Source organism: Telopea speciosissima, chromosome 9 (genome assembly GCF_018873765.1).
Source record: "Telopea speciosissima isolate NSW1024214 ecotype Mountain lineage chromosome 9, Tspe_v1, whole genome shotgun sequence".
Taxonomy (NCBI): Eukaryota; Viridiplantae; Streptophyta; class Magnoliopsida; order Proteales; family Proteaceae; genus Telopea; species Telopea speciosissima.
Window position 1 is genome coordinate 19043002 of NC_057924.1, and position 288358 is coordinate 19331359.

A 288358-nucleotide genomic window follows, 5' to 3' on the forward strand; every position below is an offset into this window, starting at 1 on the left:
TCGACTGGTCTGCACCACAAATTCTTTCTCACTTCTCCCTTTTTGGCGTCTGTGAATGAGCGACAATCAAACCATGGTTACTGTTAGTAAATTTTATTTTACCAATGACAGCAACTGAAGGAATTGAAAAACACATGGATTACTCCCATGTTACAAGCAAAACTGACATTTTCATATCTCTCTCTCTCTCTCTCTCTCTCTCTCTCTCTATGTGATGTGTGCACCAACCCATTTCAGCTGTATTCTCAAAAGTAATGTTATTTGAATATCTATACATAAATTTGACATTTTAAAACAATTTTCAAAGCCCTAGAGAAATATTATTGGTCCAGCAGTAATGCAGCTAGTAGTGTAGGGGACTTGATTTATGGATCAAATCCCACTTTCTCTTGGTATTGGGTAAGGGTGTCAAAATCTAGCCCGAACCAGTAAAATCGATCGAAAAAACCCGGATTGAAGAACACTACAAATTGTGTGCGGTGCTCCTGCGCCCAGATACACTGGTGGATCCTAATCCTCTACTGTTGCCCCGAGCTGCCCGATAGGACCATGTTGCGCAGACACAGTAAGGTGGGGGAAATGACCTCCTTACCTCTACTCGTGCAAGGCACTTGGGCAGGGGTAAGGAGGTCATTTCCCGCATTGTCTGCACAGCACAGTCCTGTCGGGCAGCTCGGCAGTAGAGGATTCAAATTGCACACGGGCATACAAAATGACCACCACGCACCTTCCCGAAGGCACAGTGATCATTTCGTGAACCCTTGTGTCCGGGCGCAGGGACAGCATACTGCACGTACCTAGGTAGCGTTCTCTTTCCCATCAAATTAAAAGAGAAAGTTTTCCTTCACCATGTAGTGAAGATTCACCACACTATCCTAGGGTTCACAAACCCCTATAGGGTTTTAGTATATTGCTTGAATTATTTTTTCAATATCCTCCCGTATTCATCTGAAATCCCGTGAGTTCACATTCATCATGGCTTAAGGAAAACTTGGTCCCAATTTAAATATATAAATTTCGATGCATTTAGTGGCAAGCAAATTTTTTTTTGAAGGAAGAACATATCTAGCTGCCCTATCATTTTGTATTTTAACTATTGGATAAAATCAAAAATCCCATTTATACGTCACCTTTGTAATTTGACAATCTATCTCAATCATATGGCCTGCAAAGTGCAAACACACGCTAAGCTTTTATTTTTGCATGACATTACCATGCGAAAGCAAGAGGTCCTTTGCAAATCCCTTTAATCCATGAGTACTGAGGTGAAGGATCAAAGGGTTAACCAGAATTTAAAGAGTAATATGTGTAGTTATAGTTTGCTCATCGCGATACTTTGGGCCTACACCTAGCTTCAAATTGGGCCCAAAAAGTTTATGTTCTTTCGTAAATCAAACCTGGGCTGGGCTGGGCTGGGCTAGTTCAGGTCTCAACATTGGTTAAAGCAAAGGAAGTACATTACAGAGCTGAAAGCCTGAAAATCCTGCTTTCCAATACTCGGAGTTGATATTTAGAACAGTGGTGAGCCCTTCAGAAAACTCTGAACCTGTCCATCAATGTGCCATCTTTGAAGCCATTCTCAAACCATTGATCAATGTTCCAAAACCAGACCAAACTCAACCTCCACAATGGCTTCTGGGTAAGTAGTTCACATGAACCCGGTTCATTGGACTCACATCACATCTTGGAAGAATAAAATCATGTCATATATATATGAAGAATGAACTCAACTTTAACAAAACTAGGCAAGTTGGTGTCCTAAAGCTCATTAGCTGAACCGATTAAATCGACTGAAATGGAATTCTTTATCGAATCGGTTTTGGTTTTGATTTTTATAAGTCTTTAAACCGGTAATTAGGGAGAAAGAATGCTAACTGGGCATGTGCGGTGCACTGTCCTTGCGCCTAGACACAGGGGCACATGAAATGACCGTCGTGCCCCCATAGAAAGAGGGAATTTCTGGGGGGCACAGCGGTCATTCACGCGTCCCTATGTCTTGGCGCAAGGCCAGCGCATCGAACGCACCTGGTAGCGTTCTCTTTTCCTAAATTTTTATATGGTTTTATAGATATATTTTTTTTATATATATGAAAAATCTAGACCAATTAGTGTGTGTTTATCTTAGGGGTGTCAAACGGTCAGTTCGGCCTCGTTTCGATCGAGTTGAATCGATTTCGGTCTAGGAATGAGTGAGACTAAAACCAAACCATTAAGGAACTTTGGTTTCAGTCTGGTATGGTTTTCGGTTTATTTCGTTTTTCATTATCAGTTAATACCGATTCAGATCGATCGGTTAGTTGTCAGGCTTAAACCACAATGAAATGTTACATTCGTAACTGGTACTAATGAAAGATTCGGTAAAAATACTAAATCATCTTCTCCAAATCAAACAAGTAAACAACCAAGAATAGGAAAATTAATGTGATATGTTGATATTGTAATCGAAACAAAGATGAATATATAAATTGTAAGGGGAAGATTACTAATATTTTTTTGGTGAAAGTCTCATGGATAAAGGATTAAGTGATCTTGGATCCATGGATCGAAATGGCAACCATCCTACTACATGATTCAGAAGAAAGATTACATGATTCAAGAAAGACTTTAAATATAAAATACCCTCGAGGATAGGTTTGAGGATAAGAGGTGTTGTTAAAACCCCATGTTGCAAATAATTTATCACCTCCTTATTATCTCCTTCTACCTCGAGTTGAGCAAAGTCCTCTGATATAGCCTCCAACATCACCGAATGAATCATCATTACTTCTCCGACCACTGGTAAAGAGAAGGATGATGACTTAGAGATAGAGAAACGTGACTGACCATGATGATCCCGACAAATAAAACTGATCCCTCCATGGACTGATTCATTAGGAAGGATAGCGTGACAATTAGCTTTGTAGACATTTGGTGGAGGCAGTACCCATATATAGGTGGTGAAAAATAGATATCCCGATCCCCGCTTGGAGCATTTGATTGTGGAAAAAGTAAAAGAGAGCTCATAAAAATTAGATTCCGCCATTTGGATTACTAATATTGAAATCACTGGATAATTAGAGTTTGTGGCTAAAGATCATTGTTACAAATCAACTCATTGTTTATCATTTGTAAGGGGAAGATAACTAATATTGAAATCAATGGATAACTAATCACTAAGAAGATAACTAACATTGAAATCACAAAATGAACCCTACTATCAAATAATTCATTTAAGTGTACAATTAATTTTATATAGTGAACAAAGAAATCAATGGAGCCATTGTTAGAAATCAATTTCCCTATTAATAACCTCATACTCATTGATAACAATTCCCCTTACAACCAGAAATCTTCTCACTAATATTAAGATCAATAGATAATCAATTCATAACCTCATACTCAATAATTTTTTTTATGGGTTTCACTTGGTTTGGTTTTCGGTCTAGATATTGGTTGATTTGGTGCGGTCCGGTTTTTAGCCGCTCTCATCATACTTCAATCCAAAACCAATCCGATAATGATCGGTTTGGTTCGATCCAGGTTTTTTTAGGCGTTTTATCGATTCGGGCTAGCTTTTGACACCCCTAGTTATCTCTCGTCCCTTCTATGAAATGACATATTTATCCCCTATTGTGAAAAGATAAAGATAGATACAAAGAGACGCTAATGTACGCTAGGCAGCCGGACAGCGAACTCAATCCCTCATTTATATAAGGTGTCGCAAGGTTATTGGCCAAAGCCAGAGTACAATGCACGCCAACTTTGAATAACTTAGCAAGCAAGAATACACAAAATCTGATTTATTTTCTTCCCTTGATATGCTTTTCAAAGCACCTTTAGCTAACCGTAGTGAAGCATATTTGGATCTTTTACTTCTAATGGCAAAAACTTTATCGATTTAAAAACAAAGCCACAATAAGTTTCTAATTCCTTGTTTATATATTTATATAATGTCTTAATTAATCCAAAACTTGATCTAGGTTGATGACACAACTACTCAAGTGTGAATTTCATATGGAAAATAATTTATAACTTCAATTCCCAAAAAAAAATAATTTATTACTTCAGACAATCTCATCTTTTGATCTTTCTTCCTAAGCTTAGAGATACATGGATATGTATCTATTTATAAGATTTCAGGCTGGAAAGAAAAGGTCAAGTTCACACGTTTGGTTGAATTTTTCTTCTATTTCATAACAAGAATAGGTATGAACTATATACCAAATAAAAGTATTGTTTATAAGGAAAGAATTATCAGATTGTTTTAGATTCTAAGACTCAAATTGGTAAGATAATCTTATAAGATCTTTGGGGAAAAGAATGCTACCTAGTCATGTGGCCACCTCACCTTCATGGAAAGGTGGAAATCCCGCCCCTTGTGATGCATGCGCACATGCTATCATTGACCCTGCATTGATGTAGAGGCCACGCGATCAGGTATCATTCTCTTGCCCAAGATGTTTTTAACCCTTTTGTCATAAATCTCAAACTAATTTGACGAACTCCAAGTTCACACGAAGAGAGACATGAAACTTCTTTTTATTTTTGAAGTTTTAGGCCAAATTAATCCCTTGATATATAGGGTTCTGTTTACTGGTTGTTCTCTCCCTATTTAGGAATTTCATAGATTTTAATCACATTTCTTTTTTCATAGTCGAAATAATGTAGAAATTGAAAACCCTAGCTATGAATCAAGTATGCATGTCAAGGTTAAAAATAAAAAAAAATAAAAATTGAAAATCGAATTGATCAGTGCCAATTTGGATTTTAATTAATCAGAATTGGTCAGAATCGGAGTAGAGAATCAATCAAAATCGACTGAATCGGTCATGGCCAATTTCGATCAATTCACCAATCTAATTCCCGATTCTTAAAACCGTGTTTTTGGGCGATTATAATGAATAGCTTGACAGAGATTGGAAATCTCTGAAAAATGGTTATAAAGTCACAATTGATCACATAAAAATGGGGGAAAAGTGGCTCCACACAATCTTATATTATGCAGATCTTCATATATGATCTTACTATTCAAAAAGGGATGCCAATATGCTTCCTAAGAATAAGCAATCTTTGTACCTTAATATGATTAGAGAGTTGAATCCTTTGGAGATTGATGATTGACAAGAAGAATTTATTATCTGCTTCCCTTTCATATTCATGTGGGACTATGAGAGTGGGGCCCACCATATTAAATGCAATTATGCTACCCTAGGGACCACCACATGTGTGACATGGGTCGTCTCCAAAATAAACAAAGCCATGTCTGAGTCTCCTTTGTTGTACCTCGTTCAAGTTCAAGTTTGGAACTAAATGTCAAAGAGGAAAAAAGTAAGGACATCAACCGGTCAGTCTCTTTACCCAAAAGGCAAAAGAGTCAATCCTGGTTGATTATTAATTTTTCCACACCAATTTAGGAAACACATCATGCCAGCCTAACCGTCGGATACTAGAGAGGATTTGAATCCACCAATTTAAGACCATATTATATTAGCTAATCAGGTCTCATAGATTAAGTATGAACATGTTTATATTCAGTCTCTGGGTTATCAGTTTGTAATTGGAGTTAAGTTAATCGGACTAATTATATTATACTTAGCATTTAAACAGACAAATTGGTTATAAACAGTCGTAAACATGCTATAAATGTGATGGTGACTCAGCAATCTCCGATCATCGAAAGATTCTTTTTAATATGTTCCAACACCAGTTCTTTGTCCTTTCCTGAAGGATGACTAATCAGGCTATAAACAGGCTATAAATGGATGGTCTCAGTTGATTATGGTTGTTTAGGCTAGAATCAAGCACCATGAATTCCAAAATAACAATCGGTCTACACCCAACACCGGACCATTTAAGAACCATTTGGTCCGGTTTCGGGATTTAACCTGTCATTTCAATCGGGCCAACCAATACGGGCCAGATTTTGATACCCCGAAAGAAAAGCAATTATAAATACTTATAAAAGGGAGAAGATTTCTCATGCTATCAATGTAGGAGACATCTCCCATACTACACCAATGATAGTGTAGGAAACGATATCATTCACATAGGACTCACATGATCAAAGAAGGAAAGAGAAAATTTAAAAAAAAAATCATGTAAAATGAGGGTACATTGTCTGTGTGGGAAGTTCTTTTCCCTTCATGTACATATATAGGTGACATTCATATTACCAAAATACCTTGAGATAGTGATGTGAGGTGCTGGAGAGAGGGGAGAGGACCCAAAACAGCCAAGTCTGATGTGGTGCGGAAGCTCTGAAATAATCACTTGTTACTCTACTCCCAAAACAACCAATGTAAAACACTACCAAAACAGCTCAAGGCAGTTTTAAAAGTAACAACCAGCAGAAGGTTTTTAATAGCAACATCATAACATTCATTAATGGGTGCCCTCAAGTGATTGCTATGTTGCAATGCCCAAATGAATCAACCTCTTGAAAATGCAGCTCGTAGTCCAATCCTCACATGATGAAATACAAACAGTAGCTATGCACAAATACAAGAACAATAACTACGCACGCATATAAGAACAATATGTTTCTACCAAAAAAAAATAACAATATGTTAGTTGATGTAGCATATGATTGCCACATTAGCATAATTAATTGTTTATTTAAATTTTAAAATTAAATTCTGTAACTATCTTCACTTCCTTAATGGTAGGAGATGGTTTTAATTTTAAAATTAAAGCTAGTAATGAAGTCATGTAAACTTACACTTAATGTTTTAATTAAGCAGTGCAGTAATATAAACTTCTCTTACCATATATCGCTCATGCGATCTCCATGCAATCCGCCATCTCCATTATTCCTCATTATTCTGTATTATCTTGTATTCCATAATTATTCTTTATCTTTCCTTGCAATTAGAAATAGATTTAGACTATTCTTTACGTATATATATCTTGTAATTGGAATAGAGAATCAAGTGATTTCATCCACATTGGATAATCACGTTTAACATGGTATCAGCCAAAACCCATGATCCTTGATATTTTTTCCATTTTCTTCTTCTTCTCCACCATGACTGGGATCCTTCCACCGCGGCAGTGCTCACCAATGCTGCTATGTCGGCGACCTCTTCCACTTCCCTTATTCCGATTACCTCACCTTATTGTCTCCACTCCTCCGATCAACCTAGATCGGCTTTGGTTCAACCTCTCCCTGATGGAGATAATTACCCTACATGGCATCGTTCGATGCTCATGGCTCTTGAAGTGAAACATAAGCTCTCCTTCATCGATGGCACATTGGCAAAGCCTGATGCTACCTCTCCTGATTTGCCTCACTGGATTCGGTGTAACAGCATGGTTCGATCTTGGATCGTCCACTCTACGATCCCCGCTATTGCCCACAGCATATTATGGATTGATTCGGCGATGGATGCTTGGCATGATCTTCGCGAGCGTTTCTCCCCAAAGAACGCTCCACGTATCTTTGAGATTCGACGTGCTCTATCGACTCACGTGCAAGGAACCGATTCCATATCGACTTATTACACTACAATCAAAGGTTACCATGGTGAACTTCTTTCCTACCGTGCACGTACTGCCTCCTTGCTCGTGTGGTGCCCTCAAACCTATTCATGAATTTTTGGAGACCGACTCGCTCATGGACTTTCTTCAAGGCTTGAATGAATCATATATGACTGTGCGCAGCCAAATCTTGCTTATGGACCCGCTGCCCACCATCAACAAAGCATATGCCCTACTCCTTCAAGAGGAACGACAGCGTTCCATCACTCTTGGGCGCTCCTCTCTACCAGACCAGACCGCCATGGCTGCAGGCCGTACCACTACTGCTGCTCCCATTCGCAAGCCCGAGCAGCCATCCAAACCGCAATATCATTGCACCTACTGGGACAAGGATGGCCACTCGAAAAGCAGTTGTTTTAAGAAGCATGGCTACCCGGACTGGTGGACTGCTCGTCGCGATCCAAAGCCCACTGATACTGCCACTTCTTCTCGTGCCCTCGGCCCTCGGCTTGCTACCACGACTGCCACAGATCCGCCATCTGCCCCTGCTGGCACACCCTCTCTGACTGTCGACCAAATTCAGCACCTCTTATCGCTCATTCCTACTAGTAATAAACCTATGGTTAATATGGCAGGTAATTTATCACACCCCCCTCCGCTTGGATTTTAGATACTGGTGCTACCGCGCACATCACTTATGATGCGTCTTTATTTAATTCCATAGTTCCTTGTAAATCGTCTTTACCTATCACCCTTTCGAATGGTTCATTTGCTCATGTGACACGCATTGGTTCCATCACTTTATTCCCTGGATTTGTTATTGATCGTGTCCTGTTAGTTCCATCCTTTAAATATAACTTGTTATCTGTTAGTAAAATCACCTCATTTTCTCACTTTGTCGTGACATTCACTGTTGACTCTTGTTTTTTCCAGGACCCACATTTGAAGAAGACTATTGCGACGGGGAGTAGGCATGGTGGTCTCTACCTTCTTGACCCATCTCCACCCTTTTCGGCGGCTGTCCCTGGCAATCACTTTGACATATGTCATTGGAGGTTGGGTCACCCGGGTCCTTCCACTATTTCTACTTTGCATCGCTCTTTTCCTAAAATTTCTATTTCCAATAAATGCACATGCACTGTGTGTCCGTTAGCTAAACAATCTCGCCTTCCATTTTCTAATAGTTCTATTAGCACTACTTCTTGTTTTGATTTGGTTCACTTTGATATTTGGGGCCCATACCGGACCACTTCTTTATCCGACGCCCGTTATTTTCTGACAATTGTGGATGATTTTTCTAGAAGCACTTGGACATTTCTTATGACATCTAAATCTGATGTTAATCATTTATTACCACATTTTTTTGCTATGGTTCGTAATCAATTCAATGTTACCATCAAATGTATTCGGTCTGACAATGCAACTGAGTTCTTCAATCAACCCACTTCTTAGTATTTGCAATCACTGGGGGTGCTCCAACAATCCAGTTGCGTTGCCACACCACAGCAAAATGGCGTTGTTGAACGCAAGAACAGACATCTTTTAAATGTTGCCCGCGCTCTTCGCTTCCAATCTAGTTGTAGACACTGAATTTTGTCACCCCCCGACGATGATGACAACAGGACACGGACAGACATCGGTATCTCTCTTAAGAAGGACCCTTGTCCCTACATCTGAATCAAATCACCCGAACATCCCTAAAATGACTTATCAGACCCTTTACTAAACGCTAAAGGAGGTACTGCTCACCCTCCCCCACCACGGCGGTCCCGCTAGCCGGTTAGCAGGCCGTGGGGATCTAAGGGGGCAGGCAACCCCCTGGCAGGGGGTGTAGGGGGACGGAGCCCCCCGACAAAAAATTTTTTGAAGAGTCAGAAAGGAGCCAAAAACCCAAAAAATAAGAAAAAGTGGTACTGCGCCCCCACGGCACTGTGGGGACGCGTACTTGATTTCTACGGTGCCATGAAGGGGTGTGACATCAGCCTACTGACATCACCCACGGCGCCGTGGAGGGCTTATCCGGCCAAGGGTGAGGGTCCCCCCTCCCTATAAATAGGAGGGTCCCCCTCCCTCATTTCTCAAGCTTTTCTCGGGTAAGGAGACCCTTCAGGGCTTGTTTTGCCCCCTTTTCACCCTCTTTTTCTCCGTCTTTCCCTCATAAGTATGTGAGTGAGTGGAGTTCTTTGACGTGGGTAGATCCTTCGGTAACCCATCCAAGCATAGAGCGATTCTGCTCTTGGGTATTGTTATCCCGTCAGTGTACGAATAACGAAAAACCCCCTTCATAGCCCTGATTCTGTCTGTATATAGATAACAAGAATCCCTTATATAGTCGTTACTCTGCCCGAAGTTTGAGTAGCGAAACCCATCTCATACAGTCCTTACTCTATCTGACAAGAGAGAGACAAGCCGATCTTCCGTCTCCACCTGAGCAGTGGGACATCACATATTTCGCCCTCGGTGCGCTTTCATTTATTTCTTGCATTTCTAGACAGGTATCTGTCTCTTTCCCTCTCATTATTTTTGGCATAATGTAGACAATTAAAGTAACTCATTTTAGTGTACATAGTAAATGATTTTTCTTTTTTTATCATGATTAGTGCATCATAACTTAGCCTTACATGTTAGTATAGGATATATTATTAAGGGAGAATATTCAAAAACCAGCATCTAGTAGAGTGACCGGTTTATCCGGGCGAGGTGGGTGCCTAACACCTTCCCACCCTCGTAACCTGACTACTTACCCTGAATCTCTGACCAGACCATATGGAATCACGTAGCCCTTTTCGCTAACCCCGGATGGGGCTACACCCATTAGGTCCTAGGCCCTAACCCTAGGTGGCGACTCTATTTCTTTATAAAGCATGATCCCAATCCCCATGATGATATATCGAAACGATACACCGTTATTCATCGAAGCCAATCCTTGTAGCCAAGAGGCTGAGGAACCCTCATCCCGAGGACCACGGTACTTACAGTGGCGACTCCGCTGGGGATAAAGTCAAGCTTTCAACACTAGATGCTCTCGTTTAACGCAAGAATATTCTCCCTTATGCATTGCTTGTATGATAACATGTTTGGCTAACCCTTCTGTTCGTATTAACTGCATCATGCATAGTGCTCGAAGTGAAATCAAACGACGAGGGTACTCCCTGTCGTACCTCTACCCCCAGGGAGGTGAGGTACGTCATACTAAGTACTCTGAGATCGGATGATAGCCGCTTCCTGTACCACTTTTGTGCACACACGCACTGCATGGGAATACTCTTACCCCCGTAGTTAGTCGTTGGACCCCATGAGTAGTCATGGGTTCGCGACAAAGCTACAGCCTTTTATATTTACTATACGAGTTTAGAATCACCAGCGAGGGTATTCACTAGTGTGGTGTGGGATGCTTTAGCCATTCAAAAAAGGCACTAGCATGATTACTCTAAGATTGAGTGACCTACTCTCCAGGTATATTAAAAGAACCAGGTACCCGCAATTCGTAACCACGAGCGATAGGTATATCGGTTCTGTCAAGGGTGACCTTTTTCTGTCCTATCAAGCCTACTCCTTACATGCATCATGTAGGAAAATAGACCATATATGATTAGGGTGCGACACAAACTAACCCTTGTTAGCTGTAAGAAGACCGAGTTTAAGGTCGTTTGATGATTAATCTAGCCTCAATACGAGACGCCGCCCAAAGTAAGGAATCCCATAGTCCCGCGATAGTCCCTCGAAGAAAGATGGGAGCTCACTCCCATATGATGGATTCCCACATGTCCCTCGAAAATGGGGCACCTCGTATTGATTCAAGATATAATCATCAGGAACCTGAAACTTGGCTTTCTTCTTTGTTTGTTTATTTTTCTTTTTTAAGAAATGTTTGGGCGACGATGGCATTTGAAGTATGGTCTGAGAGAACTTCTACAATATCAGAAGCTCCAATGACGACTTCGATTACTTGAGCCAAATAAAATACCAAAAATAAAATGATAAAAATAAAATACCAAAAAAATGATAAAAATAAAATACAACAAATGTTTAAAATAAAAAAAATATTTTACATACTCAAGTAAATTCCTTGTGACCCGAAATAATTCTCTCTGACTTATGTAAAGCACAATTCACATCAAAAGACTTCCTGTTACCCGCGTGAGCCCGTTATGACAATAGGCTAACCCAAATTGGTCTGATCCAATCCAGGGGTGTTCAGGACTTCCCCTTCTCCACCCAACATCATGAGGCAGAGTTCGATCAGGCTTTTCCCGGATAGAATCACCATGGATTAGTTAGGCAGTGATCCACCCGAAGTACGGTTAGGTCGACAAATGGACCAATTACAGGCTGAGGTGGCAGAGATGAAGCAATTTATGGTGCAAATCTTGCAAACAGTACGAGACATATCCCAAGGAGGCACAATACCTACTTTCAGGGAGCCGGAGCATCCTCAACCTATGACTCGCTGAGTAGTCCCGACAGTACCTAGGGTACCCACCAGGATTATAATGGAGGAAGAAGATGCCGTGATCAACGTAACTCAGGAGTATCCCGAGACTGAAAGGGAGCGTATGATGAGGGAGAAAGTTGAAAAGCTTGAAATTGCTGTCAAGGACACGGTTCGCGAGGAGCCTGAAGGTGACTTGGTGTTCTTCCCTGAAGGAAAGATACCCGAAGACTTCAAATGGAAATTGGATAAATTTGATGGTTCAGGTGATCCTAAAGCTCAAGTCAAAATCTTAGCTACAATGGCTAAATCTTGGGGCCTCACGAAAAATCAAATGGGACAGACTTTTCTCTACTCGCTTGGTGGACTTGCTTTACGATGGTTAACACAGTTAGATCAGGCACGGACTCAGACTTGGTCAACAATGGTGAAAGCCTTTACAAAGCAGTACTCATACAACACTGAAGTGGATGTCACACGGAGAGAGTTGGAGACACTAAGGTAAGGCCCTACTGAAGGGTTCTACAATTTCATTATGAGGTTTAGAGAGAAGGCCATAAAGATGTGGAATCGTCTGACAGAAGCAGAACAGGTGGAGATGATCCTGGAGAATCTGTATGAAGAATATCACAATTGCCTTTACTACCAACACCTCAAGACTTTTGAAGAGCTAATGGCCGTAGGGAAGCGTATTGAAGACAAATTGTTCAGAAAGGCATATGGCCAGTATAGCCAAACAATGCAATATCAGAGCCAAAATTCGGAGGCGAATATGGCAAATTTAAGACAACGTGAGTTCTCCGATTTGGGTGTGGCTAGGTCTCTTGCATATGCTGAATTGAAAAAGCTGGGACTTCTGGGCACGGTTCCTTCGCTATTGGTCAGGGATCCTCCACCATTTTGGTATGACCCAGATCAATACTGTGACTATCACACCCAAGAGTAGCACCCCACTGATGAATGCATTGCACTCGGGCATGCTATCCAAGACCTGCTGGAAGCAGGAAAATTCAAGCCAGGGGCAAAACAACAGTCTGTTAATCAGACAATCAATGCCCTCGAAGAAGATTTAGAAGTGTTTGATCCCACCTCCTTGATCCAAGCTTTGCTGGTTCCTTTAGAAGAGGTAGTGGCAGGTCAAAAGTCTCCATCAATGATGTTCGCCCAGGATGTTCATGAATCCTCTCTTCCTTCAACAACTAATATGACCAAGCTGAATGGGTTTGAAGGCCATGAAGAGATCAAAGAAAAAGAGGTTTTGGCAGGATTGCAATATCGGATTGACCTTTTACCTTTCCATCTTCAAGAACAGATCATGCATCAGGTCTTATAATCAAAGAGTGAAGATTGCCAGGATTTGTTTCATGAAATTACTCTCCTCAACCGTGGGAATGACGACCTCCGAGGACTTCCTATCCATCAAGATTATCCTTTCTTCAATATCTTTGGGATAAGAGACCTCTACCAGTTGTCTACTGAAGCCCTTTGTTTCCTTTTGTACCTTTGCGAAAGGTACGCGGTAGCATTCAGCTTTCGTGTTCCAGAATTGTTGACCTATATGAGCCAAGTCGAATTGCATCCAGAATTTGTTCCTCCTTGGTCAAACACAATGAAATTTCTTCTTCGATTTCAGACACAGACTCAATGGCTAGAGCAATTATTCAGTTGTGCAAAATGGAATGTCCTCTATACCCTCCATAACCCTTATTGGATACAGGAGTTGCGAGAAGAACCAAATGCGAATCTGATCATGCGTCAACCTCACTGCACCTTTCATTTTGGTACAACATTCAATTTGGTGGATTTCTTTAAAAGAGGATACAGAAAGGATGATTGGGAGAAGATAAGGAATCATTTGTGTGAGATTAACGGAGTCCCTAAGGAGCAGATTCCTCCAGGATTATGGGAAAATCCTTTTGATGCTACCACCAATTTTAAAAGAGAATACTTCTTTTACATTGCCAGCCTGCAAAGTGGTAGAATCGTCGAAGAAAGTTTTCCGTATTCCTCCGAAGGAACAGGGACAGACACTGATTGAGGACATCACTATCGCCCGAAGGCGTTAAACTACGATCATTAACTTGATGAGTATCAGTTTTGCTGGCCGACTTAAAATGGATCCAACACTCAGCTCTAGTTAGAAGGGCATTTTTCATGGTACAAACTACATAGTCCCGTGACAAAGCAGTAACAGTACTTCACTCTTGTGTAGACATGATCGCACTGAAGACATCATCGGGTCTGCATCCCTTAGTTCTTTAGGGCTTTTCATTCAGTCAAATTTACTTCTGTAAACTCATCCACCGTGTATTTTCCATTAGCCATCAATGAATATGTTCTCTTGTCCATCTACTCGTTCTCTTTCTTTTCTCTTTCATCCAAATAATAGTTTATGATGATCTCATGACTGCTAGTTAAAAAAAAAATAAAAATTACTACCCTTCTTTCCAATGTCAAAGTCTTGATGGTCAAAGATCTGAAGCTTTCCATACATCTGATCCCTTCCAACAAGTCGGAAGCCTGGATGAAGATTTCATCTCATAAAGCCTGTTAAGGGAGGCCCCCTTTGGCCGCTAGTCATCTTAAATAAACCCTGAGACAATAAAATCCGCTAGCCCCCAATTGTGCCTTAGCCGTTCCCTTTAAAAAAAATAATAATAATAAAAAATAAAAAAAAAACTCACTTTGGCCCACCCACACCTCAGTATCCATATGTCCTCTTGCTCATCAAAATGTCTCATTAGCTTCTAGGGTCTAACCGGAAGAGGTCTCTCGGTGAAGTAAGATGTCATAAGGGCAATACGTTTCCGAAGGATGCAAAAAAAAAAAAAAAAAAAAGAAAAGAAAAGAGAGTAGCTCCGTCTCCACAATCAAAATTGGGCCAATCTCAAAAAGAAAAAAAATGAGAGTTCAAAATAAAAGAGCAAAAAAAAATAAAAAAAATGAGAGTTCAAAAAAAAGAAAGAGAAAAAGGTTCAAAAAAAAAAAAAGAAAGAAAGGAGAGATCAAAAAAAAAAAAAGAAAAAAAAAAAGAGAAGAGAGGATGCATTGGCTCGAGGCATTGCAAATAATTGGGAGCACTTAGACCATGGGGCAAAAATAGCCACTTTTCCTTCGGAGACAATATTGTCAAAATTATCAGGGTTAAAATTACCAAAGTCTTCAATTGAGACACGAGAAGGATTGCCAAGCTTCTTGATTACATTATTAAAAAAGAAGAAATTCCCCCAACAAGTTCAGTTACCAGAATCTTGGTAAAGTTTTGGGGGCAGAAGTGTCGAGTCATGGTTAGACCCTAGGGGCACATTTGAGCCTTTACCATCCTTTGGAACCCAATCCTAAGCCCCATTATAACCTAGTAAAACCCTCCCGAGCCAAAATGGTGATGAGACTCTCGTCCACAGCTTCGAGCTCACCCGGCTATGATGGAACTTAATCATCAAAGCTTTGACATTAAGGCATCTTTGTCCTAAACTAAGTTCGACTTGATCCCTAATTGGGGTACGTAGGCAACTTGATGAAGTGATAATCAAGTTCAGTCCTCCCACATGTACAGTTTTCCATTCATCCATGTACAACTTTTCATTTTTGCTCACTTGCATCATATCTATCATATTTCTACTTTTTCCCCTTTCCCACTAGTATCCCTCTCTCTTTGATGCGTTCCAATGATGTGAAGAAAAAGAAGCACGTCTACCAAGATCATGAAGATTTTTGAAGAGATGATTAAGGGATTAAATGTCAGCAGCATTGTACTTACCCTCTCAACCAGTAAGACGACCAAAAGAATTAACTTGTCACAGAGGCAATCTCTATCCAAGATAAGAAGGACAAAGGAGCTTAAGGAAAAATGATTTGTTTCCTTGGGGCAATCCACCAGGCAATAGTATGTGAAATTAAAGGGGTATGTTGTCCATGAGGATCGACTCCCAATCATGAAGAATCTCAGCCTAAAAGACAAAATGATCATACAAGCAGAGAAGGATGATACTGTCTGGGATAAACTGTCATGACTCCCCATGAAGGGAGGGAAGAATGACCTATCCACCCATCTTGTTCATACACATTCTCTCAATTTACCCCTTTGACTCGCTTTATCCAAAATTCACCCCACGTCCGTTCGATGTTGGACAAGCGATGTTTGACAAGTCTACGTGTGTAACGGGATGAGAATAATATGTCTATGTGGAATTGTGCATTACTAGGTCAGAATGTGAATAACCACAAGTTTTCAAAATAAATTTCTCTCACAAATAAAATTGTTTCTTAAAATAAAAAAATAAAAAATAAAAAAGGGTTTGAGTGAATCTCAGATTTCTCTGCCAAAGTTTTTTTTTTGGTAACGTATAATTGTGCACTAAGCTTTTGTGAAGGACAAGTGTTGTGCAACACAAAAAGGAGAATATCTGGTAAGTGTCTATGGTTGTATGTGATTACTTTTCACTTGCTTGTATTTGTGTCATAAACATTTGCATAGAATTGATTACTTGCATAGGGTTATGTTTTCCTTTTTGCATGACATAATTTGCATTAGGACTGTGATTCCCTTTGCATACTAAAAATAATAAATATATATATAAAACTATGAAAAATTGCTTGCATAAGATTGTTTTTTTTTTTGTTGCATTTTGGATCATAATGCAACTACCTGAGTTTTAATGGTAGACTTCCTTTCCATTGTCATCATGGATACTGCACATGCATAGGATTGCATTTTCCTGACCAATGCCTTAATCATATACCATCTGAATTCTTATTTCCGTTGCACTCGCGTGCAACCTACTCAACCAATCATGACAGAATTCGTATGCAGTCTAGGCTCCGATCATTTAGTTCCATCGGACCCTCGTACTTCCTGCACTCACGTGCAGTTGGACTATCTGATCACTGTTGAATTCATGTACAACTCGATCTCCAATGATTTGGCCCCATGTACAGTTTGACCAAGTCCTTAACCACTTCTGCACTCATGTGCATTGATTTTTTGGATCACTGTTAGTTTGATCTTTCGGTTATACCAGATTCACGTATGGTTCCGCACTTTCGTGCAATTTGATCCTTTTGATCCCTGCTATTCTGGTCCCAGCTGTACTCACGTGCAAATTGATTGAACCTTTGACCCTATTGAACCCTGCTATGCTTGTGTATAGCTTGATCATTCATTGATTTTTTCGATCCCACTATACTCACGTATAGTTTGATCACTCTGTGACCTTTCTGATCCTTGCTATATTCGTGTATATTTTGATCATCTCATTAACCTTTCGATCTCTGCTGTACTCGTGTACGGATTGATCCATCATTTGATCCTTCTCGTACTCGCGTACAAGTTAATTGTTGAACTTTCTGACCTTCACTCTACTTGCATGTATAGTTCAATCATACCATGAATCTTCAGTCTCTATTGTACTCGTGTGCAAATTGACCCATCATTTGATCCTCATTGTACTCATGTACAAGATTGATCTTTGTACTCAGGTACAAATTAATCATTGAACTTTCTGATCCTCCCTATACTCGCGTGTAGTTCAATCAATCTATAAATCTTTCGGTCTCCATTGTACTCGAGTACAGATTGACCCAGCATCCTGATCCTCTTTGTACTCGTGTACAAGATTGATCCATTATCTGATTTTCCTTGTACTCGTGTATAAGTTAATCATTAACATTTTTTATCTTCACTATACTTGTGTGTAGTTCGATCATCCAGTGAATCTTTGGTCTCCATTGTACTCATGTACAGATTGACCCATCATCCTGATCCTCTTTATACTCGTGTACAAGATTGATCCATTATCTGATTTTCCTTGTACTCGTGTATAAGTTAATCATTAACATTTTTTTATCTTCACTATACTCGTGTGTAGATCGATCATCCCGTGAATCTTCAGTCTCCATTGTACTCATGTACAGATTGATTCATCATTTGATCCTTATTGTACTCGTGTACAAGATTGATCCATTATCTAATCTTCCTTGTACTCATATACAAATTAATCATTGAACTTTCTGATCCTCTCTATACTCACGTGTAGTTCGATCATCCCATGAATCTTTTGGGCTCCATTGTACTCATGTACAAATCGATCCTTTTTAGTCTAAACCGATGGGTAATTTATCATCCAAATCATTATTTTATCCGGCCACTACCGGACTCATGTATGGTCTGATCGTCGTGATCTCTTGACCACTTCTGCACTTGCGCATAATTTTGTCATCCAACCATTGTTAAAACTCGTGAATGGCTCATTCCCCAGTAAGCAATTCAGATGAGACCCGTCCCTCACTGAAACCATATCTTTTCCTCGGAATGACTGGAGTATGTTGTTCCACAGGTCAGTCAGATCGGCTATACGTACGTCATACCATTGTCTTAGATTGACTGAAGAGTGGCTTTCCATGTGCCATCATCGACAGAATGATGTCTCTATCATGCGAGCACCTTCTCTGCACCACAATACTTCTTCGGCATCAGGAGGGTCTTACCCTGTTTAAAAAAAAAAAAACCTAAAAGAAAAATATTTTCAAGAAAGGCCCTGAAAAGGGGAAAAACCCTAAATGTTGAGGAAAAGTCCTCATACATAAACTCCAATCATCTAACATGAATCATACTAACTCTTGTTCAAGATGTTAGTGCCAAGATCAGTCGAGTCCTCTTGCTCCCAACCGAGATCAGTCGAGTCCTCTTGCTCCCAACCAAGATCAATCGAGTCCTCTTGCTCTCAAAAGATCAATCGAGTCCTCTTGCTCCCAATCAAGATCAATCGAGTCCTCTTGCTCCCAACCAAGATCAATCGAGTCCTCTTGCTCTCAATCAAGATCAGTCGAGTCCTCTTACTCTCAATCAAGACCAATCTAGTCCTCTTGCTCTCAATCAAGATCAATCGAGTCCTCTTGCTCCCAACTAAGATCAGTCGAGTCCTATTGCTCCTAACCAAGATCAATCGAGTCCTCTTACTCCCAATCAAGATCAATCGAGTCCTCTTGCTCCTAACCAAGATCAATTGAGTCCTCTTGCTCTCAATCAAGATCAGTCGAGTCCTCTTGCTCTCAATCAAGATCAATCTAGTCCTCTTGCTCTCAATCAAGATCAATCGAGTCCTCTTGCTCCCAACTAAGATCAGTTGAGTCCTCTTGCTCCTAACCAAGATCAATCGAGTCCTCTTGCTCCAAACCAAGCTCAATCGAGTCCTCTTGCTCTCAACCAAGATCAGTCGAGTCCTCTTGCTCCCAACCAAGATTATTCGAGTCCTCTCACTCTCAATCAAGATCAATCGAGTCCTCTTGCTCCTAACCAAGCTCAATCAAGTCCTCTTGCTCCCAACCAAGATCAGTCGAGTCCTCTTCCTCGCAAAGATAAATTAAGATCAATCAATTCGTCTTGCTCTCAAGACCGATTGAGTCCTCTTGCTCATAATCCAGATCAGTCGAGTCCTCTGACTCTCAGATAAGATTTTTTTGCTCACCCTCAAAACTTGATTCTCGGTCGAGCGGTGCCGTATCACCCTCAAAACTTGATTCTCGATCGAGCTGCCGTATCACCCTCAAAACTTGATTTTGTCTAGTGGTGCCTTATCACCCTCAAAACTTAATTTTCGATCGAGTGGTGCCTTATCACCCTCAAAATTTGATTTTTGGTCAAGCTGTGCCATATCACCCTTATACATTCTTTATCACTTAAGTGGAGTCATTTCCTCATTAGCTTCTAGTTCGTCTAAATCATTTTCTAGATTTAGCGAATGATTCCAACCCGTTTGAATCTTTTTCAAGATTTAACGGATGATTCTTCAAAATTTAGTAAAAGATTCCTGACCATCTGAGTCTTTGATTTCTGACCATTCGGGTCGACTGTTACTCTCAGGTAAAAGACCGAAAGGTCACTTGCCAGAAGAGTACCGAATGAAGATCGTTACTCTTAGACGTGTGACCGGATGGGTCACCCAATAATAGAGTGCGGAATGACAGAATGAAGACCGTTACTCTTAGACGTGTGACCGGATGGGTCACCCGATAAAAGAGTGTGGAATGAAATTACTTTGAGCTGCTGAATGATCGGTATTATCATGAAGATTTGGTTATTCCTGGTTTTTTTATCAAAAGATTTCATCGCGGTTAATCGCCTGTTTGGCAACTCTGGTTGAGTGGTACCATATTACCCTCAAATTTGGTTTTTCTCGAGTTTCTCTTTTGAGGTTTATCGAAGGATTTCATCATGATTAGCCGCCTGTTTGGCAACTCTAGTTGAGTGGTACCATATTACCCTCACATAATAAATATTTGGTTGTTCCTGAATTTTTCTTTTGAGGTTTATCGAAGGATTTCATCGTGATTAACCACATGTTTTGGCAACTCTACCGCCTTTGAGCAAAGCTTCAGCAGTACATGCTCTTGGTGACAAAATTAGTTGGTCTTTTATCTTTACCCTTCTGCTGTTGGCACAGGCCTCGGCCAAAGAGGGGCAAACTGTAGACACTGAATTTTATCACCCCCCGACGATGATGACAACAGGACACGAACAGACATCGATAACTCTCTCAAGAAGGACTCTTGTCCCTACATCTGAACCAAATCACCCTAACATCCCTAAAATGACTTATCAGACCCTTTTACTAAACGCTAAAGGAGGTACTGCTCACCCTCCCCCACCATGGCGGTCCCTCATGAGTATGTGAGTGAGTGGAGTTCTTCGACGTGGGTAGATCCTTCGATTACCCATCCAAGAATAGAGTAATTCTGCGCTTGGGTATTGTTATCCCGTCAATATACGGATAACGAAAAACCCCCTTCACAGCCATTATTCTGTCTGTATACAGATAACAAGAATCCCTTATATAACCGTTACTCTACCCGAAATTTGAGTAGCGAAACCCATCTCATATAGTCCTTACTCTGTCCGACAAGAGAGAGACAAGCCGATCGTCCTTCTCCACCTGAGCCATGGGACATCACATATTTTTCCCTCGGTGCGCTTTCATTTATTTCTTGCATTTCTAGACAGGTATCTGTCTCTTTCTCTCTCATTATTTTTGGCATAATGTAGACAATTAAAGTAACTCGTTTTAGTGTACATAGTAAATGATTTTTCTTTCTTTGTCATGATTAGTGCATCATAACTTAGCCTTACATGTTAGTATATGATATATTATTAAGGGAGAATATTCAAAAACTAGCATCTAGTAGAAAGATCGATTTATCCAGGCGAGGTGGGTGCCTAACACCTTCCCACCCTCTTAACCTGACTACTTACCCTAAATCTCTGACCAGACCATATGGAATCATGTAGCCCTTTCCGCTAACCCCGGATAGGGCTACACCCATTGGGTCCTAGACCCTAACCCTTGGTGGTGACTCCATTTTTTTATAAAGCATGATCCCAATCCCCATGATGATATATCGAAAGGATACACCATTATTCATCGAAGCCAATCCTTGTCGCCAAGAGGCTGAGGAACCCTCATCCCGAGGACCACGGTACTTACACTAGTATTCCCATTGAATTTTGGGGGGAATGTCTATTAACTGCTGCGTGTCTGATTAATTGACTCCCCACCAAAATTTTACAAGGACATTATCCATATGAGATCCTCCATAACAAAGCACCCAATTTAACTCACTTAAAGGTCTTTGGTTGCCTTTGTTTTGGAAGAAATCATGTTGTCCAACACAAATTTGATCACAGAGCCTCCCCTGGAGTTTTTATTGGTTACCCCAATGGTCAGAAGGGTTACCGTGTACTGGACCTCCAATCCAAGAAAATTTATGCCACCCGGGATATTGTGATTCATGAACACATCTTTCCATATGCCATATTGCCCACCCACATTCCCCTTGGCTCCCCTGTCTTACCCCTTCCCCCATCCCCAATCGATGAACCACTTCCCAATGACGACCCACCTACACCTGTTACCCCACCACCTACCACACCTACATAACCCCTACCTGAAACACCTACCCCTGATAGTGCTTCTCCCACATCTTCACCCGCACCCCTCCCCCCACCACCACCACACGTTCACCCTCCACGTGAATGCCACCCACCCCGATATCTGAAGGATTACCATTGCTTCTGCAGCCCCGTACAGGCATCTTCTTCGGGTACATCTCATTTCGATCCTTTACAAAATTTTCTTTGTTATGATAAATTTAATTCCTCTTACAAAGCTTTTCTCACCTCTCTAACTCTTGATAAAGAACTTTTCACATTTAGCGAGGCTATGCACCACAGGGAATGGAGGGATGCTATGCAGGCTTTAAATCAAAATGATACCTGGTCTCTGATGCCACTCCCACTTGGAAAGAATCCCATTGGTTCCAAATGGGTATTCAAAATTAAACGTCGGTCCGATGGCACCATTGAGCGTTACAAGGCACGCCTTATCGCCAAAGAATATACTCAAATTGAGGGGGTCGACTACCATGACACCTATGCCCCTGTAGCAAAGTTGGTTACTGTTCGGGTCATACTTGCCATTGCTGCTGCCAAGGGATGGCCTCTCCACCAAATGGATGTTAATAACGCCTTTTTACATGGCGACTTGGATGAAGAAGTGTATATGTCTCCACCCCCTGGTTATCGTCGTAAGGGGGAGACTCTTGTTTGCCGTCTCAACAAATTTTTATATGATTTGAAACAAGCCTCCCGCCAGTGGTACTCCAAATTTTTGACGGCTTTATGTGCATATGGTTTTCAGCACTCAACTGCCGATCACTCTTTATTTATTCTCCATAAAGGCAACGCGGCAGTTTTTGTTCTCCTCTATGTTGATGATGTTGTTATCACTGGCTCTGATGCATGTTTAATCTAAGAAGTACAGGACATGCTCTACAGCCAGTTCCATATTAAAGACCTTGGTCAACTGAAGTATTTTCTAGGGATTGAGGTTGCCCACTCTAAAGAAGGCTTGTGCCTCTGTCAGCACAAGTATGTTCTTGATATTTTGGACGACTCCGACTACACTAGTGCTCGCCCGGCAGAAACACCTATGGAACAAAATTTGAAATTATCCAGTGATGACGGTGAAGTCCTTGTCAATCCAACTAGCTATCACCGTCTAGTTGGGCGATCGATCTATCTCACAGTTACTCGCCCAGACATTGTTCACAACGTTAACATTTTAAGCCAGTTCATGCACCAGCCGAGCCACACCTTGATGCTGCACACCGGCTGTTACGGTATCTCAAGAGCACTCCAGGCCAAGGCACACCTTACCCATCTGATGGCACCCTGGATCTCAAGGTATATTGTGATTCCGACTGGGCTAGTTGCCCTATGACCAGACCCTCCACCACTGGATATTGTGTCTTGCTAGGGTCCAGTTTGGTTTCATGGAAGACAAAGAAGCAACAGACTATTTCTCGCTCTTCAGCCGTGGCTGAGTATCGCGCAATGGTTGTCACCACTTGCAAACTCATATGATTAACTTATTTACTATGAGATATCGGCCTCTCATACCATACCCCAGTTCCATTATATTGTGACAATCAGGCAGCCCTGCATATTGCTGATAACCCAATTTTTCACAAAAGAACAAAACACATAGAGATCGATTGTCACCTTGTTTGAGAACGCCAGCAGCAAGGCCTCATTGCTCTAAGTAAAATCGCTTCCAAGCACCAGCTTGCTGATTTGTTTACAAAGGCCCTTGGACATGAGCACTTCCAGCTCTTCCTTTCCAAGTTGGGTGTTCGTAATCTCCACGCTCCAACTTGAGGGGGAGTCTTACCATATATCGCTCATGCGATCTCCATGCAATTCATCATCTCCATTATTCCTCATTATTCTGTATTATCTTGTATTCCATAATTATTCTTTATCTTTCCTTACAATTAGGAATAGATTTAGACTATTCTTTATGTATATATATCTTGTAATTGGAATAGAGAATCAAGTGATTTCATCCACATTGGATAATCACGTTTAACAACTTCCACTTCCTTAATGGGAGGAGTTGGAAGAGTTACATATGAAGTGTAACACTTAAGTCCTTCTTTTTATTTAAACACTTGTCTCGTCCCATAGAAAATGCAAGACTTGAGAGAAAAATTAAGAAAGAGATAGACTAAAGTGGTCATCCTAATATTCAGTGATGACAGGCTACTACGGTTCACGAGGAAGTAGGCCATCAATTTTTGGCATCTAGTATGACTTCTGAAATTATCCTTCACCCTACATTTTATTATCAGAGCAGGTTTTCTCTATCTCTGGATTAGGGTTTTGGTTGGAATAGATAATTGATGGAATTGAGTAAATTCAAGGTCAGTTGAAGATTTAATTCATTTTTAAAAAAAATTCTTTTCTTGATAATTTTTTGGTTTGGCCAAAATTTGGCATCAATTCTACAATCAACAATGGTCATAGCAGCCTTATGACTGGTCATAAAGTCTTCATTCATTGTATCTTTGTTGGGTCGGTCATGGAAGGAAGAAGAAAGAGGAATCTTCCCCCTTACTTCTCTCCATAAAGCATTACCTTCATAGGCATATAAAATTTTTTTGAGGTGATAAGATGCAATAATTTCATATATAACTGTATTACTCATATTTTAGATGACTATAATGAGTTTAAAGGGACATGGTTATAATGAGGCTCTTAAGAATACATAGTTATAATGAGACTCTTAGAGGAATATGCAATTAATTTTAAGTTGTTTCAATTGTTTATTCTCATTTAAAAATTTGCACTGCATGGATGGAGATTTCAAAATTAAAATGATTTGTTTAAACCATGCTTAATTATAAGGATCAAAACAATATTAACAATATAGTTATTATAACCTTTAAAAGGGTAAAAGTTTGACCCGACTAGATGAATTGAACTTTTTTTGATTTTTGGTGGGTGGATCGGTATGGTTCAAATCATCACCTCGAACTAAACTAAATTAGTGATCCAATCCCAATTCGGATCACTTCTTTTTTAATTTTCTTTTATAGCCTGAATCTTCAGTGAATCATATGGTTTTGGGCCTCATTTATTGGAATATGTATTATGTATTATTACACCTGGCATTACAGTTTGTATGTACTTTCAAGACCAGGTGACATGCTTCCTTAAGGTTTTAGAATCGATCCATTTTAGGTTTATACAATTTGGACATTTTAAGTTCTGAATCCAAATATGTTGATTTTAGGATCTAATTCTGTACCATTTAGGTAAACGACCTGTTTCTTTAAGACTGCATAATTATGGAATCATATTTTAGACCTCTTTTGAAATCTTTACATATTCTAGTGAATGTTTATGCATATTTTCATATGTTGATATTTATTGTCGATTTTTTTCCACATGGTGATTATGTATTAACATTAATTACATTATAAATACATTAAAGCCAGTGATATTTGGATCAGTCATTAATTATGCATTTGAATTATTGCTTGATGAACCTTGCTAGAACTATAATAGGTTCAATGAATCATTAACACTATTATTTTATTTATGAAAATAATCAATATTATAATATATATATATATATATATATATATATAAAGGGTCTAGATATAAGTATTGTAATAAATGTTATTAAGAGAATTGTCATTTATATTGCATCTCATAAAGTAATAAGCATTTTTTTTAATAAATGAATCACATCATTATATTACAACCAATTAATATATGTAGATAGTTTTTTCATCCCCAACGAGTTGGGAACTGTTTTACATACATGTAGGTTGAGGCAAGACAGTTGTGATAAACACTAAATACTACACCCAATGATGCGGATTGAGTTGGTGTGATGCACACTAGTTTTACCATATAAGAGTTAAATCTTGTTATTACAGCTGCGGTCCAACAACGAGTTGTATTGAAATCCAATTTGACACTGAAGCTTTTTTTAATGACTGGTGAAATATAAGAATTTGACAAACTATTACAAGTTGTAGCTGCAGTCCAACGACGGGTTGTAATATGCTTTAGTATGTTGTTGATGATTGTCATTGGCTAATGTCAGTATAAAATAGCTAAAATTAACATGAGTTAACTTTTAGTATGATACTAGCATGCTTTATTTATTCAATGAATTAATTGCTTCTCTTAAATTAATTGCAGCAAACTTAGATAATGTTTATAGAATCCCCATACTGGTTAGGTACAATGACTAGGAATGGAAGGAGAAAGTCGAAACGACCTTGATAGTTATGGACAATGATCTTGCAATTTCTGAACGAAACCTTTTCCTCTCACGGAACCAAGTATGTGAGACGAAAAGTCATTGAATCAAATACGTAAGATGAAAAGGATCACTTTAAAGAGTGGGAGCGATCCAACAAGGTCTGTCTAGCCATTAGAAAAAACAATATAATTCAGACCATCAAGGGTTAAACTCCAGATAGTGATAAGACAATTGATTATCTTAAGGCTATGGATAGACAATTTGTCAAGTCAGATAAGTCCATAACTATGACCCTCAGAAAATTTAACTCCATAAGGTATGACAAAACTAAAGGAATGACAGCTTATATTGGAGAAATAAGAGACATAGTATTGAAGGCACTTAAGATGGTTTTACCAGATAATTATCTGGTTTACCATATTTTGAATTATCTTCCTAAGGATTTCACTAGAAATGTGAGTGACCACTTAATGACTTATCTCACATTTGTGTGAAGAAGGGAAGCAAGTTAAAGAGATATTCAAAGGTGGAGAGTATAAATCTCACAACTACTAAGTATAAGAGACAGTCCAGCAAGACCAAAATGAAGAAAGACAAAAGGATGATGACTATAATGACTAAAGACATAAAGGCTTCTCCAAAATGTTTCTTTTGTAAGAAATTAAAATATCAAAAGAAGGATTGATTTAAATACAAACAGTGGTTAGAGAAGAAAGATATGTTTGAAACTTTGTATGCTATGAGTCATTTCTGGTTGATTCTCATAACTATAACTGGTGGGTTGATTTGAGTTGTACAACTCACAATGTAGGGCTTTCTGAAAAACAAGGCTGCCGATGAAAAATGAAAGATGCATTTATTCAAGTAACGAAATACAATCTGAAATCATAGTTGTAGGAATTTTCATATTAGTTTTGCATTCAGGATTTGTAATAGATTTGGATAGAACTTTTTATATTTCATCTTTTAAGAGTGGATATTGGTGTCACGTTTAGCACCATTAGGATTTGTTTTTCAATTTGGTACAACTTTAAAAGTTTTGAAAAATAATGTGATGGTTGGTTCCGATAGCTTAATTAATGGTTTATACTTATTGCATTTGGATTCTACCTATGAAAATAGTTTATTATTCACATCCAATAATCTAGGCATTAAAAGCATTATTGTTGATGAAAAATCCTCTATGTTGTGGCACCAAAGATTAAGTCACATTTTTATTGAGATAATGAAGAGATTGGTGAAAGAAGCAGTACTTTATACTCTGTTTCACTATTTTTGGAACTTTTGTAGACTGTATTAAAGGAAAGCAGACTAACAAGTCCAAGAAAGATGCTAAAAGGAGTACAAAAATACTTGAAATCATACATACAAATATTTGTGGATCTTTCACTACACATTGCATAAATTGTCAATGATATTTCATATCTTTCATAGATGATCATTCTAGGTACATATATCTTTTAATCTTCTAGATCATAAAGATGAGACTTTAGATGTCTTCAAGATCTTTAAAGCGGGAGTAGAGAAACAAATTGGCCAAACAATTAAGGTTGTTAGGTCAGATAAAGGTGGTGAATACTATAGGAGATACACAGAGTCTGGATAGAAACTCAATCCATTTGCTCGTTATCTTCAAGAGAGGTATTATTACTCAGTATACCATGCCTAAAACTCCGGATCGAAATGTTGTTGCCGAATGAAGGAATCATATGCAAATGAAAATGTTTTGAAGTATGATTAGCAACTCTAATCTCCCTATATCATTATGGAGTGAAACCCTGAAAACAGTTGTACATGTTTTAAATAGAAAGGCTATTCTGAAGACTCCTTATGAGCTTTGGGCAGGAAGGAAACCTAGTTTACAACACTTGTGTGTTTGGGGATGTCCAGCTGAGGTGAGGGTATATAATCTACATGAAACCAAATCAGATTCCAGAACTCTAGTGGATATTTCATTAGATATCTAGAAAAATTTAAAGGTCATAGATTCTATTGCCCTTCACACACTCTTATCATTGTTGAGTCTAAAACAATCAAATTCTTAGGGGATAGTAACAACAATGGGAGTATAAAGAAACAAAATATAAAGTTTCATGAACTAACAGTTTCACAAAAAATTTCTACGTCACAAGGTGAAGGATCAAGAATAATACCTTTACTTATGCCATCTGATCCAATTGATGTAGTACATTAGGATTTAACTCATGAGGAATCAACTCATGAGCAGTCACCACAGGAGGATCAGATTGTTAATAAACAAGTTGTTCAACATAAAAAAATATTGATAATGAACAACAAGAATTAAGGAGATCCGCAAGAGTTAGAAGGTCGTCTATACCTTCAGAATATTATGTTTACCTCCAAGAATGTGAAAATGATATTGGAGTAGAGGAAGATCCATGAGAGTCACGATATCAAATTATGGTTTAACGTCATAAAGGATGAGATAAAATCAATGTCTAAGAGTCAAGCGTGGGAACTTGTCGAGTTATCAAAAGGAATTACAACTGTAGGTTGTAAATGAGTTTACAAAACTAAAAGAGACTCTAGTAGCAACATAAAACGATACAAGGTCCGATTAGTGGCAAAAAGTTATAGTCAAAAGGAAGACAGATTATAAAAAAATATTTTTGCCAGTATCTAAGAAGGATTCAGATATTGGTGACTCATTATGATCTTGAGTTACACCAGATAAATGTCAAGACTGCATTTCTAAATAGAGATCTTGATGAGAATGTTTACATGAAACAACCTGAAGGTTTTTTATCGGATAAAAGAAATCTTTTTGTAAGCTAAAGAGATCTGTATACAGGTTGAAATAGGCTTCCTGACAATGGTACTTAAAATTTGATCACATAACTACTTAATTTCGTTTCATAGAGAATCGTGCAGATCAATGTATCTATATTAAGACTAAGGGAAGTGGTTTTATTATTTTAGTTCTATATGTAGATGATATTCTCTTAGCAAGTAGCAATCTCGTATTACTATATGAAACTAAAAAATTTCTAACACAAAAATTTGATACGAAGGACATGGGTGAAGCCTTATATGTCTTAAGCATAGAAATTCAGCGGGATTATATAGGTTAAAAAAGACCCTAGGATTATCCCAACAAGGTTATATCGATAAAATTTTGGATCGATTCAAGATGAAGGATTTCAAATCAAATATTGCATTAATTCTTGAAGGTGACAAACTTTGTCTGGAGCAATAAGCGGTGAATGATTTAGAGCTGAAAGAAATAGAGAACATTCCCTATGCATCTGCAGTATGCACTCTTATGTAAGCTCTGGTGTGTACAAGACCTAACATTGCTTTTGCAGTAGGAGTTTTAAGTAGATTCCAAAAGAATCCTGGAACGTCACATTAGACAACAACAAAGAAAGTGCTGAGATACTTTAAAGGCACTAGAGACTATATGCTCACCTATAAGCATGTTGAAGAATTGGAGCTGAAGGAATACTTAGATTTAGACTATGTTGGATGTGACGATACAAAACGATCTACATCAAGCTGTTTTTTTCACTAGTTGGAGAGCAGTGTCTTGGAGAAGCATAAAGCAACCGAAGACTACCTCATCTACTATGGAAGCTGAAGTGGTAGCATGCTATGAGGCTATCTCTCAAGCATCATGGCTGAGATAATTTATCACAGACATTAAAGTTGTACCCTCCATTGAGAAGCCGATTTGTGTCTACTGTAACAATATGACAGCAGTTAATTCTCTAACAATACTTGCTCAGTTAGTCGATGCAGACACAACAATATCAAGTATTTTATTATAAAAGAAGATGTTCGGAATCACAAGGTTACGATCGAACATATATGTACCAATGATATGATTGCTGACCCATTTACCAAAGGACTTACACCTAAGGTTTTGGTAGAACATGTAAGGAACATGGACTTATGGAAATCATTGCGTGTTTAAATGTAATTTTAAATATTACAATATAAAGTTTGATTCTGATTAAAGTATCAATAAAGTTAATGCTAATTTGATTTTTCTGTTGTTCATATAGTTGTGGACAGTTATTTAAAATAACATTTGCCTATAAAGTCGTTAGGCAATACAGTTTGGACTTAAATTGATCATTGGGATAATTCAGAATTAATTATTAGATTAATTCTATAAAGCTTAAACTTCATTGCATAATGGTTCAAGTTGAGAAGAATAACTCATCATGATACATGGAAGAGAAAAGTTAAGTATTAAGAACTTGGACCCCCATAATTCATTAAGTTGGAATTTTCATCTTGAATATAGGATTCTCTACAGAAATTAAGTTCAGTATTGCCATACATCAAGTTTAAAATTTAATCATTTATTTAGCATATGACAATCTAAGCCAAGTGAGAGAATGTTGGTTGATGTGGCATATGATTGCCACATTGGCATAATTAATTTTTTATTTTAATTTATAGTTTAATCTTGTAACTATCTCCACTTCCTTAATGGTAGGAGATGCTTTTAATCTTAAAATTAAAGCTAGTAATGAAGTCATGTAAACTTCCACCTAATGTTTTAATTAAGCAATGAAGTAATGCAAACTTTCACTTAATGGGAGGAGTTGGATGAGTTGCACATGAGGTGCAACATTTAAGTTCCTCTTTCTATTCAAACACTTGTTCTGTTCCATTGAGAAGGTAAGACTTGAGAGAAAAATCAAGAAAAAGATAGACTAAAGTGGAGACTAAAGTGGTAGACTCAAAGAGAGGTTTAAAGGATCATTCCTAATATTCAGTGATGTCAGGCTATTACGGTCCACGAGTTTCCGCATCTAGTATGGCTTTTGAGATTATACTTCTCCCTACATAATATTGAATAGAATGCAACAGAAAACTCCTCTAATAGTGGGTGCTTGAATGTGATCTTTTTCAAAATGTACTAGGCTATACAGTACAGTAGCGTATCGACAATCTCACTACCAAAACCATCTCAATTAGTAGGTGTGTCATGCTTAAGTTATATCATTTCAGGTTTATTAGAATGGCAGCAAAATAGTTTGCTCTCACACAACATATATCAAATATCATTGGTGCAACAAAAGGCACAAAACATGGCACAACCAATAACAACTCGTAACAATGGGTGATCCCTCCAATAAATATACTCCAATGGGTTCAGACTTTAAGAGAATAAAACTAGCTCAATTTTTTATTTCTTGTTAAATTCATTAAGCAACATCTATACACTGTCAAAACAGAATGTATAGGACAACAACGTATCGATTCACACTCACACAATGAATATCTAACAATTGGCATGTAAGAAAACTTCAGTAGAAAATGAATCAAAATATTAACCATTCGTAAAAACCTTCACTTGAATAACACAGTCTACATCAATTTCAAATTAGAGAAGAACACAGCAATTCATCGACATATTCTATTTCATATTTATTGGACAAAAACCATTTAAACTTAGTAAACAGAATTCCAGCCTTATAATACCAATCCATATATATACTCAGATGACGGATACAATCTCAAAATACAATAATATGAAGTACACAATATGTCTAAGTATATATGGTTAGAACTTGAACAAGCCAGTTGTTGCATCTGAAATCTAAATGGATGACTTGTCACTGGGAGACCTGCACACCTCTAACCAGGAAATGAGTACAAGAGAGGGACGAAATTAGACTCCATTGAGGACTCTCCAATGCTTAAATTAGAATTCAGACATCAGGAAAAGAGTTTCGGACGTAAAGGGAGCAATAGTGAATGGATGTAGTCTAGAAAGTTTAACTTTAGTATCACGTTCTTCTTTATAGAAGAAATGGTGTGTGAATCTGAATTCTTAGCATGGCGGTGGAGAGTCTAGGCTTCTCTGCATGTGGACAGTGCGTTCAGACTTTTTTCCATGAGGGTGGCGTGCCTAAGCCTTTCTGTGGGAAGTTGGTGTGGCCAGACCTTTCTATATAAAGGCGGTGCGCCCTGCCATCTTTGGTACTCCACAATGTTGACTTGGTGAATCTATATGGTAACAATCGAGTACCTCGTTCTAGTCTTGCTACGTGTCAACCGACCAAGATTCCTAGCTTTGATCAGCTTGTTGACCTATTTATCAAATCTCTTGGTCACGAACAGTTTCACCATCTCAGTTCCAAGTTAGGCATTTGTGACCTCCACGCTCCAACTTGAGGGGGAGTCTTACCATATGAGTTTTCATATCTTTCACATCTGTCACGGACTTAGATAATTGATTCTTTCCTATCTAACAATATAATTATAGGAGACAACTAGTCACTAATTTGGGGTGATTGACCTTTGTAATTTTTGTATATATTTCCCTCTTTAAATCAATGGAAGATACACATTCAATCTATGATTTCCATATCATACGTTTAACACTTCTTCACCTTTCTTTTGTGAGACGATATCATCTATGTCAAGAATCATATATAAAATGAGACTGAGAGTTCAGAATATTTCTTGTTATTCCAATAGTAACCATCTTCAAAATCAAATAGAATTAATAGTCCACGTATAGGTATCTTATTCCATACAATTTCTTAAATCTACTAGATTAATACACTAATTATAAATCCGATTAAAACTTCTCTTCTTAATCTATTCATGCTCTTAAGATATCAGAATAATAAATTGACTTTAACCCTACTTATAAGGGTAAGACATATCTACGACCATCCCCAATTCCAAGTCTATAAATATTACTACTTAATCACACAATTTTTACTTTATTCAGTCATCAATTTGAGTTCTTGGAGTTAGTTAATCATGGAGGCTTATATGTTCTCTATTGTCATCATTCATTTCCTTCTCGGTACTACACATCTTGCATCCGTTCAATCTCGTCCCCTGCCTAATCAGTCACATTAAGGCGATAGTCGTGTTTTTAACTTGCTCAATCATGGAGCTGTAGGAAATGGAATTACTGATGATACTCAGATAATTACATATTATAATTTTTACTTAATAATATATACCAAGTTCATGGCTTGGCTAATCTAGATGATTTATTTGATTCGAATTAATAGGCCTTTCAAGAAGCTTGGAACCAAGTCTGTAACTCGTCACTTCCTTATCCAGTCTTTTAAGTTCTCGGTGATAAGACATTTTTGCATTATGAAATGCTCATGTTGAAATTGTTGTCATAATATGGTCTATGCTGTCATAAATTCTTCTTATTCATTATATGACTTGAATGTGAATGTTGGGAACCAGTGTGGCCGATGGAGGATTCTGGTAACAATGTTACCATATTATGAAATGCTTATGTTGAAATCACTATTATAATGTAAATTATGTTGTCAACTTAAATACCGTGTTGTTGCCTATGCTGTCAAACATATTCTTATTCATTATATGAGTTGATTATGTATCATGGGACCCGATGTGGCCGAGAGAGGATTTTGATACCAAGGTTGTCATATTAAGATGAGGTCTTCTATGTCATTTGCATTAGAATTACTTGCTGTATTAGGAATTGGAAACGGATTACGGTGTGATCGATGGAGAATTCTGGTACTGTATTCATCATACTTTTGGTATGTGCGTGTATATGCCAGAGGAGACGGGAAGATAGTGTGGTCGATGGAAGTTCCGATACTATGATCTCGGCCTTTGGTATATGCATATGCATGTTTCACTGTCATGATGTATTGTCACGTAGATTAAATGGTCGTTAGAATAATTAACCCAGTGTTGTGCCCCTTGCCAACAGGGAGTAAGGTGTTGGATAATCAATGACAATGACCAATGAGTTATTCTGGGATGTGATTCCAGAACCCGGATGACCGATGGATGATTTTAGAACCAAGTGAGGGCTAGGGTTATCACGGGGGTTTGCTGGGTGACCGATAGATGATTTCAGGACCGGTAGACTCCCTCCGCAACTAGGGCTATCACTAGGAGATGAGGCACTTTCCGAGCCCAGGGGTATTGCCTGTGCTGCAGTAGCATGAATACCAAAGACTTAGGAATCTATTCGTTAGGTGGATAATTAATAAAATGAATTCACGCACTGCATCATGGATTATATGTGTATGCTTGTATGTTCTAACTTCTCACAAGGTTTAGTGAAGCTCATTCCACATGGATACCCCCTTTTAGATTGTGATGCAGGTCTTAGTGTGCCGATGGGCATAGATGATTTTTTCGCTGCTGTCTACTACGGTGATGACTGGTGGACTCCAGAGCCCGAGGGACATGGAACTAATTGTAGTCGTGATGAGTGTGCCCACGAGGCACAATGATCGAGGATGTGGTTCTAATTATTCTTCTTGTTATTATACATTTTGATGTATTTGTGGGCATAACCCAACATTCTTCTTTGACGTACTCCCCTTTGATGTATATCTTTTTTATATATAATATTTATGTATTGTTGAAATCATTGGTTGTACATGGATGATAAACAACAATCAATTATTATATGATATCACAATATAGATTTCAAATCTCAGATTTTTCTATTATATTTCTATCTTTCGTTGCTCTGATTATTGATTATTGATTTGAACTATGAGGTTAATGTACTGTTTCTGTGATCCTGAAGGTGCGGTAGGATGTCGGTAAGCATCCTAGTCACACTACTCGAGGTATTTGGGAGTGGGGTGTGACAGATATTATTGCAAAGAAGGGGGCGGTTATAAGAGTTTCAAATTTCTGGAATGATCACCCATCTTTTCTATTACATGAAGTGGATTGGGATAGCAAAGATCGTCCTAGATATCATTTTGTCTACTGAGTTTTTACATTGGGAATATCTAAAGTTTTTTTTCCCTGTTGATGACATTGTCAAAGATAGAGCTTTAGTTCTATATCTAGTTTGTAAATTTCTTGAATTCTTTAATGGCTTTGCCAAAGAAGAATCTACAGAATTTTTTGTATTCTAGTAGTCTGGGAATGCCTAGACGTTAATCTTTTATTTTCATAAATTATTAATACACACATGTTGATTTTTAGCCAATAAAAATGTTCTTTGGATATTGAAATCAATGAATATAGTTCCCTTTGTTAAATACAATTGTGAAGAGAAATTTCAACATGAGGGTTCCAATGCGTGAATTTTGTGTATAATGAAATAGTATTAGTACGTCCTAGCAAGACAACAATCTCTTTCACCTGCTTGACTATGAGCCTAGTTAGAGCCCTTTTTTAGACATATCCATTTAGAGCCCATTTGTAGGCATATATTTATTTAGAGCCCATTTATAGATAAATGCTTCAACAACCTTTTTATGATGTTTATCCCAATTAAAAACTGGTAACTGTTTGATTGATAGTAAACGAGTCCATGCCTAGCCTATGTAGGCCTGACTCCCCTAATCTGGCAATCATGGTGCAAGTGTTAGAATTGGTATGGCCCAACTAGGTCTGATCGAAACGAACTGTGACTGACTGGTTGACATCCCTACTTCCCCTTGTTATTTGTGATTAGGAATATCAAAACCTAGCCCAAAAAAACTGGTAACTGATTGATCGATAGTAAACTTGTCCATGCCTGCCCTATGCAGGCCTGACTCCCCTAATTTGGCAATCAGGTGCAAGTGTTAGAATTGGTGTGACCCAATCAGGCTCGACCGAAACGAACTGTGATTGACTGATTGACATCCCTACTTCCCCTTGTTATTTGTGGTTAGGGGTGTTAGAACCTAGCCCAAACCAATTGAACTGAATCGAACCGAAATCGATATGTGTTTATTGAATCATATTTTGGAATGAGGGCTTGTGACACTGAAGTCAAACCGGATTGTATCGAAACGAAGGGATACCAAAACAAATTTAAAAAATGGGCCAAAAATCGATAAAACACGATAAGAAACCGATACCAACACGAGACAAACCGAAACGAAACCAAATCGAAAACGATGTACACTTATTCGATCATGTTTTGTACTCGCTCATTCTCATATAGAAGTGAAACTGAACCGAATCAACCCAAACCGACCGATTGACACCCCACTACTAGTAGTTTGTGATTGCAAACCAAGACTTTAGCTCTCTTTGGTATAGTTTAAATTTATGTTTATCTGACACATAAACATAAATAGATGTGTTTGGTATGATTTATGATCCCTATTTCTCATTAAAATAAATCAATATAAGCATAAATTCATGAACAGCTCGAGAGTTGTTTATGATTTATCACCATAAACTGTTAATGTTTGTTTATGCGGGTACCATTAATGAACATGTGCAGAATTGCTACTTAAGTGAGGATAAATTGGTAAAAATATAGAAAATTAGAACAAAACCTCTCTTTTTCCCCTCTCTCCAACCACACGCTACCCCCATCATAATACATAATATATTCTTCACTTAAGCATACCAAACCTATTTTTCATTATATAATCTATTATCTATAGTAGTAACCAAATGGTTATTGTTTATAGCCCATAACTTATTATCATAATTGATTCTTCATAAATAGATCATGGGGCGCTGTTCTCTGTGCCGCAGTGCAGCCTGCGCCCAGGCACATGGAGGTGGGCGCAATGACCACCCTGCCCCCTGCACAGGCTGCCCATGTAGCTGGGCGCAGGCTGCGGTGCAGCACAGACAACATTCTCCCATAGATCATAATGCCAAAGAGGGTCTTCATGTCTCATTGTCTCCCTCTCTACAATGCGGTGGAGGTTTGTTTAATATTTAACGCCTTTTCATGCCCTCACCGCTCTATAAGATTATCTTCAGTATCGCGCTTCTCCCTGTCCTCCCTCGCTCTCGGCGGTGTTTCGTATTTCAAAATGTTGAATTTTGCTGAGGCGAGGAGCGACACCTGTTAAGAGATAGATACAAAGCGCGTATTTTTGATCTGTGAAGGCTCGCAATATTTCTCTCTCTCTCTTTCAGGGAAGAATCGAATCGAATCAAAATGGCGGCATATAGAGCCGACGATGATTACGACTATCTGTTCAAGGTCGTTTTGATCGGAGATTCAGGTGTAGGGAAATCCAATCTTCTATCCAGATTCACCAGGAATGAGTTCAGCCTTGAATCAAAATCTACGATTGGTGTTGAATTTGCTACGCGGAGCATTCACGTTGACGATAAGGTCATCAAAGCGCAGATTTGGGATACGGCTGGCCAAGAAAGGTTTGATCAGCTCTTGTTTTCTACTTCCTACCCATTTCATGCTACAATGCAGCATTATCTTAAGATATCTTTTCTTCTTCACTTTAATTGATTTTGGGCCATTAGATCTCTATAGTTGCCTTTGATATGTGTTGTTTCATCTTCGGAAGGTACCAATATTGGAATGCTCAGATCGTGTGCTTTACGGAGAGATTGTTATTTGTTTATCAGATCAGGGGTCTTATTTTTTAAGATCTGCTTGGCAGAAAGGGGAAATGATGTTATATTTTGATTCGTGCTGCTTTTTCAGTCAAAATGACATTCTCTATTTCTAATGTTTTTATAACCAACCGTGGATTTCTGGAAAAAAAAAAAAAATTTACGTACCGTTCTTTTGTCAGATTTGATGATTGTTTTCCCCCCCCCTGTAAGACAGATCTGATGATTGACATTGTAGTTTGTGGAGGAGTGCAGCAGCTAAATGGCTCATATTTCTTATAAAAATCGATGCTTTTAGGATTCGGATTATACCATAGCACTTCTTTTTGCACGGTGTGATGATAACATGCATTAATCATATACAGCAAGTTGTTTCTATTGTAACCATGGATCTTGTTCAACATTATTTAGTTGAATCAAGTCAGATTTCAGCAAAATAAGGGTGTCACATTCTAAGTGGTTCACTTTGCAGCGTCAAAAGCCACCGGCAATTGGTCCTTTCCCCCCCCCCCCCCATTTTATAGAAATTTTAAAGAAATATGTATACGTTGTAAACTTTGATTTTTAGCACCGATCAGAATTTTGTGGAGGTTGTCTTTATCCATCAGCTATGTAGGTTCTAAACCCTTCTGATGGCTTTCAAACTTGCACATTGTTATAATGTTTGATAATCTAGATTGTGCCTCGAAAGTTTTCCTATTTGTATCTACTTGATGCTGATCACTTCCTTTATGATAATGTGTTAATTGAGATTATTTATATTGGAACGCTATGTGCTCACTTGACATGTTTTAAACCCTTCTGATGGTTTTCAAAATTGCACATTGTTATAATGTTTGATAATCTAGATTGGGCCTTGAAAGTTGTCCTATTTCTATCTACTTGATGCTGATCACTTCCTTTATGATAATGTGTTTGTTGAGACTATTTATATTGGACCGTTACTTGCTCACCTTACATTCTTTATGATAATGTGTTCATTGAGAATATTTATATTGTAATTCTACATGCACACCAGTGCTTGGTGATGCAGTTTTCAGTCGGTTGAAGGAAAGAGGAAGTAATTTTCTGCAGTTTGTTTAGTCTGGGTTTGTTCAATTTTTTATTCAAACTATGGTCTGCGGCTCAAGAATTGGTTCAGAAGCTAGTTATCGTAGAGCTAGTTTGGAGTCTTTTGCATGGCCTGCAGTTCCATAATACCTGATTTTCACGAATTTATCTTTTTGCAATTCATGGGGTTGAAGGAGTTTTACAGCTGTGGGTTTAGAGTTCCTGAATTTCAGGAATTCTCTCTATCCCCAAATTGTAGGCTAGTTTTACGAGATTTTGTCTTTTATTTTAATATTGCTTAGTTGTTTAGTAAGGCTTGGATATGTCTAGTCATTTTTTTTATTAAATTTTATTAGTTGATTAGGTTGTTTAGTCTGAATAGGGAACTCAATCTTAGCCCATGCAAGGGTTTTTTTTAGGTTAGTCTTTGTTTTCTTTTATTTCTTTAAGAGTTTTAGTTAGTAAAGGATACTCCAAGCAACCCCTGCCACTAGAAAGTCTTGGTTAGCTATTTCTTTCTTGTTTTTGCTTGTTGCCTCAAGTTTGATGGAGATTCAGGGTATTGGTACTGTGGTAATTTAGTAGGTTGATTGATGGCGATTCCAATCAAGGATCAAGTTGTGTTGTTCTTAATCTGCAATTTTAGATTCCTTGTGCAGGTATAATATTTCCATATCTCCTAAATAGACCATTGGATTGTCCCAAAATTTTAGTACCTCATTCCCTTAGACCAATTAAGCCTTCGACCGGAATTCTGGCCTTATCTGATCTGTTGATATCCAGTTATCTGATTTCTCCAAATCCCGGTACCTTTATCCTGTGATTCTGGAATTTTCTGTTTGTTTCTAAACCCTAGCCCTTAGGTGCTCTAAAATCCACATTATTGAGCCCTTACCGAGTCTACCTTATTTTGGGGGTGGGGGTGGGAATTCTTTCCATAATGTATATTAATATATATATATTTTTTTCCCACATCTTTCCTTTTCCATGGTTACCTTTTTTTAGGTATAGCATTGCACTCCAATTGCTCTAGAATAAGCAGAGGTATCATAGTGTCTACGTGATCCATTCACTGGTCAAGCTATCATAGTACATGATCCATTCACTGGTCAAGAAATGGTGAAATTTATAAAAAAATTTAATGGATATTTAGTGCAGGCCACTCCATTGGAAGTTGCCAGCTTCTATGCTGTCTGTTTGATTGTGAAGACTTTTGGGGAAACGTGACTTGTGTCTATGAGACACCTGCCCAGTTTTATTTATAATAAATGAGGTACGAGGTACAAGTACAATAGTGCCCCTAGGGCAACAATAGAGAAACCCCAAGGACAATTCTACCCTTGTACCCATATTTTAACACTCCCCATTCAAGTTGGTGCATAAATATCACACATGCCCAACTTGCACACTATAGGATGAAAAACCTTACTACTAAGCCCCATTAGTAAACACATTAATTAATTGATTACTGGAATTAACAAACAAGATGTGACCCTCCCTGTTCAAGTTTTTCTGTGATGAAGTGGCAATCAATCTCCATGTGTTTCATCCTATCATGCTGAACTGGATTGTGGGCAATGCTAATTGCTGATTTACGGTCACAATAAAGCATCATGGGAAGTTGGACAGAAACAGAGATCATGAAGAAGACCCTAAAGCCATAACAACTCACATATACCCTGGGCCATAGAATGGAATTCTGCTTCAGCTCTTGATTTGGTAATGTAGTCCTAGATTGGTAGAAGACCAACTAGGAACCAGTACACCAGGATCTTATATGAACTGGTAGTCCGATTGGGGCAGAATATGAATTTAGGTCAAAATTAGAGTTAGGGTTTGAGGTGTTGGTTATGCTAAGCATGTGTAGGAGAGTCTATTAGTGAAGGTCCTGAGATGTTTTGATGAGCAGAAGTGTGCTGATTTGATTTAACAGCAATATAGGGTTAGGGTTTCGGGTTTTGGAAAAGAGTAATTTAATGGATTCTAGGGTTTAGAGTGATGTGATGGACTTAGGGTTTGGACCTAGTGGTATGGTGTGTGAGTGAGGTTCAGTCCAATTTTGGACAGATTCTGATGGTGGAATAGTTCTGTGCAGGTTTTAGGGTTTATCAGGTTTGATTTGAGATGGAGGAAATTAGGGTTTCAGTGGTTGGGATGGGCAGCAAGGGAGATGGAGTTCTTCTTATGGTCAAGGGATTTTGTGGTTGAAATTTGATGAAGTTCTGATGGCTGGTTAGGTCTGGGGGGAATTTAGGGTGTGGGAAAACTGAAAATAACAAAGAGGAAAACTTAGGGTTGGAGCTGTAGAGGATTAGAAGAAGAAGGGAGGGGATGAGGATCACTTCTAACTTACTGTTGTTGCAGAAACTCTCTGGCAGCAGCTTGTTGGAAGTTGAAACTTGAATAAAAATCAGATCTTGGACAGAAACTTGAAAGTAGAACTTGAGAGGACTACTCGGGCTTCACACCGTAGAGTGATGATTGGATCACACACCAATCCCACCAACGAACGAACCACCCGGCTTCACACCGCAAGGTGTCGATTGGATCACACACCAATCCCATCAACTTTGATCACATACAAAGTAGATCTTCAATAGAAGAAAGGTTGCCGCAGCTTGAAAGAGCAAATTTCATAAACTGTGAGGTAAAGAGGAGCCCCACGGTTTGCTTTTATTTATAATGGCCAAAAGCCTAAATTCCAACGCAGCTTGGGAATAAGATATCCGAGGCTGAGTCTAAATACAAAACACTCCCTCTCTAAAATTCGTGTAGAGACCATTCAGCTAACAACACCTTCCCATAATTGGATCGAGTATTCTCCTGCTCAATTGGAAAATTAGGGTTTTGGGGTGGTTTTAATGTAATTCCAGATGGATATAAAGCCAACTAGAACCAGAACCAGGATCTGCTTGGGTTCAATGCAATCGGCTAGGGCAGAATGGATGATTCGATGAAACTAGGGTTAGGGTTTGATGGTATGGATAGGATAAGCTGATGTGGAGGAGTCTTCTATTGAAGTCTTGAAGTGTTCTAATGGAGTTACAGATGTAAACTAAGATAGATATCGATTTAGGGTTTGGGTTTTGGGAAAGTGAAAGGAGAAGAGATCTAGGGTTTAGAGTTAGGGTTAGGTTAGAGGATTAGGAGAAGAAGGGTTTGGGGGATTGGGGATTATATGCTTACTTCTTGTTGAATGGATCCTTGAACTGATAGCAGATCTGAATAACTGAGCTATGAATCTTCACACACTCGGCAGTAGCAAACTTGAACAAACTTGATTGCACTCGAAGGAGAGAAGTAGTGAACTAGTGAAGGCTACCTCAGCCTCACCTTCACAGCCTATCTCAGGACAGTGGAATGCATTAAAGCAATATTCTTCTTTATTAAATCGTGGGGGGCTCAATTGAGCTCTTACATGATATATCCTTCAAGGCTGGACAGAAAATAAATTCTAACTATGACTAGGACTCAAAATAGAAATAGGAATGCTAACTAGGACTAGGACTCAAAATAGAAATAGGAATCTAACTAGGACTAGGACTTCTAATTAGGATTCAAACTTGCACTAGGAATCCTAATTTAGAATTACAACTCAATAAAGAATAATAAAAAACAAATACTAATTTAAATCCTAACAACCCCACAGCTGCTGCTGGTGTAGGGAAGAATCCCGACACCTGCGGCTGGTTTTAGACAGCCAGTTTACATCAGGTTTGGAGGATTAGAAGAATGGGTGCGGTGAGATGAATCAAACTTACTGTTGTTGCAAGGGCAGCTCAGTTGGTTAGAGGATCTTGCATATATCTAACTCAGTTGGTTAGAAAATCTTGAATCTTGATCTTGAACTTGAAGGAGAGCCTCAAAAGAACTGCCCGGGCTTCACACCGCAAGGTGTTGATTGGATCAAACACCAATCCTACCAAGGAACCACCCGGGCTTCCCATTGCAAGGTGTCATTCAGATCAAAACCCATGGGATCAATGGCCCATATTACAACAAATTGTACTGATTTGTGTTGAAGCACTTGTTCCTTGTCTCTGAGATTTTAAACTTTAAACATATTAGGGTTTGCTGTTATGGATATGATGAAAAAATTGCTCATTATTTACAATACAAGCCGTATTAACAAGATGCATCTCTTATGACTTTTGTACCATTGTTGCATTATGGTGTATGGGTGCTGTAAATGCTGATCTAGTAATTACGTTCTTCTAGAGATAAATTTGGAAGTTAATGCATGGTCTAAAATATAAATCTAGTATTTTTCTGTGAATCTGTTAGCTGATTTCCATTGGGATGCTTTGTTTTTTCTATTGGATGTAGAAAATGTTTTCTGTTTCTGATAAATTCGTGGTTGTTACTGATTGTCGCTTGGCTGAAATTATTGAATCATGAGAAGTGAGTAAGCAGAGAATTTATGAGCAGTTAGGAATTGTTTGTTGTAGTGGAATATGGATTTGAAATGCAAGAGTAGTCTGTCCCTTCTAAGAGTATATTCTTTTTCTTGCTTGTACTAATGCTAAAAATAAAAATGCAACCGTGATTTCTGGCATAGCTTATCTAGATATGTGACATGCAGAGATCTGTTGTAGCTGCAAAAGGAAAATATTTTTTAGTGAACTGTTGAAGTATTAGAAGACCCCTTTCACAATATCAACTACACCTGAAAATGGGTACCTGTTATTTTGAATGATCTTTTTTTTTTATGGAAAGAAATAGACATGCTTTTCTAGAGTTGGAGATTTTGTGTTCATTCATGTTTGAAATTTAAGAAGGGGAAACTACAGTATGTTTTCTCTAAGTGCGAATTTTTCTTTTCTTCCTTTTACCTTGAAATAATGTTTTTATCCACACCATTTTGTTGGCAAAAGATTCTAGATGATCTAAACAGAATTTGAAGGTGGTATTCTGTTTTCACATCGGTTCACCAAACTTTGTTGTCAATTCAAATACCTTGAAAGGATGAAGTCTTGAAATATAATTTTCGATGAGTTATCTTCACAATATTGAACGGAAAACCCTGCATTGGAGTCACTATGGCCCCACCCAAATGACAAGAATCCAAATATAAGAATGTAATGGCAATTATGGTAGTAAATAGAATGTTTGGATCCTTGGTAAGTTAACAGAAATTAGGACAATGGGGTAATAGTTGTATAAGAGAGAAAGATAAAACTGGAACTTGATTTAGAAGGAAGTGTAGGCGGATGCCTTGGTTGCCTTGTTGGTGTCACCTTATGTCCAGACCCCTTCAAACGGCTTGTGTCCCCGCCATGACAACTATGGGCTAAAGTATAATTTAATAAAGTTGCCCTTACCTTGATAACATAAAGAGGTCATATTCAACCTCCTGATAACAGACATGTGGAAGGGAAAGCCCCATGCGATTAATCCAGCCTCTCTACCAGACACCTAAATCACAAGAAAATTTGAGAGCAGGTTCATAATTCCTATCTCTATCAAATCCAAAGCTTCTAAACTCCAACCAGTGAGTATTAAAATAATGATAAATTACTGAAATTGCTCTGGGATGTAACTCGACTCTGGTTGCAGATTTCAAATTTACAGCTGGGGAGATAGTAGAGCCCAAGTAACTTGGGTTTAGATTGCTCTAGGCCAGCGATTATTAGCACAAGATTGGAGATTGAAAGGAGCAGTATAGAGAGAGCAAATCTCTCAATGGTTGAACCAGTTTAGCGCTGGAATAAAGTGAATCAGTAATAGAGATAATAAATAGGAAATAATGGGCAACAGGGGAGATTGAAGAAGAGATGTCATACCTGAGAGGGAAGAGGAGAGATGAAAGAGAAAAAGAAGCACAACCAACAGGCTACTCAGGCCATGCATGCAACCTGCAGAACCAAACTTAATATGTCACTCTATTCAATTTTTGTTTCGTTGGATTACATGCATATTTAAGGATAAAACTCCAAAGTACTTTCTAAGACAAAGATAGAACTCAAATAGGAAACTAACACTAAAACAATGAATCCTGATGTAGGAGAGCTTCCTTGGACCGGGCTGAACCTGTTTCAGAGCCCCGACCAAGAACTGGGTCCGAATTGGGATTTGGGTGTGGTAGAATAATTATATATTTATTTTCTTTATTAGGATGATAGGTAATCTTTTTAGGATATTTGGTTTCCCACTTTGGGTTGTTCTTAGTTTCCTAGTTAAGGGTTTCTAATTTTAGGAGTCTGTTTTTGTATATATATGTAATACAATGGAGCATAATCAAAAGATTGAATAATGGAATAGAAAGTTGAGTTTCATTGAGTGTGCCGGCGTGGCTTGTGTGTGTGTGCTCTTCTCTCTCCCCCCCCTCCCCCAATTCTTGTCGTCTTCCCCTGCTGTCCCAGCGGTACCCACTACCAGTCACTTCTGGTCTGTGACTTCCTCTTCCTTCTTTCAGGTCATAGTTGTCAAGGTGTCGACTAGGCGACTTCCATCTTATTGCAAGGCACCTTGCACTGGTTTTTTTTTATTTTTATCGAACTCTATTTTGGCCCTTATTTATGCCAAATATCATTTAAATAAGCAAATACCCCTATTTGAATCCAATAAAAATAGTTAAAAAATAAAATTCCAAAAGGATAAAAAGTCAACCCCCCAGTTCAAGAATAAGAACTGGATTTTTTACGGTATGTAAAATTTTCAACTTTCTAATGTTGGGGTTTTTCTCAAATCTAAAAATTCTATAAATCTTAATATGGTAAAACACTGCTAAAAACCAAAAGTGCGGTCAATATTCATTTTTTTATATCTAAAAACATATTTTCATTCAGAGCGATTTTGACAGCATTCCCCAATAAGGTTTGACGGGAACATAACTTCTTTAATATAAATCAGATTTTTAGCAATTTTGAATTTGTTGGAAAGTTGGTTTTGTGTTGTACCCAATACTAAAAGTCTCATTTAAAAATAAAATCACCTGATTAGTCAAACTTCTTAGAGAACAAGAACATTTCTCTAAATCGAGAATAATTTAATTACTTATAGATAAAATATTTTCCAAGAACAGTATAAACCAAATGTATGTTTGATTGTTTCAAACTTCCAATAGCTTGCTTCTTCAGTTCTGTTGTCTTCTAGTTCTATGTTGATTTTTGATGACTTGATGTGGCCTTAATATTGGTTTTTTATGACTTGATATGAGTTAATGTGGCTTAATGTTGATTTTTGATGATATAAGGTATATATTGTAGCATACTAAAATATTGTAGCATACTAAATAATGTTAGAAAATGGGAAAATAAAAAATAACACTTGGGGGTGCCTTGGTCGCCTAGGACGCCTAGGCGGGTGCCTTGTTGCCTAAGCTTTTAAACACCCCTCCCGCGCCTTGGGCCGCTTTGCCGCCTTGACAACTATGTTTCAGGTATGATTCCTCAATTCTGTGATCAGTACCGTCAGTACCTTTCTTTTCCCTCCAAGTTCCATCTCTGATGTTCTTTTATTGTTTCCAAATGTTCATCTTATTACTTTCTCTCATTCATTCAGGCTCTGAAATCCCTCCAGTATCATGTTTTAACGATGGACTTGTTTCCTCAGGGAGATTTCGATCTCTCTGAAATCATAATTTTTTCGACCTCAACTTCTGGGGTTACCATTCCTATCGTGAGTTCTAAACCAGAACTCAAATCTGGCTTATCGTGAGTTCTAAACCAAAACTCAAATCTGGCTTGATCTTTCTGCCAGTTATCTCTGCAGTCGATTACTGTTGGTTTTTATGTTGCTGAATCGTTAGATGACATAGTTGACACGGCGGCTAAGCGACCGAAGACGTTGGAGTGGGTCCAAAATCAAGGTGACACCAACAAGGCGACCAAGTTGCCTGGACGCCTTGCCAACTATGTTAGATGGAGTGATGGAGTTACTAGCTTAGAGGGTTAGCAACATAACTCTGATTTTTCAAGCCCATCCGAACTTATTTGGTGTAGTTTGATCAACTGAAGTCCCTTGTGTTTCTTCCCTCCTTGCTGATTGGGAGGTTGAAGATGACTTCCGCTCCATGATATTATGGTTCTTCAATCAGATTTCCCAATATATTAAACTATCACCTAGCTCTAGTCTTATTTTGTTTTGCTTCCAAGTTTACCCTTGTTCAATAATCAATAATTCCTAAAGCCATGTCCTTTTTCCTTTTACTTACTAAGTAGTGCCTTGAAAATTCTGATTAATTACCAGATTGCCACTATCATTACACATTTACCTGCTTAGGCACTTGGGTGGGCCTATACTCCATAGCAATCTCAGATGGGGTTTCCGGCCTGGGATTGCATCAAGACCAATCTTCTACATATTCTACTTTCCCAATATAATATAAAATATTACAAGATTAACCCGAAATTAATGCCTTAATATTCTATTGGACTATAGCCAGATTTGGACCTTTTTCTTAGTCTGTGCGGAAAATTATCTTTCTATATAAGTTACAATCAGATTGAGAAAAAGGAAATAAACTCTCATTATCTTGTCACTATAAATATATATCTTTATGACTTGGTTGTGGCTTGGTTTGGGGCTCCAAAGAAAAACAATTTTCTCAATCAGGAAGTTCATCCACATTTAGAATGTTTCATAGCTTGCTTGCTGTGAAGCAGAAGATATAGTTTTTTTTTTTCCTTTTCTTTCTCCTTTCCTAAATAATTAAGTGGAACAACTATGAATTCAAAATCAATTGTCATCTGTTTATTTAGTAAAACCTATTGTAGTCCGTTCATTTAGTTAAATTTTCTACTTGTGATTTGTTGTCAGGTATCCTTTTACAATCACCATTCATGTGGATGGCCGTCATTACCTTTTAAGTCCTTTTGATGCAGATTTATCACCAAACTGGGCTTCTTTTATTAGGAATAAGTCTAGGGTTGGGTTACATACATGTTGCCATGTTGGGCCTTTGATCCCATGGGTTTCTAATGTAATAGGCCACTTTTATGGGCCTAAAATATGGGTAAATAGGTTGCATACGGGATTAGCTCCCACACTTAGTTTTATTTCCATACTTAGCTTTTTATTTGGTGTTTTAAATTGAACCGGTTCAACCAATTACAACCGCAATAACGCTCCTTGGAGATGGTACCGGCTTACACCAAGCACCATCATAGTATGAAGAACACCCAAATTCAACAAAGACTTTACCTGTAGGCATGATGCAAATCTCTCCTGAGTAGGACAACATATCCACCACGGATTATGAAATGATATTGTTACGTCGCCTCTCATCAACAACTAATATGGCTATGCTCCCATTGGGTAGACGAACTCGGGTCTTGAAAATGAAGGGAGGTTGGTCTTTCGAGGCTTTATTGGAGCTTCCCTCCGCCATAGCTCTGATACCAAAGTTGATGAAGATTTATCACCAAACTGGGCTTCTTTTATTAGGAATAAGTCTAGGGTTGGGTTACATACATGTTGGGCCTTTGATCCCATGGGTTTCTAATGTAATAGGCCACTTTTATGGGCCTAAAATATGGGTAAATAGGTTGCATACGGGATTAGTTCCCATACTTAGTTTTATTTCCATACTTAGCTTTTTATTTGGTGTTTTAAATTGAATCGGTTCAACCAATGGTTCAATTTAAGTGATTTTATTAGTTTTTCTTTTAGTTGTTTAGTTGGGCTGGATTAGGACTCTATTTTGAATCTATTTCAGTTTCCTAGTCAGTTTAAGTTAGCTAATAGGTTAAGGATTGGGTTAGGTCATTCCTTTTTAGTGTCTAAGTCTATTTTTGAGTCTTCTATATAAGTTTGTAAGGGAGGCCAGCATTAGACACGAATTTAATTAATGAAAAAGCTTTTGTTTGCTGCCATAGCTGCTGCTCTGCTCTGTTGAGTGAACCTTGTGAGTAATATCAAGGCTACCTTGTGGGTAATATCAAGGTGAAGGGATTGGTGGACTCCGATCGACTCCTTGCATCTTGTAGATTGGGAGGTCCTTCTTCTTATTCAATCGAGCTTCTTCAAGCTGCTGCTGCTGCCTCTGAAGGAGATCAAACCAGTAAGTAATCTTAGTTTCCTACATATATCCTTCCCTTCTTCATCCTCTAACCTAATCCACCCCCCCCTCCATCCATCAAACCCTAATTTCCATTAAACCTGCAACTCCTACCTCAACTAGGACTCCCTTATAATTCCAGATTTAGCCCTCACCCTCAAACCCTACGTCCAGCCCACATTCCCCACATCACTCCCCACACTCGGCCTTAACCCTAGCCTATAGTATCCACTCTAACCCTTCATCTCCTTGCTCCATTAAAACCCAAACCCAAAACCCTAAAATTCAATTCTGCCCAAAATTGCAGAATTTCAAAACTCGTCTAAACCCTAACCTTTTTATACCATATTGACCCCTTAGACCTGCCCATTAATACCCTATAAACCCCTTTCCCAAAATCCACCCCTAAACCCTAGATCCTGAAAACACTCCATTTTTACAAGGCCTCTAACCCGAAACCCTAGATTTCCAACTTCATCCAAATCAATCCAAACCTACACCACCAGACTCCTAAAAACCTGCACATCATTACCAAATAAAACCCTAGCTCGACCTAACCCTAATTCTGCCCTAATTAGCCTAAACTGTCCCAATCGGCCAGCCTTTGTGTGTGACCCCGTTACCCTGGCTCCTAGTGGGATTACTCCTACCTAGGATTACATCACCTTTAGTGGATAGGTTCATTGCACCCTATTGATAGGAAATCTTCTGCTACTTGCATGCTAAGTGATGCAGATTCAATTTGCGATTCAGATCGTGTGGTTGGGGTTGATTCTGAATAATATTGGTTCTGGCATAGGTTAAGTCAGGAAAGTCTTTTGATTAAAGTTGGGGGGCAATTATGTATTTTTCTTTAGTATTTTTTAATTAGAGTTTTGGGGCTGGTTCATGTTTAGCTATTGTTTAGGAGTTTTTAGAATTTAACTAATACATTTTAGGGCAAGAGATCGCTGATTGGTCATGTGGCCCCTGCACCAGTGCGGGTGCCAATGAGAGGAGCTTACTCAGGGGCATCGACATGGATGGGATTTTTTATTTCATGGGGGCAGGGTCAGGGTGTTAATTTCGTGCACTCCTGTGTCTGACCACAGGTTCTACATGACCAGGCAGCATTCTTTCTCCCTATATTTTATTAGTAGTCTCTCTCACTCTCTCTCTCTCATGGCTGTTAATTTCTCCTCTTTCTTTTCCTCTTATCTCTTCTCTTCCTTTTTTTTCCTCTCATCGATTGTTAGTTTTCTGATCCTAAATCTTAGGTTTCTTCTTCCCTATTTTATTTTCCTCTAGAGCCACGATCCCCTTTTTCCTCTCCTGCATTCAACCTCATCAAATTCAAATACAGAGAATATTTTATACCTGATTTTCCTCTGGAAATTATTCATTCAGATCTAATGATTATTGTCTCAGGATCTGGATCACTAGGTCTATGATCAGATCTCTCATCGTAACCATTAGATATCATTGGTAGATGTAGGCAAGTTTAGCCCTTGAAACAGAATCTTGGAGATTGACTCGTCACCTAAGGATCTAGCTTGATTGATCTGCATCATATTGTTCATCATAGTTTTTTCCACTAATTGTGTAGTTCAGAAATAATTAGGACTGATTATTATATGATGTGGAATAATACACTAATTGGGAAATTAGCAATTCCGTGTACCCAAAATATATAAATGTTTTTGAAAAATTACGCTGATGCTTCATTTTTTGGTAGGTCCTACTCTATGCTACTCTACTTCGGGGGGGGGGGGGGGTTGTTGGAAGGGAGGTGTGAACCAGGAGGCTTGAACTCTATTGGAGGTGGGGGTGGAAAGGGAGGTGTGAACCAGGAAGCTTGAACCCAAGACCTTCTGGTAGCAATGGGCTTCCACGCACCACATGCTACCAAGTACGCTAGGCACTTGTTCACACGCTGATGCTTCTTAAGAGACTAGGTTGTAAAATGCAAATGCCAATTTATACCTTGAATCTTCTGGTAGCAATGAGCTTCCACGCACCGCATGCTACCAAGTGCGCTAGGTACTTGTTCACAAGCTGATGCTTATTAAGCGACTGTAGGTTGTAAAATACAAATGGCAATTTATACCTTGAATCTTCTGACATTAACATGAATAGTTTCTAACTATAAGCTTATATGGAACAAGTAGTGAATTTTGGATTTAAAAGTTGTTCTTCTAATCTGATGGGAAGCAGATCTTATTATTTATCAAAGAGGGAGGGAAGGAAGCTAGATCTTTTTATAAGTTATATTGTAAATTGTTTATGGCTTGTGTTTTAGATTTGCTGTTTCTTTGTCATAATAATGGTCCATTCGACAAAAAAGTCTTACAAGTTTACTGAACTTTATATCAAAGTCACTTATATTGATTCACTGCCTTCATTTCTGCCTCTGATATGCTTTTGTTAGGTCTGTTATTTTGTTTGAGTTGTGAATGGTGATGTTTATGACCCACAGATGATTGAATTTTCATCTTTCCTTGTCATTTAAGCAAACACCCAATGCATATTACATACCAGGACCAAATTGGTAGAACAGGTTCCTATCATTATTTGATACATTTTCTTTTGCCCAACATGTATTGCAATTATGTCTCGCCAGTTATTCTCAGTAGGATGATGATTCTCTTGAGGTCCCATATGCAAATGACCCTTCCTTTTTCCCTATTGCAACAAGTCCTAGTTGTGTATATCCCTGAAGAAGTCAGGCATATTCTCTACTTGGATTTCACCTTTTTATCTCCACAAAATCAGCGTACTATTTATTTATTTCCTCTGTTACTTGTAACATTCAATCTTGTTTTTCCTGTATTCTGTATCGTTTCTCATGTAGATCTCAACAAAAATTTGATGCCAGGTTGAATAGTAGTACACCTTAATAATTCTGTAGTCATTTCAATTTCTTTTACATAGATACCGTGCAATCACAAGTGCATACTATCGAGGAGCTGTTGGTGCCCTTCTTGTCTATGATGTTACTCGTCATGTTACTTTCGAGAATGTGGAGAGATGGTTGAAAGAGCTTAGGGACCACACTGATTCAAACATTGTGATTATGCTTGTGGGGAACAAGGCTGACCTGCGTCATCTTCGTGCTGTTTCTACTGAGGATGCAAAATCCTTTGCCGAAAGAGAGAACAATTTCTTCATGGAGACATCTGCTCTGGAATCAATGAATGTGGAAAATGCCTTCACAGAAGTGCTCAGTCAGATCTATCGCGTTGTGAGCAGGAAGGCTCTTGATATTGGGGATGATCCTGCAGCCTTGCCCAAGGGACAGACCATCAATGTCGGCACCAAGGATGATGTTTCAGCTGTGAAGAAAGTTGGATGCTGCTCTGCCTAACTGAAGGAATGGGGATAGAGATCTAATTGTTGAAGATAACATCCCTCTTCTCTTCGTCGGAACTCTTCATTCTATGGTGATGTGTGGTTCCTGTTGGTATTTAATTTAGATTTTGGGCATGTTAACAACACAGAGAATGCTCTCTCAAATAGACTTTACTGTTATATCATCAATGCATTGATGGTTAAAAGTGTCTAGGGCTAGCCAATATGTTTAGGAATCTATAGAAAGTTGGTGAGATTTGTGTAAGTCTCTTTTCATTCGAGGCAGATTCTGGCAATTTGCCTGTCTCCTTTAATTTATCTTTCTTTGGGGTTGATGTTGATGGTGATGTAATACTTTGATTTTTTTATAATTACCATAGGGTTCTGTTATATTTGTTCACTTTTGGACTACAGATGTATTCAGATAATCCACTTCATGTATCTGATCGAATGATTAGTGTTTTACAATGGAAAAAAATTGAAGACTAGTTCTTATGATTGACAGCTAATTCTATAAGCATATCTCGTATTTGATTGAGGTGAAATCCTGGGTGTCATAGACAAGGTTTTAAAACTTGGGTTTTGATTAGTCAGAAACCGAGTGAAATCTGTGATTTTTTTTCCACATTGTATTTGGTGGTTTCGTGACCTAGAAATGCTGTTTTTTAACCTGATTTTTGTGTGCACATCATATTTTTGACATTTTAAACACAATGTATGAACTATTTTCACGCACACAAAAAAAAAAAAAAAAAAAAAAAAAAACTTAGAATGGTACTTGTGGGTTTTTATCCATGTTTGATAGTGTATGTTGTTCTTGGACATTGGTTGGAAGTATGTCATGCATTTATTTTTGCCAAATATCATTTAAGTAAATGGTTCATTTACTTAAGATATTATTCATAAATAAGTAAATACACTCTATTTGAATCCAATAAATATAGTTAAAAAAATCAAATTCTAAAAAGATAAAAAATCAACCCCTCAGTTTTAGAACAAAAACTAGATTTTTGCCGGTAGATGAAATTTGTTACTTTCTAATACGGGGGTTTTTCTTAAATCTAAAATTTTTCTTAAATCCTTGTTTTTTTGATAATTTTTTTGATAAATCTTAATATGGTAATACATTACTAAAATTAAAAGTGTGGTAAAATATTCATTTGTTTTGATATCTAAAAAAACATTTTCATTTTTTCTGACAACATTCATGCATACCAAATTAGGTTTGATCGGAATATAACTCCTTCGATATAAATCAGATTTAAACAATCTTAGATTTGTTGGAAAACTTATCAAATAAAACTTTTTATAAAATCCAAGATTTCTTAAATTTGATTTATATTGAAGTATTTATGTTCCGGTCAAACTTAATTTGGTGTATGCAATGCTGTTTAAAATTGCTCTGAATAAAAATATTTTTTTAGACATTAAAAAATGAATATTTGACCGCACTTTTGGTTTTTAGCAATGTTTTACCATATTAAGATGTATTAAATTTTTAGATTTGAAAAAAAACCAACATTAGAAAGTTGAAAATTTCACCTTCTGCCAAAAATGCAGTTTTTGTTCTTGAACTGGGGGTTGACTTTTTATCCTTTTAGAATTTGATTTTGTTAACTATTTTTATTGGATTCAAATATGTGTTATTTGCTTTCTACCAAAAAAAAAAAAAAATGTGGTATTTGCTTACTTATGAATAATATCATAAGTAAATGAAATAACAAACATTAACTTAAATAAAAAATATAAGTGTCGGCCCTGGTTTTTTATATAAATAAGTGTCTGGCCTGGTTTTTAGTTAGGTTTCATCAAATTTTAATGGGAATAAGTGACGCTTATATAGGTGTTCAGGTCGAAACTAGCGAAATATGATCGAAATTCGGTCGAAGCAAGTCAAAACTAATCAAGTTGAGTGGAAACATGATACTTTTTAAAGTCGATGACCACCTTGTCTCGGTTTCTTGTGAAACTGAGATATCTCAGTCGAAACTTTTAGTTCCATGGTCATAAGTAGGGGTGAAATTGGGCCAAGTTGGGCCCCTTTTTTTAAAACCCTAGTCCAACCCCGAGTCTTCGTAGCTCAACCCAAGCCCAACTTGGCCTTAGGTTGGGCTAAGATATCTCAGCCTAGGCTCAACCCTATCGGTCTCAGCCGAGCCCAACCCGACCTTGATTTTTGCTAGGGCCAACCTGGTTGGCCCTGATTGACCAGTCTCTTGTGATTGGGTATTAGTTTGTTTCGTACTTTACTCACTATTAGACTTTTCTTTGGGTTAAAAAACTTAGTCCAATCTCAAAATTTTAAATACTTTTGTCCAATAGATAATTAGCTTTTTTTTTTTGGGTTTTTAGTAAACCAATAGATAATTAGATTCTAAACAAAAAATTGAAAAATGTAATCAATAAATTGTAAAGCATAACTAAACATTGGGCCGGGCCAGGCTTAGCCCAAGGCCTCAACCCTGACCCCGAGCTTGAAAATTTCAACCTTAACCCTCCCTCAGGGTTGAAAAATCCAGCCCAGGCCCTGTTCGGGCTCGGGGTGGGCTCAGTCTGACAGGGCCACTTACACCCCTACTCATAAGAGAGCGGTCTGGGGCCATGGTTTGAGGAATTGGTCGATCCATATTGGTTTTTGACATCCACTAATCCCGATTCCTGGACGTTCTCATATCAGTGTAGTGGCACAGACCCAATGCAAGGTAAAAGGAACATTTTTTAGAGTAAAACATGGGCAAAATTGTCCGATCTCAACCGATATGGGCTGATCCGGGATTGGTATCTGCAGTGACCAGTGCTCGATACCGTGAACTAAACCATGTCTGGAGCATCAATATTTCCATGTTTTGATTTTTGTCAGAGAAATTCCATGTTGAGAAAAAGAAGTCTGCGTTGTGCATAGGCTCGTAAAATGAAAAATCTCACCCTTGTTGGATGCCCGATTAACCCCCACGTTAGTGCAGGCCACACAGCCTTGGCAGCGATACCCCCCTCCCTCAAAAATATCAATGCTCACTCTAGTCCACACCACCTGTTTTATGTGCCAATCGTATTAAATTTCAGCCTCAAAATCCATCATATCACATTATCCCCTGCATTTTCTTGCAAATCTGTTCATCCTCTCTAGTTTTCAAAATGGGCAAGAGATCCCTGCCTGTTTGCGTGACCCTTGCACCAGTGTGGGGACTAATGAGAGTGTCTACAGAGGCATCGACATGGATGGGAATTTTGATTTCACAGCTTACCACTTGTAAACTCTATCTCTCCACAATTCTGATATCATCTGTCCTGCCATGAGATGGTTGATATTTGGATTTCCCAAGCCTAAGAAGACAGGAACCCAACCCATTATTCACCCTAAAAAAGAACTCCAACCCTTAAAAGCTGATTGAAGAGGCATCACCATGGACCCCAAACTCACCCTTTTCCTGCTATAGAACTCTTTGGTACACCCAAAATTTGCCAAATGGCAGATCAAGAGTGGCCCAATTTTATGGACAAGTATAGCCTAACATTACCGGCTTATATGGTGAGTTTTGGCTAAATAAAGTTTTGGAAATCTAGCAAAAAGTTGAAACGATGAAAAAATGTTTGAAAAACACTGTTGAAACACAAGGAAACATGCAAATGACTCAATGAGGGGTGTTATCTGGTTAAATTTGACACAGGATTTTAATAGGTTGCCAGTCCAGTCCAGATCTTACCCTATCTAACCAAGTTGGAGTTGCCAGTTGCTTCTGCAATCAACCTTCTACCATGACACAACAATGTGGGCTGTTTGTTTCCTTTACAGGCCATCATACAAAGAAATTATGTTTGATCCATTACTTGCCCAAATAACAGAAAGTTTTTGAAAAGTAAAAATACAGCAGAAGCTTGAAACAACAATGAATTAATAAAAGATGATGAAAGAAGTATCCTTTCATTATTACTTAATTACAGTTCATTCTGCGAAACGCTTAGAATGAAAATTGAATAACATTTTTACAATAGAAAGATAGAGACAGAGAGGGGTTGGGGAAGGAAGGGACAGAGAGGTTCCCAACCCACACCTTAACCCTATAGGTGGCCCAAGAAAAAAATAGTTCAACCAATGTATAAGTATACACAATAAAGCACCAGTTCTAATAAACAGAGAAATATTAGTAGCAGAGGGATATATTCCATCCTCCAATCTTTTATCCTTCCACAGGCAAAGCTGAAATTTTGCAGATTGGGCACACGTTCTTCACACGCAACCACTTCCTTATGCACTTAGTATGATATTCATGTCCACACTGAAGAGTTCCTATCTTGTCCATGTTCTCAAATTCATCCTGTAAAACACCAAGCCACCACCAACCAGTCACACCATTGTTTGCTAGCATTTAGGAATAAAAGGGAAAGGGACAGAAATTATCAGGGAAAGGAATAGGTTTCTCCATGGGGCAAAATATTCCAGAACGTGTGCCTTGATAAGCTTATCATCAAGGTGGCTCATATATCTGCCATTAGATTTTAAAATTTGAGACGTAGCTAATCCAAGGCTTGTATCATCTTATCTATCCAACGGTGAGATGGATGGACTTTATAAGCTTAGCAAGGCCAGACCATTCAAAAGAGTTTTTTCTGCATATTAGGTATGATAAAATACCTGGCATATGACGCATGTCTCAGCTTCTTGATCTGTGCCTAATGGCTCATCCTCCAAATTGATGCAGGCTGCAGGCGACACATAATATCTTGTCTTAAGATGCCTAATGATAGTTTCTTTTTTCAATCCAGTTTTTACATTGCCAATACGTTCCCCCAGGGCAAGCAACTCCTGCAGTTGAGTCAAATGAACATTGCCAAGTTGGTCTAGGTTTTAATAATTCAAAAAAAAAAAAAAAAGCAATCTTAAGTACATGACTACTTTTGACTTACCTCATATGACATGTGATCTATATCCAACCTCATGTCACTGTGATGGTCACCGAAATTCCCGAATCCTGAAAACTCCAGTATAGCAACCTCCTACATATATTGCACAGAAAAGTCTGTAAGTTCACATAAATCCATAATTCTAATTTTCCACTCAAAATAACAAAGCGGACACAAACTTACATCTTCAGGCAGAATTCTCAAGTGAGGGCGGTGGCCATCTTCTTGCGGTGCCTGCTGCACGGCTCTCCGGTGAGGTCGATATATCCTAACGCCAGTGGGTAGATGGGGCCTCTGAAACCTAGAACCTGGCACTGTATCATCTTGAGAAGGATTCATACTACTGCGGTGCAAGGTATTGTTTGTAGGATGCCAGTATGAAGGTGTTGGTATTTGAGGATGGTAACTAAAATTGCGACTTTGGATGCCTTGCACTTGTGGAGGCGAGGGATGATGATGATCACGGGGCTGCTGCAGGCTGTGCTGATGTGAAATGGAAAGAGGATAAAAAGGAACTGCAGAATTTGCACTATTAGTGATCTCCTGGTATCCCTGTGCACCCATAATACCAATCTCCAGAGAGGTTCCACTAACACTTCTCCCTGCAACAAAAACCATGAAATATTTAGGTTAAGGACATATAAATTATGGGGTTTGAGTTTTCAACAACAACAGTTAATACCCAACTCACAGTCAAATCACTAAGGAAACTCAGAGAATATTCACAGACTTCAATTAAAAATTGTATAATTGATTTTCCTGAAGAAATGAATGGATGGAAAATTACCATTCAAGTAAGGAAAAGTGGGGGCATAGTTCCAGGTTGAAGTGCCTCCATCTCTACCATTACTCCCAAACTGTTGCTCCACCAAGGTATCGCACGCGCCAGGCTGAAAGGACTGACGAATAAAATTGCCCTGAATTAAATGATGATGATTATGCACCAAGGTGGAGTCCAGCAATAAAGTGGAGTCCAGTTGAAGACCAATAGGATTGGATCTGCTCCGCACGATTCCCTGTTGTCCTCCTTCAGTGATCGGCAGAACTCCATTCCCTCCAAATTCAGGTGGAGGAAAAGAAGCAATATCTAGCATAGCAGCACCAGATTCAAATTGCTGTTCCCAATGGGGTAGCCCTGTACTCAAGGAGGTGCCTGAGGACAATGAACTTGAGCTTGTTGAGCCATTGGCATATTGGGAATTCCCTGGAAAGCCCTCTGCATTCTTTCTCTTAAATGCGCCTCTAACATCATCCATTAAATGATTATTCCTTTCATATTCACCCAAGCTTACTCCAATAACTCCATGGTTGCTTGAAGAAGGTAAACGATCAGTAGGGCCGTGATTTAGTGGTATAGGGAACATTCTACTACCAGAAGAGGGTATCATATAGGGATCATAGAAGTTCGATGCAGGAACACCACCAAAATCAAGGTTTGCCATAGGATAATGATGCTGTGGACCATTATATTGGGCCCTATAAAACATACCATTGTCAATATTACTGGTGTTTCCAGAAGCAGATAAGACTGGATAGATATTAGAGCGTGGAAAGTCAGCAACATTCCCCAAGAAAACACAGGGCTCAGGATGGAGAGGATGTTGGCCAAGTTGATGAATTTCCGTGTCGAACATTTGACTCGTGCATAGCATATTTCTTTGTCCCATATCTGTTGGATAATTTACAGTTAGAAATAATTGTTGTTTCACAGCAAAATTATAATGAACAAAAAAAGAAAAAAGAATTAACAATTGCGGCAACATAAATCCTTTTTTTTTTCCTTGATGTGTGTGTGGTTAATCAAAATCCAACCTCATCAAGTTAAAACACAAAATTACAAGGAACAATTCATGGGAAAAATATATTATCCTTTTTGAATGATAATGATATTCCCAACTTAATTTCAAAATGAAAGATCTACATGGGACCCATATAGTCTAAATACATGCACTTCTGACTCTAGAAAAACTGCAAATAGAAAGAAAGCTCACACAAGAACACAAAAGGTAAATTCAATTTATTAGAGCTACTCATTCCCACCAAGTAGCCAAATCAACAAAGATCAAAATGATGTTGAACACTTAGCATCCAAAAATTTCTGACAAAAAATCAATCCTCAATGAATAACTTCTATCATAAGACAAAGAATATCATAATTCACTAGAAGAACTATTAAACTACAGCCTCCTTGATGCCCATCAACTATTATGATCATACAAAAAGAAACAAATGGAATCCTGGTGAATGTAGAGAATGGTTTAGTATGAAAATTACAAGAGATAATATCGCTAACAGGAGATACTAACAGTTTTCTAATCAGTAAGGACCAATGTGTACATATATAGCTATGAAGGTTCACCAAAGCAAACAGATTAGAAGACACTGATGGATACAAAAGGGGGATATGTGAATGCTGGGGGGAAATTATTCCATAAAACTGGCCAAATAATGTTTTCTGGAAAAAGGGTAGATGCTAGGGAAGCATAATCTGAGCAGAAAAAAGAAGACCAAACAACTCATAGAACAAACTGTGAGCAAAAAGTTTGATACATCATATGTATAGTTGGCAGACTGTGTTTTTCTCTAAGTCTAATTGGAGAAGAAACGAGCACAATTATCACGGATTCCACAATATGTAGCACATGAGTTTTAGCTGTAACAGTAAAAGCTACTTGCTAAATTTTACTTATTGCATCGATTCCCAGAAACAAGGTCTGTACTTTAGAAAAATAATCTTCCCCCTTCCCTTCTTCCCTTTTTTTTTTTTCTCTCTAATTTTTTATGGTGAGGAAGAGGTAGAGATTGTTTATTCTTTCTGTTATCCTCTACAACAATGCACAACAATGTACAACAAGCAATTTCAGCACGCCATGGAACATGTGAAATAGTATTAGAACTAGAAAGTTGTGATTTCTCCTGAATGCTCACAAAACGTCTAAAGCAGATATGGAAATTATTTGTTATCAGGACTAATTTTACAGAAATCAGAACAACCACCACAAAAACAAAAAGTAAAGCGATCCTGAAAAACACCTTTTTAGCTTTCACTGATTAGATAAATAACAAACCCATCTGCAATCAGAAGGGGGGAAGGGGGAATATTAATGACCAACTCAAAGAAAAGGGCTTTTAGCAATAACCAACCGAAGAGCGTACGAGTATAGAATTCGAAAAAGAAAAATGAGCCATACACATACACACAACAAAAGGGGGAGGGGATTGACGATAAATTAAAAAAAAAAAAAGGCCCAGAGGAAAAGAGACAGAGAAAGAACCCTAGAAATTCGAAATTCGAGAAACCCAATTGACATGAGAGAATTAAAGAAACGAAAATCAGAAAATGAAGAAGAAGAAAAAGAGAAGGTAAAACTAACCCACTAGACCTTCGATCAGTTCGATGCGCGCTAGTGGATGCCGTAGTTCTCGAAGAAATCTCACAACAGAAGACGAAATTTTAATAGGGTCCGAAGAAATCCTATTTGGAAAAGGATCCACACAGATAAAGGGCTTGTTCACCTCAACCTTTATATATATATATATATATTTCTTGGCTTGTTTCTTAAATTTTGAAATTCCCAAAGAAATTTTCAATCTTGAACGTTAACAGGTCCGAAAGAAATCCAGAAGAGAGAGAACTCCGAGAACTAATTGGGTTTGGTTTGGAAAATAGAAGGCTTTATTAAAAAGGAAAGTGCAGTCTTTAATTCCTAAACCGCTAAACGTTCTTGTATTTCTTGGTTTCTAATTTTCTGAAATTCTCATTATAATAATTTTTAATTTTATAACGAGTAATTTTACAACGGGTGTCCAAATTTAAAAAAAAAAACACTTTTTCTTTTTTTAAATTTAAAGTTTCACATGTTGTTTCTTCTTTCTAATTCTGATCTATTCTTCCTTCCTGGCCTTTCAAAAAAAAAAATAATAATAATAATAATAATAATAAGGAAAAAGAAAATAATTATCAATTTCCAACTCTTGAGAGGCTCATGAGAGCAGAGGTGGCAGCTGAGTGGGGTTAGGGTGGGTTTGGGGGTTAGGGTGGATTTGGGTTGGCCGGTTGGTAACTTTTTGACTCATTTAAAGAGCATTTATCTCATGACCAACCCACCTCAAGGAATGGCCTAAGGGTAAAGGTGTAAATTGGTTCAGAACCGGGTATGAGTGTTGGTGTGATCTAGAACCGAATCGAACCGGTAATTGAATCAGTTTGAAAATCCATATCAAACCAAATTTGTTCAGTTTTGATTTCGGTTTTGGTTCTTATATGCTTCGGTTCGGTTCCGTCATGCACTCAATTCATATATTATGATATTATAGTATAATAAAAGAAAAAAGAACTCCGTCTAGGAGTGTACGCATAGACACATCATGGCACAAAATGAACGATCCACTTCCATGAAAGGTAGAAATCCCACCGACTTGATGTTTTCTTGTGTGCTCCCATTGGACCCCATGTTGGCATAGGGGTCACGTTCTCGGATAGAAAACTCTTTCCCTATTATCAAATAGGGCAAAGGCTGGGCATGTTGTTGCACTGCCAAACATGTGTCTGTCTCTCTCCCCATCCCATATGAAAAAGACCTCTTTACCCCTCCCTGTCTTGCCAACTTGCTCTCGTGCAAGTGAGCATATGGCGTGCCCAACCCATGCCCTATAAATTATCAATATATTTATGTACTATATATAGAGTTTAATATATTATACTTTAATATAGTAGTACTATAAAATCTAATACTAATATTAGTACACAAATTTTATTTGGTTCAACTTTATTTATACGATCTGATTTCAATTTCGATTCCAATTTAACACCCTTAGCTATGGATCCTCTCCAATCACTTGAAATACTTGTGAAACAAAGCCTCAGGTTCTCTTCTGTTTCATTCTACTTTCAAGTGAAAGTAGAGGAGTCACAACTATTACGTTATGTACATGGGTGAGAAATACTGCCACATGTTAAAGTAGTGTGTCTAGACTTGTTACGTACGTATGTTATATTCTTTCTCCCTAAAAGGGAAAGAGAGCGCCAGTTGCGTAGTGCACGCCATTCCTGCGCCCTGACATAGAGGCACACGAAATGACCATTGTATTCTCCTAAATCCCGAGAAATGATCAAGGGTCCACGGTCATTTCATGCACCCTTGTGTCAAGCCAGGGGCATCGTGTCTGACACGACCGGATGGTGTTCTTTCTCCCTTGTTAAAAAAACAAATTCTCATTGAAAGGCCATTGAAGAAAGAAGATGAACCCTAATGCCCTACATATGACATGCCAATTTGAAAAGTGGTTAATTGAGAGAATTCTAAACTTTGACTACAAAGATATATTAAGATCATTCATTTTACCAAAAAAAAAAAAAAGATCATTCATCAAATCCTATCAGTTGTAGTTTCCTTTCTTTGTTTTCATTATTAAATTAGAGAAAAGGGAGTAATAGCTAAGCCTTTTCCAATAGAGTACCCTAGATAGGCAGTTGGTCTCCTAATCCGAATTTCCTAACATGCATGGTTTTTGTTGATATAGTTCACTTACATCTCAATGGTCAAATTTTAATCCAAACTAAGCAAGGGAAGTTGTTCAAACTTCGTTTCAGGAATATTGAAAATGGTGAAAACACTGATTTCTAGAATGATCTTTGGATCCCTGTTATTAGGGAATGTTCTATTCCTCAATCTCTCAATTTGAATTTTCGGCAACACATGGTATGCCAATTTTGTCCTTCTCATCATTGGGATATTTCTTTACTTTCTACTTTTATTCCATTTTGTTTTATTCCATTTTGTTTTATTCAACGTATTACTAATATTCCTTTGTCTGATGGGGAGGATCGATGGTGGTGCAATCTTGCCAAAGATGGCACCTTCTCTACTAAACGTGCTGCTAATTTTCTCTCTCTCAATGATGTCCGGTTGTTCCCCAACAATACCAGATGGTGGAACTTCTTTTGGAAACTATCCATTCATCCTAAATTTAAAATTTTCTTTTGACATGTTCTTCATGCAGGGATCTTGACTAGAAGCACTCTTTCAAAATGGATGTCAATCGATCCTAATTGTGTTTTGTGTAGCAATTCCATGGAAACTCCCTGGCATCTTTTCATATCATGTCCATGGGCTAAACATATTTGGGCGGTAGGACCTTTAGGGCTTCGTACTGAACATATTGCATTTTCTTCCTTTCAATCTTTTTGTCTTCACTATTTAAATAACAAGATTTTGGACACACAATCTGTAGAATGGTTTTTTTTTGTGCAAATATCATAATTACATGCTATTTTCTTTGGGAAACAAGAAACAAGGTTTTATTTGGAAAAACTAAGGCTGAACCCTTGAGAACAATCAATCTAATTAATCGTTGGATTTCTGATCTCAATATTTCTCCTCCTTGCAAATATAGTTCTCGTACCTTAAATCAGTGTACTACCCAAGCATCTGAAGTGTTAATGGCTCCTAATTTGCCTTACTTGGAATTTCCTATTATGTTATGTGCAGGACAGTCTGAACCAAGTGTAGGTTCGGCAGCCTGGATTTTTTGTATTGCTCAGGATGGTCATATCCTTTTTGTACAATCCGGACGTATGGAAGCACATCATGCGTTGGAACTGGACCTTATGGCATTGGTTGATATGGAATTTAAGTTAACCCAGAACAACTTATTTAATTGGTTGACCAATATGGTTCAACATTGTAATCTTGATCATAGGATTACTTTTAACTATACTGATCCTATATATTCTCTAACTTCTTAATCTATATATTTTTTCTTTTATCAAAAAAAGTTGTTCAAACTTTGATTCAAAGTTTTAGTAAAATTATCAAAATGCCATCAAATGGAGATGAATATAAAATACAAAATTGCAATTTTTGTAATTTTAACTACTTCCTCTAATTATTTTAAGCTGAAATTGTACCCATGGTTTGAGGTATCAGTATCGACATCGGATCATTCGATACAGCTGAAACTACACGGTTTTGAAAGTGAACGATACCAATACCTGACCATACCATATCAGTGAAACAGTACGGATAAAGGTTAAAATTGTCACACCCCCATCCCTGAACCACGGGGAATGCAATTGGAGCGTACCAATACGCTCTCTAACCACCAGAATCACTGATGCAGTACCCAAGACTAACTCATTCACAACGACAAATAATAGGTAAAAGGAAAGGATTAATATTAATATCATCAGAGTTAGCAGAAGCTAGGTGATAGCATATAAAATATTGTCTATTCAAATTTACCCCTTCATATCAATGGGTTCTAATCAGGATCTATGTATTATCACTGTATAATAAATACACTTATCAAGAAAGGAATAAAAGAATACACCTTTGAATCAGAAAATAGTTTATCAAAGTGTAACAAAAGATGGCCACCAGCCAAGAATCACTGTTCCCTCGTGGAACACATCTCACAGTAGCACTCCGGTCCATGATCCTCATACTCCGAAGTCCACCACTCTTCATGACCTTCATCAGGAGTCTTGAACTCCGTGCCGTCATGCTCGAATGTACCTGCATCAACTAAAAAATATGTTTCCTCGAGGAGTGAGCTCCAACTGAGCCCAATGAGTGGCTAAGCCACACAAGCATACACAATAATAATAATGAATGGGGTTATTTGCAAACCATACATGATGGACGGATACCAAGGTATCCCATACCACCAAGGTAGACCGTACATCACATACAATTTACAATCATGCTACATGAATGAATGATGATGTATAGTTTTATTGTTATCCACCTAACACACAACTAAGTCAGGTATAGTACTATAGCAACACCTTAGGTAGCATCCCCGACATCGGTACCATAAACGGATGGTATACCGGCGATGACAAACCCGAGTCGCGCGGAAGCCTCTCTGCACCGGTCTCCACCAAGAGATATACGCAAACCCCGAGTCAAATCCCGTCCTGGAGTTCGGCCCAAAATACGGTTGGCGCCCGAACTTCCCGGGTGGGTATACCCGAATAACGGTCGGAACCCACGGATTTGACCGACACCTAACCCCGTCGGTAAGGGTCATAGTCTTGGGTAAACATTTATCCTAGCCAGCATTCACCTATTGTATGAGTGAGGTACGCATGTGCATAGGCCAGAGGCCGAGTCCATAGATACCGAAATACGGTCGGCCGGCTATCCTCTCGCCCCTCTAGCCCATCGACGTATACAAGTACGAGATGTGAATACCGAAGGCGTCGGTCGGTCACCATCCCGTTTCCACCTAATGCAATGGACAACTCTAATGCAATTTCAAGTACGGCAATCTCAAGCCCAGACCCACCGGCACTTGGATCCCGCTCCGAAGCCCTAGATCTACATGCCATGAGTGAGTCCATATTATGGAATCCTCGGTCCAGCACCAACGGCACCGAGTCCCATAACTAAATCCAACACCATTCGCACCATAGTGCGATAAAATAAATAATATCGCAAGACAAGAATGTAAAGTCCTATCAACATCTAAACATTTATATTCGTCCTATATCTTACTAATAATTATATATTATAGCACACATGCATGAATGACATTCGCAAGACACGACACACAAACATTCCATAAATTAAGACGTTTGCTTAACTCGGTCACACGATTCTCGGTCAATCGTCGATGCGGAGCTCTTCAAATCGGCGTTCGATGCCAAGTACACTATCCCACGTACTAATACGCCCCCGAGCCGGGTCAGTCAACCTAAAGAGAGTGTACAACGTGGGGAGAGATTAGTGCCTTAGGGCTAGAAGAGTTGGGCCCCATAAGTTATCAAACAAGGCTAAAATAGGGGACCGGCACATACAGCAAGGCTATATCATGTGCCTGTCCATGTGCCTATCCATGTGCCTGTCCCTCTCGGACTTTCCCACCGGCAGATCTAGGTTCTCAGGGACTAGCACTTGCATGTGCCTGTCCATGTGCCTGTCCCTCTCGGACCTCCCACTGGCAGATCTTTCTCAGGGACTGGCACTTGCATGTGCCTGTCCATGTGCCTGTCCCTCTCAGACTTCCCACTCTAGTTTCTCAGGGACTGGCACTTGCATGTGCCTGTCCACGTGCCAGTCTTGCTGTTCATGCCATTCCGAGAATGGTTTTGCAGCCCCAAAGTCTTGGGCTAAAATGGGGTATTCTTTGGGGTTTTTTAGGGGTCTCTTTGGCCATGAGAACAACTCCAACCAAGGTGCCATAGCACACACCCAACATGGGTTTGTAAACCCCATGATCGATTAGGTTTTCCTCCATTAAAATACATATGGAAAGAAAACTCATGGGTTTGGGTATTGGGGTTTTGAAAGGGTCTTTAATCAATGTTATTTAACACCCCTCAAACCCACACATCTACGGTCTTCCATGAGGGTTGGTAAAACCCATAAATGGAGGTAAATCCCCAACTTAGGGTTCATAAATGGAGAAGGGTGAATGGGTTTAAGGTAGGGTTAGGTGCTTCATAGTTAAACATCAAGGATTTGCCATTAATGGCTCTTCTAATTGAGTAGATGGAGCACTCAAGGTGTGCTCAACCAATTCAAACCCTAGGTAATAGAATTAGGGAAAGAGAGATGGAGAGAGAGAGAGAGAAAGAGACTCACCAAGGGTTGATGATGATAGCTTGTGCTCCACCATACTTCTCCCTTCTCCTTCCTTCTTCCTCTTCTTCTTTCTTCTTCTTTCTTCTTCTTCTTTCTTTTTCTCTTTCTTCTTCTTTCTTTTTCTCCTCTCCTCTCCACGATTTAGGATTGAAATGTGAGGTGAATAGTAGTTTTGGGTCTTTAATAACCCATCTAGGCATTAGGTCTTGTTTGGTTAGTCTCAAGTCCTTAGGTCCATTTGTTTAGGAGCTTGTTTGGTTAGGTATAAGCCCAAGGTCTAGTTTAAGTCATTGGGCCATTGGATCCACTTGGGCCCATGGCCCATGGCCCATGGCCCATGTCCTAAGTTCTAGTTATAATTAGAAAGAGACTAAGCTCCTAAGCCCAAGCCCATTCTAGTTCTTATGCTTATTAATGGTCATGCATAGGCATGAATTATTCGGATAGTGACTTACTCCCAATCATCGCTAAGTGGATAAGGGCGATTCAGGTGCGGGCCCCGCGGATCCCTATCATAAGGGAATTCCAAGAATATGCTTTCGTGGACGATTTTCCCCCTTTCTCTGACGGTGGATCTTTCCTCGAGGACTTCCCCTGTTTCGCGGTCGACAATCTCGTGTGATGGCTTGAGTATTATGACCCACAGTTCACGAGCGTACTCCACTCTTGGTTCTACACAAAAGGTTTAAACCAGACCGGTGGTCAGATCGCGTTTCAAACCGGGTTTTGGGCACGGATTTAACAAAAATAGTCAAATATCTATTTTTAAACAAAACCTTACTGTGTTGCTCTCAGTTTATCGTGATTTCAATGGATAATGGTTTTTTAAGGACACCGTAGGAATCAGAGATTAGAGAACTGCTTCAAGGGATGCAACAAGCTAAAGAGCAAGGTTGGACAGTTTTTACTGTATGGATGGAATGGGTTACCCAAGGAACGGAAGAGGGATGGATGTCCATTGGATGCATTTAATCTAATCTATTATGGATGTTGTTATTATGATAAGAAGTTTTGATGTTGTAATTCTAAATGGGTATAACACCAACTTCAACCAAGAACCAGGATCTTCTAGTGTTTAATGGAATCGGCTAGAGCAGTAGAGCAGAATATGTAAAATAATGGAATTAGGGTCAGGGTTTGATGGAATGGTTAGGATAAGTTGATGTAGGGGAGTCTTCCAATGAAGGCCCTGCGATGTTTTAATGGAGTTAAGTGTGTAAACTTGAATGGGCAGTAGACTAGGTGGAATAATGTAGGAATGAACTTGTTTGAAATGAAGGGGGAGAGGGGTGACCCTCTATTTATTGGGGAAAAACGCCAGAAGGTTTGTCCAGCTGCACTACCACTTGTCCTCCCTATGATTGGATAGTTGGACATTGAATTTCATATTAAACTCCCACACCCTATTGTACGTAGACAATAATGTTCTTCCCAATCAAATCCAAAAGTGAAATAAAATGGTTTAAGAGGTTCTCTTTTCACCATAGGTGAAGGGAAACTTGAACCTCCATTTTATTTCCTCTTTTTCTACCCTTGAAATGGAAAGAGGAAAACAATTTAATATTATCAAAGGATTGTAAACTAGGACATTGAGTATTTAATTGATGTGCATAAGTACAAAACCTCTCTCTCTCTCATATTTTATAGTAGTAAAACCTACAAACGTAAATAGTTTCCATTCCCATTTCTAACAAGGATTTGGATTTGAAATCAGACCAAGAATGTGTTTGCTCTAATCTAGAGTGTTGGAAACCTTGATAATTACTGTCACGCAAGTAATACTAGAGGAACAACATAGCAAGAACAACTAAAATAGTGCTCCTCAAGAGTAGAATGCAAGTTGAAATCCCAAGGGCATAGGCTATTGAACATAAAACCACTTGGTGACCTAGAAATAATAACCAAAGATCGAATGAAAACATCAGAATAAGAAAAGAATTACACTAAAACAAAAATAACGGAAAAATCTTTTTTCTTACCCGAATATTACTTGGGACCCGGGGCCCCTAAGATTTTATTAAGCTAGGAGAAAAAAATACAAATGGGGGACATAACCCGCCTTACCCCAACCCAATAGCACGTACGCTGCCTTACCCCAACCCAATAGCACGCACGCTCACTCAGAGGGACTAAACAAAATAAATCCAACACCCAACAAGATTACAAACTGAAAAAATAAAGGGAAAATCTTGTTCTAACCAAAATTGGTAAAAAAAAAAAAAAGTCATAATTTTACTTTTTTTTTTATCCATGAGTATAATACACTACTTTTGTCAAATACGGTTAAATAATGTCATTTCACATTGACAATGACAACTCTTGAAAATGAAATAATTATAAATCATTATCAAATTGTATTGAAAATCTTTTGTGTTTTTTTTTATCTTACTTAAATAATATTTGGGAATAAGATACACGATAATCAAAAGAATGTTACAAGTTCTTAGTTCACCAACTTGGTGACAACATGATGCACCCAAAAATGAATGATACATATATTAATTGTGTAGGCCTTGAAGAAGATCTTATGAGGAAAAACTGCCATTAAATTTCCAGGGAATCCAGCTATAATTAGGGGTGTAAATGAATAGCCGAAATTTGTTTCTGGATCCGTGCCCATACCCGTTTAGCACCATCCGAATCTGTCCGAAAGCTAAACGGATGCGGATACGGATAGGTTATAGCTATTCGAAAAGCTATATTTACATGTAAACGGATAAGATATCCAATCCGTATCCGTTTAGCACTATCCAAATCCATCCGATAGCTAATCGGATGCGGATGCGGAAATAGCACTATCCGAGCAGAATCCGATTCGTTTACAAAAAAACTTTAGGGTTGCTATGATTTTGTCAAAGATGTCTTTCTACACAGTGACAAAAATTGGAAATTTTTTATACCTTGGGTCTGTGTTTGGTTTACAGTGAAGTGAAAGAAACTCCATTGAATTTTTTTCCAAAACCCAAACCAACTTTTATCATTTTATAATTTGGCTGGTGATTTTTAAGTAATGTAGAAAATTTTAAGTAAAGAGAAAATGGATTATTTGAAAACCACCAAGAAAACAGAAAAGTGGTTTTTCTTTTTTAGGTGTCCTCCCCTGCCTTAGATGGTTATATGTCTTTAAAATTGATGAACATCCATTTTATATCCAATAGTCAACACTTGAGAAGAGGGCAAAAAAAAATCAATATTATGCAAGAACTGTAAAATACCCCATTAATTATTTCAGTAACATGTACAAAGCCAGCCTCTCTTATACATATATATGTTTTACATCAGAGAGGGCCTATATTTGGAGATTCTATTCTTTAAAGAAGTTTCTAGCCAACCAGTAATTACAATTGGGTTTAAAGTAGAGATGTAAATGGATCGAATTCGGTCGGATAATGGCATTATCATATTCGTATCCGATTATATTCGGACGGATTTGGATAATATCCTATTGGTTTTCGGACCGATTCGGATAATTTCTGGATAGTTATTTTTTGAATACAGATTCTCCTAAATGGATATGAACATGGATCGAATACAAATTTTTGACTATCTGTTGACATCTTTATCGTTTTTATGATGAGGGCTAGGGTTGAGACTTGAGAGTTACAATTCCCTTTTTTTTCTACTCTTCTTAGTCTTTGATTTTCTTACGTTTTTACTTTTGATTTTCTCTTGTATTTATTTTCATAGATATGTGATTCCATGTTATAACATTGTATAAAACAATATATATAAACCAATAGAAAATCTAGAAAAAAAATCACATTATCTTAACTTATAAATTTATAAAAATAAGATAACAAAATCCAATAAGAAAACTTAAAAGGATAGACGAACACAGAGATAAGATATTTTATTACTTTCAGATTGTTAAACGAATCAGATAATAATCAGTCGGATAAGGGGATTATCATATTCATATCCGATTAGTTTCAGACGGATTCGGATTCTCCTAAATGGATACAAATGCGGATCGAATTCGGATTTTCGAATATCCGTTTACATCCCTAGTTTAAAGAAAGGTGCTTCAACTGAGTTATATCCTCCCAATAAAAGTAGAGCAAGCATGAAGGAGTCAGATACTTCTTCTATTCCTTTTCCTGGCCAAACAAAAAGGTGTATCTGCTCCAATTTGTAGTTTCGGAAAACTTGAGAATTATTATCACTACATGTAGCAATAGAGGAACAACCATAACCAGAACCACAACAGTACTCCCCGAGAGTAGAAATTAATGGCAGTTGCAAATTCAATGGCGGAGAGCAATGAACATAAAGTAACCCCCACATGGTGAACCGAGCAATACTAGCCAAACCTCGAATGTTGTGCGTTGTTAGGAGTAACTGTAGAAGTGTTTTCCTGTCATTCACATTGAAAAAACACAAAAACAGGCTCTTCTCTGAGTTAGTTAACTACTTGTTAAAGATCAAATAGCAGAATATGTAAAGGAATACTAAGGAAATATGAGGATACAATATTTAAAGGATAAATTCTTATTGATTAAAAACTACAAGAAAATTTTCTGATTTTTCCCCATACTTGGTTCTTATGCCTCATAAAGAATAATCAAGTCAAACCTATGAAAAGAAAATAATGAAACTGATTTAGTCATTGGATTTAGAGATATTTTTTATTTCAAAAAGTGTGGATTTTTTGTTCAACTTTTTTTTTTTTTTTTTTTTTTTTAATTGCTTGGATTTTTGTTAAGAGAATTCCAAGAACTGTAATTTTTAATGTTGGATTGTACTCTATATTTATGCCAACATATTTTTAGTGCTTTTTGGTTTTCTACTAACCCGTATAAGCTTTAGTAGTTCCCCGGTTAAGTTCTAGAATCTTAAGGATCTACACTATATTTATTCTATTAGAAGGACAAGTAAATCAAACTTTACAATGGAACACATACTTGCAAGTTCTTGGAAGGTGGGTTTTTTTTTTTTTTTTTTTTGGTGGGGGGGGGGGGTGGTCGAAAAGAAATTAGGGTTCTTGTGAGGTTATAAATAGAAATTATGTCTATCTGTTTGGCACTTCCATTTGAGTTGCCAGAGAAATAGTAGATACCTTTTGGCTTCAAACGTGAGAACAAACAATTTTCATCTTTTGACGAGTTAAGGAGTTGGGTCACATGAGGCTTTTCTCCCTTAAGGTTCTTTGCATGGATCTGCTTCATATGCAATATACTCCTCTTTGATTCCTTTTTCCTCCAATCCAATTGATTCTGGCCAATTTGAATCAGAATTGTATTGGAATCGATGGAGACTGATCCGAAGCCCAATTCTTTTTAAGTTAAAAATCTTGATTGATATTGCCTTGGTAGTTGAGTAACATACTTTTGTGTTCATTTGTGATTTTCCATGCTTAAATCACTTTTATTCTATACTAAGTTGTGGTGTAACAAATCCCAAAATCACATGCTTTTATACAACTAGCCATAAAGCTGAATATTATAATTTGGATTCGAATGAACTCTTTGTTTTTTTTTTTAGGTAAAAGACAATTTTACTGAGGCAAAGAGCATGGAACAGCAAGGCATCCAAGTTACATAAATCTTGGAGCCAAAGAGTGAAATTTGACCAAACTGTTGAGCACGCTATCGACATGGCCTTCCGAGCTAGAAAATCAACAACAATGTTGTTCTCTCTAAGAATGAAATTGAAAATACAATTTTCAAAACATGTAGCTAAGAAGCGAATATCCTCGATGATAGGGAGCAACTCGAGATGCACGGCTTTAGAGCTGTCGGAGAGGAAGCTGGCCAGATCTTTTTTATCCGTCTCCACATGGAGGGTATCAATACAATCCCCAATGGCGAACAGCATGGCCGATCTAACCGTGAGGGCTTCTCCTGAACTCCCAATGTTTGATGACTTACTAGGTGATATTAAAATACAAAAAAAACAGCTTATTGAAAGACAATATTAATATATTGATGAAGACTAACTTTGTTGTACCCTCTGTTGAAGTATATCGAATGCATAGGTGGAAGAGGATATCTCGATCAGAATATTCCTAGATTCCTCTCCTCCTCATGTATCTCTTCTATGTTTATGTTTGTTTATGTTTCAGTTTCCTAATCCTAATTTGAGTCTTTAGTTCTAGTCCTAGTTCTATCTCTAATTTCTTTTATGATTTCCTATTGTAATTGGGAGTCCTAGACTCCTAGAATGATTAGGAATTCCCTCTCTTAATGTAATTCTTTAGTATAAATATGAACAGGGTGAGGGAGACTGTCCAGTTCGACAGTTCTCTCTTCTCTTCTTCTCGGTTCAGTTTCTGGTTGGTCGAAACCCGAGTTTTAGAATCTTGTTCCTAGTATGATTAGGAATTTCCTCTTTTAATGTAATTCTTTAGTATAAATATGAACAGGGAGAAGGAGGCTGTCCAGTTCGATAGTTCTCTTCTCTTCTTCTCATCTTCTCATCTTCTCGGTTTTGGTTTTCTTTTTATTGTGCTTTGCTACATAGCTCAACCTTTAATTGGTTGTTCTCCTGTGACTCTGGTTTGAAGGTTCTAAATTAATTCTTCTTAAAGGGTTGCAAGTACCCTATGTTGCATATTACTGCAATTAAAATCCTAGATGGAGTTTTCAATTGAAAACTAGGGTTATCTTACATACCAGAATGCAAGATCGATTGAAGATTTCCTTCTCAAGCTGCGGTACTCTTACATACCTGAATGCAAAATCGATGGATCCTGATGGAGGTTTTTGAGTTCAAAATGAAAAGTTGTTTCTAAAAGCAGATTCCATCTATCTTTTGTTACATTTTTTTTTTCCCTCTGATGTTGCAGATGATGTTTTGATTTTTACTGGATATAAGCACAAAGGACAAAGGATTCTGTGAGCATTGGACAGCCTAAAGCATCGTTCACCGGTATTATCATGGCATCCTGATATTTGGAAGAAAAAAAAAATTTGACCAATTACAATCCAGAAATGGTTTTTATTGAAAACCACATCTCGGAAAGGGTGGAACAAACTCCTTTCAGGAAGGAGGAGCGGCAATGAATTCTAAGATTTGATCTAATTGTTCAACCTCAACAGAGAAATTCCCCAATCACGCAAATACAGTAGAGAAAAATTCAAACACCAAAACATATACAGCTATCAAGAGGAGAGGGGGAAGGAAAGATAGAAGTTAGGGCATCAAACAGTTGTAATATCAAAATGGTGAAATCATCATCATCGATTGTCGGCGGATGATGGGGAAGGTGGAGGATGTTCGTCTTTCTTGGAGGGGAGAGGATTGGAGCCCTTAACGATCCATCCAAGAGCGAAGAAAGAAATACCAGCTAAGATTGCAGTACCCCATGCGTGGGAATACCATTTGCTGTATTGCCTGATTGCGAACCTCCATTGATCCCTCAATGTTGCAGGGTCTGGGTTCGTTATATCTGGTCGATTTGGATAACGGATCTTTTGCTCCCAACCAGCGTTGCTGCTATTGCCGCCGTTGCTGCTGATTTCTCCGGCAACCTTGGTGGGCGTTGTTGAAGGAGGTACAGATGACGAGGGGTTCCGCTGCACCGCTTTTGGATCCTGTTCCTCACTCATGTTTGGCAACAAAAACAAGCAAGAGAGCTCCTGTCTTCACTCTTCTTCACACACACACACACACACTCTCTGCTCGATTATATACGACACTGCAAGCGGTTCCCCAACTGTTGAAGCGGCGAGAAAAGGATTATATGACATGTATTAACCGTAGTCATCACCAGAAGTAGAGACCGTAGCTGCTCTGGCCTCTGGGTCAGATCATGCTGGACCCGGTTTAAATACATTCATCATCATCCTGACCAGGGTTTTAAGAATTTCGGATCAGACCAATCCCGATTTCCACCGATCTGACACGACCGAGACTGATCCCAATTTTCACACCCAAAAACCCTAGAAATCCCCCTATTTTTGGATCTAAGGACCGATCTTAGATCTAACATAGCAGAGACTGATCTCAATGATGCACACCCAAAAACCCTAGAAATTCCCGGTTTTTGGATTTGGGGACCGATTCTAAGCTTCTCTGGGTTAGATCATGTTGGACCCGGTTTAAATACATTCATCATCATCCTAACCAAGGTTTTAAGAATTGGGAAACGGATCAGACCAATCCCGATTTCCACTGATCTGACACGATCGAGATTGATCCTGATTTTCACACCCAAAAACCCTAGAAATCCCCCTGCTTTTTGGATCTAAGGACCGATCTTAGATCTGACATAGCAAAGACTGATCTCAATGATGCACACCCAAAAACCCTAGAAATTCCCGGTTTTGGATTTGGGGACCGATTCTAAGGTTCTTGAGCACCAATTTGGGCCAATTCCAATCCGATCTGGATCGGAATCACTAATGATCGATTTCATCCCCGATTCCATGTTTTAAAACCATGATCCCGACCCTACCTGTCCCGATTAAGCTCTAACCATTAACAATCACAGGAGAAATAGAGCACACACAAAAAACCAGTTTGGAGCAAGTTGTGGAGTAGGGCTAGGTTTTCAAGCCATTGATAAGCTCAGATGGTGCATCTGCTTGACCAGCATCTGACTTGATTTAGACGGGCGGTTGGTTGTAGGTTTTGGTTAAGCTCATATAAAAACCTTACACATTATGAATTTCACATGTCTAGCTTCATCAAGTCTAAACAATAACAACAACAAACGGAGCTTTTATCCCAACTTAATGGGGTTGGTTACATGGATCCAAAAAACACAAAGTAGAAGTTGTAGTGTTAACAAGAAAAAAAATAAGGCGGAGGGGGGGGGGGAATGAAGAGAAGGGACTGAGATGAGAAACAAAAAATAGAAAATGACACATGAAGGAAGAAAATAAATAGAAACAAAAAATGAAGGATAAAAATAAGAAGAAAAAGGGACAGCCCAATGAATCAGAAGAATCTTAACTAAATGGAGTTTGCTACATGGATCCTTGCCCTCCAATAGACTCTATCTGAAGTCATACTTAGTACAAGACCTAGATCATGCATGTCCTTCTTCACAATTCCTATGGTCATTTTAGGTCTGCCCCTAACTCTTTTAACTCTTTCAATCAGAATCATATTACTCCTCCTTACTGGACCGTCCCTAGACCTCCGTTGGATATGACCATACCACCTCAAAGAACTCTCTCGAAGTTTGTCATTGATCTGGAAAACTCTAAGGCAACTTTAACAACGTTCATTCTGTATTTTATCCTTCCTAGTTTCCCATATATCCATCTTACCATCCTCATCTCTGCCACACATAACTTCTCAATATAACATTTCTTAACTGCCCAACATTCTGCACCATATATCATAGCCGATCATACAACAATCCTATAGAGTTTTCTTTTAAGCTTTAAAGGAATATATCTATCACACAATACTTCGGACGCAGCTTTCCACTTCATCAATCCCATCTTCTCTATAAAACATCATCTTCTATGTCACCTTCTTTATTAATGATTGACCCCAAATATCTAAAACAATTCATCAAATCTAAAGAGCCCCATATAATTGATAACCGAGCACAAATCTGTGTTTATGCTCTCAGATAATTGGTTAACCCATTTGCTGATTTAAACCTGAAACTTAATTCGCAATCTCTCTCTATTTGCAATGCATAAGCCAAATAAAATAGTTAAAACGTCCACCATAACCATTTTGAGCATCCACCAGAATAGTAGAAAACAACCAACATCAAGACTCTGTTTTCATAGCTAAGCAGCTATGCCAGCAAATCCACATTGGAATTCACCATATAAGTTTTGCTTCCAGAGACAGAAGACCATAGCATCCAGCATTAAGAATAAGTAGTATATTGCTTTATGATACCAACATAATAACATGGTCAATCATGTGGCATAAACATTTTCCACATTTACCAATTATGTTGATTTTGTTCCTTCATAATTGAACAACTTGTCAATCAGATACTATTAATATCATGTTTCTTGTGGGGGGGGGGGGGGGATGAGGAACTTCTTCTAGATAGGCTTTTCATTACATTTCCCACGTCATTTGCGAGTTTCAGCTTTCTTCTGCTCTTTGGCTGCAAGTTTGATTTGCCAAATCAGTTTAAACGTATAGCATATGGGAAAATGGAAAGCATACCAGTGCTGTGGGAACATAGGACACATACCATGCTTCTCTTCCTCACGTTTCTTTGCAGCCTCTGCCCTTTGTTGGCGTATCATGGACAAACGCTCTGCAAGAGCAACTATCAATCAGCATATGACATAAGACCAAGTAGAAAGTTACAGGATCCAAGAGTAAAGATGATGAATCAGTACATAATTTAAAATTCCATCAGAAGCCAGTAAATGGACCAAGAAGGCTTTATTGCCAAGTCGGAATAAATGATGCAAACAAGAATGTTGATTTGGAAAAAGGGAACCAATTAATTCTATGTGATTTTATAATGAAACTATCTTTGACAAAGGGAAAATGGGAACAAGGAAGCACAGCTCTTCATGTAGATACAGATTTACTGGTAACTCTGTGATGTCCTATGATACTTAAAGAGTTCTTTAATTTTGAATGGTATTTGCTCCAACCAAGTCACACAATATTTTCACCTACCAAACCTATATTGTACAATAGACGCTAATTTGTCATACAAGAAAGTGGAAGAACTGGTAGTTTCTTGCAAGTTAAAACTTCAGAATGTGGTTTCTTACAAAACCACTCAACTTCTGAGAAACTTCAAAATCAATATCAAAAGACCTTGAGGACCCTTTGAATTAAAGTGCAACCCAGAACTAAAAAAATAGAGTTATTTAAATATATTCTCCAATGGCGTCTGCTTAAATGGTTTCTTCCAATTTTGAAGGACTGACGATTCCATTGTTCCACTTCTCCCAAAAGTGGAAGTGATCAGAGATCATCAAAGACAACCGCCCTTGTGTCTGAGTTGGAAAAACTGGTAGCTTCCATCCTTGGGATGATCAAAGGTTCAAAGTAGTGGTATTAAAGAAAGAAAAGATCACCACAAGAATATATAGGCATGCCTTACCAAAGTCAAGTTATTGTTGCTTCAAAACCTTAATGAGGATTAGGCATTTAGGCCATCTAGTGTTAAGTCTTATGTGCTCAGCTGGTATCACATAATTAAAGGTTCTATACCACCGTAGGCATATCCATATGAAAATTGAGGCCAATATATTAGTAAATTATTATGCATTAGTCTCATATAACATCAACCATTTGGCAGAGATAACATCTAAAGAAAAGGAGACATCCGTATTACAAAATCATTTGAGCCATATTTAGACACGCCTACGCTTTGCAAACCCTACTCAAGTAAGCCTTATCCCAGCTATACATGGATCCTGTTTCCTAATTCAATCTATTCAGAACCATACTCGTTGTAAACCCTAACCATGCATGTCTACATGCCTACACTTTGCAAATTCATTTGCAAAGTCATGCCACTATCAGTATGTTAAGCAGTAGAATGCCTGCAATCCTCTGCATTTAAATCACAAAGCAGATTAATTGAAACAATTGAAGAGAGGAGAAAGGAAACAACCATTATTTCCTGTGGTTTACCTAAATCTTTTTTTGCTTGTTCTGTTTTTCCTTGTTCCTGCAGCCTCATATATCGTTCATGAGCTGTTTGTTTCTCTATCTCCTCCCTGCAGAAAAACAAAACAAAACCATGGTAATAAAATTGTACCATATTCCAATTAAACTAACAAATTGAATGACGAAAAATGCCAGTTATCAATCACTATATTAAGTATATGCAAAGCTCTTTCATAAATTAAATAGTTCCCATAATATGAAAAATCAAGAGAAATTACAAACCTTTCACGCCTAGATAGTTCAGTTGGTTTTTCAGTCTGCAAAAGGAAAATTGTTTATTACACAACCAAGTCTTCCATCAGAAAAGAGTGTAAAGAAGACTTCCAAACTTACATCAACATCCCTAGCTTTCAAATTCTTTGGTTTCACCAGATTAGGATTCTGAATCTCAATAATACCCTGGGTTCCTTTTTGCTTCTGCCAACACACAGAACCAATAGAAATGAGCAAGAATCTTAATTCAAGCTGACGACTTATGCCAAAATATCAGGTGAATCATAGAAAACATTTCAGAACCCAAGCCCTAAATAGAAAAGCATTGCAGAAGATGGGTGAATCAGCAAAATAGATCCTGACCTCAGGTTCTGCATCTGATTCCTCTTCAGATTCTTCAGTTTCTTCCTCCTCTTCTTCCTCATCTTTGGCTTCTGCCTAATAAAATTAAAGAGAAAACTATACTCGTACTCAAACAAAGCCAAAAGGGGGGGGGGGGGGGAGGGAATTGAAACAAATGAAAAAGCTGCACATTTTGATGTTTGACAATCCTTAAGTTCATGAGAACAACTAAGAGTGAAATTTTAAATTTGGGGAAAGTACTCGTACACGATAGATTCTCCCATCAACTCCATCAAATAGGGAGGCCAAGGGTGTTTATGTCATTTTGTATGAGCATTTATGCCAATCTAATTGCATTTAATGCCGGTCGTGCACATCCACGGCCATGCATGAAAACTATTGCCTTCAAATATTTAGGGAAAACAAACCAAGATTACTACCGCATAAAATGCAAACAAAATCATCAAAAGAATATTTCCCAACTATCAATCAAGCTTCTTTAACATGGAATCAAAACCGCAAAGCAATGTAATCAAACCCCAATCATGAAAGCAAAATATTCCACTGTCACTCTTGATTCTAGCCATGGAAAAAACTGAAATATTTCAGAAATTTCAGTTCAGATTTCAATAAGTTTTAAATTAAATCCTGTCATTTCATGTGACTTTGGTCAATCTTAACCAAAGCCACGGAAATCACTTCAAATTTGGTCCCTATTTAACGAAAATATATGAGTAATTTCAGCCTAGATATGTTGCATTGGTTTCCCAGCCTCAATACATTTACTCAGTATAAGACATGAAAGGCCATTAGCTTGCCAAAGCACAAGACCTCAAAGTGTGTGATGGGAAGTAGTCCACCATACAAAAATGGTCTCCAAAGGCCAGGAGGCATGAGTTTGAGGGAGAGCACAAGACAACATTAATGAGCATCAAGGTGCATACTTAAGATTTCAGCTTACTTAACCACAAAGCATATATCACAGTATGACTGAATTCCAAAATTTATATTAAAAAAAGGCAGAAATGATACCATAGCTACATGCACACCGCAACTAGCCTCCCACCAACTGTATATTCCAATGCAATTTTAATAAAATCACCTTCCCCAGCCCCCAACTCATCTGGCTACTTTAATGATATGTGGAGCCGAGGATAGAAAAATATAAACGATTAAAAGGAAAATAATTACAAAATTATTTGAAAATAAAGGAATAGCTATTCTAGTTAACAAGTCAAATAGTGCCTGATTGAAACACCTCCAACGCCCCCAACCCCCGTGGGAAGAAGAAGGAAACAAGAAAAGCACACACACACACACACCAAAGAACTAAATCAATCAGCTAGTCATTATTCATGCACGTACTGGATTAGCTACTAGTCAGTCAGTCATAACAAGATGGTTGACCATTAACAAGTTGCTGAGTTGCATCAGTTACTTTTTAACTTGGGAAGTTACTACTTCATTATATTGTTTTTATTCATCAAAGTTTTTGACACTTCATGGTTAAAGTTTTAACATATGCTCTTCACATGGACACATCACATGTAATGAAAAAAGAGCCATTCTTTGGACAGAAATTCCATATGTGGTTCTGTTGGTGGAGGCACACAAAATGAAGTGGAAGATCTGGAACGAGGGAAATTCAACATAACTGAAATTCATGTAGGGTTAATAAAAAGGGGCTCCATTAGGATTTCTTTGTCTCACAATATAAGTATGATCCCTTCTGGAATTTCTGCATTACAAAATAATCCAAAGCCATTGAGCTTAAGAACTGCAATTCTCCAACCAAAAACAAAGTACGGCTCTATAACATCCAGTTTGGTTTAGGCAACAGTTCTTTTTTTTTTTTTTTTTGGGGGGGTGGTGGTGGTTGGGTGAATGAAAAATATATTAAAAGGAATAAAGCAAAGTACAACACCGAAGCCAAAATGACAAGCCTAATGGAGGACCCCAAACAAAAGACCAAAACAGTTAACCAAAGGATGATACATCAAAAAACAGGGCAGGGGGAAAACAACTAAACAACGGATGATAGATCAAAAGCAAGGGGAAAGAAACAACAATAAAAAGGATGATACATCAAGAAGCCGGGGTGGGGAGAGAGATGAGAGGAAGCAAGGAAGGTCCCAACATGTCGCCAGATGCCTATTTCTTAAAGTATCTGCGCTCGCAAAATGAATGGAGAGAAATCTATGTCTGATCTCAAAAGTAATGGCTTCCAACATCTGCTCTATTTTGTGTGACAAAGAGGTCCATCTTCTTTTATTCCTTTCCCACCAAACATGATGAATTACACTAAAGGCAAACTTTCTAATATTGTCATAGATTAACTTACCACAGAATTTTTTAAGATCCACCTTCATTCTTTTTGAAAGGGAAGGATTGTTCTTTGATGATGCCACCACTTACTAAGGACCCCTTTCCAAATAGGTCTACAAAAAAAGACAAGAAAAGAAGAGGTGGTCCACATTTTCTAGAAAGTTCTAGAATAGACAACAATTACAGAAAGATAGATTTTTCTTAATTAGGAACTCCTGGGTAGGGAAAAATAAGGCCAGAGCTCACCAAATAGTAAAACTGTGTCTAGGAATATTTGAACTGAACCAAATAATCATATGTCGAGGAATTTTCGGAGATTTTTTATGTAATCAAATTCCAGGCAGAGGTAAATTTCTTTGAAGAGTTTGGAAGCTATAGAACTGAATCATCACTACCCCTAGGCATCATCAATGAAGAAGAGAGAGTAGACCAAACCTCAAACAGATTATTGGAAGTACTAGGACCTGGACATCAAATACCATCTCGGATAATGAACAAGACCTTGGCCTCAATCAGATTACTGGAAGTACTAAGCAATAATTTGGCTTATTGATAGAGGGGTAAAGTTCAATAACATTGGTCAACTATCAACATCAAAACTAAAAAGATTAGCTTTTGAATAGATTTTAATACTCAAGGATTGGAGAGTACTGTCTAAGATGATAAACGATCCATCATGCTATTCAAGTACATAAACTTAACCATTACCAAAAGTAAGGCTTCAATTTCCCAACTGGAGATCTAGCCTTCAATTCAGGTTCATGTAGCAAGTATTAAATTATTCCCAACCACGGAAAAAGCAGTTTAAAAATATATTTTCCAGAAGTTAATATCATATAGATTTCAATGGTTGTTGGAAAATATTAAGCGAGAGAGAGAGAGAGAGAGACCAAACGATAACAGCAGTGACCATCACCAACAGATATAGTTGATTGTAGAACAGTTCACTGAGCAGCATTTAAGTACGGAAATTGAGGGACAAGTACTGAAGCAGTTATCAACATCAAACAAGAATTCAATTACACATAAATCTACTTTGTTGAAAGTAAAACCACTCAAAAAAATACAAGCACAGAAGATCTGCTGTGCTATATATCAGGAGGAACATGAGAAATACCTGTTTAAAAGTGCGAGGACGAGTTGAAGTACCAGCGACTGCAAAAATGTAGTGAAGAAAGTGATTAGAGCAAGATAGAAATATCATAACAATGACCTATTGAACTTTAACTTTAACAGTAGAGCATAAACTCCAAACTACCATATGTGGAATTAGACATTGAGCATGAACTCAAGCACCATGAGTAATTTAGTGCTAAATCTGCAAATACTAAAAGTCTTGAAGCAGGAGTCGAACATTCAACAATGGCATAATTTATCCGGTTGGCCGCAAATAAGTGCAAATACAAGCCCTCCACCACCCCCCCCCCACAAAAAAAAAAAAAAAAAAAAAAAACCTCTGCAGATCTCTAGGAACTAAGGTCTATTTACCTTTATTCTCCATGAATGCAAAGGAAGTACCCTTATCAATAGATCATATACCATTTATGCTTACTTTGAAACCTAAAGCAAAAACTGTAGAATGATGCAATTATCCAGTATGTATACTGATTCATATCATTAACTTGAAGACATATCAACTTGATCCCACAAAATTTCTGAAACAATTACGAAGCAAAAATCAAACCTAACAAATATTAATATATCCAAGCAAGCAACATAGCGTAATTTCAGAAATAAATAAGTACCAAACACTCAACATTATTCCGTGCACAAAAAAAAACCAAAATTGAACCTTTCTGAGGAAGTCAAAGAAAGAAAACCATTACAAAATAACAAAAATTGAAACTTTCTGAGGAATTACAGCAACTTATGAATTCGTGATTCGAAAAGTTACCTAGTTTCAGCTGTTCCAGGGACAATCCAAACAATTTATTTAACGGATTTCAAAAGAAAATACTCAACGCATGACTCGTTTCTAATTTGTCTAAATTTTAGATGAAACAAAACTGATTTTGCAATAAAACCCGTCAAACTTGTTCCAAATGCATTCCTGACAATACAGGAATCCACTCATAGATCTGAGAATTAAGCAAAACACAGAAACACTATCATCAAAATAAAAAAAAACACAGAAACACTAATTTCTTCTACAATGAAAGAAGGAAACTAAGAGAAGAAGAGAGGCAAAGAAAAAGAATGACATATATGCATGGTTGAGGTTGTTGTGCTTACGCATCTCTTCGGGAGTAGAGAAGTGCCTTCGACCCGTTGGCTTGCCCTTGAACTTTCCCCTCCCCATCGTCAACCGTTGGAGGGTTCAAACTTCCTCTCTCTCCCCCTTTTTGTATCTCTCTGTGTTCCTGCTCTCCTGCTCTTTTTTTTTTTGACAAGTATCTCCTGCTCTTCTCCACGAAGATGAATCGGAATCCGAAACCCTACTCCTGCTAGGTTTAGTCCTACGGTCCTACGACTCCTACCTCAGCACCACGCGGGAATGCTAAACTCCTGCAACTGCTGTGCGTTGTAGCGTTTCATTTTTTCATAAGGAATCTAAATTACCAAATTGGGAAATCTTGTACCCGGGTTGAATTTGAACCGGCTATAACACCATCTGTGTTTGCGTTCGACTAATTATCCAACGCAAGTAATAGATAGAAAAGAATTGAAAAAAATTCAAAATTTATTTTGAATTGAAGGAGACGGATAGACACAATCAATCATTATGTCATGACGAAAAATCATGATGATACAATGATTAATTCATGTGTATATCTCTCTCTTCAAATTCAAAAAAAATGTGAATTTTTTCTTTTTTTTTCTATACATTTATAGCCAACCAAACATAGCCAAGGAATACGAACATAAAAGAATAATGATTTTCGAGTGGCACTATAGACCTAGGCTATGTTTGGTAATGTTTCTGTGATGTTCTTTCTATTTTGTAGAAAGAAATGTTTTTTTTTTTTTTTTTTTTTTTTCCATATTTCTGTACTTGAAGACTGTTCTTCTGTTGCCAATGAGCGCTTGGTAAACTTATTCAAGATTTGTTCTCGCAACAGAAAAAGAACAATTTGGCATTTGGAGAAGATGAAGAGAAGCAATATGTTTCTCCTTAGTAACTGTCGATGTTCGGTTGTTAGGGGAATGGAGAAGATTTGTTTCTCCTTAGTCACTGTTTGTGCTCAGTTGTTAGGGAAAATGGAGAAATGAAGAGAAAGAGATCAATGTTTCTCCTTGGTCGCTGCTGATGCCCGGTTGTTAGGGAAATGGAGAAGATGTGTTTCTCCTTACTCGATGTTGGTGCTCAGTTGTTAGGGAAAATGGAGAAAATGAAGAGAAAGAGAGAAAGAGATCAATGTTTCTCCTTGGTCGCTGCTGATGCTCGGTTGTTAGGGAAATGGAGAAGATGTGTTTCTCCTTACTCGATGTTGGTGCTCAGTTGTTAGGGAAAATGGAGAAGATGAAGAGAAAGAGACCAACGTTTCTCTTTGGTCGATGCTGATGCTCGATTGTTAGGGAAAATGGAGAAGATGTGTTTCTCCTTAGTCGCTATTCGTGCTCAATTGTTAGGGAAAATGGAGAACATGAGGAGAAAGAGATCAACGTTTCTCCTTGGTCGTTGCTGGTGCTCGGTGGTTAGGCAAGATGGAGAAGATGAAAGTTGTTGGAACTCGGTGGTTAGGCAAAATGGAGAAAATGCAGAAAGAGTTCTAGTTGTCAACTTTTGTGAGTGTAATTTTATATATCGGGCATAGTTTGATTTTGATGCTGATTTTGTTCTACCAAATCTATGTTGGAACATTGCAGAACACCTAGTTGTTGTTCTAGCCGGTCTGTGCTGCGGGAACAGAACAACAACTGGAATAGCCAAACGGATTTTGTGTGTCTTATTGTTCCCAGAGCACAAAAGAACAAAAGAATTGCTCGCAGGGAAAGTTACCAAACGTAGCCTTTGTCTACATTGAGCGGCAAATATCTGGAGAGCACAAAAATTCAAGAAGACAAGAAGATGAAACGCTAAATCCACTAACTCACTAGAGTTGCTGTTGAATTGTCATATTTAAAATTACATGAGTGTCCTAATAAAATAAAATTTTCATTAATTACTTCTTTCATTACTTATAGCATACCATGTTTTTTTTTCCCACAAATCTACTCCTGGGTGAACTTTATTCATCTACAAGGGGCAAACAGATTTCTACTAAGGCTCCGTTTGCTTCGGCGTAAAAAATTTTCCACGGTAAATTTTACATGTTGAAATGTTTTCTAATGTACTTTGTTTCCATAAAAAACAAACATTGCAACACTTTCAAACATTTAGACTTTTACATCTAATATTTTTTGAAGTGAAAATTTTCAAGTAAAATTTTTCAGATAAAATTTTACGCCAAAACAAACGGAGCCTAAGGGGGAAAAAATTTTATAATAGAAATAAAATCATCCGAAAAGCAAGATACCCAAAAACCCAACCTTGGGTAACATAAGGCTCACCTTGCACTTCCATGAGTATGAGAATTCCTCTCTCTACAAATATACCAAAAATCACAGAGAATGAAGGAGTCCAACAGATATTTGATATCACTAACAACAAGAAACACCACCATTGGCGGTTGAAAAAATTCATCAACAATTTAATGAATAATAGCTTGGAAATCATAAAGAGTTCTAACCTTACTAACTACACTATCTATATATAGCCATCTTCAATCCCGTTTTGACTGCAAGGGCCTTGTCGACAATAATTGACAAAGGGAACAAATGATTTGTGGCAACCCAACCTCGTTTATCACGATCATCCAAAGAAAAACTTCATAAACCCACAGCCTTGATTTTAGAAGCAAAGGCAGCATCAGTGAAAATTGAGCACCACCCCATGAGAGGATCGACAATACTATATGAAGGGGGAGAGGTTGGTTGTGTAGTTCTAATATACCATAAATTGATAAGGGTATTTTAGTAATGGGAAAAAGGACCATGCCTAGTCGCATGGTCCCTACGGCCAGATACAGGGAGGGTGAAAGGATCACCTCGACCCCATGAGTACAACCCTGTTGGATGCTTGTGCATGTGCTCCCATTGGCCCTCACGCTAGCACATGAGCCTGCGGCCTAGCAGCCTTCTTTTCCCTTTAGTAGTATAAAATAGGGAAACGATTCACTGAAAGGAAGCATGGCCCTTGCGGTAGTATGGGGGACGATGGGAGCGTGCGTGGAAGCATCAACATGGGTGGGATTTCCACCTTTCATAGGGGTGGGGTGGTCATTGCACATCCCTCTATGTCTGGGCACAACAACCATGCTACTTTTCAGGTTTCTTTTCCCTACAATATATTATTTATAAAATTAATATTTACTCTTATTTTTATCATCATAACTAAATGGATCGAATAATATTCATTCTAAAATTGAAATATCCATATCCACATCCAATTGGCTTTCGAATGAATTCGGATGGTTTCCACAAATTGATTTTTGAAATACGAATTCCCATAAACGGATACAAACATAAATTGAATATAGGTTTGTGACTATATATTTACATCTTAAAATCAAAGGTCGTGGAAAAATGAAAAAAAGATTGCCACGATGCTAGTATGCAGATTCATGTGCATGCCTTCTCAGATCCCACCTGTGGACCACACACTCTCTCTCTCCTTAGTGAACTCCCTACTAGTCAGTTTCCTTTTGTTTACCAAAAAAAAAAAAAAAAAGAACTCCCTACTAGATGATTCGATTTACCACCTCCTCATTGGCGGGAAACTGCATCATGGTGTCATAGCAATCCTCCTCCCAAAAAAGTTATAACTTTATTTTTTGGAAGGGGGTAAATACGCTAGCAACACATAATGGAATCTAGCACATTGGCACTTTATTTACCGTTGGATAAAATAATTTAAATCACAACAATTCGTTGTAATTGTAGCTACACCTCCGACAATCCATCGTCGTTTGTTTGCTACATCTCCCACATTAGCTGCTTTGCAATCCCCCGCCACTATCGCACTTGCACCCCCCTTCACGCTTGCTTTTGCTAGGTATAGGCATCAACATCGACACCAGTCTGGCTTCCCCTCTCCACTCCCCCTACCCTGCCCCAACACAGATCTCCATTTGTATTTTCCCTTGCCCTGCCCTGCCCTCCCCTCTACTCCCTTCCACTCCCCTCCCCTGTAACTCCATCACATAACAACAACAATTCAGCCATATCACAACTAAATGGGGCCAGGTACATGGATCGTTGTAAAGACAAAATATTAAAAATAATCATAAAAAGAAAAGAGTACTACAACATCGATAACAACTCAATAATATCCATTAGCAACTCCATGACGCAAGCCACCTAAATCTCATCTTCCCCACTACCCACTACCTGCTGGCTATTGCAAGTCTGTAACTCATCCACCATTGATCAATCCTACCCCTACCCCACACCCTACACCACCCTTCCAACTCCCTTAACCTGACTAAATAAGAATAGGAAGATCCAATGATCAATACATCTTCATGAGAGAGAGAGAGAGTAGCAAAAGTGGAGATAATGAGATATCAACCATTGACAGATTTAATAGTTGAGATGTAAAAAAGGAGATCCAATGATCAATAAGATGCTAGCATGTAATATTGCATTACACACATTGCTATTGTGTACATCATCTTCCCTTTTTTTTAGGGGGGGAGGGGAAGGCGTTCATGCACCGCACCTTCCACCCCTCATTGACGATTTGTCAAATAGGGGGCAGTTTGGTACAATAGATGGGGTTTTTGTACCAATTAGTTGCCTTGTACACGAAACCTTTTGCCTTTTCTACTATAATATATTTTTATTTTAATGAGGGTAAAATCTTATCATTGCACATATGCATTAGAAAAACATGCAAGACGATTACAACTTTGAGAATGACATAATGGTAAGTTACTATTCCAATTTTTATTTTTTTTTGGTAAAAACTATTTCAATTATTTCAAAAACTCTTTTTTACCCCTAAAGAATAATTTTTAGGTATAAGACAAGGGGCAATCAAAAGAAGATCACAATTTGTTCAACATTTTGGTTACAACAAGATATACCTCTTTTTTTTTAACATGGCGTGCGTATTCGCTACTATAACTTGAGGAAGTGTGGATCATCAAAAGAATTTTGGATAAAAATGATTAAAACAATTATCAGACTATCCAAAAATGGGATTTGATTTACCAAAGTATCCACCTAATCTTTTATCTAAATTACCTAAAATAAATATATATTCCTGAAATAATGCTCAAAAGAATGCCCACTCTACAGCAACCCTTGTGCCATCACCTTTAAAATGTCCGAGGATATGGAGACAACCATAAGAAGTCTGAAGGAGGAGGAGAGAAACGTCATGTGGGGATCGAGGGCAAAAATATAAAAAATATATGAATGTGAGGGGCTTACTATATACTATTTAGAGCATTTCAGGAAGACACATCTTTATTTTTAGGAGAAATTGCCTAGATCTACTAGATAAAAATAAGATTTACAAAACTAGTAGATGTAAATTATGTTTTACAATCACCATTATAATGTAAAAAAGATTTACCAAATACCCATGTGAGTAAAAAAAATTAATCAAACAACCAAAAATACCCCTGTCATCTTTTTATTTTTTCTTTTATTCAATCTTTTTATTTTTTATTGACCCCACTCTTCTTTCTTCGTCTCGCTCTCCTTCTTTCTCTTCATCTTCTTCTGATGAATGATCGTCTGCAACCACTCCCTCTCCCCTCTCCCTGCAACCCCGTCCCACTTATTCCCAGAAAATCAACCCGCACCACCAATACCACCGCCACCGCCACCGCCACCGTCATTTGCCCCCTCCCTTGTCATCGCCACCCCCCCTCTCTTCTCTGCAACCCACCCATGCCAAGCCCAGCCAAACCATTTTTATCCTCAAAATTCTTTGAAAAAGGTTTTTTTTTTTCAATTAATAAAAAGGTAGGAAAACAAAAGCCAAACAAAATACAGAGGAAACGAGTAGTCGTACTTTCAGTAATATGAAATGGAAAATCTGTTTAGGGTTGTAAATAAAAGAACAAAACAAACTCGAAGTGATTCTCCGATTTGCAACTTTTCTTATTTCAGTAATATGAAATGGAAAATCTATTTTCACTTCAAACATTTCATGATGGAATAACAATTGTGTCGATTGCGACAAACCCGACGGCATTGAGCGGCCTTCACATCTCTCCTCTTTCCCCAGTGAGCTCTTATGCTAAAGAGTCCATGATGATAATGATTTCGTTGATGGGTGAAGCTAATGAGAAAGGGGATTTGCAAAGAGAGTGGAGTAAGCTGGGTGGAGGCGGGGGCAGGGGCAAGGGAGCGTGGTAGGGCGGAGAGGTAATAGGGTGGGGCAGGCTTGTAGGGGAGGGGGGAAACTGGAATGAGCAGGAGAGAGAGGGAGGGAAGAGGGAGTGGTTGCAAAGGTGTTCGTCGTCAAGGAGGAAGAAGAAGATGAAGCGTGGGTCAATAAAAAATAAAAAATTAGGAAAATTGAATAAAGAAACAAAAAGGAAGGGTGAGAGAATGACAGTGAGGAGAGGGGTATTTTTGGTTGTTCAATTAACTTTTTTAACTCACATGGGTATTTGGTAAATCTTTTTAACATTATAACTGGTGATTGTAAAACATAATTTACATCTACTAGTTTTGAAAATCTTTTTTTTATCTAGAAGATCTAGGCAATTTTCCCTTATTTTTAATAATTTCGTTAAACGAAAGACTTGAAGGGTAATATGGTAAACCAAAACTCATTTTTGGGTAGGGGCGAAAAAGGGCAAGGTTTTTTAAAACCCTAGCCCAACCCTGAGTCCTCTTAGCTCAACCCAAGCCCAACCTGGCCTAGGTCGGGCTGAGATATCTTAGCCCAGGCTCAACCCTATCACGCTCAGCCCAGCCCAACCTAGCCCGATTGACCCTGATCGAGCCACGCTGGCCGGGTTGGCCTTGATTGACCCTTATTTTTGCTAGGGCCTGATTGGTCCTGACTTGTCCTGCTTTTTTGCCATTTACGTCGTCCTATGCGTTAAAAAAATGAGACACATGTGACTGGGTATTGATTGATTTCTACTCAATTGACTATTACACTTTTCTTTGAGTTAAAAAACTTAGTCCAATTTTATATATGATAAATATTTTCATTCAATAGATAATTAACCTTTTTTTTTGGTAAACCAATAGATAATTAGATACTAAATAAAAATTACAAAATGTAAACAAGAAATTGTAAAGCATAACCTAACACAGAGTCAGGCCAGTTCGAACTGGCTTAGCCTGAGGCATCAACTCTAGCCCAAGGTCTGAAATTTTCAATGCTAACCCGCCCTCAACCCTAGACCCTGTACGGGCTCAAGGCGGGCTCATGCCAACATGGCCAAACTTACACCTCTTTTTTTGGGTGATGTGATAATTTTCCCAAAATTGATTATGTAGAGATATGATCTGGGTAAGGATATGCGATCTGGTGGTTACACAATCATTTGATTATGTTCACTTGAGTAATGGACATTGAGGAGGATAGACAATTTCAAAGAGAAGAAAGAAAATTTCTTTGATAACTTAATTAGGTAAGAGAGTTTTCTCTTAACAATGTAATATTTCTGAGCCCTATGTGGGGGACCCCTTTGTAGAGTTTTTTTTTTTTTTTTTTTTTTTTGGTAACTGAGCATTTATTCAGAGGGACGGGGTTTACACATGGTATCACCTTTGCAAAGGTTGATTAACCATGAAGAGGAAACCGGCCAAGTTGTCATACCCGTAATAGACAACGCCTTCTTGGCCAAGGTATCAGCGACAACATTGCTTAACCTTGGAATATAAACAAACTGGCATTTACAAAACATAGTAGACAGGTATACGATGTCCTCAACTATGGGGAGAATGTATATGGGAGGAGAGGAATCCTTGCCACGAGAAAGAAGATCCAACAATTCTTTGCAGTCCGACTCTACCATGATGTCCTCAATGCAATCACCCAATGCGTGTAGTAATCCAGACCTAATAGCCAAAGCTTCTCCTTGAAGAGGAGTAGTGAAATGCAGGGGATCCGATACCGCCAGAGTGCAGAGTCCAGTTGAGTTTCTTACAACAAAGCCAATACCGGATAGCTTACCTTCTCCATGAATAGACGCGTCGCAGTTCAGCTTCATAGAGGGGTAAGGAGGAGGGGTCCAGCCTTGTACTGTTGGCGTGCTATGAGGTGAAGCTTGGTTTGGCAATGCTGTATCTCTTTTTGAGCTCCAAAATTCCTCATAGGCCTTGACCGCCATAGAGCAAACTGCTGAAGGAGAGGTAGTTGTTTGATTGAAGATGGAGTTATTCCTCGCTTTCCAGATGAACCAGCAGAGAAAGGAATAGAGACTAATGACTAAATGACCATTAGCTTTATCCTTAGCGAGAAGTTTGGTCCAGCTAGATATCCACTCCACTAAGGTCATATTCTCACATCCAAAGTTAATAGTAAGAGGGGAGCCGAACCAGACTGCCCGAGCAAACTCACATTGAAAGAGAATGTGATCGATGGATTCAATAGGTTCACTACATCGATGACAAGCTGGGTCCACGGTAATCTGCCGATGGTGGAGGCCTTCCCCTGTTGCTAAGCCAAAACCGCAGGCCTTCCAAAGAAAAGTCTTAATCTTGGGAATGCTCTTACAACCCCAAATTAATTTCCATACCGGCTTGGGCACTTGAGGGATAATAGTACCGGAGGGTGAGGCTTTAAGCTTGTCTTTGAGAGCTTGTTGATTACACAAAAAGTGATAAGCTGATTTAACTGTGAATATCCCATTTCGAGTACCACCCCAAATTTGAATGTCCTCTTTTGGAAATAAAGGAAGTTGGACTTCTAAGATCACTCTGATATCATCTGGATGGAACCATTTATTAAGCTCTTCTTCTTTCCAGACCATGTTGGTAGGATCAATAAGTTGAGAAACCCAAATAAGAGGGCAATCTTCAGGTTTCCGATGTTGCACTTTAAAATCTAGGTTACTAGGTAACCAATTATCATCCCAAATCAGTATTTGGTTGCCTTTGCCCACCACCCAGAGAAGACCAGCTTTAAGAACATCTCTCCCTTCAATTATACTTCTCCACCCCCAAGAGGGTTTTGAACCTGCTTTTGCCTGAAGAAAGGAGCATTTGGGAAAATAGATTTGCTTCATTAAATTCCCCCACATTGTGTTTGGTTGCTGCCACAGCCGCCAGGCCACCTTAGCAAGCATAGCTTTGTTATGCAGTTGAGAATCTCGAAATCCAAGCCCCCCTGATTCTTTAGAAAGGCACATCCTTTTCCAAGAGATCCACTTGAGTTTCTTATTCGCATCTTGGCCACCCCAATAGAAATCCGAAGCCATCTTTTTAAGTTGGGTGTGATGAGTGGTTGGTAGCTTGAAATGAGAGGCAGCGAAATTGTTCATTGAAAAAGCAACTGCCTTTAACAACACTTCCTTACCGGCTTGAGAAAGAAGATGGTTCTTCCATCCTTGAAGTCTCTTGCTGGTTCTTTCCCCAAGCTCTCTAAATAGCTGAACTTTAGACACTCCAAACTCAGTTGGGAGACCTAGATATTTCCTAGGGCCATCGCCATACTTAATATGCAAGATCTTAGAGAACCATCTCTTGATACGTGGAGGAGTGTTGGGGCTGTATGTAATCAAGGATTTGTTCAAGTTGATGGCTTGTCCCGAAGCAGCACAATAAGTATCAATGCAGTGTTTTAAAGTATGGATTTCTTGCAGCTTGACCTTAGAAAAGAGAATACAATCATCAGCAAATAACAAATGGGAAACTGGGGCTGTACGATTTCTGATCTTAATGCCAGCAATGGTACCCAATGCTTCAGCCCTAGAGAGAACACAACTTAAGGCTTGAGCACAAATAATGAAGATAGAGGGGGAGAGGGGGTCCCCTTGTCGGAGGCCTTTGGAAGGGGTGATTGTGCCTCTAGTAGCTCCATTAATTAACATATGATATCTCACAGAGGTTATGCAACTCATCACCATAGATATCCAATGATCCGAAAAGCCCAAAGCTCTATGCATTCTGTCAATAAAGGTCCAGCTCATGCTGTCATAAGCTTTTCTCATGTCCATCTTAATGGCAATAAATTTGGTCTTCCCTTTCTTTCTTCCCCGAATGTAATGAAACAGCTCATGCGCTGTCAAAATATTATCTGAGATCATACGGTCGGGGACAAATGCTGACTGGGAGGGGGATATGACAGAGTTAAGAATCAGTTGCAGGCGGGTTGCCATAATTTTTGTAACTAATTTCATAATTACACTGCATAAGCTTATGGGGCGGTATTGATCAATGGTTTCTGGGTTTGCACCTTTGGGGATCAAGCACACGAGAGTGTCATTTATATCAGGGGGAAGGGAGGCAGTGGTAAAAAATTCCTCTACGAATCTAACAATGTCGGCCTTGGTCATATCCCAGAAATGTTGGTAAAAGAGGGGAGGTAGACCATCAGGGCCTGGGGATTTCAAAGGGCCCATGGCAAAGACTGCTGTTCTGATCTCTTCTAAAGTGGGAATGGAGCAGAGGGTGGCATTTGTGTCATGATCAATTATAGAGGGGACCACTGAGAGAACCTCCTCAATGGCCGGTTCAGTAATAGGATCAGCAGAGTAGAGAGAGTTATAATGATCCATAACTTCAGTAAAAATTTCATGTTCATTAGAGGACCAGTTACCTGATGAAAGACGCAGCTTAAGTATTTTGTTCTGCTGTCGCCGGATCAGCGTTGAAGCATGAAAAAATGCAGTGTTCTTGTCTCCATCTTGCAGCCAAGCAATACGAGATTTCTGCTGCCACATCGCCGCTTGCCTCGCCAGTTCTTCCTCCAACAACTTGGAGATTTCCACCTCCTTGGCATGATTCGCCTCATTAGTTGGGCGGTCTTGAAGTGTTTCCAGCTCTTTTAACAAGGATTGGATCTTAGCTTGCACCTTTCCAAACACTTCTCTGTTCCACTGTTGGAACACAGGTTTACAATTGTCATTTTTCTGTTGGAGAGATTGAGCTGCAGTCCCTTTGCCCTTGATTGCCCAAGCTTTCTTTGCAACTGTTGAGACATCTGGGTGTCGGAGCCACATGGACTCGAACCGGAAGGGTCGAGGACCTGAGGAGATACCTCCCTCTTCATCTATGAGCAGTGGATTATGATCAGACCCAATAGCAGCCTTGATACACACAGTGGCGTCTCCATGGATTGCACGCCAAGCATAGTTTGCTAGTGCTCGGTCCAATCTGATGCGAATTCCTGCATGTCCTCTTCGTCTATTACTCCATGTATATTGAGGTCCGTGAGCTCCCAGATCCATGAGGTGGCAAGCATTGATCATATTCCTAAAATTAGCACTGTCTCTAGCCCCTTTGCGATTGCCCCCAGATTTCTCATACCAAGCCATATAAGAGTTGAAATCCCCCATGCAAATCCATGGCTCATGCCTTTGGTGACCAATGGAGATTAATTTATCCCACACCTTTTGCCTATTGCTCTTAACTGGGTCCCCATATACCCCTGTGATGAAAGTGATAGAAGAGTCCGGATTGGTGATTTGAGCATCAATAATCCGATCATCAGCAAACAGAATTTCCACCATAACCTGATTAGTCCACAGCAGAGCTAGACCTCCAGCTTTCCTTTGGGGTACAATCGAAAAGAAATTTGAGTACTTTAACTTCCGACACAAACTAACCAGCTTTGTGTCCTTAGCTTTAGTTTCCATGAGAAAAATTACTTCAGGCCGAGAACTTCTCGAGAGATTTGTAAGTGCTGTGGATGTCAGGGGGCTCCCAAGACCCTGACAATTCCAGCTTAGGTATCTCATTGATCCCGCTGGGGCTGATTTCCCCCAGCCGCCGAGGGGCAGTAGTATAAAAAATGCTCTGCTGCATTGGATTGAACTGATGGTTCAGTATGTTGTTTAGAGCTCGGTTTCCTGCGCTTGGACCTTTGCTTTGTATCAGAAAGTTCAGAGCTCAGTTGGTTTTGGCCAGGTTCTGCAATTAAGGGAGTTGGGTTGTAGTTGGTTGCCACTTGTGAGGTTGCAGGCTGAATGTGAATAGGGTATTGATTTATGTTGGTTGGAATAGCTAGCTGGGTCTGGGTGGGTGTGGTGGATATGTGACCTGAATTGAGGAGCTGGGTTGGGTTATGTGAGGTGGCTGGGTGGTTTGTAGGTTGTGTTAACGCCAGCTGGTGGGCTACCTGTTGCTGGGAGATATGGACATTAGACAAAATGGGGAGTAAGGAGAGAATTGTTGTGGCGGTGTCGGGGTGTTGAGATAGGTGATTGAGGAGCATGCGTGTGGCATTGTCTTGGCCATGCGAGGAGGGGACCACCATCTGATTAGCCATGGGTAGAAGGTGAGGAGGGGTGGAAGGAATCACGTCTGGGGAAAAGCAGAATGATGGAGAGGGGGGTATGCCAGGGTGGGTCTGGCCTAACGGTCTGTCAACAGTAGTGGTGGTCGTACAGGCGTGCACTAGTCCCAATCTGTGGTTGCCACGTGGCTGATCTCCGTGAGCAGGGGAATTCTGGTTTGGGCAATTCTGAGTGCCAATGCCCTGCGACGCCATGGAATGGTGGCCGGAGTTCTCTGAGTGAGGGTGATGGGGAGTAGGTTGGGTTGGTGGGTTTGTGGGTGAGGGTTGTGGAGCTTGGTGTCCGAAACTGATGCATTGGGTGTGTTCAACCAGACGGAGAGGGGGAGCAGGTGTTCTAAGCAGAGATCCAAGAACAGGGGATGGCACCTCTGAGCAGAGGCTACTGAAGGGGCAACCATGAGTGCGATGATGGAGTTGGCGGGCTTCAAATAAGGCATCACATCTTCGGTCCTCATGACCAATAGTTCCACAGTAATAACAGACTATTGGTAGACGTTCATACCTGACCTGGACTGGTCGTAGAGAGGTTGAGCGGCTCTTGATTTGCAGAGTTGCTTTCAGCGGTTTAGTGATGTCTAGAAGGATTCTACAGCGTAGATATTCCAGAGTATCCCCCATGTGATTGCCTTTGATAATCATGGCTTTTTTGGGTTTGCCAATCTTCCCAGCTAGCTTGTAGGCAAATTCAAGAGAGAATAATTCCCTTGGAATCTCATGGAATTGTACCCAGAACTCAGTTGAGTTCACACCACTCGCACTATCCCCATTCCACGGCTCAAGGAGGAGGAGATTACCTGCGACCGACCACGGGCCCTCCTCTGTAACATTTTGAATATCAATTGGATGGTGAAAATGAAATAAGAACTTGTGGTTGAGTAGTGGTGTGATCTCTACGCCGTACTTTAGATTCCAGGCTGCGACTAAAGCTTCTGAGACTGCCTGACGGCGATATGGTTTCCCTTCTAGGAGCCGGCCTATGAGAGTAAGCGCATTGCTTTCCGCAAGAAGTTCCTCAAACTCATCCTCCAGTGAAATAGCGTCATCCTCGGAATCATACTGGATATCCGGTGGAAGTGGGGGTATGGGTGGATCAAGTGGTACTGAGAGATGTTGATTAAGCTCCATTTGCCTAGGCAATAATGGAAGCAGAGGGGAAGCTCACTCACAAAGGAGGAAAAAACGCACTCACGAAGGAGGAGAAAAAGTTCGCCTGTTCTTCTTGCGGAGAAATGTACACTAGCAATTTCAATATCTTACTTTTCTTTTGACTTTATACCATGGAAAAATGTTTTCTGAACCTTTGGAGAAAGGTACACTAGCACTTCTATGCTTATCTTTCTTTTTCTCACGTGAAATGTCCCTGCTGTTCTTTAATGTACGATACCTTTGTACTGCATCTCTTCGGTGGGGGTTTCTGTATGCCGCTTGCTCAAAGAACCTCCTGTCTTATACAAGTTATGGAGAATAAATAAAGTTGATCATTATCTCTTTTTGGATCAAGGTACATCTTGACAATGTAGATAAAAAGTTTTTTGGTAAAATAGAATATTGATTTCCAACCTCATGGAGTTGATTCTATTCTCCATCATTAATGTCCTTTATTCTTAATTTTGGAATAACCGTTATATATTCCACAAAAAGAGACATTGAAACAAGATTTCTTACTTATTTATGACAAATGGGTTGTGATGGAACTTTTATCCCCATCCAAGATCTTTTACATCCGTGACTTGCGCACCATGCATGGCCGTGCAAAAGACCTTTGGCCTTTATTTATTTTTTGTTTTTGCTTTTAATGTAGCCTAACATTGCTGGATAAAGGATATACAATGATCAAGAAAAACAACTAGAGTTTCATGAAAATGATAGGGGCCCACCACCATGCATCTCTTCACAATTCACAAGTGCACCAGGGAATTTTTATCCTCTCAATTTGCCTACCCGTACTTGACGTCAAGTACATCTAATAGAGGGAGGTGGACCCCACCTCGAACAGTATGTTCGGGCAGGGGGTAGGATAGTCATTTTTGCCCTCTCTGTTAGATGTACTTGACGTCAAGTATGGGCAGGCAAATTAAGAGGATAAAGATCCGTGCACCAGGGGGATCTTTATGTCTCAAGTGTGGTGCACTATTTAGTGCACCAACGTGGCGCATTGGGCGGTGCACAACATTTGAGAGGATAAAAATCCATCACTCTCCTTGTGCGATGCACCATCGGATGCGCCACGTAGGAGCATTAGGCAGTGCACTGCACTGCACTTGAGAGGATAAAATCCCGCACCAGAGTGCTTTTGTTTAATCTACAACTTGAGGTAGCACTTGGGCTGGGCCTATCATTCCTGAACTGGGTCTATTTGTCTATCCCCAAACCTGGATTAGGATCGATTTCCAACCCATGGGCTGGACCGCTGGACTTGGTTTGAAAGTTACAATATTATCCAAAAATGGGTTCATTTTACGAAAAAAACAAATGATCACTCAATCCTTACTGCAAGTAATCTACTCAAAATAAACTTGTGTATTACAAAACTACCCAAAACAGAGTTTTTCAATTTCATCTTGTGAGCACAACAGACACAATAGAAAAGAGAAGTTTGAGAGAGGACAAGGCAGAGTATAAAACTGGAGTACCATGTCCTCGAAGGAATAGGAGGGGTCCTGCAACTCCACTTTGTGTGTGAGAGATTTTTGAGGTTGGCATTGTTTGCGGCTCTATTATGGGCTGAGAGTATCGTACTCTTGAGCTCCTTATCTTCGTAAGACTTGTGATGGATGTTTGAGGTAAGCAAGGGTGATTTGTAAGCTCTGCAACCAATACATTGGTACATCAAATATTGGGTGCCTGGTCCCTGAACCTCGGCCTAGTATATGTTGAATTTTGAGTAAATCCAGTCTAGGGTTAGCCAGTGTAGTTCAAACCATGGAAGAAGAACTCGACCGAAACCTGTCGAAACCACCGAGTTAACTTGGTTTCATAGGTTTTCGAGACAAGTTGAAGGGTGATTTAAAAAACTCCAGTGTGTCGATCGAAATTCGATGGTTTCGACCAATTTTAACTGGTTTCGACCGAGATGTTGGTAATTTCACAAGTTTCGACACTTATGCCTATCGAAACTTGGGGAAACTTGATTCGAAATCAGTACAGATACTTAAGTATACCAGTAACCAGGTCAGAAACCAGGACATACATTTATTTATGCCTAATATCATCTAAGTAAATGATTTTGTATTTGTATTTCATTTACTTAAGATATTATTCATAAATAATAAAATACCCTTTATTTGAATCCAATGAAAATAGTTAAAAAATCAAATTTCAAAAGAAAAAAAAGTCAACCTCTAATTCAAGAAAAAAAGCTGAATTTTCAGTGATAGGTGCAATTTTTAATATTCTAATGTTAGGGTTTTTCTCAAATCTAAAAATTCTATAAATCTTAATATGAAAAAATATTGCTAAAAATAAAAAATGCGGTAAAATATTCATTTGTTTTGATGTCCAAAAAAATATTTTCATTCAGAGTGATTTTGACAGCATTCGTGCACATCAAATTAAGTTTGACCGGTACATAACTCCTTCAATATAAACCAGATTAAGCAATCTTGGACTTGTTGGAAAGCTATCAAAACAAAGCTTTCTAACAAATCCAAGATTGTTTAAATCTGATTTATATTAAAGGTGTTAGGTCCCGGTCAAACCTTATTCGACACCATGTCCAAGAATAATATACAATATCAAACTTGAATCAAAACTACAAGTATTATTTTTAGTGTTCATTATGTGAAACTAATGCATGGATTGGATTTAAATTGTCAAAAATAGGCAGCATAACAAGAATCAGGGTAAAAAAACAACTTCTGGGTCTCAAAACCAAGGTTCGAGTCTGCCTGGAAAAAGTTCTAGATTTCGACCGAAATATGGTCGAAATTGAGACGAACTCGGTTTTTGGCTGGTCGAAACCTAATCGAAACCTGAGTTTTAGAACCTTGGTTCAAACCAAACCTGATTAAGTTTCGACCCATCACTACCCACCCCCAATAAAAAAAAAAGGGTAAATTACATGTCACCCCTAGTTTTCAAACAAAACTCAAATCACCCCCTGATTTTTGAAAATACCCATCTGTCCCCCTCTACAGTAACGGTGTTAGTCCACTGTTAGTTATTGGTGTGAAATGACTATTTTACCCTTGTACTAAAACATTAGAATTAAATTTACAACACTACCCTTCATCTTCAACCTAAAGTACCCCACCCCTTTCCTACAACTCCGCTGGCAGCACCGCTACCGTTGCCGCCGCCTCTTCTTTGCCCTAGCCCTGTGGTCCATTCGTATCACGCCCATGCTCTCTAGATCTCTCCCCGTCGTCTTCTTCCTTGCAATCCAAACCCGGTTTTTTAATGGAGTGAACAATAAGGATCAATGGACCGCAAATGGATGTGTTACTGTAATTCTATGGTCAAGGGATCAATGGAGATGTTCCTACAAGGAGAATTAGACTTTTGGAATTTTTAGCACAAATTCTTAGATTCCCCCGCTAAAAAGATCCCTCCGATTTCAAAGAAATTAATCATCCAAACCCTTTCAAAACCCATTTCTCGCTTGACTCTCTCAAATAACCATTTCGTCCATCTTCATTAATTTCTATTCTCTGGTAACCCTCAATTCTCAGTTCAATCTGTGAACTCTAGATTGAATTCTGAGAACTTGTTTTCGGCCATTAAAATTGATGGTAACAGGGTAAAGGACAATAAAACGGAGAACACAAGGAGTAATACTGAAAGTCAAGAACTCCGGGTACTACGCCAAGATTTTTGTGATGTTGTGCGCGTCAAATTTTCTATTTTTTTCTCTCTGATTTTATGTCTGAGTTTTCAGGGTTTTTAGGGCGAAAAATCCAGAAGAAGAGTGGCATAAAGGGAGAGAGAGAGAGATCTGAAAGGGAGATCACTTCACATGTCCTTCCCTGAGTAGTTTAGCTTAAGATCTTTACAGTAGAACATTGTTCTCTTGTATGCCTTTGTTTTGTATGTTTCTGTCTTTCTTCCCCTGTTCTGCTCCCCTTGATATCAATATTATTTTCTATCATCACTGTTACAATCGATGGGATGTTTTGATGGTTGGTTGTGTTTTGTGATTTCAAAAATGCATAATAGTCTTCAAATCTGAACTTTCTTCTCTCCGGTGAACTTCTGTTTGAGATTGAGTTGCAGGTGTGAGGAAGGGGATGAATTTGGGGTTTTTAGTTACAAGGCTAAAATCTTAAATCAACACGGGTCAAGGGTAGTTTAGGGATTTAAATTTATTTAACTGGCTGACATCATCACTTAATTACATAAAACTAACAGTAGGGACTAATTTGTCATATTGAGGTTTAATACAGGGACTGATTTGAGTATTTTCAAAAAATCAGGGGTGATTTGAGTTTCATTTGAAAATTAGGGGGTGCCGTGTAATTTAGCCAAAAAAAAATATTCCCACCACAATATTTTTTGTTTTGATAGAAGTTGGGACATAATATAATAACAGGTCTTCGCTATTAACATTTAAGAGACTTTACTTCTAAGTCAAGGGGCACAACTCAACACTGTCGGGTTTGGTGGCTTTTATCTAGCCGGTTGAAGATTTGGTTTAATGGAGAAGGTGGATAAATTTGTTAGTGTTGGGCCATATTGGGTCCAAGCCCATATGTCCAAGTGTCATATGAGTTGGCAAGAACTTTCTTTGGTGGGATGTGGAAACCAAAGAGTAAGGAACTATAGAAATTTCAAGATAAGCCTAAAGACAAAATTTATTTTTGAAATGACAACAAGAATATTAGATCTTGGGTAATATTACAATCAAAATTTATTTTTGAAATGACAACAAAGAATAGTATATCTCTAGGCTGCTATAATATAAGAGATCTCTCATATTATCCCCCTCCCCCAAAAAAAAAATATAAAGAAACACCACTAATATTCTAATCTATTGAGGTAATCCACATCAGCGGTGGATGCTTCAACTATCAAGTAAAAAAGCCACAGATGGCCACCCCACCTTGAACCAATTGGTTTTAAGATGAAAGCTTAATACAAATTATTATATTCGTATATATACATAGTGTCTTATTATTTTTGCATGAGTTGCAGAATGTTTAGTGGAGTACACTGGGTAGTACCACTAAAGCAATCGGTCGCAAGCAACAAGTTTGTTTGTTGTGATCGATGTCCTGTATCCCAGAAGATATTTGAAGTCCTATTTACACAAGGTGTGACATCTTCTTGGCAAAGATAAGTTGAATAGTCTATAACACAACATGGGCCTCTATCTGTGAACCCTGCAACAGTAGATTTCTAGTCAGTTATAGAATAGTAAGGCAAGTAGATTTCTAGTTAGTTATAGAATACTAAGGCAACGTTTGGTATGCATTCTTGGAATGCATTCTATGTCAATTTTGCACTCTCAGATAGTTGTTTTTATCGTTTGAGAATGCAAAATCAACTTAGAATGCATTCCGAGAATGCATACCCAACACAGCCAAAACAGATCAATACATCAAGCATAGGAAGACATGCATTTCAAGTTAATTTTAATGGCAATATCTGACCATATTTATAAGGGTTTTGACTCAAGTCATAAATGAATCCATAAATGTCTCCTAGAACAAAAGTTGAACACTGGAGGCTTGCATTCAGTTCTTGTAACATATCCGGAAGACCTTCATTGTAGAGGGATACTATCTGATTTACATCCTCAGCACATCCACTTGTAAGGTTTTTGATGTATAATTCTGCTGGTGTACACCCAAGAGCCATGATATTGAATACCACAAACTTCCTGGCTCCCAAATTATAAAGATCCTGCAATTTAATTGTATTAGCCACAATGGAGATTAATATATGTGACCAGAAAAGAAGTTCAAAAATTAGTTTCAAGGGTTGATGACTTTAGCTGTGTTTGGTATGCATTCTTAGAATAGATTCTATGGACTACATTCTGAAGCTATATTTTTCTTTATGGGCAGATGTTCTCTGTGCCGCAACGCAGCCTGTGCCAGACACATGGGCTTGCCATTTGAGGCAGGGTGGTCATTTCACCCACCCCATGTGTCTGGGCGAAGCCTGCACCACCGGCACAGAGAACCTTTGGCCTTTCTTTATTTTCTCGTTTCAGAATATGTTCTAGACCAAGAATCTAGTATGGAAAACCATATTTTTCTTTATTTTCATGTTTTAGAATGCTTTCTAGATCAAGAATCTAGTCCAAGAATGAGTTATGTCTGTGTACCTGTAAATGTTGTTTGAGTTCTTTCAAGAGGAGACCGGAAAATTGCATCGGGTTGTATAGGTAACTACTATTGTAATATGCAGGTTGGAGATAGTTTGCAAAATAGTCATTGTTGCCTATCTCTACCCCAAAAATGGACTTGGACAAGTACTGTGAAAGCTCATCATTGGTTTCAAAGTTCTTTGGCAAGTAATGGTCAACAGTCTTTTGGAAAAATTCAATCTGTTCCTTCAATGGTAAATTCGTTCCCTGCATGATAAACCCATATAGATATGGTAAGATAAAATTAACGCAAAAATCAAGAAACATGAAGAAACAAAACAGATTTAAGCAAAGATGACACAGATATTTAATGTGGTTCACACACTAATTTGATTTGCCACATCCACAGGTGAAGCTGAAGATGATTCACTATGTGATGGAAGAAAATACAATGGAGATATCTCAAAAACACCCAAAACTCGCAACAAGAACTCTCCCCATAAAACCTAACATGAAAATACCCAAATCACTTCTCTCTTGCTTACGTACACAACAAGACAATAACACAAATAAATACTCCTCCAAGTCGGGTTGCCACAAAAAAATGTCAAAACGGGGTAAACTTCGAAACGGGTACAAGAATTCAAGACACACATAACAGATAATTTCTGAAAAGTCTAAATATCTCCGCCGAACCTTATTGCAGTAATAACATTCAAAGATTTTCTCAAATTTTAGATAGAGTCCATACTAATGAAGTAGCATAAGAATTGAACTTACATATGTTTTTCCTGATTCTTGGAGGATTCCAGCTGATCCTGATGCATAATTCATTCCAGTAATTGTTTTACTCTTTTCTGCCTTTGAAAGGCCCAAGTATGGAGGAACAAAGGGTAACCCAAGATATTGAGCTGCAAGCAATCAATGGAAAGAAAGTTTATTCTATAGTGAAAAGAAGACAAAAGTTTAAAATCATTATCGCTACTTCTGTTCCTCTGCATGAACTAGAACATATTTCCAAACTTATTTTCCCACTTACCTAAAAAATCTGCAAAAGTGTTGCCATTAGTGAATCTTCCTGTTGGACCAGCTGCAAAATCTATGCCATATGGTTTGTAATTTGCTTTTGCAGTTGTATTAAGGAAATCATTATTGCCACTATCTAGATTAGAATCTCCAAATACATATAAGGCAGGGGCAAGGTGGGTAGAACACTTTGCATAGAAGAACTGAGGAAATAAGCAAAGTGAGAGCAGAAACAGAGGAAAGGTGTTAGCCATGTTTTCTTGAATTATTGTGTCATATTGATAACTTGCCAAATGGATTTTATAGGAATAAGGAGAGACTCAGATTAATTATATTTCTGTAATGAATTATTAGTATCCAATTTCTGAAATCACACGTTAGCCAAACTCTGGTAGTTGAAATCTGTTTATGAACATGCAATCAATTGAGTTTTATGTCTTTGTGTTGAAAAAGCAATAAAATACAAAAAAAAAAATGGTTTCAAGAGTCAAGACTGGAGATTTTTATTTTGTATTTCTCATATCTTTTTCTCCCACGTGAGTTGTTGAATGAATCCCACATTAGCTGTTAGAGGAAACCCATTTCGTTCCTATTACTAGTACAGGGTGTTAAACCGTCTGTTTCGGTTCGGTTCAACATGCTTAGGGGTAAAAACGAAAACCAAACCGTTTACCTATGGGGTTTTAAAAACGAAATCTGAACTGTTCAATAAACGGTTTCGATTTAAACGGGTTTAGTAGTTGTTTTTTTGTAAGATAACTGTTTTTTTTTTTCATTTTGATTTTTATTGAAATGAATGTAAACTTAACATTGAATTGACTTGTTAATTGTTGTATGTTTTCTTTTAATAATTGTACGGTTATAGATGTTTATTTATAATTGTAAGGTTATAATTGTAAGGTTATTTACTCTAATCATAAATGACTATACTCTGTATTTTAGTAATCGATTTTGAATGATTTATCATTGGTTAAAATGGTTCGATTCAATTTAAACCGTTTAATTAAACAATCTCAATTGTAAATCAAAACTGAACAATTTATTAAAAGGTTTCACGGCTTTAGTTTAAATGGCTCGGTTCGGTTTCAATAAACTACTTCGGTTAGGTTTTGACACTAATAACCAACTCACTATTATCACAGACTAGTCTCTCCTCATTGACTGAGTCCTCCCTTATCGCATCTCTCACCTATTCTTATCATCTAAAAGGTGTACACCTCTTGTAGAATGGTTACCAAACATATTGATGTGGACTATCATTGCCGGGATTAGTCAATCCCGTGTTTCATGTTCAGACAAAATACATTGATGTGGATTATCATTTCATCTGCGATTGGGTCACTTGTAAGGACATGAGATTCACTACATATCCACGCATGATCAGATTGCAGATCTCTTTATCAAAGGATTCATCTCTCACCTATTCTTATCATCTCATACGTGTACGTCTCTTGTAGAATGGTTACCTAACACCTCAAAGGACCAAATAGCTAGATCAAGGAGTAAAACAAGTCCATCCTCTTGTATAAATTTATACTCACACGTCAATAGTATTATGAGCTTGAAACACAAGATTATCTAATCGTTTAGACACACTTACTAGTAATCCACTTAAGGTCGATTTTTTGATATGGATATCTAACATAGTATTAGAGCCATGGTTTGAGGAATCGGTATTTGTGGAGACCATGATTTGAGGAGTAGTGGAGATCAATATCGATTCTTGGCTGATCCTGTATCGGTGGATCGATACGGATAAGGTTAAAAATGTGAACATTTTTTAATTTTTCAAAGGAAATAATGGTAAATTTGTCCGATCCAAACCATGGTTTGAGGAATTGGTATTGGATCGGTCGATTTGTATCGATATTGGTGGGGACCAATACCGATTCTTGATCGATCCCATATTGGTGGATCGGTACGGATAAAGGTAAAAATAAAGTTTTTTTTTTAAAATTTTTTTTATAGAAAACCTGACTGTTATAGACCAATCTAGATTAGTATCGACAGAGACCCATACCGAAACCGATTACGAAAAGCCTGATTTAGGCCAATGCGAACCGATCTAGATCGGCATCGGCAGAGAATCGATACCAATACTGCTAACGATACCGATACCTATTACTAAAACCTTGATTGGAACATGTCCTGCCTCTAAGTATGCGTGATAGATCTTCATGCACAATCTTCATATTCCTGATAGTATATCTCTACTTTCCGATAAACTAAATAATTGTTCGCCACAAAAAAATAACTGAACTTAATGCTCTACTTGATTGATTGAATTGAAGTTTGATTCAAGGGAAAGAAACTGTGGAATTGAAATAACTCACTTAGAACGTCTTTTAAAAGATTACGTGGTACGATTGGATCGAATAAGCCCTTAAAGATTAAATACGTACTCAACCGCTTGTGAACCATCAGGTACTCTCTTAGTCAATGTTTGTTCAATTACTTTTTTACTCGCAAATGCAATGTAGACATTGGGTTCGACAATAATAATATCTCCTAATATACCAAAATTAACTGTCACCCCATTGGTTGTGGGAGATGTAAGGATTGATACATAGAATAATATTTTATTTGATTGATAATTATATAAAATAGAAGATATTTTAGCAATTTGCATCAAGCTCAAACTCCCTTCTTGCATGCGTGCTCCTCTAGAAGCATACAATATAATAAGAGGTCCCCTTCTTTATCATTGTATCCTTATCAATCCAAATCGTGTTGTATTGATATTTCTGTCTATAACATTTACAATTGAAAGTCTACCCAATAGAATAGCTGGACAGGAGAAACGTTTCAACAACCACTGATTAGTATTGTGTCCACTTCTTGAATTCAGCATGTTGAATGTACTAAATGGCCTCATTTTGTCAAAATGTTAGCATCTAATTCAAACAAAACATGTGTTCGAGTGGAATTCTCCTAATTGAGTTTTGAGATATTAAATGGTGTAAAAGGGTGAACTAGATGGATTGAAGAAACTAATACATATAAACTCTAGCACATTTAAATACTTCCTTAATTAATTTAGCACCACAAAAAAAGGAAAAAAAAGAGAGGAAAATATGGTACCCATAGGGCTCCACTTCTTAGAAAGTAAGTAAATGTGGACTTGGTGCCGCTTAGGAGACTTGAACCACCGATGAAGCTCCTGAAGCAATTCTCCCAAGGGAGTAGCCGACTAGCTAGTAGTGAAACCCCTGGATCATAATTTTATAAAATTATTCACTATATGTTTTAGTTTACAAAATTGTATAGCGTTGAGTTTAGGTTTACAAAATTATCCACTACAGTCTTTTCCTTCTTTGCTTAGGCACAGTGCCTGGGTCCAATTAGGGCAAACTGCCCAAAAAACCTGAATCGAGCTCTTAGATGGATTCTGGTCTGAGTCCATCTCTGGGTCTACCTGCAAACAGAGAAGGGATGGACTCATATGCGGATTCTGGCTTGAGTCTACCTCTGGGTCCACTTGGACTTTGTTATATATCCTTCCTTAAGACTTAACCTTTGGAGACCCTTTGGGACCCCTCCTACATTACCTAATTTGCTTTGTCACGTTTCTTTAGGCAACATTACTCTTACAGTGAGGCTTATCATACGTTGATCGACGACGAACCCTAGTAAACGAATCGTGAACTAATAGGTGAGTGGGTGTGGATTTGATTTATTTTGGAGAGTGTTTTGCATCATATTATGCTTGTATGTCATTTCTCATGCATACTCATTCTTGCATTATTATAACCATGTTTATGAAAATTGTGAATGTATACATTGTGAATGTGGTTTATTAGTGCCTTCGTCATGTTTATAATTGATCTGTCATGTGCCTTGTCGTGCTGGTACCCGGGTGATAGATGGTATGGGACATTGATGCACCCGGAATACCTCTCGATACGTTAATATCATAAAGCATCATGTGGTTAGTACTATCATGTGGCTTGTCATGAGTCATGTCGTACTGGTACCCGGGTACTAGATGGTATGGGACTTTGATGCACCCGGAATACCTCTCGACACGATAGTTTATTTAGTATGCGGTTAGGGTTATGTTCCCCTTACTACGACCCTTACCAACAGGGGTTTAGGTGTTGGGTAACTCAGGCTCCTTGTGTGTCTGAGGAGGTGTGAGGCCAAGTCAGGAATGAACATTGGTTATCGGGGTTTGCCTCTGGGTGGCGAGTGGTTTTGACTAGCGTGGGCCCCATTGTAACAATTGAGATTGCATCGTGGTGATAAGATAAATGATCCATGATGTTTTTCGAGTTGTTACAGTAGCAAGAACCTAGTGACTTAGATATGCTTGCTAGGTGGCTAATATTGCTAACTCATTCATGCATCATGGACTATGTATTATTGTTTGTGTGTTCCCCATCCCTTCACTGGGCTCAGTGTAGCTTACCCCTCTTTACGTAACCTTTTCAGATGCGTTGCAGGTGATGTTTTGATGGAAATCTCTGTGGCTCTTTCTTTCGGATATGTTTTACTCGGTGTTGCTGACGTGCAATCGGTAACTTCGGTCTATGATGTTGATTATTGTGCCAATGGGGCACTTGAATTGAGACACTTATTTCTTTTGTTCCTTTTAAGTTTCCTCATTTGCATGGTATAAACTCTGTAATATTACCATTGTTCTTCGTTTAGAAAAGATGTAATATATTAATTGTCTATTACTTAGACTTTTGAATTCTTTTATTAATTTAAACACTTTTGCACTTTTGTATCTACATTTACTTTTATTGTAAATGTATTTCTTCCCGCACGCAGATGTACATATGAGTTGTATTGAGTTGACTATGATTCGAGCCACTGCATCGAGATCCTGGCGGTAGTTTAGGATGTTGGTAAGTATCCTAGTCATACCAAAACCGTAGGGTGGGGGTTGGGGTGTGACAACATGGTTTATTTGATATTTTACCCTTAGCCTTATCCTTAACTTCCCTGCAACCCCCACCCCAGCCAACCCCACCTCTGCTCGTTTGTCCGCTGGTAGATCCGATGACCCTATCCCTCCGGCCATGCTGCAACCCTGCCGCACCCTATAACCCATCTTCATTCTATAGTCAAAACCTACAACCCATCTTTAACCCTGCCCTTGCAATCGTCCATCCCAACCCCACCTATCTTATAACTTGAGTTTCTTCGGGGTGCATCAAACTACTGTCTCAGTGTGGCATCTCAGTATTATGGGTGGCATGGGAAAGTATGTGAACACCAAGGTATATGCCGTAGTCAAGAGTCGAGACCCTTCTGCTGATCAGCACTCCATCGACAAAGTTGAGCGCTGCTTCTGTGCCTTCCCTACCGAACCCGACCCTAGCTGCTCTCTGTTTTTTATCTCATCATCTATCATCGTCTGTAGGTGCAGCGGACAGAGGGTCGCTGGCATGCACCCCGGGGAAAGAAGGAAAATGGGAAAATGGGAGTCGCCACCTAGATTTAGGATCTAGGACCCATGAATGGTGCCCCTCCGCAGAAGGGGCGCTAATTTAACTCCAATGACTCAATGGATGGTCTGCCCCAGATCTCTGGGTAAGTGTCAAGTTACGGACTGGAAAGGTGTTAGGCACCCAGCAACCGCCCGGCCGACGGCCGGTCTTCCTAGACCAAACTCTGTTGTGTACTGTTGTGTTATACATATTATGCACCTAATTAAACTAATTTTTTTTTTGAAGATTTTTTTATTAACTTAATTGAAATTTATGAACCTAATTAGGCTAATTAAGATTAATGTTTTAATCCTAATTACTATTCCTAAGTTTGGTGATTATGTACATTATGCATCCTAATTAAGCTAATTAATGGATTTTACCTAAATTAAAAAGCCTAACTCTATGGTCAAAAACATGGTTGACTGTAAAAAAGAAAACCAAGTTTAATTATATTATGGAAAAGGACAATCATTGATAAGCAAAACAGCTCATAGGCCAAAATAGCCAAAATAGCCAAAATTATGAAAATGCCACTAAAGGGCCAAAATATGTACAAAGGCATGAAATCATATTTAAATGCTGTAAATAAGCAGAACATGATTAAATAACCTTAATCATCATGCATTTGGATCATTAAGAGCACATGAAATGGCAAGGAAATGTGGGGTGGTAAAAATTACCAAAATACCCCTGTTATGGCAAACATGTAGAAAATGCATGATAATTCATGAAAATGCTGACTTATGCTTAAAACATGTTTATTAAATGTTAAAACATGCGGCAAAAGTAACAGGAGCCTTTCCGGGGTCCTAAGCAAGGTTTGGTCACAAAATGACCAAAATGCCCCTAAGGGCAAAATGGCAAAAGTGTCAAAAGACACTTAGAATCAGTGTAGGCATCGAAAGTGATGTTAAACATCCTAAAATGACTGAACACACCAAATGATATTTCCAGAATGATAGCCTAGGCCCATGTTTGGTAAATTACCAAAATGCCCCTGGAGGGTGCAAATGACTTTGTATGCATATCTATCAAGCATGATGGTCACGTATGCATATGAAAACATCCTAAACCATTCTAAAACAGCATGTCATGCATAAAAACATTTTTTCCTATTTTTCCAGAATTTTTCATTATAATTAGAAAAATGACATTTATACCCCTAAATGAGGTGGGAAATGTATAAAAACTATCAAACATACATGTCAGTGGATAATGATTCCATAAAATCAAGCATGATGAAATATGCATTCCATAATTTTTTTGTGAATTCTTATGCATTTATCTTATTTTTAATATTTTTTGAAATGCTAAAAAAGAAGGGAAAACAAAGAAAAATACAAAATCCCCATCACAGATCCGAATTGGATCAAACCAGAGCCCATTCCCACTAATCAAAACATGATCTTTAACATGGTCATAACACTTTTGTCCAAATACCCACCCACATTTTCAGATTTTACATAATCCGAAATCCTTTACAGGGGCAAAAATATCACAAAAAAAATGATTTGGAACTTGAGAAAATTAATGAATGTCAAAAATAGTGACAAGCATCATCACTGAAAATTTCATATTTTAATCACTCTTGAATTATTTTTAACAGTTTTATAACTAAAAAACAACCTTTGTTGTAAAGAAAATCAAAACAAATACTTAGAAATAAGTAAAAAATATGGAAAAATACCCTTGAAGCGTGGAAGTGCCAGGGGTCAGCTTGAGAAACCTTTTTTTGACCGTAAGTATCGCCGGAAACCTCCAAAAGCCGCTCCAAGTGTGGTTGCTCCGAATGGCAAGAGTGGTGAAGAAGGGGTATTTACGGAATTTTATATCAGTAATGGGGCATAACCTATGGATTTAGAAAACCATGGATGGAAAGAGGGGATCAAGGACTACGTGAAGGTAATTTTTCACTAATTTTTCTCCGTCCCTAACCTCTCTAAAACACCTCCTATTTATAGGAAAAAAATGTTCGAGGAAAGGTCTCAAAGACCCTTGGTGCATTAATGGCTAGGATAAGGAGTGATGGGCTGGCTTGCGTGTGGCCAGGCTTGCTGCGCAGCCTGGGCTTGCGTGTGCCTAGGCCTGTTGGGCAAGTGGGCATGGGTGATGGGCATTGTGTGGCTTAGCCTAAATGGTGGGGCTTTGTCCCCTACCGACAGTTCAGGTGGGTCGGGTCAGTCCGGGTTGATCCGGTCGGATCAATCCGGTCTGACTCAGGTCGATCAACTTTTTATTTTATTTTTCTCTCTTTCTTAAAGATTCCATTTTAAGGGCCCACATTCAAATATTGATATCTTCCAATCCGTGTGGCCGATTTTGACGTGCCACATATTTCCGCGAAGGTCTCAACCCGTACTTTTTATCCGTGTGACAGATATGGTCGGATTTTACCTAAAAATGGAACGGATATCGAGGAAAGCACATAAATGGTGTTTCACACCGATCAAGGTCCAAATGATACCAAAATTACATGAAATTTTACGTGTAAGCACAATATGACCAAATAAAGTTATCCAAATGATTTCAGGTCACATCGGGTGGCTCGGGTACCAAGAACCATACCAGGGGCAAAATGATCATTTTCACAAAAGTTACCCGATTTGGCTGAAACTTTACGTGAAAACTTAATATGACCAAATGAGGTCATCCAAAGTATTTTGGACTAAATCGGGTGGTCCAGATACCGAGAACCGTGCCAGGGGCAAAACGGTCATTTTCATGAAAGGTGTTGGATTTGGGTGAAACTTCAAATGTGAACTTAAAATGGTTAAATACGGCTATGTTAAGGGTTTAGGCTCTATTTGGGACAGTTTGGTTACAAAAAGTGGGGTAGGGGTAATTTGGTAATTCTTGCCATTCAGTCACCACACGAGTTACGTCCTTAACCATTTGCCAAGACATACTTCCAAGGTGTCAAAATGTGGTGTCTACACCGTCATCGTTCCGGATTTGCAATCCTATCTGGAGCCATCTTCAGCCCTGGCCCTACAATCGCCCCTGCTACCCCACCCCAGATCCAGAAGCGGCAGTTGTGGATCTCTCTCTCTCTCTCTCTCCCCCCCCCTAAGACACAAAATAGGCAAAGTGAGTGATTTGCTCTCTCGCTTTCTCCTCACTTTTCTTAAAAGTTTTTTGTTCGCAGTTCAACTTTCCTCCTCTATGGAAGGGTTGATTGCTTGGTAATCATCCCCCCAAAGAGTCTCAGGGACCCCTGATTTTACATAAAAGCTTCTACTTATAGGTTACTGTTATAGTACGCTTTGGAGCTTTTGAGGAACAAAGTTATCATCTTCCCCACTCTCATCATTTTCGTTAGCTGATCTCATTCCCTTAACCACCACTGATCTTTCTAACACTCTCTCTCTGGGACAAGATCAGACAGTGAATTGGTTTCCTTTCTGAATTCTGATCCAAAATTTGTTTTTCAATTTCGGGTTTTAATGCCATTACCGGTTTAATCGCCTAATGTCTATCAGCTATAAAAATGAAAAAAAAGATAGAATCACAGATTTTATTGAGCTGCAGGTCTGGATGATACGTTGAGTTGCAGGGCGGGCTTGCACAGAACCATTGGGCGGGATTACAGGGGCAAGAGGGATTGTAGGAAGAAGAAGAAGGGGGAAGGGGAAGTGCGGTGCTGGTGGGGTGCTACAGGGGGTTGGGGCGTGTGGGCGTAGGGGCATGGCGGGAGCTGAACGGTCCAGCACTCGAAAACCACCCCAAAAACAAAGGGGGTTGGTCATTTCACATGTGGGGCCCAGGTGGGACCCACCAGTGAAATGACCACCCCACCCCTGTTTTTACTATCTTTTAGCTGGTTTGGATGCTCCAGCTCCCGCCACGACTGGACAGAATCCTTTTCCGATTGGGATGGTTTGCTGAAGATGAAGAAGAAGAGCATATGGTCAAGGAGGTGGGGGTAAAACTATGGTTTTAGTGCACGGTATCGGAATAGATATCAATAACCTGCAAAACCGATATGATACCGCTACGGTATCGGCCTATATCGAACAAAATTTCCCCTGAATCTCCTTAAAAATGAGTTTTTTGACCATTTTACCCCTTGTCCGTACCGTGCTATCGATACGATATCAGCACGGTATTGGTATTAGTAACTAGCAAAACTGGTATGGGGCAATACGATACCGATACTTAGAACCATGGATAAAACTATCAAAAAAGCCTTTAGTCGAGAAACCAACCCCGTTGTGGGTAGTTTTATAAACCCAAACCCAAGCAGTGTATTTTTGTTAACTTAAACAATGAGGGGATAGACTGGATAGTGTTGTAAGAATAAAGCTGATTTTGTCTAATCCTATAATTCCGTCCCAAAAAAAATCGTATAGATTGAAGCATTCCACTCTGCTCAACCTTGATCTTAGAAAATGTATAAATTTATATGGATTTGTCCATTTTTTTTAAAATGAATATCAATTTATTGCAAAGAAACTACAAAAAGAAAGGGAGGAAGGAATTTCCAAAATGTATACATGTGACTCATATTGTACATGTAGAATGATACATGGTTATGTTACCAAAAACAAAAAAAGAATGATACATGATTAGGATAACCAACCCCTAATCAATAGGGGGTTATGTGTTGGATGACCTTTCAAGGACTAGGGATACATCCTGATGTGTTGCAATAGCATCTTATCAAAGACTTAATTATATCATATATTGTTTGTGTATACTTGCATGCCTCCATCTTTCATTGAGCTTAGTGAAACTCACACTACATCACACTACGTGTGTGCTCCTTTTAGTTGTTGATGCAGATGATGTTGTGTTGACAAGTGTGGATGCCTCATCCTATGCTGATGTTGGTGAAATGGATTGGTGGAGCACATATGCTATGGAACATGATTTGGGTTGTGCCTGCGATGGTTGTGCTTACAATGAGCAGTGATTGAGGACTCAACATCCCCATTCTCTTTTTGATTAGTTTGGCGATATTGGATATTGTACAAATGATATATTTAATATGTTTTGGTATGTTCTGGACAACAAGAATAAAACACAGTTATAATAACTATCATTTTAGATTTCTGGTTACCTAAATTATTTATATATTATATTCCACTGCTCTGATTACTACTGTTTGAGTATGGATTGTGACATTAAAGATACTGTATCAGAGATCCCGACAGGCTGAGTAGGATGATGGTAAGCATCTTAGTCACATCTCCTAGGTTGTACGGAGCGGGGTGTGACAATATGACTCATATTTTGAGTTAATATTAGAATCAAAATTAAACGTTACATACATATATCCAAGTAGTGCTTTATTGTTTCTGCGTGAGCTGCAGAATGTTTAGTGGAGTACACTGGGTAGTACCAAAGAAGCAACCAATCGCTAGCAACAAGCTTGTCTGTTGTGATGGATGTCCATCCCAGTAGATATTTGAAGTCCTATTTAGGCAAGGTGTGACATCTTTTTGGCATGAATAAGCTGAATAGTCTATAACACAACATGGGCCTCTATCTCTGAACCCTGCAATAGTAGATTTCTAGTTAGTTATAGAATACTAAGAGATCAATATATCAAGCATAGGAAGTCATGCATTTCAAGTTAACTTTGTTGGCAATATCTGACCATATTTATAAGGGTTTTGGCTCAAGTCATAGATGAATCCATAAAGGTCTCCTAGAACAAAAGTTGAACATTGGAGGCTCGCATTCAGTTCTTGTAACATATCAGGAAGACCTTCATTGTAGAGAGATACTATTTGATTTACATCCTCAGCACATCCACTTGTAAGGTTTTTGACGTATAATTCTGGTGGTAAACACCCAACAGCAATGATATTGAATACCACAAACTTCCTGGCTCCCAAATTATAAAGATCCTGCAGTTTAATTGTATTAGTCACAAGTGATCGAGATCAATATATGTGATCAGATCAAAGAAGTTAAGATTAGTTTCGAGGGTTGATGATGACTTTAGCTGTGTTTGGTATGCATTCTTAGTATAGATTCTGGGTCTAAAACGCATTCTGAAGCCATATTTTTCTTTATTTTCTCGTTTCAGAATATGTTCTAGATCAAGAATCTAGTTTGAGAAATCATATTTTTCTTTATTTTCTTGTTTCAGAATGCTTTCTAGATCAAGAATCTAGTCCAAGAATACATACCAAACACAACCTTTATGTCAGTGTACCTGTAAATTTTGTTTGATTTTTTTCAAGAGGATGCCGGAAAATTGCACTGGGTTGTATAGGTAACTACTATTGTAATATGCAGGTTGGAGATAGTTTGCGAGATAGTCATTGGTGCCCATCTCTACCACAAAAACAGACTTGGATAAGTACTGTGAAAGCTCATGTTTGGTTTTAAAGTTCTTTGGCAAGTAATGGTTAACAGTCTCTTGGAAAAACTCAATCTGTTTCTTCAACGGTAAATTCACTCCCTGCATGATAAACCCATATGTATGGTAAGATTTTGTTAACGCAAACATCAAGAAACAAAACAAATTTAAGCAAAAATGACACAGAGATTCAACGTGGTTCACACATTAATTTGATGTGCTACATCCACGGGCGAAGCTGAAGATGATTCACCATGATGGAAGAAAATACAATAGAGATCTCTCAAGAACACCCAAAACTCGCAACAAGAACTCTCCCTAGAAAACCCTAATATGATAAAAAAATGCCCAAATCACTCCTCTCTTGCTTACACAACAAGACAATAAAACAAACAAATACCCCTCCAAGTCGGGTCGCCACAACAAAAAAAAAAAAAATCTCTTTCGGGTTGCCACAAAAAAATGTCGAAACATGTACAAGAATTCAAGACACACCTAACAGATAAATTCTAAAATTTCTTCGTATCTCTAAGCTTTACTGCAGTAAATAACATTCAAAGATTTTTCTAAAATTTTAGATAAAGAATTGAACTAACTCTTCTTTTTCCTGATTCTTGGAGGATTCCAGCTGATCCTGATGCATAATTAATTCCAGTAATTGTTTTACTCTTATCTGATTTTGAAAGACCCAAGTATGGAGGAACAAAGGGTAACCCAAGATATTGAGCTGCAGGCAATCAAAGGAAAGAAAGTTTATTCTATAGTGAAAGGAAGGCAAAGTACTTTACTTTAAAATCATTATAGCTACTTCTATTCCAACCTTACTTCCGCACTTACCTAAAAAATCTGCAAAAGTGTTGCCATTAGTGAATCTTCCTGTTGGACCAGCTGCAAAGTCTATGCCATATGGTTTGTAATTTGCTTTTACAGTTGTATTAAGGAAATTATTATTTCCACTATCTACAAGAGAATCTCCAAATACGTATAAGGCAGGGGCAAGGGGGCTTGAGCAGTTTGCCAAGAAGAACAGAGGAAATAAGCAAAGTGAGCGTAGGAACAAGGGAAAGGTGTTAGCCATGTTTTCTTGAATTTATTCTGTCATAGTGACTTGCCAAATGAATTTTATAGGAAGAAGGAAAGAAACTCTAATTGATTATATTTCTGTAATGAATTATTAGTATCCAATTGAGTTTAATGACTTGTGTTGACAGTTCAACGTAGAAAATAGAGGCCTGGAACATCTGTGTTCACATTTCTGTTCGACATAGTAGTAGCCTACTGATCACGGCTGTTAAAAGAAAAAGTTGGACTGGTGTGTCTTTTACGGATTTGTGGTCAGTCTATAAGGAAACATAGCTTTGGCTTGGATCCACATAATTTGACTCTTCTTCTCTGTTATCTTCCTTTGCTTGGTACAGGTTCAGGGTCTGCTACTATTGGCTCTCTTGCCTCCCACTCGGCCCCCACGCATGTTACATTAGGGGATAAACCCCTTTTGTTTGGTTTCTCTTTGGGCCTCCCCAAACCTTCCAAGGAAGACTTTGGGATCCTATTGGAGTTTCGGGCATCACTTGGTTGGAGCACGAGAATTTGCCATGATGAATTAAACTGCCTGTCTTACCTTGGAAATGAAACACCCAGTAAGACCCTACTTGTCAGTTTTTTTCGAGCAAGCAATCACTCCACCTCTCTGTGTTAATTTCACGGGGCTGTAGGCTCCTTTGGACTTTAGTAAGGAAGATATGGATAACAATCTCTTGGCCCCAACCGGGTCATCTGTGATGGAATTGGACTGTACCAATTCGGTTATTGCTGATTCTGATCCCAATAGTTGTATTGAGCCCGAGACTGTGATCATGAACCTTGAAACTACTCCTGTTGACATCCCTGGGAGGGATCTAATGGATTTGGGAACGGTTCAAAACAATAACTTGACTCTTATTTCTGATCCTGCTGGGGGAGGTGATGAGGCATAAAACACCCCACCTATCAGAGGCTGCCACATGGCCGACCCGACCTCAGTCCGAGGACCGAGTTAGGCCGAGCAGAAAACCGGGCCGACCCCATCTCCGATAAGTCACCTGACAGAACCAGACTCGCGCAAGCTAGCCAGTGGCTGAGGCCGAGCTCATACAGGTCAGCCATAGACTCCTGGCCGAGCTTACGGCCGAGACCAACCTCTCGGGTCGACCTCCCTTGCCGACCCCATGGGCCGAGCCCTCCTCCGCTGAAGCTGCCATAGCACCCCACCGGGGATCTCCGGGCCACGTCAGCGCATCCCGAGAATCACGGGATAAGGATCGAGCCACGATCTCCGCGCAACACGGAATCACACTCTACATGGACTCTTACCTTAATAAGAGCCCGACCCCGAAAATAGCTCTCCACTCCGCTCTACGCAAGAGAACCTTCTGAAAGAAAGACTCCTACCATACTAGGACTCTCCCAACCGCCTCATCTCATCCTCACTCTATAAATACCCAAGTATGGAGCACCATTCCTCATCTGGCTTTTACTAGGCAGTTACGCTGTTGCATTGGAGACCTGACTTGAGCATCGGAGAGTCCTAGGCCGGAGCCACACCGGCTCTCTTGTGCTCATCGCTTGGTTTTTGCAGGCTCATCCGTGGACGAACCGGGCATCGGAGGTTTTCACCCGCAACAGGAGGTGATCACTTGGGGGAGAGTAAAGTGGAAGACAATATTGTTGTTTCATCTACTGGGCTTAAGCTGCCTTCGGCTTCCCCTGTTGAAGATTTTCTGATTTCCTCTGTTTTGTTGGATGATTCTCCTGGATTGGATTTTTCTGATCTTTTTACGGCTCAGGTGAATGCACCAAGGTCGGTGGGGATGAAATCTGTGGACCCCCCCTATGCCTATGGATTCTAATCATCTGGATTTTAACCCTTATTATGGACTCACCTCTAATCCCATTTCGTGCACCGGTTCTTCGGCTGAACCTGAGGTGGTGATGAGGGATTGGCCTACCTACCCGAATCCCAAAAAGAAAAAGTTGTTTCCACCTTTCTCCCTTTCCTCATTCGAGTCCAAAATTTCCTCTTTCAAATTTTTGTTCGAATTCTCTCTCGCGGCTTCCCACCTTCCTTTCACTTGTCAGAGAGTTCATTAACTTCTTTTGAAGATGGAAACAACTTTGAAGGATCTGGTGTTCCCTCCAATGACGGCATCGCAAGTAAACTTGTACCTGGCATGGCGGGGCATGTCCGCACTTCTAACCTGGTATTTTCCTTCTCGACTTACCAAAACTTCTTTGATTACTTTTTGGTGTTCTTTGTTATTTTGCTGACAGTTGCTTTTTGTATTCTAAATCTGAACAATTGTTCTTTACGCCGTTCCTTTCATCCCTGTAGGAAATTTTAATATTTGATGTACCCCATTTTATTTGTTAGTCTATCTGTTTGTCTTTACTGTTATATGACAATGTTATTTCTCTCTTGGAATGTCAAAGGTTTTAATAATAACTTCACTCGTAAATGTTTCTCTCTCCATATTAATAAATTCAAGCCTGATATTATATTTCTTTGCGAGACCAAATGTGTGGATCATGCTAGTATTAAGCTTAATTCCTTATGACGGATTACAAATCCATTAGTTTTTTAAACAGCTGTGGGAGTAGGGGGGAAATGGAGGACTTCGGGTCTTGACAAAATATGAGGGCCTGATTTCCGATTCGATCACTGCCACCAATTTTATTGGAATAAAAATCAGATATTTGGGGGAATTTTATTTCTGGCTGATATGTATCTATGGGCCACCCCAACCTAGTGCCCGCAGTCACTGTTGGGAGGAAGTCTCAAGTTTTATTTCCTCAGTTGATTGCATGTTTTGCATTATGGGTGATTTCAATGAGATTCTCGACCCTTCTGAGAAGCTGGGGGGGGGAATCCATTTCATCCTTCTCCTTCAACTGGGAAACTAAAAGATTTGATTGCCGCACATGCTCTGGAAGAAATCGGCTTTCTTGGATCTAAATTCACATGGTCCAACAAACAGAAACCCCTTAAACTAATTAAGGAATGCCTTGACAGGGCCCTGGCTTCCCCAGATTGGCATGAATGCTTTCCCCAAGCGTCCATTTCCAAACTTTCACTGGTTGGATCAAACCATAATCCAATCCTTCTCTCCACCACTGGGTTGAGGCCTAGCTACAAAAAAGTGTTTCACTTCCAAGAGGCTTGGACCCATCATCCAAAATTCTCAGTTTTTTGTTCTAATACCTGGAACCAGGTTCAAGGAGAATCCTTGGTGGTTAAACTCAATACCCTCTTAAATAAATTAAGATGTTGGAACCGGCAGGTATTCGGTCATGTGGCCACTCTCAAAGGCCAATTAACCCACTCGGCCTTAATACTTTCGGACTTCAAATCACCAAATGATGAAGAATTGGGGAAAATTAATAATCATCTTAGGTGGATCTTTGATGCTGAGGAAGTTTTTTGGCTCCAAAAATTAAGACACATGTATATCAAGGACGGGGATCGCAACACTAGATACTACCATTTGATGGCAAAATCAAACATAAGGAAAAGAAGAATTGAGTATATTCGAGATGAGAGTGGGAAAAAAATTGCAGGACCCAAAACAAATGGCCAAGCTCTTCACTGAGCATCTTAAGGATGTATTCACTACTTCTAATCCTTTGGATGCAGAATTCATAGAATGTTTATTTCCACATATCACAACTCCTGAGGATCTGGAATCTCTATGTCATCCTCTTTCACTTAGAGAAATCAGGAAAGTGGTTTTCTCTTTAGGTCCCCATAAAGCACCAGGTATGGATAGGTTTCAAGCATGTTTTTATCAAAAATTGTGGGATTTGGTAAGGCCTAACCTACTTTCATTTTCCACTCAATTTTTTAATTCCTTTCTACCCCCCCAACACTAATCATACCCTTATTTGTCTGATCCCTAAATCCGATTCAAGGGATAAGGTAGGAGACTTCAGACCTATTAGCCTGTGCAATGTATCCTATAAAATTTTATCCAAACTGATGGCTAACAGGTTAAAAGGTTTTTTAAACAAAATCATATCCTCTTTTCAAGCTACTTTTGTTCCTAGAAGACAAATCACTGACAATATTGTTATGGCACAAGAAATATTTTACTACATGAAACAAACGAGAGATAAGACGGGATATGTGGCTATAAAGATTGACATGTCCAAGGCTTACGACAGGATCGAGTGGGACCTTATCTCTTCCTTGTTTAAATTCCTTGGGTTCGGAGAACATTGGAGTAATTTAATTTCGATACTCATGACCACTTCTTCCTTTTCTATTAAATTAGATGGTAGTCCGTTTGAATTCTTTAGGGGGTCCAGAGGAATCCGACAAGGCTGCCCTCTGAGCCCTTATCTTTTCATCATTGCAATGGAAGTCTTGTCAAGGCTTTTTCTAACTTATAGGGACCTTAATTTATTTAAGGGAATCAAGGTGGCCAAATCTGCACCAGAAATCTCTCACCTCCTATTTGCAGATGATTTGTTTATTTTTTGTCGGGCCTCTCCAGAGGATCTTCTTATTATCAAGGCAATTCTTGACCTTTTCTCTAATCTTTCTGGCCAGAAAATTAACCTCTCAAAGAGTGGTATCCACTTCAGTCGAAATGTGTCTGAGGTGGACAAATCGGCCCTTTGCTCCCTTGTTGGCATCCAGGAAATGAATAACAATGCTTTGTATTTAGGAATGCACCTCTTCCATGGAAGATCCAAAATTAGTGTTTTTAATAGAACGGTGGAGAGGATGAAAAATAAGCTGTGCTCCTGGAAAACAAAATTTTTGTCCTTTGCTGGCCATAGGCTTTTAGTCTAGTCTGTCCTGGCCTCAACCCCAGCTTATCTAATGAATTGTTTCCTGCTCCCCCACAAAATCTGCCGGTCAATTGATTCCATTTGTCGTAATTTCTGGATGGGTAATACGGAGAACAAAAGAAAAGCCACTTTAATCTCTTGGGATAAATTGTGCACTTCTCTGCACCAAGGGGGCTCGGGCTTTAGGAAGGCAATAGGGCTCTCCTTATGAAACTGGGGTGGAGATTATTGTCTGAACCCTCCATGTTATGGGCTAGACTTTTAAAGGCTAAATATTTTCCATCTTCCTCCCCAAAATCAAAAAGAAAAGGGAGGATCGTGGACTTAGAATAGCATCACCCAGGTCATCCCTGCTCTCCAAGAAAAATTGGAAATGGGAGGTCCACTTTTTTCTGGACCGATCCCTGGATCCCTTCTTACAGAGGTACTCTCCTTCCCTCTATACAAAATATGGATTTGCGAAATGCCAAAGTTGCTGATTTTACGCTAAACTCTAGATGGAATACACATTTCATAAATGCTACTATTCCTTTGCATGTGTCTTCTCATGTTCACAAAATATTACTAACTCCTGATGAAGACAGGTGATGGTGCACACTTGCCAGAATGGATTATTTAGCACAAAATAGCTGCTCAATCGCTAAATTCAATTGTGTTTGCTAGTAATCCTATTAGATCCACATAGTGGAAATTTTTTTTGGAATTTAAAAATTCACCCTAAATTCCAAATATTTTTCTGGTGACTGTTAAATGGAGGTCTCCCAAGCAAGGTGGTCCTATCAAAATGAACCAAGATGGATACAGCCCGTGTTTTTTATGGACATGGTGTGGAATCTTACTGGCACCTGTTCCTATTATGTGATTGGACCAAAAATAATATGCGTTGCGGGACCATTGGGACTGAGAACTGAAAGTTTAAGAAGTTCTTCCCTGGAAAACTACTGCATTACTACTTTGGTTAATCGATCTCTAGATAAGAACTCTTTAAACTGATTCTTTAGGGTATTCATTATTATGTGTTACTTCATTTGGACCATGCGAAACAGGGCGGTAATAGGAAGGGAAAAACCCAATCCAAGTTGGATTATAGGACAAACAACCCGCTAGTTGGAGCTTCTGAAAATTCCCCTCCCAAACCACAACCCATGAAGTAGAGAATGATAGCACTGATCTGTTGGCATTACAATCTCTTTCCGTCCCTTATATTACTTAACCTGTCTTAATCTGTGTAGGACATCAGAATCCTCAAGTAAGCCATGCAGGATGGGCGTGCATTAGCTTGATCTACAGAAGCCTCAACTTTTGTGTAGCCGGGTTTACTAAATCTATTTGTGAATATGCCTCTGAAGTACTTAGTATAAAATATGGGCTCAAGATAGCAAGGAACAAGGGATTACAGGTTAAAGAAGTTTGGTGTGCCTCTCAGGAGATAGCCGATCTCCTCCCACATCCATCAACTAAGCCGTGGCCGTGGTCTTTACTGAAGAAGTTATTTTGTATCTTTAGGCCAAAATGTCACTTTTAGAACTAGTCCTCACCCTTTTTGCCTATTATTAGCGAGTAATCTGGCTAAAGCTGCTAGTATGTCTATTATTAGCGAGTTATTTTGACTAGGTAGTTTTATATAAATTTCAATTTTCATCAAAAAAAAAAAAAGAGTCAAGACTGGAGATTGATATTAGTAATTTGAGATTAATCAAAGTATGACTTATTGGATCCCACATCAGCTGTTAGACAAAAACCATTTCCTTCATATACTTCGTACTGGTATTAAACGGTCTGGTTTCGGTTCGGTTCAACATCCAGGTAGAAACAGAAATCAAAACGGTTTTAGTAGGTTTTTTGTAATTTTTTATTCAAAGTGTCTCTTCCCCTTTTAATTTTTGGGTGCGGGTTATAAACAGAATTTGTTATCGGACTTTTTTGTCCCTAAACAAAATGTGTTTTTATTTGAATTAAAGGGCATATAAGGTAATTTCATATTAACATCTTAAATTTTGTTTTTCACTTTTCTTCTTTCTGATTCCATCTTTCCGGTGTAGTCACAATAGTAATCCCTCCTTTGGTAGTTTTTTCTAAGTACTCTTTTCCTCCATGCTCGAACGATCCTGCCACGGCAATGGCTCTTTCAATACCATGAGGGTATTCCATGGCACGATGGTGGTCGCCGTTGTCAGTGTCCGTGAGCCCCTACCCCTTACCGTGGGGGTGGATGAAATGGCCAACCCCTCCCACCCCATGTGTCTGGGTGCAGCCTGCGCCCCGTCTGCTCCCAAGTAGAGAACATCGCCCATTACAAAAATTAACCCATCTTAAAAAGTTTGTAAGTGATATATCGTGGGGAAATAAATCCGGTTACAATAATGTGTTGTAACCGGGTTGGTCATTAGTGTAACCAGGTTGGCAACAAACAGCTTTACCCTTAATTTTTTATTGAAATGGATATAAATTTAACATTGAATTGAATTGTTTATATGTTATATGTTTTCTTTTAATAATTGTATAGTTAGAGATGTTTATATGTTTTCAATAAGGGGAATTATTATAAAGTTATAATTGTTTATTGTTTGCTCAAAGCATAAATGACTTAACTTACTATGTATTTATTAATTGGTTTTAAAAGGTTTATCATCGGTTTAAATGATCCGGTTCAATTTAAACCGTTTAACTAAACAGTCGCAATTTTGAAAGCAAAACCAAACAATTTATTAAAAGGTTTCATGGTTTTAGTTTATATGGTTCGGTAAATGATTTTGGTTTGGTTTTGACACTAATAACCTACTCATTGTTAGCACGAACTAGGTTTCTCTTCATTGACGGAGTCCTCCCTTATCTCATTTCTCACCTACTCTTATCCTCTCATATGTACATCTCTTGTAGAATGGTTATCTAACATATTGAGGTGGACTACCATTGCTACCAACCCCATGTTTCATACTCAACGAAACACATTGAGGTGGACTACCATTTCATCTGCGATCGTGTCACTTGCAAAGACATACAGATTCACTACACATCCACGCATGATGAGATTGCGAATCTCTTTACCAAAGGATTGGCGGTTCGTGGTTCAATAATTACGGGACAAGCTTACTGTGACTGAGAGAGTCCCATTAGTTTGAGGGGGAATAATAACCAACTCACTGTTACCACAGACTAGGTCTCTCCTCACTGACCATGTCCTCGGATTTTTATCCTCTCCAGTTCCCCATCTCATAGTTTCTCTCAATTACCCCCTTAAGAAATCTACATCTGACATGTTTTAATCGGATGGTCAGATTTTAATTTTGATCATTCACCCACTCAACCCTAACCTAACCCAAGATACTCTCTCTCTCTCTACAAAAGCAATAAATAGCAAGGTCAGTTTTTATTTTTTGGTTATATTCATTCTGCTTCTGTGTCATGTCGCGTTGATTGCTATTGCTCTTGAATTACTTTTTCTTTCCATCTTTTTGAATGTCTAAATCTAATCCGGCATAATGTTCTTCAAGATCTTTTTGTCACTCCCTTCTTTTTGAATGTCTAAATCTAATCCGGCATAATCTTTTCCAACCCTCCATTTCTGTGTAAAACACCTCCTCTCAATTCTAATCCATCATAAGCTCATCCAACCCTCCATGTCTGTGTCAAACTCTTCCTCTCAATTCTTATTAACACTCAGATGAGAGACGGTTTTCTTGACTGAGGGAAAACATGACGAAGAAGAAGAAAAAGAATCAAGAATTGACTCCAAGCCTCTTCTGTCATCTATATCCTTTCTTCCATTCTTTTAAAAGTCAATTTGGGAAATCGTTTAAGGCAGACAAAATGAAGCTAAGTGATAAAATAAAAAATTAATAAAAATCCTCTACCGTACTGCAGGGTGTATCATGTGAGGTGCACATCCAGCAGCACCTGCAGAGGATCCGGATTCCGGACTCGTCAAAAATATGCACCAAGAAGTTCATGAAACAAGCTAATGTGCAAAATCTCTTTATTCACAGACCATTAATTTTGGATCAAAATTATTCCATTTGAAATAACAAAGAAAGAATGTAACAGTGTTTTAACCTTCCCAAAAAACCCAATGAACCTTTATAATTTTTTTTCTCGTGGGGTGTCAGTGGAATGTGATGCTGTTGGGCGAACTGGGCATGGTCTTTGGATCCGGCTCCTCTCTAGGGAGCTTAGCGCCTAGGGAGTGCCCAGGGGGCATCCAAGGGTTGGGCTGTGCCATACACATCTCGGTGCATGCCTAGGGATGTGTGCGGCACAGTCCAACGGCTAGATACGCCCTCGGCGTGCTGGGCTCCCTGGAGAGCAGCTCAATCCCGTGGTCTCCAGTCTGAGAGATTTGAAGACAGGAGAATTTAGACTAGTATAGAGGTTTTGCCCAAAGACCTGAGCCAGTTGAGGTGGCGGTGTAGCATCAAAGTTCTGAGCAGCTGTTGTTGTGCCACCGGCAGCAAGAGAGATGAGTGAGAGAGGAGAGGGTTGTGCCTAGAGGTGAAACAGGGTTGGGTTGGGCCGGGTTTTTTAAAACCCTAGCCCAACCCTGAAATCCTTTAGCTTAGCCCAGGCCCACCCTGACCCTGATTCAGGGTCTAAAAAACTCAACCCAAGCTCAACCTTGCTGGGCTCAGCCTAACCCAGGCCCGCCCTGATTGACCCTGATCAGGCTGGGCTAGGCCGGATTGACCCTGTTTGGCCCTATTTTTTTGTCATTTTTGTCCTACTATGCATTAAAGAAATGTGAAGCACCTATTCCTTAAATCACAACAATATACCTCCCAAAACCAAATAATATAGTCCACCCAAAAAAAAAATGTTAAGAGAAAAAACAGTTAAGGGTAAAGAGAAGAAATCTTATACGCCCTTTCCTAGTCCTCAACAACCCAGTAAGATTGATCTTCAACTGGAAAGAAGTTTTTGCATTTCAAAAAACTGGGCAGAACATAGATGTCATAAATTTTTTGGCCATTTTACAGAATTGGATTTTGCTTATGGGGTTGAATGTCTCGTCAAACCCTGTGCTAGAGTCGTCCTTGTGGGAGAATGGGAGTTTGGGTATAGCAATGACTCTTCACGATCAATTCCAATTGTTTTTTTAAGAAATTGCTCATGTTCATCTGTATTTGTGCTCTTTCTTTTCTTTTTTTTTTCCTTTGGTCTTGCTGCACTCAAAGTTTTGGTTTGGTTCTTGTTTGTATCAAAGTAGTACAACAATTCGAAAGAATCTCTCCCGATTCCCAAATGGGACCAATCATAAGAACATGGACTTTCTTTTCAATTGAAATTAGGTAACCAGAAGCAAGACTCTTACAACTGAAAGTTTTTTATTCCAAATAGGAACTACCGAGCTAGAAGCATAGTTTTAATTCTAGGAACCCAAAAGCATTCATCATGACTATATAATATATATAGATAATACACTTGTGGTTTTACCTCAGGGAAATGCAGAGGTGCTCCACAACCTCTATTGCTTCGTGCTCTTGAGTTGCAAAGGCTAGAAGACGAGATTGGGAGAAGAGTTGCAGAAGCCAAAAGCCGACCTTGGGCTTGAATAATCGAATCATAACCCACCCTCAGGGTTGAAAAATCCAGCCCAGGCCCTGTTCGAACTAACAGGGCCAAACTTACACCCCTAGTTGCGCCGCTAAGAGGGGAAGAGTGAGAGAGGAGAGAGAATCAAGTAACTAGGGTTAGGTTAGGGTTGGGTTGGTGAATGGTCAAAATTAAAATCTGACCATCTAATTAAAACTTGCCAAGTGTCGCTTTTTAAAGGGTTACATGAGAGGAACTGGGAGATTGGGAGCTCCAGAGGATAAAAATCCCCAAGTCCTCCCTTATCTCGGAAAATTATCTCCTCCATTTCTTGTCCGGTCCATTTCCCCAAGTTCCTCTAATAGGGGGAGTGGACCGTACCCGTGCAGAGTGTTCGGGAAGGGGGTAGGGTGATCATTTCCACCCCCTATTAGAGGAACTTGTGGAAATGGCCGGGAAATGGAACAGACAATGATCCCCTTATCTCAACTCTCAAGTCTCACCTTCTTATCATCTCATACGTGTACATCTCTTGTAGAATGGTTACCTAACGTCAAGTAGTAAAAGTGTAAAACAACTCCATCCTCTTGTATAAATTTATACCCACACATCGATAGAATTATGAGCTTGAAACACAAGATTAACTAATCGTTTAGACACCCTAACTGGTAGTACCTCGACTTAAGGCCGGTTTTTTTATATGGAAATTTAAGATAGTATTTAGAGCCACAGTTTGAGGAATGGATAATAGATCGGTTGGATCGGTCGATTCGTATTGGTATTAGTGGAGACTGATATCGATTCTTCGTCTATCTTATATCGGTGGATTGATATGGACAAGGGTAAAAATGTGAATATTTTTTAATTTTTCAAAATGGAACATTGGTAAATTTGTCTTATCCAGACCATGGTTTGAGGAATCAGTATCGGATCGGCAGGATCGGCTGATTTGTATCAATATCGATGGAGATCGTTACCAATTCCTAGCCAATCCTGTCTCGATGGATCGGTACAGACAAGCATAAAAATGTAAAAAAAAAAATCAAGTTTTTTAAGAAAACATGACCGATCTAGACCAATACGGACCAATCTAGATTAGTATCGACGAAGACCAATACCAATACCGATTACTAAAACCCTAATTCAAGCCAATATGAATCTATCTAGATCGGTATCAAATCAATATCGATCGAGACCAGTACCAATACCAATACCAATACCAATACCAATAAAACCCTAATTAGAGCATGTCCTGCCTCTGCGTATGTGTGCAGGATCTTCATATATCTGGTAGTACCTCTACTTTATAGGCCCATTATCACTGTGTCCTTGTCAACCTAAAACGTGTAGTATTGATATTTCTGTCTTTAACATTTACAATTGAAAGTCTGCCCAATAGAATATCTGGACAAGAGAAACATTTCAATTTTCAACTACTCTTTAAATTGAAAAAGAAAATTTCTTGGAACGGAAAAGGGTGAACTACCAGAACCAGATGGAACGGGGAAAATTATCTCCTTCAGTTCCCTGTCCGGTCCAGCTCCCCAATTCCTCTAATAGGGGGGGAGGGGGTAGACCCTACCTGGGTAGAGTGTTCGGGCAGGGATAGGGTGGTCATTCTAGTCCCCCTTGTTAGAGGATCTGGGGAATTGGACCGGGCAGGGATCTAGAGGAAATAAAGATCCGATGGAGTGGAACCTTCATTGAAGAAACCAATACATATTAACTCTAGCTAATTTAAAAAGTTTCTCAATTAATTTAGCACCACAAAAAAAAATCGTGGTTTCACTAAACTTCAGGTGGGATCGAATTGCAAGGAGGTGATCGGCTATATCCATGACTAGAACCGAATTCCACCCTATGAATTTTCTACCATTATTTCAGATATTAGGAGACTATCCTCTTCTTTTGAGGTGAAAAAATCATTTTTCAATTTGAACCGGTAGATCCACATAAGCCACGTGTCGTCCACCAGGCTATGCATTGGTTTTGCACTTGTAGATCGTGCAGTTGAGACGATAAAAGCTTAAATCCGGATCGTCTACTGCCATTTGCTTGTGTTGCGGGCAGGGGCGCAATGACCGCCCTATCCCACCTGGGCAGGGCGCTGAGGCAGTGGGTAAGGCGGTCATTACACCTCTGCCTGTGTGACGAAGGACGCCCGCAGCATGGGCAGGCGGTAGTAGAGGATCCAAATTGTAAAAAGCTCTCCTTCCTTGAACAGTAAGTCATGCAAGCTTGCGTTATCACCGGTTCAATGGTTTCCCCCCTCCCTCTTCGAGACTAGGGAATCTTCACGTATGTAAACGTACGTGAACGAATCACTCCCTCTTCTTCCTTTACATTTCTTGATAAGGAAATCGAGAATCCTGCAATGTCACTCTCTCTTGGAAGAAGGAAAGTGAGATCTCTCTCTCTCATGGGCAGGTAAAGCCCGAAGGCTGCTATCCCAATAGGCCAGCAGGCAGAACAAGGAGAGCACCCGACAATCATTCCACCGTGGTTGAAAACGCGTGTTCCCTTAAGATAACACGTATCGTAGGCCATCCTCAGCCTTCTTCGTTTTCGATGAAAAACAAATCCAATCTCAATCTCCACAGACGTTTAAAAAATACACGAGAAACCAAGAGTTCTTTCATGGAGCTCTTCTTCCCCGTGGTTGTTTTCACTATTGCATAAGATAAAAAAGTGTCTTGTAGATGCACAGAAGGTCTTAATTAATTGAGGGCTATGGGAGGGCTAGAATGGGCTTTTGAGCGGTTGTAATGTCATGTATCCCATCGCTTCAGCTCCAATTCTAAACCTTCTAAAGGCTTGACAGCACCTCTTTTTTTTTTTTTTTTTTTCTTTTATTTATATAGGTTTAAGGCTTATGTACTATATAACTCAAATGGTTGAAATATGAGTTGCAACCAGGAATGACTGAATTGTCAGAGCTATAATTAACAAAAATGGGAAAGGTTAAAAAAAAATGGAATCTTATGGTACGGGTTTTAAATGTTAAAAAATTGCAAAATGATGTTCAAATAAAATGATCAAAAATAGAAAACAGTAAAAACAAAAAACGAACGGTATAAATTTTAACGTTTATATTAAAAAAAAAAAGAACAGTACTATTCATATAAATTGATGAATTTTTATTTGAAATATATGCTTCTAATTTTAGTATCCGTGCATTGACCTTGAGTTGAAAGTGACATCATGAAAAATGCAGTCCTTCGACTCATCTTTATGTTGGTGAAAGAATTAGGCCGATCATAATTCAGGAGAGAGAGAGATATGGTCACTTAAGTCCAAGGTCTTAAAAAACGTTAAAAAATAGGAACGTGTTTTAAACACGTTTAAAACGGGAATGCTTGCGTTTGCCGTTTTTTCTTTTATGTTTAAAAAACATACAAAAAACATGTTTAAAACGATAAAACAGAAACACATTTAAAACAAAAATTTTAAACACAATTTTGCTAATAGTGATCAGAACAACCAGATAATCACTCTTACCATAGAAGCTGAAATGACTTGCAATTAAAGCCCTACGGTTGGTTATTTATAACTTCTCTATGGTTTGTTTATATTCTCTAGGTACTTCAGAACTTGAAATCCTGTCTCTTTTGTTGGTGGTCTCTACTAACAGTAGAAGAACACTTTAGATTTGTATAGTGGGTTGTAGATTTGGGCTGCTTTTTAGGACCCAACAAATTATTGATCAATGGAAAAACATTGGAAATTGTTTCAATAATATGTATATTTTCTTTGTAAATTCTACACTGAAGCAAACTGAGCCTTATTTGAATTTTGGTTCTTTGATAAATGCTTTTTCATTTCTGTTCTGGTTAAGTTATTCAAATGATCCTGTTTTCTTGCATATTGGTAACCTAATCTACTAAATCTATATTGTGGTCTCATTTGAGCATCCCAACTGATGTCAAATAAGACAAAAGTAGGAGGCACCTCCCAAACATTTGATACCCTTGAAGCAGCAACATGCTTGGCCAATCTGTCTGCAATCACATTGACCACTCGAAAACAATGAGTAATGCTCCAAGAGATTCCATCCAAATACCTCTTAAAGTGCAGCCATTTTTGCCTAAAACTCTATGGGATGTCCTCCTTTATACAAGTCACTACCGCAATTGAATCACACTCCACCCATACTAGTCATTTTGGAAATTCATTGTTTACCAAAAAAAAAAAGTTTTTGAAAACTCAGTTGTGAGAGCTTTCAGTGCAACTAGTAATAAATATTGGACCTATTGACACTTTAGATGATGGTATAAATATGAAATTTATATAATTTTATCTAACATTTGTAAATGGTTGATTTTTTGAGTTCCAAGATTAGTGATTAATATAAATTCTATAATAAAAATGCAGTGGTGTATAAAAGTTTTGTAAGAATTGTACAACAAAATGTAAAATATTTTGTTGGGTTAGCCATTAGTTACGGAAACTTACCATGCTGAACATGAGCCGATTTCTTTTTCCATGGACAAAATCTGTGGTAATAAAATATAGGGAAAGAGATTGTTGTCTTGGCCTCTTGAGTTTGCACGTGTACGTTAGTCAATGGGAATGCACGCAAGCATTGCCATGGGGAAGTGAAATATTTTCACACATTTCTGTGTCTAGGTGTAGGAGCCATGCGGGTCACGTGACCAGGTAGCGTTCTTTTCCCCTAAAATACATTTGAGATGGATATCGAGACTCGACAATATAAATTGGACCCATGAGTCATATAGTTTTTGACACGGAAGATATCTGTAGCAAACAATTGTATTTGATAAGAAGTTTTTTGCGACGGAAGATGCTTGTGGCAAATAATGACGTTTGCAATGGACATTGACTATGGCTATAGGGTTTAGGGGTCTTGATTTGTTTACCACGGACAATATTCTTGGAATTTTTATCTTCTCCTGTTACTGCACGGTGCAGTACTCCATCGTGCGGCGCTGCAGAGGCCATGCAGCACAGTGGATCCCACATGGTGCACATGGCCTCTGTAGCCGCCACACGATGCAGTACTGCACCGTGCAGTAACAAGAGAGGATAACGATTCATATTCTTGCCAAAAACTTATATCTGGGACGATAATTAACCGTAGTTGAGTACATTGTTTGTTTTATGTTGAGGGTTTTAATAGTACTTTAAATTGATTTATGATGTGGTGGGTATGTTTTAGTGTATTCTACCCCCCCCCCCCCCAAAAAAAAGGGATATGTTTAGTGTAGAAAAAGTAGTATTTAACAAAAGGTTAATCTATTTAAAACCATATCGTTTACAATATTTTATGGGTAAATTACATGGACACCCCTTGCATTAAGGCTTAAATTAAAGCCATCTCAAAAACTTCCTAAATTTCATGGACCACCCTGATATTATAAATTTATTACTACTAAGTCCACTCCGTTAGGCCTTCACAGTCAAGAAGTATTCTATCAAAATAACAAATGCCACAAGTCGTAATGAGTCTTGAAGTGCTCTTTGCTAACCCAAAATAAAAAGTCTTGGAAGTATATTATTGTTCCTGAGGATATCCATCTCAATTGAAGTAGAAGGGTTTTCACCAAAAAAAAAAAAAAAAAAAACATAGAAATGTGTTCGATGAGTATTTTTATCTGTTCCATTTCCTACCCGTTCCATTTTTCCAAGTTCCTCTAATAGAAGGGGGGTGGACTCCACCCGAGCAATATGTTGTGATGAAGATAGGATGGTCATTTCCGTCCCTCCTCTATTAAAAGAACTTGAAAAAATGGATCTACGTCGGAAATAGAGCAAATAAAGATCAGTCCCATGATCTCTTAGAGACCTTGCTCCTAACTCAAAGTTTTGAGATATTACCAACCGCCAACCATCCTTTTCTAACAAAATAGTTGGAACCCTCGTATCATCTTTTCACATGACAGATATAACAAAAGGTTTTGCTATGTGTAACCACATTGGTTACATTGATACATTTTTTTGGAGAAGTAGTTCTCTGTTCGGGAGTGTTGTCTTCCCAGCACTCCCATGTGCTATCTCTCTCGTTCTCAAAATAAGGAGGAAAAGATGTCTTTCACATGGGGAGGAGAGAGATAGACTCATGGGAGTGGTAGCGTTGACCGCATTCCTGGACAAAGAATTTTTTTCCATTTTTTTTTTCAATTAGAAGGTTAAAAATAATTAATTATATTAATTTTAAAATTTCACACAATTAATGTCCTTCGTCTTACGTAGTTCACGTCACATGGTTACAACTCCATGTACTTACGCATTGAGATAATCGTTAACAAAAGCAATATATATATATGAGAAGCAAGAACCCTTTTAGACTTGCGAGAAGATATCTTCCCTGGGCACGCTTTCGAGTAGTCCCACCAATCAATTGTTGACCGTCTAGAAGGTTGCTTTCTTGGTAGAATTTAGCGAATTTTTCTCTTCTCAGTTCCCTGCCTGGTCAGGTTCGAAGGTTCCTCTCATAGGGAGGGCGAAAATGATGACCTCACTCTACCCAGACAGTATATTCGAGCAGGGGGTGAGGTCATCAGTTCTGGCCCCCTATGAGAGGAACCTACAAACCTGATCGGGTAGGAAACCTGAGAGGAGTTAGATTCAAATTTAGCATGATCACGCACGCGAGTCTTTGAATGGTTATCGAGGAGCTCATTATGTAATAAAGGGATTATTTTATTGACAATCTTTTAAGGTGTTAAATAATTGAAGATCCGGATAGTAAGAAGAGTCTACCTCGATTAATTGTGATGTTGTCAAACTCTATAGATGTTCAAAATGTGGTATTGGATATATCTTTCGGGATCATAGAGGGTGACAACAAAAGTCTATTTTAGTTTCCTTTTGCCTTAATTAGCTCGGTTGCTCAAGGAGTGGTCTTAGCTATTTGCCATGTGTTATCTCAGGTCCTCAAATATGGGCACAACCGACTTCAAATTGAATCGGATAGCATGCAAGGAGATTGTCTCCTACATTTTTGAACCGTATCAGATCTCACAGCTAAATGTAACAGCTATTATTGATGATGTGAAATACCATCCAATTTCTTTTGTTTCGATTTCATTTCAGTGTGTTCCACAGGTTTTGAATGTAATAGAAGATGCCCTGGCTCGAGAGGCCCTGTCTATCATGTGTATGATAGATTGGTCGTGTTCTATTCTGTGGCTTCATAACCTTTGTTTGTTTGAAGCTACAGGCTCTTCACATGGATCTTTTATTTAGTAATTCCTTTCTTGCCCAAAAAATAATTTATAATTTTATTTTTATTTTTAATATGATATATAATTTTTTATTAATGAGGGTAATACTGTCATTTCACATGTATGTTCGAAAACTAAGCACTCTACTTTTGGAAACCCTTTTATATCCCTATTTTAAAGAATTAGAAATAAGACAAGGATAATCATGGTTCAAGGTATTGACCAATACTGCTTGGTATTGCAACCCATCGATCTGATATGGCTGATATTGTATTGGTGGAACACTATGGACTAGGGGAAAAACTGTTCAAAATCATATTTTTTTTTAAAAAAAATCAAGGGTAAAATCGTCCGATATTACTCTGATCCATGCCAATATGTATCAGTATCATATCGATTTTTGGGATGGCTGATACTTGATCCAACATCGTACACTAAATCCATGAGGACAATTAAAAAAAATATATCAAATTCTAAATACACCTATAGAGGTGTTGGTCAAACAATCCCCCTACGTATAACATTGTGTTAACTTTCAAGAATGGTAGCAGATCGAGAGATTGCTTGGATCGAAACAGTATTAGCCATGAGTGATCCTTAATTTTGGGCAATCCTCTATCGGTAGATTGATACAAATGAAAAATGAAAAGGTCAAAAACTATTTTTTAAAATAAAAACTGAGTGTAAATCTGTCCGATCTAAACTGATATGCGGCGATGTAGAATCTAGATTAAATATCCACAAAGATCAATCCGATATCCGATACCGACTCGTAAAACCAGCTGATGTAAACTTCTAAACGTGAATCCAAGCGCGAGAAACGCGTGAACCGCTAGTTAGCATTTTGTATGTATTATCCATCGATAGCAACATATAAAGGTTATCGGATAACTGCACGCAAGCCAATGTAACGTCCTTCACATGGTCTCTCTGTCATAAACTTTTTTGTTTTGTTTTTTTGGGTAAGAGTCTCTGTCATAATCTGATGAATTGATGATGCATATGAGTCTATCACTTTTTAACCCATAACATAAATTTAAAGAATTTTTTTTTCCATTTATTTTTTAAAATTTAAAACAGGTGACTCACAAGGGGAAGGGGCTCACTAGAGACAGACTCACGGAAGATAAGTGCAGATCAAATCCATATGCGTGGACCATCCTTGGACTCGATCTCCACCCACATGGGATATAGGAGAACTCAGGTTCACATACAAGAACTATCTAGTACACCTTCAGCCGACTTGATGGAATCCACTTTATAGATTCCATCAGGTCGGCTCAGGTTGTACGAGATGCTTCTCATATGTGAACCTGAGCCAACCTCAGAGATAGTTGGGGGGGGGGGTCTGAAATCGAGACCAACATACCCAGACACTCTTACGATCGAACTGGATAATTTATTGCGTGGCTTTTCGTATGTGAACCTGAGCCAATCTCAGAGATAGAGGGGGGTCTAAAATCGAGACCAACATAACCAAACCCTCTTATAATCGAACCGGATAATCTACTGCACAGCTGTCCCAAATTGACCTTCTATGCAGACACAGCAAGACATGAAATGATCGCCTTATCCCACTTGGACAAAGCATTCAGACAAGCGGAGGACGATCATTGTGCACCTTGCTGTGTCTATCCAGTGGGGGCAGTCACGCACAGCAGGAGACCCCAATTCCCTACAAGGACGGGTCCTAACAATCAATCCTGTTGCTGTAAAACCAACTAACAATTCTAACCGTGTATGAAAACTTTCTCCACCCGTCCCCATGTGGGTAGCTGATCCAAACTCGTTATTCTAACAATTGACGAATTCAGATTACTAAATTGACGAATTCAGATTACTAAAATCAGCACAAGTGCATATAGCACTCTCTTTCTCTTTCTATCAGAAGTCCGCGTGGAAGAAAACGAAGGGATTGAAGAACATCGTCATCTACCGTTGTCTTTGTTTTATTTGGTTGTTCCAAAAACGTGATTGCAGAGGTTGATTGGCCATTCTCTCCATTTGCTTCTTTCTGTGTTTATCCGAGAAGGCCTTACTCGAGCTTTTACTAATCAACCAATGGAGTCCTCCTCGTCTTCTTCCTCGACCGATCGAGTCTCGTGGCGAACTTCTGTTCTATCCAGACATCTTCAGCAACTGACAGATTCCCCTTTTCAATCTCTCGAGTCATCTGTCTGTCTGCAATACTCTCCTCCCGAACTTTCAGAGAAGTTTGAATTTGATGTCAGAGAGATGCGTAGATTAATGGACGGTCACAATTTTGAAGATCGAGATTGGTTATTTGGAATAATAATGCAAAGCAATCTCTTTTGCCCCAGAAATTCTGGCGGCAAGGTTTTAGTTTCTCCGGATTATAACCAGTCGATGGAGCAGCAGAGGGAGATGACTATGAAGAGAATTGCGTTTCTTTTGGATCTAGGAGTTTTCAAGGGCTGGTTGACTGATAGAAGTCCTGAAGGGGAGTTGCGGAAGTTGGCTTTGTTGGACGTTGTGGGTATCTACGATCACTCACTTGCTATTAAGCTCGGCGTTCATTTTTTCCTTTGGTAATTCCGTGGGCTTCTTCTTTGCTTATGATAAATTGAGCTTTTTAACTTAAGCGTTTCTTTCCCTTTAATCCAATTACTTCCATTTGCATTATTGAATTGGCCTCCGAAATTCTTACTTCTACTTTGCTTCTTACTACTTTCATAGATAAAGCTTTTCAGAGACTTCATGTATCTGATGCAATTATAATTTTGAATATGTCAACCATGATTAATTTTTCTAACGAAGCGTTAAGATTTCCTTGGTATGAGATTCCTTACCTACCTACTGTCCTACAGGTATTCCTAGATTGATTAACTGTGGCTTTTCGGAAATGTGTTTCGTCCATCCAAAACCCCCCCCCCCCCCCCTTTTAGTAAGAACATTTTACAGAAGTGCTTGCTTTGTCTAACTTACCCAAAAATCAAAGTGAAAGGTTTTATTTCATCCATATATGGCTGATTAATGTGCTTTTGTGAGAGTTTGTAAATTGTAGAGAAACAGCCTCTTTGTTAATAAATTCGTAAGCTGTATGGCAGAGGCATACAACCTCTTCGTTAATATAGTAAAACACAATGTGTACTATGCAATAAGATGCGCAAGGAGAGTGAATTATTTGGTGATTCTAGGAAATAAAGGGAATTGTTTTCCACTTACAAGGAAGGTAAATAGTTAGGTTCTGAAAATTTTGATTTTGGGCACTTCATTGCCTTCACTTTAATGAAATACACAGCTGAGTGCTGTTCTGAGTTGATACTTATTTTTTGCACATTATTTGCAACTTTCATGTGTTTCCCTCCTTTGGGTTACTTCATCTCCTTAATTCAAAGTCTCAAACAAAAGGCTAGGAATGAGAAACTGTCATTAGTTCATTCTTTTCTTTTTGAGATACCACAAAGTGACTATTTTAGATATCAGGGGTCAATCATAAATAAAGAAGGTGACATAGAGGATGATGTTTCACAGAGAATTAAAGTGGGATGGATGAAGTAGAGAGGTGCGTCCAGAGTGCTGTGTGACTGACGTATACATTTAAGGCATAAAGGAAAGTTCTATAGGATAGTTGTACGACTGGCAATGATGTATGGGGCAAAGTGCTGGGCAGTTAAGAAGTGTCATATTGAGAAGATTTGTGTAACAAAGATGAGGATGTTAAGATGAATGTGCGGAAAAATTTGGAAGGATAAAACAATGAATGATCGTTTTACAGCTAACTTGGGAGTTGCTCCGATCAATGACAAGCTCCAAGAGAGTCGTTTGAGGCGGTATGGTCATGTTCAACCATAGTACTAAATCTCGTTTCGTTTCGGTGTTTCAGTCTGACCGAAATTTCCGAGATACTGAAATTTCTACATCGTCGAAATATGGTATTTTTTTGTGGGTGTAAAATGCCAAAAATGACCGAGATTTCCGAAATTTCCGAAACGAGATGACTGAAATTACCGAGATTTCCGAAATTTCCGAAACGAGATGATCGAAATTTCCGAAATATTCGAAATATTGCATTTTTCAATTCGATGTTGCATTTCGTTTCGACTCGACCGAGACGAAACGAGTTTTAGTACTATGTGTTCAACAGAGGCCTATGGTCGCTCCAGTAAGGAGGAGTGATATGATAATGATTGAAGGAGCTAAAAGAGCTGGGGCAGGCCTAAAATGACAATAGAGTCTATTGGAGGGCAAGGATCCATGTAGCACACCTCATCTAGCTGAGATTCTCCTGACTTGCTAGGCTGTGCCTCTTTCCTCTTACTTTAATCTTTCATTTTTCTTTTATTTTCCATCTTTCATCTGTCATTTTCCTTTTTCCTTTTCTCATCTCATTCCCCATCCCTCTTTACTCTCTCTCTCTCTCTCTCTTCATTCCCCTATTTTGCTTAGACATCAGTTTTCCCTATTTTGTTTGTTTGGATCCATGTAGCCGACCCGATTAAGTTGGGATAAGGTTGAGTTTGTTGTTGTTGTTGTTTCTTTTTGTACTATTGCCTGATGATCTTCATGCGCTTTATGTTGGTGTTAGTATGGTTAATTGCAATGTCAAGCTGCAAATGGAATAAATCCAAAAGGATTGTGCTAATTTGATGAGAACAAAGTTCACTGAGAAAATGGTAGATTTATTCACTAGAAAATATGCAAAATGTTACTCCAATTCAGCATTTTAAGTTACAAGTACTTGGCAGAATAGGCAGTCTCTTCAAGCTGTCGGATGGTGTTAATTAACCCCTCTTCCCTCATTGACTACAGGGGTGGTGCCATCCAATTTTTTGGGACAAAGCGACATCATGAGAAGTGGTTGAAGGACACTGAGGATTATCTGATTAAGGGTTGCTTTGCAATGACTGAACTAGGACATGGAAGTAATGTATGCGGAGCTTATTTGGTCATTTGATTTAATCATGTTTCCTTATTCTTTCTTTTCCTTGCTGTTATCACCAATTACTTTTTGGTTCATCGTTTCCAGGTTCGAGGTATTGAAACAATCACCACGTATGACTCAAACACTGGAGAGTTTGTCATTAACACCCCTTGTGAATCAGCTCAGAAGTACTGGATTGGTGGAGCTGCTAATGTAAGATTCTAATTTTACAAGATGGACATCCTAATTTACTGTTTCCTGGTGTCCAATTATGTGTGGATTTATAATGACATATATTTATTTCTGCGGTTGTAGCATGCCACACATACGATAGTTTTTTCTCAGCTCAATATAAATGGGAGTAATCAGGGGGTCCATGCATTCATAGCCCAGATCAGAGATTTAGATGGAAATATATGTCCAAACATCCGCATAGCTGATTGTGGTCATAAAATTGGTCTGAATGGTGTAGATAATGGTCGAATCTGGTAATTTTAGATTTTTTCTGCCTTTAATTTTGTTTCCTTTTCCAGTTTGTACTGAGAAATTGGCGACTTTCAATAAATTTGAGATCCATGAATTCAGATGTTGTTCCACTACTTGTCTTCAGGTTTGACAATGTACGGATCCCTCGAGAGAACTTGCTGAATTCGGTTGCTGATGTATCACCAGACGGGCAATATCAGAGTGCTATAAAAGACCCAGATCAGGTGTGAGGGGCTATTATATTTTTCTTTCCCAAATGAAGTAAACATGTATGTGCACATGCACACACACACAAAAAAGGGAAAAAAAAAAGATACAAAAGGAGTAAAGAAAATTAAGATATTCAGGCATGAGTTTTCATTTCTCAGCATGTTGAAGATATACTTCTGTGTTTGTACTTGGTATTTCAGAGATTTGCAGCATTCCTAGCCCCATTGACGTCAGGTCGGGTGACCATTGCTGTCAGTGCAGTTTACACATCCAAGGTACATAGTCTTTCGACTAATAATTCTATATTTCCTTTTAGTGGAAGGTTTCTTATTATTTCTTTCATATTTCCTGTCTCCAGATTAGCTTAGCTATTGCCATAAGGTATGCACTGACAAGGCGGGCCTTCTCTGTTTCACCAAGTGGACCTGAAATCCTAGTGCTTGATTACCCGAGTCATCAACAACGACTCTTACCTCTTCTTGCAAAGACGTAAGTATCTCACTGAGCTGATTTTTGTAAGATTAAAAATTTTTAGTCACTTTTCTAGAACATTGAATCTTGCTTCTTACACGAGATCGTATAGGATGCTCTAAGTTTTTCTTATGCCAGGTCCGTTAATCTAAAATACTTTATCGATCATTGGGAAGATATTAGCAGATGGCTGTTTATGCGGTATCTAGCACTATAGGAAATTTGTAGCCATTGTTTTAAGGATTGGATTGGTTGGATGATCTAGTCCATATTGGTATTGGAAGGGACCAACTGTATCTTCCACATATGGGGGATTGGTTGGTTCAGTGTCTATATCATTCTTTTGCTCACTGAATCTGCTAAGCCTTTGTTTGTATCATCAAATCCAACCCTGATGAAGGAAAATTACATACACGGGCTTATTTTAATGGGTAAAAGCTTTTGGTTAGGTTACATATGTGTTGGGCTTTTGGTCCAAGGGAGTTTCATCGTGAGTGGCCTCTTAGAATGTGAGTAGAAGTGTCAAATAGTAGTTTGAATTCCAAGTCCGTTTAGGATTATTTGAGAGTCAGTTTATGAAATCTATATGTGGATGTACTGGATGCAATAACCAGTCCCAAACTAGGAAACTAGTAGAGACTTGCAACACTAGATCTCCAAACAACATAATATTAAAGACACAAGAGAAAGATTATTACTATGGACAGAAGGACTAGATAGGAATGATGTTCAGGTTGAGTGTAGTTCTCAGATATCAGAACCTGCCTGCAAAAAGATCTCAGGGGTCTGAGCTCTGGACGGTGGTGCGCAGGGTATTCCTAGTGAAAGTAGGAAAAAAAACACGGGAGGTGGAGAGAACTTGAATACTGGCTAATCAAACTCAGAGACTTAGGATAGAATTAAGTAGAATAAACTAGAATCTTAGATATGAAATTTAAAGCAAATCAGACCAGTATTAATGAAGTTATGACTACAACACGACAAACTCAGCCTTATCCCAACTTAATGGGGTCGGCTAGAAGAAGCAAAATGAAAACTGAGCTAGAAACAGGGGTGCCACAAACTTGGAGATGAGAGCAATCTGACCTGTAGAAAATTTTAGGAATTAAGATAGAGAACTAAAAGAAGATAAACTAATGTAGTCCTAGATTGGTAGAAGACCAACTAGGAGCCAGTAAACCAGGATATGTTATGAACAGGTAAATCGGCTAGGTCAAAAATAGGTTTTTTGGTGAAATTTGGGGCTAGGGTTTGGATAGATTATTCGTAGTGTAGGGAATGAAATTCGATTTAGGTATGGTGTGTTCCTGATGGCTGGATTGGTCTGTGAAGAATTTGGGTAATGGGATGATCTACAGAAATAGGTGGGATGTTGTGGTTTGAATGGGGTATTGGAAAAACAGCTTGGTTCGAGTATTCCAATTGGGCAGGAGAATACTTGATCCAATTATGTGAAGGTGTTGTTAGCTGAATGGTTTGTTAAGAATTTTTGGAGATGGGTGGGAAAATTAGGGTTTTGGGCTGGTTTGGAGGATTAGGAAAAGAATGGGTATTGATGGGATGATTCAAACTTACTGTTGTTGCAAGGGTAAGCTCAGTTGGTTAGAGGATCTTGAATAATTCTTGAGTTTTGATTTTGAAATTGAAGGCGATCTTCAAAGAACTTGAAGAAGAGCTTCAAAAGAACCACCCGGGCTTCACACCGCAAGTTATCGATAGGATCAAACACCAATCCCACCAATGAACCACCCGGGCTTCCCACCCCAAGGTGTCAATCGGATCAAACACCGATCCCACCAGCCTTGATCAAACACAAGACAAAAATCTTCAATGGAGAAGAAGAGCAGCAAAAGCTTTTCATTAATCAAAATTCGTGTTCAATGTTACCCCCCCCCCCTTACAATCTTATATAAAAGACTCATAAATGGACTCCTACACTAAAAAGGAAAGGCCTAACCCAATCCGTAACCTATTAGGTAACCTAAATTGACTAGGAAAGTGAAATAACAAAGTAAATAGACTCAAAACATGGCTGGACTTATAGAGTCCTAATCCAGCCCAACTTAAATAACAATTAAATAGTCACATGACCACTTAACCAAGTCACATGATCACTCAAGTGATCACATGACCACTTAGCCAAATAAAAAGAAATCTATTAACTAATCCCGTATGTAACCTTATTACCCATAGTTTAGGCCCATAAAAGTGGCCTATTACATTGAAAACCCATGGGATCAAAGGCCCAACATGTATATAACCCAACCCTAGACTTATTCCTAATAAAAGAAGCCCAGTTTGCTGATAAATCTGCATCGAGAACAGGGCAGGAATCCACCTGCAGTGTCCCTTGAAATCCACCAAGCAACATAGGTATCCACTTACGAGCACTGTGAGTCCACACAGCTCAATCTTGAAGAATACTTCAATTCTGTGTGTGTGTTGTGTTATAAACTGTCTCTAACCATCCTAAACTGACTTGGAATAGCCAAATTAGAGCTGTATTTGACACATAAAGTGGTCAATTACAGTGAAAACCCCTTTGACCAAAGGCCAACACATATGTAACCCAATTTAAAGCTTATATCCACTAAAATAAGCCCATTTATGTGATTTGTTTGTATCAATTAGTTCAGATCAGTATCGTCTATAAACAATCTGGGTTTTGGCATTGATGGTTATATCCTTGTTTATAATTTCCATGTGGCAATGAACCTAGAAACCAAATTTGTTGCTCCAGTAGGGCTCACTCTTTATAAAATCAAGGCAACTCCACAAAGCCTTGTCCCAACTAAGTGGGGTTGGCTATGTGAGTCCTGTTTTGTCATTCAACTCTATCTAAGGCCATATTTGTTGTTAATTGTTTCTAATGCTGTACTAATCTCGAACCAGTGAAGTCCAGTGGGAGATCAGCTTGTGACAGGATCGCAGGTATAGGGACAACTCAAATATGCATGAAATATGGTCAAATGGTCTAGTTGTCAAGGAGAACTAGTCTCCAAAATCTTCTGTTGATCTATTGGTCGGATTTGAAGATATAGGGTAGTCTCAAAAATAGCAGGTAACCAAAATAGAAATACAGGGTTAGACGCCAATAGAAAACAGCAACCAACAATCAGAATTTTGAAAGTCAGAATTGGAAATATAAGGAATCACTAAAATAGCAAGTAACTGAAATAAAAAGTCAGATTTAGTAACTCATAGAAATAGCAACTAGAACCCAATATGGAAAATAGAAAATGCAATTAGGAAGTAGTGCAAACATAATAGCAAGTGTTGTGTAAAATAGTAACTAAAAGGAATATTAGCAACAAGGCAAAGAATGATATTGCCACAAGGTTCAAACTATGGCAGAGTACTGCTATCATTGATAGGAATCGAGGGGGAAAAGAGAAGAAGAAGAAGAAAATATAATATAGAAGATGAAGGATATGAATTAGGCTTCCCACCTAGAACTTGACTAGCATATTACTAGTCCAACCTGGCATCCCACCAAGGGCTTCACTGCATCTCACAGCAAAGGAGTTCTGAATCTCATATAAATCGGCAAGCATAAGCTTAACAAATTGTTCAAATCATTGGTAGTTATAACTTAATAGACAACAACAAGCTCAGCCTTATCCCAACATAATGGGATCAGCTACAAACAAAACAAAGTAGAGAAGACTGAGGTCTAAACAATAAAAGGGGAATGAAGAGATGGAAAAAGAGGGATGGGGAATGAGATGAGAAATGAAAATTGGAAATGACAAATGAAAGATGGAAAATAAAAAAGAAAATGAAAGTGAAAGAAAGTAAGAGGAAAGAGGCACAGCATTGGAAATGACAAATGAGGAAAGAGGCACAGCATTGGAAATGACAAATGAAAGATGAAAAATAAAAAGGAAAATGAAAGTGAAAAAAGAAAGTAAGAGGAAAGAAGCCCAGCCCAGCACGTCAAGAGAATCTCAGCTAAATGGGGTCCGCTACATGGATCCTTTCCCTCCAAAAAGCTCTATCTGAGGTCATACTTGGTACAAGATCTAGACTATGCATGTCCTTCCTCACAGCTTCTCCTATGGTCATTTTAGGCATGCCCCTAGCTCTTTTAGTTCCTTAATCAGAATCATATCACTCCTCATAGTTGTCAAGGTGGCAAGCTAACCCAAGGAGGTGGAAGGGTGTTTAAGCGCTTAGGCGACAAGGCGCCCGCCTAGGCATTGCCTACGCGACCAAGGTGCCCGCCTAGGCATTGCCTACGCGACCAACGCACCCAAGTGTTATTTTTTTTAATTTCTCCTCTTTTCTAACATTATTTATTATGCTACAATATGTACCTTATATTATTAAAAATCAACATTAAGCCACATCAAGTCATCAAAAATCAACATTAAGTCACATCAAGTCATAAAAAATCAATATTAAGCCACATCAAGTCATCACAACATAGAAATAGAAGACAACAGAACTGAAGAAGCAGGCTATTGGAAGTTTGAAACAATCAAAACATACATTTGGTTTATATGTTCTTGGAATTGGTCATTTTCAGGAAAGATAAAGTATAAAATGAACATATAAGAGCGGACTTAGGAGTTGCCCCTATCAATGACAAGCTCTGAGAGAGTCGTTTAAGGTGGTATAGTCATATTCAACGGAGACCTAGGGATGCCCCAGTAAGGAGGAGTGATATGATTCCGATTGAAGGAGCTAAAAGAGCTAGGGGCAAACCTAAAATGACCATAGGAGAAGTGGTGAAGAAGGACATACATAGTCTAGGTCTGGTCCCAATTATGACCTCGAACAGAACCTATTGGAGGGCAAGGATCCACGTCGCAGACCCCATTTAGCTGAGATTAGCCTGCGTATTGGGCTGTGCCTTTTTCCTCTTGCTACCTTTCATCTTTCTTTTATTACCCGTCTTTCATTTGTCCTTTCCCTTTGTCATTTCTCATCTCTTTCCCCATCCCTCTTCTCCTAACTTTTCTTCACGTTTTATTTTTTAATATAACTATGGTTTCTCTATTTTGTTTTGTTTGGATCCATGTAGCCGACCCCATTAAGTTGGGATAAGGCTAAGTTTGTTGTTGTTGAATTGGTCATTTTCAGGCCTACCTAGTCTCACATTTGGATGGAGTTTCTGTTCTGAGATTATTTTTTTTTCTCAATTCTCTCTGCAGTTATGCTATGAGTTTTGCGGGAAATTACTTGAAACGGATTTATGTGACTAGGACCCCTGAGACAAACAAAACCCTCCACATTGTTTCCAGTGCATTCAAGGCTATGTTCTCCTGGCATAACATGAGGACGCTTCAGGTGGCAAACTAGAAATATAGTTTTATGGTTCACAATTTGCTGAAGCCATTTTCTCACTCTGTTTCTTACAATGCATTATCAGGAATGCCGTGAGGCTTGTGGGGGGCAAGGTCTAAAGACAGAAAACCGTGTTGGTCATCTGAAAGGTGAATTTGATGTGCAGACCACCTTTGAGGGAGACAATAATGTTTTGATGCAGCAGGTACTTGAGACAATTTTGTGTGGTTTTGAGAATGTAATGCTACTTATTTCATGCTGATGATCCATATTTATAAATATACTTGGGTCACTGATCCATCAACTTGGAGCAACTACCGAATCATCCACCTCTTTGGCTAACCATAACCCAGAAGATGCACTAAATTAACAGTCTCCATTGTCCAACTTAAACATATACTCAATAATGATAAGTAATAAGCAACAGAATGTTCAGACTTCATAGAAAGCTTCAACTTTCTTTTAATTGGTTTAGCAATTTCATTTTATTGTATGTGTAAAATCAGGTCAGCAAGGCACTTCTTGCAGAATATGTATCAGCTCAGAAAAGGAAAAAACCAATCAAAGGGTTGGGATTGGAACATATGAATGATCCTTCCCCTGTAATTCCAGCTCAACTTTCGAGCTCTGTCCTCAGAAGCGCCAAGTTCCAGGTAATGCATGGTTAACTTTTCTGGCTGTTCTTTGGATCTGACATGTCTTGGTAGATGGACTTATTTCATCATTTGACTGCATCAGATGGATATCTTTTGCTTGAGAGAACGAGATTTATTGAAGCGTTTCGCAGCTGATGTATCACAGCATCAAGCACAAGGAGAAAGCCAATCTTATGCATTCATCCTGGTAAGTTTTATTCACTCTTCTCTCTCTCTCTCTCTCACACACACACACACACACACTCACACAAGCCACTCTTAACATTTCTTTTTCTTTTTGTTCCCCAGAGTTACCAACTTGCAGAAGACTTGGCTAGAGCATACGCAGAACGTGCGGTGCTACGGACCTTTTTTGAGTCTGAGACAGGCCTTTCAGCTGGTCCACTTAAGGTAAACCATATGAACTATTTCTTATGAAGTATCTCATTTGTGGCAGAACTCCTGAGTTACACTTTGTTCCTATACATTTGATGCAAATACCTGATCGTCCAGTTGCTCTAAACAGTAAATAAGTGAGCCGTGTGGCTTAACATAGTGCAAAATGCGATCAGAGAATAACTCTTAAGAGAAATTAGGAAAGGCAAAAGTGTTAAGGATATAGATTAGAGATGAAGCAATTTCTTTTGCTTGTCTAACAACTGGCTATCTCAGTGGAGTTATGATTAGTGTTACTTCTTCATGTGGGGCCAGCAAAAGTAGCCAACAAAGAGAAGTCGATGCTGTATGCTATTTGATATAGTGTAGCAATATTGCTGTGTGGACTCCTTGTGTTCTCCAGCAAACTAATTAGAACTGGTAAAAAAATTTCCTGTATTTTCTGATGTTATACTGCCAAGCCTTGGTCGTGCTCTAATATTCACACACAAAACCAGTGAGATGTACTCATCCTAAACTTATTAAAATCTCAGAGCACTGTACTTTTCACCTCCTCCTTCAAGGGCCCATAATCCTTATAAAAGAAAAAGGTTCTGGATGGTGATATTCTCTATCACTGACCCTTGTGAGAGCAGGCTGTTAGAAACTCTTCCTAGCTGCTAACTGTTGCAGCAACAACATGAAGTAGAAGCAATCAAATGCCATGGTTCCCTATATTGTTCTTGAAAACATGGATGATAGTCCCCTCACAGTGCTAGAGTGTTTTCAGCTTTTCCTAGCTGGTGTTGTTCCTCCCCTCCCCTCCCCCCCTAAACCCCCAAAATAAATTCTGTACCAAATCATGTGAAGCATCCTCTCCACCTATTAATATTTCAAGAAAAATGTTTGAATGGAAATTATGGTGCTACATGTCTCGTTGAAATCCAGAGTTTAGCTACAACTGAATATCTCTTGAGGATTATGAAAATATCAAGGGTATTTAGGATTTTTAAGTATGTCAGTATGACAAGGCCAGTTTTCCTTTTTCTTCTGGTACTAAACAAAGCCAATTTAGTACAGTTGAATTATGTCTCTTCAGAAATTGGATACCTCCGCAGCCAGAATGCGTCTGTATTGTGTATGCTATTTCGGGGGGAAACTGAAACACCATTTTATGTTTCGGAAATTTGAATGTTTGTGCAGAATGTGCTGGGTCTACTGAGGTCCATGTATGTTATGATTTGTCTGGAAGAGGATGCATCGTTCCTTCGATATGGGTACCTGTCCACAGAGAATGCTGCTGCAGTGAGGAAAGAAGTTATGAAGCTCTGTAGTGAACTGAGACCTCATGCACTTTCCTTGGTGAGTTCCTTTGGCATTCCTGACGCTTTCCTCGGCCCCATAGCTTTCAACTGGGTGGAAGCAAATTCGTGGTCTTCAGTTCATCAATAGTTTTGTACTCATGTTCTGTCTTACTATTACTCCAAGCAAAGAGATGACAGCAAATGAATGATTGCTTGGGAGATTGATGCTATCTCAATAAGGTAATTTCATTTGGATTCCCACTACAAATGTTGGAGATCAATTCATATGCAACCAGATGCATATTAATAAATATTGTAGAAGTCTGATTTATTAATCTCTGTACATTGTCTTGTATGCAATATGAAGCTGTGAGCCTGTGATCACATCATAACCTGAAGTGAGGAAATATGAGGGCATTTTTGGTGAATTCACCTTGTTAGAAAGTTCTCGCAATTGCCCACATTTAACTATATGTACTGCAGTATCCACTTGCTCATGATTAATGCCTTGCACTCTTAACTGCTGCTGGTCTTACGTTGCGGTCTGGGCAATCATAGCCAAACCTAGGGAAATCATTCTTATCCAACCAGCCAGACCTCAGTTGGAGGAAGAACCTGAACACAAATCCTGTTTATTGCTCAACTCCATCCCAAATAGGTTGATTTAGCTCAAGTTAGTGCATGTATGAAGTGCACACTTGGATTATTAACGTAAATTTTTTTTTCTATATTCAGCTCAAGTAGGTCAAGGGGTGAAACAGGGCCAGGTTGGACTAGGGTTTGTAAAATCATAGCCCAAACCTGAGTCCTCTTCACTCAGCCCAAGCCCAAACTGGCCCCAAAGTTGGGCTGATATATCTCAGCCCCGACCGCCTTGATTGACTCTGATTTTTGCTAAGGCTGGGTTGGATTAAGTGACACTGATTTTTTTTGTGTTTTCGTTGGCCATTTGTGTCCTTTTTTTTAACCCGAATATTTTCTGGGATCCGGGTCAGCCCCTGAAACTTTATTAAGAATTTTCAAAGAATAATAAATGCACAGGGGGAAACATGCCCGGCTAACCCCAAACCCAAACTATACAAGGGACTCACCTCTCAAGACCCAACTCGCACCCTACCCAAGATAAGCTAGTCTACCTTCGCAGAACTGGGAAACTTAGAGCATCTTCTCAAGCTATCTGTCATAGGTCAATAGGAAGGTCACTGTCGCCTATAAAATCTGTGTCACACTACGTGTTACAAGTGTAATTTGCAAGCCATCTGCCGCCCTATTATTCTCTCTGTATGTGAAGGAAATCACCGGACATACTTCCTCCACTAGCCTCAAAGTCTCTTGAAACCAGTATCACACCTTCCATGCCCTACACTGCTTTTTGGAGACACATCGGATAGTTGAGGCCGAATCCGAATCAACATAAACCTCTCTGAGCCCCAACTCACGACATAAAAGAAGGCCATCTCTCAAGGGTCTTATCTCAGTCATGGTGCTAGTACTTTCCCCATAAAACATGGCACAGGCCGTTACCACTCTGCCCTCCCCATCACGAATGATGCTCCCGCCACCACCCACACCCGGATTCTCCCTACAGGCCCCATTTATATTAAGCTTTACAGAATTGAAGGGTGGGCACCAAAACACCGGGAACGGGGGTTTACAAATGGGGGGATGATGCGACAATCTAAAAAATTAAAGGATTAGCGACTCCTGCATGGAAGGGTTCTTAGCAAAAGCATAGCCCATAGGGATCTCATGAATCCACCCTCTTATAACCACAATTTGTCTCTTTTTTTTTTTTGTTTTTTGGTAAACACAATTTGTGTCCTTATACGCACTATAAAAACGAGACATCATCAACATCAATCATTCGTAATCACTTTAAAAAAGTGATACCAATTGCACAAAACCTGTGAGTGTTTTTTTGCCGGGTGCATCTTGTTACAATCTCAAGGGATGCCATTATTTTGCATGTTTTTTTAGAATACAAATGAAATAAGAGGCTTTTGCATCGAAAGAGTAAGTGTTATACTAAAATGGCTTAAAAAGGGTTCTATTTTTTTCATAAACTGTTTTCCTTTCTTTATAAAGGGGTTAAAAGCTAGAAATTCTACTGGATGCTTTATAGATTAGAGGGAAGATTCTATGGGATCTGATCATCTGATTGTATATTTTACGTTACATTGGCCCAGGCATAGTTTCTCTCAGCGGATCCAGATCTTCTACCGCGTGGCTGCCCCAACTGCCTGTGCTGTGCAAACACAAGGTGGTGCGCAATGACAAGGCAAAGCGCTTGGGCAGGGGTAAGGTGGTCATTATGCACCGCCTTGTATCTGCGCAGCACAGGCTGTTGGGGCAGCGAGGATCTGGGTACCCTCTCAGCTTTGTGGCCTACTTCAAATTATAGGCTTGGCAAATCAAATTCCATAAAAAATGGGTCTTACTAGCATGAACCAGTCTAATCTTACAAAAATATGGAATTTAGATCGATTCCAACAAAGGCTTACTATTCTAATACATTATTTTTTTTTTGGTTAATTGGGAGCTTTTACATATATAGTTGATAGAAGGGGGGGGGGGGAAGACAGGGGATCGAACCGGGGAGGGGTTAAGATACCTGCCAAGAGACTCGAACTCGAGACCTCTTGAATCTGTCCGGCCAATCAAGCCAAAACCCGATCTAAATCCAAAACATGCTGAATCCCAAACCTCAAAATTAGAGGAATCAAACCAAACCTTTAAATGAACCCAATCCTTGATGACATAGTTCGAGAAAGAAGTCAGGCCCGAACAATTATAAAAAGAAGAGTTCAGATCTGCCACCCTCCATGGGGGTGTGGGATCCATCTCTAGGGTGTGGGACCCACACCCCATGGAGGGGTCAGATCTGTTCCCACCCATCCCCATGTGGGTAATTGATCCGTATTTTAAAAAGAAGCCTTAAGACTATGTCTCTCACAACTAATGATGTAAACGGATAAAATTCAGTCGGATAGTGGCATTATCAAATTCCATTATGGTTATACTCGAACGGATTCGGATAATATCATATCCGTTGCATGGTTCGTGATCTCGGTATTGGTTGGATCAAATTGGATCGACCGATACGGATTGGGATCGCCCAAACTCGGGCAAATATGACACTTTCGTCCTTGTTTTCTTATTAAAAAAAACTACTTTTTTTTACATTTTTACCCCTGTCCGTACAGCTGGATCGGATCGGTATCGGGATTAGTGTCGGCTAATACCGATCCGATCCAGCCAAAATCGGCCGATCCAATCCTATACCTCAAACTATGATCCGTTGACTTCTTTATCATTTTGTTGATGAGGGTTAGGGTCGAGACTTGAGAGTTCAACAAGTACCCTTTCTTCTACTCTTCTTAGTCTTTGATTTTCTTACGTTTTCTATTTTTGATTTTATCTTGTATTTATTTTAATAGATATGTGTTCCATGTATCATAATGCATAAAACAATATATATAAACACACAGAAAATCTAGAAAAAAAAATCACATTATCTTAATTTATAAAATAAAAAAAATAAAAAACTTAATCGGATAGATGGACACAAAGATATATTTCAGACATTTATTACCGTCATATTGCTAAACGAATTGGATAATAATCTGTCGAATATGAGGATTATCACATTCGTATCCGATTAGTTTTCAGATGGATTCGGATTCTCTTAAAACGAATATGAACGCAGATCGAATACGAATTTTCGAATATCCATTGACATTCTTACTCACAACCTAATTTAACCCATGGAGAGAACCAAAGTTCTATCCTTAATACCCAATGATTAAATTCTCAAATGGATCTGTGTTCTAACCCCAAGACCCAAGACCCAAGACCCAAAGAGAATCCTAATCATATAAAATAAACAAAGCTGATTACAAGCCTTTGGATTCGGGTGCACACGTTCATGGCCTAAGGTTTCAGGGAACAGCCAAGCTCATATGGAAGAGAAGGGAGCATATCACAAACCAACATGAACAAGTCACAAATAAACTAAAGCAGAACAGCAATATTCAAACGAAAATAAACTGAACAAAAATAAAGAGGAGTCGAGTCGAAGTGGGTTACCTGGATGAGCAGGGTATGGTTAGGGGAGAAAGAGAATATAAAAGGAGGAGAGGAAATGGGTAATGGAGGTGGTTCGGTCAGCTCTATTGGGAGTTCTGCTTAGTGGGACTAGAGAACATAGATCGGAAATGAGTTTTGTGGTTCGGTTATTGGAATGGAAATGGTGGAGAAGAAAAAGTAAATTAAAAATAAAAGTCGAAGTAGAAGAAGAAGACTGCTTGACCTTTTGTTTTTTTAATAAAATTTTGGAAGCCTTGATTAGGTTTTATGGTTCGATTCCTAGATTTTTTGCTTTGGTTTTTTTAGGGGGTCGGTATTCCAGCCCACCGACTCCCAAGAGATATTTATTTTATTGTATTTTATTTTTCTTATTTTGTTTCTTTTGTTTTTCCTATTTTTTTAATCTACCTTTTTGTTGTGGGTTTTTTTTTTTGTTTTTGTTTTTTTGTTATATTTATATAAAGAGCAAATTACTTAGACCTTCCCTACCCTTTCTAACAATTCAGTGATCCACCCCTGCCATTACAATTTGTCTGGCCAACAAGTAATCAGTCCGGCGACTTCTTCACCTCCGACGACTGTAACTTCACCTGCATTTTGATCTTCACTCCCTTCTACTACTTGTTGCAGCCGCCGTGATCCGACGAGGTGGCCCTTGCCTTCACCTCAACCGTGTTGGAACCTAGATGACGATTTCTTCTCTGGAGAAGAAGATGACGATCGGATTCTCTTCGGGTTGGGTCGTCGTTCCCCTGTCAACGGGAGTTCTGTGAATCTCAGCCATTTTTTTCAGCCACCAGGGAGAATTAGGGTCTTCGGATTCTGAGGAGAGATATGGGTTTAGGCTTTTGGAGGTCGTTGGTTGAAGATTTCTTTTCAAGATGGAGGGTTTCTCGTTGTCTTATGGCACTGATGAAGATGGTATTGGTGAAGGAACTGGTAAGGCGGTTTCGGACAAGGGAGAATAAGGGGATCTCTCTCTCTCTCTCTACAGGGGGCTTTCGTTTCTTCTCCTCCTCATAAGCTTCCAGATAATCCTGATTCCTGATTCACTCTGGTAAGTTCTTCAATCGTGTTCCTTTTTTTAGTTTCTTTTATTCCTTACAGACAGGTCTTCTCTTCGCTGCGAATTTATGGTTTTCATCTTAATAAACCATTAAAATTAGAATTATGTTGTGATCTCTCTCTTTTTTTGGTTTTGTTTGGGACATGGAATGTTAGATCTCGAGACTTTTAATGGCAAAGAAAACTAGTTTTTGTAGCAATTTTGCATCTTGATGATAACAATTTTGGGTTCCTTTTGCACTTCTAAAACCCACTTTCAATTTGTGTTAGAAACTGAGAATACCTTGTCTTCCTTCGTTTTCTCGATATCTCGATCCTCAAGCTTGGCTAGATAACGAAAGGCAAAAGCATTTAGTTTCTTCAGTCTTCATCGAAAGACCTTTCAACATCAAGGTTTCATGTCTGATCTCGATGCCCAAGTCCCCACTGCTTTCGGTATGTCTAACAAAACTCTATTTTGTTCTAAATCGAAATCCACTTTGAAATGAATCTTTTTCATCTAAAATAAGCAAGAGTTTGTCTCCTGGTACTTAAGCTTTGTCCTTATCGTTTTATTAAGTTTCTTCGGACCTTTCATTGTGAGCAGATATATTCGCGGAGGCAAATGTAGAGGATTCAGGAGCTAGGGCGAAGGAGTATGTGCATGAGCACGTACAACAGAGGAATGGAAGGAAAAGCCTAACCACCGTGCAAGGTTTGAAGAAAGAATACAGCTATACCAAGATCTTGAAGGATCTGAAGAAAGAATTTTGCTGCAATAGCACCATTGTCCAGGACCCTGATCTGGGCCACGTATCTTTTACCTTCTTCATCCTAATCTACTTGGCTATTTCGTTCTCTTTGCCAGTTGGTTCAGTAATTTTGTTCTTTCTGGTGAGTTTCTTATCTGTAGCATATGGTTGGCTGATTCTGGTTTTTGGTTACACAATCTTGCATCATCGGTGGGGTTTTCAGTCGGAGAAGTTGAGAATGCTTCAGGCGGAGAGTATGAGGATGCCACAAGAGCCAATTGAACCCCACACCTTGGGGTTTATCGCCGGCAAGTGGAGATTTAACCACTTCCTTTCTCAACGCGATTTGCAGGTGAGTGGAGTTTTTTTTTTTTTTAGATAAATCCTTTCTATTTGCAGGTTAGGGTTGAGTTGAGAGATTTTGGGAGGTAGAAGATGACGATGGGATTTGACTTACCTATTCATTAAGGGAAATTGTAGAGTGATAGAAATAGGTGGAAGAGTGGGGATTGCGATCTGCGTGGATGGGGTTGCAGAGGGGTGGGAGCAAGTGGATTTGCAGGAGGAGGAAGAAGAAGAAGAAGAGGAAGAAGAGGAAGAAGCAAGGGAAAGAGTGTAAGGGCAATAGGGTAACTTCCTATAGGTAAAAAAGTTATAATTAGCATTTTCTTTTAGCTTTTTCACATTTAACCCTTACCTATCATTAAAAAATTAACGGACTGGGGCTAAATGAAGTCCAGTTTGAAAAGTAAAGGAGGTCTGAGTAGTTGTGAGAAGGACAGGGTGATTCACTAAATTGTCAGAAAGATCCGGGGAAGTCTAAGTAATTTGCTCTTATATAAAAAAGAAAAGAGTCAAGTGGTTGGATGACATGTGGTGCCTTCCCACTGTCTGAAATATAATCAAAATTCTGCTAAGTTGGAGACGCATTCCGAAGAGTGTAATTTTCAAACCACTTCTTGGAAATCCACATATAATGTATCATTAGAAAGCTCGTTTCGAGCACTTTTCTATGTTACAAGACGCAAACGCAGCCTTATTTGGGAACTCTGCCATAACTAAGTGCACTGACCATACAATGTAAATGAGAATTGAGAGCCAATTTGCACCACTCTTGCATCAAAACGTAGTGTGTTCGATCAGAGGGACAGACGACACTAATCCGCAATTGAAATCCATATTTTAAAACATTTTCTTTTAAATTTTATAGGGGTAATTTGGTCAATTTCAAAACCCAAAATTCGAATTTTACCAAAGTCTGAAACAACAAATGCCGAATCTCCTCGTGTCATCATCGCCAAGGGAGTGACATAATTAGATGTCTACACTTGTGTGACTCTTTGGAAATCAATCTTTCTTTCTCATACGGCGAAAGTAATCGGGCAATTGATTTTTTTGGTAAATCTTGCATGTGAATGCACAATTAATGTTTTGTTTCACACAAATCATGTTCTTCCTCAGGAACTACGCAGGATTTTTAGGGAAGATAAAGTTGGTTTACCAGCTTTTAGAATGTAATTTTTAGCTATTATTTTGTGGGGTGGGTTTCTAATAGTTTTGTTGGAGAGAGTCATCTGTTCCAACGGCAAGGTGGGTAAGTCCCCCTCCCCCTTTGTTCTTTAAATTTATTTTTATTTTGCAATAAATTTCTAGGGGCTGCCCCGGGTCCTAGATAATATTCGGGTAAAAAAAAAAAAAAAGAGAGAACCACAGAAAAGACACAAACTCTAGGGCACTGACCCAACTTAGCTATGTATTGCATCGTATCTGCTCAATCTTCCTCTCGTGTGCTCAAGAAAGGCATGTAGTACAAAGACATCGTCAATCCCAGTAACAAAGTCAAATTAAAAGGGGCCGGCCACGTGGATCTAAGCATGTCTTTCTTCACCACTTCTCATATGATTATCTTAGGCTTGCCTCTAGTTCTTTTGGCTCCCTCAATTTGAAGCAGGTCGCTCCTTTGAACTGGAGCATTTGAAGGCCTCCATTGAACATGGGCACGCCACTTCAAGCAACTCTCTCTAAATTTATCATGGATCAGAGTTACTCCCAGCCTAGCTTTAAAATGCTCATTCCTTACTTTATCCTTTCTAGATTTCCCACACATCCTTCTCAACATCCTCATCTCTATGACACCAATTTTATTTATATGACACTTCTTCATTGCCCAACATTCTGCACCATACATCATAGATGGTCTAATGATATTCCTATAAAATTTTCTTTTAAGTTTTAAAGGATTACGTAGATCACACAGAACTCTGGACGCACTTCTCCATTTCATCTACCCTACTTTAATCCTCTGGACGACATCGTCTTTTATGTCACCCTCCTTATTTATGATTAATCCCAGGTATCTAAAATAGTTACTTTGTGGGATCTCCCTCACACCAATCAAAACCGGCTCATTATTTGTCCCAGATTTGCCAAAGTTACACACTATATATTTGATCTTTTTCCTACTTAACTTCAAACCTTTTGATTCCAAGATAGTTCGTTGTAGCTCTACTTTGGTGTTTATCTCTGCTTGTGTCTCATCCACCAAAATATGGTGGATATATGAAGGACACAATCTATATATGGTTCTCACAAACATATGATAGAAGATGACATAATTCCAATTTTATTATAAATGAATTTTATGTGATTACTTTAAATAAATGACAGACAAGCATTTGAATATCTTACAATTTCTATCTCCCAAAAAAAATTCTTACAATAACAACTTACATCATATTCTGCTTTTTTTTCAATTTTTTTTGGGGGGGGGGGGGGGTGATCGATGGGAGGGTAAACATCATATCAAATTTCAAACTTTTGAATTTAACATGTAAGTATTTTCAGGTGAAAATATACATGTAGTATTTTATATTTTACATGTGAAACAAACAGACGCTTAAAATCATTTGACAAATTCTTTAAAAAATAAAAGGGAAAAAGATCTCTACTTGGTGGTGTTTCCTAAGTCCTTTCACAGGGCACCGTGAAATGTGAAATGACGCCTCTACCTTTGAGTAGATACCCAGACATGCTCCCCTATTGGTCCAGACGCTTGTGTAGAGACCATACGATCAAGTAGAGATCTCTAACCCAAAAAAATAATAAATATGAAGAGAAAAAAAAAAGAGCAGCCTAAACTACAAAATTAAATTCCTCAACAGCTTAAGTGTTGGTAGCTTAATCTTGTTCCCTAGATCCCAAGTTGCAGGAAACAATGACCCTCCACCTGAGCTCCCCAATACTGAGAATAGACTCAATCTCTTACTCTTAATAACCACAAGTTTCCCGAGTTCCATTCCCTTGACAAAGTCTACTACAAAATAACTCTTCATGATCAGATCAATCCTTAAACGTGCAACACGTTTCCTTCTATTATCCTTCATCAATTCTGATCACCCACTATCCACAATAACTCTTAAGCTATCACCATTTCACTTCTCTCATTACAAACTTACTTGCAGAGAGAGAGAGAGAGAGTAGAGAACAGAGAGATGGTTACCCAAAGCAATTCCACCTTTCACGTAGCCATGTACCCATGGTTTGCCTTTGGCCATCTTGGCCCATTCCTTCATCTCTCAAACAAACTAGCTGAAAGAGGCCACAAAATCTCCTTCTTCTTACCCACCACTTCACTTCTCAAGCTAGAATCCTTCAATCTCCACCCTAACCTCATTCACTTCTTCCCTCTTAAAGTCCCACATGTCGAAGGTTTGCCGTCCGGCACCGAGACCACCGCCGACATCCCCCTCGATCTACAACCACTCATCATGACTGCCATGGACCTCACTGAACCAGACCTCCAAGCTTCCCTATATGAACTCAAACCCGACATGATTTTCTTTGATTTCACTTATTGGGTCCCTTCTATGGCTTCTCAACTCGGTATCAAATCGGTCCTTTACTGTGTCACAAGTGCAGCCACCATTGCTTACCTCTTGGCTCCTGAAAGTAATATTCAGTTAGATGAAGGTGATGAGTTATCAGAAGATGAAGAAGATCTCATGAATCCACCACAAGATTTCCCACCTTCTTCAACAATAAAACTTCATCTCCATGAAGCTCGTGCATTGACATTCATCACGTACCGAGAATACGGTTATGGAGTTTCCTTCTCAGAACGTATCACATTAGGGTTAAGGGGATGTGATGCCATCAGCTTTAGAACATCTAGAGAGACAGAAGGTATCTATTGTGACTATATAGAGAAAAAGTATGGCAAACCGGTTATGTTATCCGGTCCAATTTTGACCGAACCACCTTCTGTCGGGTTGGATGAGAAATGGGTCAAGTGGTTGGACCGGTTCAAGCCAAGATCTGTGATTTTCTGCTCTTTTGGGAGTGAGTGTATTATGAAGAAGGATCAGTACCAGGAGCTGTTGTTGGGTTTTGAACTCACAGGGATGCCGTTTTTGGTGGTGTTGAAGCCGCCGATTGGGGCTGAGACGACGCAGGATGGGTTGCCGGAGGGGTTTGAGGAGAGGGTGATTGGGAGAGGAGTGGTGGAGGATGGATGGGTGCAGCAACAGTTGATATTGGGTCACCCTTCTGTTGGGTGTTTTGTGACTCATTGTGGGTTGGGTTCTATGAATGAATCGCTGGTGAATGATGTACAGTTGGTGTTGGTGCCTCACTCGGGAGATCAGTTTGTACATGCGAGGGTTATGAGTGGGGATTTGAAGATTGGAGTGGAGGTGGTGAGGAGAGAGGAGGATGGGTGGTACACTAAGGAGAGTGTGTGTGAGGTTGTGAAGTTGGTGATGGATGAAAATAACAAAGTTGCGAAGGAGGTTCGAGAGAATAGGTTAAAGATAAAGGAGGTGTTTAAGGGGGAACGGTTTGAATCGGATTACATAGACAGGTTTGTGGAGAAGTTGCAGGCTTTGATCCAATCATGAAATTACTAGTATATCAAATTTTATTTTATTTTTTTGTTAATTTGATATTAGACTTTTGATAGAAAGAAATTTATTTATAAATTATTGGGGAAAGGTTTTGTACATGGTCGTGTAAACCGTGTACTTGAGAATGTCTCTCACAAAAAGTTAGAAAAGTCATAAATACTCACCCATTAATTAATGCCTAGAAACTCCCACCCTTTCACATACACGGTATACACAACTGCGTATGAAACCTTTCCCCTAAACTATTTGTTATTTGATAAACATAGAAAGAACAAGGTGCAACCGGGACTTTCACCCTTCTGTTGGGTGTTTTTTGGTAAATCTAATCATGAATTGGAATCATCAACGATTTTGACTGCAGCGCTTTGAGAGGTTTGAGGCTTAAAGAAATTCGGTGTTCCAACAAAGTGCTACCGGGACTTCTTTCATTCTTGTTGGCCTTTCAAAGTTATTACATATTTTTTGTAGATTTTGGATCGGGGTAAAGATGTATCTTTTCAGCCTTTGACACACCCTAGTCTACTAACCTGCAGGTTCAGATCTTTTGTTACATATGCCGGTTGTTCGAATGTTCATTGTGTCATTGAACATTGTATTAATTTGCCATCCTTTTAATTAATATTAATCTATATTTTCATCAAAAAAAAAATCTTAGGGTAGAGGGTTTATCCTCATAAATGAGACCAACTAATAATTAATGAGAATGGGTTAGGTATCGAGAGGATCTGGCTCCTCTACTTCCAAAGCCAGTACTTCCATCATACTTCCATGACCTTTTATTGCAACACAAATCTTCTACGGTGCACTGCCCTGTCCTGCCTGTGTTGCACAGACACAGGGTCGCGTGCAATGACCGCCTTAGCCCTACTCGGGCAAGGCGCTCGCACAGAAGTTAGGCGGTCAATGCGCGCCGCCTTGTATTTGCACAGCACGGCAGGACGGGCAGCCCATGCCATAGAATTCTGGATCTCATTTTACTGTGCCTCATGGCTTGACAGCCATCCAACGATTGAGATTTAAAAAATTCAATTTTTTTTGAAAACTTCATGACATTCCGTTTGAATCACCTTAAACCTAAAAACAAACCCACCCGATCAATTTCGCTCATCAACCGAAATCCATTTCACTCAAACTAAACTATGGATGTAAACAAATCGGATTCGGCTTGGGTAGTGCTATATTCGCATCCGATTAGCGTTCAGACGGATACGGATACAGATACGGATCAGATATTTTATCCGTTTACATGTAAATATAGCTTTTTGGATAGCTATAGCCTATCCATATCCGTATCTATTTAGCTTTCAGACGGATTCAGATAGTGCGACAAGGATCCGAACACGGATACAGAAACGGATTTCGACTATTTATTTACATCCCTAAACTAAACCCAAACCTCTCATCTGCCTGGTGTTTCAGAGTCCCATGAAAAAGCAGAGATCGTTGGAGCAAACATCGACAACGGCGGCCCCGAAGAGGAGCATTGCATCTCCGCTGCTTGGGGGCGATCAAGCATGGTTGCCGGCTGAGGGAGGGGCAGACCCCTCGGTTCACCAAGAAAAAACTCAAAGCAACCACCACGAGGACTTTCCCCTAATCCTGAGCAGCGCTCCTTCGGCTTCTGCCAAGAAACGTGGTAGACCCCCAAAATCTATTGCGCAGGAACGTAAGAAAAACCGAACCTATTTCACTCTCTCAAACGCACACCCTGCTAGGGTTTCAAATCAATTTGGGGTCATCGTCTTCTGTTCTGCTACAAGGCTTCTCCACCGGATCTAGAGAGCTTAAGCTTCTCATTAATTTTTTATCATCTTCATAAGCCAGTCAAATGCACAGGGTGATCCTATAAACCAGAGATGGCATTTTTCTTGTCCAATTTCTCAAATTTATTAAAAAAAAAACTTAGAAGGAGATGAAAAACCCAAAAATTCTAAAAGTACTGTATTCATGGCGGCGGTTTGAATTTTGGATCCATTTATATAGTAGTTGGTTGGCCAGTTGATTTTTCTGTGATGGGTTGCTGAGCTCTCCTCAAAAAACAAATTTAATTTTTCTGGGTTAGTTCGTAGAATTTCACCAAGAGTAAAGCGTTTTAATTTAGGTTTGATGTGCTTATTGAAGGTGGCGAACCTAGGAGAGTCTGGAAGGTATTCGACGATGATCGACGAGAGAGATAAAGATGAAGGTTTCTCTCAGTTACCATCGCCACCACCATCATCATCATCGTTGCTACAACAGGGGATTGTAACAGTATCTGCGGCATCGATGTTTTTGAGTTATAACCAAGAAAGAGAGATGTCAGCGATGGTTTCCTGCTCTAATTCATGTTGTTTCAGGTGATAAAAGTACAGAATGGATGTATGGTTCTGATTTTAGTTCTTATGTTCCATCAAGTATTAAGTTCTGCTTTTGCATCTGCTGCTTCGCCTTACCTTGCCTCTGAAAACCTGTTTGATGATCCCACTCCCAATCTTAAGGATCTCCTTCGATTTATTTCGTCTAAGTTTTTCCTTCAAGCATCCATTTGCAATGATCCTCTTCGCCGTCGTCGATGATTGCTCCGGCGATCTCTGCTTAACAATCCCTCTTTCCACTTGTCATGATTGGCTCTGAGTTCACTCCCTGTGAACTGAGCAGAGGGGCTGGGCATCTGGCTTGTTGGGAGATAGCCCACCTCTCTCATGATAAATTCAAGATTACTTTATTTCATTATGTCACCTTTCCTGAATAAATACACGTATGTTAGAAATCCATAGTATATTTATTAATCTTGATTATCTTTACAATAGTGGTAGAGTATATATACAGGAGATTACATTGTGATCTTATGAGATCCTAAAGAATAATACACAATAGGACATTCAGTATTACAAAAGATATTATCACATACGTACAACAAGTTGTTATCATAATTTCCCACTCCTACAATTTCTCTTCAATTCATCTGGTTATTAATAACTAATTACACATTTTCTACTACTAATTAACTACTAAATTAATAAAATAAACATGAAATACGTAACATTAATAATTTCACGACTGGATCAAATCCTGCAACTTCTCCACAAACCTGTCTATGTAATCCGATTCAAACCGTTCCCCCTTAAACACCTCCTTTATCTTCAACTTATTCTCTCGAACCTCCTTCGCAACTTTGCTATTTTCATCCATCACTAACTTCACAACCTCACACACATTCTCCTTAGTGTACCACCCACCCTCCTCTCTCCTCACCACCTCCACTCCAATCTTCAAGTCCCCACTCATAAGCCTCGCATTCACAAACTGATCTCCCGAGTGAGGCACCAACACCAACTGTACATCATTCACCAGCGATTCATTCATGGAACCCAACCCACAATGAGTCACAAAACACCCAACAGAAGGGTGACCCAATAGCAACTGTTGCTGCACCCATCCACCCTCTACCACTCCTCTCCCAATCACCCTCTCCTCAAACCCCTCCAGCAACCCATCCTGCGTCGTCTCCGCCTCAACCGGCGGTTTCAATGCCACCAAAAACGGCATCCCTGTGAGTTCAAAACCCAACAACAGCTCTTGATACTGATCCTTCTTCATGATACACTCACTCCCAAAAGAGCAGAAAATCACAGATCTTGGCTTGAACCGGTCCAACCACTTGGACCATTTCTCATCCAACCCAATCGAAGGTGGTTCGGGTAAAATTGGACCGGATAACATAACCGGTTTGCCATACTTTTTCTCTATGTAGTCACAGTAGATACCTTCTGTCTCTCTAGATGTTCTAAAGCTGATGGCATCACTTCCCCTTAACCCTAATGTAAGACGTTCTGAGAAGGAAACTCCACAGCCGTACTCTCGGTACATGATGAATTTCAATTCACGAGCTTCATGGAGATGAAGTTTTATTGTTGAAGAAGGTGGGAAGTCTTGTGGTGGATTCATGAGATCTTCTAACTCATTATCACCTTCTTCTAACTGTTTATTATTACTTGAAGGAACCAAGAGGTAAGCAACGGTGGCTGCACTTGTGGTACAGTAAACGACCGATTTGATACCGAGTTGAGAAGCCATAGAAGGGACCCAATAAGTGAAATCAAAGAAAATCATGTCGGGTTTGAGTTCAAGTAGGGAAGCTTGTAGGTAGGGTTGAGTGAGGTCCATGGCAGTCATGATGAGTGGTTGTAGATCGAGGGGGACGTCGGCGGTGGTCTCGGCACCAGACGGTAAGCCTTCGACATGTGGGACTTTAAGAGGGAAGAAGTGAATGAGGTTAGGGTGGAGATTGAAGGATTCTAGCTTGGGAATTGCAGTGGTGGGTAAGAAGAAAGAGATTTTGTGACCTCTTTCGGCTAGTTTGTTTGAGAGATGAAGGAATGCGCCAAGATGGCCAAAGGCAAACCATGGGTACATGGCTATGCTTAAGGAGTCTGTCGCTGCATTGGCCGTCATCGTCATCTTCACTAGCTGTTACAAAATTACAAGTGAAGTTGCACAGACAATGAATGAGCTACTAGGCTGTCTGCTACTGTGGCTTATAAATTTTATAAAGAAAACTGAGAGCTAGCTAGGGTTTCAATTGAATCCAGATCGATGATGGAATAGCATTGCAATAATTAAATAGAGATCTAAACATCCACCAATCCATACCTAATCCAGACTCTGATTTTCTACTGCCGAGCTGTCTGACAAGATCCTACTATCAACACACAGTAAAGCGGAGAATGACCGCCGGTAGAGGATCCGGATCCCGACGATCTGCCTGCACTAAAATTATGTCATTGATTGGATAGTAACTGCAATAAATGCTTAGCAGAGAAAGAAATTAAGATACATTGGATAAGGCATTAAAGGGCTCGAAAAAAAAGAGACGAAGAGAGAAATGGTATTTGCAATGTATGGCTGTTAGAATGCAACGTGTTTTCTAGAAGGATAGCCTTTTTTGGCAGTTGGAATGTGTGGGTGGAAGGAATGCAACGTGGTTCCTAGAAGGATTTATTTTCTTAGTTTTACATAGGGGTGTCAATGGATCGGGTTGGACTGAGCCTGACCTAAACCCTAATTCAACCCTAGGGATGTTATCTTAAACCCAAGCCCAGCCCAACCCTGTCAGGGACTAAGATACCCTCAATCTTATCCGACCCTATCAGGGTTTTACCTATCCTGATCCAGCCCTGATTGACCCTGATTGGATCGGGCAAGACCGGGTTGGCCCTGATTGACCCTGACCTATCTTGGCCCTGATGTTAAAAAATAATTGCTATATGAATCGTTGAAAAAAACACAACACAAAGAACTCAGCAGACGGGGTCTCTTCTTTTGATGGACTTGGTTTCATTGTTAATGATAGAAAATTCCACAAAAAACTCAGCAGATGGGATCTCTCCTTTCGATGGATTTGGTTTCAATGAAAAAACAGAGTAAACCCAATCTATCATTCACATTGAAATGAAAATTAAGATAGTTTAAAACTATACAATGAAAAGGTTCAAAACTTGAGTTTAGATGAAAAAATTAGACCTAATTAGAGTGAAAAACCTAAATGGGGAGAAACATTCAAATTTAGTGGAGGAATCAAGAAACAGCGTCAAATAAACTAAGACTACAGAAACAGAAAAACAATCGTGGAGGATTGAACGAGATGGCAAAACAAGAGTGAAGTTGGGGATTTTCATTTAAAGAAATGAACCCACAACAAAATAAAGAAGTAAGCCATTTAAACAAAGAACACCCAACGCACAAACACTGATACCCAATTCACAAATTAGATCAATAAAAAATCATAAAAAAAAGGGGGAAAAAACTGAAATGCTTTTCTAGCAAAGAACTATCAAGAGGTGGGAGGGATGCTTCAGAGTTCAGGCTTCAGTAGTTCAGCCTCCCCTCCAGCAGTTGAGCAGCGGCGGCAGCTTACTCATTACTCCCTTCTCAATTGAAAGAAAAGTTCAAAAATGAAAGCTTAAGCTGCTGGCCTTTGGATCCGGCTTCTCTCCAGCGCACATCGTGCAGCTGGGGGGCTTCGAGCCATACCATTGCATGCATCCCGGTGCAATGGCGTGTGGATAGAGGCCTCCCTAATCGGACGATGTGTGCTGGACATCGTCCCACACGGGAGAGGATCTCAATCCCTGGCCTTAAGGGTTTTCCACATTCCTCTACAAGAACAAGAGCAGATCGAGCTGACAAAGAGAAGGGTTTAGCTGTTGCTATCGAGACATAAAACTTTGATCGAGATGGAAATGCTCCTGTGTCAGTTACTAGTCCACATATACCAAACGAAGGAAAGTTTCTAGATCAGATTGACACTGGAGAGGTAGTAGATCAAGGTTGGACGGATACGGGAATGCCAAGGAAGAGATGGTTGCCTGAGATGGGCATCCCACTCGAAAGAAGCACGAGATTGCCATTGAGCCAGCTTTGCCAGATCGGACAAAACAGTCTTAGAGCACAAGTCAAGCTCATGATAGGCGACCTTAACGATTAGGATGAACGGAATCATGGATGATAGGTTTGTTTTGGTCTTTTGATTTTTAACTTGTTTTTTTGTTTAGAGTAAAGAAGAATAATAATATTAATATCTATATATTCATATGTTAAGTTATATATAATATATCTATTATATACTTATAAATAATACAGGGTTGGGCTGGGCCGGGCCGGGCTGAACCCAGGGACTAAACTCAAATCCGACCCGACCCTGCCAGGGCCAGACTATTTCTAAACCCAAACCCGCCCTTTGGGCTGAAAAATCAGGATCGGGTCCGGGCCGGGCTTTTTTGACAACCCTAGTTTTACTTTTCGGATAGGTGGTAGCAGGAATTCCGATCTTCTACGGCCTCAATAGTAGCGGCCATCTTCTTGCCCTGCTCTCGTGGGTTGATACATGTAAAATAAGATATCAAATGGTTATTTTTTAAACTTCAAAATTTGTCTGTTAAAAAACTGTTTATTCCAGCAAACCAAGCTGGACCGGTCAGACAACCCAAAACCGACCTAGCCCAGCTCGGTTTGGGTAACAAAACCCTATGATTTGAGAAACCGTGCTCTCTTCTCTTCTTCCTCCGGTGAACCTTGAACCTCTCTTCTTCCTCAAAGCTCAAACCTCTCTTCTTCCTCTGGCAAACCTCGAACCTCTCTTCTTCCTCAAAGCTCAAACCTCTCTTCTTCCTCTTGCAAACCCTCGAACCTCTCTTCTTTCTCTGGCATGGTTCCCAATCTTCCTGATCATATCTATGTTTCCTAGTTATTAAATGTTTTCTACTGTTTCTGAACCGACTTGGATTCAAATCGGTTTATCATTTAAACAAAACAAAACCCATCGTCCATATTTCAAATCTGAAACCCTCGATTCTTCTTCCCGTAAACCCAAACCGAGCATTCTCTTCTTCCTCCTCTGAATCCTTTGTGAAAGTGTATCCATTATCCACCCAAACTCAATGAGTGAGAATCAACTAAGTCCACAAACCAGCACTATCCATTATCCACAGCAGAGAAGAGAAGAGAGACACGGTTTTAGTGTTGCAGACTTGTAGAAGCAAATATCAGCCACTGCACAGCCATTCTCTTTCTTTTAATAGATTAAGAAACAGATGCAGTAATTTACCCAAATGAATAAAATTGTATTTTGGGCTTTTCATTCCTTTCTTTCTTGAAAGGAAAATGCTTTAGGACTTTTCTGACGAAGCTACATAAGAAAAATATAATGCGAGTGAAACGATTTAGGAGAGATTTGGAGCAACAATGTAGTCTTCATTCCTTGATTTTCTTTTTCTTTTGACAGAGATGAACCAAGGTTGAATAATGCCCCAATCTTAGGCACCCATTAAATGTAAACTAGAGCTCTGAGCTGTGTTTTTAATTAATTATGGAGAGAAATAGAGCTTAAAACTCGAGCAATCGAGTATCAACAAACAACTGTAAAATGACTCAGAACATCACTGGCCCCATTAAACATTTAAACCCTCCATCCACCGAGAAAAGATTAACAGAAACAAATGTAAAGAGAACCCAGAGATGAGAATGTGGTCAGTGGTGGTGAAGATTCGATTTTGGGCTTTCCGTCACGACCGAAAAGACGATCCAACCTCTTCCTCGAAGAGTTGCAGGGGGTGTGAATAACTGATTTGGGGAATAACTAAATAAAAAAAAAATGTGAATTTGGGGATATAGGGTTAAAGGGTGTAATTTTGGGGTTCAGTGGTAGTGATTTGTAGCAAGGAGAAGAAGCACCCTTCGGCGGTAGGGATTTGCAGAGTGAGCTTTGAGAAAGTCGTTTGTTTTTTTTTTGGTGGGGAAAGGTTTTGTACACGGTCGTGTAAACCGTGTACGAAACTTCGCCCCACCCCCCCCCCCCCCTTTTACTTTTTTTTTTTTTATGAAACCGTCCCCCCTCTCTCTCTTCCACATACGGCTTCTACCCTCCCGCCCCCTCATCTTCCACAACCCTCCATGCCAGTAAATTACTGCTTCTTACTAACCAAGACCAATTCGTTCACCAATTTGAAGATCCTCCCATAGAATCTCTGCTACTTCATCAAGCATTATATTAATTTTCTCTCTCTGAAAACCACTGATGAAAAATGGGTTGTCATTGGTTGATTCATTTAATTCTTTGGCACTTAATTGACGCTCTTCCAAAGAATTGATTCGTCCAGTTTCCACATTATTTTCGACTCCTGCATTTCCTTGATTACTCATCTCACCCCCAGAAAAAATATTTTCAAGTTGCTTTGGATAAGAGCCAACTGCACATGGTGCTGGAAACTTCTGAATTTTTTCTTCACATGCAGTTCTAACCAAAGATGAAACAAGAACAGGAAGCAAGCCTACAACTGTGGAATCATCCTGGGCCATGTCATTACCTTCATCATTAACCAACATAAACCCCTCACCTAAAGCCATGGGAGGTGAACAAACACCATGGCTGATAGCGGTTTTGCCAACAACATTACGAAGATCTGAGCTATCAAAAGTAAAACCTGGTTTATCTGTGATTGAATTCAGAATTGGTTTCTCATCTTTAAAATTAGCTGAATCAGATGCGTTCTCTTTCTTTTTTCCTGTCATTGCCCCTGTTGAAGTTTGTTGTCTATCTTGAGTTACTGGGTCCATGCTGAAGCAAAACTTATCATGACAAAATTCTTCCCCATTATCAATCTTGTTCAAATCCACAGACTGGCTTTGACCAAGCAAGGTATGTCCTTTCAGGAACTGGGGAGTTAGATCAAAAAATAAATCTATCGGAGGAGATGCACCGCTCTCCAGAAAGACAACATGAAGTTTCTGGGCAAATTCTGGGTCTTGTGCCGCACTGATCATATATTCAGAAACATCCTTTAATTTCATCTTTTGGACGATGAAGCTCCTCCACCAGTGCCAGATGAATTTTCATGCGGTTTATGCAAGGATAGAAGAACCTTGCCAAATTCATACTCAAATCTCTCAGTTTGATTCTTTTCAGAAATATTTGCATCATCCTTCTTTGCTTGAATGCCAATATCATCTGACAAACTAACTTTGGAAACATGATCTAGGTGTCCAAATATAGTTGCTTCACTTGTTTGATTCTCAAATTGACAATTGAGCTTGCCGAGTGCAAAACATGAACCCTCTACATTCTGTGCAATGTTAACAGAGCTCCGTACATCTAATCCTGGCATAGAGGGTTGTGGAAGATGAGGGGGCGGGAGGGTAGGAGCCGTATGTGGAAGAGAGAGAGAGAGAGAGAGGGAGGGAAGGGAAGAGGGAGCTGGAGCCGGAGGAGGAGGGGGATGGGATCCGGTGACGGAGAAGCATGGTAGAAGGAGAGCCGGTGACGGAGAAGAATGGTAGAAGGATACGGAGAAGAAAGAGGAGGGGGGGGGGTTTTCATAAAATAAAAAAAAGTAAAGGGGGGAAAAGTTTCGTACACGGTTTACACGACCGTGTACAAAACCTTTCCCTTTTTTTTTTGGTGAAAACTGAGAAAGTCGACTTGGGGATTTGGGGGACTTAGGTTTGTAACTTTTTTGGGGTAGCAGGACTTAGGTTTGCATCAGTTTGGGTTAGTCTTTATAGTTTAACTCAAACTTTTCATTTTTTTTTTAAAATAACCGTTAGATATCCTACTTTACACGTGTTATTCTAAAAAATCAGGGCAGGAAGATGGCCGCTACTATTGAGGTCGTAGAAGATCTAAATCCGTGGTAGCAGTATGGACTATGGACTATGGACATATTTCCAATTTTTAAATTAAACAATACGTCTCAGTTATTTATTTATTTATTTTTTGCTAACAATAATTCATTTATTGAAAACGGGAAAGCTCATGGCTGGGGATTACATAAATCAAGAAGCCATGGATCGGAAATGGGCCACACTACCGTACACGTTACCGATAGGGCTTCCTTGCCGGAGAGTCAACCAAATTGTTACTCTTCCATGGAATTAAGTTGAAATTATAAGTATCAAAAAAGGATGCAAGGTGAACAATATCTTCCAAGATGGTTCCCAAATTGAGAGGAGAAGATGTGATTCCTTTTTGTAGATAGGAGATCACACTCTTGTTGTCTGAATTTAATAACCACATGCTCAAATCAGCCACTCTATGAATATTGTAATATTCTAGCCATTGTGTAGTGATCATGAAATCCTTATTTGTAGGAACCCATCTATCATTTCAGATTTCGATTGATAGTCATCCCCAATACACCAACACAACCCCTTTTTAAATACTCTAGTTCCTTCCAAAATACTTCTCCAATCCTTACTTGGTTGGTTACCCACTTTAGCATGAAATAGAGAAGAATTTGGATAATAGATAGACTTCAAAAAACAAGCCCGCAAACAATCTCCATCAGTCCAAAGACGCCAGGTAATTTTGCAATAGTATTATGGAAAGAAGAATCATGAAAACCCAGCTCGCCTTTCTCTTTGGTTTAGCAAACACGATCCCGATATCCAATGCATCTTCGGTTTACCATTCTTTTCTCCCTAAAAGAAATTAGTTGCCACTTGTCTCAAATGCTTATAATATGAAGCTGGAAGATCAAAACGCAAACAACCATAATTGGACATAGAAAAAACAACCGACTTCAACAAACTTCTTTACTTGCTTGGGAGAGAAGCTTGGACTTTAAACCTTGAAGTTTATTGTCCACCCTTGATGCAATATCTTGAAAGAGTAAGGAGTTGGAGACACCAAAGTCAACTGGCAATCCAAGATATTTTTTAGGCCCTTAACCATATGGAATCTGCAAAATCCTGGAAAACCACCTCTTCCATTTAGTATGTGTATTGGGTGAAAAAATAAAGCATGACTTTTGTAGATTAATAGCTTGTCCTAATGCCTTACACTATATAGATAAGCAATCCCTCAGTGTACAAATTTTCTCCAATTTTCTGGAAAAAAAAGGTTGTCATCGGCAAATAATAAATGTGAAATAGGTATGCCCAATTTCTCACTTTGAAACCTTTAATATCACCATTGACTTCATGTCACATAAGGATGCAACTTAGAGCATGTGAACATAGAACAAACAATGCTGGAGCTAAAGGGCCCCTTGTCCCACACCACATGTTGGTGTTATGTTTCCACGAAAGGCACAATTAATAAGAATACCAAAAGATACCGTAGTGAGACATGCCATAACCATCTTCACCAATTGCAAACTGAAACCAAGCTTTTTTTTTTTTTTTAACCCGAATATTTCATGGGACCTGGGGCAACCCCTAAGATTTTATTAAAATAGAATGTCAATAAAGATGAATACAAAGGGGGGGGGGGGGACATTCCCACCTAACCCCAAACCCAATCGAGAACAAAAGATAACCAGACAAGAAAACACTCGATCACTTAAAGAAAGAGTTCCAAGCCAGACCCAACCAAATATAAAGTTACAATCTTAACACTGGAAGACCACTAGCATCCTCTCGAGAAATTCGTTGAAGATTTAGGGGTAAATTAATCTCTCCAAAAAACACCGAATCAGACGTCGATTCACAAGCCAAATTTGCTAGGTAATCCGTTGCCCTATTGCCTTCCCGGTATGTAAAAGATATCATAGGCTTAAGAGCATCAATTAGCTCCAAAACTTCCTGAAACCAGTACCATCCCTCCCAAAAACCACATTTCCTTTTTGAAATGCAACGAATAGTAGCCGTAGAGTCCGAGCTGACATGGAACTCCTTAAACCCCATACTCGAGCAGAGCTTCAATCCATCTCCCAATGCCCTAAGCTCAGCTTCAATCCATCTCCTAATGCCCTAAGCTCAACAATGGCATTGGTACACTCACCATAGTATTTTGCAAAGGCAGCCATAACACCTCCATCATTATTCCCAATGATGCCACCACCCCCTCCTTCTCCAGGGTTGCCTTTGCAAGCTCCATCCACATTAAGCTTGATTGAGGAAAAAGGAGGGCACCAGAATACAGGAAACGACACCTTATAGGCTTTAGTGGGGTGAGCAATACCAAAGAATTGTAAAATAAGATTTTCCCTGAAAGAAGGGAACTTCACAAAGGATGAATAAAGGGAAATTTCTTTAATCCAATTTCTAATTACCTCTACCAGGCAACTGGCCGCACGAGTCTTTTCCCCATGTCTACGATTATTTATTTCTTTCCATAATTCCCAGATTATGAAAGAAGGAAGCAATCCAATAATCACTCCACACAAGCTATCATCCTTGGCATGACTATGCCAAAATAATAATCTGCTCCGCACATCCTGCGAAGGAACAATCTCCACTTCACAAAGTTTACAGAAGAAACTCCAAACCTTGGATGCCGTACCTCCTTCCACCAGACAGTGATTCATCGATTCACACTTGGGTTGACCACAACAAAGACATTTCGAAGCTAAAGGAATCCCCATCCTCATGATGGCGTCATCCGTGGGGACTCCTCCATTCAAGACTTGCCAAGAGAAGAACCCAACCTTGGTGGGGATCATACGATTCCACAACCATTTAGCAAATGGCTTTTCATCCGAGACCATTCTGATTTCATTCCACAAGGACTTAGTGGAAAATTTACCATCCCTCGTCGGAGTCCAAACAAGTGTATCCTCCTTGTCAGATAGAAAAAACTTACTGTTCATCAGACTGTCACGCACATTGAGTGAATCAATTTTAGTCAGAATCTCTTTATTCCAGGTTCCATCCACATTAGTAACATCTTTGACACGAACGGATAGGTCAAGTTGAAGGGCCCCATCTACATAATCTACCAAAGCCCCCCATTCCGACCAGTTATCAAGCCAAAAATTGATTTCTCCTTTTCCAATGACCCACCGGGTTTTTGAGATTAAGAACTCTTTATGCAGAAGAGCTCTCTTCCAGGAGATCGACCCACCAACCTGCAAACCTGCCAGAATTATATGCTCATTTTTCAAAAAATTTGCTTTAAAAAAGGAACACCACAGTGATTTTGAAGATAAGATTCTCCATAGGCCCTTTAAGCCCAAAGCTAGGCTTATGTCCTCTAAGTGACAAATGCCCAGGCCACCTTCTTTGAGCGGTTTACACACCTTATTCCAACCCACCCAGTGATGTCGCTTGTCGCAGTCAGATTGGCCCCACAGGAAATCAGAGCAAATACTATTAAATCTTTTGATAACAGTTTTAGGGATATCCAGGGTTGAGATAATATGAATTGGCATGGAGGCCAGCACATGTTTGAGCAAAACCACTCTCGCCCCTGAAGACAGTAATTTCCCTTTCCAGCCAGCAACCTTCCATCGCATTTTAGATAAGAAGTCAAAGAAATTAATGCGAAGTCGCCCAATGTATAGAGGCGCTCCAAGATAAGTGATTGGCAATCTCTTTCTGGTAAAACCTGTAACCAACTCCACCATGCGAAACTGAAACCAAGCTTCAATAACATAGGTTCTATGAAATGTCATTCAAGCTTAAATTTGTTTGATACGGCCGATCCATGCTGATACCATATCCATATTGTATCGTATTAAAATTCAAAATGATATATTTACCCCATGGCCACCTCCAATCCTAGTATAAAGTAGGAGCATTGTAAGGCACTGTAAAGTGCATTACAACTTCATTTATAACAACAATCTCTCCTCTTATTTCCTATTTGCAAACTATTTCTCTATTTCAGATTTGAGGAATTAAATGGTGAGCAACGATAAGAAAGAACTATTTGAAAGTTACGGTCTCGACTCCAACGAGTTCGTAATACCACCATATTCATCTACAAAGGTTTACTCTCAGATTTTTACTGCTGTTGTATTTCTTCCTTTTTTTAATTGTATCTTCTATATGATTCTGGCATTTTTTTGTTTCAAAATTTTGGTTATGTTGAAGAAGATAGGAAGTTGAGAGGAAGAAAACCAAGACCGAATACAATATCTTCCCTGATATGATGTTGCTTCTATCGAACACTCTCTGCATTTCCTCATTTTCATGAAAATATGATTCCATCTATCCACTTTCGGGTGAGCTCTCTCGCCTACATTACCTTCCCTAATGCCCTGATGACAACCCCTCCCACGTCTCTTCCACCAGTGGTGATCTTCGCGATCTTGGTGTGGTAGTCAATGATGCCCTCTTCTATTGGACGGTTGGACTACACCATCTCGAACTCCTTGTCTCTTTCGGCTCTAGCACCCCTCCCGTTGCCCTTGCATCTCTCTCTCTCTCTCTCTCTCTCTCTCTCTCTCTCACTCTCTCATATGTTGTGAAATCAAAAAATTAGACATTTTATTCTAGTGCCACATCATTATATAAAGGGTAAAAAAATTTGGTTACAAGTTCCGTTTGTAACCAAAACAGACAAACACACCCTTTAACAAACAACTCATTTTTTTTTTGTAACAGTAATTCATTTTATGGGAAAAAGAACTCTCTCCAGGAGTCTGGCCTATGACAACACTCCTATGAGTCTATCTTTCTCCTCCCCGTATGAAAAGACACCCATGCCTCCTTGTTTTGAGGAGGAGAGAGAGACACATGGGAGTGTTGGTGTAAGGCCAAACTCCCAGACAGAATACTACTTCCCTTTATTTATTAAAAACATGAAAGTCCATGGTTGGGGATTACATAAGTCAAGAAACCATGGATCGTAAATGGGCCAGACTAGCGTACACGTTAGCGATAGGGCCCTCCTTGCCAGAGAGTCAGCCAAATTGTTACTCCCCCTTGGAATTAAGTTGAAATTACAAGTATCAAAAAAGGATGAAATGTGAACAATATATTCCAAGATGGCTCTCAAATTGAGAGGAGAAGATTTGATTCCTTTTTGTAGATAGGAGATCACACTCTTGTTTCTGATTCAATAACCACACGCTCAAATCCTTCTGAGATTGCTTCCAATATAGATGAATGAATAGATAATGCTTCTCCAATTGCAGCTTCATTGAAATTCGTGGGAATGGACACAAAATGGAGTGGTTGACCATGTCAATCTCGACAAATAATTTCTAGTCCATCATTGATTGTATTGGAAGGTAAACTCGCATCACAATTGATCTTCACCATACTTGGAGATGGGGCTGTCCAACTGGTCTAATATGGGAGTAGAATCATGTTGCAAGCAAGAAACAAATTGTGTTTCTGAAACTCGAGGAAAGCTGAAAGTGAAACTTGTATAACCTCCTCTGGTTACCAGTCATGACGACCAAAAATAGCATCATTCCTTGCTTTCCATCGCATCCAACAAATGAAAGTGTAGTGGGCAATTACCGTCCAACTAGTTACCTTGCCTTGTGCAATTTGGTCCCAATATTGGATCCATTGATGTAGTGGAGGATCTTCTCTCAATGGTATAATAAGTCCCAAAGCACTCCCAAACCAGACTGTCCGAGCAAAGGAGCAACCTAGCAAAATATGTGAAATTGTTTCATTGGAACCAAATCGATTACAACGAGCCACTTGAATGTTATATTGTCGAAGTGCATCTCCTGTAGTGACACCCGATGCACATGATCTCCATAAAAAGCATTGAATCTTCGGTAAGGTTTTGGAGTACCAAATTTTCTTTCACACATCACCTAGAATGCATGACCAAGAGTGAGATCGCGATGAAGATGCTGCCAAGTTTCTCTCATCCGTTAAAAGTGATGAAATTAGATGGTATGCACTCTTGACAAAAAAGAGTCCATTTTTTTATCACATCCTTTCAAGCTTATCCGATAGAGGAAATAAATGAAGTTGAATCTTTAATATATTTTCCACATCAGGTAATGAAAATAGGGAATGTGACAAGTGAGTATCCCATGATCTATTACCTTAGTCGATTTAATCAGCCAATATGTGAATATTGAAAGATCCTGGGCGTTGAGTAGTGATCATGAAATCCTTATTTGTAGGAACTCATCTATCATCCCAGATATCGACTGGTTCGTCATCCCCAATACACCAACACAACCCCTTTTCTTGTACTCTAGTTCCTTCCAAAATACTTCTCCAACCACAACTTGGTTACTTACTTTAGCATGACGTAGAGAAGAATTTGGATAATAGATGGACTTCAAAAAACAAGCCAGCAATCAATCTCCATCAGACCAAAGACGCTAGACAATTTTGGATAATAAATCACTGCACTGGAAAGAAGAATCATGAAAACCCAGCCCACCTTCCTCTTTGGATTAACACCAACGATCCCAAGATATCCAATGCATCTTTGGCTTACCATTCTTTTCTCCCCTAAAGAAATTTGATGTCACTTGTCCCAAATGCTTATGATATGAAGCTGAAAGTTTAAAATGAAAACAAGCATAATTGGTGTAGAAAAAATAACCGACTTCAATAAAACTTCTTTATCTGCATGGGGAAGAAGCTTGGACTTCCAACCTTGAAGTTTATTATCCATCCTTGATACAATATCTTGAAAGAGTAAGGACTTGGAGACATCAAAGTCTAATGGCAATCCAAGATACTTTTTAGACCCTGATCCATATGGAATTTGTAAAATCTTAGAAACCCACCTCTTCCATTTAGTATGTGTATTGGGTGAAAAAGTCAGGCATGACTTTTGTAGATTAATAGTTTATCCAAATGTTTTTTATTAATAGTTGTCAGGTTACGAGAGTGGGAAGGTGTTAGACACTCATCTCGCCCGGCTGAACCAGTCTTTCTACTAGATGTTTGATTTCGAATGTTCTCCCATGGTGATGTAATTTATACTAACATGTAAGATGATAAATAAACCCTAGCCCACCCTGAGCCCGAACAGGACATAGGCTAAGATATCTTGGCCCTGAGGGCGGGTCAGGGCTGGAAATTTCTAACCCTGAGTTAGGGTAAGGTCGGGTCAGGGTTGAGGCCTCAGGCTGATCCTAGTCTGGCCCGGCTTGGCCCGACCCTGTTTTAAGTTATACTATAAAATATATATTGATATAGTACATATATTATAAACTTTAAATGTCACCCACATTTTGTTATATAATATATTATATATGAAGATAATAAGTGATATAAACATTTTATTATAGTGTTATTTTAAGTAAAATTGATAATTTTCTCCCCGCGCGTAGTCCAGCCATGCATCTCCCTTCCCCCTCCCCATGATCAAGGCCAATCAGGGTTAGTCCGGCCTAACCCTGAGGGCGGGTCAAGGTTGGATTTTTCAGGCCCTGAGTCAGGGTCGGGTCGGGCCTGGGCCCAACTAAGGAAACTCAGGGTTGGGCTAGGTTTGATAAAGTCCAGCCCAACCCGACCTTGTTGCATCCCTACTTAAAATAATGAAATAGAGCGAAAAAGAGCAAAAATATGCTTAAATGATCTACGTTATGCCAAAATAAATGGATAGAATGAAAATATGTACATAACGGTGAAATTTTCCAAAAAGACGAAAAATGCGAAATGGAGGACCACCTGGCTCAAGCGGAGATGAACAAATTACCTACCTCTCTCTTGGCGGACGAAATAACCACTATAAATGAGGTATTTCACTACTCAGACTTCAGGCAAAACAGTGGCTATACCATTGAAAAAAAAGGGAGCGAGCATCACTCAAACTTCAGGCAAAGTAACGACTATAAGTGGGACTCCTGCTACTCGGACTTCGGGTAGAGTAACAACATCACCAGGGATGAAAGAGCTTATTGCTCGCACTTCGAGCAGCACTATCGCACCATATGGACTAAACACCGGTAGGGCTTCCACGCCTTCACCAATAGGGCCTACTAGACACCAACAGGGCTTCCGCACCTTAGTAACCAACAGGGCCCCTAAGGGCCAAAATAAAGAAGAAAAACTAGAAAAAATGGACAGAACTTCTCTAGGGACCAAAACCTTTCTTTTTTTTCTCACTATTTTCAAATAAAGAGAGCCCCTCTATTTATAGAGGGTTCCCGATGGTGCTGTCGGAGCTTGGGTGGTGCCACCGGAGCTTGGGCAGTGTCGCCAGTAATTTGGCAGCGCCTCCCAACCCCTGGGAGGCACCACTGGCCCTGGGTTGGCTCCATTTAGCTTTGTTTGGTCTTCCGTGATAGTTGATCATTTTTAGGGTGTTTTTACGAGTTTTCAGCTGACTTAAGAAAGACATCATCTATCCATGTCTGGTTTGTCATCATTGTCGGGGGGTGACAAAATTCAGTGTCTACACTATCATGATGGAATTGACCTAAAACCCCCAAAATGGGCTAACTTATGATTTGTGTGTACATCATTCTATGTGTTCATTGTCTGAGCATGACATTAAGGGCTAAGAATTTGGTTGAGTCTATGACAAGGTTTAAAACTTGCCTAACTAGGGTTCATTGATATAGGCATCATTTCGCGACGTAAAAAGACTCACCTACCCCTTGTGTGGGCCAAGTCTGATTCAAGGCTTAATCAAACCACAACTTCATCACCCCTAAACCAATCCCATTTCCTTCCTTGAAACCAACTATGAGTACCAGTGATAACCCGTCACCAAATTTGCTCCAAGTCTATTCTAAAATTTCTTATCTGAAGAAGATAATGGTTGGATTGAACAATATGGTTTTGAACTTCCACCTACAAACAATTTCAGAATAGAGTGGAGTTGTAACTCTCGAGGAATAGAGCCGAATAAGGTCATAGACTCATAGCTGATGACGGCATAGTAACCAACTCCAACCCTACATCTCAACCAAACACAGAGTCAAACAATACTAGACTACTTAGAGAGAAGATAGAGAATCTTGAGCATGCCCTTAGAAATGTCAAGGGTGTAGTGGGAATTGATGATTGACTCAAAAGGATTATTCGCCTTCCCAAAGGCTACACTACCTAAGAGACTTAAGTGGAAATCTGAGAAATTTGATAGAATTGAGGACCCAAGAGGTCATCTGAGAGCCTATATAGAACAATCGAAAGTTACAGACTTCACAGATGATCAACTACGACAAGTTTTCTATGAGGACAAACGACAGTTCAAATCGAACAGAATTTTAAGGGATGTCTCAATGGCAAGGAATTACCACATTGATTAGGGTCTAGAACCCACACATAAAACAAACTATTGACTCCACTCCAACCTGGACCAACCAAGGGTTGAATTCATGTCAGGTTACGGTCCGAGGAAGGTGTTAAGCATCTCGTGCTACCTGATTAAACCCGACTTCTACCACTAAAAAAATGACTCCTTTTATTTTTTTTATTTAAGCTTTGAAGTAAATAAATGACCCTTTTTTATCGCCCCCAAATTTAACATATGGGTAATACAAAAGGTATTTTACATATCTAACTGAAGAATTAATTAACATAGTCCCCCACATGACATTATTTCTGAAAAAAAATTTCAATTTATACCGAGATCTTTTTTTTTGTTAAGGCTAAAAGGTCAATCAGATTAAAAAATATATTAAAAAAAAAAAAGAAAGAAAGAGAGAATAATAATACATAGATTAATGTCTAAGCATACCTAGACAAGATATAAATACAAGAAAGATACCGCTTTGGAAGATTCTCACCTTCAGCATTGCCATCAATAAGAAAACCTTTCCAAAGGGAAGCACCCAACAAACAAACATATAACAAAGTACCTAGAGAAAACAAGAAAGATCTTCACACGGTCTTCACTGACTTAGAAAGAGCATATGACAAAGTACCTAGAGAGATCATTTGGTGGATTCGAGAAAATAAATGTGAAGTATCTTGAAGTAAATATTGATGTATGATTGTATTGTGACTAGTTTTAGAAGTGTGAGAGGACAAAGTAGTGAATATCCAATTATATTTGGTTAAGTAGTGAATATCCAATTATATTTGGTTACATCCAAAATTAACTTTAAATTCATTTCCCTTTTGCATTAATAATGGATGAATCAACAAAACACATTCAAGATGAAGTTCCCCAACATATACTTTTTTATGGACAAAGTTATCCTCCACCCATAGAGGACGGTTCACCCACCATCCTAAGGTTTTAGTATGTTCCAAAATACCCTCCTGATACCCATTTTCCCCCTCTTCCTGTTGGACAAGTGTGTGTCCATCAAATCCGGTTCGGTCTGGTTCAACCCGGTTCACCTTTGTATTGAACATTTATACATTTTAGTTTAATATTGTCACATGCGATATAAACTTTTTGAGCATTATGTGCCCGTAAGTTATACTTAAAATGGTAGTCACGCCTAGGGTTTGGGCTGGGCACCCTTATCATATGGTCGTCGCATTGGGTATGCCTAGACATGTGATGTCAGGGTACGAATGCAAGTGCTCACATGTTTGATGTGTGCATTGGCGAAGAATCTACTTTGTCGATTCCTCATGTATTATTGTCGGATGTAGGAAGGGATAGACATGTGTCACCGACACCACATACTGAGGGAACCCATCCTTGCAAAGTGTGATCGCATTCTTTGGTTCATCAATGACGAGACTCAAGCGAGTCAAAGCCGTATTGATGGGAATGCGTGAACACTTTGTGAGTGAAGGAGTTATCCAACACGATCACCACTGCCCGATTGGGGAACACCAAGATAGAGACTATCAGTGCATGGTCAGATCAGAATCTGGATCCAGTGCCGTTTTGGAAATGGTTTTGCAAAAATCTATTTTACATAAAATGATACATTATTTATAATTATTTGAACAAAGTGTTTTATCGAGTTTTGCGCGACCCAATCAGATGCACAGACGCTCGTATATGGACATGTACTATGGATTGGGGTTTGACAGTACACGTGTACATGCCCTAGATTCCATAATGATGGTGTTGATTAGTGGGGGGGTTGTATATGATAAATTGTTATCATATAGGGAGTTATTTGGAATTTGCTAATTTAATTGGCTCTTTATTTAATTAATGGATTTGGTGCTAATTGTAATTATCCATTAATAATTAAATAAAAAATCTAATTAATACTTTCCCTATTAGATTCTACTTCTTCACCTGTGTAGCACTTTGAGTTTAAACAGAACTGCCAAACAAAGAGAGAGAGAGTCAGACTCTCACAGGGGTTCTATTAAATCCTATTAGGATTTAATTAAATTAAACCCTATTATTATAAATAGGGGACCAACACGCAGGAGAGAGAAGAAGCTCTCCACGTTTTTGAGCAAACACTCTCTCTCCTACGTTTTTGGTTTCTCTCTCTCCCTCTTGTGATCTCTCTTCTTCTTCTTGCTTCTCTCACCTGTGTTTGAGAGTTAGGGTTTGTGAAACCCTAGATCTGTGCTGAGGAGTTTGAGGGCATCTGGGATTGGCGTGTAGAACCTTGGTAGCACCATTGGAGGATCAGATCTGTTTACTTGGAGCGCTCACTGGAGGAAGAACCACTGTCTATTGGAGGAGCAACACTTGAGGCTCACCAGGTTAGCAGTTCTTTATTAATTCCATCAGTTTATTGATTGTTAATATTTATGGGATGCAAAAGAAACTCGAATCGATTTAGTTCCGCTGCGCATTCGAGTATGGGATGGATCCCTCTTGCCATGTGATGGACTAGAGATGAATTTCTCCGTCCCTATTGTGATAATTAATTTTATGGGACGCAATAGGGAAGGAGAAACCCTAATAGGGATGCACCAGGGTTCCCATGGGCAACCATGGGAAACCCTAAATTTTAATGGGGCACCCATGGGACACTATGGGATAACCCAGGGTGTGCAAAACCCTAATTTTGTAGTATATTGGTTTCCCTAGGGAACCATGGCTTGATCCCTGGACCGTTGTTTGACCAACAATGTGGTATCAGAGCCACCTTTCCCACCCATGAATATTTATTAATGGTTAATATGATTATCATGAGTGGGATGCAAGTTGGCACATGGGTGGTTAGAATATGGCTGTTGTAACAACCTTCCCATGTGCACATGGGTAGTTACAAGGTTGTTAGTGTAACAACCTACCAATGTGATGATGGATTTGGTTTGTTTTATTTATTCCAATTATTGAAGCATGTATCCAATTAAGGAGTGATTATTAATTTAAATTTTTTAATCATGTTGTATATGTGGGGGGGAGCGCACGCTGCCAAGCTACTGTGCACGTCCTCCCCTTGTACCTTGCCCTTGTGCGCATGCCTTAATGGGCTGCTGCCTGTGGGCAGCAAGCTTGCGGGCTGCTGTCCGTGGGCAGCAAGCTTGCGGGCTGCTGTCCGTGGGCTTTAGCCTACGGCCAGCAAGCCTACGGCCAGCAGCCATGGACTGCTGCCCGTGGGCCTTGGGCCTAAAGGCTGCGCATGTGGGCTGCATGCACCCCCCTTGTTTTCCCTCCAGTTTAACATTAAAAAACAAAAAAATAGATTTTTTCAAAACAGAATTTTTTAATATGTTTTGTTTTTTGAGGAGGAAGATGGGTGAAGAGATTCTTCCCTCCACCCACTTGTAATTAAAATTGTGATTTTAATTCATGGGGCTTGGATACATGTTATTACATGTGACGTGGTGGTTCAATAATTGAAGGAATCCATGTTATAATTTTTGTTTATTTGCTTTAATGCCCATGCATGAAATTATATTATAATGTGATTATGGGAATGACATTCTAATAAATGGATGGATTGTTTATGTATGTGATACATGGAGTTATGGGTGGATGTGATGCTTCTCTCTCTTTCTCTCTCTCCCCTTATCTTTTTTATAAACAAATGTACTCCACCCCATGGGAAGCCCAAATGGTGGGTTCGTTTCTCCATGCGGGGTTTCTTTATTATTATGGAAAGGAAAGTGTATAAAATTTTTCCTACGTTTTCATTGTAATTTTAGAGGAGTTAGGACTCCCAAGGCATGTAGATGGTGATCCACATGTGGCGCTCAAAGCTTATGGAGATGCAAGTCACCTACTTTGAAGACGTGATCGGGCGGAGGAGATGATCAAGACGTGGCATCCATGGCATGATAAATGCACCCAAAGTTATTAGTTTTATTTTTATTGGAAGGGTTCTTTAATTGCTTCTGATAAAAATACCACCATCCCATAATCACTTTTAATTAATGTTGATTAATTATGTTATTTTATTCCATCCATGATATGTATGTGAGAGTTGTTTAATCCCTCTTTAATCATAATACATGTATGATATGGACTAGTCTTAATTGGTAGACATGTCCATGGCCACCTATTGAAGATAAATGTAGAGATTGTGTGATATGCCCCGCATACGCCGTCAGGACCACTGTCACATGGTTATCTATATTTACCTCTGTCTAGATACGTTAGGGTATGGATAGTGAAAGGGCACTATGACAGTAGGCCATCTTTCATGATTCCATGATTCTAACTAATGCAATAGGCAAGTACATGACTTGGGTGTATGTCAGCCGACAGGATTTGGACATGGCACCCAAATGGCCGAAAATATTGAAAGCCCATGAGGTGGACAGCTTAGTCCACACTACCACGGTGTGTATAATGACTCCCGACAGGGAAAGTTATGCATGCAAGGGTTGTAGGTATCCAATTCATCTTTTGGGTTATGAGGGAAACCCAAATCATGAAAGACCATTGATGTGTGTGCTCAATTTATTATTTTAATGATCATTAATTGGCATATGGTTATTTACTTGTGCATGTGTAGATTAATATACGATGATTGCCGTTAATTCCAACCAGTTAACACTCATTAGCGAATACAAACTTAATGGTACAAACTATGTCGATTGGTACCAGAGCATTAAGTTGCTCCTGACTGCTGAAGGATTGTACATAGTTCTAGATGAACAAGTTCCTCCTCAACCCGACTCGAACGATTTTGAGGCAAATGAAGAGATGCAGGAGTTCCTCATGAGGGATTTCAAGGCATCGCTCTATCCTAGGATCATTGGAAAAGTCAGTTGTAGACTCAGTCAAGGATATACGCACTGCTGGGGGTAAAATGGATAAGCTTGTTGAATTGTTCAACAGGCAGTTCACACACGCACATTCTGATACGGTGAGTCAAATCCATAACTCCAAGATGTCCCAGGGGACTCCAGTGATGGATCATGTAATGAAAATGATCAATCTGTTTGAAAAATTAGAATCTATGGGGACTAATTTCAGCCTGCGATACAAGACTGATGTGATCTTAGCGTCACTCACTTCTGCCTACGCACCTTTTAGGATGTCCTACAAGATGTCCGAGAAGGAGATGGAGCTCACCGAGCTTGCTAATGCACTGGTAGAGGCTGAAGCGTCCTTGAAAAAGGACAAGGCTAAGATTAATGCAACTAAGGCAAAGCCTTCTTCAAACGAAAAGAAGAAGAAAAAGGGAAGTAAGGGTAAGACCCTGAAAGCCAAGGGTGGAAAGTCTGGCAATAAAGGCAAAGGCAAGTGCTTCTATTGCAAGAAGGAGGGTCACTGGAAAAGAAACTGTCGTGCTTACCTGTCAACTTTGAAAGACAAGAAGCCGGATGAAACAGAGGCTGCTAAAGAAGGTACATGTGATGTTCACGTTTTTTATGAGTCTAATTTGTCTTTTGAACCGACCAATTCTTGGTTAGTGGATAGTGGATCCACTGTTCACATTTGCAATGATTTGCAGGGGTTCAAGGAGACAAAGAACCTGGAAAGAAATGAGGTGCGTCTTCGGATGGGCACTGGAGCTGAGACCATGGCGATGGCTGTGGGAACTTTTATTTTGAAATTTAGTTCTGCTAGTTTAGTTTTAAAGGATTGCTATTATGTACCCTCTTTCAAGAGGAAGATAATTTCAGTTTCAAAACTTGTTTTGGACAGATATAGTTTTTCCTTTAATTCTAAGTTAATTATTCATTTTAATAATTCCTTTGTGGCATCCGGATATATGCAAAGTGGTTTGTATTTCCTAGATTTCCCTATTAGAACGAATGTAGTTTCAAATGTTGATTGAAACGGAAAGCAGCTCCAGTGAACTCAACATACCTGTGGCATCTAAGATTAGGTCACATTAATTTGGACCGAATCAGTAGATTGGTGAGGGATGGGCCCTCAGAGAATCTGAGGGTGGAACCATTCCCCACCTGTGAGTCATGCCTTCAGGGCAAAATGACCAAGAAACCCTTTAGCAATAAAGGTGCTAGAGCCACAGATCTGTTGGCGTTGATACATACTGACGTGTGTGGATCCATGACCATACAAGCAAGATATGGGTATGAGTACTTTATCACATTCACCGATGATTACTCTAGATATGGTTACATATACTTGATGCGTAGGAAATCGAAAGCCTTTGATAAATTCAAAGAATTCCAAGCCGAGGTCGAAAGATAGCTCGACAAACGCGTCAAGTCCTTACGATCAGATCGTGCAGGGGAGTATCTATCAGATGAATTTAAAGATCATCTCATATCACAAGGGATAGTTAGTCAACTAACTAATCCAAGTACACCACAACAAAATGGTGTATCCGAACGACGCAATCGGACCCTATTGGATATGGTCCGGACAATGCTCACTTATAGTGAGCTGCCTCTTTCTTTCTGGGGGTACGCTTTAGAGACGGCGATATATATCTTGAATAGGATTCCATCTAAGTCTGTAGCCAAGACACCCTTTGAATTGTGGAAAGGGCGAAAGCCCAGTATTCAACACCTTAGGGTATGGGGTTGCATAGCACAGATAAACAAGTTGGAATCCAGGACTTCGAGATGCTATTTCTTAGGCTACCCCAAAGGCACAATAGGCTATTATTTCTATGACCCGGTTGGCCAAAAGGTCATTGTAAGCAAACACGTCACATTTTTGGAGGAAAAAATGATGACCCAGAGGTCCGAACCAGTAGTCATTAAGGAGCCATCAGATGGCTCAGAAACGTCACTTCCTGAAGTGAGACCAATTAACATACCCACTGAAATACCAACACCTGAAGAACCTCGACACAGTGGGAGGACTATCAGACCACCCACCAGGCTTACTCTTCTAACCGAAGAGGAAACAGTGGAAGAGTTCCACATGGTATCGGTTGAATCAGATGATGATCCGATGACATACTCTGAGGCTCTAAAGGATGTTGATGCCACTAGGTGGCTGGAAGCAATGCGCTTTGAAATCGATTTGATGCATTCCAACAAGGTCTGAACTCTAGTCGATCCACCACTTGACGTCAAGCCGATTAGATGTAAATGAATCTTCAAGAGGAAGAAGGGCGCAGATGGAAAGGTCGAGAGATTCAAAGCGAGACTGGTAGCAAAGGTTTATACCCAGAAAGAGGGTATAGATTATGAGGAAACCTTTTCACCAGTAGCGATGATGAAATCCATCAGGATTTTATTGGCTATCGCCGCACACTTTGATTATGAGATCTGGCAGATGGATGTGCAGACTGCATTTCTAAATGGGTTCCTTCAAGAGGAAATCTACATGGAACAGCCAGAGGGGTTCTCTTCCTTGGAAGAAGAAAGAAAGATGTGCAAATTGCAGAGGTCCATTTATGGGCTGAAGCAGGCTTCCAGGAGCTGGAACATCAGGTTTGATCAATCAATCAAATCGTTTGGTTTTGATCAAAACATGGATGAACCAAGCGTTTACAAAAAGATCAGTGGGAGGGTAGTATGTTTTCTTGTTTTATGCGTAGATGACATATTACTGATTGGTAACGATGTAGGATTCCTTTTATCAGTAAAACAGTGATTATCCACAACGTTTTAGATGAAAGACCTTGGTGAAGCTAGCTATATCCTTGGGATCAAACTTGTAAGAGATCGCCAAAAAAGGATGCTAGGCTTGTCACAGGCTACCTATATAGACAAAGTCCTGGCCAGATTTAGTATGGAGAACTCCAAGAGGGAATGTGTTCCCTTCAGGCATGGAGTCGGTCTTTCCAGATCTCAATGTCCTCAGTCTCAGACGGACATTGAAGAGATGAAGAGGATTCTCTATGCCTCAGCAGTAGGAAGTCTAATGTACGCTATGTTGTGTACGAGGCCAGACGTTTGCTATGCAGTAGGTATTGTGAGTCGTTACGAGTCTAATGAGTGGAGGTGCCATTGTATAGAGGAGTACAAAATAGAAATCTACAGCCGATCCCTATTTTTATGAACACCTTGTATCATGTGATGCGGCTAATAAGGTGTTTGGGTTAGGAAGTTCCTAACATTTCTGGAGTAGTCCCTGATCTTGTCAAGGGCCCCATTCCCCTGTTATATGACAACAGAGGGGCCATTGCACAAGCTAAGGAGCCTAGGGCTCATCAGAGGAACAAGCACGTGCAGTGGAAGTATCACCTCATCAGAGAGATTATCCAGCAGGGCGACTTGAGTATCTCCTAAGTGGACACAACTGAAAATGTGTCTGATGCCATGACAAAGGGTTTGTCACCAGGTGTGTTTGAGAAACACATGGAGGGCATGGGTTTAAAATGTATGCGGAAATGGCTTTGATATACAAGTGGGAGATTGTTGGACAAGTGTGTGTCCATCAAACCCGGTTCGATCCGGTTCAACCTGATTCACCTTTGTATTGAACATTTATACATTTTAGTTTAATATTGTCACATACGATATAAATTTTTTGAGCATTATGTGTCCGTAAGTTATACTTAAAATGGTAGTTACGACTAGGGTTTGGGCTGGGCACCCTTATCATATGGTCGTCGCATTGGGTATGTCTAGACATGTGATGTCATGGTACGAATGTAAGTGCTCACATGTTTGATGTGTGCATTGGCGAAGAATCTACTTTGTCGATTCCCTCATGTATTACTGTCAGATGTAGGAAGGGATAGACATGTGTCACCGACACCCTGTACCTGAGGGAACCCTGTCACTGCAAAGTGTGATCGCATTCTTTGGTTCATCAATGACTGAGACTCAAGCGAGTCAAAGCCGATGTTCTGGGAATGCGTGAACAATTTGTGAGTGAAGGAGTTATCCAACATGGTCCCCACTGCCCGATTGGGGAACACCAAGATAGAGAATGTCTGTGCATGGTCGGATCAGAATCTGGATCCAATACCGTTTTGGAAATGGTTTTGCAAAAATCTATTTTACATAAAATGATACATTATTTATAATTATTTGAATAAAGTGTTTTATCGAGTTTTGTGGGACCCGATCAGATGCACAGACGCTCGTATATGGACATGTACTATGGATTGGGATTTGACAGTACTTGTGTACATGCCCTAGATTCCATAATGATAGTGTTGATTAGTGGGGGGGTTGTATATGATAAATTGTTATCATATAGGGAATTATTTGGAATTTGCTAATTTAATTGACACCTTAATTATTAATGGATTTGGTGCTAATTGTAATTATCCATTAATAATTAAATAAAGAATCTAATTAATACTTTCCCTATTAGATTCTGATTCTTCACCTGTGGAGCACTTTGAGTTTAAACAGAACTGCCAAACAAAGAGAGAGAGTCAGACTCTCACAGGGATTCTATTAAATCCTACTAGGATTTAATTAAATTAAACCCTGTTATTATAAATAGGGGACCAACACATAGGAGGGAAAAAAAGCTCTCCACGTTTTTGAGCAAACACTCTCTCTCCTGCGTTTTTGGTTTCTCTCTCTCTCCCTCTTGTGATCTCTCTTCTTCTTCTTGCTTCTCTCACCTGTGTTTGAGAGTTAGGGTTTGTGAAACCCTAGATCTATGCTGAGGAGTTTGAGGACATCTGGGATTGGCGTGTAAAACCTTGGTAGCACCATTGAAGGTTCAGATCTGTTTGCTTGGAGCACTCACTGGAGGAAGAACCACTGTCTATTGGAGTAACAATACTTGAGGCTCACCAAGTTAACAGTTCTTTATTAATTCCTTCAATTTATTGATTATTAATATTTATGGGATGCAAAAGAAACTCGAATCGATTTAATTCCGCTGCGCATTCGAGTATGGGATGGATCCCTCTTGCCATGTGATGGACTAGAGATGAATTTCTCCGTCCCTATTGTGATAATTAATTTTATGGGACGCAATAGGGAAGGAGAAACTCTAATAGGGATACACCAAAGTTCCCATGGTCCCATGGGACACCATGGGATAACCAAGGCGTGCAAAACCCTAATTTTGTAGTATATTGGTTTTCCTAGGGAACCATGGCTTGATCCTTGGACTGTTGTTTGACCAACACTCCCGTCCCTCGGTGAATGTAGTGATTAAGATTGATGGTAAAAAGATACCTTAATGTTATAATTTTTCATACTTGGACACAATCATAAACAGAAAAGCAGAATCAGAATGGGGTGGGTGAAAAGTGCCTCCAAGGTGTTAATTTGATCGGCATACCATTGAAACTCAAATGACAATACTAGAAAAGAAAAATTAAGAAATTAATTCATTAAGAAAAACTTAGAGGTAGCTTCAATAGATAATCAGTTAATTAATTAGTCATTTGAAATGGTTTGAGCATTTATAATCAGTCATTGAATGCAGCATTACGAAAGAATGAAATGGTGCAAAATTAAAGGAGCCTTTGGATCATCAAATAACATGACATTGAATAGAGTTGAATAATGCAACATTGTTCATATAACTGACCCCGATTTGTTGGGTAAAGATTAGTTGAGTTAAAAAGGCATGGACCTGAACATCAGACCTGGACATCAAACCCAATCATGGCATGTATAATATGATAAGCCAGCCGGCCCAACAAATTGTCAGCTGTGAGGACTACCTTTAACAACGGTTTCCATGATCCATCATTCATAAGAACATGTAATTAATGGAAAACAAGCCTGAGATTGATCATTTCTCCTACCTTTTTATGGTGTCGTAGCTTGTATGTACCTTGACTCACATTAGCTGTTTGATGACCAATCCTCCATCACAATTCTTCTCTCAGACAAGCATCCACTGTTGAAGGTTCAAATAAATGTTAAACAAGGATGAACAAATGGCAAGCCGCAGGCCAGACATGGCATTATGGGAGCAGCTGATGCTCTCCAAACATAGCAAGAGATGAGCATATTTAAGAGATCGGTATTGGGTAAAAAGTTTTGAAAAGGACCCACTTAATTGGGTGAGTTTCTTCTTCCTTTTTTTTTTCCAGAAAGACTGAAAAGAAAGAAGAAATAGGATACCCGATCAATCTTTTTTTTTGAAGGGAGTTGGGGGGGGGGGATTTCACAACCATCAGAACAATTTACACAAAATTATAACCATTGCATTCTAGATCCCAAGAAGAAAATATTCAAAACCAGGGTCTCTGGATTTGATTGCTATCCATGTTATCCACAAATAATCTTTCCTTCTCTCCTCATTTTACTGTTGGCAACATACACAATTCTTGACATTTGAGGGAAGTTTTGTCATCATGAACTGCAGGGCTACCATACAAGCAAAATTACCAGTAGCCCTCAATTTCAATTTTGAGAATGCTGTTAGCCACTCCAAGCAAACAAAAATTAATGCGGGAATGTATTAGCTGTGAATAAAATTTCAATCATCAAAATCTACAATGACTTGTGGTTACCACGGTCATTCTGATAGCTCAAATATTGTACAGGCCTAGCAAGTGCAAACCAGGATTCAGGGTTGATCGACATCAACAACTCAATTACAACAACTTCATCTGGACGAGGGATCTTTAGACCAGGTTCCATAAGACCTGCATGGGATAAGCCAGTAAGTAAACAAAGCACCAGTCACACAGGACTATATCCAAACTAAGCATCATATCATGAACTTTATGCTCACCAGGGGAAAGCTTTTTCCCATTGTACAACTCCTTAGCTAAGGGATTGCCTCCCCAGTGATTAACAGCCACTCGGCTCATAGGCTGAAACCCAATTATCTTACCATCTTTTGATAAAACGACCTGAGTGACAATTCGGTAAGCAACCAAGTCAAGAAACACATAAAAGATTTGTACTGGCATATTTCTTGCATAAATACAGAAATAGGAAGAATACAGGTAAATATAAACAAGCACAAAATATTAGTACTAAATCAAGAACTTTGTGTTGAAACTGCTCAGACCAAACCAGAACACATGCTGTCCCACCTGCCATGCTTGCATGCACAGAAGAATGTATATTAACCTTTCTTGGATACATATGGATATATAAATAGATGTCAAGAATGTCTCGGTCAAAATGCTAAATTAAAGAAAGCCTGATCCTAATTACTACGAGATGGAAACTGACACAATTACACCCCATCTAGGTTCTTACATCTTGGATCATTAGCCTTCCTGCCTTCTCTCACTACTTCAACCATATCTTTCCCATCCCAAATCTTTTCTCGCCACTTGCATCATAGGCCTTCATGTCTTTTCTCCCAAGTTCTTTTAGATTCTTTGCTTGCCCCACATCACTTCTTCAAGGGGGGTGCTGATTGTGCTTTATTTCACTTTGCAGACATATGCAACAAGATAAAGGAAACCGATTGAGAAACTTGCCTGGGGCTGGCTATTCACTCACTTTTTGCTGCTAATGTGCAGCGGCGAGGAGCCAACTGGTTGTTGGACCAACCTATGGTGTGTTCCGGCGAAGAGCTGGGTTGTTGGTAAGGAGTGTGAGTGGGCTAGGGGTCACACAAGTAAGTGCAGGACCCCCATAGGGCCTTTCTGAAGTGTGGCCCACACACGGCCAATGGGGAAAGAAAAGGGAGGGGTGATACAGGTCTTCCAGACCCTTGGGCGAGTGGTCTCAGTTTTTTCTGATATTTGACTTTTTTTTCGTCCAAAACCTTTCTTTATTCAGTATACCGAATGACTGAACCATCTCAACAGACTTTAGGTAAAAAATGTGTACAAGTTTGATTCAATTGAGTAATATCCGTAATAAAATTGATTAGACTAGAAAGTGAAGTTAGAAACATTTGAAAGTCATTCCGACGAATATGACAGCCTACAGTGCAGTCGGATGTGCTGGATGCTTCTAATTTGGGAAAAACTTCCAAAGATATTTTAGTATTTTACTATTTCCTGGCCTTGTTGACATGGCGTCTAGGCAATCCAAGGCGTTGGAGGGGGCCTGGACGCAAGGTGACACCAACAATGCGCATAGACGCCCGCCTAGGCGACCAAGGCGCCTGGACGCCTAGGCGATGCCTTGACAACTATGTTTCCTGGTACTATATGAAGAAGAAAAGAAAAATGAACAAGGATAGATTTCACTTACCTGATAACTAGCAATATCCTGTACAGATGTTTTTATTTCATCATTGCCTGTATCTGATGAAACAGAGGAAGCTATATTATCTACTTCAATGCTGGAAATATCCTCTTGAACTAGAGCATTCTCGTCCCTCCAAAAGTATCTTGGGAGTTCCCCAGTCCAGGCACCAATGTTTCTGTCCATTGTTATACCCCCAGGCCAACCATACGCATCCTTGATCTTCTGGACAATAGAGATGCATAGAGCTCCCAACTACATCCACCAGAAGAGTCGAATATTAGCTGAAAAAAAATTGTGTAGTGAGGAGAAAAAATGAAAGAAACACATGAGTTTTCCATTTACATATAAAGTGTAATGCACGGCTTTAATTTTATTTTAGAAGAAATTAAAGGTTCCCAAACATTTGTTTCAACAATACAAGGATTGATGATATAACCTGAGTTGATTTCATCTATGTTTTGATATCGAAATGTTAAGATTGATCATGAAAGATTAATTTGCTCAACCAATCATCTTCTCATTGATACTGTTTAGGGAAGGTGGTTATGCAATAGTCGTTGTGCCAGACCTAACGCATTGGTCTAGCACAACAGCTCACTCATACGTGCCACATGGCAACCAACCAGGCACCCAGAGTAAGTGCACAGCTAGACCCTACCATTCCCTACCAACATACAAAATTCCAGCCCAATTTACATGGTCAGAGATAAAAAGGTCAGAATATTGTTAAAAGTCCACACATGAGCTAAACAGACTGACCTTTGAAAATACACGGAATAATTCACTACGAGAGGGCCTACATGATTCGGTTACCACCAAATTTGACGCATGGGTAATCCAAGGTGGCCCGTACTAATCCATACAGTTAAAGTATTTACATCCTCCGCTTATATCAAGCTGAGCTTACCACTGCCCCAACTAACGTTGTCAAGGCATCCAGGTGCCCTTTGCTGGAAGGGGGCCTTGTTGATGTGCCTTGACGTCCAGGCCCACTCCAACTCCTAGGGTCACCTAGCTGTCGTGACATCTATGGCCCCAACCTTATGCCTATCCTTTATCCATATCTTTTAACACCTCCACAAAGCCATTGGTGAACATCTCCAAGATACTCCTAGTGTGATACTCTCTTGTGATATATGCATGGATGGGTGCAGAAATAGATTCAATGGTCCACCTGGAGCGTAGAGCTGAGGGAGGAAAAGACAGACAGGAGACGAAGATTGCCAAAATTTGATGTTCTTACTTTAGTGAACCAGAAAAGAAAGGTTTGAGGGAAAATTCAGAAGCCGCAAAGGGCAAATATGAGTGTTTGTGGAACTTTGGGTAGATCACTCAAGTCGAAACTGATTGCTAGGATGAAGCCACATGAACTATAGAAGGGAATACTTTGAAAGTAGAGCCCTTTGCTGTGGCATGAAGAATCTGGAACTGGAAAGGACTGGAAGGAACAACACTGAATTTGAATAATAAGTTAAGATAAAACATGATCTGTGCAGGCACAGGATCAATCTCGCAGGACTAGGGGCTTCTGCAAACAAAGAATTCCAACACATTGACATATCTGAATTGGAACATAAAGGATGGAATTTAATATAGAGTTGAAGATTGTGTATATTTCTGTATTTTTGTAAGCAGACATACACGACATATAATCTGTACATGTTGATACATACAGAGCTGTAATAACTATAAAGGCATAAAACTAATGAGCCATACTATGAAGTTAACGGAGCTATAATACCTATAGAGGCATAAAACTAAAGTTATGGGTTATAGAAACCCACCTAAGAAAAGAAACTACTATTTCAGATAACCAATTTGGTTTAATGCTAGAAAGATCCACGATGGAAGCTATTTATTTACTTAGGAAGCTCATGAAAAGATGTAGAGAGGGCAAGAAGGATCTCCATATGGCATTTATGGACCTATGAAAAGCTTATGACAGAGTCCCTAGAGATTTAATCTAGCATAATTAAATATATGCAAGGTACTAAAACTCAGAACTCGACCCTAACTCGACCCTGGGAAAAACTGAGATCTCGTTGGTGAATTTTTTTTTCAACTCGAAACCTGGTTTTGGTGGGTTTTAGATCTAGTTTGGGTCTGAAACTTGGTACTCAGCCTATTTTAGGCCATTTAAACACATTGGCACTATCAGATTTTGCAAAAACAAAATCCAAATAGGAGTTTCACTTAGTGGGAAACCAGGACAAACACTTATGCCAGAAATCGAGACAGAAACCAGGACAGACACTTATTTATGCTTAATATCATTTAAGTAAATAAGCGTCTGTCTACCACAAGATAGGTGTTATATACCAAGATTTCCCAGTATAATATCATTTAAGTAAATAAATGTCTGTATACCAAGAGATGGGTGTTTGTATACAAAGATTTCCCACCGAGATCTCGCCCAGATCTCAAGATCTGGCACTCATAGAAAGGAGTTTGGGTCGAGATTTCAAGATTCTCGCCAAGATCTCGACTGGGAAATTGCACTTTTAGAACTCGTATGAGATCTCGTCTCGACCCCTTGGAAAACCGAGATCTCGCGAGTTTTAGAACTATGAATATATGTATGAAGATGTGCCTAGCATAAGAAAGGTTGGGGTCAAGGTAGTGAATTCCCAATTACAATTGAGTCACATCCAGGATCAACCTTACCTCTTATATGTTTCCATATATCATGGATGCTTTTGATGGATATATGTATCCATCAAACAAGGTTCAATCCAGTTCGACCAGTTTATTCTGTATTAAACACATTTCATACATTTTTGTCTAATATGATCACATGCGATATAAACTTTTTGAGCAATGTATGTCGGTAAGTTAAACTTTAAATTGGTACTCACGACTAGGGTTTGGGCTAGGCAACCCTTATCATATGGTTGTCGCATTGGGTATGCCTAGACATATTGATGTCAGGGTACGAATGTGAGTACGCACATGGGTGTATATTGGTGAAGAATCTTATTTTGTCGATTCTCTCATGTATTACTGCCAGATGTAGGTTTGGGATAGACATGTGTCATCAAGACCCTGTCACTGCACGATGTGAACGTATTCTTTGGTTCACCAATGACTACGATTCAAGAGAATTAAAGCCGGTGTTCTGGGAATGTGTTAGAACCGCTTCCTCTAAAAGGCCGACCTTGTAGGAAAGGGAGGAAACAATATGTATATCATACAAGAGCTCTAACACTACGGACTATCCAAAGGGGACACGAGTGGATAAATAATTTTTTAACACCTGCCCGCTCCCAGGGGGACTCGATACTGTGACCCCTGCCTGCTCTGATACCATGTTGGAACCACTTCCTCTAAAAGGCCGACCTTTTAAGAAAGGGAGGAAACAATATGTATATCATACAAGAGCTCTAACACGACGGACTATCCAAAGGGGGACACGAGTGGATAAATAATTTTTTAACAGAATGCGTAAATATTATGTGAGTGAAAGAGCCACTCAACATGGTCTCCACTGCTCGATTGAGGAACATTAAGGGGAGTTAGTCTGTGGATGGTCGGATAAGAATCAAGATTCTGTACCGTTTTTGTAAATGGTTTTGCAAAACATATTTTCACTTGTAGGCTTATTCTCCACCACTTGCAGGGCATTCGATCCAAGTTTCAGCCTATTCTGACGGCTGCAATTGCTGCCACTTCAAACCCATACTTCAGATCTGATTCAGTTTTTTGAAGATTTTTTTTTTGTTCAAATTTGTGGATCGGTTTCTACTGAACTATGGGAGATTCGGAGACAACTACTGCTACTTACGGAGGGGATGGTCGACTAGGAATGACTTCCTTCCCTATGCTGCTGCCATCAAGCTTGATGGTACGAATTATTTAATCTGGGCCAGATCACTATCCTTGACTGTGGCTGGTAGGGGATTCACTGGCCATCTTACTTGCACCACCATACAACCAGCTAAAGAAGGTGCTTCCCGTACTAAATGGGCTGCGAATGATGCTATGGTGATGTCATTTGTTTTAAATTCTATGACCACTGATCTATCCAGTCAATATCTCCTCCTTGACACTGCTACTCAGATATGGACTACTGTCAAAGGAACTTATGGTCGATCAGGAAGTGGTGCTTAGGTTTATGAAATCAGGAAGACACTCCAAACCACTACTCAAAAGGAGATGTCTGTTACTAAATACTATGTTGCCCTCAAGTGTTTATGGTAGCAATTGGATCATTATGCTCGATTCCAGCCTACTACTACTGCTGATATTACTGCCTACCACACCTATGTAGACCAATTCCGTGTCTATGATTTTCTGGCTGGCCTCAATGATGACTATGAACCTATTCGGGTGCAAGTCCTTGGACGGGTTCCTTTCCCCACTTTAGAGGAGACTTTTTCTTATGTTCACAGTGAAGAGACACGAAGGGCTGCCATGATGATGACTCCTAAAGTTGAGAGATCAGCCTTACAGACTACTGGTCCCACTCCTGTTGCTTCTTATGATAGTGTTGCTACTTCCACTACTACTACCAAAGAGCCTGTTAAGTGTGAGCATTGTCACAAACCATATCACACTAAGGCTCAGTGTTGGAAATTACATGGGAAGCCAGTTGATTTTGAGGCCAAACGTGGTCGTGCTAAGTCTAAAAGCAAAGCCAATCATACTGAAAGTGTAGCTCCAACTCCCACTGCTGACATTGGTTTCTCCCAGGAAGAACTCCAGGCTTTGCGTCGTATGTTGAACACATCAACTGCCTCTACTACGTCTGCTGCTAATTCAGGTTCCTTCTTTGCCCGTACAGGTATTTCTTTTGCTGGTCATTGTGCATCAGTAGTATCCACTCCATGGATCATAGACTCCGGTGCTACTGATCACATGACAGGTTCTTCTAGCCTTTTTAATACATATTCTCCTGCTTCTGATAAGGATAAAGTCAAAATTGCTGATGGGTCCCTCTCCTCCATCTCAGGGAAAGGATCCATTGGTTGTTCTCCTTCCCTTACACTGTCATCTGTGTTGCATATTCCCAAATTTACAACTAACCTTCTTTCCATTAGCAGTATCACTAAATCCCTGAATTGTAAAGTGACCTTTTTTCCCACTCACTGTGTTTTTCAGGAACAAGACTCGGGGAAGATGATTGGATCGGGTAAAGTGCATGGCGGATTGTACCTGCTTGATGGCGATCCTACTCAGGCTTTACCTTCGGCATCTTTCTCTTCTGATTTACATAAATGGCACTCTAGACTAGGCCATCCCCCCTTAGGTACTTTATTAAATTTATTTCCAGCATTAGTTAAAGACTATAATAAGGAAGAATTTTTTTGTGAGCCTTGTGTCTTGGCTAAACAGAAGCGTTCAACTTATCCTATTTCTAATAAAAGATCCTCTTCCTTATTTCATATTGTTCATACTAATGTGTGGGGGCCTAGTAGGAAAGCTTCCCTGACTGGGCATCGGTGGTATGTCACTTTCATTGACTGCTATTCTAGGTTCACTTAGGTATACCTTATGCACACAAAGAGTGAAGTTTTTTTATGTTTTCAACACTTTCATCAACTGATTAAGACCCAGTTTAATGCCACTCTTCAAATTTTGAGGAGTGACAATGGGAAAGAGTATATGGAAGGTCAGTTCCAAAAATACTTTACTGCACATGGAATCCTCCATCAGACCAGCTGTGTCGACACTCCAGCCCAAAATGGTGTGGCTGAGAAAAAAAACCGCCACCTCCTGGAGGTGGCTAGGGCCCTTATGTTTGCTCGTAATGTCCCTTCCCTTTATTGGGGGGGATGTTGTACTTACTGCAGCCTATTTAATTAATAGGCTGCCCAGTTGGGTTCTTCTTTCAAAAACCCCTATTGAGCTATTACTTGGCTCTTTTTCTTTTATAGTCCCACCTAAGGTGTTTAGCTGCGTTTGTTATGCTAGGGATACAAGGTCCACTGGTAAACTTGACCCACGTAGCCTCCGCTGCATTTTCTTGGGTTATTCTGCTACCCAAAAGGGGTACAAATGTTACTACCCTCCATCCCGCAGGACTTTTGTCAGCATGGATGTTGTCTTTCATGAACATGTTCTATATTATGTGTCCCCACGTCTTCAGGGGGAGAGTGTTAGTGAAGATGTGCGGACTATTGACTCTCCACCTCCACTTCAGTCTGTTTACCATGAGTCTGAACCAGTTCGGCCTGCCCCTAGTACTCCCCCTGAGTTAGGGGGAGAGATTCCTATACAGGGGGAGACCATTTCTATTCAGGGGGAGCAATCTACCCCGGTCTAGACTCCTATCCAGAGGACTATTAGTGAATTTCAGAGGAGGATTGATGCCAGTAATGTGAAGACCTATGCAAGGAAACATAAGCAGGTTCAATCAACTTTTGCTCCAGTACCCATCCAATTGCCGAACCCGGATCCAGAACCTGCCTCTCTACCTAGTAATGATCCTGACTTACCTATTGCTCTTCGCAAAGGTGTCAGAACTTGCACTCAGCATCCCATATCTCACGTTGTTTCTTATGATTCCCTTTCCCCGTCCTTTCGTGCCTTTGTTTCCTCTCTTTCTTCTGTTCGTATTCTTAACAATTGGCAGGAAGCTTTATCAGACGGAAAGTGGAAGGCAGCTATGATGGAAGAAATGGACACCTTGAAGAAAAATAACACATGGGAGCTTGTGGTTCTTCCACCTGGGAAGAAAACCGTTGGATGTAAATGGGTGTTTATGGTGAAACAGAAGGTAGATGGCACTGTGGATAGGTATAAGGCACGACTCGTGGCCAAGGGGTTCACTCAGACATACGGCATTGATTACCAGGAAACTTTTACACCTGTTGCAAAGTTAAATACTGTTCGTGTGTTATTATCTTGTGCAGTCAACCTTGGATGGGATATGCAGCAGCTAGATGTAAAAAATGCCTTCCTAAATGGAACACTGGATGAGGAGGTGTATATGGACATTCCACGGGGTTCTCTTGTGGCGAAACCAAGGAAAAGTATGTAGACAAGCGTGCGCTTTATGGGAAGCAGTCACCTCGAGCATGGTTTGGCCGGTTCCACAAGGCCATGATTTCTGTGGGCTATAAGCAGAGTAATGCTGATCACACACTCTTTATAAAGAGGGTTGGTGAAAAACTCACTGTTCTTAGTCTACATTGATGATATAGTGGTTACTGGCAATGATGGTGATGAGATCAGACGGCGGTTGAAGACCTTCCTTGGACAAGAATTTGAGATTAAAGATCTAGGAAAACTACGATACTTTCTTGGGATTGAAGTAGCCAGATCTTCTAAAGGCATTTTTCTCTCCCAAATGAAGTATGTCCTAGACTTATTGGCAGAGACCGAGTTGCTAGGCAGTCATCCTTCAGATACTCCTATGAACCCTATTGTTCGACTCAAGGAGAAAGAGGGTGAGCCTGTTGATAAAGGCCGGTACCCAAGACTTGTAGGGAAGCTGATTTATCTTTCACATACGCATCCTGACATTACTGTCGCCGTGAGTACTGTGAGCCAGTTTATGCATGATCCCTACTCTTCTCATATGGAGGCTGTTCTTCGTATCTTGCACTAGTTGAAGTCAGCTCCTGAAAAAGGAATTCTTTTGTCTACTCATGGTCATCTACGGATAGAAGCATACACTGATGCTGATTGGGCTGGTTCTGTAGATCGGAAGTCTATTTCTGGGTATTGCTCCTTTGTAGGTGGAAATCTTGTCACATGGCGTAGCAAGAAGCAAAATGTGGTTGCTCGTTCTAGTGCCGAAGCTGAGTTTCGAGCTATGGCACAAGGTATTTGTGAGTTACTATGGCTTAAAGGTTTGCTACAAGATCTTGGTGTTCCTATTCGTCTTCCTATGATCTTTGATCTTGTGACAACAAGGTCTGCCATCAGATAGCACACAACCCAAGACAGCATGATTGTACCAAGCATATTGAGGTGGATAGGCATTTCATCAAAGAGAAGTTAGAAGCTAGGCTGATTTGTATTCCCTTTGTGACATCTGCGGATCAACTTCCTGATATCTTCACCAAGGGATTGTCTGGAAAATTGTTTCATCCCAATCTAGTCAAGTTGGGCATGATCGACATCTTTGCTCCAACTTGAGGGGGAGTGTTGAAATAGGTTGCTTACACGATTGGGGTAAGCAGTCCTAGTTTGATTAGGATTAGTCCTACTAGTCCTAGCTGATTAGGATTAGTCCTAGTCATGTTAGGAGGCAGTACTAGTCAAATTAGATTCTTTTCTTTTATTTTATTTTTATTGTTTTACCCTCAGCCGAGTCCTATTCTAGCATTCCTAGTTGTATTAGGAATTCCTAGTAGGACTAGGACTGAGGTGTTATTATTCCTATTTGTACTTTGATCAGATTTACTTCAAGTTATTATAAATAAAGGGGCTTAGGTGATCAATTCTAATCACTCAAGCATTCATATCAAAGCTGTTTACAGATTAAAACTTAATATATTTTATTTTTCCCTTTTAGATTCTGCTTCTTCACTAATTAGAAGCCCATCAGGGTTTTAAGTCAAACAGGAGAGAAAATGTCACTCTCACTGGGAGTGTGGCATATTTAATCAAACCACCAAGGGGGAGCGCAGAAGATACTGCACACTGGAAGAATTTTTTGTTCCCCCCACAGGAAAATTCGCCCCTTGCCTCTCTCTCTCCTCCCTTGCTCTCTCTCTCTTGAGATGTGAGATTGGTTAGGGTGTTGGAAACCCTAGGTTTTTGCATTGGATCCAGTGGTTTTTGGAGAAAAAATTCTGTGTTTGCTTGAGGATCTTCTACTGCATCAAGGAGATTCAAGTTGGGGCTTTCTTGAAGGGCTCGTTAAGGGAAGAACCATTATCTAGAGGAGCAACATTTGAGGCTCTATAGGTTAGCAGATCTTAATGTTTATTTTATACATTAAGTGTTATTAATTATTTGATAATCATGGGATGTTAAAGAAACCGGAATCGATCTATTTTCCGTTGCGCTTTCGGGTATGGGATGGATCCCTTTTTCCATGGTATGGAAAAGAGATGACTTTCTTTATTCTTGTGGATCCCATAATTTTTATGGGACAAGAAAAGAGAGGGTTTGGTAAAAAAATTTATACCAAACCCATATTGGGTTACAATAGGGTTCCCATGGGCAACCATGGGGGGTGACCCAGATTTCCAATACTTGTGAACCCAAGAGATGATCCCATGACTATTCCTATATATTTAACCAAAGACATCCAAGATGAGGTTCCTTGGTGTAGGCTTTACACTGACGATACTGTGTTGGTGGACAAGACAAAAGCAGGGATTAATGCCCAGTTGGAGCTATGGAGATCAACCTTGGAATCAAAAGGTTTTACGATAAGTAGAACAAAGACGGGGTATATGGTGTGTAACTTTAGTTACACTAGGACGATTAATGAAGTGGTGAATATTAATAAGAGAGAGATTCCACAAAGTGATTATTTTAGATATCTACGCTCAATCATAAATAAAGAAGGTAACATAAAGGATGATGTTGCTCAGAGAATTAAAATAGGTTGGTTGAAGTGGAGAGGTGCGTCCAGAGTGTTGTGTGATCGATGTATTCCTTTAAAGCTTAAAGGAAAATTTTATAGGACCGTTATACAACCGGTTATGATGTATGGTGGAATGTTGGGCAGTTAAGAAGCGTCATATTGATAAACTAAGTGTAGCAAAGATGAGCATGTTGAGATGGATGTGTGCAAAAACTAGGAAGGACAAAGTAAAGAATGACCACAATAGAGCTGAGTTGGGATTAGCTCCGATTCATGATAAGCTATGATAAAGTCGTTTGAGGTGGCAAAGCCATGTTCAACGGAGGCCCTTCAGATGCTCCAGTTTGGAGGAGAGATTTGATTCAATTTGAAAGATCTAAAAGAGCCAGGGTCAGGCCTAAAATAACCCTAGGAGATGTGGTAAGGAAAGACATGCATAGCCCATTCCTTCTACCACGTATGACTTCAAATAGAGCTGATTGGAAAGCAAGAATCCATCTAGCCGACCCCATTTAATTGGGATAAGGCTATGTTGTTGTTGTGGTTGTTGTTGTGGTTGTTGTTGTTGATAGTTGTTACTTGCGATATTATAGAGAACATTTTTCTTGTCTTCACCTATCAAACGAAAGAAAACATTGCACAAACTAAAGGAATGTTAAGTAACAAAAAGATATGTAGAAATATATCTAGCAGTTCAAACCTAGTTAAATGCAACATCAAAATATCCTTCAAGTTCTTTGACTTTCACCTATTAATTCCTGCATTACAACATAAGCAGCAAACAGGCAATGTAATGAATAACTATCCTGGTACCATTCTATACCTTCGTTGCTTCAAGAGACTGATGCTGGTAGCAGCCAACTTCAGAGACTGGAGCTGGAAAATTTACTGCAGGACGTTTTCTGACCATCTGAGGCCAATGAAGTTGAGCTAGAACACCAATGGAGAATAGAATTACTCCACTTGAAAGAATGATAGAAAGTAATTTCCACAAAGATCTTTCCTGCAACAAATGGGACCAATTATCTAGATCAAATGCCACTTGACTAACTATGACTATTTCCAATAGCAAGATATGGCAAACCCATCCCTAAGCAGAATGTGTTATTGTATATAACTAACCTAAGAGTAAGTTAATGATAAACCTGTGATAGTAAAAGCAGTGTAAATGCTACCTTCCTTTCCGATATGGCTCCACAACACTGTAAAATAACTGATTTAGGCTTATATCTTAAAGAAGAACTGAAGTGGTCCAACCATTTAGGTCTGACTCCACCTTTGCATATGGGGTTTCTGAAATGGTACCTGCCACTTCAGTTTAACTTCAGGGGCACCAGCTGTTTAAATAAGCTCTTTTTTTTTGTGAATAAAAAGTCATTACCAAAAGGAGAAAGACGGGGGGGCTTAGAAGAAGGGAGGAAGAGGAACAAACAAATAACAAATACAACAATACAAAGCCACAGCCACACTAGAACGAGTGGGGGAGACCCAAGAGGCTACAATGAACCTATTTCTAGGAGATTCAACACATCTTGAGAGCAATAGACAACTTGCTTCTGAGTTCTAACATCAAGGAGAATATTGCCCCAAATTTGCTGTGAAGTTCTAGATTTGGGAGTCCATCTTCTGAGATTACGCTCCATCCAAATGTGATAAATAGCGGCGGCAAATGCAAGCTTACCCACATAATCACAGACTGAGTTACCATCAAAAGTCATTTCCACCCAGGTCCATTCCCTCTCAAAGGGCAATAGGCTTCTTCTCTGGGGTCCAACATCTAAAACGGAGGCCAATCCAAATCCTTGAAGAGAAGGGGCAGCCAAAAAAGAGGTGTCAGCATCTTCAATGGTGTCCCAACAAAGGCAGCAAGGAGGAACGGGAATGTTCTTTTGAATTAGGAAAGACTACGTAGGAAGACAGTGAGAAAGAGCCTACCAGGTTGTGAAGCTGTGGCAGGGAATGTGGTGCTTGAACCAAACCACGTTACACCAGGGAGTAACAGAGCCACTAGTTCAGAGAAGATCCCAAGCCGACATGGAACAGAAGAGCCCCGAGGAAGAGACAGACCAAGAAACAATGTCACCACTACCAGAGGGCCTTTTGGGGATATACCCGACAGAGCAAACCAATACAAGAGAGTTGGGGGGAGGAGGGGGAGGAGACCAATCATCATGTTGGATAATGTCTGAAATCTAGGCCAACCTGTCAGAACCCAAACTGTAGATGGCTGTCACCAATTAAATGAAGAACTCCTTGGAGATGCCAGTGATCCAGCCATAAACTAGTGGAGGCGTCATCATCAATCAAGGAGTTGAAAACTCCATAAATAAAAGGTCTAAGCTTCAGAATCTTTCTCCAGACCTAGAAGCCTTAAAGATGAGGGTAGCAGACTAAATAGAGTCATTTTGAAGGAGTCATCAACCCAAATGCTTTTTTTCGTGGCCGCTATCTTCCAAATCAACTTGAGGATACCAATAGAGTTGACATCTTTCATACGTCTAAGCCCAAGTCCCCCCCCCCCTCCTCTTTAGGGAGGCAAACAAAGGCCCAACTGATGGGATGAAGAAATCTGGAACAGCCTGATTCCCTCCAGAGAAAGGAACACATAAGAGCTTTAAGCTTCACAATAACAGCCTAAGGCATTTCAAAGATGCCAGACCAACAGATATAAGTGGACTGAAGGACAAATCTGATCAAATCAAGATGGCCCACATAAGATAGTAACTTGCCCTTCCAAAGCTGAAGTCCCTTACGCATAAGATCTAACAAGGGGGGACAATGATGGGTAGTCAATCTGGACGGGATCAAACGCAGATCAAGATATTTGACCGGTAGAAGACCTAAAGAAAACCCAGTCAAGTCCTTCAAGGAAACCTTCACTTCTTCAGAAACCCCAGTCAAGAACAGGAAAAATTTAGAAAGGTTGATATGAAGGCCCAACAAACGCTCAAAGTGACAGTACACAGAAGACTCAATTAAAAGAGGGTAGGCCTTAGAGAAAATCGGTCATTGGCAAAGGCAAGATGGGAGAGTTTTAAGGCCTTGCATTTTGGGAGAGGAATAATAAGCTGCTGGCCCAAAGAGGATGGCATACATCTGGAGAAGACTTCGAGGGCTAAAGTGAAAATCTAGGGGGAAAGGGGGCAGCCCTGAAGGATACTTATAAAAGAGCAAAGTAACCTGCAGGACTACTGTTGACAAGCACTGAGAAGTGGGGTTAAGAGATGCAGTAATAAATCCAGTTGATGAAAGCAGGGAGAAAGGCATCTTGTACATGACATCGGCAATAAAATCCCATCTCAAGGAGTCGAAAAAATTATGGATATCAATCTTCATAAGGGTAGTAGGGGAGTGAGCCTTTCTATCAAAACCTCAGACAGTCTCATTATAAGAGGAGAATGTTGTCAGAAATATTTCTAAGGCCAATTGGTTATCATTGACAAGGGAGTCAACCACCAACTAGAGCCTATTAGCTAGGACCTTTGCTATAAATTTGTAGAGAGCATTGCAGAGGGCAATGAGACCAAAATTTCCCACAGAGGAAGCACCCTCTTTCATGGGGATGAGGCAAAGGAATGTGTGATAATCCCTTGATTTGACTGGAATTAAAGAAGAAGCTTTGCAGGGCCTTGATGAGATCAAAAAAGGTGTTACCCAGTGCACAAGGCTCCCGCCACTATGGGGTCTGGAGAGGGTCATAATGTACACAGCCTTACCCCAGCTTTGCGAAGAAGCTGTTTCCAGCCTTACCCCCGATTGCCTTGAAGAGATCCCCTTTGATCATGTCATAGGTAGCTGAAAAGAACCCCATGCTAGACTCATCCGGACCAGGGGCTCTGTTAGCCTGGTGAGAGTGAACAGCAGTGAGGATTTCTGCCTCAGAAAAAATTAAATATAGGCATGGAACGAGGTCTCACCGAGATCTCGGAAATATCTCATTTTTTTCAACTCCAAAATGAAACCAGCTACGAAATGAGAAAGATACATTGACTCAACCAAGATTTGAAACATCATTTAAGTAAATGTTTTTATATTTGTTATTTCATTTACTTAAGATATTATTCATAAATAGGCAAATACCTCCCCTATTGAATCCAATAAAAATAGTTTAAAAAAAAAATCAAATTCCATAAGGATAAAAAGTCAACCCCCCAGTTCAAGAACAAAAACTGGATTTTCAGCGATAGGTGCAATTTTCAACTTTTAAATGCTTGGGTTCTTCTTTGAGTTGAATGTGGAATAGCCATCATTGAAATAGATGCAATTTCCTCTACAATCAGGAAAATCACGACAAGAGATGGACAAAGAGGAAGCTTTTCCCATAAACAACATTTGTTCACCTAAGCTCTCCACATGCTTCCATCTTTTTCCTTACCACTTGAAAACCATAAATCCAATTGTTTTTCTTCTATATTCTTGTCCAACCACCATTTCTTGTTCCCGAATAACCATCAACACATCGTTAGATGACTTTACGCCAGTATGCGGTATCTGCGGGGATTAACGGAAGTCAAGAACTCCTCTCCAAATTTAGCTTTTGGTTGGAGAATAGAACAAGAAGATTACTTCTTATTAATTTGCATGTTGGCGCCCATTCAGAAGACATAAACCTTCAGACTTTCGTGTAGAGCATAGATTTTGTTCTCATGGATTAAGACATCAGTAAAATTACAAAATTTGTCATCAAATCTGGGGTTTAGATAAGTCCATAATATATCTCCAGGTCTAGTGAAGACCAACTCTCTACGGCTGCCATAGATGGCGATAGCAACCACCGCAGAAGGAGGAGGAGGAGTTGATGATGATAAGACAACCTTTCGTACACTGGATACCTCAATGGGTGGAAGGCAGAGCTTGGCTTTGGTGAAAGGGTTGCAGAGGTATATTAAGTGGGTTAAAAAAATACCTATAACCAACAAACCATGGGAGGAGGAACCATTACCCAACTAGATTGAGTCAAGATCGGGAAGGTTACGGAGGTGATAAAGCTTATTATTGGCTAACCTGAATATGCCATTACGTAAGGTGTTTTTTTTTTCTTATAAAGCAAAATCAACACCGGGAACTGATGGTATGGGTGGTGTGGCTTATTGTGGAGGAAGGAGTACCATGACTTGCAGACACAGCAGAATTGAACGTAATCAGCATAAAGATTAAGCCGTTGGCTAATCGAGACCACCAAATCCTCTAGAAGCCTAGACCACGAACCCTGCTTTCTCTGCTTTTGTCTGGATGAAGAAAAAGAAAGACAAGCAAAGCAAGCCAAAAAAGAAGCAGAAACGCCGGACAGAGAAATGGTGGCAATGGATCAAAGAGACTTATATTAAGAGAGATACCATAGCTAGCTAATAATAGAGTAATGGAGTACAAAGACAATAAAGCCCCTAGGGCAACATTACATAATGCCTAAGGACAATTTTACCCTTATACCCCATATTACAACAAGATATAGGGCTGGATAAGGACAATGATAGGGCTGTGGTCAGAGATGCCTAGGGGGTCAAAAGTTGCATGAGAAGATGGAAAGAAGGTTCGCCAGCCCTCATTTATCAAAACTCTGTCAAGCTTACAAGCAATCCTGGAGTCACCACTTCTCCTATTGTGCCAAAAGAATTTTAGACCCGACCATCTCAGATCATTCATTCCAATATCTTCGAGACTCTTTGAAGGCATCAATGGAGGAGTTCACAATACAGTCACCACCTGCTTTTCATGGTCAAATCATACCATATTGAAATCACCTCCCAAGGCCCAAGGGAGGGATCCAAGTAGGAGAGCAATGCAGCGAAGATCTGCCTAAAGAGATGATCTCTCAGTAGCGCAGTTAGGGGCATATACAAAGGTGAAGAGAGAGGATGATTCCCACGAGGATCGGAAATTTTGAAGTGGAGGAACTGAGAAGAGATGGATAGGAGCTGGATATGGAGGAACGGAAGGGTCCCAAAGGCACTAGAGGCGGCCATTTGGATGATGGGGATAGTTTGAAAAGAAGGACCAGGAAGGGGCAATGGATGAGACAAAGTAATAAGCCAAATTTTGAAGAACTGAAACAATACTCTCGTCAAGGCCTCTTTCAGACCTCCCAATGATGTTGAATCTGCTTGCCCTCAGTTCCTTTGAGCTTTAAAAGAGAAGGAAAGGTCAAAGCTTCAATTCTCGTTTTGAATTAGGATTCAACAGGCTTAGAACCAATATTCCAGGATTCCAGTCAAAATCCAGAAAAACACCCAGTTCTGGTTAAGGAACTACCATATTGTTTCTGCATCTTACCTTTTTTTGCCGTTCTCTCTTATTTTCCCTAAATCCAGTATCACCAGAAATGTACCTTCTAGACATTTTAGATCTGATTGTTGTGACCATCAAAACAAAACAAAACAAAACCAGAGTATGTCAGGATTTTCTTCAAATTTAAAATCCTGGTGTTGGTTGGAATTGAAGCCTCTAAGAAGCCTAGTTTGTCAACTTCGGAAGCTAAGGTTATTAGCAAGCGGCTGGAAATAGACTTGGAGTTTATGATTGCATCTTTTGCCAGGACTAAGTAGACATTTGGAACCAGTTACAGAATTCTGAATCAAATTTTTCTGTTAAGAGACTTAACTCTTGGATTAGCTGACCCCCCACTTGCGTTTACTGTGGTTGTAGTTCTACGCCTCCTTCTGGATGTAGTATTTGGCATCAAACCCCTAGGTTCAGCAATCAAGATGCTAGGACGACAAGACCATGGAAACCTCCAAATTATAGGCTTAACAAGATGCGCTTGATGAAGTAGAAGCTTTGATGTATACAGCTGGGAAACTAAACCAAGTACCACTTGCGTTTACTGTGGTTGTAGTTCTATGCCTCCTTCTGGATGTAGTATTTGGCATCAAACCCCTAGGTTCAGCAATCAAGATGCTAGGACGACAAGACCATGGAAACCTCCAAATTATAGGCTTAACAAGATGCGCTTGATAAAGTAGAAGCTTTAATGTATAAAGCTGGGAAACTAAACTAACTATCACAGCATAAAAAATGCAGCAGAAACATAAAGATCATGACGCTAAAGATGGTCATGAAACACCTAACAACTGTACAAATGTACAGAACACTCCAAATGGGCAGAATGGAAGGGGTTGATTTCTCCAGCATTTTGGTGCAATTTATAAACCAAGCGGTTATGTCTCTTATTAACAAGTTCGTAGTTGTATATTGCAATGATAGTTGGCCTCTCTTGTGGCTCGAAAGACCATCTACAGCAACTACGTACTCCACCGTTTCAGTAATAGGTACTGTTGTTTCCAAACTGGCACCCCAAACTTCAGCTTCAAGTAAGAATGCCAACCATAGTTGTCACGGAGTCTAGCCAACCCTAGGCATTGGAGGAGAGAAAAAAATCGAGGCAATGCCTTGACAACTATGACACCAAATAAGGGTTCTTCAGAAGTCTAACCACTAAAATTTGTTGTCGGAGGTGACGATAGAATTTGCAGTTGTATGGTGAATCTTTTGCTGGGTTTTGTAACCACTTTGCAGAAACCTTGACAAAAATCTGAAAGCAGAAGCTCCTAGTGAACAACCGGACAAGATCTAGGATTAAAGCAGAATTTTCATAGATTTTTTCCTGCTTGCATTTACTTATTTTTGTTCCTCCAGATACTTTCTGAACTGCATTACCAGGTGATCAAGCTTTTAAATAAAGATTTCAATTGTTAATTCTATCTTACAGTCACCCAAGAAAGCTAGAAATAGAATATGCAATTAACTTACCTTATCTATTGATAAGTTAGTAAAATCACTAACCACCCTGCATGACAGCTGTTTATCTGGGAGAGTGTACACATCTTCATAGTACATATCTAAAATATTAGCTAGGCCAACCTGCAAAAGCCTTGAATCAGAGTCATTCCAACAGAAAATAATCAACGATACGAAAAACACACACCTCAATTTACCTTCAGATATGCCAGAGAAGACATAACAGAAGCACATTCAGCAAGCTTAAGCCACATAGTCCTTTCTCATAACTTAGCAGATTGGCAAAAGTAAATGAAATTATTCCCAAATTGTGCACCGCCAAAAGAAAATGATAATTGAAATTCCATCCCTCCCAAGAATCATAATAAAGAAGCAGAGCTTGTACATTTTCCGAGAACAATAGATAAAATATAACATGATGTCAACATTATATGGCTCATTATATAGAAAATTAGAGCCATAATTGACCAAATATTATCAATGGTTATTAGAAAATAGAAAATATTTGCCAAGATAAAGAAGAAAGAAAAAATCTGTTTCCCTAATTCTTCAGCCTGCCTTTGGTACAGCTATTGGCACAACTTTATAGGACATTCTTCATCCAAACATGTTTTTCCGACACACAGGAGCCAACGAGATGGTTAATCACCTTCTTATTTGATGTTCTTTCAGAAGGGTACAAGCAAAAATCAAATTCAAACTATTAGTCCCAATCCTGTTCCCAGACAACTGATGGGGAAGCACGAAGAGATTCTAGTAGGAAGATTGCAAGAAAAAAAAGAGCCAACAGGACACTGCCTATCAGCTTCTTAACACCCCCACCTCTTCTTTTTTTTTTTTTTTTTTTTTTGGGGGGGGGGGGGGGGAGGGGATAAGTACCTCTAACAACTTATTTGTGCACGCAATAGGACCAAAAAATGGATCATGATTTGAGCCTCAATTGACACTTCAACAGATACCCAAAGCCCCACATCCAGGTTTCATAAGTTGTGTCAAGTCAACTAGTAAGGCATGGAGGCCTCAGGCTCTGCTGGAGATTCCAAAGTCCTCACAAATTCAATGGCGCACCATAAGTAGTCCTTTTGAATTTTAGTTTCATTCAAATGTGTCCCCCCTTTTTCTTCCTCATGACTATGGATCCTTCTTGCCATACGAAGTAGGTGTAAGAGTTTCTACATTGAAGCTGATCTAATTCCATAAGAGGGAGTTGCTGATTGGGTTGTAATGTGAACGAATTAAATCAAGTTTTAAACCAATTTGGCTTGAGCTAGCTAGAAACGATTCAGGAGTGAGGAGCAAGTTTCACTCGTTGGAGTATCAAATTTGAAAAGCTCCAAACATCTGGAACATATTTAGTTGAAATGCTTTTGTGTGTTATATTTGTGTTATTTATAAAGAAACAGTTTGCATTTGTTAGCTTCAGGTCAGAGACGAATGGGTGTTGTGTTATTTATCTATTTATTTATATTTTGATATGCAAATTTATTCCTCGTGCAATTTATTATAGGGAGAGGGTTCCCTCCAACACCCCTTTTCTGATGCGGGTGTCTGAGGGTTCCCCCTTTCGAATCTTCCAATAGGGGGGCTATTTTAGACATTTCACTGTTCATTATCTGAGGGGTTGCAAGAGTGATCCGCATACTAACATTGTGGGAATCCTTTCCCCTTTATTATATTATAAAGATAAAGATGAAAGTCTATACTATTAAATAAGGAAAAGGAAAAGGAAAAGTGAGGAAGCATGAGGTGTTTCTATTAATTAAAAGAGAATAGAAAGAGGGTGGGGGAGGGGGCGGGGGGGAAGAGGGGAGAGAAAAATATGTGTGAACTTAGGGAAGAGCTGCTTTTGTCTAGTATGATGGCTAGGTTCCATTTGGTATGCCAGAAAAGTAAGGCCCGCATAGGCCAAGAAGGAAAGGAAGTGCCCCAAAAGTAAAAGGCCCAAATACGAAATAAAAGTAGAAGAGGAGAGGAGAGATAATTATATAAGTTATAACTTACCTAGGATTTACTGCAAGCTAGGACTAGCTGCTCTAGAACTCAAAGCCACCAACCATAAGAGCAGCAAAGTAGAGCAACAACCCAACTTCAATTTAATAAAGCAAATAACAGTTCTAGAGCTTGGCCAGCCCCTTTGCCTTCATATAGGCTACAATGCTTTAGAAAATAGAAATCCTTGACTTACTAATTCCCAAACACATTTTGGCTCCAATTGTGACAAGAAAAAACAAAATTAAGAAACTCCTCAACAACTAAACTTACCAAAAGCCAAAATTTAAAAACTAATTTCTAATCCTTACCTATGTCTAAAACTCATTTTTTGAGTCAAACTACAAATTTAGCAGTTCCAATCAGTAGTTTTGAAAGTAAAGCAAAATCGAGACTAAACTAAAACTTCATATCGATTAGAAGTTTCAAAAGAAAAAATCATGCCACACAAGAAGTGGCAACAACTTTAATAAAATGGCACCTAAATCTTGCCAAACAAGAAGATTTTACCATAAAAAAATAACCCCCGAGATGGGTGACCTCAAAAAACCTATACAATGATTGATGATTCAACATCCTTTTAAAGCTTGAGATTCTGCCACATCATACTATCCATTTGAACACCCCCCCCCCACAACATCCCCAAACTCCCCATGAAATGCCTTCTACCAAAAGGCATTTGAGGTGATTGAAAAACCACTGTTCCAAGTTATGCAATTGCAGTTCTTAGCCATTTCCACTTGAAAAGCTCGTGAATCACAGATTTCACAAACCGTTTGTGCAGGCAGACAATTCTAGTTAACCATGGAACTGTTCCCTTTTCTGTCGTGGTCAACAATCTTTACATCCTAATCCTTGAGGACCCGTCAAACTCATCCAGGGGTTTACCTGTTGGTAACTCTATATATTAAGCAAATATTCTAGCTTTTACACCAAGATCTTAGCCCAACCAAGAAAAACAAGAAATAAAATCTGGTATTTTAAGATGTGAAGTTTGTGTGCAATCCAATCCAGAGAGATAAGATTTGGGTTATAAAACACTAACAGGCTAGGCTCTCTTTGATGTTGGTACGAGTAATAGTTGAGTAAATTAAGAGAATGTTAGGGATAAGTTTTGAAGACAAAATATTAGGCCAAGTCACTGAGAAGAAGGTTAGAACGAAAATATCCTGACAGGCTCAGAGCTTTGATTAGGATTAGCCAATACTTCGACTGGAAAACTAAAGGATTATATAAATAACACTAAGGAAACCAAGAAATGTCGCAGAAAATCACAATATATATATATATATATATATATATATATATATATATATATATATTGAGAAAAAGAATATGTAGAATCAAAATTCTACTCAGTAATTACCAATACAGGAAGTAATGAATTTGTACACTTCACTCATTAAGGTTAAAAAGAACTGCAATTAAAAGCTTATAGAAGGCTGATTGGAAAGAAAAACTTGTGGTACAATAAATAGAAAGCTTACACTCCAAACACCAGAAAACTTGTCTATGGACCAATTCCAGACACCATGAAAAAGACTAATGCAAGCTGACTCATGAGTGAACCCAGAATACAAAATAGAACTAGACCTGAACCAAACCAACTTCTAGACTTAGCAAAATTACCCTTGCCAGGAAGGAAAATAATAAACTAAAAAAATATATAAAAAAAAATAGGCGATTCTCAACCCTTCCCCCCCCCCCCCCAAAAAAAAAAATATATATATATATAAGAAAAAAATCTATCATGATGGACTTGTAGACTGGACCACAGGTGGCACCACGCAGGCTCACAGAAAAATCAAGCCTAGTTCCAAGTATTGAACTGTTTGATGGCCAGCATTAATATTATGTCAAGCAAGTGTTTCAGGGAAGGTCAAAACATCATTTATCTCAATCCATAGGTTGGCCTACTCAGTAAGCGACAATCCAACAAAGACAGGGCCATCACGTCCTGAGCTCTATCGTGGACCCTCAATGCCTAGATGATACTAGTAGATTTGTTTGGTTGTGCAGTAGTTCCTTGTGTCCAGTCTGCACTAAGAATATTAGGTTCAGTGTTTTCATTTTGCAACTAAGGTCAACACTTATTTATCAAAAGGTTGATAGTTCTAAAAAAAATCAAAGATTAGCTTCTCACTCTCACCGCCTGCCCTGCCACCTCCGCTCTCATTCGGGCCCCGGGAATCCCTTGCTTTTGGCTACTGTCTTTAAGAACCCCTTTTAGCAATACCCTTTAAAAACTATAGATTCACCAACACTACTGGAATGGCACGGCAAGACAGCAATACCACGACAGATATACTTACCAACAAGAGAGAGCAAGACTGCCGTACAGAGGTCCTAAGTTGACTATTGCTCGTGCGAAGTCTGACTTGAGCCCCGGGTCAAACTGATCCCTCTAACAGGGGGTGGTCTCATATTGCAATGTTTTGTTCGCATGTATCTGTCATTTCTGTTGAACTGATCACCAAGAGAAAGTTTCTCTCTTAAGGTGAAGTGTGTTTCAGCCATCTCCAACTCTCTCCAAAAAGCTTGGGAGGTGGCAACAGAATATGTTGGAACTGCTTCTTCCCCCACCATGGATGGATGAACCCGTGCAATGTTGCAAACTAAACACGTAGAAATAAAGTCACTTGCACACACAGCTCAGTCATTGAATTCAGCATGGAATGGATGTTCAAACCCAAAATAATCTTTAGGACACCACCAACCCGCAAGGTTCCATGCACCAAAGTCCAAGCCATTGAACAGAATTGCTATTCTGAAAATTTGGAAAGTAATGCTGCTCTTTCTTATTTTCCTTTTAACAAAATTTACAGCATCAGTGAATCTAATGGTTCATAAAGGTTACCTGCAAGCACTCTCTGTTTAAACTATACTTATTTTGAAGAAGCAAAAATCAAGTAGTTTGTCCATAATTTAGTTGCTAAGGAGATTACTTTACTAAGGATTATTCCTTAACAGGTGGTGCTGGTTCCATCAGTTGGAGTCCTCCTATATCAGGCAATGTAGTGTCATACACATGCCATTCCCAACAAACCATGTTTCGGACCAAAACATTTCTTTCTTTCTTTTTTTTTTTTTTTTTTTTTTTTTTGGTTCTTGTTATGGGACACCCACTTAGGTGATGTACGAAATCACATCTGACTTTAAATATTTCCAAAGTGGCAGCTTTGATGGGGCCCAATTTTGTGGACAGGTTGACCACAAGTATCCCTGTCCACATGTCAATTTTCAGCCCAATCCAAGTTGTTGGCCAGGTGGCAAAATAAACCACTAAAATACCCAGGACTATGAAGAGGATTCATGGACAAACACGAGAGGGTATGCCACTACATGGGAGAGTAAATGATTGAATTTGAGGCTGAATTTGACACGTGACCGACCTTGGCTTGTCTATCCAATGATCAGAATTTCCAACATCATCCTGAAAGTTTGCTATCAGGTGCAACTTTGAAAGATTCCCCCACCTGGGTGATATATAACGTTTCCTCTCTTTTTTTCTTTTTTTTTTTTTTTTTGGGGGGGGGGGGGGGGGGGTTTTGTTTGGGGATAATGGGTAGGGTGCATGTAAACACCAGCGTGTATAGTTTAGTTTCCTGACAATCAAAGAATAATCAAATCCTACATTATTTAACTTCTATGTTTTCTAAAACTTGTCTAGCTTTCATTTCTCCATTGATTCCAGCTCTTAAATTAACCCTATGCCCTCCAATTCAACCTCTTTCAGTACAATAAAACATTAAACATGACCATTAGCTTCCGAGTTCTACCCACTTCCCTCCATGCTCACAAATTTCAGATCTCCAGAGAAGAGACTTTATACATGTAGATATCCGTTTGGATAAATCAGGTACACAGAAATATCAAATGGTTGAATTTGGAATGATTGCCCCAGAATAGTCATCTCTTGAAATGATAGCTGAACTTGGAACAAATAACCTTAGAATAGTCAAATGCGATAGTCAAACAGAAAGGTATTAATTTATGTTTCATAGCATAGATAGTGCTAAAACTAAAATATTCATGTGTAGAGATATATCATGACCAAACTAATGTTTAATTAACACCATAATTGGGCCCCATTATGCACAAAGTGATAGAGATCTAGTGATCCAAGGAAGGATGAGATACCATCTGGGAGTGGGTCAAAAGAACTTCCCACCTATTGTCCGCTGACTTTTTCCAGCCATCAAACTTTACATCCTTAAGTTTATCAGCATCAATTTGTAGCCTGTAAGCAGGTATATACTCTCTTGCCCAAGCACTGAACTCAGGACCACCAAATCTTTCCAACTTTGAATATGTTGATGATGTCCACCACTGGTTCTTCATTTTTAAATCCCTGACATCTGCCTTTACTGCATTAAATTTTTCTAAAAGACTCTTGGAATTTTCTACCATCTCATCCTGAAACATTCTATATATGAAAACTGAGGAATCCTTTGAAACAATCCTTCTGGGATTTTGAAACCAATGGAAGATATTGTTTGAAGTTCTACCCAATGACTTTCCAAGGAAATCCTTCTCTGTGTCTTCAAGAGCAGACATACAAACAACTTCAGCAAGGACAGAAAGAACTCTCTCATTAGATGAACTAAGAGTGAAAAATGCTGGAACCTGCTGATAGGAAAGTACAAGAGAATTGAACCATCAGTACCATGGTACCTGCAGGACTGAGAGATTGATATGACACAGAGCCAGTGTGGCATATATTAGCTCCAAAAGGGGGGAGGGGAGGAAAAGATTAAAAAAAATGTCTCTAACCTCTCTTGGATTCTCAAGATCCACCATATTTCTCTCAGTTCCTGGGCTGAATAATGCCAGCTCAAAACTCCAAATGTGGTGCAAAACTACTTGCCTAAATGTCATTGCAAGTATATTTTTGGATGCATTACTGGATAAGATATCTGGTGTGAGAGCATATCTAAGTTTCCTGGCTTTCTCTTTGACTTTTCGTGCAGGCAAAAACTGTAAATACACACATTAAGCTAGTTATAAGTTATAACTAGTGAGTTTTGGTATGCTGAACAGCTATTTTAATGTCCCCAACATGAAAGATAAATATGAGGAAAAATATGAGGAAAGCAAATGCAGAAAGATTAGCAAAAGAAGGGAAAAAGACATCTGAACATGGTGAATCCTGCCAAGAAATAATCAAACAACATATTCTTTAAAGTAAAATGAACCTACAAAAAACAACATTCCATCTTTCATGGCTCTCTCAACTTTTGAAGCCCATAAATGTTCACCCAATAACAATACTTCCATGAGTATAATTGCCATTGGGTTGAAAAAAAGTTGTGTGTGCATGTGTGTCGATCAGTGTCTGTTTTGTAGATCAGATTGCTCCTTCGGTATATAGACAGGGTGACATCTGCCTTTGGTCCTCATCTCTCAACCCAATGAGAATCCGGGGCATAAATGGATCCTTCTACGAAATCGAGGAATTATACTTCAACCAAACACACATTCTATGGCTACCACCAGCATGATGATTTTTGTTTTTTTTTTTTTTTTTTTTTTTTTGTTTTTTTTTTTTCCTGAATCCATGTCTGATTCAAGGTCTCAACCACTGCTTTATGACATCACAACACAGACTAAACCCATGTCCTCAATAAATGACTTAACCATGGGGACCTTGAGCAACTCAACGACGTGAGAAAGAATTGGTTAGAATATCATCAAAATTTAACACTAGGGTTAAAGATATAAGGCAAGAGACACAACACGAGCAGCAATAAACTGGAGGCACCTCAACATCTAATGTCGACCTTCAAAAAAAGGATGAAAAATCACTTGATAACATCATTCCTGCAAACAAAAACTTTCTACTTTTCTCATTTTTCCGCTGTGTAAACCTTATTTCATGACTGCGGCTTCTTATACCAGACACAAATTAAATGTATAAGTAAGGTCTCAAGATTTCTGTATACAATAATTTTCTTCCTTTTTCCTCCTGTGTAAACCAAATTTCAAGACTCTGGTTTCTAATACCAGACAGACAGACACAAATTAGAGGCAGAAATAAAGTTTCAATGTTAGTCCACTACTGCGACGGTATTTAAAATGAATCTCAAAAGAAAGACACGAAGAAATGAGACAACGAAAATGAACTGACCAGTCTGGTCGAGACTGTGCTGTTATCTTCTGAAGGACCGGGAAATATAGTCTCAACGACCATGGTGGGCATACCAGAAGCAATGTGCTCGTCTGCAGCTTCGCCACCATCAGCAGCTGCCGCAGTTAATGCTTGCTCGAAAGCTACTTCCCCTATCAAAGTCAACCGAGCCAAGTCGTTCTCGTATGATCTCACAGCAGGGAGGCTCTTCTCTTTCTTGCCATCCGTTTGAGCGACGATCTCAAGAATTTCCTGCTCGGTCGTCGGAAGAGCTTTGGGAGGCGAACAAGCTACCACATATATCGATTTTCTGGGTAATCTGGAGCGTTGTCTGGAGAAAGGTATTGAATCTCTCGGAGAAGAGACAGATTGAGGAAGCGGGACAGGAAGACGTGTAGTTGGAGTATACGGAGACGAGAGAGAAGCCATGGATGAGGGTTTCGATCAGAACGAAAGCCGTAATTCGCAAACAGAATTACGGAGTTCTCCGCTTAAGGTCTGTTGATTTCTGGTTCGAGCTTACCTCCGTCGAGTTTTTTCTGTTCATGTGTTGCAGGCTTGACCGCTTGAAGATTTTAGCTGACACTGTCACTCAGTCACTTCCTTCCTCCAAGACACAAGAAAGTAGAGAGCAGCACTCAACGGGCCGAAATTGGGCTGGCCGCGCTAAGCCCACCCAGCCCTACTCCCACTTGTGACCAAGGTTTTAGTGATCGGTATAGGTATTGGTATCGCCGTATTGGTCTCTGCCGATGGATCGGTCAGGCTTACCCCTGTTTTCTTCCGATCCACCTATACTGGATTGGCCAGGAATTGATGTCGATGGAGACCGAGATTGATACCATGCTTGTGACTTATACGTTTGCCACTGCTCTACACCTGCTCAACCTGGGTGCAAAATAGGTTAGAGATGGGTGTGGACTGTGGACGTTCACGTGAAGGCCCAGCCCGGCCTGACCTAACTCGGCATAGAGATGAATCTTGCACCATTACATGCCTGGGGGTTAGGGGGTTTTCTGTTTGTTTTTACAATAGTACATGTCATCCATGGTTTGAGTTATTGGTTTTGGACAATCTGTATCGAAATCATTAAGCATCAATCCTTGTTGCTGTTGAAATTTGAGCTGATGACATGGACGACCTACAAAAGGTGAAGGGCACAAGAGAGACCTGGAGCGGACTCCGAAGGGGACTCTCTGATGCCAAAGTCGGACTCATTAGGAGGGAGTACTGAGAGAGCAGTTATTGTTGAATACCTTGGGCCCTCCTTTACTATATAAAAGATAGGCGGTTGTAGAGTCTTGATTGGAGGTAGAGTCATTCCCTTTAAGGAATTCAATTGACCCCTTCGTGAGTGATGAAGTGGAGCTCGTGCCTCCCTCAATTTGGGGAACGTGCTTTATTTTTTTGCTTGTGGTGGAGAGTCTGAATCCCAGTACAACTCTATTAGTGGAGAGTCGGTTCCTTGCATAGAGTTTGAGTCCTATTAGAGTTTTAATGTTGATGAATCCGTTTCCTAACGGTTCCTTCCAACTCTAGCCCAATTCCTTCTTTTGACCAGTCTTTTGCCACATGTCGATTGTTTACTAGAGGGGTGTTTTTATGTACATCAATCCTCATACTTGTTGATCCTGTATCGGTGGAACGGTATGGACTACGGGTAAAACTGTCACAATATTCATTTTTTAAGGAAAACTAGAGGTAAATTTGTCCGATACAGGTCGATCTATGCCAATCCGTATTGGTATCATTTCAAATTCTAGAATGGCTGATACTTGGTCCAATATCGTGGACTAAATACATGCTGTAATTGAATTCGAGTACGATATATGGTATTTCATGTATTCTATAGCGGTCATGTAGTTTTTACCTTATTCTTGTAAGGACCACATGGCATAATTAAGTAGATTACCTAAAGTAGTCATGTAGTTTTTACCTTATTCTTGTAAGGACAAAAAAATATCCATAATATTTTGTTGTCTAGATAAGTTTATTTGGCATTGTGACTATTGGATAGATGGAAAATTCCTAAATATGTCACATATTGTTCTACTGAATTATATGATTTACCATATATTGGGTTTTTTTTTTTTTTTTGTCTGAGAGGTCTTGGCTACTCAAACAATCCCAATAGAGAATTTTGACTTGGATAAGACAAAATGGTGTGAAATGTAATACATGTAAGGCGTATTATTAAGCTTATCAGACTTGTGGATCTAGATTTTAAATACCAATTTTTTTTTATTTTAAAAACATTTAAAACATTTATTATTTCAAGAACTCTAAAGTCAACTTTGACAGGTTTTTGGGCTTCCATAATAAAGATTTGATCATTATATAATGACTGATCATATTTTTTTAAATCCCAAAAATAGCTTCTTAGAAGCCACACATAAGCTTTCCCAAACATGCACTACTTATTAATAATGAGAACACGTTCAATGACCTTGAGCTCGAAACTAGTACCATAACAAATTATAAAAAAGGGGGCCATCAATTGATGTGCCAAGTGATAATTATAAAAGGCACATGAAAAAAAATTACATGAAACTCTTTCCCCCGTCCCCTTTTCTTTTTTGGTGTTCACACTAAAAGGCAAAAGTTTCTTTGAATTGTATACTTTAGGAGGTATCTTTAATTACACACCTAATTTTTTTTTTGATAAACAATTACACACCTAATTACACCGACAAATGAAACAATTGGATATGTAAGGATAGTTTAAATTGGTCGTATATCAAATTCTTTCTTATATTAACTACTTCTAACATATTTTTCAGCAATCTTTGTATCAACATATACTTTTTCATAATCTTATATTTTTTGAATGATTTTCACTTAAATTGAAACTTAACATGTGAGTAGGACCTCAAAAAGAACATTCTCGTATAAAAATAGGGGGAGGGTTCCCCATAATGCCAATGTAAGAAAGAATCTGCACGCTACACCAATGAGGGTTTAAATAATGGTATTGTCATATGGGGTCCATATAGCCACAAGAAACTTGAAGTTATGAAATAAAACTAATGCACATCTTGCATCCCCTACTAATAGGTCCATCCCCCCCCCCCCCCACATCATATATAACAACTAACTGATTCCCAACATGAAATCCCTAATATTCAATTACAATCATACAAGATTCCTGTCAAAAGGGAAGGATCATCGGCATCTCAAATCACATTGGAGTCATAAGTCCAACAAGTAATAATATGGATCAGAGAAGAAGGATTGAGTTTGGACCCAGAAAACAGATAAATTTATTTTGAGTTAATAAAGTAAGAGATGATAGCAAATACAGATAGAATCATCTTACACTTTACTTTTGAAATAAAGGTATCATGAATAAATGAATAAATGACTTAATCAATAAAATCAGAGAAAAGGCTTGGAGATATTCCGTATGCAAACCTAAAAGTCTTGCAGCCCAAAGATATTTAATAAAGTTACTCAATAAGAACAAATATCAATTTTACAAAAAAAAAAAAAATACAAAGATCATCCACCCAAACATGACATGATAAGTTAGCTTGTTAAAACCCCTCCCATAAGAAGTTTCCAAAGAAAAAACATTAAGATGAATCATAAGAGACCAAATCATTTTTCAGACAACCCAGATCAACATTTAAGAGATATAATTAAAATTTTCAAGTAACAAATTAGCCCCTACTTTATTAAAAAAAACTCAATTCTCATGAATGTACAAATCCATAAATAGGAATAGGATTTTTCTACTCAATGAAATATACAGAATAACATTAATAACATGCAAAGGGAAGATTGAGTTAATCAAGAACACATTCCTATTACCATCAACAACTAAGTCACTATAAAGAGGAAAACTGAGTAATAGTATTAAAAACCATAAAATTATCTAAAGATGGGATCTATGGATCATTCCATATTGAGATATATTTACTATCCCCCTCCCTCCAACACACCGTAAAACGAAAGTATGGGAAAATCTTAACAATATTATTGCATATGGATTACACTTATGCCCAGTAGATTCATGTAGTAAGGAAGTATAAGGATAATAACTAGACTTAATAAAAGAAGCTCATACTGCATTCTGATCAGTCAATGACCTCCAAATCAGCTATAACGCTTTGTTGTACATTGAACTCATACGAAAACTTAATCCACACATAGACTTGGTTACAAACAGCAAACCAAGATAAAATGAAACACTTATGACGACCATAATCAGTACCGTCCAGAAAGTCAAATTGATAGAATCAAGCATTTTATAGACTTTATGAGGAATTAAAAAACACGAGATCCAATACAAAGATATTGAACTCAACATAGTTTTAATCAATGCATAATGACCAGTTAGAGACAACAAAGAAAATTTTCATAACCCTAACTAAGATATAACCCACTTTAAAAGATGATTCTAGGCCATTGACTTATATCTGGGAAAGGACAAAGGAGTCCCTAAATACATCGAATCCTCCTTAAGAGATATACACTAAATTTAAAAAACACAAAATTCTGAATAACAAAAGGTATAAATTTACCGAACAAAATCCACTCTTACCAAAGCTTATTTGTTGCCCAGATAAATCTTAGAAGAGATTAAGAATAGTCAAAATCGCCAACACATTTTCTGTTGAGGATCAACAAAAAAGAATGTGTCATTAGCAAATAAGATGAGCAATCTGAAGACTAATTCTATTCATCTTAATTCCTTTAAACCCTATATACATTGATTAATCTAGATAATCCTTACATAATAACGATGAACAAATATGGATTAAGAGGATAGCCTTGCTTTAAGCCTTTGAAAGATTCAATAAGACCAAAACAACTCTATTTTTATAGAATATGTACAAAATAATATTGAATAACATATAATATCACACCAATGCTAACTAAAATCTAGGAACTCAATTTTACCATAAAAAAAAACCCGTAGGAACTAAAAAATTATACGAATATAACCTCATTCAATCCTATCATATGATTTTGACATATTAAGTTCAAAATCCAAGCAACCACTCCTACCTTTACGATTATAAAGATAATGGAAAATCTCTAAGGGTATCATTATATTATCAGTTATTTGCCTATTACTTTAAAAAGCTATTTGAAAAAAAAAAAATGATATGCTACAAAAAGGGCCTTAGACTATTTAGCTACAATACAAACAACAAACTCGATCTTATCCCAACTTAATGGGATTGGTTACATGGATCCAAACAAAACAAAAAAGAGAAAACATAGATACTCAAAAAAAGGGAAAGAAAAGATGGGAGAAGAGGAATGGAGAAAGAGATGAGAAAAGACAAAAGAAAAGAACAAATAGAAGATGAAAGATAGTAAGACAAAAAAGACACAGCTCAACACGTTAAGATAATCTCAGCTAAATGGGGTCCGCGATACGGATCATTGCCCTCCAATAGGCTTTGTCTGAGGTAATACTTGGGACCAGACCTAGACTATGCATGTCCTTCCTCACTTCTCCTATGGTCATTTTAGGTCTGCCCCTAACTCTTTTAGCTCCTTCAATCGGAATCATATCACTCCTTATTGGGGCGTCCCTAGGTCTCCGTTGAATATAACCATACCACCTTCAGTGACTCTCGCGGAGCTTGCCATTGATCGGGGCAACTCCCAAGTCCGCTCTTATATGTTCATTGCGTACTTTATCCTTCCTAGTTTTTCCACACATCCAAGGTAAATTCCTTATCTCTGTTACACAAAGCTTATCAATATGACACTTCTTCACTGTCCTAACATTATGCCCCATACATCATGGTCAAGGAACAATAGTATTATAGAACTTTCCTTTAAGTTTTAAAGGAATACATCAGTCACACAATACTCCAGACGCACCTCTCCACTTTCATCCAACCCACTTTAATTCTCTGTGAAATATCGTGCTCTGTGATCTTATTAATTATAATGCGAAGGCAAATAGGCCTAAAATCCTCAACATAGCATGCTTAATCTCTTTTACGAATAATTATAATAAGCGTTTGATTCATCCTAAAAGGGAGGGATAATGATTAACAGATATAGTTGGAATAATACTAAAAATGACATTCTTGATCTCATCCTCAAATTGAGGAGAAATAAATGTCAACTCTTTACCAATAGCTTAGGATCTCCCTCCCTAGCCGATGTGGGACTAAGTTTGCACCCCCTCACCGATCTCCCAAAATCCCCTGGTACTAGGCCGTCTCTTGGTGGGGACACTTCATCGATCTCCCAAGCGGACTGATACTAGGCCATATTCTTGGGACGTTACATTCTCCCTCCTTATGGGCACAGCGTCCCCGCTGTGGCCTCACCACCTGTGTCAGGAGTTTGCTCTAATACCACTGTAACGACCCAATCCCTCTTTCTCCTATTTTTCCCTTCTTTTCCTTCTTTAGAAAAGCCAAGAGAATATTCAATTGTATGACTTAACTTCCTATAAGGATTATTTATAGTCCATGACACTTTTATAAATAACAAGTCTCCTCTTAGAATTTTTCAAAAAGCCAAACTTAAAGTCTAAGTCCTAATCTTAACATCCAATAATGCTCAAAGATAAAAATATCTAGCTAAAGTCTTTTACTAGAATACCCTTAGTTCTATTATTAGGTTAAAATTCACTTAAATTAACTCAAACCAAATGAACCAAAATGAACCTAATTTCACAAATGAGCCTAAAATATAACACATTATAAACTAGGCCCATAAATCAAATAAAAACCATGGGCCTTAAAAGAAAACATCATAAGGCTCATACCTAGCCTTTAATCAAGAATAAGCCCATGAACCATTTTAACACAAGTAAAATCATAATTACCAGAGAATTGTTATCAAAATCAAGTAATATCATACAGTAGAATTGATCTCCTTCCATTCAGTCCAGTCATTCTATAAAAAAAATAACAAACTAATATTAAAAGACAGTACTAATAAGACTATTTAAACTTTGCTTGCACGAACACCAATTAGATCCGGTGTCATGGGCCCCACCAGGTCTAGTCATTCTGGGGGTATGACAACTTGATATCCGAACGAAGTTTAAGGGTTCTGTAGACTTGTAACCTGTTGGCATAGGACTTTAGAGTTGATTATCTAAGTTTTGATTTTGATGATCTTTGATTAGATTATAAGATGAAATGATTTTTGATGATCAGGTAATGCCTCCAAGAAGGAGAACTAGGGGTCAAGCGACTGCTACGCCTATAACAGAGGATGAAGTACATGACCAGGTACTCGCACATGATGCAACACTAGTCATTGGAGTGATTGGTATAGATACCGGTAGTGGTAGTGACGTGCATATAGAGCCGGCAGCCACTAATATCAGTATAATGAAGGATTTTAGAAGTTAAATCATATTGCATTTAAGGGTGTAGGCGCGGACCCATCGATTGCTACAACATGGATCCATGAAATGAAAAAGTTATTCGAGTTCATTACGTGTTCAAATGCCTAGAAAATGTTATGTGCTGCATATAAGCTTCAAGGAGAGGTGACTAATGGTGGCAGATGACTAAGACCATTTTGGGCGCTGATGGAAGAGTTATCACTTGGGAAGATTTTAAGGTTGCCTTTGACAACAAGTATTTTCCTCCCAGTGTGAGGACGCAGAAAATGATGGAGTTTATATAACTCACCCAAGGAAGGCAATCTGTGATGGCTTATAAAAGAAAGTTTGAGGATCTATCCAAGTACGCTCCTCTCATGGTAGCAACTGAAGAGCTGAGCGTCGATCAATTTGAACAAGGTTTGAGGCCTGACATTCGAAAGACAGTGGCTACTTTTCAGCTCAAAACATATACAGAGGTCGTTTAGAAGGCCCAGATTTATGAAACAGCTGATAAAGGGAACACCCAACCTGAGGGTGAGGCACCAAAAAAGAAATTTAAACCCAACAACTTTAAAGAAAAATGGATCAAAGATCAAAAGAAGAAACAAGACAAATGACCTAAGATGAAATGTCCCAAGTGTGGCAAAAGTCACAAGAGAGAATGTTTAATGGGGACCACTATTTGCTTCAAGTGTGGTAAGAGTGGACATTATGCTAGAGAGTGTAGGGCTGGAGGTGGTTATCAAAGGCCTGAAAAGAATGATGAGACTGGCAAGAAAGTTATGGAGAACCAAAAGCAGAAGACTCCTGGTAGAGTTTATACCATGACCGCCAAGGATGCTGAGGTTTCACCTATAGTGGTGGCAGATATAGTTTTATTTTAGGATTTATTGCTGTAATATATGATATGATTCATGTAAGACATAATATATGATTGATGATATGTTCCATATTTAATGTTAATGTTTGATAGGTATAATGAATATTTCTAGTATGCCTGCTTATATCTTATTTGATTCGAGGTCTATGCGCTCCTTTGTTTCTTATGAGTTTACTAGTAAGATGGATGTGGACCTTAAGAGTGTAGATTTTCCTTTGTATGTATCTACACCTTCTGGACATGTCTTGCAAACGGATATGATCTATGAGTCATGTACTATTAGATCTAGATGGAAAGAGACTTGAGGCCAACCTAGTGTTATTTGACATGAAGGACTTTGATGTAATACTAGAGATGGATTGGTTGGCAGCCTACCATGCCAGTGTGTTATATTTTGAAATGTTGGCGGTACTTAGACCGATTGGAGAACCATAATTTAAATTTTCGGGTGTAAAGATAGGAGTACCACCACCAATGATGATTTCTGCTTTACAAGCTAGAAAGTTGCTAAGACAGGGTTGCCAAAGGTTCTTAGCAGCAATTTTTAACACTACAGCTAAAGAATTGTTGATAACTGATGTACTTGTACTGTGTTATTTTCTAGATGTATTTCTGGAGGATTTACTTAGAATACCTCCAGAGAGAGGTGGAGTTCGGTATTAAAATTCTACCCGGCACGTCGCCAATCTCAACGGCACCATATAGGATGGCTCCTGTTGAGTTAAACGAATCGAAAGAGCAATTACAAGAGTTACTGGACAAGGATTTCATTAGGCCAAGTGTTTCTCTGTGGGGAGCTCCAGTGCTTTTTGTAAAGAAGAAGGATGGTACAATGAGAATGTGAATCGACTATTGAGAATTAAACAAAGTGATAGTAAAGAATAAATACCCATTACCCCGTATTGATGACTTATTTGATCAATTGCAAGGAGCTAAGGTCTTTTTTAAGATTGACCTTAGATCAGGGTATCATCAATTGAAGGTTAGAGATGAAGATGTTCCCAAGATGGTGTTCCGGACACGGTACAGCCATTATGAGTTTCTTGTCATGCCTTTTAGGTTGACAAATGTACCGATAATATTTATGGATCTTATGAACAGAGTATTCCATGATGTGTTGGACCACTATGTGATTGTGTTCATAGATGATATCTTTGTTTATTCTAAGAGTGAAGAAGAACATGAGGAACATTTGAAAGTTGTCTTGCAAACATTGAGGAAAGAGAAGTTGTTTGCAAAGTTCAAGAAATGTGAGTTTTGGTTTGACAGAGTTATTTTCTTAGGCCATGTGATATCAAAGGAAGGCATAATAGTGGATCCAGGAAAGATACAACCAGTGATGAATTGGGCAAGACCGACAAATGTTACAAAAATAAAGAGCTTTTTGGGTCTAACCGGTTATTACAAATGGTTCATTGAAGGATTCTCCAGTATTGTTGTTCCATTGACTAAGTTAACAAGGAAAGGAGGTCCATTTCATATGGTCTGAGGAATGTGAAAGGAGCTTTGAGGAATTGAAGCACAAGCTTGTAACAACCCCGATTTTTGACTATTCCTTTAGGATCGGGGGTTTTTGTTATTTATAGTGATGCTTCAAGGAAAGGTTTGGGTTGTGTGCTTATGCAAAACGGCAGGGTGATGGCTTCTGTCTCTAGACAGTTGAAGTCACATGAACAAAACTACCCCACTCATGATTTGAAGTTGACGACAGTAATTTTTGTACTTAAGATATGGAGGCATTATTTGTATGGTGAAAGATGTGAAATCTTTACAGATTATAAGAGTTTGAAGTACATCTTCACCCAGAAAGAACTTAACTTGAGACAGAGGGGGTGGTTAGAACTATTGAAGGATTATGATTGCAGTATCAACTATCATCCTGGTAAGACAAATGTAGTTGCAGATGCCTTAAGTAGAAAGTCTTAGGATTATACAACAACATTATTGACTAACTAGCCCCATATTATAAAAGAGGCGAGGAAGTTGAATTTGGAAGTTGTACTACCCAATGCCTCAGGGATGTTAGCTAGTCTGCAATTACAACTCTTTATCAATGAAAGAATTAAATCAAAACAGTTCAAGGATCCTTTCCTCGAAAAGATAAAGTAGGAGATTAGTGAAGGTAAGCGGGTGGATTTTCATATTGAGAATGACGGATCCTTAAGATTCAGAAACCAACTGTGTGTGCCCAATGACAATGAACTAAAGAAGATTTTGATAGAAGAAGCACACTACAACCCATACACTGTTCACCCAGGTGGCACTAAGATGTATCACAAGCTTAAGAAAGTCTATTGGTGGAACAACATGAAGAGGGAGATAGCGGAGTTTGTACAGAAGTGCTTGACGTGTCAGCAAGTGAAAGTTGAGCACCAACGACCTTCTGGTCTTTTACAACCACTCTTATTGCCTAAATGAAAATGAGAATGAATTACTATGGATTTTATTACAGCTTTACCAAAGGCTCCGCAAGGTTATGATGCAGTTTGGGTGATTATAGATAGATTAATGAAATCAACCCATTTTCTCTCTATCAGGGTTAATAACTCAATGAACAAGCTTGCAGAGTTTTATGTGAATGGAATTGTGAGATTGCATGGAGTGTCAATTTCTATTGTTTCTGACTGAGATCCAAGGTTTACCTCTCGCTTTTGGAAGAGTTTACAAAAGGCCTTGGGTACTCGATTACATTTTAGCACGGTGTTCCATCCTCAAATTGATGGTCAGTCAGAAAGGACCATCCAGATTTTAGAAAATATATTGAGAGCATATATAATTGATTTCAAGGGAAATTGGAGTGATTACTTAGCATTGATCGAATTTGTATACCACAATAGCTATCAATCCATTATTAAGATGACACCTTATGAAGCACTTAATGGAAGGAAATGTCGATCATCTATTTGCTGGACTGAAGTAGGAGAGAGACAGATATGGGGGCCAGATTTAGTAGTACAGACATGTGAAAAAGTGGAATTGATACAGAAAAAAATGAAGACTGCCCAAAGTAGATATAAGAGTTATGCAGATTTGAGAAGGAAACCATTAGAGTTTGATGAAGGCAACAAAGTATTCTTAAAAGTAGGTCCAATGAAAGGAATTATGAGGTTTGGGAAGAAAAGAAAGTTGAGTCCGAGGTATGTAGGACCTTTTGAAAATCTTGAAAGAGTTGGATAAGTGGCTTACAAACTTGCTTTGCCACCGGAGTTGTCCAATGTCCGCAATGTTTTTTCACATATCAATACTGAAGAAGTATGTTGGTGATTCATCTTATGTTTTGAACTATCAACCACTACAATTAAAGGAAGATCTTTCTTATATGGAAGAAACATTAGAGATCCTAGATCGAAAAGATAAAATTTTATGAAATCAAGCTGTCCCGTTGGTGAAAGTCCTTTGGAGGAATTATACCATTCAAGAAGCATCTTAGGAGCTTGAGTCTAACATATGGAAAAAGTATCCCCAGTTTTTTGATGATCAAGATACGTCAATTTCGATGATAAAATTTTTATAAGGAGGGGAGACTATAATACCCGACCTAAGTACTATATTTTAATATTAGTTTATTATTTTTTTTATAGAGTGACTAGACTGCATGGAAGGAGATCAATTCTACTGTATGATATTGATTGATTTTGGTAAGAATTCTCTTGTAATCATGATTTTACTTGTGTTAAGATGGTTCGTGGGCTTATTCTTGATTAATGGCTAGATATGAGGCTTATGATATTTTCTTTTAAGACTCATGGTTTTTATTTGATTTATTAGCCTAATTTTTAATGTGTTATATTTTGGGCTCATTTGTGAATTTGAGTTCATTTTGGTTTGAGTTAATTTAAGTTAATATTAACCTAGCAATAGAACTAAGTGTATTCTAGTAAAAGACTTTAGCTAGATATTTTTATCTTTGAGCACTATTGGATGTTAAGATTAGGGCTTAGACTTTAGGCTTGACTTTTTGAAAAATTCTAAGAAAAGACTTATTATTTACAAAAGTTCCATGGACTATAAATAATCCTTATGGGAAGCTAAGTTATACAATTGAAGATTCTCTTAGCTTTTCTAAAGAAGGGAAAGAAGGAAAAAAGAAGACAAAGAGGGGCTAGATCGTTACAGTGGTATCAGAGCAAACTCCTAACACGGTGGTGAGGCCACAGCAGGAACGTTATGCCCATAAGGGGGGAGAATGTAACGCCCAAAAAATACGACCTAGTATCGGCCCGCCTGGGAGATCGGTGAGGTGTCCTCACCAAGAGATGACCTAGTACCAGGGGGTTTTAGGAGATCGATAAGGGATGCAAACTTAGTCCCACATCGGCTAGGGATGGAGATCCTGAGCTATTGATAAAGAGTAGACTCCTTTACTTAGTATGACGCATTTTAAAGCCTTGAGACCCATTGGGCCAGAGAGGACAATATCATGCCAATAGAGAGGCTGGGTCGTTACACAAAGCCTCTCTTATAAAACGAAGGGGTTGTTGCTTATTAGACCAAGTAAACCTAGATCCTCTAACAACAATATGAAATAGACCAAAATTATTAATATGGAGAAAAGTTCTCTATGGGGGACATGCCCAAACACAGTGGGAGGCAAAATGACCACTCTACCCCTGAGATGCCACAACATGCGCTCTCATTGGCTAACACGCATATGCCCCCTGCGCTCCTCCCACAAAGAACACTCCCCCTATTAATATTATTAAACAGACCTCAAGTAGCAGGACCATTAGATTGTAGAGCTTTATGTCTAACCTTCTTCTCAGGGTATTAAATTTGACTGAAATCCCCAACTAACATAAAAGAAACAATCAATCTGAATAAAAAATTATAAAACTCAAACAAAAAGCTAAATTTATAAGAAGGAGCATACAACCCAATCAAACACTAGGGACTATCATTAAAAAAATCTAGTATGGCAACTATGAAACAACAACCCGCTAAAATGGAAATAATATTAAGTTTAGATATCATAGGGCATCAAAAAGCACCACTAAAACCCTTTGAGCCAAGTCTTGGGACAAAACCCACAGACACAGAGGATCTGGGGAACCTAGTAAAACTTTAATATCTATCACAATACATCTTGTCTAAAAAAGAAACACAATATCATTAAAAGAAGGAGGAGGAGCATACAACCCAATCAAACACTAGGGACTATCATTAAAAGAATCTAGTGAAGCAACTATGAAACAACAACCCATTAAAATGGAAAAATATTAGGGGTTTTTTTCACGTGCCCCCCTGAGGTTTGACGTAATTATGGAAAAATCCTCAATTTCAAAAATGCTGCGTGCCCCCCTGAGGTTCTTAACAGTTAACATATTCCCCTTTTTTGTTAGTCTAGGTCTAACAATGTTAAAATCAAGGGGTGAACTAACAAAATTGCTCGTACAAGAAAAATAAAAAACAAACCTACAACTCATCTTCCCCAAACGATTTGGGGAAGATGAGTTGCATGTATGAATACCATTAGGTTCTTTAGGTTTTGGGCCTAGATTCCAACCAATATTTTAGGTATATTTGTCTTTTGGCATTAAAACATAACAAGACGATGAAGACAAGGCTCCTTCTCCATTCTCTGGAGAACGAAGGTGAGAAGGGAGAAGAGGGAGAGCTATTGTCCTTTGCAATCTACACGAAGAGGAGGACGACCGCTACAAATCTCGATGGCCACTGCAGCTCGCGATGACTTTTCTTGCATTTCTCCTTTTCGAAACCCTAGAGTTTCACAAAAGTTCAAACCCTTTCCTCATCAAAGCCACCAACCATGATGAATTTTCTATCGATTATAAGAATACAAAACAAGTCTTTGCTTGGGTACGCACCAGAGAGAAAGAGATAGAAGAGGCAATTTGGTATCGGTCTATGGACGTCTTTCCCAATGCCTCTCCTGTCTAGGAGCCCATTTTCTCTGTATCTGCTCTCTAAGGACAAGCAGCGCTAGGGTTGTGGGTGACAGAGGAGACCATTGTGGATTTAGTTGAAAATATATTTATACCTCTCTCTCTCTCTCTATGCTTTCTGAGTAGCCAATTCATTTTTTGCGTACAAGCCAAATCAATTTCCTGATGGGCTTCTAAAGTCACTCTAGGGAGTGGGTTTTAAAAATCGATTTCCTATTGATTTCAGATCCATTTCATCTATGTCAGATTTGATTTTGTTTATTGAATTAATTAAAAAATAGCGATTTGAAGTTACATTGGAAGTTCCCATCATTGTTTTCCAAGTTTCTAAACTGTAAATCACCCTGATATCAACAATTATAGAAACCACTGTAGTGTCTGATGCTCAAATTGATGTGCTATCTCTAATCAAAATTCACCAAGAGATTCGTTGCTTTTAGAATTTTTTTTTTTTCTTGTTGATTCTTTGGTTTTCTTTCACCTAAACCTGCAAATTGATCTGGTGGAGTAATTGGAAGACATGCCTATCTTTTGCGAAAAATGAATTGGCTGCTCAGAAAGCCTCTCCAAATTTCTTTTTTCCTTGCAAAATTGTTGGAATCCAGGCCCAAAACCTCAAGAATCCAATGGTGTTCATACCTTTGGGGAAGATGAGTTGCAGATTTGTTTTTTATTTTTCTTGTAAGGGCATTTTTGTCAGTTCACCCCTTGATTTTAACACTGTTAGACCTAGACTAACGGAAGGGGGGGTATCTGGTAACTATTTAGAACCTCAGGGGGACACGTAGAATTTTTCAAAACTAAGGGATTTTTTCATAATTACGTCAAACCTCAGGGGGTACGTGAAAAAACCCTAATATTAGTGTAGATGTCATAAGGCACCAAAGAGCATCACCAAAACCCTTTGAACCAAGTCCTGGGACAAAACCCAAAGACATAGAGGATCTGAGGGACCTAAGCAAAACTCTAATATCCATCACAATACATCTTGTCTAAAAAAACAACACAATATCATGTCTATATTTCAAAAGGTGGTGATGCAATACACACTTAGACACATGTGAATGCATGCCACGAGTGTTCTAGGCCAAGGTGTGCATATTGCATAAAATGACCAGGACAAGAACACAACAATATAACAATGAACAAGACAACCTAGAAAGTAAAACTGAGTAAGAGGTAAAATTCTAAACAAAAAAAAAGGAAATAGGGATAGAAGATTAAATAATCAAATCAAAACACAACATAAATAGAGAGAAACTACCATAAAAGGACACACCTAAGCTCACAAAGCAAAACACGATTTAATTTATAGAGCTATACAGATAAAACTAAGATACTAGTAAAAAAAAAAAAAACAAGAGAAAAAATATGCACAGATGAGTGAATAAAGGACGAAGTTACATTGTTAAAAGATTATGTAGATCCTTTCCCAAAGAGCCATAACGACCCTCCTCACAGGTTCCAATTGCCTTCTTCTTCGAAGAAGTGAGGTGAGAGTTGGTCTCAGTTGTCATGTTGTAGATCATAACTCAATTCTGTCTGAAGTTGCCTTAGGATCTCAAACACAGGACAACAACTCCACAGAAAATCTATGGAAGATATCCAACTCAGTAGTGTCTTGGCTTAACTCGCCCATCAATCACTTCTTGTTCTTCACCTCCCTGGGATCTCTTGCCATATATATAATCAGCAAAATATGAGATGTCACAGTAGAAACTAGAATGCAAGGAGAGATGAACATAGGCTCTACAAAGGAAGCCTCAACAACTTCTTTCTCTTCACAAATAGCAGGCGAAGCACCAATAGGTACAATAGATAAAAATACTTGAGATGCAATTGGAATAGAACTCAACACACCACAGGCGCTGGAGCTTGGGTTCCCACTAGCTTGCATAATAGTGGTTATGCACCATAGTAGAGAAAAGGGAATGGAAGTGAAAAGAGGATGAGCAATTAAATACCACATCATTCATCATAAACATTTTTTACTGGCCCAAAGAGTAGCCCTCACAACCAGCTACCCGATTAGCCGTATCAACCATCGATTTGGCCCAATTGGTTGGACCAAAACCATCTCTGAAGCTTTGAGTTGAGCAAGAGGCTATCTAAACCTCATTTAATTCATACTTAGCCGTAACCAGAATGCAAACACCTTGAGCATTTCTAATTTTTGGGTTCTTTACAATGAGATTCCTTTTGCAATGCATGAACTTCACTCTTGCGGAATAGGGAGCAAGGCCCCTATACTTATAGAGTTATCGTTAGTGATAATATCCAAAGGCTTCTCAACATGCTCTATTGCATGTGTGATAGTTAATTATGAAAAAATAAAATTAGGAATACCCACAATCTGAATCCAAAGGAGAAGATACTCCAAATCACACTGTGAAGGATGCAGCAACCCAAAAGATAGAGGAAGGAGATGCAGTAAATAAGATTAAAACCACCATATATAGATCTGCAAATAAGTAAGAATCTCTAGCTTCAAAAGTAGAAAAATTAACAATAATGACCCTCAAAAAATGAAACTCGCATAATCCCTAAAGGAGACCACCAGGAGAACAGTACTTCTTGAAAAACAGATATAGAGGGCCTTGGCTAGCCCACCGAGTACCCTTGAATAACATATCGTCTCTCTGATAACACCAACTCACCCTCCCTATAATCAACATCCATGGAATAGGACTGTGAAGCTCTCATTGTCTCAAAACTTGGAACCCCAAGCTTTGAGCAAGTCCTAACAGGCAAGGTACTCACCCAAGATGAAGATACTGAAGAAGACTTACCTATACTTCCATGTAACAAACCTGAATCAGTGCAAAGATTTACAAATATACAATTTTTCATAAAATAAAAAACAATGCAAAGTATATTTGGTCTGCTATAAAATCTATTGTGTGGCATGTCGAATGGACCCCAAATTTTGTGGACATTGGTGACCCCTAGGTCCTCTTCTCACATGTCAAGTTTTCAGCCCAAATGGAATTGGCCAATTGACAAAATAACACTTTGAAAATCCATGACTATGAGATGGCGTCCAATAGTAAGTATTTTAGGCTTGCATTGATATTCATGGGGATGCATTCCAATATACGAGGGAGTATATAGTTGAATTTAAATTTAAAATTTGGTAATTGACATATCCAGATTGTCCATTGTCTATCCAATGGCCATAATCGCCATATTATTCTACTAGGTGATAAAATTTTGTAGACAATCAAGGGAAACTTATATTGATGGGACCATGAAATGACATTTTTACAAGATAAATATATAACTAAAAATGGTATCTTTGTAATTTTAAGTTGCTTGCTCAGCTCTTTTTTGACTTTGTAAATTAAAATTTTACCAATGAGGTGGACAAAGGCATGCAATGTTTTCTATCAAATGGATCTACCAACCATTATAGGACTACATTGCATATGATGAAATGTAATACCATTAGAGAGAGAAAATGTAGTCAACTTTTTTTTTTAAATCCTAAAGGGATTCAATAATGTATGGAGGGAGCTAAAAGTTGGGCATCGAAATTACAACTTAAAAACAAAATTAGTGCAACTAAAATGAGGACGTTGAGATGAAGACACAACAATTATACAACCAACAATGTGTATGATGCTAAATGTTAGGCAATGAAGATACATCATAACAACAAAATTAGTGTTAACTAAAATGAAAACGTTGAGATGGATGATTGGTAAAATCAGAAAATATAAAATAAAGAAGAACACTTATAGCTAATTCAAGAATAACTCTAGTACATTATAAGTTAAGAAAGTCACTAGCTTGAGGTGGTATGGACATGTGCAATAGAGATTTTTGAATGCTCAAGTAAAGAGTGGTGATATGATTTTGATTGGAGGAACTAAAAAAGCCAGAGGTAGGCTTAAAATGGCTCTAGGAAAAGTGGTAAGGAAATACACACATAGCTTAGGACTAATAACAAGTAAGATTTTTGTTGGGGACGAATGCGCAACCAAGATGAAGAATCCAAGCAAACAATCACACACAACGCAAGGAATTTATCGTGATTCGGCAAGATTGCCTTCATCCACTTGAGAGACCCCGAGTTTTTCCACTATTTCTTGAAAAACTCTCTATACCACTCTCCAGTCTCCACCTCACAAAGTGGAGGACCTTTGCTTGTGACTAGGATTTTCTACACAGAGACAATATATAGGGAAACTCAAAACTCTAATCTCACACAATTATAATTTGACCCCTATATATGTAATTGACCCAAAACCCGCCCCAATTACAAATACAGACCAATTATAATTATGTGGAACCCATAGAATACAAGACACACCCAAACCCATAATTTGGAAAATAGTTGATTAACGAATGAAGATCCATCCAGCTAGCCCCATTTAGTCAGGACAAGGATGAGTTGAGCTGCGATAGTACAGAGTAAGATGGAGATTGATCCGACATCGGTTTATCAGCTTGATTCATATTTCGTATCTATTAATCAGTTTGTCATCAGTTTTAATTAGAGTTCGATTTGTTAATCGATTGTTATCCGACATTGCTTCAAAACCAATTCAAACTGATTAAAATTTTTTCATATAGAGACCAACCAAACCAATTGACTAGTTAGTTCCCTTTTTTGTTGCTGGTTTTGATTTTGGTATTGTTTTCAAGTCACATTTGACACCCTCATTTAAGGGTAATCAGTTTGATTTCGATTCGATTTGAGATACGAAAGGTAGAAACCAGAACCAAATCATTTATTAAACAATTTCAACATCCTAAATCGAAACCAATTAATAAACAATTTGGGTTGAACAGTTTTTATACTATTTCTATTAAATGGTTTTTACTGGTTTCAGTCGATTTGTTGTCGATTCAAGTTAATAGTTCTAGGCTCAATTGGGAATGAAGTTAAAAGAAATTTGATGCTTTAACCACAACATCTAGGTCCAAATTTTGATTTAAGAAATAAAAAACAATTGAAATTAGTTTACATGGTATAATTCCATTATAAAACGCTAAGAAGCATATAGGTCCCATTTTTGGTGGACAAAAAGGGGTGGTGGAAAATGAGAAGTTTTGGGGCTTACTTATAATGGGGTTAAAGAACAGGAAAGAGAAAGAAAGAAAACCATGGTAAACAATGGAATTTCATAAATTTTTTTTTTTTTGTTTCAATATAATAAAGTTGTGAGCCCCACATGTAATAATATCATTCTCCACCCTTCCTCTCCATAAAATCCTATCCAAAATTTAATCAAAAAAAAAAAAAAAAATTCTATCTAAAATGTCGGGACTTTGAAAAAGGGTGAGATGTGATAAATGACTTGCCACGTAGGCAGATGTTTTCTTAATTTGTGGATGTCTGTCTACTTAGTTTTCCACCATAGACAGCCAAGAACCTTTTTTTGTTTTTTTTGTAGAATTTTATAGAAATCCAACAACTATCCCACCGCTTTATTTCAACTTTAATTACTATTTTCCATCGAATAAATAGGTCACAAAGAATGCATGACTAATTGATTCTTTAATCAATTATTTGATTCTAATATGTTAAAAATGATGATTTATCGAATAAATGATTTATAATTAGAATCAAATCGATTAGTAAATAAACGGGTTCGATTTGATTTTGGTAAATTTTTTTTGTCTATTCTAATCAAGGACTCAACTACAATAAGGGGAAAGGCTTAGAAGCAAACATAAATCTACAACTACCAAGGGAGAGGGGGGAGGGATACCTTTTATCTTATGGCATAAATGTGAAGCAAGAGAGTAGATCTCGTGATCTCATGGTGGCATGCAATCTACTAGCAACACCAAGTCCACCAACCAACTTGGAAGTCTATTTCCTCTCCCAAATCTATTGGAGGACTTAAATATGCAAATCTCTCATGTTTACAATAAAGTGCTTCTTTTTAATCTAGGGTCATATCTCCCAACCAAATGCTCTTTGGGCTTGTATCCTTGTGTCAAAATATTTTAGGTTTCATTCTCTCTTCAACACTAATGTGGTGTTTCCCAAAGGATCTTGCATCTGGAATGGATTAAGAAAGATCATTCCATTCCCGAGCTATTAGAAATTCTTTGTTGGAGAATTGGGAATGGACGATCCATAAATATTGGGACTTTAATTGGCTGCCACATATTAAAGGATTGAAAATCCCTAACTCGATCACTCCACATCCAATGTACCAATGGGTTAGTGATCACCTCATTGGCAAGGAAAGGAATACTAACCATATCTCTTCCATATTCCCCACTCAGATAGCTTCCACAATCGCCTCCACTCCTATTAGTGTCACCATACAAGATGATAAGATCTTCACTCCCATCTCCAAAACTGGTATCCTCACCACGAAGTCTGCAACAATGTACCTAGCCTCAAGAGATCTCAATTCCTCAAATCAGAATAGGTTGCTTTCGAAAAACAATTTGGAAACTCAAGATCCATCACTAGTTCAAACATTTCGGTTTGGAAGAATTTAAAGGGAGGATTAGCAACTTATTCTAAACTCAAATTCCTAAATGATAACAGTTTATGCTGGATTTGTAAAGCAGAAGAGGAGACATATTAGCACATTCTCCTAACATGTAGTTTCTCCAAGGCCCCGTTTGTTTGACAGGGACTTAGATGGGGTAGGAGAATTAGGGTGGGAAAGTGTTGATGTGGCACTTCAAAATCCCACCTCAATCTTGTTTGTTTAACCTAGGGTGGTGAACTTACAAAAGGTTAGGGAACAACATTAAATACTTTGTCTGCTGATGTGGCACTTGAAAATCCCACCTCTATGCTATCCAAAGTCCTACAAAAAACAAAGGACTTTGATTAATGTTCTTGGGAAAAGTAAAAATCCACCTTAGTTCCTCAACCCACTATACTATGGGACCAAGTCCCACAATGTTCCCACCCCCATTCTCCCTGTCAAACAAACGGGGCCAACGAATCCGGGTCTTGATCGAGTAACCTTGGACTTAGAACTAAACACATGTGGAGTACTTGTCTCACAGACCTGATTTTATCAATCGCCACTCATCCATATTTTTCCAAAGAAGAAAAGACCTATAACCTTTCGATGGCAGCCATCACCTCATACTTCATCTCGACAAACAAGAATAATCTTGTATTCCAAGAAATCCAACTCAATCCCATTGCCATACTCAAGAACATCAGAAATTGAGAATGTGAACTTCACCTTCTTCCCTACCTTGCTACCTCTCAACCACAAACACCACCTCTAGCATCACCACACCCCGACACCTACCTTAACATATCATCTGACGATCGCATGATCATAATCACAGATGGAAGTCGAAACTAAAACCAATTAAGCTAGATGTGCCGCAATAACCAATTTAAAAAAAAACAATTTCAGCATGTGTTAATCATGGGTTTTCAGGATCTTCAATAGAGGTAGAGATCAGAGGAGTCCAGTAAGGATTCATCAGAGCAATATCACTAGAATGCTCATGATTAGAAGTCTGGATGGACTCATTGGAGATTGCACAATGGATTAATCAACCGGAGAACGATGCATGGCCTTGGGAACTCTTTCTTTTTTTAACTAGACATCAAAGTCTTGACTAAATCCGTTCAATTTAGTTGTATTAAGGTGGATAGATACATGGTTATAATTAAAAGGTGTGAACCGAGGGCTGTCGGGCTAGGATCGCGCTTGCTGCCTGGCTATCGCAACAATTGTAGCAACCACTAACAGGCTCAATTGCCTTCACTAAAACAGTACTAAAATGAAGCACTATTGCCACCCTCGGGCTATGTATCATACACTCAAACACTCATAATGTAGTTGTTGATGGTAGATGTAAGAAACTAAATGGCTTCTTTAAAGCATAGTTGGAAAATCAGGTTTTGTCACCTGAATCGAGTAAAAAAAATAGCAAAACCTAGTCAAGAGTCGTGTCAATTTGGCCAGATTAAAAAATGAGGAGACTAGACCCGAGTTTGTTCAAATTAGAAATGACTTTGCGTTTATGCCCAAGTCAAAATAAAATTAGCGGAATTGGGTCAAAATTTTGAAACCCTCACTCTATGGGAAATTTGATATTCGATTTGAATTAGTTCAAACTATTAGTAACTTAAATTTGCACCTATGGAGTGTTAAAACACGAGTCTTTATCTTCCTACACACCCCTCAAAGCATGACATCATAACCCATCCATCCAAATTAAGGTCTTTAGTTTTCTTGAGAAAGGCACACTTTTACTTCCTTTATGAATTTTATAATCACAATAATAAATATTTTTTTCAACAAAAAAATTTAATTATTTAATTCATGTTATTATATTATATTTTAAGTGTTATTGTTCAGATAATTAAAAAATAAAAAAAAAAACAAATAACTCGCCTTGACTAGATTTGACTTGCTTGACCCACCAGGTTTTGAATATGATGAATCGAATAAAAAAAATTGATTTTCCAATTATGCAATCTTGTAGTTGTTTTTTGGGTAAATTACACGTCATCCCCTAATTTTTAAACGAAACACAGATCAACCCCTGGTTTTTGAAAAAACTTAAATCACCCCTTAGTTTAGACCCCAATATGACAAATTAGTCCCTACCATTAGTTTTATGTTGTTAAGTGATGATGTTAGCCAGTTAAATAAATTTAAGTTTCTAAACTACCCTTGACCAATGTTGAAGATGAAAGAAGGGTAGTATTATAAATTTAATTCTAATATTTTAATATAAGGGTAAAATAGTCCTTTCACACCAATAAGTAACAACAGACTAACACCGTTACTGTAGAGGAGGTGATTTGAGTTTTAAAAAAATCAGGGGGTGATCTGAATTTCGTTTGAAAATCAGAGGATGACGTGTAATTTATCTTTATTTTTATGATGATTTTCTTCTTAATAATAATTAAAAAAAACAAAAAAAACCAACCGACCGTTTCCAGTTGCAGTCACACTTTTTCCCATCGTTAATAAAAAGAGTGCCGCCACCGAGGCTCGGACAAAGAACGTAAGATACGCTGAGTACTTGAACCCACTCCTCCGCCCTTATATATCTAAGGTGTCGATAAACTAGTTGAGACTATAGAGTCTATCGACTCGTTTCCGCAGGACTGGACGATTGCTCTGTAAGGTATTTCTGATCTTCTCTATTGTGAATCGTCTAAAATTCGCTTTCTTATTTTTCTTTTTGGGTTGATGAATACAGCTTACGCTTTAGGGTTTATGTGATTTGATCAAGCACGTTTAAAGTGGTTTTACGAAGACCTGAAGTTTTTCTTTCGGTTCTTATTCGTCCTTCGTTTCTTACTTTCATATGTTCTGCTTTGAATACAGGAGTCGGTTCTAGTTTGATTGGTTTTATGGGGTTTCAGTTTGGTAGTTTGGTTGGCTTTGGGTTTAGTGATTTTAGGGTTTTGTTGGGGGGGGGGGTGTGGGGGTGGTGGAAGTAGTGGAGTTTAGTTTGGTGTGTTTTGGTGATGCTTTTCTAGCTTGCTAGACTTTGGTTTGTGAAAGAAAAATTTAATGGTACTTAAGTTGGTTCCGCACTTAAATGTTACAAGTTTCTTGAATTTGTGTGGAAGTTCTCAGTTGATATCTCTGATGATCACATTTGAAGGTTTTTTTTTTTTTGGGTTGTCGGGTGGTATCTGCTGTTAGTTTCGTCTCGAATGGTGCCACTTAGAATCTGGTTCGGTAACATTGACTATTAAGAGACTCCTTTGACTGATCTGCTTGGATTTGATCCTCGCATATTCTCCAAAATTTTATTTTAGATATGGAAGTAGAAGTATGAAACATGGTTTGCTTGGTTCTGGTATTATCGTTTTTTTTTATTTGACAGACTTTGCTTTTTTGATTTATCGGTAAGAAATCGAGCTATGCTGGGTCTGAGCCTAATGATTTTGTGATTTACTTTTGGGAGTAAAGTTTTTGTTTAATATGTATCTCAGGATTGAAGTAGAATTTAATTGGCTGGAGCTTGCTTTTATTTTAGGTTCTCTTTTTCTGAGGTATATGCTGTTAGTTTCTTCCCAGAATGTGCTATTCAGAATTTAGGCCTCCCGGCGTGTGGTTTAGGTTCCAGGATGTACAGTTAAATATATCGGTATATGATTAGTTTGGGCTTGTAACTAAATCATGACAGGTTGTTCACAAACATGTAGTGGGTAATGATGTGATAGGTGCTCTTGCTAAAGTCGCAGGCGTTTAACTTGATCTAGAGAACCTGCTCCCCCCTTTTTAAAGAAAAAGAGTCTTTCAACTCTTCTGGCAGATGTCCTTTGGAGGATCTGACCAGACTACCAATAGAGTGCCAATTAAATATGTTGAACAAGAAAAAAAGGGGGGGGGGGGGTTCAGTTTCTTATTGTTCTTCACTTATTGATGTAGTTACATTAGCATGGTTGGACCGGAATGACCCACTTTGGAGGCCCAAGCTGAGACACAACCACTAATCCGGTTTTTTGATCATAAGGGGGCTGGTAGTTTACATAGGAGCAATCTTTTATTTATTTCTTATGGTGGGTAGATAATGGAGTAATTATTTGATAGTTTTCTTATTTGAGTTATTCCCTAGTTGAGTATGTTCCATATTGAGTTGGCTTTCTATTAATATGTTAAGAGTTATTATTTGTTTTTAATTTACATGTAAGACAATGGAAGTCATAGAATGGAATGAATAGAACTTGGGTTTTGGTTATTTTTACTAGTGTGGTGTGACGGCAAGGGGTGGCTTTCTTCCTCCTTTCTTGTCTTCCTTCTCCTCGAATCAGTTCTCTTACGAGCGCACTTCCATCATTTCCCCTCCGGTTTCCCTTTCCGCTTCCTTCTTCTATTACTTCTTCTTATTCTTCTTCTATTCTTTTCCTCCTGTCGTATTATTGCTCTGTTTACTCCTGTTCTGCAACTGGCTGTAATACCAGTTATAAAGAGTTGAGGATAACCTCAACCTCAATTGAAGGAGTTCTGCTCTACCGTCATAGCCATATCTGTATTGAGGTTGCCTCAAGTTGTGGCTTTGTTTTAAAAGCCCTTATTTCTTAATTTTTGAAAATACCCCCTCTGTGTTTCTTAATGAGATTCTGTCCTTTAGTTGTTTACTTCCAAGTTTGTCCTCCCTCATTATTTCGTAACTCCTATATGTCCCTCCCTATTCTATTATCTAATTAACCCTTTACGATTCTGCTTTATTACCATATTGCCACCTTCTTTTGTAAGCTTCAATATATTTATAGAACCGCCATTACTTCTTGTGTTTGAGTTATCTAATACTGGGTGGGCCCATAACAAACCAAAACAGGGTGTCCAAACTCTGAGATTGCACCAGTTATCCATTCATGCGTCATGGGTATGAGAGAGAGAGAGAGATAGATAACTTGTGGTGCTGTTAGTGCCATGGTTTAGATTCTATTTCACTATTTCTCATATAAACACCGTATGATTGGAGGCAGGAATTTGCTCTCCCTCCACCCGATTTGTCTCAGATTTGTAGTTGGTAATTTTGGATTGTGAAGTGGGAGTCTACTAATCTGAATGTCATGCTAATGTGAACTCTAAAGTTATGGAATATATTCTGTCAATTACTGGATATAATCATTGTAATCCCATCTATAGAATCATTTTTATGAACGTCGCCACAACGGTGATTGTGGAGTAAATGAACTTTTATATACTAGTGATTTGCTTAAGAAGTGTCAGTTAGGATTCTTCAACCAGCATTGACTGATATCAATTGGAGGCATTCTTTGGAAGAAACATAAAGGATATATTTTAGGGATCTGATTGTGTGTTTCCTGTCACTTATTTGCTGTTTTAATTCACCTTCAAGATTGTTTACGTTTGTTTTCAATTATAATTCTCAAATCGGGCCAAGAATTAGAATTGGTATCTTGACATACATGTTTGGCATCAACCAAAGGAGAGGAGAAGAACTGGATACACAAACAATGCATCCAAACACAATTCTCAAACTCTGAGAATTGGAACCAGATTTGCAATTCTGGGAATTGCTCATAATTGAGAATTGGAATTGGATCCAAATGTGTACTTTTATGAGAGGCACCAGATTCATTGCATGATGAAAAGGGAAGAGTGCACTTTAAATTGAGGGAATTCCTCTTTCACGGTAGTGCAGGAGAACTGGGTCCATTTCTGTTTGCAATATGTGTATCCATATCATATAATTTTGCTCTCTTTCTCTCTCTCATATTTGAATTCTGTGCATTTGATATTCCATTCACGGTGATAACATGCGAGTTGTACCAGTGCTACTGAAGGCAAAACTTGTGTGGAAACATGGGGAAAAGGAAGTCAAGGGCGAAGCCACCTCCGAAGAAGAGGATGGACAAGCTTGATACTGTCTTCTGCTGTCCTTTCTGCAATCATGGAAGCAGTGTTGAGTGTCGAATGTAAGTTGACAATAAATGCAATTGCCCATTCTTCCCCTTCCCCCCTCTTTTTTGTCTAGCATATAAAGCATTCAATTGACCTAGGTTCACTGACCTTGTGGGGCTTTACCATAGGGTACAGATGCTTCCCAAGCCCAACTACCATGAATCTGCCTGGTTTGGGCCTCCTCTTATTCATGCCTTCATGGTATAACCTTAAATCTAACTAACTGGATGGTTCAGCCATCCCTTGTATATTTGTAAACAGGCTAAACTTTGACTGGGAAAAAATTTATTTTCGTTGAGTCTGTGTTCAATATTTCAGTTAAACAGATTAATCTCATTTAATTCTAGTGGGTCTCTGTTATTTTCCATTTGCACTGATTCCATGTACAGCTCTCAGTCATGCTTTAACATCCCTAGAAGGTTTTTTTTTTTTAGCTGGGGAGGGGGGGGGGGGGGGGGATGGGTTGGGGGACGGATATTAATGCACCTTGATGAGCCTTAAAAGGTTGCCTATTTCTGATCTCTGGATTTTTTTTTATCCCAAAGACTGACCATGCCTATTGATCTCTGTATTTGTCCTGGCAAGAGTTGTTAGTATGTTGTAACTGTATGGAAAGTGGGTTCCACTGGAGGACCAGCCTTCTTGCTACTACCTAGTTCACTTTCCCATCCCCTATGTTGTTTTCCGACATGTGCTTGTGATTTGTGTTCTCGTCACAAGTTTAATATGTTTTGATTGTGATGAGTAAAATTTTATCTGGTTGCAGTGATATGAAGAATGCGATTGGGGAAGCCGTATGCCGGATTTGTCAAGAGAGTTTCAGCACAACTGTCACTGGTATGTGTCTAGCAGATGCTTTGTAGGGGATATTATTCCCAATATGCTATTAACTAAGGAGATTTAGATGAGTATTCAGGTTAGAATTTTGGGTTGCAATAGAACAGACCCAGTATCCCATGGAGGCCATAAATCCTCCCCAAGAACCTTTTTTTTTTTTTGAATCTTAAGCAGTGGGAATTGATGATGTAGACTATATATTCCAGGGTGTTAAACTCCTATGCGAACATCATCTGTTCAGAATCTGTTACGGCCATGGCTGAGCGTGTTCAATTCTGGTGTGGATACTCGATAAAAAATATTGTGAAGTAGTTGTTTTTGCTCAGTCAATGGTTTGAGGCTATTGCTGTTCAACTGCTCCAGCTCAGCCTTATAATGTATTTCAAATTTACACAGGGAACAGGAATGCAGAATGTGGTTTTCTTATGTGTTCTAAAGGAGGGGATGTTTGTAAATCAGCTAGTATGAAATGTAACTCAAGTGATTATAGAAATGACTATTGAATTACTGTATTCTGTATTTACTCGAGTCCATGTTTCTAGAGATGGAATGGCCACACCTGATCATTCAGGTCTGGCAGTGAATGGAGTGACTTTTGTTCACAACATCATGTTAACAACCCTTGATACATCGATTTAGTGTACATACACCATGTTTTGGGTAAGGCATTCAATGCATTTCCTGAGCAAGTGCTGCTGACTGGTTTTCAACTTATTGATGCCAAAAAGAAGTTAAACGCTTTTTGCAAGTTTTCCATCTATTTTTTTCATTCTAATTATTGCTTGAATCACTAAACTAATTGATTCTTTGCTATTGCTCTCGCAGCTTTGTCTGAACCCATTGACATGTGAGTTAAATTCATCTTTTGAATCATTAAACTAAATAGTTTTCACAAACAATTTTGTTTTATTTTTAGCATTTTTTATCTGAAAATGAGGGCAATGTGGTATACACAGATACAGTGAATGGATCGATGAATGTGAGCGGGTCAACAACCATGAAGACGACGCTGCATAGGCACATTGATGCTGCAAGTTTATTGCTGGAAGGGAAGTTGCAGAAGTGGCTATAAGGTAGATGTTTTCTGGAGCATGTTCGCTTCATCAGACTATATAGATGTAGATTGTGAATTGGTAAACTGTGATATAGCATGGTATGCATATACATTTGGTAGTAGGTTGTAGAAAGTTTGCTTTTTTGTAACTTAAAGGTAGTGTCAGGATGATCCTCATTTGTAAATTCATCTTTCCTATGCGGAGAAACCGTACTTGGTAAATGCTGTAGCGTACCATATGGGGTTGTGAGCATGGATTTAGTTTTGGGAAATCACGAGGTATAAGTAGGTTTCAAATTTGTTTTACATCCACTACTTTCTTTTTAAAAAAATTTTACTTAACCCTCAAAGTTTGTTTAACTATTTTAAAAACCGTGAAATCCGATGAAAGTGCACCTTAATTGTAGGAGTAGAAATCAAAGTTCCTATTATCCCCTCCAAAACAATGAAAAGCTATAGCAACGGTGGAGTACACCTTAATTGTAGGAATAGAAAACAATAGAAACCTATTTAAGAAACAAAAGAGGATGATTCACCATCATCCAAGAGTTTACAAACCTCTCCTAGGGTTTTAGTATGTTTCAAAATACTCTCCTAATGGTTGAAGGAAATTTGGTCAAAAAAAAAAAAAAAAAATTGTTTGCCCTTCCTATTTTTTCATCCTCGTTTAAAATAGATTTTTGGAGCAATTTTGGAAGTTTGTTTTTATTTTATTCTTGCTGCATGAATACTAACCAACTTTGGGGATTGAGTTAATCTTTTCAAAATGGAAAGTAGTGCATGTGAAACAAATTTGAAACCTACCTATCTTGTAATTTTCGTTCTTTTGTAGTAAGAAAATTTTCCTTTAGTTTTCGGCCTTGGATCGTGTTGGAGTCGACAAAGAGGGTTATTTTGTGGGATTGGACCCCTGATTGGCCTAGGATCGGTTTGTATTGGTTCGAATTAGTTCGGATCGGGGGTACTTTATTTTTAAATTTAAAAATTTTTAAAAACAGATTGGATGTGATTGGTCAATCCGGAAGAGGTAACCGATCCAAGTATCAATAGGAGTTCTTTGACCAAGATGGCCAAGACTCGATCTCGGTATTGGCCGATACCAATCCGATCTGACGCCTATTCCTCATTCCATGGTTGTGAGGTTGGGTGGGAATTGGTCCCTTCCTCCATAGGACCATATAATTCATTAACGCCTGATTTGGTATGATTTCTATTTTAATTTCATGGGCTGATTTCTATTTTGGAAATTGTTTGGTTTAATTTTTGTATTTTATTTCAATGAAATAAAATCAAATGGAATAGAAATTCTAAAATAGCTGCTATTTCTATTTCATTTGATGAGCACATGATTAATTTGATTGGCAAAGTAATAATTTCATGTTAAAAATAAAACACCACCCTTCTTCGTTCCTAATGGTCTCACCGTCACTATCCCACTACCACCATTGCTTCCACCACGCTTCCATGCCTCCACTACCATCACCACTCTTCCAAAGAAATATAGGAAATCTATTCTTAGAAATTGAACTATCAAATGGATTTTTTTTATTCTTGAAATATTTCATATTGATACAATCAAAACAATTTCAATTTCTTGACTAAAAATCTATTTGATTATTATTTCATGAAATCAGTCCAAAATTGAGATAGAAATCATACTAAATCTTGCCTAAATTGGCTTGGGTTATTTACTTGGGCCGCCAACTTGCGTTGAGCAATTTGATTAAATCAATTCTATTCACACGTAATGGAAATCAACTTCACAACTGGTACTCTCAACATGGATTGAGGTATCGGTATTGGATTGGTTGGATCATATCAGTATCGGTCGAGGTAGATACCGATTCTTGGTCGATCCTGGATCAGATATCAGTATTGGATCAAGGGTAAAATTATAAAAATAAATAAATAAATAAAAAAAAATCAATGAAAAGTAGGGCTAAAATTGACCACTCAAGGCCAATACCGGCTGATCTGGATTGGTACCGGTGGAGACCGATATCGATTCAATCCTTGGCTTGCAGTTCATAATTGAAAACAATACCATGCGGAGTGTATTAAGAAAATACATCTTCCTCTTTTTCCAAATTCGGATAAGCTTGAGTGGATGACCTTTAGAAATGGAGTCTTTTCTGTGAAAAGTGCTTATCATCTTATTGCAAATGATTTATCAGAGGAGAGAAGTTTGGGAGCATCGACTTCAAGGAACCATTCTTGGTCGGATGTGCCGAGGAGTGTATGGAAGAGAAGTATCCCCAAAATTCAAATGTGGAGAGCGTGTGCTTCTGGTGTAGCGACTGGGGATGCTCTTTGTCATCGCAATGTCAGTGTGGATCGGTGTTGTGCTAGATGTGGATCGGTTGAAACAATCACACATATTTGTTGGGTTGTTCTTTCGCCCATGCAGCTTGGTTTGGTTGTTCTTTGGGGCTCTTCATTCCTTCAAGAGATGATCCTTCTCTGTGTGACTGGATCATGAGTTGGAGCAATATCTCACGGGATAAGGCCACTCTACGTATGGGAATTTCTTTGTGCTCTTTTATATGTTGGTTTCTGTGGAAAGCATGGAATGACAATGTTTTTGGTTGTCGGGTTTAGTCTCCATTAGAGGTTATTCAAACCTCTTTTCATGCTTTCCAAGAGTTTCATGAGTTCCAGAGTCTTATTGCTTTGCAACCTTCTACGGCGAGCCATACTTCATCTTTGGTTTCTAGGGGATCCTCTCTCCAACCAAGGACGACTCAAGTTTTTTGTGATGTTAGTTCGCTTCCAAACTCATCTACAGGTGGTGTTGGAGTTATTTGCATGGACTATTCTGGTCGACCGATACATTCTGTCTCGGTTCCTATGATTTTCGAGGATATTGCTGTTGGGGAGGCTATGACTATCCGATCTTCTTTGTTGGAGTGTATTTTGGAAGGTTTTGACAGGATTCTTATTGCATATGATAATAAGGATGTTGTTAATTATATACAAGGAGGGTTATGTTTGTCTCCTCTTACCATTCGTGGCATCCTGAAGGATATTGTGCATCTTTCTACCTATTTTGATACATGTAGTTTCACTTATGTTCCAAGGGAGAATAACAGTTGTGTTGACTCCCTGGCAAGGAGGGGACACTATCGGTGATGTGTATGATGGTGTGGCCCATTACCGATCTATGACTTGTTGATTTTTGTAATCCTCAGCCATGAGCGTTCACGTTTTTCATAATAAAGCTCTTTTTACCAAAAAGAAAAAATGAAAATTGAAAGTACTACCATTTTCCGGCACCACATGATCTTATCTTTTATCCTTACCGTTACTCATTTTCGCAATTAATCTCTATAGACTCTTAGGTTCCAATTGATATCCAATGTTAAACCTTAGACCTCTACAACAGCTCCTTAAAGTAGTTCATAGTTTTACAAAGCCACTCCCATCTTAGCTCTTGATAGACATTCAACCAAATAAAAAACACAACCTCTTGAAAGCATACACTTCTTACTTCTGAAGCTAAGATGATCCATCTAACTCTCATGTTCTCAATATCAGGGTTTTATTAATCGATATTGGTCTCTGCTGATACCGATCCGGGTTGGTTTGGTTCGGTCAGATTTACACTTTTTCTTTGTAAAAGTAGATTTATTTTTTACATTTTTACCCTTGTTCGTACCAATCCACCGATACAGGATCAATATAGAACTCCACCAACACCGATACAAATCGGTTGATTTGATACCGAGCCCTCAAACCATATTCCATATACCAAATCCATAGATTTTCTCCTTGCCTACCTTACCCCACTATCCATCATCCAAACAAATATGCCTATCCCACTATATATCTTCAAACCATACTCCATATACCAAATCCATTGGTTCTGTTTGGTTGCAAGAGAAATTATAACGAAAGGAAAAAAAAAAAATTATAATTATTTTTTTTATGAAAGAAATGGAAAATAATGAAGAGACAGTGCTTCACATTCTCACCTGCCTCATAGTTCCATCTATGATTTTTTGATCACTCTAGCAAGACAGAAGCAAGCCATATGAATGTCAAATAACTTATGAAATGACCCTCCCAAGGCCATACCACTTGGTTAGATTTTAAAATTAAAGACACTAGTAATGCCGAATTTAACCAAGCCTCCGCTGCTACATACCCCACTCTCATGGCTGCAGCATCCCCTTGATCAAGTGATACATGTATGGATAGTCTTAAATTAAAATAAGAAAAAGAGAGACATAATAGGAAGAAAAAGAGATGAGAGAGAGAAAATAGGGGTTTTGGGGCTTTACGGATGAACCCGCTGGACGTCTTGGCGCAACTTGGAGGCCACCAATCTTCTTCTCAAGATAAATTTAAGAGAAAATTTAGAATAATATTCAGATCACATTTTTATTCACAAAACTATTAACTAGGGCTGCCAAGGCTAGCTGTTCCATAATTGGACACAAGTACACCCACTATTGTGTGGTTACTACCCCACTTACACAATTGCTATTAGATAACTACTCCACATCATCTCCACTCTACATGGAGTTGGATCTTATCCAGTCGTGGCGGGAGCTGCAAGGTGCAGCACCCCCCTAAGATTGAGCCACGTGTCACCCTCTAAATCCTATGGTCTCAAATCTCCTAAAATAAAAGTGAGAATTTAATCCATCTTTATTCCTCTCTTTGACGACCTGACCCAATATCTCACTTTCAAATTTAATAAAAACGAAAGCATCCATCCCAAAACCCGTCTTCCTCTTTTCTTTCCCTCTTTTGATCGATTTGCCCTAAATCTCAAACCTCACCGGATTCAGCTTCTTGGCACACCATCTCCGGCGATGGCAAGACGTGGCGAAGACTAGACCAGGTACGCCCGTCCTTCTCTTCCCCTAACCTCCTTTTCGATATGGGTTTGAACACAGCAAAATTTCAAAACCTAGAACTCACCTCACCCTTTCGGTTCTTGGCACAAGATTCCGGCGACGGCGAGAGGCGGCGAATATAGGAGCAGGTACACTGGTCGTTCTCTTGTCCTCACCTCCTTTGCGGTTTGGGTCTGAACCTAAAATTTCAAAATTATCACCCTCACCTCACCCTTTCGATTCTTGGCACAGGGATCCGACGACGGCGAGCAGCGAATATAGGAGCAGGTACACTCGTCCTTCTCTCCCATTTTCGTTCTCTCTCTTTCTCTCTGTGTCTCTCATTTTCATCCTTAAAGGGCTTCTCTCTGGATTTTTATTTTACAGCTTTATCTGTTAATAGATAAACCTCTGTTTATCACAGCAATTTTGTTCAGATTTTAAGAGTTATCAAGATTATGAATACTGGATAGTAAGCATTTACTTGTTTATGAGAAGTAATGTAGTGCCATGAATGGGTTTGATTGAAACTTTCAGAGCATTTACTTGGGGGGTTTTATTTTTTCCTCCACTCTCCCCCCACCCATTCCAACCTTTGTTTTCCCTCTCTTGGCAGTGGGTGTGTGTTGAGGGTAAGGTAAGAATCTTGTGTCTCCTCAAAGAAGACATAGCAGATCTTATTTGGGGCTGGAAAGAGAAATCAACAGTTATTTCCCTGGTTATTTTCTACACTTTGTTGAAAGCTGCTCTTGCTAGATGTAAATATAAAAAAACATGATAAATTTAAATATTAACTTTATTTTTTATAACTTAGATGGGTGGAGGTAGTGATGTGGATTCTATGGTTGTATGCGAAGTTTGTACAGTTCGTTGCTTCATAGCAACGACAAGTACACCCAAGAACAATGGACGAAAATATTACAAGTGCTCCGTCCATGGATTTGTCATGTGGGTGGAACATCTGGTCATGTGTATATGTGGTAAATGACAATACAAGGTAAGGTACTCAAAGAAGCGACCGTTTTGGTGCTGCCCAACATCGACGGGGGTAAGACCATGAATGCAATAGTCAATATTGTAACGATTAGTCTATGAATATATTTTGGATTAAGACTGTTTAATTTTCATACAGAATGACAACTATGGATGTGGAATGTTCAAGTGGATAGACAAGGACGCTTTGGCAGAGGATGAGTGCCCTACCTTGTCAACAGAAGATACAGGAAGTGCGTCTCACAGTGGAAGGACTGAAGACTTGGCTGTGGAAGAAAAACAAACAAAATCCATCGAATTTGTTGAAGGATACATCCGTGGACAATTAAAAGTACTAACGGATGTTCTTGATCTTCTAAAAGGAGTGGACATAAATAAATAGTTGCATTTTTTTTTTGGGCGTAATTGTGTAATCAAAAGTTGTGGGCTGTTGTTGGTACTTGGTTGTGGCCATATAGTGTTTATGATGAATCTTTATCTTCTTTGTATTTAAGTTAATGCTTTGGAATCTGAAACTTGACATATAACTAATTTAAGGGGTGGATATTCCCATCAATAGTAGTTGCTACAAATGGTTGTTTCAAACAAGTTTTTGGTGGAAACTTAGATGAGGCATGCTACTGCATGAATAATAGATCTGCCAGCATTTTCAAGCTAGAGTGGATTCATTTGATTTGTAAAAACTTTCACAGTTATATGCTTTGATTTTGGACTGTTTACAGCCCTAGATCTGGATAAATAAATGTTTTAAGTCTTAATGTACAGTGAGGCTCTAAGTGGAAAGCAGAGGCTGGAACAGAACTAGTAAAACTTCAACAAGCAAAACACACTTGAACAAGCAAGTCAATGAAAAACTATATTGGTGCAAATTTCATTCTTGATTGATCAATCTCAGCACGTTCAGGATAGTTAGATTAGGTGGCATGGAGGTTTCTACTAGTTTTTTTCATTATTTGAGAACATGGTGTTCACTACTTAATTCGACACATTTAAAACATTAGTATGTTCTCAAATGTTATTGTATGCTTTGATATCATTACTCGAGTATGAAAGAGAAGTAAAACCAGGAACGTAAATAAGTCAAATTAGCCAAATGGCTACTGTCTACAACCATAAATTAACAAGGCATCTCAAACACCATTACTGCCACCTAAATAGAAGTGCAGAATAGCTTAGAGGCAAGAAAAGAGATCAATGTAGCCAAAACCACTTGTAACAAAATCAACTCTGTGGCAAAGTTTTTGCAACTCCAGCCTGCTGAACAGCTTGAGAACCCGTGGGTGCATCATAAGCTTCGTGCCCGTGGGTGCATCATAAGCTTCGTGAGCATTTCCTGCAACAGTGCTGTTAGTAGTAGAATAGACTGGAGGTTGTGTGTAACCACCACCATAAGCATCTCCATATGGCTGCTGCTGTCCCCCATAACCTGACTGAGCTGTTGGTGGTCCACCATATGCCTGCTGACCGTAGCCTGGCAGAGCAACTGAGCCAAAACTACATAAACCTAGGCATTTGCTAAAAAGGATCAAAACATCTTTTTAAACAACTTAAACCCAATAAAAATAAAACAAGTAAAAAAGATACATCACGAGCATAATAGAGATAATCCATACACTCCCCTCCACTAAAACACATCTGTTAATGCTACCTACCAACTAATAATTCAAAAGTAGTCCTCTCTATCTCTCTCTCAGTGGTCAACTTCAAATTCCACTAAATCCCTTCATGCATTTCATTAGACATTACACCCAGTTAGACAATATCTGAACTCTAATAAATTCATGATATGAATTAACATTCTAAAGAAAACTTACAGTAAATCTGCCAAACTTTCTGTGCCATTTCCTTCCTCGCTTTGACTAAGGTGGGGCACTGATGTTGAGCCTTGAGAGGAATATAAACTTGAATGTGAATAACCAATATGTCCCTGCACAACCACAATAATGCAATTAAGATGGGAGGGATTGAAATATGTATAAATAAATTTAAAATGTTTACATAAAATATACCATTGATGGAGTCGTAAAGGAAGATGAGTTATCCACACCATGCCATATATAAGATGGAGCCATTTGTACTGGATAGGAGGTTGCATTTGGTTGACTTTGATGAGCACCATGGGATTGAGAATGACCTTCAGTATTTACCTTTTTCTTTTGCATTTCAACCCTAGACTTCATTATTTTTCCACAGTGACTTTTCTCTTTCTTCTTCAGCCCTTTGTTCTGCAATTGCACAATGGGACTCTCAGTACTGTCATTTGGATCCTCCTCATTGCATTGTAGATTTTGAAGTTGTTTACTTAACTCATGGGCATTTTTGTGAGCCAAAGTGTATCCCTCATCTGAAGTTGATGCTTGTGAAACTAGTTTAATATACAAAGGACAAAGAACATTGTAGCGTTGTGTATAATCCAACTTCACATTTTCCTTAACTAATTTTCCTTGAATGTCTTCCACCTCAATATTCCTCACTCCCCTAGTCCATCTTCTCAAACATATGATTCAGGAATTTTCTTGATATCTAGTACATCTAAAATTTTGAGAGCATGGGAACAAAGAACACCATACGTCTCAAATTTCCTGCAACTGCAAACAATCATAGGCTCAAAAGGGTTACATATGACATGAAATTCCTCATCCACATCCTCCATGACAACTACATACTCACGACAGACACCACTCTCATTTCTAAATTTTATATTGCAATCCCAACCACGTTGAACTTCTTGTGGAATACATCAAATATTTTAGGAGTGTAAGCATCTGCTGCTTGTCTAAGTAGTGGATGACTGTAATGCCTTGGCCTTGCAATTTTATTCCTTGCATCATATTCTGCTTTCAGCTCATTGTGACGTTTGTCATTTACCACCCTTTCAAAATGCTTTAAAAATTGAGGAATGTCCAGACTGAATCTTAGGTAGTCCTTTAAACTCCCATTTAAATTTTCACTCAGTTGCATACTCCTTATACCTATGGTGAAGGTTTTCTTCATATAACAGCTAGCCCATTTATGTCTAAGCCCATAGATACGATCTAACCATGAACCATCACTCACTTCGTAATCAATACGTAACTTCTCCCATGCCTTTGCAAATTCTTCTTCATTATTGTATTGGAATATACAAACCTTGAAATCATTTAAAAGCCTTGAACCATCCCTCATCAAATAACCTAGATGTTTGATTCCATTTTGTATAATGTGCCAAGTACACAATCCATGCCATGTCTCAGGCAACACCTCTTGGATTGCTTTGGCCATTGCAGCATCTTGGTCGATAAAAATTGTTATGACTTGCTTCGATGTACATATTGTCTCCTAATACTGAAACCCATCCTTCTCCCATAATTGTTGTAAAACTGATAGGCCTCTTCTTCAGTATAAAAAATCATGTCCACCTTAGGATCATTATGAAGATCTTCAACATTCACGTTACTCATCTTTAACTAGTGTACGCAATATAACAATGGTTCACATGTCAACAGTGTTACCATAATGCATTGTTTTTCAAATAAAAAAAAAAATCAATTACCATAATTTTCAACATAATACTAAGAATGGAAGAGGAAACACTCCACTGAAACATGGAAAAAAAATAAAAGCATAGACAAGAAACCCTTTAAGTATGAATATCTCAGGAAAAAAAAACAGCATATGAACAGGGGGAATATGTGTCATATCTGTTAATTCCTTTGTTTGTTTGTGTTTTTTTTTTTTTTTTTTTTTGGCATTTTTAAGCTTCAAAAAACATGTATAGTTGTTGCTTTTTTTCTATTCTGAATGTCCATTTTTTTGTTAAATTTCTAGCACAGAAACGGCTGGTTCAATGTGTCTCCATCCTCTTCTTTTCTGAATAAAACTTGACATTACATTAAAGAGGGAGTGAGAAATGCATTCTTTTGCTATGATGGTCATAATTAATGATGGATTGTGATATTGATTCCGTAATTTGTAGCTCTTTTTACACAAATACATCATTTTCATTTGGTTTTTAATTTTCAGGACTTTACATCACATGTTTCTTCTAAAACTGATCCAGTTGCAATCCTGCCCAAAGTTGTTTCTCTACTCTATTTGCAGGTTAGTTAATTCAAATGGCTATCTTGCGTTTTATTAATTTATGCTTCCTCATATGAAATAATCCTCTTCTTTCTACATTTCCTTCGACCCTAATCTCAGGGTGAAAAGAGGGGGAGAGAGATAACAACAGCCAAGGAGAAGGCATGCTGTTGCCGCCTGAAACAGAGAAGGAATAGTAAAGAATACAGATAGGAAGAAGAAGAGGGTAGCAGTGGTCAACCAACCCGACCAGTAAAGCACACAAACACTCAACACCGTGAGCAAACTCAATTCAGTTTCATTCTCATTCTCATTCTCATTCAATAAAAATCTAAATAAATTGGAAACCGGCTAAAAGAAGAAACTAACTGAACAAAGTGGTTGTGATAAACAGAGGTTTATCATAAACAAGTAAATGCTTACTATCCAATATTCATAATATTCATAATATTAACAGATAAAGCTGTAAAATAAAAATCCATAGAGAAACCCTTTAAGGACGAAAATGAGAGACACAGAGAAAGAGAGAGAACGAAAATGTAGGAGAAGGACCAGTGTACCTGCTCCTGTATTCGCCGCCTCTCGTCGTCGCCGAAATCCTGTGCCAAGAACCGAAAGGGTGAGGTGAGTTCTAGGTTTTGAAATTTTGCTGAGTTCAAAACCCATATCGAAAAGGAGGTTAGGAGAAGAGAAGGACGGGCGTACCTGGTCTAATCTTCGCCACCTCTTGCTGTTGCCGGAGATGGTGTGCCAAGAAGCTGAATCCGGTGAGGTTTGAAATTTAGGGCAAATCGATCAAAAGAGGGAAAGAGAAGAGGAAGACGAGTTTTGGGATGGATGTTTTCGTTTTTATTAAATTTAAAAGTGAAATATCGGGTTGGGTCGTCAAAGAGAGGAATAAAGAGGGATTAAATTCTCACTTTTATTTTAGGAGATTTGAGACCATAGGATTTAGAGGATGACACGTGGCTCGATCTTAGGGGGGTGCTGCACCATGCAGCTCCCGCCACGGCTGGATAAGATCCAACTCCCACTCCTACATAACTAAGTAATAAGTGATCAACACACGTAACCCACCTATCCCCAATAATAATAGCCTATAATTGACGCATGTAACAACAAGACTCCTGGCTTCAGCCTCGATCTTATCACCTGTCCAACCAGAACCAAAGCCGATAAAAGTGAATTGTCTTTGATTGACAATCAAACATGCTCATCCTGCCTAAAAGTCTCGTTAGCAAAAGAAGCAACCACACAAACCATTGGAAGATTCAATATAGGTAAGTCAGGGATTTTAATGGAAGCAGTAGAATCAAAGTTCGTTGAATTGTAATAAACTAAGCTAGACTGCAAGGGCTTAGAGACAGATCCTTGATCTAGAGAGACATTTTTTATAACACCCAAAGGATTGACTTCTCATGTTGGAATGAAATATGATTACGATGGATCTAAAAAAAATAGCAAGTAAGGGTCTGTATGGAAACGTTTTTGTTCGAAAATACTGTTTCTAATATTGTTTCTGAGACAAAAACAATATTTTGTGTTTCTGTGATTTTGGAGTAATTTCATACCAATAAATACTGTATGGTAAAATTGGCAAAAAATTACTTCTGCCACTAGAAAAAAAAAACAGAAACATGTATGGATTGCAAATTAAGAGAAGAATTTCTTCTATTTGTGGCGGTGGTAGTGGTGGTGGTGGCGGTGGCGGTGGTGATTCATGAATATCAAGTCTATATCCTACACATTTTTGCTTTCAGTATGTGTTTCTATTTTTTCGGAGCTTATTTTTGTTTTTTCTCAATACCGTGCTACAACCATTTCTATTACCCAGTTCGTTTAAAAAAAAAAAACCAAAAACGGACCGGACAACACATACATGATTTGTCCCATTTGTGCCCCAGAAACGATTTTTTAGAAGGTTGCCATACAGACCCTTAATTGCCTAAACACTATAGAGCCATTTCAACTGAATTATTGAAAGGCTATTAAAAATTAGAGATACACAAATCTCCAAGATAGAATCCCCAGTGAGGAATTCAGTCCTCAAACCAAGGTCCCCACCAATCCAAACTCAATTGGAGAATTCACATGAGAAGAAGAGGTGGCACACAGTTTTCTTCTTCTTATAGAAGGCATAAGAGTCATCAACTACTTCCCATTTAATTAACTTGAATTTAAGAGGTACTCTATCCGATAACAATCTACAGAATTTTTTATTTTATTTTATTTTTTAAAAATTTGGATAAAATTTCAACGTCCACAAGAACTTCTACCATCTAGTCAAATGCATTCTATTCCTAGAAAAAGAGAACATACTTGATGATTGCATGATAAAAGAAACCACCAACTTGGTAGAGAGGTTGTCAGATGTAGATAAAAAACAGACCCAACTATCATGTGGTATGTCAAAGAATTTTTATCTTATGCTGTAACTCGATGGTGCTGTACTGCATCGTGCGAATGCTGCAGAGGCCATGTACACTATGTGGGGTCCGCTGTGTCACATGGTCTTTGCAGCACCGCACGATGCAGTACAGCACCGCGTGCTGTAACAGGAGAGGATAACGATTCGTATGTCAGATGCTAAAGATGTCTCTTGCATAACATAAGCACAATTCAACACTAATAGATTGCATATAAGATAACGATTCCAATAATTATTTATAATGAACTCACTAACTTTGACAAAAGAGGGATTAATCTGACACATGAGAGGTAAATATGAACTTTTAAGAGATGAGATCCAAGGATCCAACAAAAAATTAGTATTGTCTCCATTGTCAATACTAATATACTATTTTCCTAAGAATGGGCAAGATCTTAATTAGCTTTACTATTCTGTCCTCAAGATCCCTTCTTAGTCTGAACAGCCAAATCCAAAAAAGTTTTTGAATGATAACACTTACCTTTCAAGACAGAAGATCAAAGCCCATTATTATTAGTCAATAGTAGCCAATCTAACCAATAGGGCTTTGTTTTGGGTTGTGGAATCTCTCAACCTTAGCCCACCTAATCTTTTAGATAGACAGATCTCCTTCCAAACAATATAATGACTTTTATTTTTATTATAATACCCTCCAAAAAAAAAACTAGTATGAATCAAATCAAGTTTACTAGACACATTTTCAAGGAATAGGAAACACTGCATCTAATCTATAGGGATGGTTGAAAGGATTGATTGTAGTAGCACATATCTGCCAGCATAAGTTAGCAAGGTAGCCTTCCACATGGTAAGGCGATTATGTGCTTATCAATAATTGATTTCAATCCCTTCAACTTGGAGCGAGGATGAAAAAACTTAGCACCTGAATAAGATGCCACATCAATCATTATCTTAACACTCAACAAATCACTCTAGTATTTTTGGTCTCCACAAGAAACATTCTTACTAAAAAAGACCTCAATCTTATTAAAGTTTGGGAAAAAAAATGCTGGCCGACAGTGCCCCTTACGCCCTCTCACATGGGGTAGTGAAATGACCATCCTATCCCTCCTTTGGATGCCTATTTGTTCTCCCACTTGCTATTGTGTTGGTGCAGGGGCCACAAAGCCTGGTAGCAAACTCTTTCCTGAAAGTTTATATGTTTACTGGATAAATCAGAAAATAAATCCAAAATTGTTTTTATGATTAAAACATTTTTTTTTTTTCTGGACAAAATATGAAAGTATCATCTGCAAACAATAGATGAGTAAATTCTGGTGCATTTTTAGCAACTCTGACTCCTTGAAACATTTTAAGGTATCTATAACGCCAAAAAGCCTAGACATCGTCTCCATAACCAAGATAAAGATGAAGAACTTAAAGTGTCCCTGACAGATACCTCTAGATGGCTCAATGTTTTCAAAGCAAATTCCTTCCAACTTGATGAGATAAGAAACTGAATGATTTCCTACTAAATCACACCACCTAAACACAAACCCAAAAAACTCAAAGCTGGCTCTAATAAGACCCCATTCTATCATGTCAGAAGCTTTACACATGTCTAATTTAATAGCCATAAACCTACCTTCTTCTTCTTATGCCTAAATACTCGAAAAATCCATGAGATAGTATGATATTATCTACAATTTGCATCCCAAGAGCAAAAGCTGCTTGGAAGAAGGATATAAAGCTATCAAAAGAGGTCTTAGTCTTCTAGCAAGAATTTTGGCAATGACCTTATATTAAATATTACATAAACTTATTGGATGGAATTCTTCCACATGAGCTGCTCAAAGTTTCTAGGGATACTAATCTACAAAACCTAACATCATATTTCACAAGATCCCAAAATGATTGGTAGAAAACTATTACCCAACATGATTGTATGAAGTACTCAAATTTCTTATCATATTTATGCTGCGAAGGTTTATGGCTAACCAAGGATGGAGATTTAAGAGTTTAATCACATGTGCCATCTAAATGGAATCACTTCTCCTTTCAAAAAGGAAAGAACACCAAATAGAGACAAACAAAGGCATTGGGGTGGGGACTGGGGAGCTAGGGGGCATGTCCTACAAGGTTATTAATCGGGATTCAGATAGGGTCCAGTCAATTATGATTCCAATTCAGTTGGAATCAGCCAACATCGATCGAAAATCAGCATGAATCCTCAAAACCTAACATAGATCGGCCGAAATCAAGATCAAACTCGATTGATTCAGATCGGAATCGCCCGATTCCTACATGACCCAAAAGGCGAATTTCCATAGATTAGAGCTGACCAACAAACAAGAATTTAAGATGGAAAACAAATAGATGGAGCGGTCCAGATGGTTCTTAAATAATAGCAAGTTAGAAATAGATGATTGGACTCAACTGAAGATCCATTGCAAAAGGGACATAGATTGTTCAACTGAAACCCCATTCATTCAGCAAACCCGAGAGATTCTGACTATCCCTTTGTTGTGGTTTGTTTTAATTCTTAACTCATCTGATTAGATTATCATTGTGCAGGAAGCTCACTCGTCCCTTTGCTCTATGTCAGAGCCATTCTTGAGCTGCTCATCCTACTTGATCGTGTCTTCTTACTTCACGAGGTTACCTAATGTTCGCCTTCTGACGAAGAGATGTCAGCCTTTCACTATTGTAAGCACTTACTGACTTTCTTTACGTTGAGTTCACCTGGCCTTTATCAGATTTGAAGCAATGACTGATTCCGTATGAAAGCTACATGACTCTACTACTGAGTTAAAAGGGCCCATTTTATTCAATTAAGGAATTAGCCCACTATGAGTCTACTACATTTATACAAAGAAGAAAAGTGTCCAGATTGGTTGGCCAATATTGTCCCCATAAAGAAAAAGAATGGTAGATCGGAGTCTATATTGACTTTCGACCACACCATAGTGACCTCCGAAGCGAAATTTAGCAGCCAATTGTTGGCTCTAAATAACCAACCTAGCAATAATCTCAATTCTTCCATAACATAACGGGGCGGGGTTGCACGCGAGTCGAGTGACGTAAGTGGCAGCTATATTTTGATTCATCTTCTTCTTCCAAAGGTTTCATAATTGGACCTTAAATCCATTTTATATGATGGGAGTGGTCGGGGTACTGGGTACTGCTCTTACTCCTTTTTTCAAACACTCTCTCATAGATGCTTCAGCTGTTACTAAGAAGCGTGCCAGAGAAAAGATACTTATTATGTAGTTTTTTTCGCAAGTCACTCACATTAGTATGCCACTTGTCCTTAACCTAGGAGTACTGCTTTAACAAAGCTAACAATAGGTCAGACACGCTAGGAGGGTGGTTTACGACCACAAAGAATCAAGCCGCCCGTAAAACAAGTATTTGGGCTCCTAACATGTCAGAACAAGCTGAAAAACTATAGCGCGTGCGTTAGTGTAACGATGCTCATAGATTTACTTTACTGCATAGGAGAAAGGATGGATCACCTGCCGATGTTTGATCCAACAAAACTATACTAGAAGAATAGGATACGGATTGACCGGCACAAAAATGGGGGGGGGGGGGGGTGCTTTGATCGGCCTAGAGCAGAATAGCAGAGCCAATACAAGTATTAGTAGCATAGCAAAAATGCGCTCTTTAATTGTGGCCTCTCCTTCCTTGTTTGAGGTGCTCCTTTTTCCCCAAGAACAGTATCAAAGATTTAGAGGGAGCCCGCAGGGCTCAAAACTTTGATTCCCACTCATAGAGCCGCTCCCCTATCATTGTGTTTTGTCCTCCAGACAGCTTTCAAAGCGGGAGAGGGAAAGCAAGATGATCGATCGACTACAGGAGTTGTAGAGGCTCTTGAACATTCTGTGATCACTTATAAAATTGGGATCTTGAGGAACCGATTCCGATTCTTGAAACCCTAGTGCCTGCGACAGTCGCACCAAAACAAAAGCAAGCTTTGACGAGTGACAAGTCACAAATTCTCAATCTCACCACTTTTGCTTCCTTTCACTCTAAAAGTCCTTCTCTACTTATCTCTATGTGATTAATTCCAACAAACACCTATTGTGTTGTAGATCATACATATTAGAGATACAAGTCATTGTAAAGAAGCTAAGATGTTCAGAACTAACCCACAGACAATTTCTTCATCACCTTCCATATCCAAAGCTCTATAAACGGCAAACTATAAAACTCTTCACGTCCACCCATTCTCCTCACCCCCACCAGAAACCAACCCAAACCTCAATTTCTCACTACTCCAGCTTCCAAACGGATTTGGATATTTTTCAAAAACCAGTTTTTGAACACGGATTCTCCTAAACAAATACGAACATGAATCGGATAAGGATTTTCAACTATCTATTTCCATCCTCAGTTGTTTGTAGGAGAAATGGAGAAAATGAAAACTTGACTAGAGTTGATGTTGAAGGACTGAGCCACTACCTACTAGGGTTGATATTGTAGGGTCCTATTTGAAATAACATAGATGTCCTCATGAATCTTTTTCTTTCATTTTATTTCTTGTTTATTACATGTAATATGTTGTGAACTGATCATCATATATATATTTTAGAATTATAAATAATTATTTATAAACCTATTATATAATCATATTTTATAATCTATTTTGAATAGTTTTTGTAAATAGATTTTTTGAATATGTATTCCCCTAGATTAATACGAAGGCAAATCGGATTCAGATTTTTTACTATCCAGTTACATCCTTATTGGGAGATAGTGATGCTATTCATTGGCCAGCTATTACATTTCCCTAGAGTTTATTATGTTAGTTGATTACAATCAGAAATGATATGTGAAGTTTCGAATATGAGGGAAAATTATTTTACAATGTAATTTTAGTTTCTTAATACCCACACACCAAATTTGACTTCCCTTAAAATTATATTTCATTTTTCAAAAAATATTTATGTTTTCTTTGTAACCAAACAAAGCCCAAGTGAAAAGCAGAGAGAGAAAACATAAGCACACACACAAACAAACACAAGTTCAAATTATGCTAACTGATGATCTGCAAGTGTGTCACCATGAGCCAAAGCAAAGCAACAAAATTATTGCTGCACACTTGAATCATATTGGATTTAACGAGGATAATTAGAGCGTTGAACCAGACTCATGACATAGATATCCAAAGGCAACTAGAACTACTTAGATCATCATTGAAATTTCCACAACTCAGCAATCATTTTATCCCTATAAATTGGACAATGTTGGCCTGTTTGGGTAATTTTTTAATAGGCAAGAGTTCTGTGGAGGAGTGTGGCCGCTACTCAATAGAAGCACACTCAACGGCTTCAACAAGGCAGTCATTACCGTCTTTCATGGGGGGTAGACGATCAATTTGCCCATGTGTCTTGGGGCAGGGGGTATCGAATTTTTATCTCTTCCAATTCTGACACCCTTCAATTCCCTCCAATCCCTCACATGGGAGTGAAATGACCACTTACCCACTGCTTTGGGAAGTGTGTCCAGGCAGTGGGTAAGTGGTCATTTCAGTTCCCATGTGAGGAATTGGAAGGGAATTGGAGGGTGTTAGAATTGGAGGTGATAATGGTCCTATCACGGGGGTATACTACCCCCACAGAGAACTTTCTCCTTTTGTAATACTCAAACTTATTGAGTAATTTAATTAGAAGAAAGATTGGATGAGTAATTTTATAAAGTGAAACTGGAATGTGAGTAATCAATTTCCCTAAAAAATATTCGTTTGACAAAATACGAAGTTGTTATTCTGTCATGCTTTTTATTTAAATAAAAAGAGAGAAGCACTAAAATTTGAGTAATCTTACAATTTTCCTAAAAAATATTCGTTTGACAAAATACCAAGTTGTCCTGTCATGCTTTTTATTTAAATAAACAGAAGCACCATCTTAACCCCCCTAAAAAAAAAACAGAGAGAAGCGCTACGTTATTTATGGGAATTTCTACTCAAACTAAAATAAAAGCAAACAGTAGAATGATTAAAAGGGGAAAACTGGCTAACAATTGTACTCCATATATTACTTCTTTAATTGTAATTTGTAAGGGATCTTACTTTGCCACTGAAGCAATTCAGAATTTTATTTTTTTTTTGATGAAAATAAAATAAAATAAAGTTAAAAAAAATAAACAGAAGAAACATCCATTAATCATCAATCAACATTCTCATTCTTTTACCTCATATATATTACTTCTTTAATTCTAAGCGCAAATACCTTCGCCATTGAAGAAATTCAGATCCTTCTCGTGTTCTGAAAGTATGCAGTCTCCTCAATTTGAAAAATGTAATACGATCCAGAGGACCAGTGCGTGCCTTTTGAAGAAGAACCATTGTGGGACAATTAGTTAAAGCTTTGCCTATTTTATACATGTGACGGTTGAATGAGGCTGAATCAAGATCTCGTATCAGAACCATTCTCGTATGGTCTTAGCCGTACAAGAATGGTTATACTTCTCATACGAGAACCTGAGCTGCCCTTTGCTGTGAAAAATCTATTCTTTGTTTTTTTTTTTTTTTTTTTGGGGGTGGGTGGGTGTGTAAACACTTAATATTAACAGTTCATAAAATACAGCAGTCTTGATACAAAAAGTGGAATAAGCTGCGACACATCATACACCCTAATCCATAATATCTTGCAAAACAAAGAAAACAAGAAGGAAATGAGAGCAAAATTAAGCATACGGAACAGATTCCATTAGTAAAGCAGAATCCTTCCCAGTTCCCACCTTCTGTACGAAGTGAATGTGCTATGTTTAAGCCATTCTGTAACAATAATATAAATAGACAATTGTCGAGCAATAATACAGAGAGACCATTTGTTTTTGAACAATAATGAGCTAAGAAAGCAATTTAACACATGTACTTGTAACTAAATAAACTGTCAGTTAAAGTTAAAAGTTAATAATCAACAGCACTAAAATCTTCAGCTAATACCTTCTGAAGCAGAGCCAAAACTACTTATGGACATATGATAGGTGCTAAACCCATGCAATGCAAGGATTGAACTAAAGCTGTATTTGCATCTTCATCCCAAACAGTTCTTTAGACCATTCCATCAGCATCATTCACCCTCGGACCACATATTTAGCAAAATGCACCACCTAAATACAACCAGTTCTGCTGTAAGTTAATCATCTCTCAGCGGTCAGAGGATGCTACAGCATCCAGGTTACTAACATAACACTCCCAGAGGATAACAAACTATGCACAATATTGCCTTGTGACAAAAAATTGTGACTGGTTGAATATTATTGACCAGAAACTGAAGACTGATGATCTACAGAGAAATTGCAAAAATTCCACTATCTACAGTGAAAAGCATCATATATTAAAATCTTACTTTCACAATGCCTTTTGCTTCCGCATGCAGCAAACTTTCCTTCCTTATGTACCATAGTAGTCGCTCAAATTCTCAACAAGATAACTACTATATGGAGCATTCACACAATAACCAAATGTTTCATTTGTAGGAGCAATCTGGTCTGGAGCAGAAGCAACATTCGCAACGTCAGTCTTCAAATTAACTTTTCCCCTACCTTTAACAGAACGTTTATTATCCACAGGGAACTCAGCTGTCAGCCTTCCCATCTGCTTCTGCAGATCAGCAAGTGAATCGGTTGTTACTTTTCCTTTGGGGGTTTTCTTTCCATCAACAAGCTTGAGTTCTAACCTATACAATGCACAAGCATCACAGTTGTTGATCTCATATTCATACAGGTGCCACTCGAAATTGTTCAGTGGTTGTGGGTCCATGTAGTAAGACCTCTTAAGACCCCCATGTTCCTTCATCACCTGCTTCCTTGACTCATGCCAACCACGTCCACTATAATCAGGCAATGACCGCTGCTTTCTGTTACCACTCTCAAATGCTCTTCGAGGTTTATCAAAAAAGAGCCACTCCCTAATTGTTTCACCCTCAAGCACGAAAAGATCAAATAGCTCTGCATTATAAAAAGAGTGATTAGTTAGACCAAAATTCCCTCTCTTCTGTCCACACTCAGCAGTTCAACAATATGTTAATCAGAGATGCAAGACCATAATGAGTAAATGTGCAAGCAGAAGAATACAATAAGGGCACAACAAAGCTTACCAGTAGCATTCCATGGAGACTTCGTAGTTGCAGCACCCTCACACTCTGGAATACCCACATTCTTTCCTTGTGTTTTTGCACTAAGAGCAGCAAAAAGGGGACCATCCTTTAGCTCAATACCAAATGGTCGCAGAACTGGAGTCATACCTGGAGGACCTTCATTCAATGCAAGGGTTGCATGAAAGCTGCTGCAGTAGTCTTGAAACCAATCTGACCCCTTTGCAGGTCTGGGGCAATCCCAGAGTGCACATTTTGGTCCTAAGAAGGCAGAAGGTGGTGGGCAGATACTCGGAAGAAAGCCAGAAATTTGGGAAACATCATCCTCTCCACACTGACCAGTACAATTTAATCCAATGAAAAGATCAGGGTCAAACTCTTGATGCAAATCAAACTGTTGATAGTCTAGGTGAGTTGTCACTTCCAAGTTATTCATTGATGTATTATACACTCCCGACGCATGGCCTTTGCACTGATCAACCCCCTGAAACCCATGTTCTTCTGGTCCTTGATTTGTGAAATAATCCTGCAAGCAAAACCAATTACACAGATCATGTTACAGATCCATCTTTAACAGATAATGCAGCTGCAAATAAGTAAACATCCAAAATATCAACCCTAAAGAACTATAAATAAAACTGGAAGAACTTCAATTTTGTTTTTAAGTAATCAACAATTGAAAAACAGCACTTCATTGTTGTTGGCTATTTTATTCTTATTATTAAAGAACTAAGAAACTTGTGCTCCCTGTCGTTAATGTATCCTGTCATACTTTCTATTTTAAGCGTTGAGGTAGACTATAATATGGATTAACAGTTTGCTCTTTTATTATTATTATTATTATTATTATAAAAATTCTGGACAATGCCAGCTCAAAAATGAAATAGCACACCCCTCTCACATATCACTGTTCATGTGAGGGGATGATATGTCAAAAATGCCCTTCCCACTTCTGAAAGATTCCAAAAGGGCCCTCTCCCTACACACAAAATATACATATATATTGTATGCCAGGTAGGCAGCCAGCACCGTAATATATTCAGCCAATCTCCTTTTGTATTTAATGAGTGTATTAAGCTATTAATTAGGTTTTATATCTTTACCAACCTTATGCAAGGGCATCCTCTGTAAGCAACATGCCGCATCGGCGCCCAAATGCGGTGACAAGTAGGCAAGGGTTCTAGTACCATGGACAAGTGTGGGTAAAGAAGCTAGTCCAAAAACAGAGTATTAGATTAGCATCTTGGAACATTGGATCCTTAGCGGGTAAGAGTCTAGAGCTGATAGGTGTTGAGGAGAAGAAGGATTAATATTGCCTGTATTCAAGAGACTAGATGGAAGGGTAAAAAGGCTAAGGAGTTGGACAACTTTAAACTTTGTTATACGAGAGATCTAAATAATAGAAGTGGAGTAGGTATAGTATTGGATAAGGATCTTAAAAATGATGTGATGGATGTTAAAAGATTTGGAGATAGGATTATATCTATTAAGCTTGAGTTGGAGAAGGAAGTTGCCAATATAATTAGCGCTTCCGCAACCTAAGAAGGATTGGATGAAAGTAGTAAGTTACAATTTTGGGAACACATGGATCGATTAGCGCAAGTTTTAGTCAAGGAGAAAAGATTATTATAGGGGGTGATCTGAACGGACATGTGAGGAGAGATCGTAGAGGCTATGGAGGCGTACAAAGAGGTTATGGTTTTGGAGAGAGGAATGAGGAGGGGATCTCAGTTTTAGATTTTTCGATGGATTATGATTTATCTATTGTGAACACTTACTTTGAAAAGAGAGAAGAGCATTTATTACCTACGAAAGTGGGAATCATATCAGCCAAATTGATTTCTTCCAAGGTCCGATAGATTATTTTGTAAGGATTGTACGATTATACCTGGGGAGAGCCTGACTACTCAACATAGATTGGTGGTCATTGATATGTGCCTCATTACACAAAATCGTAAGTTAGGGGAGCCGACTTGTCCTGATAAGGTGGTGGAGGTTGAAAGGAGCTTCCTCGAATTCATTTATTGATAAAGTGGTCAAACAAGGAAACTGGGACTTTGAGGGAGACACCAATACGATGTGGAACGAGATGACAACTTGTATTAAGAAGGTTGCCAACGAGGTCCTAGGAGAATCGAAAGGAAACCGCCATGCCCCTAAGGAGACTTGGTGGGATGATAAGGTTCAAGCAGCCATTAAGACTAAGAAAGCTTGTTACATTGCAAAAGACTAAGGAGGTAGAGGATCTAAAAAAGGTATAAATTTTTCAGAAATGAAGCTAAGAAGATTGTGGGGAAAGCAAGGGCAAAGAAATATGAAGTTCTTTATAACAATCTAAACACAAAGGAAGGGGGAAAAGCTATCTATAAGATAACTAGAATGAAAGAAAGGAAGAGTAGAGATTTCGACTATGTTAGATGCATTAAAAGTGAAGATCGTAGAGTACTAGTAAGCATAGTTGTCAAGGTGTCGCCTAGGCGGCGCCTTGGCGTTTAGGCAGAAATCCATGGGTAAAGCGGTAGGGTGCCTTATTGGAGTCAAGAAAGGAAGCCGCCTTGGTCACCTAGGCGACGCCTTATCCCGCTCGGTGGCCAAGGCGGTCGCCTTTTATATTTCAACTTTCTTTTTTTACTTTTTTATATAATGGCTTTTATTCTAATTATTTGCTTGTCATTGGCTGGTGTATAATAACTCTTTGCACTGAGATGCATGGGATCAAGATTATAAATTCCCTTTCTAAACCCACGAAACCAAACCCTCAACTCTTGCGTGCACGTTTGCAAGAACCCTTGACCACCGGCAGCGGTACTTTCTCCCTCTATTCTGGCTCCGACAACCTTCCTCAGACGCGTTTTCCTTCAGCAAGTCTTCCTCTGGTTATTCCAGCCCCAGCCAGGTAAGTGTATAATAATAATAATGTTGTTCACTTCTTCTTCTAGCTTTCCTTCTATGTTTTCCTACTTTTTTTTTTCTTCTCTGAGTTTATTCACCACTGCTCAGTCTTCTTCTTTCTCTGTTTTTTTTACTGATGTCCGCTGGTGACTCTTATTCAGTTCTTCTTTTCTGTTTCCATTTTCCTGACACTTTGTCTTCTCTGTAATTTTTTTTAACCGATGCTTCTTCTTCTCTGTAAATTTTTTTTACTGATGTTTCTGATGCTGCTGCTTCTTCTCTTTAATTTTTTTTACCGATGCTTCTGCTTCTTCATCTTTCTGTTTTTTTTTTTTTTGTTTTTGAATACTGCTGCTCAGTGCTCACTACTTTTCAGTGTTCACCTTTTTTCCCCTGATAATCAAAATAACTCACTGTTTACTCCTCCTCACCGCTGTTCATCTCCTTCTCCATTTTTTTTTTCTGCTCCCTCCATGAATGTGATACCATTACTGAATCGGAAATGCCAGATGTTTATTAGGTTGATTCTCTGTTTAATGAGTTAATCATCCAACTGAAAAGTGATTAACTAGGATGTGTTCTCAATACTGAATTGGAAATGCCAGATGTTTATTAGGTTTATTCTCTGCTTAACGAGTTAACCATCCAGGTGATAAGTGATAACTAGGACATTTGTCAACCACTCCATTGGCATTCCTATTGGTAATTTTGTATTCACATATTTGTTTTAATAATTTAATTAATTGATGATGTTTCTGAATACTAATGTGTCATGTATGGTTTTTGTCTTTTTGATGACTTGAGGTGGCTTAATGTTAATTTTTAATGATATAAGGTCTGATGTATTAATGTTAGAAGGGGGGGGGGGAATTAACACTTGCTTGGTCGCCTAGGCGGGCGCCTTGTCACCTAAGCGCTTAGGCAGCCCTCCACCATCTCGGGTCACCTTGACAACTATACTAGTAAGGAATAGGGACAGCAAGGAGAAATGGAAAGAGTATTTCCACACCCTACTAAATGAAGTCATTCTGAGTAATAGTGCCCCAAAAGATTGCATTACTCATCTAGACACCACAGGTTGTAGACATTTATGCAAAATTAAGGTGTCTAAAGTTGAAGAGGCTTTAAGAAAAATGAAAGTAGGCAAGGCTCCAGGCTCAAATGGGGTCCCAATAGAAGTATCTTCAGCTTAAGAATCTGTGGTTTATCTTGGCTAACCATGTTGTTTAATAAGATCATGAGCACAAGGAAAATGCCAGATGAATGGAGAAGAGGCATAGTGGTCCCAATTTACAAAAATAAAGGTGATATTCAAAACTGCAATAACTGTAGAGGCGTAACACTAATGCGTCATACTATGAAGTTATGAGAGACGGTTAATGAAACCCACCTGAGAAAAAAAACTACTATTTTAGAGAACCAATTTGGTTTTATACTATGAAGATCCATGATGGAAGCGATTATCTTACTTAGGAGGCTCATGGAAAGATTTGGAGAGGGCAAGAAGGATCTCCATATGGTTTTTATTGACCTAGAAAAAGCATACGACAAAGTCCCTTGAGAGTTAATCTGGCATATACTTGAAAAGAGAAGGGTTTCAAGTAAATATGTTAGACATAATTAAAGACATGTATGGTGCGGTGACTAGCGTAAGAACTATGAAGAGGGGGTTAAGGTAGTGAGTTCTCAATTACAATTGGGTTTACATCTAGGATCAGCCTTAAGCCCTTGTTTGTTTGCACTTATCATGGATGATATAACCAAAGACATTCAAGATGAGGTTCCTTGGTGTATGCGTTTTGTTGATGATATTGTTTTGGTGGAGGAGACAAAAGAAGGGATTTACGGCAAGTAGGGAGTTGTGGAGATCAACCTTGGAATCAAAAGGTTTAACGATAAATAGAACAAAGACAGAGTATATAATGTGTAACTTTAGTTACACTAGGACAGTTAATGAGGTGGTAAAAATTAATGAGAGATTATTCCACAAAAGTGGTTATTTTAGGTATCTAGGCTCAATCATAAATAAAGAATATGATATAGAGGATGATATTGTTCATAAAATTAAAATAGGACATATGAAGTGGAGAGATTTGTAAGTGACCAGCGTATTCCTTGAAAGCTTGAAGGAACATTTTATCAAACTATCATACGACTAGCTATGATGTATGGTGCGGAATGTTGCACAGTTAAGAAGCGTCAGATGAATAAATTAAGTATAGCGCAAATGAGGATGTTGAGATGGATCTGTGGCAAAACTACGAAGGATAAAGTAAGAAATGACCATATTAGAGCTGATTCGGGAGTAGCTTTGATACATGATAAGCTACGAGAAAGTTGTTTGAGGTAACATGGCCATGTACAACGGAGGCCTTGGGATGCTCAATATAGAAGAGTGATTAGATTCGGATTGAAGGAAATAAAAGAGCTAAGGGCAGGCATAAAATAACCATAGGAGAGTTGGTGAGTAAAGACATGCATAGTTTAGGACTTGTATCTTGTATGATTTCAAATAGAACTGATTGGACAGCAAGCATCCATGTAGCCGACCCCATTTAGTTGGGATAAGGCTATGTTGTTCTTGTTGTGTAAGAAACTTGTGCTCCAAATTCTGCATATGATAAGACCTGAGAACTGAGAAAGAAGGCCAATCCAATGGTCCTAACCACTTGACTGATTGCATCTGTTTGACCAAATTAAATGAATATTGGCAATGAACAAAATCTCGGTCGAAACTGACTGAAATTAATGCAAAAGTCGACCTCAAACCAGGGAAAAGATCAATTGCAGCAGGACCAACAACAACAACAACTCAGCCTTATCCCAATTAAATGGGGTCGGCTACATGGATCCTTTCAAAATAAAGTAGAGAAAACTGAGGTCCTCACAAAGGGAAAGGAAAGTAAGAGGAATGAAGAGTTAAAATAAAGAAATGGGATAAGAAAAGTGAGTAATAGAAAATGAAAGTAAGAGGAAAGAGGATAGCCTAGGAAATCAGGAAAATCTCAGTTACATGGTGTCGATAATGTGGATCCTTGCCCTCCAATAGGCTCTATCTGAGGTCATACTTAGCACTAGACCCAGACTATGTAAGTCATTCTTCACAACCTCACCTATGGTCATTTTAGGATTGCCCCTAGCTCTTTTAGCTCCTTCAATCGGCATCAGATCACTTATCCTTACTGGGGCGTCCCCAGGCCTCCATTGCACATGGCCAAACCACCTCAAACAACCCCATTTAGTTGGGATAACTAAAACTCTTTTTTTTATAGCTATTTATGTTTAAATATGAAGAAGAACATCAAAGTATAGGAAAGAAGAAGAAAGGGATATAGAAGAGGGGATAGGATCAACTCTCTCAGCCAGGCTATCTCAGTCCATCATTCTCTCACCCAGGGCATCTCATCCAGAGTATCACTGTTGCTGCATCTCACACCTTCAACCATAACTCTTTTTCTTCAATCTCTGTCCCTTTTCTGCTCAGCCACATACTTATTTATAATAAAACCTAAGACAACTTCTAGGAATAAAATCCCCTTTAAAATAGAAACCTGAGTCTAATTAGGATTCCTAATTAGGATTACACCTCAAATAGGAAACTAAATAAGTGTCTAATAATAAAATAAAACCTAAAATCAACTCTTCTAAGCCAGCAGTCTATTTCAGCTTCAAATTACTGTTCGTGTGAACAGTGTCGCGTGAACAGTACCACAAGTACTGTTCACGTGAACAATAACTTTTTTTTGGTGGTCTTCTTCATGCTTCGATCTACATCAGAAATCTTCGAGTTGTCTCGGTTTCAGGCCTGGCCAAAATGAAACCCAAGTTTCAACCTTGGGTTCAACCCAAGAAGACCCAGGTTCAAAACCCAGTGTTGAAACCTCAAAACGAGATCCGACACGTCTCTGTTTCGGGCCTGACCGAAACCAGGTCCAAAACCGAGATCTCAATCCTTGAATAACAGAAGAGGTCCATTTAGCTTGCAATAGAATTTTCCATCACACGCTTTAGTGGAAGGAGAAGCTCATCTAGTCAATTACTTGAAATAGCCACTTGGACACATGGAAATAAAATAGAATTTCATAATAATTGCAGAAAATTGATAGATGAATTGTAGCTCATAATATCTAAATGTGTAAAAATCACCATGTCAGCAAGCAAACGGTCCATGAGCCAAAAGTTTAAAAAGCAATGCCCCTTAGGAAATGCTACACTCATGAATAAGTTCAGAAAAAACAATGATGAAGTAGCTTTCAAGTGGGTTTCTGATGGTTTACAGGGACAATATCAGAATACACTACTGATGAAGAAATCTTTATTCCTTTAACTTGTTTGGGAAATCATAAAGCAAGAAAAATAAAGCATAATACAATATTTTAGGACTTCTAGTTGTTACCGATTATAATTAGCAGATCTATTCTTAACTTCATTGACTTTCTCTTAATGAATCTTTTCAGATATTATCAATCTTGACTCTATTTCCTAAAGTCATCTCTATTTTATTATGCCAATAATTTGTATTTTGTTCATTCTAAATGAGTTCTATGAAAATCTGGGCCCAACAACAGCCTGCTTTGCAACTGTCAACATCCATGAAAGAAAGAAGAGTATCGATATAGAATGTACAAACAAAAAAAACAGATGAGAAGAAGGAAGAAGACCAGGATTTTATTGTCCCATCCTGTGAATGGTAGCCACTCTCGAGCTCAGAATACAAATTAAAAAGCTGGGGAGAGGATATCCTAATACCTAGGTCATACCACTGTCATGCAATCCAAACAACCAAATTCATAATTTACAAAACTACCAGTTTCTATTTCTTCATCACACGATTCTGGCCACTGAAAGGAAGATTCATAAATAGAAAGACAACTGCCGTTCAAGCACAAAAGAGGACTGAATAAGCAAGCTAACAGATAAGGAAAGAGGGGGGGGGGGGGAAGGGAAGAGAAGAAAACAGAAAAAGACACTCTCCCTCTTATGCCAGGTGCCCCATGTGGTGAGCCACTGCTGCCCAAAAAGGTCTGATTTCAGCCCCATGAAAGATGCTGATTATCCTTTTTGGGTTTTCTACAACACTTCATGAAATAAAACTGAGTTTTGTTGGCAAGTAATAAACATTATAAATGTCCCTTTCTGGTATGTGTAGGAATATAACTTAGATTTATTCAGTAGAATGAGACTTGCAAGGTAGATTTAAGAATGAAGGAAAAGATCTCAATAAAAATTTAACAAAATCTAAAATCTCAACTTTACAGAATGGTAAAGCCTATCAATCCTGATGAGCAAAGGTGTCAATAATGAGGGTTCTGACAGGTATATTGAGCTGACTCTCAGCCAATAGGTACTCCCAGTCATCTTTCTGTCACTTGCTACAAGTTCTGGGGACTTGCACATGGAGAACAGTAACAAAAGTGACATCCATACCCTGTAAGGCTGTAACAAATCTCAAGCGTCCCAACCTACCACACCTTCTGGATGAACAAGTCAGAAAAGATTGTCGTCTATCTAATATAATGACTGAAAGCGGTTTGACTAGACCAAGTTAACTATTATAAATAATTACGATGACCACCACATGTTACTACTAGTAGAACAAAGGTGACAACCACCTTCTGTCACAAAGCCTCAGGACCCATCATATAATCCCTTACAAGTAAAAAAAGAGAATCTCTATCACTACCCTATACTTACCGTATATTTACTCAAACTTTCTTTTCTGATTCCCTCACACAAATAAGCTTCTACCTCTCCTTCTCCCCAGATACCTTAAAATACCTAAATTACCCCTCCTTTTCCATGTTAACCGTTTGTTCCTTTTTTTATTTTTTATTTAACTCTTAAACTGCCATTGTTATTTATTTCTGTTTTATTAAGTCGGACCCACGTTCTTCTTCTACTTCTTCTTTCTTTTTCCGTCATCAAACTTCAATTTGCAGGTCTCCCATGGGCTTTCTCCGCCATCAAACTTTGATTTGCAAGTCTACCATGGCATACAGGCCTTCCCACACCAAACCCCATCTCTGCAAGATAAAGATAGAAGTTATTAGGAAGTAATGATTAGAATCCATGTTAAGATATTCCCATATCTAACTAATGCTGCACAAACTAACAAGCCTCCCATGATTATTTAAGTTATATTTATTTCAAGTAGGGGAACTCAAATCATCCACCCGTTAAAAAGATAGTTCATGCAATCAACTGAAACCAGTGAATGATGGGTTTTTTTAGTATAGCTTCCATATCTCCAATTGTTATCACCTTCTCTCAAGATTCCGGAAACCCTGCCCCAACCCACCCACCCCCCCCCCCTTTCCGCCGGGAATTGAGGAACAGCAAACCTAAGATCCGAAGCTGAGGTGCTTTTTCGACGAGCTCTTGGACGTAGGTTCTCCGAAGCAGCGGCGTCATAGACTTGGCAGATGAAAGAAACAGGCTTGGTCTTGCTGACGGCCACCATTCTGATCTGCGGTGATCTCTCGGCAGCTTCTTGGACTCGGAGCATCACCAAACGCAAGGCCGTCACGACTGCACTCTCCATGGCAGGAGCAGCTGTCTGCTCCACCTTTGTCGCTTTCTCTTTCTGATTTGTCTCGCTTCTCATTTCTAGTCTGCTACACAAATGGGATAGTGAATGGGATATAGAGTGTCTAACATTCCGATTGCTTGGCTGAGGCAGTAATGTAAGACTAGGTTACTAGTCCCAAAAACCCACAAAATTCAAAAATTGGAATAAACTCAGAATTAGAAACTTAGGGTTTCCAGCCAAACCAGCCATGTGATGGTGATCAAACTAGGATCAAGTGTAGAGGTTGGTAAGAGGATCCTTGGCTCCAAATCTCATCCAATTGTGATGGTTGGATGTTGAGATATAAGAGAAACACCAAATTAGAAGGTTATGGAAAACCTTCAAAACAGAGCTGATATTGGGCTCCAATAGCAACTGAGTGTAGACATTGATTGTAGGAGCTTTGTCTGTAAGTTTGAGCCAATCTTGATGGCCAGAAGTGGAGATGGAGGAGGGAGAATGAAAATAGAAGGTTAGTGGATATGGAAGGTTTCAGCCTGTGGAGTGGGGTGAAATAGGAGGTCGAGTGGAGGGAATAGAAGGGGGATGTTGTGTTTCAAAACCCAGCAGGGTTGGTGAAGGATTGGGGAAGGTATGGATTTAGTAACTTGCAGCCAAAGGGATTTGCAGAGGTGCAGCAACAGCTTCAATCAAAGGATCAATCAGCTGCAGCAGCGACAGTTGAGGTTTGGATGGTGATCTTCAGTAGCAGCAACAGTCACAGGCAGCAGCAGGTACTAACAGGGATGGAGAGAATGGGGAAGAAGAGAATTAGAAGGTAGGGGGAGATAGGTGAATTTGGCTCTCTCAGCCAGGCTCCTAATGGCCCTTCATGTCATTGTCACTCATAAGGGACAAGAGAATCTTTGCATTCAAAGCAAACTTTTCCTTCAACTCATAAAATCGTGGTGGGCTTCTAAAAGCCATTACAAATATATAGAGGGCTATGCTTGCACCTCTAGTTAAAAGAAAATAGAAACTTAGCATAATAGGCTAGTAACATGAAAACAGAAACTACTTTAAATAACTAGGACTGAAAGAAAATAGCAGCAAAATAAAATCTTCAGTCTCCATAAGGTGCAGTCGAAATCTTCATGTGGTCCCCACCAAAGATGCCATTCGGCCAGCACTTGCAATTCAAAATTTGTCAATTGAAAATTGAAATTTATACCCTTAACTTAAAACTTGAAGTTACTAATAATTAAAGACTGATCTGCCCCACAATTCTTCTAGGAATATTCTCACCAAGCTAAACCAAGGGGCTGTGACACTGTTCACGTGAACAGTGTTTTGGCCTCTTCTTCTTCTTCATGTTTTGATCTACATCAGGCAGCCATGGAAGGGTGAGGGTGAGTGAGGGTTGGGCAAGGAGGAAAGGGGGTGGCGAGGGATACCTTTTCGTGTTCAAAGAAGAAGAAGGAGGTGTTTGAATAAAAAAAATGAAAAAGGGCGGATTGAATAAAAAATAATTATTAAAAGGGTAAAAGATTTGCAAATAAAAAATAATATAAAATAGATGAGAACGGAAGGAGAGATGAGGAGAATAGGTTAAGAGGAGTAATTTGGCCATTTTACAAGCACCACAGAAAGGAGAGGTAAGAGTTCACTGTTTGGGGGGAATCAGAAACAAAAGTTAAAGCAGGGGAGTATCAATAAATAGAAGCTAAGTAAATGGGAGTGATAGTAAAAAGCCCTAAAAAAAGGCATACCCAGTGCATGAGGCTCCCACCGTTGCGGGGTCTGTGGAGGGTCATAATTTACGCAGCCTTTACTCCCGTTTTACGGAGAGGCTGTTTCCCAACTTGAACCCACGAACACTAGGTCACAATGGAACAACCTTATCGTTGCACCAAGGCCCATCCTTACAAGGGAAGCAGAGATGAGTGAAAAACGGGGTTTAATCATTATACATGAATATGTATTCATCACAAACATCATCATCGTTGTTATAGTTTGCTGTTATTGTTCTGTTAATCTATCAAAAGAATAACTTAGCTAAGATATTATTTAAGAACAGTTTGATTACTTTAAACAACATTCCTTCTTTGATTAGAAACTAGCTACGAACAATAAGAACCAACTGCATATACTTCTTGCAGTTGCAGGTACAATCTACTATACAAGAAAGCTCACAGGCAGCTTGGAGCCATTAAGACTTGGACAGATCAATGTGTAATTTTAACCATAGAAATCCAGCCTTGATCTCATATTTCAGATCCTCTTACTGAAAGTATCACCCTTTTTTCATTTCTCAAGTCCTACAACCTTCGGAAAGCATTACAAAATAGAAGTTGCACAGCAATCACAACGAATTTAACCTAAAAAAGATTGACAGAAAATTACCTCCTGGAATGCGGTATTATCTCCCGCCTGAATGGTTTGATCATTAGGCTCAGGCTTAGCGGGCTCTGCCAATGCACTGGTTGCATCATCTTCCTCCTCAAAACGCTGCAACATACGGAAAATATCTGAAGAGAAAGAAACAGTACCACCACCCTGCACAATAAACATTCCTATTGTATCAGAGAGAGAGAGAGAGAGAGCGATGGAGATGGATGTCTGAGAAAGAGAAAAGATCAAAAGAATGAATAAGTGGAATTAAGAGTAGAAAACTCGGACAATCAAAGAGGATGCAGGAGAAGACTCGTTGAGTTCAGCTTTCCATTCGCTCAGCATCTGATGCACTTGCTCCTCCAGAACAACAGCATCGCTCGTACGGCTTTCTTTCCTAGCGAATTGTAGATCCGTAAACATACCCTGGAGATTATCCACCCGGTTCTTCGCTTTATCCTTGAAGAGCTGGTGGGATGCAGACTTGCAAACACTCTTCGAACCTTTCCCCATTGAAAACCAAATTCTTCACCGAATCCCTATCCACGAAACAAAAGCAACACTACCTCAACCTCACTCCAGAAAGACCAGAAATAACATAAAATTCGCCAGAGTAGAACAAGTGTTCAAGAAATAATCGATGAATCACGAAACCGAAAGACAACACGAAATCAAAACCGCAAATTTAACTATAATACTATTTTCTCCATATAGAATCCCTAAATTTTAGGGCGGATTACAACGAAAATACAGCAACGCAAGAAAATTTACAATCAATATAGAAACTGATACCAATATATTGCAGAAAATAAAGAGAGACAAAAAAACAAACGATCCGATGAAGTGCTCACCTGAACGTTTCTTAGATTTCTGTTTCCGTTTAGGTTTCAGAAGTAGAAGATTTCGATCAGTGCAGGGGAACGAAACAAAGAGATTGGGATTTATGGATTTGCTTTTCTACAGTTCGTCTCTCCCTCCATGCAAAGACCCCAAAAGAAAGAAAAGCAATATGTACGCGGGCAAAAAGCGGTCAAGGAATTATACTAAAGAAAAAGTTTCTAATTAACTTGACACCTCTCCAGTACCGTTTTTTATGGAAAGTTTGTAACTTCCTTGTGTACGGGCTTCTTCATTATTTACCTTGAACCGGACCAAGCTTAAGTCACCGATCTGGTCGAGCCGCCAAAGACAGTCTGGTCTGGGAAAAGTCTGTTTTTTTTGTTCAGCTTGGTCATGGCGGAATATAATGGGTTGGGTTCAGCACTTTAGCTCGATGCACCCGAGCTGAAGCTGGAAATAAACAACCCTGGTTTTTGTGGTTTGGTGGTTGGATCAGGCCGGTCGAACCATTATTTGCCGGTCATACCTCCATCTTTTCAAATAGAAATCCAAGAGTCAGCAGCAAGTAAAAATAAGTGGGTAGAGAATCATTCCCCCGATAATAGAACGACGGGAGAGCCTCCTACACTTGTTCCAGTTGTCTGACTCGTGAGTCAATTTAAAAACTAAAAAAAAACAGGGAGAGGGTTCTCCCAGCTGATCGTTATCCCCTCCAATTTCTTCAATTCCTCATATGGGGTAGAAATGACCACCTTACCCCTTGCCCAAAAACATTGCCTGATGAGTCATAGTTCACCCTGAATAGACCCCTAGCAAAATATGGAGAACCGAGCGAACCAACATACTTGCCCAGGACTCGGGTTGGGATAATAGCCTCAGGTCGGTTCGACACAGCCAGGTGATGGTACGGTTAACTAACCTAACCAGGGACCCCGATCAGGTCAAGGTCACACCTTCAGCATGGCTACTATCACACCTTCAGCGTGACTACTGGCTTGACACATGTCGGGCAGGAATCGCTCCACTTAGGGCTACATGGAACCAACATTACCATCTAGGATCAAGCAAGCGCAAGTATTGATCTAGTATCTAAGATCTATAAATAGACACGCCTAACCCAAGTAAAAGGGGACTCCAACCATTCATTTTCCTTAAGTTCCTAGCTTGGGGATCTTATCTATTACACAGGTCTAACTTAGGCATCAGAGTGTACTAATTAACCGGTCCAGGCCGGCACTTCCTTGTCTTCTGTTGTCTACCTGTGCAGGTTGACCCAACCAAGTGGACTGCAACTCGGGTCAGAATCAGTCACAACACTGCCCAAGGTGGGGTCCACTCCCCCCTATTAGAGGAATTGGAGGAATTGGACGTGCCCGCGAATTGGAGGCGATAATTATTCTTTTCCCAATAAATATGGAGGATACTCTACCGAACGATATCTTGAAGAGTTATAAGAAATTTAAGAAGATTAAATTATAAAGTGACCAAAATATCCTTGTTGGTTTGATTGGATCAATATTGTCAATTGGTCCAGTTATGGGCTATCAGTCCGATTCCTTAACAGTTCAGCCCTAAAGAGTCACGAATTTCAATCACATGAAATATGCTTCATTTTTTTTCTCTCAAATCACTACACTAGTCTATATTATCTCTTGTTTTGTATTAATTAATAAGCAGAAATACAACCACCCTAATAAGCTAGGATTATTATAAGGTATGTTCTTAAGTTAGCATTCCTAAAAGGACCTTTAAATTTACAACCAAATCTTTGGTAAAGTAGTATTATGAGAAAAGTGGAAGCCAAAATTGAAAGACTAAAAAAGTAAAGAGTTTGACCTTAGCTCTTCTAAGAATTATATAATATATAGGATTAGGATGTGAATTTGCTCCGGTTCCACTAGTTCCTAATTGGAAGATCTGGAACCAGACCAATAAGCTATTGAGTGGGTCAATTCCAGTTCGTAGCGGGCTGGTTTCGGTCCGGTTCCTATTTTAGTCCAAAATTGATACCCTTAGGTCAATAACCTTGAAATTGGTTTTTTTTTTTGTGTTGGAGGGGGTGGTAAATTAGAGTTTATTGATGATCAGGGCATGAGGAACACATAAGCCAAGGATGAGATTGGACCAAACTGTCTTACATGTCATTGACAAGGACTTCTGGGAAAGAGAGTGTGAAATACAATTTTGCTCCCTTGGAACAAAAATAAAGGAGCAGCTTATTAAACAAGAGGACAACTAAAGTATATCATCCACTATTGGTGCAATCAGCAAATTAGGCAAATTCCCAGATTGAGTGAGGAAAAGAATCATCTTCTTGCAATCTGATTTGATCTGGAGGTGGGACAAATCAACCTCAATGGCCTAAAGTAAACCCAACCTAATCGCCATTGCTTCTCTTATATGGGATTTCATTGAAGGATATAGAATCTGAGATGGCAAATTACTATGCATCAAGTCGATCGCATGCAATAATTCCCAACCCACCTGAACATGAATCCACAGGGAGAACTGCATGCATCACAGTTAACCTTAATAAAACCAATTGGAGTGGGAAACTAGCAAGCAATAGTAGAAGAAGCCGATCGAGGATGCCGAGGATACAATCCTTGAGAAGGATAATTTGCAGCTTGGAACTCGTCGAAGGCCTTCTAAGTAGATGGAAACACTTCAGTTGGAGTCCAACACCTTTTACTAAATAATACATCATTTCTTGTGATCCACAAAGCCCGGCATATAAAAAAGCTCAAGGACAGGCTATCCATTGCCCTCTGCTTATCTTGAGCAAAAACACAATCCCAACTCATAAGCCATTCGTAAACCTTAGTGGCAACAGGAGGGACGACATCAGAGATGAGCTCTCCATCGCCCTCTGTTTATCTTGGGCTAAGTTGCATGATTTAATGGTTAATCTCAACAACTGAAAATGGTTTCAAATTTTTTCATTTGATAACTATTTTACAAATGATTCCATATTTTATCATGTGGGACCATTGAAACTATTTTCGATCCCTATCCAAACATGATAGTGGTATGTGGCCAATCCTAGCTACCCTAGCTGTGAGTGTTCATTCCATCCCTACATCGTTGTATCCTGTGATTCCCTCGAGATTAGTAGTGGACTCCTTATTTGATTTTTATACAGTATAGTGGCCACGTGACTTAATAGCGTTCTTTTTTCCATAATTTTTCAATGGAAAACTTTTTTAAAAGTTTAAAAAAATTATGAAGTATAGGCCAAACCTGGGCCCGAACCTTGAGGATGGCCCAAATCAATAGAAAATAAATGATTTGAGCCAACGAGTAATGGGAATCTATCAACGTTGTCACCAAGTCGACCAACTAGTCATCGACATTGGTGATTCTTCATTTGGTGTCAGGTGATTTCTCTCCTTTATGTCAATCTCTAGGTTGTTGTAGAAATCTGGACTCTTCGACTCCGAGGTTTTTGGTGTTTGGATAGGCCTTATCCACCCCTTTCCGACTTCATAATAGACCTAATACTACTACCCAAAAAAACCTCTAAGGAATGTAGTGGAGGCAACGATTTGATTTTTCGTCAATTGAAAAAATGAATTTGTTATGAATAGAAGTGTAGCGCCATTTTCTGGCTGTTGATGAGCCGTAACCGATCCATCTCTTTTCATATCCGAGGGATCTCGAGGAGTTTTGGTTAAAGATGTCACTATAGACATTAGCTACCACGTAGGCTATAACTATAGGCTCCTAGCATGTTAAGGGATACCTTTGAATAGAGAGAATGAAACCTAAAAAGTTTGAAGCAAAAGACCTTTCAAGATTTGCATATTTGAGCCCCCTCTCACCTGAGTCTGCTCTGCCCCAAAGCTACTATTTTCTTCTTGGATAATCTTCTCTAATAAGTATTCTTTACTATTTTTTGGTTTCACACAATTTGATTGAGTGTGTTTAAATAACTTCCCTTCTTGTTGTTAGCATGTAGCTGTTGTCCTCAGTAAGGTAGCGGTGACATGTCGAAAATCCACGAGTTTAATGTATGATTACAATGTATATTGTTATATATCTATTAAGTATAGCTCAAGTATTTTCACTCTTGATGGAGAGTTTGGTTCCTGCAATGTTTAATGTTTTCCTTATGACTCCTTAATCATTATAATCTTATTTGATATTATTTGCATTCTTTGATGCATAAATTCATTATCCGAAATAAGGGTTTTTATTTATGGGTGTGCTTGCTTAAAAACAAAATTTGTGACCATAATTTTTCCCTCCATACAATTACGTGGCAATATAATAAAAATTTTACTAATGTAATTTTGTACTGAGAGACATATTGAAGGGCTTATGTTTGTGTAGGAATCTAACAATGGTTGTTCTGGCATCATCGTCAAAGTCCATGAGTATGATGCTAGCAAGGGCAGAAATAGTGCCTACACTCTATCATTTAAATGGCCCATAAGCAAGGTCCCTGCTCCCCTGTACTAATAGCAAATTGGACACAAATTTTATCTTTTTATTTGGGGTAACATTCCATCTTGATTTCACATTGTGAATATAACAACTATTTTATCAAATCCAATAAGATCGGATCAAACTCTCAATAGAATAGGGGAGCCTCCTTTGCAGATAAGAAGATCGAACAGGAAAAGAGGGAAAAGGAAGTAGAGTTGTTGGATCAAACTTAATTTAATCCATCTCGATTCTACATGGTGAATAAAACAACACCCTATTTTATCAATTCTAGTAAGATCAATAGATTCAACTCTTTTATTAGTTTCTTTTCCAAAATATGAAAAATATGTTTAGGATTATTCAATAACTAAACCTTTTTTACAAAGAACGACCATTGTTAAATTGGTTGGATGTACCATATCCAACGGAAAACTGGTAAGAAAATAGTACAATTGTTTAAAAAACAACATGCTGGAAGATTTCATTGACGATTATCGAGTATTTTTCTAAAAATGTCTAACTAAAGCGTGGATCTATGTTATATGGGCTTTTACAATTGTCGAGACCCATTGCTGAATGCAAATCAAACACCAAGGACTCAAATTGTCCTCCCAAAACTCCATCCCCCAACAGCTTCTTTATTGTATTTCTGATCACACATCTCTAATTAAGTAATTCTTCTATGTATTTACGAAACAAGAAGTATGGATGTTGCGCCCCCCACATCCAGGTAAAAGATATAGGTCCTAGTTCTCACAAGTCACTGTGTGATAATGGCTGGTCTTCTATTTACATGTATTCTACATCGTATAAATTAGAATCGTAATCATAAATGCTACAACGAAAGACTACAACATCATTAAACATCCATAATATATAATGGCTCTAGTGGCCTTGACATCTACAATTTCAAAATATCAAATAATTACTGTCAAACCCATTGTCAACTTGGACATCATAACATGTAAATCTCGTTCACTGTATTGTTTACTAATTATTACCTGACATTTTTTTTGTTAAAAGATCAACAAAGACATTTTAAGAAAAAAGAGAAAGTACAAATGTTTAGCATCTAGGCATACCCAGACTAATACAAGTGAACAAAAAAGAAGAAGAACTAACCCAACTTGGGTAAGGCCATTAGTGAGAGCAGCTCAACCAACAATAGCAATAAAAAACCTACTCGAATTTGAAAACCAATATCTAGGCCGACCTAGAGAATCTTCCAATAAGGCATCCCTCACAGAGGTAGGAAATTCTAACACATGAGGAGTGGAAACACCCCTTTTCGCTACTAATTTTGCTAGGTAGTCTGCTACTAGATTCGCTTCCCTGAAACAATGGGTAATTTTTCAAAAAATTCAATCCAAATAAGGAGAGAGAGCATTGCACTCTTGCCTAATAAACCAAGAAAGTGACCTTGTTTGGATAGTGCAATCAACTGCCACCAAATCACTTTCAATCCATAACTTCGTCACATCAAAGTCTTTAGCCCGCTCTACCCGGATTACTAAGAGAGTAACCATCAACATTTAATTTAATCCAATTTCTCAAAGGTTTACACCAAAAAACACCCTTAATTACTTGGGGCGGCCTAGAAGTGATATGAATCCTTAGCTTATGAGCACAAATCAAATCCGGAAGATTGTTGAACATAGATTTAAAGAGGGTAATCAATTCTCTAATGCTTCTGAGAACCACATTGAAGGACAAGAAAACATCTTTCGATTTACAATTAAATCTTCGGAAGCTCCTTTCCGACCAAATAACGTATGGAATCAGCACTCCACCTGAAATCCAAGCTTCAACCAATCCCTCCATCTTAGGTTTCCTCTTCTACCAGAGAATCAACTCCTCATAAGAAGATGGGGAGTGCCACTATAAATCGAAGGAGTCTGGGAAAGAGTTCCAAATGTTCCGAGCATAGTTACACTCCAAAAATAAATGCAAAAGTAATTCAGAGGCATGATGGCACAGATCACATATGGACGCCAACTAAACACCCTTTGCTATCACCACATTATTAACAACAATCTTTCGATATACCATCATTTAAGCAAAAATTGAATATCTTAGGAGGACAAACTTCCCCCAAATAATAGAACTCCAAGGCACCTTTGGATTTCTCTTTCGAATATCTTTTCATGCTTACTTAACCGAAAACTTCTCAGAGGGGATCAACATCCAGAAGCAAGAATCCTCAATCACTGTAGAGGGAAGGGTCTTAGTGTTGACCATACAAAAATATCATTGAGGAATCTAGAAGATACCTAGAACCTCCAGTTGGAATTGACAATGAAATCCTCTACCTTGGTAGTTTTATCTTTGAACAAGTCCATACCTAAGCCTAACACCTCAGCAATAGACTCATTACCAAGCCAGCGATCCATCCAAAAGTTCATAGAAGAACCATTCCCTATCACCAGCTTTCATTCTGATGAACAACATCGCAAACCTTCTTGATGCGATGCCAAATAGATGATGATTTATAACTCCTTTTTAAAGAACCATCCATGTTAACAAATCTAGCTTTGAAGAAGCAACTAACAGGGGAGTCCTCATGTTTTATGGACCAAGCCAGCTTACATAACAAAGATTTATTGATGTCGCGAAGCCTGTGAATATCCAAGCCTCGTTCTGCCCTTGGCCTACACACCACATCCTACTTCATAGCCACCGCTTTCCTAACCTCCACATCATCGGATCAGATGAAGTTCTGCATCCATTTTTCCATAAAAATCACCAAGGAAAATGGCCACCAGTATACCAAAAAGTTATGGACTAGAATGCTCAGAATAATTGATCTAGCTAGGTCCACCCAACTTGCAAGAGATAGCAACTTTCCTTTCCAGACTGACAAACGCTTTTGAACTTGTCCACTAAGGGCAGCATCACATATTTAGTCACCCTTCCTTTCAATATTTCCACACCAAAATATCGAGTACGACAATCGTAGATGGGAATATTCAACAACTCCGAAATGTGATGCTTTCTAGCGGGGCTGATGTTGCCACATAATAGCTTACTCTTCTCCAAGTTGATTTGTTAACCCGAAAAGTTTAATATTTCCCAAGAAATTCCTTCAAAGTTTGAGCATATCTGAAAGAGTCATTTAAGAAAATAAACACATTGTCAGCAAACAAGAGATGACTAGGGGTAGGAGCACCCCTCAGACCTCTTAAGGTTTTAAGTTTTTTCTCCTCTATCAGCTGCTTGAGACCCCTACACAATACCTCTTCGGCAATGATAAAAAGTAAGGGCAAACTAGGATCTTCTTACTGCAGTCCCCTCTGAAAACAAAAAAAAATCAATTAATCCTACTTTAAGAAAAACAGAGACACGAGTGAAAAGTAAGAGTTGATGCAACCAAGCTATCCAATGATCACTCAAGCCAAATTTCCTCAGAACTTTGAATAAAAAAAATTCCAAAATAGGGTATCATAGGCTTTTTTTTTCACATCAAGCTTAAGGCCTATTCCACCTCCCCTCACAGATTGAAGCATTAAGCTCCCAAACTCCGAAACCATGCAAATATTGGAGAAAATGATCTTACCTTTTTAAAATGTCCACTGCTCCTCTAATAGCAGTCTTGGCAGAAAAGAATTCAATCTACCAACCATAATCTTTGATAAAATTTTGCAAAAGAAGTTGCTCATGCAAATAGGGCAAAACTTGTCCAAAGTGACTACTCCTTCGACCTTTGGGATAATGGAGATGAAGCAGTTATTGATACTTTAGGAATGATACCAGTCATAAAAAAATTCTTCACCGCCCTGTAAACATCATTAGAGATAATTTCCTAATATTGTCTAAAGAAAGCACCTGAAAAGTTGTCTAACCCAGGGGAGCTGTCTAGATCAAGAGCTCACACAATATGCTTTATCTCCTAATTCCCAGGGATTTTCTCCATCCCAGCCACGTTAGTATTATTCAAAACACTAGGGATAAATTCTAGTGAGTCCATATGCTTCTCCAAGGGAATAGTCTTGTGGAACTGCAAATAAGAATCATCAATATAGTATGTTATACCATTCAAATCTTTCACCAAGGACCCATCTTCCTTTTTTTTTAGCATCTAATATGATTCTTGGACCTTCTCGGCATGGTTGATAAGTGAAATTATTTCAAATTTTTATCTCCTCATTTCAACCATTTAATCTTCGATTTTTCAAACCATAACATCTCATGGTTTTGCATGGCCTTAAGATAGGCAATTTGCATCAGCTTCCATGCCAAACAACACTTCGTTCACCCTCATCGTGTCCATAGTTTCTTGGACATCTTCTAGGACAATTTTAGCTTCCTTCATATTTTTATCAAAATTTGGAAAAATTGACCAAGTCTAATTCCTCAATGAAGGCTTAATACGCTTTAACTTCTAGGATGGAACAAATATCAGAGAGCCAAAAATGGGAGAGACCCAAGCATCCTTCACAACATTAAGATAATGAGCATGCTCCATCCAAAACTTATAGAATCAAAAAGGGTAGTTCTAGAGTCTTACATCAGCGTTAGAAATAATGAGTAAAGGGGAGTGGTCTGAAGCTACCTGTTGAAAGACTTTTTGTCTACAAGCCTTAAAAACATCAATCCACTCCGAATTACAGAAGGCTCTATCGAACATAGTAGATATATGACCTCTACATCAGTTGTTTAACCATGTAAACTTCCTTCGTTGAGAAGGGATAGATAGTAGAGAACAAGAGTCCACTATGGCCCCAAATTCTATAGCAGCACCCAACGAGAAAGCTCATTGACCTCTCTTTTCATGAGAAGCCAAGGTAGTATTGAAGTCTCCAACCATCATCCAGGGAGCTTATACTGTGTTAGGCCCTCCTAAGTCCAACCACAAGTCTCTACATCTGGCTTTAAGAGAACTTACATGAATAAAAGAAATAAAGACCTGGGAGCCACTCCAATCAGAACATAGAGAGAGTTGTTGATCAGAACCAGATATAATTGTTGGTCGATTCAAACCAGCCTTCCAAATGACCCCTAAGTTTGGGGCCTTTCGCACTCTATTAGTGAATAAAATCATAATCAGAATATTTTTTTATTGAATTAAAGGCTAGGAAACCTACATACCTCCACCTTTGGTTCCACAATACATAAAACATAAGAAGTATTCTCCTTCAAAAGAATGGAATGAGTCATCCTACCAACGACCTTCTTTATTCCTCTAATATTCTAGAAGAGGCCCTTCATGGAATCATTGATGATTTTGAAACCAAACGATCAGACCTCTTACGACTAATCTGATCCCCTTCCTAATTTTTTTTTACCACCCTCCTTCTTAGCCTCCCTTGCTGCACGATCAATGTTGATAACCTCAAGAGCTTACACCACTGCTGTACCTACCCGAAGAATGGTAGGGGCAAAAGTATCAATAACCTCTTCCCCATGAATCTGCCTGTCATTCAGGATCACATCCAAACTGATCCCTTTATTAGACATAACCTGCCTATTTGAGATTCCATCCACAGATCGAGAGTGAAGAGGAGATTTTAACCAAGAGTATGAAGATCCTCCTTCGACCACAACATTACCATATCTAGACTGATTTGTTGCCACCCCATGCAATCTCGCCCTCACAAACCTATTAGGAAAGTTTAGATTTTTAGAAATATGAGGAATAATCATATCCCCACTTACCAAACTCAACCACAGCTTGGTCACTGGAATTTTGAATTTCAAGCCCTAGATATTCCATGGTCGGTGAACCAGAATCACAAAGCACGAACCTCCATGCAAACCACACTCCCCATCTTTAAGGTTGACATTCCTACCACCACAGGACTTTGGAGATTTTGGGGGGGGGGGAATAGAAGAAAGATCCTCGCCTCCCCACCAACATGGCAAGTACTCCTAGAGGGACCCTCACCACATCCATTTTTTTTCTTGGCTTCTACCTCCTTTCTATCCTTGCAGGAGTTGATGGAGTGACCTACTTAATGAAAAAACCCACACTGATCTATGTTGTCTTCGTAAACCACCAATTGTTTAAATTAAAAGGTTTCTATGGAGCCTACCTATTGACGCTCCCCCAAAATTTCATCCAACCTTGTAGCCATAATCTCCAAATCCACAAGCACCTTGGCATAATGCCCCACTAAAACCGCATGTGTTCTACGATCAAGGCCCATTGGGTTCCCTAAAGCTTTTTCCATAGAAAGAAGAATCTCCGCATTCTAGAACTCATACGGGAGATCTGGGAATCTCGCCCACACCAACTGTCGAGAGAGATGGTCCCATTCACATTGAAATCATGACAACACTGCTGAAACCTAAGAACCTGACCGCAAACCGAGATGGGACTACATCACCATATCATGGCAATATCCGACTCCAAAGTGAATCGAAAGATGATGAAACCCTTACCAATCAGAATGGTTTCCACTTTATCCTTCAGTCTCCAAGAATCCCTGATTAACATTCTCAAACCCACCAAAGTAACCTGTCACAGGTTCAGTTTACCAATCAGTGCAAACCGAAACCTCTAAACCTAAGACTCATAAGGGCATTGAGAGATCTTGACACGTATTATCCCTCCTTTATAAATCGGATCTGGAAGAGCATCAATATTAGAAAGAACACTCTTCCCCACAACTTTGGCAAAAAAATTTCCCCCAATCCGATGTGTTGGCCTTCTAGAGGCCTCTCTAGTTACTGCTCGATCGTCTTAGTCACGATCTTCCTTTTCACAATCCTCCTCCTCCTTATCTACATCTTTCGCTATATCAAAAATCCTAGCAAGACCATTGCCAGACATTCTCATCTCCTTCCACTTTGGGCACTTTCTTTATGTCTTCTTTCAATTATCTTTTCCCTGTCTCTCTCTAATAACCGTTCTAGGAGTCTTCTTTTCCTTCTCAATTATTTTTTGCTTATGCGTTTTCTAGTGTG

General features: G+C 38.9%; 13 protein-coding genes and 1 long non-coding RNA gene across 20 annotated transcripts; 7 read left to right on the forward strand and 7 right to left on the reverse strand.

The window, feature by feature from the left end:
- The first annotated feature begins 7047 nt into the window (after positions 1-7047).
- LOC122638715 lies at positions 7048-7569 on the forward strand. The gene has a single exon (XM_043831569.1). The coding sequence runs from the start codon at positions 7048-7050 to the stop codon at positions 7567-7569; it is 522 nt and encodes a 173-aa protein (XP_043687504.1).
- Positions 7570-22704: 15135 nt separating this feature from the next.
- LOC122638716 (uncharacterized mitochondrial protein AtMg00810-like) lies at positions 22705-23303 on the forward strand. The gene is made up of 2 exons (XM_043831570.1): positions 22705-22903; positions 23023-23303. Exons 1-2 carry the CDS (start codon positions 22705-22707, stop codon positions 23301-23303), a joined length of 480 nt encoding a protein of 159 aa, XP_043687505.1.
- Positions 23304-36652: 13349 nt separating this feature from the next.
- Positions 36653-52110, forward strand: LOC122639958 (ras-related protein RABA1f). Its single transcript, XM_043833021.1, has 2 exons — positions 36653-37071; positions 51230-52110. The coding sequence occupies exons 1-2, from the start codon at positions 36851-36853 to the stop codon at positions 51660-51662; spliced, it is 654 nt and encodes a 217-aa protein (XP_043688956.1). The 5' UTR covers positions 36653-36850; the 3' UTR covers positions 51663-52110.
- Positions 52111-55543: 3433 nt separating this feature from the next.
- On the reverse strand, positions 55544-58671 carry LOC122639957 (probable E3 ubiquitin-protein ligase ZFP1). Its single transcript, XM_043833020.1, has 6 exons — positions 58579-58671; positions 57336-58217; positions 56732-57150; positions 56552-56641; positions 56280-56450; positions 55544-55962 (listed from the first exon to the last, which is right to left on the reverse strand). The coding sequence occupies exons 1-6, from the start codon at positions 58580-58582 to the stop codon at positions 55825-55827; spliced, it is 1704 nt and encodes a 567-aa protein (XP_043688955.1). The 5' UTR covers positions 58583-58671; the 3' UTR covers positions 55544-55824.
- Positions 58672-73108: 14437 nt separating this feature from the next.
- LOC122640520 lies at positions 73109-73733 on the reverse strand. Its single transcript, XM_043833733.1, has one exon. It carries the CDS (start codon positions 73683-73685, stop codon positions 73314-73316), a length of 372 nt encoding a protein of 123 aa, XP_043689668.1. The 5' UTR covers positions 73686-73733; the 3' UTR covers positions 73109-73313.
- A 2328-nt stretch (positions 73734-76061) lies between these two features.
- LOC122641156 (28 kDa heat- and acid-stable phosphoprotein-like) lies at positions 76062-82951 on the reverse strand. The gene is made up of 8 exons (XM_043834492.1): positions 82810-82951; positions 81695-81732; positions 78274-78348; positions 78031-78114; positions 77920-77954; positions 77662-77747; positions 76253-76318; positions 76062-76162 (listed from the first exon to the last, which is right to left on the reverse strand). The coding sequence occupies exons 1-8, from the start codon at positions 82874-82876 to the stop codon at positions 76128-76130; spliced, it is 486 nt and encodes a 161-aa protein (XP_043690427.1). The 5' UTR covers positions 82877-82951; the 3' UTR covers positions 76062-76127.
- Positions 82952-101100: 18149 nt separating this feature from the next.
- LOC122639907 (GDSL esterase/lipase 7-like) lies at positions 101101-116123 on the reverse strand. Of its 4 annotated transcripts, none has more exons than XM_043832947.1 (5): positions 115857-116123; positions 103026-103156; positions 102264-102512; positions 101584-101836; positions 101101-101313 (listed from the first exon to the last, which is right to left on the reverse strand). In XM_043832947.1, exons 1-5 carry the CDS (start codon positions 116095-116097, stop codon positions 101105-101107), a joined length of 1083 nt encoding a protein of 360 aa, XP_043688882.1. In that variant the 5' UTR covers positions 116098-116123; the 3' UTR covers positions 101101-101104. The 4 variants fall into 4 exon arrangements, with proteins under 4 accessions (XP_043688882.1, XP_043688879.1, XP_043688881.1 ...); XM_043832944.1 differs by lacking the exons at positions 102264-102512; positions 103026-103156 and adding exons at positions 114873-115121; positions 115616-115746; XM_043832946.1 differs by lacking the exons at positions 101584-101836; positions 102264-102512; positions 103026-103156 and adding exons at positions 114309-114561; positions 114873-115121; positions 115616-115746.
- LOC122639908 lies at positions 114402-133669 on the forward strand. The gene is made up of 3 exons (XR_006329596.1): positions 114402-114474; positions 125337-125346; positions 133659-133669. It is a non-coding gene; the product is annotated as an uncharacterized LOC122639908 (long non-coding RNA).
- A 1923-nt stretch (positions 133670-135592) lies between these two features.
- Positions 135593-147556, forward strand: LOC122639906 (acyl-coenzyme A oxidase 3, peroxisomal-like). Of its 2 annotated transcripts, XM_043832943.1 has the most exons (14): positions 135593-136107; positions 138332-138449; positions 138549-138656; positions 138759-138931; positions 139054-139153; positions 139340-139414; positions 139498-139628; positions 144767-144902; positions 144985-145104; positions 145406-145552; positions 145638-145742; positions 145844-145945; positions 147113-147373; positions 147405-147556. In XM_043832943.1, exons 1-13 carry the CDS (start codon positions 135620-135622, stop codon positions 147359-147361), a joined length of 2052 nt encoding a protein of 683 aa, XP_043688878.1. In that variant the 5' UTR covers positions 135593-135619; the 3' UTR covers positions 147362-147373; positions 147405-147556. The 2 variants fall into 2 exon arrangements, with proteins under 2 accessions (XP_043688878.1, XP_043688877.1); XM_043832942.1 differs by having other exon boundaries at positions 147113-147556.
- A 9030-nt stretch (positions 147557-156586) lies between these two features.
- On the forward strand, positions 156587-157990 carry LOC122638717 (cyanidin 3-O-galactoside 2''-O-xylosyltransferase FGGT1-like). Its single transcript, XM_043831571.1, has one exon. It carries the CDS (start codon positions 156587-156589, stop codon positions 157988-157990), a length of 1404 nt encoding a protein of 467 aa, XP_043687506.1.
- A 3039-nt stretch (positions 157991-161029) lies between these two features.
- LOC122638718 (cyanidin 3-O-galactoside 2''-O-xylosyltransferase FGGT1-like) lies at positions 161030-183475 on the reverse strand. Its single transcript, XM_043831572.1, has 3 exons — positions 183470-183475; positions 178336-178339; positions 161030-161928 (listed from the first exon to the last, which is right to left on the reverse strand). Exon 3 carries the CDS (start codon positions 161921-161923, stop codon positions 161030-161032), a length of 894 nt encoding a protein of 297 aa, XP_043687507.1. The 5' UTR covers positions 161924-161928; positions 178336-178339; positions 183470-183475.
- A 4995-nt stretch (positions 183476-188470) lies between these two features.
- Positions 188471-216213, reverse strand: LOC122640656. 3 transcript variants are annotated; one of them, XM_043833883.1, is made up of 8 exons: positions 215698-216213; positions 214344-214547; positions 213711-214196; positions 207594-207704; positions 200671-200850; positions 190367-190615; positions 188940-189060; positions 188471-188850 (listed from the first exon to the last, which is right to left on the reverse strand). In XM_043833883.1, the coding sequence occupies exons 1-8, from the start codon at positions 216124-216126 to the stop codon at positions 188696-188698; spliced, it is 1935 nt and encodes a 644-aa protein (XP_043689818.1). In that variant the 5' UTR covers positions 216127-216213; the 3' UTR covers positions 188471-188695. The 3 variants fall into 3 exon arrangements, with proteins under 3 accessions (XP_043689818.1, XP_043689817.1, XP_043689819.1); XM_043833882.1 differs by having other exon boundaries at positions 213711-214199; XM_043833884.1 differs by lacking the exon at positions 207594-207704 and having other exon boundaries at positions 213711-214199.
- A 22612-nt stretch (positions 216214-238825) lies between these two features.
- On the forward strand, positions 238826-244054 carry LOC122639398 (transcription elongation factor 1 homolog). Its single transcript, XM_043832249.1, has 5 exons — positions 238826-238879; positions 242014-242156; positions 242909-242979; positions 243805-243826; positions 243936-244054. Exons 2-5 carry the CDS (start codon positions 242044-242046, stop codon positions 243994-243996), a joined length of 267 nt encoding a protein of 88 aa, XP_043688184.1. The 5' UTR covers positions 238826-238879; positions 242014-242043; the 3' UTR covers positions 243997-244054.
- Positions 244055-263142: 19088 nt separating this feature from the next.
- On the reverse strand, positions 263143-277106 carry LOC122640367 (transcription factor VOZ1-like). Its single transcript, XM_043833532.1, has 5 exons — positions 277039-277106; positions 276476-276726; positions 276200-276352; positions 264400-264922; positions 263143-264250 (listed from the first exon to the last, which is right to left on the reverse strand). Exons 2-5 carry the CDS (start codon positions 276698-276700, stop codon positions 263694-263696), a joined length of 1458 nt encoding a protein of 485 aa, XP_043689467.1. The 5' UTR covers positions 276701-276726; positions 277039-277106; the 3' UTR covers positions 263143-263693.
- Positions 277107-288358: the final 11252 nt, after the last annotated feature.

Bases quoted from the DNA above. Each gene is read 5' to 3' on its own strand.
- LOC122638715 (XM_043831569.1), top strand. From the start codon at position 7,048: ATGTCGGCGACCTCTTCCACTTCCCTTATTCCGATTACCTCACCTTAT.
- LOC122638716 (XM_043831570.1), top strand. From the start codon at position 22,705: ATGCTCTACAGCCAGTTCCATATTAAAGACCTTGGTCAACTGAAGTAT. The intron at 22,904-23,022 runs GTGAAGTCCTTG...TTCATGCACCAG, and splicing joins GAAATTATCCAGTGATGACG to CCGAGCCACACCTTGATGCT.
- LOC122639958 (XM_043833021.1), top strand. From the start codon at position 36,851: ATGGCGGCATATAGAGCCGACGATGATTACGACTATCTGTTCAAGGTC. The intron at 37,072-51,229 runs GTTTGATCAGCT...TCTTTTACATAG, and splicing joins GATACGGCTGGCCAAGAAAG to ATACCGTGCAATCACAAGTG.
- LOC122639957 (XM_043833020.1), bottom strand. The intron at 56,642-56,731 runs GTAAGTTTGTGT...CAATATATGTAG, and splicing joins TGAGAATTCTGCCTGAAGAT to GAGGTTGCTATACTGGAGTT. The intron at 56,451-56,551 runs GTAAGTCAAAAG...ACTCAACTGCAG, and splicing joins TAGATCACATGTCATATGAG to GAGTTGCTTGCCCTGGGGGA.
- LOC122640520 (XM_043833733.1), bottom strand. From the start codon at position 73,685: ATGAGTGAGGAACAGGATCCAAAAGCGGTGCAGCGGAACCCCTCGTCA.
- LOC122641156 (XM_043834492.1), bottom strand. From the start codon at position 82,876: ATGGGGAGGGGAAAGTTCAAGGGCAAGCCAACGGGTCGAAGGCACTTC. The intron at 81,733-82,809 runs GTAAGCACAACA...ACATTTTTGCAG, and splicing joins CTCTACTCCCGAAGAGATGC to TCGCTGGTACTTCAACTCGT. The intron at 76,163-76,252 runs GTATGTGTCCTA...TCAAACTTGCAG, and splicing joins ACGTGAGGAAGAGAAGCATG to CCAAAGAGCAGAAGAAAGCT.
- LOC122639907 (XM_043832947.1), bottom strand. From the start codon at position 116,097: ATGGCTAACACCTTTCCCTTGTTCCTACGCTCACTTTGCTTATTTCCT. The intron at 102,513-103,025 runs GTAAGTTCAATT...TTTATCATGCAG, and splicing joins AAGAATCAGGAAAAACATAT to GGAACGAATTTACCATTGAA. The intron at 101,837-102,263 runs GTACACAGACAT...ATTAAATTGCAG, and splicing joins AACTCAAACAACATTTACAG to GATCTTTATAATTTGGGAGC.
- LOC122639906 (XM_043832942.1), top strand. From the start codon at position 135,620: ATGGAGTCCTCCTCGTCTTCTTCCTCGACCGATCGAGTCTCGTGGCGA. The intron at 145,553-145,637 runs GTAATGCATGGT...TGACTGCATCAG, and splicing joins TCAGAAGCGCCAAGTTCCAG to ATGGATATCTTTTGCTTGAG. The intron at 145,946-147,112 runs GTAAACCATATG...ATGTTTGTGCAG, and splicing joins TTTCAGCTGGTCCACTTAAG to AATGTGCTGGGTCTACTGAG.
- LOC122638717 (XM_043831571.1), top strand. From the start codon at position 156,587: ATGGTTACCCAAAGCAATTCCACCTTTCACGTAGCCATGTACCCATGG.
- LOC122638718 (XM_043831572.1), bottom strand. From the start codon at position 161,923: ATGAATCCACCACAAGACTTCCCACCTTCTTCAACAATAAAACTTCAT.
- LOC122640656 (XM_043833882.1), bottom strand. From the start codon at position 216,126: ATGGCTTCTCTCTCGTCTCCGTATACTCCAACTACACGTCTTCCTGTC. The intron at 200,851-207,593 runs GTAAGTTAATTG...CATTTGTTGCAG, and splicing joins CTAACTTATCAATAGATAAG to GAAAGATCTTTGTGGAAATT. The intron at 189,061-190,366 runs GTAAGTGAAATC...ATTGTCACTCAG, and splicing joins AGGATATTGCTAGTTATCAG to GTCGTTTTATCAAAAGATGG.
- LOC122639398 (XM_043832249.1), top strand. From the start codon at position 242,044: ATGGGGAAAAGGAAGTCAAGGGCGAAGCCACCTCCGAAGAAGAGGATG. The intron at 242,157-242,908 runs GTAAGTTGACAA...ATCTGGTTGCAG, and splicing joins AGCAGTGTTGAGTGTCGAAT to TGATATGAAGAATGCGATTG. The intron at 243,827-243,935 runs GTGAGTTAAATT...TGGTATACACAG, and splicing joins TTGTCTGAACCCATTGACAT to ATACAGTGAATGGATCGATG.
- LOC122640367 (XM_043833532.1), bottom strand. From the start codon at position 276,700: ATGGGGAAAGGTTCGAAGAGTGTTTGCAAGTCTGCATCCCACCAGCTC. The intron at 264,923-276,199 runs GTAATTTTCTGT...TTTTGCTTGCAG, and splicing joins ATAATACCGCATTCCAGGAG to GATTATTTCACAAATCAAGG. The intron at 264,251-264,399 runs GTAAGCTTTGTT...TTTATAATGCAG, and splicing joins GTCTCCATGGAATGCTACTG to AGCTATTTGATCTTTTCGTG.